General features: G+C 40.4%; 1 protein-coding gene across 4 annotated transcripts; it reads right to left on the reverse strand.

The window, feature by feature from the left end:
• Positions 1–50384: 50384 nt before the first annotated feature.
• On the reverse strand, positions 50385–161963 carry LOC140740947 (transducin-like enhancer protein 1). 4 transcript variants are annotated; one of them, XM_073070600.1, is made up of 21 exons: positions 161900–161963; positions 161456–161530; positions 160869–160969; positions 160249–160312; positions 160035–160079; positions 129481–129543; positions 128110–128184; positions 113765–113969; positions 110228–110244; positions 87120–87239; positions 85652–85705; positions 81964–82116; positions 79824–79956; positions 79328–79506; positions 74647–74723; positions 72397–72646; positions 69217–69464; positions 66362–66509; positions 60348–60498; positions 56901–56977; positions 50385–51005 (listed from the first exon to the last, which is right to left on the reverse strand). In XM_073070600.1, exons 2-21 carry the CDS (start codon positions 161477–161479, stop codon positions 50898–50900), a joined length of 2292 nt encoding a protein of 763 aa, XP_072926701.1. In that variant the 5' UTR covers positions 161480–161530; positions 161900–161963; the 3' UTR covers positions 50385–50897. The 4 variants fall into 4 exon arrangements, with proteins under 4 accessions (XP_072926701.1, XP_072926692.1, XP_072926696.1 ...); XM_073070591.1 differs by having other exon boundaries at positions 128080–128184; XM_073070595.1 differs by having other exon boundaries at positions 128080–128184; positions 161456–161961.
• Positions 161964–288358: the final 126395 nt, after the last annotated feature.

The raw sequence follows: 288358 nt of genomic DNA on the forward strand, positions 1-288358 counted from the left end.
AAATAATAATCAATCTCTCTTTTTTGCTGTGGATTTGGCACATATTCAGTTTAGTCCAGTTTGATTATAAGAAACCAATTATCAGTAAAGCTGAAGATTATGTGCTCCATACATTTCAGGACTAACAGAATTGGTGACTAATAAACTCTCTCAGGCTTCCTGCTGAATGCAGGTGTCGATTTTACCCAATGTTTCCATGACAAACTCTGCCAACTTCATTAGGGATGATGCCTGGGCATGTCTGGTCTGGTGGTATTTATATCCCCATAGTCCATCCATCCTGATTGGTTAGTCCTCATCCAATCAGGTTTCTGCTGTCCCACCTTGTTTACAATGGAATACCAGCTCTTACTTAGAGCGAAAGCCACTGGCATGGCACAGTTGTTTTGTGCCATCGAAGTCAATCCTACGGCCATTGCGAATGCAACGTTCTGCTACTGCCAATTTCTCCCAGGTAACCCAAACGGATACACCTCCTGTGCTCCTTAATGTGGGTTTCCACCGTGTGTCCCGTCTGGCTGATATACGCTGCTCCGCATTCATAGGGGGATCCTGTAGATGCCAGCCAACCTGAATCCCAGGTCATCTTTGAGCCACAAAAGCTGTGATTTCAGCTTCCTTATGGATTTGTGAATGGTATTAATCCGGTATCTCTTCAGGATCCTGGCGATCCTTCCAGAAACCATGGAAATATAGGGAAAACAGGGTTCCTCCTCCTTATCAGATTTCCTGGATTTTCTGTTGAAGTAAGACTAGAGGAAAAGAATTTTAACAAAAATAAAGGTCTCACACTAAGAAAGCACTGGAATTCAATTGTAAACAAGGTGGGAGAGCAGAAACCTGACTGGATGAGGATAAACCAATCAGGAGGGACAGACTATGGGGATATAAATACCACTGGACTAGACATGCTCAGGCATCATTTCTGATGAAGATGTCAGAATTTGTCATCGAAACGTCGGCTATAACCGATACCTGTACCCGGATGGAGCACCGAGAAGAGTTTATTTGTCATATACACTGGGAAAACACTAGATCCTTTTTGAATTAGTGATTAACTATGAGCAATGACATAATGAATCTCGAGGTTCCAGAGGAGGAAGATCAAGAATATTAAAGGTTGGGAACTGTTTGTGACTGTCACCTCAAACTGGAAACATAGGCACAAGGTGTAGTCTATTTAATATTTCAGTAATATTTGAGTAATATTGTAAATATATTGTTTAATTAAGCATTCTTTGGTTGTTTACATAATTCATTCTGGGTTATATGTAAGAAGTGCTTGAATGGCAAATGTCCTTATGCTTCCACATCATATATGCAGACCTCACTAAAGACAAACTAAGCACAATCAACTCAGCTCCGGAGTCTTTCTTTCTATTAGCCTCTGGAGTTACAAGCCATAACAGCGGTGCTGAGAAAGTTTTATAATAAACTCAAGACAACTACCTACCTGTTGAAGCTCAACATGTTTCTCTTCAGATAGGGGAGAGCTGTTCAAGCTTAAAAAAAAAGCACAGCACTTTCTTTTCTTCAGAAGGGAAAAGAGACAGCCGAGTTGAAAAGAAGGCAGAAAACTGATGAAATTCATGGGTTGATTAACAGTGATTATCATGTGATATTAATTTTTTTTTAATTCAGAAATGGAATGCTACATTGGAAAGATAGACACATTTGACCGCACACAGGATGATGTATACTGAACAAATTGAGCAATATTCTAAAGCAAATGAAATAACCAATCAAAACAAGTGCCAATGGTGCTGAGTGTAATAGGTGGAAAAGTATACAGTTTTCTTAGAAGTTTGACTGCTCCAAACCAAAAAGCTGAAATAAGCTTTGCTGATACCATGAAGATAATGCAGGAACATTTAGAACTAAAACTATTGTTGATTGCAGAATCAGAAAGAAGGGGAGCTCATTTCACTTACACGGCTGAATTGGATAAAAATGAGCATTGTCAGTTCAGTGGTGGGCTTAACAGTGCACTGGGAAAACATTTAGTTTGTTGAATCTTACAAGAAAGCATTCAAAGCAGCTAAAAATAAAAGTACAACTCATATAGAAAAGAGCAGAAATTGCTCTGTCAATGAAAACTGCAGCCAGAGACACAATTAAGTTGCAGCCCCATCTTTATCAGTGTCAGGATGAACTTGCCGTTGATGGAGGTTGCCTTACATGGGGATTGAGAGTTGTTGTGTATGCAAGCTGAGAGCTAAAATGTTGGATGAGCTAGGCATGGTCAAAGCGTTAGCTGTGGCTCGAAGTTTTGTCGGCTAGCCTGGGATAGGTGAGAAGATTGAGCAGTTCGTCATGAACAATTTGGGATGCCAATCCATGCAGAGGAAAGGTGTCCAGAACCACTTCTTGCAGGCCCAGAATCAACTCCACTGACCACTCTGGAGGAGGCCCCAGGACCTGAGATTGTATCCTGCCTCAAGTTCCACCTGCCAAGCAGAGTGACCACACCCCCTTGACAGGAAAGACATAATCCAAAGAAAGTTAAAAAATCCTCCACAGCTATTAAATCTTTAGGCCTGAACTGGAAATTTTTAAATTTACTATCCTGTGGATGTCTATATACTAGTTCTATTAAATAGTATATAAAATGACTAGGGAACAATACATTACTTATCTGAGTGGAGATGTATTCTGTATTGTTGGAGCTTATAGCTAAGCAGGGATGACTATAATGTATTTAATATTTCAGTAATATTGTATCTATATTGTTCATTTACATAATTCAGTATGGGTTATATGTATGAAGTATGTGAATGGCATACGTCATTATGACGCCACGTCATATATATGGGTCTCACTAAAGAAAAATTAAACACACGTAACCCGACTCCTGTGTTTTTCTTTCGATTCATTTCTGGAGTTATGAAACATTAGACAAGTCACGGCCCTGTTAAGACGGGAGTTCACTGGAAAGTGGTGTCAACAGAGTAAATAAACTCTCACTGAATGTGCTACTTGATGTAGGACTATCTGTAACAGAGGTCAACAAGAGCAACAACACTCTCAGTGGAGATCAAGAAAGCTGCTGGACTGAATGCTGATGCCCAGAATCCTTAAAGAGCTCACCAACCCCAACTGAAATCAGTTGCCTTTAAGCATGAAAATTAGCTCATTCTGTACAGAACGTATGTATTATTAATTTAGTATAGGCGATGAGATCAATCTGTGCACATCCTATCTAAAACAAAATATGGCAGATGCTGGAGTATGAAATAAACATTAAATGTCCAAAATGTTTAGCATCAGTGGAGAGAGCAAAACATCAGTAATGTTTTGGTTTTTCTCCAAAACACCTCCCAACCTTCAACCTCTACCCCCTAGAAGGAAAAAGCTAACAGGCTCACAGAGTTTCCCTCCAACAGAGATGAGGAGGAATTTCTTTAGCCAGAGGGTGGTGAATCTGTGGATAATAAATGCTATCATGAGTGGCAGAGTAGACTCAAAGGGCTGAATGGCCTGCTTCTGCTCTTACATCTTATGGTCATAAATATAACCCATCTCAACTTGGAATCCTATTGCCACCTTTTCATTAATACTGGTCAAAATTCTGGAACGCCGTATCTAAAATCTTTTGGAATATACCCAACACTTCCGCAGAAGGTGTTCAGAAAGCTGCCTAACTATCTTCCAAACTAGAGACAAGCCATACATGCCAATCTTGCTCATGATGGATGGTAAGACAGGCTTGAGCAGTCTGGTGGCCTACTCCTGCCTCTATTTCCTTGAGTCCGTCTGTCCTCCATCATTAACAGGATAAATCCACAGAACCATCAAGGGAGAACATGTTCCACGTTGTTTATGTTTACTGAAGTAAGACTGAAATCATTGTTTAATGAAGGTATCTTGAAACCCCATGTCAGAATGATCAACATCATAAACAAAAATGAAATATAGATTTATTGCAGTCCTCTTGCCTCTATCATTTTTATAAAATTTGGCTTTCATAAAAGAACAATTGTTTACTGGAAAAGAAATAATGTGGAGACTACCAAACAGCCATTCTGTTGTGACTCAAAAAAACTTGCCTCAGTTCTTTGCTAACCTCATCAGCACTGGTGCTATAGAGAAAATTATAGAAGGGGGCCCCAAGTGTGTGCCAAAGATTATGATGCTTCTATTTTCCTGTCTATATTGGAAAATACTGATGCAGCTAGGACTGCCGTGAAATCTGATAAAGATGGTTCCCATCCAGTTGCTTTCCTTACCACACAAAAGATTCTGAAGTATTCCCCTAAAGCAGGTTCCTACATACTGACCGGTTGAGATCAGTCCAACTGAGCAAAGTTACGGTTTTACATTGCTTCAATATACTGTGTAATCACAATGTCTTTATTGTTAATTCTGAAAATCCTTTACACCTTATCTTTAACATATATTTAGAAACCTCTAACAGCACACATTAGTCATTTAGCACTGAGGTAAAGATTAAATTTAATATGCTGTAGTAATAGTTACAGTGCAAGGGTGTCACACTCAAGAGAGTTTTTAAAAGTGTGCAGATACCATTTCCTGCAATCTGAAGGCAATTTTCCACCAATCATCCTAGGTACCTAATAGACTGTGACAAGAGATAGGGCAAAGGAACAGGCATAGCAAGCAGCAGGCAGTCGTCAGAAAGAAAAATTAGTTGCCTGCCACCTGACCGGGCATGAATAGATAGCACATACAGCCTCAGAGGACACTGCCATCCCACCCCATGGCACATCATTCACCAGCACAGACCATACTCTGATATACTCTGCAATTGTTAGCACTGTATCACTTCACTATCAATGTTAGAATCAGCAGCTGTGACATACATATTATGAATCTAACCCATTGGGAGACAGTGTAATAAACACACAAAAAATCATGGACTGAGGGAACCACAGAGCATGTAAGAACAAATATATTTTCCAATTTAATCATTTTGCATGGTGCCCTAATAGCTTGATGCTTAGCTTCCATTTTTCTTTATGAAACTAAAATCAAACAAATCATTCCATTGATTTCATGTGAAATGAAAGAGAAAGTGTTGTATTTCATTGGACAAGCTACAATAAATCAAGATCTAAAGCAACAATAATCAACACCAATGCTGATCTTTTTCACAAACTCTCAGACAGTTCATACTGAGGAGAAATTATGCTGAAACGGGAACTTTGAAGAATAAACCAGTAGGTGATTGGGGACCAGACACCCACAAGCCCAGAAGGGTTGAGGATATATTGCTACATCCATAGCCAAAGTGGTTAGTGGTCATTTATTCCATTCATACGCTACATTCTGGCAACATCAATGAGCCAGAGAATATTAATTTTACCAGAAGAACAATTCAAAGTGCTCACAGATGTGAGATGGCATAAGATGAAGAGGAAACATCGTGCCTGACCGTCCCTCCTTAAAGCACACACTCATTCATACCTTGTTTAATTTACACCATTGCCTCATTTAACATCAATTCTCAACTGCAAAGAAAAATGATGCATGCACTAGTTTGAAGGAAGCATCCTTGGGTGCCTCCAAGCACCAGATCCCACTTGCAGATCCAGTTAATTAGAGTGCCTGGGCATCAGCTGTCTGTATCTGGCACATGTGAAGGCGCACACTGCTGCAGATTAGACTAGGCAGAATAAACAGGAAACAGGTAATATTAACCTATGAGAGATTTGTTGCATCATAGAAAGTCAGTATTGCACATTACAGTCAAAAATGAAGGCGCCCTTAATGATTATCCTATTCCCGTGGGCATGGTAACAGAGTTCATTTGTTTGCTTCTTGGTAGTGGATGACTGAATGTGAAGTAATTCTGATCTCTCTAAATGCACAGTTACTTAAGTGGCAATAAAAGGCATACAGAATCCCTACGCCGAGCAGAAAAAGTAATGATTCAAGAGCTATCCTGTTTGGCTCAATCTAATGACTTCCACTGGGGAAGGGTGTTTTTTTAAACAGATTTTAGGATGAGTTGTCCTCTTTGGGGCATACTCCACTCTCATGAGGGCAACTCAAATCTTTATCAGCTCTCTTGGTGTAAAATACCCAAGGGTTACCTGAAAGCCAACTAGGTGGCGTGGATGGAGGGGCACGTACATACTCTTACTTGTGGAGAGGAACCTTGCTGAATTCCTGGAGCAAGCTAAAATATAGAAAGAACAATGAGCCTACAATCTGTCCCATTGCCTGAATTATCCTCTTTCCTTACAGTAAGTTACTGAAGGGCAGCAAATATCAGAAATTGGACTCCAATAATCTTTTCAAGTTTTGAAGAAAATAAATTGAGGATGAGTGTGTGGTGGGGGGATTGTGACAATTTTTAAGGAAATAGAAAGCCACTCAAGCCAGTGGAAATGTGATGTTAAATATCTAAGATACTGAAATAAAGCTTCCTCATGTGCACACAGTCTGCAGAAATAAAACCACTTTCATGTTAGCTTGATCTTTTCCACTGAGTGGTAAACGGGCACGAATCTACATTTATGTAAAGAGTTATTTCACTCCAAGGACATGAAAGATCATTTCACCGCTCAAGGTCCAGAATGTAATAATCCGGTTCAGTGAAATTAAAAATGATAATTCACTACAGTTCACTGCACTACAATTACCAGTAGGTAGATTATCCTGGAAGAGACATTGGAGCATTAATGTATGACAAAAGCTCGCATGCCTAGGACGAGCTAACTGCGACAGCTTAGTGGTCATGACACAATTAATTGCAACTGTCTACTAATGATTGGAATGGATGCAGCAGCCAGGCAAAAAGGGATCTCCAGCAAATTAAAGCACTTGGCTGAGCCTCATGCTTCAATTATTTCCCTGTCCCCTATTCTAGTGCAGAGCACACTTCAGCTTTCATTATTCGCACGATGGTCTGATTCAAGAACATGTGGAAAACTTAATAAAACAGAATAAATAGAGTGCTATTTCTTTTCATAGCCAGCAGTTCTCCAGGTCATGACATTCACACTCCTGTAGAACTGAGCTCCAATGAAATTGTATATTCTTTCTATGATATTTATTTATTTATTAATAGTGCAATTTGCATAGATCTGCGTGTAGTGCTGCAAAAGTGAAATTACTTAATGACGTGAGTACAAAACAGACTGATAATGAATCAAAGCATGCAAGTCTTTTTTTTTAGCAGAAATGTCAGCAATGAATGAGCACCGCCTTTGCCTAATTTTAGCCGAAAATTGCATGGCATAATGAATGGACAGCCAAATGAAATTCACTTCACTTAGGTGCTTTTGTATTGTTGAGACACTACATTTCTGAGACACAACCACCTGCTAACCAGTAGCAACACCATTGTTCTTAATGACTCTCGCACTAATTGCAGTCGATGCATGCAGGAACCAATACCTGCACAAGTTCTACTGTGAACTGCCTTTTACATACAACAATATACGGTGGGTCCCAGCCAATTGGGACACATCAGGACTAGTACACTTTGCCCAATGAAACAATTAGCCAAAGTTTCATTGAAATAATTAAAATGGTATAAAAAAAAGACAAACTGAGTTACAAATTCTGTTTTAAATGAAAAGCAGAACAAATTAGAACACTACCAATAGTTCTACAGCACTATAAAACCATGTATTTGTTTCTAATAGCTATTGATAGAGGAATTCATCCAAAGTATGTAAAGAACAAAATCAGTACAGACACCTAGTGTAGATAATGAACTGCCTTCATACAATGCATTCAATGATTGCATCCTCCAGATCTTCATTTTCATTGTAAAATTCCAGATAATTGTTGAAACCTTCAAATTCTTCATAGGTCCTAACCTGTTGAAGTAGTGAAATCATTTCATTTTCACTCCCAACTGTTTCTGGCATCTCCAGGCTGGAATACTTGAAAGAACAGTGAGCAAAACAGTTTGAATTGAAACTACTATTTCTCACCAACTATCAGCAACAAAAATCATTGTTTGTTAAACACAAACACACGCTGGTGAACCTGCTTAGAACTTGTCCATTCGAAGTATGGTATAGCACCTAACAGCCACACAAGTGCACAAGACTAACCCTAATTAGAACCTATTCAGCAAGTCTTCTGCCCCAGTTAAGTGGGATAGTGTCCCAAATAAGTAAAGGGAATTCTGGCAATTTTCTCAATTAGTTTTGGTTCTTCAAGAGTTGTCCCAAATCAGTGGCTGCCCCAATTAACCAATGGCTCAATTAACTGGAGTCCACTGTAATTCATTAGATCATGTAGTGGAAAAGTACAGGTTTGTCTCCAAGCATCTCCTATTACCTGTATCAGAGGCTTCTTATTCAGCTGATGTCAAAGGTTGCCAAAGGAAAGAGATACACATAAAGAAAGGAAGATTTTCATCCCAACAAGAAATGAGTGTCACCAGACAATTGAAGGGCCATTAGCCTGCAAGTCAAGGTTTGGAGTGGGGAGGAGAGTTGTATGTGGCTGACTATGACACTTGCTGGAGATCATTCCTCAAGATCTAGAGAGAGAGCTTAATTGGCAGAAGGAGAAATTGCAAGTTTCTTTAAGGAACTAAGGGAGAACTATTAATTCTCAATGGACAATTGGGAAAATTAGGAGACCTACAATCATAAAATTGGCAGAAAGCTCAAATACATTTGTAGATAGTGTGCTCCTTATTTTCCTGGAATCAGTACCCCCTGACCAGCTCTTGCCCACTCTGGGTCAGTTATATCAAACCATTCAACTAGAAATGTAATGCATGTAAAACTCTGCTATGGTTGTTCACTGCATCATGAGAGATTTTTAAAAAAATTGGCTATACATCCATATACCAATATACTCCATTGCTCACTGAATTTTTTATTTCTGTTCCCACTTTGCCCTTTCTGCCATAACTCTGACTGTTTGGAACCGTCCACTCCCACCTCCCCTCCTTTTTCTCTATATTACCGTAATCTATTACAGATCATTGTAATTATAATGGAGTTAGACTACCAGAATATTGAATTTATTTATTTAAAGAACGGGCCCTTCCTGCCACTAAGCCACGCCATCCAGCTGCCCAATGATTTAACCCTAACCTATCGCATGACAATTTACAATGGCTAGTAAACCTACTAATTGGTTTGTCTTTGGACTGTAGGAGGAAACCGGAGCACCTGGAGGAAACCTATGCGCATGTGGGAAGAACATACAAATTTTCTTACTGAGAACCCCAGAAATGAACTCCAAACTCCAACGCCCCCAAGATGTAATAGTATCATGCTAACTACTACACCACCATGACACCACTATTTGGTACCTGTCATGTCAATGTGACATTATAAATTTATTTATAAGTTAGACTGGTAGATTTTACCACTAGAAATTTTAACTTCACAAAACTTTCAGAAAACAATACAAAGTACATCCTAAATTTACTGTTTTTGGACAGACAAGCAAGAGCCAGCTTTTAAACAGAGATTTAGGTCTTGTTTGCTTGGAGCTCCCAACGCTTCAGTAGGCAAATACAATCCAAAGACAGTGCCAGAACTGGACTTAGCAATGTCAAATTAAGGAAGGGTATAGTGAATATGGCTCTTGATCACTAGCCATTTAACTCTGCTGCAAGCACAAATGCCAAGAGGTCATGATGACTTTAATGCAAACAATGGTTAGAAAACATCTAAGCTAATGTTAGAGTATCTAATATCACCCACCAAGTGAAAACAGTCCTCAAATAAAAGGTATCAATTTAATACACCATTCCCAGTAGCAGTCAGGGAGAGGACACTGTGTACGCTAGAACTAATTTTAATTCCTGGATTTTCCAATAGCCATTAAACTTGATAAATATCTTGACATTTTTACAAAAGGGAAGGTGCCAGTGAGCAATACTGCTTGCTTCTGATATAAAATACATTGCCTTACATGGGAAAATAGCAGGAACTAGAAATGAGTCCACATCATTCTTCAGGTCTTGAAACAGTGATGTAGGTTTGTCTAACAGACATAACGAGTGAGAGTTTCACATAGAGGATTTACAGAACACTACTGCTGGTTTTCCTCTATAACATGAGACAGGAACTGATGCTGTTTCAGCCCAATGTTCTCTGCTGATTGCAAGATCTCACAATCAGTACAATGAGACACAGTAGGTGTCATCTTTCTCCACCAGATCTTAAAGAGACGATACGTGCTACACTCTTCCAGCTAAAATGATAGTTACATTTTACAACTCCAAAATATAAAACTAGTAAAAAAAAAGAGTCAGGAATAATGTGTATTAGTTTTGTCTTACTTTTAACGAGGCATCCACATATGACATGGTGGTGTAATGGTGTGTGTCATTCACACACTTTTACATATAACTCATAATGAATTATCTAAACAAACAAAGAATGCTTAATCAATTGGCATATTTACAATATTAGTCCAATATTACTGAAATATGAAATGCACAAAAGTGATCTAATCCAATAAAGGATGGATTTTATGGTGATGAAACCAAGGTTGGAAAATGTTCCCATGACATCTGAGGAACCTAGATAAATTTGCAGGCAGTCCTCCCAAGAACTCTAGAACCAGCTGCCCCTAGTCAAAAAAACTGTAAATCTCTACAAATGCTGAAAATCTAAAATAAAAACAAAGGCTAAGATGTTATCACATGGAGCGTAGGAGATTGAAAGGTGACTTTATCGAGCAGTTAACTTTTGGATGTCATAAGGGGATATAGATAGGACGAACACACGTAGTATTAATCTCAGAGAAGGGAACCTAAAAACTACAGAGCATAGATTTAAGGTGAAAGGAGAAATATTTCAAAGGGACTTGAGGGGCAACTTCTTCATGCAGAAGGGGGTGTATAGATGGAATGAACTGGCAGAAGAAATAATTGAAGCAGGTACAATAGGTGGGGTTTAGGGATATGGGCCAAATGCAGGCAAATGAAACTAGCTTGTTGCACCATGGTCAGCATGGATGAGATGGGTCAAAGAGACTGTTTCCATACTGTATTAGATCGATACTTTATTGATCCCAAAGGAAATTACAGTGTCACAGTAGCATTACAAGTGCATGGATATACAAATATTAGAAGAGAAGGAAGAAAGAAAGAATAAAATATATGTTACCTCAAATAGTCTAACATGAGGGGGTCATCACATCCCCGGCTTCAGGTTGACTCATTATAAAGCCTAATGGCTAAGAGCAAGAACGACCTCATACAATGCTCTTTGGAGTCACGTTATTATGTGACTCTACTGCTTCATCTGAAATGGAAAAGAAATTCTCATTTTCCTTTCTCTTTTCATTTCCAATAAAGGGTGATTTATCTGAAAGATGAACTCTGCTTTGTTCTCCACAGATGTTGACTGACCTGTTAATTATCTTTAAAATTATTTGTCCAATTAGCAAGGTGCCTTTGTAAGGGCATAAGTGGAGTCTCCAAATATCAATGTTTTAAGAAAGACTGCAATGGAGCAGAAGTCTTGTTTTTCTAGGCAGAAAGATAAGGAAATGAAGATTCCTCTCCCTGAGTATCAGGACTGAATGATCAGTGGATTGGTGAGCAACTATCTGTGAGATGAGGCAGCCAGAGAACCTGGACAGATCTTGAGACAAGAAGGCAAGTATGGCCTCCATAAGTGAAGTCTTAAGGCACTTATTTGAGATTATGTCTGAAGCATCTGGAAATCGCAGGTCTGTGAGAACACAGTATACAGTCAGGTTACTGGCTCTGTAAACAGCACAGGGAAACAATGTTAGTAACTAGAACTCCCTTAGCTCCTGTATCTCTCTCCACTTGACCTGCTGGGTGTTTGCAACATTTTCTTTTTTTTCTGTTAAAAAGACAAGTAGAACTATTTTTCCAGATCAGAAAGATGCAAAATTGAACTACAGGGACAATTTCTGCTTCTTACCCCAGTGCTATGCCATTTGGAGGAGTTTTAGCCAGGAAAAGAAGTGCTGGCAAAGACATACTTCCTGCTCATATACGAAGAAGTGAATTTTCCAGCAGACTCAAAGGCACCCAGATATGTACACGTATCTGCGGTTAACATGTTCAATAGTGGATTTCTAGATGTGTCGTGGAAAGAGTGCTGACTAGCTGCATTATGGCTTAGTAAGGGAACACCAATGCCTTTGAGCAGAAAATCCTACAGAAAGTAGTGGATTCAGCCCACTACAACATGGGTAAAGCCCTTCCAATCATTGAGCATATCTACATGAAACGTTGCTGTAGAAAAGCAGCACCCATCATCAAAGATCCTCACCACCCAGGCCATGCTCTTTTCTTGCTGCTGCCATCAGGTAGAAAGTACAAGAGCCTCAGGACTCGCATCAGCAGGTTCAAAGACAGTCACTACCCCTCAAACATTAAGCTCTTGAACTAAAGGAGATAACTACATTCATGTTATTTCATGCTCATTATTTATTTCTATTTATTTATATTTGCATTTGCACCATTTGTTGCTCAGTGATCCTGTTTACAGTTACTGTTCTATAGATTTGTTAAGTATGCCCACAGGAAAATGAATCTCAGGATTGTATGTGGTGACATGTATGTACTCTGTTAATAAATTTTACTTTGAGATGTTTCATTGGTACCAACTTCAGCATATTTGGAAATTAAAGATTTTCCCTGAAGACATTCTGAATCAATGTTTTGCAAAATGCCAGATTTCAGCCCTCAGATGTCAAGATCAGAAATGGGTCAAGGTTAAGGTTGAAATAACTTGCATCACTCAATCTGTGGAAAAGAAAAAAATCAGCAAATTTGCCAACCCCTAATTACCGTGAATAACTCCTGCTGCATGATAGGCAAGAGTAAAACGTCAACAAAGAAAGGGATTAGACTTGGTAGTGGTGTTGCTATAGCTGAATAGCTGGCTTACCTGGTGATGCAAAGGTTTCCAATTTTGGTTGTGCAGTATTGTGCTGCTTCACAGTCTGGAAGTTACCCAATACAATCACCCGATTGAGTGGATTCTGGTTAATTGGGCCTATTTTCTTATATTTATAGTATTACTGTGTATATATAGTGGATTCCAGTTAATTGGGACATTGGTTAATCTGGACAGCTGCTTGTTTGGGACAACTCTTAAAGAACAAAAACTAATTGAGAAATTTCCAGGATACCCGTAATTTATTTGGGACACTATGCCACTTACTTTGCTGAACAATTTCTAACTAGCATGAATCACGTGCTCTTTTGAGGCCATTAGACGCAATACCGTGATTAGAATAAACGGTCAGCTGCGTGTGCTTCTGTTATGTTATCAATTTGGGCCAACAGACGCCAACTCAAAAAGCAGTGATTTTTTAATAATTTTGTTCTTTACCTTGATTTTTAAAAATTTCAGACCCCTTGCCAAGATGCCATGAAAAGCTTTGAAACTATCTGAAAAAGATATCCTAGGTGTCTGCATTTATTTTGTTCATTTACAGTCAATCAAAAGACCATGGCAGCATACAGTGGATGAATTAATAGGAACTAAGACACAGTTCTATAGTACTGTAGTAGTTTTGGTAGTGTACATAATCTGTTACTCAGTTAAATGGAAGTCTGTCTTTTTATACCTTTTTAACTATTTCCATGAAACTGGCAGCTGCTTAGTTAGGCCAAAATGAACTGGTCCCTAATACATCCCAATTCACTGAATACAGAATAGGCAAAACATACAATGATGCTGATTTAATACTCAGTGAGAGATCTAAAAACAAGTAACAAGCATTAGTGCTAACCTTTTACATCATTCTACAAGCCTATCTCTGTCTTCTAAATCTATACATCTAATTGATCTGCTCTTAAATCATGTCCCTGAATATTCACTACATGCTTTCTGTGAAATTTATTGTATGCCTCCATAACATATTAGAAAGGAGTTCTCAAGTTCATTGAAATGTCTAAAAAATATTCCATATATCCTTATACATTATTTTTTTTACACACTTGATTCAACTGCAATCCTCAATGTTTGGCAGACAGGGTTTTCTTCAAGATGTGACATACTTAATTGCAATCGAGTTTATGTCAATAAACCAATCAGATATAAAAGCAATCAGCTTTGCAAAATGTCTAAAGCTTAATTTATGTAGAGTTTATTCTGTAATAAACACTTTTCAAGTCATAATATAGGAAATTACATATGGTAGGTATCTGGATGTATTTAACCACAAAACACAAAATGACTAGGCTCATCATAATTGCAGCTGTTTTTCAAACTAATAGAGTAGTCCTCTGGGGCAATCAGAAGGAAATGGAAGGAAGACATTGAAATATAGCAGATGGATTTTATTTTAAGCCAATTAGGCCTTTGGCCACAGCTGTAACAGACGAATATTGGTTTTCCCGATGCTGCAGCCCAGCATTGACCCTTAATCTTTTGTACATGTTGGACTGTTTCCTCTTGACCCGGCCACAATTCCTGAAGGAATTCTGATGAACCTCCTGTTTTATTTTAGATCTGCCTCCCTTGCTTCTCAAAGCAATTCAAGCATTAAGTACCATTCCTGCTGTTAGATAAACACATTTCATGGATAAGATGATGAGAGGAGATTTTTAGAAAGTTAATTACCTCATTGATTTATGGATTGCTAAATACAGCTCCAAAAGCAGCCAAACAAATATAGTATATGTATTCTTTTCCTTTAGAGTTTGGGGACAGACATATTATGTTCATCTAGTTGTAATGCTTGTAATGCTACTGTGACACTGTAATTTCCTTTGGGATCAATAAAGTGTCTATCTATCTATCTCGTTGATTTACTTTCTGCCCCGATATTTTAGCTTATATTTATTATTGCATTGATTAAGTACATCCATCAAAGTAAGATTGGCTTTATTTTGTCACTGTACACAGAAACGTACAGTGAAATGCATCGTTGGCAAGGGTTGTGCCGAGCAGCCTGTCAGCCTGCACTTCCAGCAGCAACATAACGTGCCCAAAACTCACTCACACCACCTGCACACCTTTGGAATATGGGGTAGAAACGGACTACCATGAGGAAATTCATGTGGTTACAGGGAGAACATATAAACTCCTTACAGACAATGGCAGCAACTGAACCCCGATCTTACGGCCGGTGCTGTAATAGTGTTACACTAACCATTTCACTACTGTGCCACCCCATAAAGATATTATCAGACAAAATTATTGAAATAATAAACAGAAAATGATAACGTATGAACTTTAAACACAATTCCATACTGTCACCAATGCTTCTGACCCATGGGAAAAAATATCAAACAAGCCTTTCACTAAAGTTCATGACTGAGTGATTTTATGCAAAGTACATCTGTGCCTGTGTGTGCACGTGTGCCAGCATGTTTGTGTATTGAATGAGAAAATTAATCAGCTGCAGTATTGTGTGGAAGGGTGTGAGGGAATACAATCTGTCACATTGCCATCCACACATACAAAACGCTGGATGAGCACATCAGGTCAGGCAGCATCTCTGGAAATGAATAAACAGTCGATGCTTCAGGCTGAGATCCTGCATCAGGATTGGAAAGGAAGGGGGAATATGTCAGGGGAGGGGAAAGGAGACAGGCTAGAAGGTGATAGGTGAAGTCAGGTGAGTGGGCCAAGGTGATGAAGTAAGAAGCTGGCAGATGATAAGTGGAAAAGGCAAAGAGCTAGAGAAGAGGGAATCTGATAGGAACAGAGAGTGGATCCTATTAATTCCCACAAAGGAATTGTGCCTACATAAAGAACTCATGCAAGACCCAGGTAAATCACAAAGGCTTAAATTGCACCTTTGTATCTTTAGGATTAGATTGGATGGGGTAAGAAAACATAGTTCAATCAAACTAAACTTTAATATATGTTCTAAATAGTTCATTTCAGAAGCTCACAATAAAGTATTTTTGAAATAAGTCATTTGGATACAAAATTAACTTGGTGGCTGGAGCCAGAGGTTGATAGGGAAGGGTTGCTTTTCCGATTGGAGATATGTAACTATCAATGTACAATTATATATCAATGATTTGGAAGAAAATGTAAGTTGCATGAGACAATTATTAAGTGGGAAGTTAGATAAGATCATTCTGGGAAGTGAAAGACAAAACCATAGGGCTTGGCACTAAACAGTGAGACCTTGGGATACAAATACATAGTTGCCTGGAATTTGTAACACTAGTGGAGAGAGTAGACAAGGTAGATGGAGTATGCTGTGGAACCAAGGAGTCATAGAGAAGTACAGCAAAGAAACAGGCCTTTCGCCTATTTAGTCCATGCAACAGCATTTAGACCGCCTACTCCCATCGACCTGCACGGGGACCATATCCCTCCATATCCCTACCAACCACATACCTATTCAAATCTCCCTTAGACATTAAAATTGAGCTTGCATGCAGCACCTGTGTTGGCAGCTCATTCCAGACTCTCATGACCCTCTGAGTGAAGAACTTTCCCCTCATGTTTCCCTTAAACTTTTCACCATTAACCTATGACTTCTGGTTGTAGTCCCACCCAACCTCAGTGGAAAAAGCCTGCTTGCATTTACCCTATCTATATCCTCATTAATTTGTATACCTCAATCAAATTTCCTCTCAATCTTCTACATTCTAAGAATACAGTCCTAACCTATTCAATCTTTCCTTATAACTCAGGTCCACCAGACCCGGCAACGTCCTTGTAAATTTTCTCTGTACTCTTTCGACATTGTTTTCATCTTTCCTGTAGGTAGGTGACCAAAACTGCACCCAACACTCCAAAAATAGGCTTCACCCATGTCTAATACAATTTCAATACAGCATCCCATCTCCTGTACTCAGTACATTGACTAATGAAGGCTAAAAGCTTTCTTTACAAGCCTATCTGCCTGTGATGCCACTTACAATAAATTATGGACCTGTATTTTCAGATCCCTTTGTACCGCCATACTCCTCTAGAGGCCCCGATAGCCTTCCTCGCTGTACAATACACCCTCAAACTTGGTGTCGTCCACAAATTTGCCAATCCACTTAACCACATTATCATCCAGATCATTGATATAGATGGCAAACAACAATGGACCCAGCACTGATCCCTGCAGCACACCACTAGTCACAGACGTCCAGTCAGGAGGCAACCCTCTACTACCATTCTCTGACTTCTCCCACAAAGCCCATGTCTAATTCAATTTACTACCTCATCCTGAATGCCAAACAACTGAATATTCTTCACCAGTCTCCCAGGTGGAACCTTGTCAAATGCCTTACTAAGGTCCATGTAGACAACATACACTGTGTTATCTTTATCACCTTCCTGGTAACTTCCTCAAAAAACTCTGTAAGGTTGGTTAGACATGACCTACCACGCATAAAGCCATGCTGACTGTCCTTAATCAGTCCATGTCTATCCAGATACCCAGACCCTAAGAATACCTTCTAACGATTGTTGTCAGACTTACCAGCCTAAATCTCCTGGTTTATGTTTAAAGCCTTTTTTAAACAATGGAATAACATTAGCTATCCTCCAATCATCTGGTACCTCTCCTGTCGCTAAGAATGATTTAAATATCTCTGCTAGGGCACCGGCAATTTCTGCACTTGCCTTCCGCAGGGTCCGAGGGAACACCTTGCCAGGCCCCAGGGATTTATCCACCCTGATTTGCCTTGGGGTAGCAAATACCTCCTCCTCTGCAGTTTGTACAGGGTCCATGATGTTGATGCCTCATTGCCTCACTTCTGTAAGAGTCTGTCCATCTCCTGGGTATACACAGGTGCCAGATAATTCATTTAAGACCACCCCCATCTGCTTTGGCCTGACACATGGATTATAATTCTGATCTTCCAGAGGACAATTTTGTCCCTTGCAATCCTTTTGCTCTTAACATATGTGTTACGGATTCAGCAACAGTAAATATATAAGTGAGGCAGGGTTTTATAACAAACAAAACGTTTATTAAACACTGAAAAACAAACCCCCAAAAATAAACAAACCACTAACGTAACTGGAAATCAGCTGCTGTGCGGCAGCTTAAACAGTTCTTAAAGGAATAAAGCGAAAACAGTTCTTAAAGCGATAAAGTGAAAACAGTTCTTCAAAGTAGTACTGCAAAAGTTCAAAATGCCTACAGTCCATTAAAGGAGAGACTTTTTAGACGATTTAAATTTTCTTTCACATCATGTTGTTGCGGTTCCCAATCGAACTATACTTTTCTAGGAGAATTTACGAAGATGAAAATGAAATGGCTTAAAGGCACTGACCTTTCCTTTACAAAACTGTACCCAACCCTTTCTGCTATTATTTGCAGGGGTTAACACAGGCACAGCCAACGAATTCCTTCCGAATGAGGATCAAACAAAGTCGAACCTGTTTCAGCGTCAAAATCGAATTTCCTCGATCATTTAGCTCCCGAACTCCGATCTTCACTCTCCACTGATTTTTACCTGGCAGTATTATAAAGAAACTGCCGGCAATGACCTTTTAAACTTTAGGCATTAAATAAAACTCCATCTTTCAACCACACTGCGTCATAATATTGGACCACGCAGTGGCATGGAGTCAAAATGGCAAATCCAGCCACGAACTGCCCCTCCTCACAGGGAGGGGTCCTCCTTTTATATCCTGTAAAAAAAACTGTCACATGACCTCTACTGGCAGGAAAATGACATCACTCCACCATCGCAAGACCACTACCTTAGGTCCAGCATATCTTCAACAGCACTGTCACATGACAAGTACAAGATACCCACGGGTACGTAACAATATCTATAGAATCCCTTAGAATTCTCCTACACCTTGCCTGCAAGAGCCTTCTTGATTTCTTTCTTGTGTATCCTCTCACATTTCTTACACTATATAAGCTCCTCATTTGTTCCTACTTGCCTGTACCTGCTCTGCACCTCCTTTTCTCTCTTAACCAGGGCCTCAATATCTCTTGAAAAGGTTCTCTACACTTGCTATTTTTACATTTTATTCTGACAGGCACATACAAGCTTTGCACTCTAAAAATACCATTTTTGAAGCCTCCCACTTACCAAGTACACCTTTGCCTGTCCCAATCTAAACACTTGCCAGATCATTTGTGATACCATCAACAATGGCCTTTCTCCAATTTAGGATCTCAACCCATGGACGACCTATCTTTTTGCATATTGACTTTGAAGCTAATGGCATTATAGTCACTGGATGCAAAGTGCTCCCCTATACAGATTTCTGTCACCTGCCCTGTCTCATTCCCTAATCACAGATCCTGTATCGCATGATCTCTTGTTAGGACTTCTATGTGCTGATGAAGGAAACATTCCTGTACACATTTGATAAGCTCCATTCCATCTAGTACTTTTACAGTATGGGAGTCCCAGTCAATACGTGGAAAGTTAAAATCATCTACTATAACAATCTTGTGTTTCTTCTGATCTTTTCACAAATTTGTTCCTCTAAATCCCGAGGACTGTTGGGTAGTCTATAATATGTCCCCATTAATGTAGTCAAAACTTTCTTATGAGTGGAACTGAGAAATAATGCCTCACTAATTGGGTTCTCCAGTCTGTCCGGACAGAGCACTGCCATGACATTATCCTTGACCAGTAATGCCATCCCTCCTTCTTTAATTCCTCCTACCATGTCACATCTAAAACAATGGAACCCCAGAATACTGAGCTGCCCATCCTGCCCCTCCTGCAACGAAATCTCAATAACAGCTCAAACTCATAATTCCAGATGTTGATCCATGCCCGGAGCTCATCTACCTTTCCTACAATGCTTCTTACATTGTGATATACGTAGCTCAGGCCACTAATCACACCATGCTCCAACTTTTGATTCCTGAGGTCTTGCCAACAACTGTCTCCACTACCTCTCCACTAACTGTTCTGTCACTCTGGTTCCCATCCCCCTGTAACTCTAGTTTAAACCCCACCGTGCAGCATTAATGAACTTTCCTGCTAGGATATTAGTCCCCCTCCAGTTCAGGTGTAACTGTCCATTCTGTACAGGTCCCACCTTCCCTGGAAGAGAGCCCAATAATCCAAATGATGCTTGCTTTCATTATCTTAGATACTGAATAGAGAGGTTGGGACACTATTACAGTTGGACAAAACGTTTGTTAGGCCACATTTGGAGCATCGTGTCTAGTTTTGTTTGCTGTGCTACAGGAATGATGTCATGAAGCCAGAGAGGACGTGGAAAAGATTCACAGGAATGTTGCCCGAAGGGCTTGAGTTCTAAGAAGAGATTGGAAAACTGGCATACCTTTTCTCTAAGGGATGACAACAAAGTGATTTATAAAATTGTGACGGGCATAGATAGATAAATAGCCATTTAATTTCTTCCCAGGGTTATGCTGTATAAAACTAGAGGGCATATGTTTAAGGTGAAAGATTTAAAGGGGCTCTGAGGAGCAAGCTTTTCCACAAATACACCCCTACACATGGGCATATGGAACAAGGTGCCAGGAGTGGTAATGACAGATAAAATTTCAATATTTAATAGACATTTATACAGATATATTACAGAAATGTTTAGAGGATTAGTGCATGGACAAGTTGGGCTGAATGGATTATCCCCATGTTTTAAAACTCTATGAATCTAAAGTGCGTGTTCAGCATACACAAGAAGAGAAAAAAACAATTTATAAAATCCCCAAATCATAATGAGACAATGAATACCAAGATATTTTGCACAAAAATATTCTTTGGATCATTTTTCTTCCTCATTGCATCAAGGAAACACTCATTTCCTGCAGAAAACTCCTAGTGAGACCTAGTCACGTTTTACTCTTTTGTGGGGCGTAGAAAGAGGTTATTTGACCCAGTGAGCTTAATCTGTTTTTCAAAGCAATTCTACCCATCCAATTCCATTGCCTGCTTCCTTGTAAACTAGACTATCACACGTGCCTCTCTTAAAACTACTCTCCCCTCTTAATTCTCTGACTACCAACCCAAGTTGTAGCAGCAATGAATTTAGCAAGCAGCCCATCTTTGTGATGTTGGAGGAAGCCCAAGCACCTAGGAAAAACGCACATGCCCACAAGAAGAAAAAGCAAACTCTATACAAACATAACCAGAGATCAGGATCAAACCCTACCCCATCACCAATATTCATACGTGTTCGTCCTATTTGCAAAGCCTAGGATCTCCAGCAGCACACGTCTCTTCTGCAAATGAAGTATAAATTACAGGGCAAAACATCCTATCCTTTCTTGCTTATACTGTAGTAGAAGGAAGTCACATATAAGGAATCCCACGAAGACTATTTGTCACTGAGCTCAAACTCTTTGCTATTTGAAAGTCTGTGGAAGGACAGCAACGTGCAAGTTGGAATTGAGAAAAGCTAAATTACAGGTACACCTTTAATAGTAAGGAATCTGCAATTACTGTACCACCATATCCTAATGTTGGCAGGTATTTGCCAATGCTATTGATCACTCCCCATGTTTCCAGGTATAGCTTCCAGAAAACTGAAAGGTCTGGTAGCTGAATGCTGATGAAGAATTTGCAACAATGGGGAACTTAGATCAGATAAAGCACAAATCAGGAGGAAGTGTAAACACAAAGAGAAATGATCAGAAAGAAGGCCAAATAAATAAGAATATACAACGGCATTTGGAGGCACTTTTAAGATGTAATGTCATCCCAGTGAAGCAGCACTGTGAAGGAAACATTTGTTTTGCTTAGAGGCTAAGGTTTTAACAAATTGTTCACTCATTCACTGTATATAGGGGAAATCCTTGCACTAAATTTCTACCTTCTCCTGCTAGACCTTCCATTAATAAAGACTATGTAAAAATTGGACCACTTCCCACATCGCAAGTCAAATCTCAGCAAAGGCAAATCCACAGTCACCTTCATTACACCAGGTCAGCCTTTGATCAATTAAGAAATAAGTATTTGAAGACCAAGACCTCAGATCTGGCATAAAACTGGGCAACAGAATTCCAGATCTTCAATATATTTAAAACTACCTCATGCAGGTACCTCAGGGCACTGAAAAAATAATGCCAGTGCTATCGCCATGAAAATTTCCACCAAACAGATAAGTAAAGAGCATTACTAGGATTGAGGTCCTAATTGCACTCAGTTTGTTACAAAGGACAGGACATTTTGTTTGCGTGTCTGACAGACTCCCAAAACAGATCCTCCATTCTTAACAGACAGACAGACAGACAGACATACTTTATTGATCCCGAGGGCAATTGGGTTTCGTTACAGCCACACCAACCAAGAATAGTGTAGAAATATAGCAATATAAAACCATAAATAATTAAATGATAATAAGTTAATCATGCCAAGTGGAATTAAGTCCAGGACCAGCCTATTGGCTGAGGGTGTCTGACACTCCAAGGGAGTGTCGTGGGAACAGAATTCCAGGAGAATAAAGTAAAGAGAAATATACTTGTGGCATTCTTGGAAAGGTACTGCATTATGCTCCAACATTTTCTTGAGATCCACTGCTCTAATAGCTCAAACTGAGGAGAAATATTTGGGATAATATTAAGAACCTTCGACATAAATCTTAAGAACATAGTGAGTTGGTTAGTTACAGTCCATTATGCCGCTGGTGTCTAGGGCAGCAATGAAGGCCCTCTATTTCTGTAGAAGGATTCTTCATTGCTGTTTCCCTAACAATTACTTTTGACCAATCAGGGTTGTTAGCTCTGAGCTGAACCCCCATGCAGGACTAGTGCACCACTCTTAATCTGGCCTCTACCCTTTGGCATGGGTGGCCCTTCCAAGAACCAAAGCACAAGGCCCTGACTCCAGTCAACATAGCTCTCTGAATCACTGAGGCACGCAAGCCTGCAATCCCTATGAAAAGGTTGTGGTCCTCCTGGAAGATAAGCACATAGGATCCTGGAATAAATGGAGGAAGGAGCACATCACCTCCCAAACCACCTACCTACACATCTTGCCTTTCTATGGAAGAGTGAGTCATTCCTACTTTGGCCCATTAGTTTCTTTAGAACCACAAAATTGGAGTGGAAATAAGTCATCCTTGATCAGGGATTGGACTACCTAAAATCCTTGACTTCAGTCTTTCTAATTTCTAGCTGGAGGCCTCAACATCTCATTAAACAGTGGGTGCTGAAGGATTGGTCAAACAGCAGAACAATATAGTGAGGCACCAGCATACAATGCAGAAGACGAGCATATATATGCAAATGATCTTCTCAAAAAGCACTATGGAGATGAGAATGAAAATCCTTGAGGTTTTCAGATGAAAAGATGCAAAGTTTAAAAAATGGCCTTTAGTGTACACTGATAAGTAAGTGTAACCCTTAGGTTTGGCTAGTGGCTCAATCTAGGGGAAGACAACCTCCGGCCCAGCCAAACTTGAGAAATCTTGTTTGGGTGGATACTGTGTGGTGTGTTCCCCTGTTACAGATCAGGACCATGAAATAACAAACAGTACACAATATGCAATTAAATGATTGAGCTTTATAATTTTTGATTTGACTATAGACTAATAAAGAAACAAATAAGAAAAGGGGCCCTTTCTCATGGAACAGTCTAATGCGCAATGTTGCAGCTCACAGTATTCCCGTCTGTTAGTTCTCCATTGATTTTCTCCTTGGGCGTCGACTCCCGACCCCATTCCAAGTCCAATCCGTCCTACAGACTACGGTTTCCCCATTCTGGAATCTTCTCTCTCCATCTTCTGCCGAACAAAAGACCTTTGAAACCTTTGCTCAGGTACACAAGAAAGAAAGCATCTTCCCTCATTGGTCAGCATACATTCCAAAGCCCCCGTTATCTCCAGTCATAACCCAAACACTGCTGTTACAGAGAAACCATTACTTTAGCATGAAACATTAGAGCGCGTTACATAAGTAACTGGTAAAAGCAAATTGATCAAGTTAAATGAAGGCAGAAGAAAGAATGCAGATGCTGGAGATCTGGAGAAGCACTGGAGAAATGCAGCAGGTTAGACAGCACCTATGGTGGGAAATGGGCAAACAGAGTTGAATAATCAGAAGAGGATATACAGGTTCATCTAAAAGCCTGATAAACAATGAGGAAGGGAAGAGATTACATACCAAATTAACACCTGCAGAGAATATCATCCATAACATTGAATGGGGTTAATTACTTTGTTCTGTGACACAACAAGTTGATGTGGGGGAATGAGAAAAGGATTTGAGGAGTGCTAATACCTTCAAAGCAAATAAAGGTGGAATGGAACAATTGAACATGAGAGTGACAGTAGTTTCTTTTAAAAAAGGGACAGGGTTGAATCACGAGATTTTGATTAGGAAAAGTGACAGACTTGAGCAGGGTGAAGCGTTTCCAAAGCCAGCCATCAAAGAGGTCAGGAAGGCAAGTTAGGCATTAAAGGAAAGAGAAACAGAGTTGGACTGTCAAGAAACAAAGCAAAGGGTCTTTGGCTCAGAATATTAAACCTGTTTCTCTTTCCAGAGCTGCAAAGAGTTTGTAGTACTTCTTATTTTTATTTCAGACTAGCAGCAAGCTTTACAATTTAACACTGAAACATTTTGTTGGGCATTATTTAACAATCCACAATCCAATTAGTTCCTCAGGGTTAACATCATCTCTGATATATATATATCATGGCACAAGATATGGGTTCCCAAGTATTTTTACATCTATAGTGCCTTTATTAATGCTTACTAATTTCAAAAATATGAATTTCCGATCTCCTGTTATTCAAAGTCAATTACTGGCTTCTCTTTCTACTCCCATTAAAAGGCTTGTCACTCCTTTGCCAATTGAAGTATTTCCTCATATCCAGAACAAAATGGAATATCCGGCAAAAGGGAGGGGGCCAGGTAAGTAGCATGCAAGTGATGTGTACATGTATTACCATTGGTATAGAGTACCTTAGGTCAGCTGCCATGGTAAGAAGAATGACACTCAGCAGTTACTCAGTAATCAACAGCAAGGAAGAGCATAAAAGTGCGTAAGTGACACTGAAAGACAACTTTCATCCTAACTTTTTTCCTCTCTCAAAATTAGTTTGGTGAAGATGCAGGAAAAAAGTGAGAAATGTTATAGTGGGTTCTTTCAGAAACCGCATTCTTCTTCCTATAACCCAATAAGTTGGCCTGTATGTGGCTGTCATTTTCTACAAGTCCTGACTGGAACATTGTGTTTCCCTCGTAGCAGGATAATAAACACACCTGCTAGTGCAGGTGAGATGCCAATGGCTGTATAGAATGATTAAATGCATCTTTCCAATTTCTCATGAACCAGGGAATGTCAATCAGATTTTGTGGTTTTTACTTAAAGATTTTTTGAGCACTCACACCACACAAGTCATACAGGGCTATGTGGGCTATGTGTTATTCAATACATCAATACACCTCTCATTGTAATGATATGAAAGACAGGCAATGCAAGGATTACTAATGGGAACGTCACTGGACTTAAACCAGGATGACTAATGCGAACGTGTGATTTACATGTGCCTCAAGACCTTTACAGCTATAAACATGTAAGGGACTATGAACATCTTTCAGGAGTAACTTCGGTAATCTTATGCCTCAGAGGTACTGTTCTATAGTCTCTGTTAAACATCCTGTGGCTTGCTTGTCAAAACATTTGTTAACACTTTCTTGTGAAGATGAATCTGATTTCACGACATTCTGCTTGCTTTTTTTTTCTCTCTTTCAAGTTTAAGTTTACACAAACTTGCTAAACTTTCCTGTTTAACAAGGTGTGTGCACGCAACCAATTCTTGTTTAGCTTTTACCTGAAGGGAGAGATAATGATGTGTTGAACACAAATGAATACTGGGCTTGTTCAGGTCATTTAATTCAGTCTCACTGGGAACTGGAAGCAGCACAGGTGAGACCAAATAGAGTGCATTCAGCTTTATCATTCTGAAAATCTGTGATCCTCTATTTGATAGTGTTGTACATGATTATTTAATTGAGTTCACATGACATAGGTTCAGAATAGTAGAAACATAGAAAATAGGTGCAGGAGTAGGCCATTCGGCCCTTCAAGCCTGCACCACCATTCAGTATGATCATGGCTGATCATCCAACTCAGAACCCTGTACCTGCTTTCTCTCCATACCCACTGATCCCTCTAGCCACAAGGGCCATATCTAACTTCCTCTTAAATATAGCCAATGAACCGGCCAAGAAGTACTTTTTAGTCTTCTAAATCTCAGGGTGTCTTCTGGAGATTTTTTAAGGCAATACTCAGTGTTGTAATGTGAGTATTATTAAAAGTAAGTTAATACTAATCAGGAAGCTGTTGGTAGCAAGAGGCGGGATCCGAGGTTGGCGGGTTCTTTACTTCTGCTCTTTTACTCCCAGTATGCATCGTATATAGTTCCTCCACCCAGGCCGCACGAGGTACCTGGAAGCCTCTGTATTGTAAATATCATCTGCCGTCCCAGATAAAGATGCTCTTTTGGCCATCAAGCTGTTGAGTGGTCTTTTTGTAAAGTAGAAGTTACCACACTCAGTGAGATAGATCGGCTGTTGTAACAACAACATTGCACTCAATGTCAGTAAGACCAAGGAATTGATTGTAAGCTTCAGGAAGGGGAGGTTGAGGGAACATGCACAAATCCTATTGATGGGTTAATAGTGAAAAAGTTAAGAGCCTCAAGTTCCTAGATGTTAACATCTCAGAAAAGTTATCCTGTACCCAATATGTTAATGCAATTATGAAGAGGGTATGCTGGCATCTATATTTCACTAGGGGTTTAAAGAAACCCATGAAAAGCACCTAGCCCAGGTGAGGTATCTAGCCATGTACTAAAGCACTGTGCTGATCAACTGGCCAGCATGTTCACTGAGATCTTTAACTTCTCGCTTTGGCAGTCTGAGTTACCCACATTTGCTTCAGGCAGACATCACTTGTATTGATGTTTAAGAAGAATGTGCCTCAATGACTATCATCCTGTAGCACTTATATCCACAATGATGAAGTGTTTTGAGAGGCTGGTGGTGAAATAGCAGCCCTCAGATGAACTGACTAAATATTTTGCATCCGTCTTCACTGTGGAAGACACTAGTACTGTAATATGTCAGAAGTCCGCGAGCGGCGGGGACAGAAGTGTGTGAAGCTGCCAGTACTAGGGAGAAAGTGCTTGAGAAGCTGAATGGTCTCCACCCCAGAGTTCTGAAAGAGGCAGCTGAAGAGATTGTGAAGGCATTAGTAATAACCTTTCAAGAATCAAAAGATTTGTGCATGGTTCTGTTACGTACCCCGTAACTGGGTCACTTACCAGCAAAGATAGAGAGGTCCGTTGAAGTCTGATGGTACTATTTTTAACAGTATTTATTGATAGAAATACACAAAAATAATATCAATGCAAACACACAGATAATATACGTCGTCAATACTAAATCTAAAAGCTCGGGTACAATAATAATCAATAAGAAATAGCTCTATCATTGTCTAGGGGATAATGTATTGTCCGATGGAAATATAAAAGTCACTTTAGTTCAGTCAAGCTGTAGGCTGCAGCCTTTGGTTGGAGAGAGAGACAGGTTAAAACTTGCCCATTCCTTTTATGATGTCACTCCTTCGAGAGTCGTTGGGAGTTGAGTTCCCCGTTGTTAGCTAAAAACCGTTTTTCTGTGGCAAAGGCCACCGATTCCGGGCAAATGGAAGCGGACGCACGTGGCCTTCCACCGGCTTTCGCTATTACGGGATCGCTAGTGTTTCTTCTGGTGCGTCTGAGGGGCTGTTCCCACAGACCCTCTTTTTATCCTGACTCACAGGGTCTCAGGTGTCAATCAGGTTGGGAGGATGCAATCCCTCCACCAACCTCCTCCTTGGTTCATTGCCTGGGGCTTTGATTGCATCGTCCAGGATGCAATACACAAGTCCGTCTCCAAGAGACAATAGCCGGTATCAATGGGTCCGCCTTTCGGAGGCCAGGACACAGTCCAACCCTTTTGTGGATTCTGCATGTCTTTCTCTCATTTCCTGTGTCCCCTGAACTGACTTAATAGTGATCTTGCGATTCTCACAAAGAAGGGGGCTACCCCGCACCCTTCAGCCCCTCAGAGCCGTGGCACATTCGTAACACACCCTTTCTTCAAAACGTTTTCACCAGCGGTGAAAACGAAGTAGTACAGAGTCTTACAGGATTTGAGAATCTAACACAATACAAAAACTTTTCCTTTTCACTACAGAGTAATACAGTTATACATTCAATTCAGCATCTAGGTGGTTACCGATTACAATTGTCACTTCCTTTAATATCTTAACATCTTGTACCCTACTAAAGTCTTGTAGCATCAGACTCCAATTTAGTAACCATCTTTTTTTTTCTTCAGCAAACAAAACTAAAGAGTTGTGATCTTAAGCTTACGTGTATACTACAAAAGTTCATGCAAATACCAATCGTTATGTTGCTTTCAAACTTAACAGGCAGGCTTCCATGGGGGTTGTCTTTTATTATTCACAGGCTTTGTCGAAATCCCTTAAAACCGGTTTCTGCTATTTAAACATGGCGTCCCCATTAACCCTCGTCTCTTTTCCGGTTAGTTCCCACGTGGGGAGCTTGGGTACCCTGGCGAAATAGGCTTTTGCCTGCTTCTTTCATAGGAGTTATTTTATCAACACTGTGTCCCAAACTTAGACCATCTTCTGAATTTCCACCCAATTCTTTAATTTTACGCAAGTTGCTAGCTTTCTCTTCAGGACCCTTCAGGCTATTAGTTTTCAATTCGAACTCTTTGTTCAAGCAGCATTTCAAATTCTGCCTTTTCACACCACACTCTGGAATAACAATAGCATGGGGGGCCCCATCATCTTCCAACTCAACCTGTAAGTGATCCGCAGGTTTTTAATTTTCTTCATTCGATTTGGGAACTACATATTTCCCGTTTTCTTCAATGATAATACTCATCTCCCCACTTTTGATCTCTGCATTAACTTTTAACACACCTTCGAGCACAAACACCTGGGAACTCTCACTTCCCACTATTACCAAGGTTAACCCTTTCTTCGCTGAACCATGTCTATCTGACCCACAATTCCTTGTCAACTGAATCAAATACCTCAGACTTTTTCTGAGCTTCATTACTAGGTTCAGTACCACGTGCATCCACATCCTGGATACACTCCAATGGGACATTTGCCTCTTCCAGGTTTTCAATACCCGTACCCGGTCCAAACTCTAAATTCCCCTGATTCTCCCAACTACTCTCTGGGCAACTCCCTTCCGGAGTAAACTCAACCCCGCGGGCTGAAACAACCTCATCTGCCAACCCAGCAGACTTCTTCAAGGTAAGGGCACCCTTTTCATCTAGGACTGCCCTCATTTCATTATCGGGAACACCTTTAGAATTTTCAACTTCTTCAAACAGTTCTGCCAAACCAGACAGATCATCAATGTCCAACTCTGGACCTTTTAACAGCTCTATCTGTTTCTCATCTTTATCTCCTGCCTCTAGAACTTTTCTCCTCGCTAAGCGCAGGTCTACCTCCTCTCCCTTACTCTCTTTCACTTTACTACTCTTCATTTTACCACCCTCTAAACCCTCGTGGTACAGGGTCGGTAAAAACGTCTCGGCCAAATCGACACTGGCCAGATTTAAACTGATCTCGTTCTCAGCTGCCTTTCTCGACATGCTGCGAGTAACCGCGCATGCGGGATAGATCTTGGATGCTAGGGGCGGGGCCGCAACACTCACAGGCCGGCTCATCAGCGTCATTGCTGACCAAACCTTACCACCGGCTAAATCGTTACCCAGAAGGACGTCCGCGTCAGTTCTCGGGAATTCTGATCGCACCCCCATTTCAACTGGTCCAGAGACTAGCTCACAATTCATAATGACCCTATGCAAGGGCACCATTTCCGTCCCTTTGCCTATTCCTTTCACAACTACCATTCGCGTCTTGCGACCAAAATCTAGTACCTTACTGCTGATCAATGATAGTTCAGCCCCCGTGTCTCTCCAGATCCGTACTGGAACTGGGGTGCCTCCCTCCCTCACAGACATGGTTCCGTTTGACATACAAGTCTCATACCCTTCTCGTACTCTGTCTACCTGGGGCTCTCTTGTTGATTTACTGATTACCACGGCACATCTGATAGGGACTGCTGCTTTCCCTTTTCCTGTCTCTTTCTTCAGAGCAAAGCACCTAGATGCAATATGCCCCCCCTTTCCACAATTAAAACAGGTCAAGCCCGGAAATCTCTGGCCGTCTTGCCTTTCCCCCTCAATCTTACCACTAGCTCCCGGCGGGACCTCTGCCTCAGCCGGCGGGCTTTCTCGATCGTTCCCACGGTCTCTCTGGGAACTTTCATTCGAGGAAAACTTTGTCTTGTGAGTTAGGGCATATTCATCTGCGAACCTAGCAAATTCTGAGATGGACTTATTCAGCTTCTCATTCAAATACATCTGGATATCCTCCGAAACACAACCTTTAAATTCTTCAATCAGAATTAACTCCCTGAGACGCCAATAATCCTCGTCCACTATTTCTGCTGTGCACCAACGGTCCAAGAGCACACCCTTCTCATAGGCAAACTTGGTATACGTCTGATTCCACCCTTCCTTTAAATTTCTGAACATTTGTCTATACGCTTCAGGTACTAGCTCATAAGTCCGGAGAATGGCTGCCTTTACTTTGTCATAACTCTCCTCCTCTTCCTCCTCCATGGACAACGCCGTATATGCCCGCTGTGCCTTCCCTTTTAACACACTTTGTAACAACGCCACCCACTGCTCTCTGGGCCACTTCTGATTCACTGCCACCTTTTCAAAAAGCAAGAAATAACTATCAACATCCGTCTCCTCGAACGGAGGTACTAACCTCAACTCCCGACTAACATTAAACTGCTCCTCTCGGTCTGACCCCTGAACTCGTTGCTCTTGCCTTAACTTCTCCATCTCCAAGTCATGTTTCCTCTGTTTCTCTGCCTCCCTCTCCTTCTCGGCCCTTTCCTTCTCTTTTTCAGCTGCTTCCAGCTGTTTTAACTGAATTTCGTGCTCTCTTTATTTCTCAGCTCTTTCCTGCTCCCGTTTCACCTCTAACTCCTTTAGCTGGAGCGCATGCTCCCTTTCTCTCTCGGCCCTTTCTTTCTCCTTCTCAGCTCTTTCCCTCTCTTTCTCCTTCTCAGCTCGTTCCCTCTCTTTCTCTCACTCTCTCTCGGCTCTTTCTTTCTCCTTCTCAGCTGCTTCCAGCTGCTTTAACTTAATTGCATGTTCCAACCTTAATTTCTCCAACTCTAACTGAGCCGTCCCACTAGCTGGTACCTTTTCAGGGATATTTTCCAATACCTCAGCTGCAAACACATTCTTCCCAATATAATACTGAGTTATTGCCCTTCGCACCTCCCGCTTTTTCATTGACAACCTCACCTCTGTGAGGTTTAACCCCTTCGCCAAATTTATCAAGTCTGATTTGGTGGCCGCCTCTAGCGCCTCCAGAGTCGGGTTTTCTATAAATCCACCCATGTCCATCTTTGCTGGTTTCCCGTCTGGCTACCCGCGTAACCAGATCCAAGTTTGGACTTACAAGCCCGATTCACTGGCTCCCCAATTTGGTATCAAATCCTGAGATGAGAACCCCAATTGTTATGTACCCCGTAACTGGGTCACTTACCAGCAAAGATAGAGAGGTCCGTTGAAGTCTGATGGTACTATTTTTAACAGTATTTATTGATAGAAATACACAAAAATAATATTAATGCAAACACACAGATAATATACACCGTCAATACTAAATCTAAAAGCGCGGGTATAATAATAATCAATAAGAAATAGCTCTATCGTTGTCTAGGGAATAATGTATTGTCCGATGGAAATATAAAAGTCACTTTAGTTCAGTCAAGCTGTAGGCTGCAACCTTTGGTTGGAGAGAGAGACGGGTTAAAACTTGCCCATTCCTTTTATGATGTCAATCTTTCGAGAATCGTTGGGAGTTGAGTTCCCCGTTGTTAGCTAAAAACCGTTTTTCCGTGGCAAAGGCCACCAATTCTGGGCAAATGGAAGCGGACGCACGTGGCCTTCCACCGGCTTTCGCTATTACGGGATCGCTAGCATTTCTTCTGGTGCGTCTGAGGGGCTGTTCCCACAGACCCTCTTTTTATCTTGACTCACAGGGTCTCAGGTGTCAATCAGGTTGGGAGGATGCAATCCCTCCACCAACCTCCTCCTTGGTTCATTGCCTGGGGCTTTGATTGCATCGTACAGGATGCAATACACAAGTCCGGCTCCAAGAGACAATAGCCGGTATCAATGGGTCCGCCTTTCGGAGGCCAGAACACAGTCCAACCCTTTTGTGGATTCTGCATGTCTTTCTCTCATTTCCTGTGTCCCCTGAACTGACTTAATAGTGATCTTGCGATACTCACAAAGGAGGGGGCTACCCCGCACCCTTTGGCCCCTCAGAGCTGTGGTACATTCGTAACAGTTCCAGAGGACTGGAGAATTGCAACTGTTACTCCTTTCTTCAAGAAGAGAGAACAGCAGATGAAAGGAAATTATAGGCCAGTTAGTCTGACCTCAGTATTTCCAAAGATATTGGGATCAATTGTTTCTTTTTTTTAATTGTTAAGGATGTAGTTTTGGGGTGCTTGCAGGCACACAATAAAATAAGCTGCAGTCAGCATGGTTTCCTTAAGGGAAAGTCTTGCTTGACTAATCTGTTGGAATTCTTTGAGGAAATTACAAGCAGGAGAGACAAAGGAGAATCAGAGGATGTTGTGTCCTTGGATCTTCAGAAGATCTTTGACAAGGTACCACTCATGGGGCTGCTTAACAAGTTAAGAGCCCATGGTATTACCAGAAGGATACTAGCATGGATTGAGCATTGGCTGTTTGGCAAGAGGCAAATACTTGGAATAAAGAGAGCCATTTCTGGTTGGCTGCCAGTGACTAGTGCTGTTCCACAGGGGTCTGTTGTTGGGACTACTTTTTTTCTAATGTTACATGTAATTGATTTGGATGATAGAATTAATGGTTGTGTGGCCAAATTTGTGGACGGTATGAAGATAGGTAGAAGGGCAGATAATTTTTAGGAAGCAGAGAGGCTGCGGGAGATTAGGAGAATGGGCAAAGAAGTGGGAGATAGAATGCAATGTCTAGAGGTGTATGGCCATGCACTTTGGTAGAAGAAATAAAATGTAGACATTTTTCTAAATGGCGAGTAAATTCAAAAATCTGATTTCTAAAGGGACTTGGTAGACCTCGCACAGGATTCCCCAAAGGTTAATTTGCAAGTTGAGTCAGTGGTGAGGAAGGCAAATCTGATGTTAGCATTCATTTTGAGAGGACTAGAATATAAGACCATAATGCATAGGAGGAGAATTAGGTCATTTCACTCATCAAGTCTCTTCTGCCATTTCATCATGGCTAATCCATTTTTCCTCTCAGCCCCAATCTCTTGACTTCTCCCCGTATTCCTTCATGCCCTGACCAGTCAAGTATCTATCAACCTCTGCCTTAAATATATGTACAGACTTTGACTCCACAGCTGCCTGTGGCAATGAATTCCACAGATTCTCCACTCTCTGGCAAAAGAAATTCTCCATTCTAAAATGATGCCCTTCTGTGTCCTCTGATCGTAGACTCTCTCACCATAGGAAATAACATCTCCACATCCACTCTATCAAGGCCTTTCACCATTCGAAAGGTTTCAATGAGGTCACCCCTCATTCTTCTGAATCCAGTGAATACAGGCTGAGAGCCATCCAACGCTCTTCATATGACAACCTATTAAAACCTTGTGAACCTTCTTTGAACCCTCTCCAGTTTCAGCACTTTCTTTTTTGGGGCCCAAAACTCCTCACAATACTCCAAGGGAAGCATCTCCAGTGCTTTCTAAAGTCTCAACATTACATCTTTGCTTTTATATTCTCATCTTCTTGAAATCAATGCTAACATTGCATTTGTCTTTCTCACCACAGGCTCAACCTGTAAATTAATCTTCAAAGAATCCTGCACAAGTTGCTTTGTTCTTCAGTTTTTTTTGTATTTTCTCTCCATTTAGAAAATAGTCAAGCCTTGCAAAAGCAAGGATGTAACATTGAAGCTTTATAAGGAATTTGAGAGGCCTCGCTTGGAGTTCTGTGAGCAGTTTTGGGCCCCTTATCTAAGAAAGGATGTGCTGACATTGGAGCCGGTTCAAAGGAGGTTCATGAAAATTATTCCGGGATTGAAAGGCTTATTACATGAGGAATGTTTGATGGCTCTGGGCCCAGGATGTGGAGAGGATGTTTCCTTTGGTGGGAGATCTAAGACCGGAGGATGCAGCCTCAGAGAAGAGAGATGTCCATTCAGAGTGGTGATGAAGCAGTATTTCATTAGCCAGAGTGTGGTGAATCAGAGGAACTCATTGCCAGTGGTGACTGTGGAGGCCAAGCCATTGGGTATATTTAAGGCAGAGCTTGAAAGGTTCTTGAATAGTCAAGGTATGAATGGATATAGGGAAAAGACAGGCGATTAGGGCTGAGAGGGAAGTGGATCAGCCATGATATAGCAGAGCAGACTCAATGGGCCAAATGTTGTATTGTGGTCCTATATCTTATAGTCTTATGGTCTAAGTATATCAAGTCCTGCCTGAGAATTGACTTGGATGCACTACAATTTGCCTACCAGTGCAGTAGGTGCACAACAGCTGCCAAATCTTTGGCCCTTCACTCAACCTCGGAACATTTGGACAGTAAGAATACATATAAAGGATGCTCTTTATCAATTACATCTCAGCATTCAATACCATCATCCCCTCAAAACTAATCAATAAGCTTCAAGGCATTGGCTTCAATATCTTCTTGTGCAATTGGATCCTCAATTTCCTGACTTGCAGGCCCCTGTCAGTTCGGATTGGCAACAATGTCTCCTCCACAATCTCCATCAGCACAGGTGCACTATAAGGCTGTGTGCTTAGTCCCTGCTCTGCTCACAGGGTTTAACCTCATTTATGACTGTGAGGCTAAGCACAGCTCTAATGCCATATTCAAGTTTGTTGACAATACCAGTGAGGTGTTCGTTGACAACACTCTGAGGCACCCACCTGCTTCAAGCAGGTTTCAGTTATACCGGTGCCTAAGAAGAACATGGTAACCTGTCTCAATGACTATCATCCACTCCCACTTACATCCACTGTGATTAAGTGCTTTGAGAGGTTGATGATGAAACATATCAATTCCTGCCTGAGGAGTCTCTTGGATCCGCTCCAATTTGCCTACCACACAACAAGTCCACAGCAAATCCCATCTCATTGGCTCTTCATTCAACTCCTGTACATCTCGACAACAAAGATGCATACATCAGGATGTTCTTTATCAACTACAGCTCAGCATTCAATACCATCATGCCCTCAAAACTAATCAATAAACTTCAAGACTTTGGCTTCAATAGTTTCTTGTGCAATTGAATCCTGATTTCCTCATTTGCAGACCTCAGTTAGTTCGGATTGGCAACTATGTCTCCTCTACAATCTCCAAAAGCGTGGGAGCACCGCAGGGCTGTGTACTTAGCCCCCTGCTCTACTCACTTTACACTTATGACTGTGTGGCGAAGCACAGCTCCAAAGCCATTGTCAAGTTTGCTGATGACCCCACTGTCATAGACTGAACCAAAAGTGGTGATGAATCAGCATTTAGAGGGAGAATGAAAATCTAGCTCAATATCAGCAAGTGCAAGGAGCTGATTATTGACTTCACGTAGAGGAAATTGGATGTCCAACAGCTAGTCCTTATTGGAGGATCAGAGGTAAAGAGGGTCAGCAACTATAAATTCCTCAGGGTTATTTCAGAGTTCCTCATCTGGGCCCAGCACTCAAGTGCAATTACCAACAAAGCATGGCAGCACGTCTACTTTCTTAGGAGTGTGCAAAGACTCAGCATGACATCTAAAACTTTGTCAAACTTCTATAGATGTGTTGTGGAGAGTATATTGACCAGCTGCGTCATAGTCTGGTATGAAAACACCAATGCACTTGAACAGAAACTCCTACAAAAAGTAGTGAATACGGCCCAGGCCATCACTGGAAAGCCCTCCTCCACCGCTGGGCACATCAGCACAAAACCTTATCGTAACATCCATCATCAGGGAGCCCCCCCCCCCCCCCACCCACCACTCAGTACTTGCTCTCTTCTCGCTGCTACTATCAGAGGGAACGTACAGAAGCCTCAGGACTCACGCCACCAGGCTCAGGAACAGTTACTACCCACAACGATCAGGCTCTTGAAGCAAAGGGGATAATTTCACACCATTATTGAAATGTTCCTACAACCTCTGGACTCACTTTGTGATATGGTGCAACTCAAACTACCTGCGTCTCAATATCACCAAAACCAAGGAGATGGTGGTGGACTTTAGGAGATCTAGGCCTCATATGGAGCCAGTGATCATTAATGGAGAATGTGTGGAGCAGGTTAAGACCTACAAGTATCTGGGAGTACAGTTAGACGAGAAGCTTGACTGGACTGCCAACACAGATGCCTTGTGCAGGAAGGCACAGAGTCGAATGTACTTCCTAAGAAGGTTGGCGTCATTCAATGTCTGTAGTGAGATGCTGAAGATGTTCTATAGGTCAGTTGTGGAGAGCGCCCTCTTCTTTGTGGTGGCGTGTTGGGGAGGAAGCATTAAGAAGAGGGATGCCTCACGTCTTAATAAGCTGGTAAGGAAGGCGGGCTCTGTCGTGGGCAAAATACTGGAGAGTTTAACATCGGTAGCTGAGCGAAGGGCGCTGAGTAGGCTACGGTCAATTATAGATAACTCTGAACATCCTCTACATAGCACCATCCAGAGACAGAGAAGCAGTTTCAGTGACAGGTTACTATCGATGCAATGCTCCTCAGACAGGATGAAGAGGTCAATACTCCCCAATGCCATTAGGCTTTACAATTCTACCGCCAGGACTTAAGAACTTTTTAAAAGCTATTATTAATGCTTTTTGAGATGGTGATTTAGATGCATATCATATTTTTTTACTGAGTTAAGTATTGTATGTAATTAGTTTTGCTACAACAAGTGTATGGGACATTGGAAAAAAAAGTTGAATTTCCCCATGGGGATGAATAAAGTATCTATCTATCTATCTATCTATCTATCTATCACTTTGGAGGACACTTCATCTCATGTTCTCAATTTTATTTTCGTATTTGAATAGTTTGTGCCTTTTGCACACTGGTCGAATGCTCAAGAAGGTGTGGCCGTTCATTGATTATATTATTTTATTATGCATTTACTGAGTATGCCTTCAAGAAAATGAATCTGAGGATTGTATATGATGGCATATATGTGCTTTGATAATAAATTTATCTTGAACTTTGAAATTTCACAATATACGTCAGTGATAATAAACCAGTTTCTGAGTCAACTACATGATAGTAGTGGGCCACAAACCATCAGCAATGTTCTGCAAAGAGCAATGAGTTAAAGTAACCAAACATAATAAAAGTAAATGCAACTTTAAAAAAAATCAGGTAAGAGGCTCTATGAGTTTATGACGATACGCGTCATAGAAATCTACAGCAGAGAAACAAACCATTCAGCCCATCAAGTCTGTGCTGAACCATTATTCTGCCTACTCCCATCAACCTGCACCTGGATCATAGCCCTCCATACCCCTCCCATCCATGTCCGTATCCAATTTTTTCTTACATGTTGAATTTGAAACCGCAACTACCATTTCCATCGGCAGCTCATTCCACACTCTTACCACCCTCTGAGTGAAGAAGCTCCCCATCGTGTTCCCCTTAAGTATTTCACCTCTTACCCTTAACTCATGACCTCCAGTTCTAATCTCACCCAACTACAGCAGAAAAAGTCTGCTTTCATTTATCCTATCTATACCTCTCATAATTTCATGTACTTTTATCAAATCTCCCCTAATTCTCTAACACTCCAGGGAATAAAGTCCTAATCTATTCAGCATTAAATATGAGGTCATTAGGCTTTATAATGAGTCAACCTATAGCCGGGGAAGTGATGATGGGAGTGCACAGTTGTGCATGCTGACCTTCTACAGTGCTATGGTAACCTTGCTATCTTTCATCTGTCATGGATTTGATTTGGCCAGTTTGTTATTACTCTCAACTCACCTGGTTTTAATAAACTGTGGAAAACTATTAAAAGAAAGCGTGAGTTCATACTGCCTGAATACTTGAGAACAGCAAAAAGGGGTGTCTCCTGCCCCTGCTGAGTGGTCTCTCAGCAATTACTACCAGTGGTGAAGAAAAGCCTCTCAGAATTAAGAGGAGACATGAGAGACTGTGGATCAAGAGTTTAGCCAGAAATTTAGCCTTGTAATTTTTCTAAATCACTGGAGACTCGAGAGTCAAACCTGGGAGTTCGTAAGCATGAATAAGAGGCTGTCTTACTGCTATACTATTTAATATCTACTTTCCTAACCAACAATCGATTTGAATGAACAGAAGATCAGGGAGTGTCTTGAATCTGGTTTTCCGTCTTGAATACGTGCCAAAGAATACTTTGCAAAGTTCTTCAACTCCATGATTTTGAATCCTTAGAACAAAACTGAATGTGCTTCATCACTCCATAAACTCCCCTTACTCAGACTTATGGTACAGCATCTAGATTTGGACCTGCCAATTTATTGCAATTTAGAAGCTTATTTATCAAAATATACTGAGTTATTCATAGATTCTTATCTTTCTCTTGGGTTTCACGCAAGAGCAGCAACTCCTGACTCTGAAACTAGAGAAGTTAGTAATGTTTGTCCCAAGCTAACAAGATAATAATCTCAAATGTAGAACAAATAAAAAATTTTCAGAGCATTACAGGGTGTTCATTCCCTTCCCTGTCGAGAAGGAGTTTGTGTGATCTTCCCGTGATCACATGGGCTTTCTCTTGGTGCTCTGGTTTCCACCCACATTCCAAAGATGGACAGCCAGGGCCTAGTGAGTTGTGGGCATGCTATGTTGGCACTGGAAGTGTGGTGACATTTGTGGCTGCCCAGTACAAACTTAACTTATTTGATTTCAAGCAAGTAACACATCTCATTGTACTTTTGATGTGCATGTGACAAATAAAGCTAATTTTTAATCTATAATTTTTTAAACTTTAATCTTTAACATTACTTTTATTTGACAGCTCAGCCACACATTGAATTTACTATCAGAGTAGCCTTACTTCCAATGTGGTTCCTATAAAATTTCTCAGACTACTTAAGCTTTGATCAATAATGAGAGAAAGTAAATTGTAGAATTATGCATTATTGCATTAAGTTAATTCCTTGGTTCTGATTTTGAGTTGACTAAGCAGCCTTGAAACCTGGCTTGAATTAATAAAGGAGCTGACAACCAGAGGGAGTTGAATGTATATTGTTTGACAAAGTCATGAACCCAAGGTGTGAGCAATCTGTAACTTTTAGCTGGCTGTGTTAATACGGTTCTCTTAAACTGTCATATTAATGGCATGTCATTACACAAGAGGTCATTCATTTCTCCGTCCTCTGCTTTCATCGTAAGTATTCATTAGCTACAGTGTATTACCATATTCCTTGTGCATAATATGCACCATATATATGATCCCTAGTTCTCCAGGAATAATCTCCTGGGCATTGTTAGAGACAATACAGAAAAAAGCACACCAGTTGTCTTCCTTTTCCATTGTCTTTGAACATCTTGTAAGATCATTGAAGCTGTGGGAAAAAGGATGTTTAAAGCAGATGATCGGAGGAGGGCAGGAGCTTTCACAATCACATCCAACCCCAGAAGGGAACCTTGTCCTACATGGAACATGTCTTTCTGTATGTGATCTGCCATGGGTTATTTTGATTTATCAGAAGCCCATGAGCACTGCTCCAGATATGTCACTCCTCTGCTAGCCCAAGACCTGTTGCTTTGGGCCGAGTCACAAAACACTGACTGGTTATTCATTTCCATAGATGCTGCCTGACCTGCAGAATTCCTCCGGCATTTTGTGTGTGTTGCTTTAGTGCTGCTGGCTTTTGGATAACACATTGGGCAAAGTTTCGCTGATCCCGTCTATTTCTCACCATCACCGTTCACACCAACCGTCTGTGCCTATGCACTGCCACCACAGTCCTTCCACTGATGGTGACTAGGCTGCAGGAGCAATCGCTCTAGCTAAGGGCTGCCAGATGATTGCCTGACAGCTTAGACTGACTAAACCCCTTCACATTTTCCGAACGTCTCTGGAGGCAGAAATTTCCAGAAGCAGTTGAAAAATAACTTACATCATTGAAAGCTGTTAACAAACAAAATGTTTAAAGCAAATGTATAGTAAAATAAACAATGACTTTTACATGAGGACCACTGACCCCTCTCAAATGGATGGGCGTGAGCAAGATGCCCCAGCTATGGTTGGTGTATAACTGGGAGGGATGATCAGATACTAAATGCATCTTGCCACTCAGCTCAGTAACATATTTAAACCAGATTTAAGTTCACAGACAGAGCGAGAGGTCAGAAGAGCCCTACTGACCATCAGCCCCATTAAATAGGACTGTGCCTGCTCTCATAGTCAAATCTGCCCGGTCGGGTGGGTATAAAAGGGCAGGGGAACGTGTTCCAACATCCTGACCATTATTCATCTGTCAACTAATACCTGGTCATTAATTTCATTGCTGTTTGTATCTCTTTGCCACGCTTGATTTAGCTGCCATTCCTCTATGTTGTGGGAAAGATTAAATTTTTTAAATAGTTCTTCCATAACCATCATACTTATCTACCTTCTCCATTTTGTATTAATTTGATTAGGACGTTACCTATTGTCATACTGCAGCATTGACTGCAAGTTACACTCACACAAAATGCTGGAGGAACTCAGCAGATCAGGATCGACAAACAATCTACGTTTTGGGCTGAGGCTCTTCTTTAGGACTGAAAGGGAGAGGGGAAAAAGCCAGAATGAAAAGGAAGGCGGGAGGGGAAGAAGGATAGCTAAAAGGTGACAGGTGATGCCAGGTTTGTGGTAAAGGTAAAGGGCTAGAGATGAAGGAATCTGATAGGAAAGGAAAGTGGACCACAGGAAACAGAGAAGTAGGAGGGGACACGGGGGAGTTGATAAGCAGGTGAGAAGATACAAGGAACCAGAGTGGGGAACAGAAGGAGAGGGCAGGGGGAAGGGAATTTTTTACTGGAAAGAGAATTGATGTTCATGCCATCAGGTTGTAGGCTACCTAAAGGGAATAAAAGGCATTGCTCCTCCACTGGACTGACATGCCAGAACGGGAATGGGAATGGGAATTAAAATGTTTGGCCACTGGGAAGTTCCACTGTTGGCAAGTGAAGCGGAGGCGCTCAATGAAGCGGAGCCCCAATTTACTGCGGGGCTCACAAATGTACACGAGGCTGCATTGAGAACTCCAGGTACAATAGAGGATGCCGCCAGAGTCACAGATGAGGTTACCTCACCTGGAGCCCTGAATGGAGGAGGTGGAGGAGATGAATGGACTGGAAGTTGTTTTTTTTTCCACAATTTGCCTCAGGATTGGAAAAGCAAAAGAAGTTCAAGAGTTAACTTTACCAACTAAATATGATTTCAAATTGCCAATGACTTAAAAAAAAGTATAGAGTTTAAGTAATGTTCTTAGTTGCCAGACATACAAACATCTTAAACAGCAACATTAACCAAAGTATAAGGCCAAGAATGAGCTGTCTGGACATGCTCTAATACTACAATTACAGCAGCCATCATCAATACAAACAGGTTTCTGCAGCAATCAAAACTAATTACATGCCCAAGCTTAGTTTTTCCAAGTGCTTTACAGGAAACGTATTTGCTTTTAAAAAAAGCTTCGTACTAACAGATAAATTCCACAGTGTACTTAAAATGTGTAAGGATAGAGAAGAGCATTAGTCACGGTACACTGGAGCACTATTTACTATCTGGCTACAAGCCATGGAGAATATTTATAGAGAGTTACACTGAGCCTGTTATACAAACCTCTAAATCGTCATCAGATCAGGCATCTTTCACTTTCAACAGATGTCTTTTGTCTGAAGGTGGTCCAAAAAAACAAGACAGCTTTCACCTGCCGTGGAGGGCAGAGCCACACAAAAGACTGCATATGCTTTCAGCCAAGGACATTCCTTCAAATTGCTCAGTAGAGGCTCATAATTTACAATCTAACCAAATGCTCAGTCATTCCCAGTCTTATAACCTTCATCACAGCCTCATCTTAATAACAATAATTGGTAATTAAAGGGGAATAGAAGGGAAAAGTAGCATGTCTTCAATTATTTTAAATGGCTTGACGGCAAGAATTAATTTCCCTAATTATGTTTGAGGAAGTAAAATGATTTTCTCCTCTCTTAACATTCCATTTAAACTTTGGTTTACTTCTCTGAGATTCCAATTCAGTAGCTAGTGGTAATGCACCTTATGTTGGACTCCCAGTTATAATGAAATGCATGGGGAAGAAGAGGATGAGAATGAGGAAGGGGAAAGGGGAAGGGGACGGGAAGAGGAAGGGGAAGGGGGCGGGAAAAGGAAGGGGAAGGGGAAGAGAACCATGTCATGTTAAAAGAATGATGTCTCTATTTCATGGCATTCTCTTGGTAATAGTCTTCAAAGAGCAGCATACCCTCAGAGAGTCCCAAAAGCACATCATTTGGAATCATATGAAATTTAAAATACAACTACTGATTCTCTAGTAAGCCTGTTAACAGGTACTAAATGACCACTAAAAGTTAGTATATTTAGTGGTTATGGCCTACTAATTTAATGGTGCCATTCAATCTTTTACCATTTCACCACCTTTTTTTCCCACAATATCATTCTTCTGACTGTTCTGTCTCCATTAACAATCCTCTTAAGGGTCAGTGTTGAGTTGTCTGGTTATCAAAGGCTCTCATTTAAGAATAACCCAAACTTGAGCTGATCTATTCAGGCAAAGAAAACATAATACGCACCCTCTTTGTGCAAGAGTGCAACAAATTAAGTACAAGTCTCCCAGAATCAATAAAAAAATTCTGTAAACTTTTTGCACTCTGTTTAATCCTTGATTGGTTAGGAAAACTCTTTAAATCTAGTAGGTATTACCATCCTGCTACTGCTGGTTTATACCCAACTCTTTGTTGAAATGGGCTTTCACTGTGTGTCCAAAACTACCCCCTCTTTCAAGCACTATGTTACCTTTAAAGTAGAGAATGTGCCTCATTTTCTATTTTGGATTGGATATACTGTAGGTTGGTGACTTGGAATTGCCCATGGAATTATCTGAGTTGTGCAATGAAAAGTGTTAAATTACTTTTGGGAGCCTGGACAAGATGCCCAAGGCCTTTATATCCTTAGCCTTAGTTCAATGTCTTGGAAAGATTTCAGAAAGATTTAAAGAGGCCAGTTCTAATCATATGTGACCATAAGACAATGGAGCAGAAATAGGCCATTTAGCCAACTGTGTCTGCTCCATCATTCAATCATGGCTGATTTATTATCCCTCTCAACCCTGTTCTCCCCATTACCTTTGATCCATAAGAATAGAAACAGAAAGGAGAACGAGAGAAGCAATACAGTAACACAATAAGTTGAAGAGCTAAATGCCTTATAGACAGTACCAAGTTAACTTGAGGACTGCAATTGTTTCTTCAAAACAGAAGAAATCATCTTCAAATTCCACCCCCAGTGATTTAAGCATTTAACCCAGACAGCTAATTCAATCTAAATCTGCATTTAGAGTTCCTGTTTTACGAATGAGTTATGAAACAAAGGTGAGACCCTGTCTACGCTCCCAGATAGACCTGATGGCACTCTTCGGAAAAGGTCAAAACACTGACTTGATCAGTGTTTTCTATCAAGCAATTATCTAGTTATCATATCACCGTGGCTCGTGAGTCCTTGTTGGAATGTAAATTGACTGCCAACATTCCTGCAGTCCACCAACAGCTGTACTTCAAAATTACTTCACTAGCTGTGAAGTGCTTGGGGCATTGCAACTGCACAAAAGGTGCTGTAATAGCAGGTTGTTTTACCTTGCCTCCTCTCAAAGAGAAAGCAGCAGCCTGTCAGACGTATAAATGCGGAAACGGAATAAAGAAATGAGGAAAGCTGAGTGTGAAAAAGTTCAAGTTCACGAATAAATAGAATGAAAATCATAGTGACAAAAATCTTGCAAGGAAAGTACTTTGGAACAAAACAAAGCATTTTTTTTAATACTTTGCCTCACTGGGATGAACTTTTGTTTTACGTAGTAGAGCATTGTGTTTCAGAACTGGAATTTACCCTTTCAATGGTCCTTTAAATCTGGGTTCTGCACAGTGCTAACACTCAATCAGAACTCTGCATAAATTAATAATTTGGCCAACATTTCTTTAAAAACAGTACTTTGCACACAGAAGTTGTGGTAAAGGAGCCTAGATTCTCTTAGGTGGGTCCTTACCCAATTTAGCAGGTCATTAACAGATCAGTCCCTCAGACCATACTTCCCATGGTAGCCAAATAGCAGCAACACATATACAGTTACCCCAGAAGAGACAGAGGCTATAGGGGAAGGGAGTCAGTTCTTCAGTTCAATCAGAGACTTCAGACTTCTCATTGCTGATATTGAGAGCAGGGACAAGTGCACTGAAGAGCCAGGACACTTGCCAAGGCCACCATTCAAAGGAAAAGGCACAAACATGAAATAATCAGAACCCATACAATTGATTCTAGCAATGAAAAAGTGTCATGATCTTACAATATTTACAGGTGAGGTCCAGACCCAGAGAAGTACTGTGCTTTCAACTGATACACAAACCTAGAGTAACTGAGACCAAATCTCCTGGCTCTAAGAATAAATTAGGAAATGGTGAACCTAACAGCAGCAGTGGGTGAATTATTGGAAAATATTCCAAGGGACTAGGTATAAAGTTGTTTGGATAGACAGGGGTGGATTAGGGACAGTCAGCATGGCTTTGTGAGTGGTAGATCATGTCTCACCAGTCATAGAGTTTTTGAGGAAGTTATCAGGAAAGTTGATGAAGGCAATACAGTGCGTGTTGTTCACATGGACTTTAGCAAGGCCTTTGTCAAGGTGCCATATGAAAGATTGGTCAAGAGGTTTTAGTTGCTTAGCATTCAAGATAAGTTAGTAATTTGGATTAGACATTGGATTTGTAGGAGGAGCCAGAGAGTGGTAGTAGACTGTTGCCTCTCTGACTGGAGGTTGTGACAACTGGTGTGCCGCAGGGATCGGTACTGGGTCTATTGTTGTTTGTTACCTACATCCACGATCTGCATGATAATGTGATAAACTAGATCAGCAAATTTGTGGATGACACCAAGGTTGGGGTTGTAGTGGACAGTGAGGACCTGTGTTATGGGGAAAGGTTGAATAGGTTAGGACTTTATTCCCTGGAGTGTAGGAGAATGAGGGGTGATTTGATGGAGGTATATAAAATTATGTGGTGCATAGATAAGGTAAATGCAAGCACGCATTTTCCACTAAGGTTGGGTGAAACCAGGAGTAGGGGTCATGGATTAAGGGCTAAAGGTGAATAGCTTAAGGAGGACATGAGGGTGAATGGTTTCACTCAGAGGGTGGTTTGAGTGTGGAATGAGCTGGCAGCAGAAGTGGTAGATGCCTCTTCTACTTCAACATTTAAAAGGAATTTAATAGGTGTATGGATAGGTGTATGAATGGCTATGAAACAGGTGCAGGTCTGTGAGACTAGGCAGATTAATAGTTCAGCATTGACCAGATGGCCTATGTCTCTACTGTAATATTCTATGACTCTAAATGCAAACAAGAAGAATGCCTTATATACCACCTGGATAATCTACACACAATGGTATGAACATTAAATTCTCCAATTTCTGGTAACCTCCACCCTCTAATCTACCCACCTTGTCTCACCCTAATCAATTGAGGTTGGGTCTCTGCTACACTACAGCAACTTTAAATTCTCCATGCACCAGGAAGAAATAGAGAGCATAGCAACATGTCTACAACCCTTCCCTCAATGTCAGCAAAAGAGCCGGTCATTGACTTCAGGAAAACGGAGGGGAGAGATGGTACACAACAGCATTGAGGTTAAGGATTAAGACCTTCAAGTTCCTAGGTGTGAACATCACTAATAGTCGGTTCTGCTCCAACCATATGATGCTATGATCAAGAAAGCTCACCAACATCTCCAATTCCTCAGGAGGCTAAAGAAATTTGGCATGCCCCTTCAACCCTTCCCAACTTTTATCAGTGCACCATAGGAAGCATTCTGTCTGGACGTATAACAGCTCAGCATGGCAGCTGCTTCGCACATGGCCACAAGAAACTACAGAGAGTTGCGGAGACAGCTCAGCACATCATAGAAGCCAGCCTCTCTCCTCTATGGACTCACCTGCATTTCATATAGCCTCCGTAAAGCAGCCAGTATTATCAAAGACCCCATCCAACAATGCTGGAGGAACTCATCATTTATGGAAAAGAGTAAACAGTCCCAGTGAAGGTCTCGGCCTGAAATATCAACTGCACTCTTTTCCATTGAAGCTGCCTGGCTTTCTGAGTTCCTCCAGCATTTTGTGTGTGTTGCTTTGGATTTCCACAGATTTCCCACCCACTCTAGAAATTTATTACTTCTCCCTTCTGTCATGTGTAGAAGATACAAAAGCCTGAAAGCACATACCACTAGGAGAGTTCTCCCTCACTGTTATAGGACTACTAAATCATTCCCTCGTACAATAAAAAGGATTCTTGCCTTCATAATCTACCTCATTATGCTTTGCACCTTATTGCTCATCTGCATTGCACTTTCTCTGTTACTGCATTGTTTTTCCGCTCACCTTGTGCTATCTCAGTGCACTGTGTGTACATGTAATCTGTACGCATAGTATGCAAGACAAGCTTTTCACTGTATCGTGACAATAAAAAACTAATTCCAATTCTACTACCACCAGGGAGCAGCTTAATGTCCTCAGTGCATGGAAGAACGTCATTGGTGAGCAGATTGTCGCTCTCAGCAGATACAGGGATGGAGTTCATAAGCAGATCACACTTCTCTTGGAGCAGCACCTGTCTAAACTCAACAGAGTGACGATGCTCATCAGCAGGTTATCTGATGTGTAAACAGAAACAGAGATGCTATGAATGAGTTGATTCCTCTCCCACTGCAGAGAATATGGCATAATATCCTCTTTTCTATAGAAACAGGGAAATGGTTCCAACAACCACTAACCTCCACCCCCAAGTTCTCCACTCACTCCCTTTATCATGACCGAAGTGGATGTTGGGAAATCCCAGACCTTGGTAGATTGTAGACAGTAGGAATTAGACCATGTCATGCCTTGCACTTTATTATTTACCTAAACAGTTCAGGATCTGTCGGCTGTAGCAACTCCAGGCTTTAAACAACAGAGGAACAGACAGCGTACAAGCAAATGTTAGGTCCACTGTTAACCAAAGCTCCTGAGAGATCGTCCAGTGGACAGATTCAAACCTTTGCTATCACTTCCATGAGGATATCACCGGCCAGCATGGCCTCACAGGCTGACTGCTCAACTGTACCTCGTATTCAGTCATCTCCGATGGCTCCAAAAATTGGGCATGTGTAACCAGCCCATCCAAGGCATGGGTCACTGGAACATAGCATGAAGATGTATTTTATATATTTTTTAAATTTAGAGATACAGCACAGCAAAAGGCCTTTCTGGCCCAATGAGCCCGCACCACCCAATTACACCCATGCGTGATTAATTAACTACTAACCTGTATGTCTTCAGACTGTGGAAGAAAACCATAGGACCCAGAGGAAGCTGGGTCAGTCACAGGGAGAATGTACAAACTCCTTACAGACAGCAGTGGAATTGAACCTGGGTCACTGGTGCTTTAAAAGTGCTACGCTAACTGCCTCAAAACCCACACACAGGCATCACGCCTTTCACAAACATTCAGTTTACACGGTTATGTTTTAACACTACGAATGCTTTGAATGAATCTATTTTTCACTCTCTCTATATATTGTACCAACATTTCCATAATGAATTTTATCCAGCTTTTATGATGTTTTTCAGGAATAGATTCCTTTTGTAAATCTGGGTTGTGAAACATCAAAAGAAACTGGTTATGTGATTTTATTGAAGAATTTGAATGTATTTTTTCCCTGCCAGAAATGGCTCTAAACACAGTGGCAGTGTTAAAAACATCCTAATCTGTGGAAAATAACATCCTTGACTTTGCAGAGATGTGTGGCAGGGGCCAACATTACTGCCGTCCCCTCCAGTCTCAGCCAGCAATGTTGCTTAAGAGTGCTGCCAGTGGTGTTACTACCGAGACACCCGTGGAATGAGTATGTCAGCAGCTAAATGCTGAAACATAAATATTCCCTGTTAATTTAAGCACACACTGTGGACTTTGGAAGGCGTTTAGCAGCTTGCAATGAGTTCTGAAGCTGCACAGTCTGATCTGGCATCTGTAGATTGTTCCTTTAAAAAGACATGTCTGCAACAAAGTAGCACAATGTACTTTGATCAGGACAGCGTGTTCAACTAAAGTCATGGGTTGCACTGCAAAAACATCAACTTATGGTGGCAAAGGAGGAAACACCTTTTGTATGATTGTTAATGTCAGTAGTATGTAGCTGACCCTGATAAATCGGCAAGTACTGGCAGGTGAACTGTGCAACCCAATTACCTGACTGTTGCAATTTCACTCAGACATGGTTGCTTGCTACATCTAGCCGAAATGCAAACTGCTTTTGTATGATGTTTGGCATGATGGATCCAATAAGCTCACCACATTGACGCAATCACAAAGAAGGCATGCCAACAAATCTACTTTGTTAGGAGTTTGAGGAGATCCAGTGTGTCACCCAAGTCTCTTCCAAATTTCTATAAATCGACCTATGATGAAGAGTATTCTGGTTGGTGGCATTATAGCATGGTGTGGAGGCTTCAATGCAGGAGGCTGGAGACAGCCAATTCTATCATGGGCGCAAACCTCTCCTACAACAAAGTCGTCTTCGAGAGTTGGGGCCTCAAGAAAGTGGCATCTTCACCACCCAGTACACTTGCTCTTCTTGTTACTACCATCAAAGAGGAGGCAGGGGAGCCTGAAGACCCACACTCAATGATTCAGAAAAAGCTTCTTCCCCTTCTCCATCAGATTTCTGAATAGTCCATGAACATTACCTTATTATTCTTTCTGGTTTCTTTGCACAGTTTTGTAATTTACAGTAATTTTGTCTTTGCATTGTACTGTTGCTGCAAAATAATAAATTTCACTTCATATAAGACAGTGATAATAATCCTGATTCTAAGCTTTGCTTTTCCATTCTGCTGTTTGCAGAAGTGGTGAGTTGTCAAGCATGTCTTCTGCAAACCTTCCCTTCAGCAATCCCTGACAGACCCTATCTTGCATTTGCGTATTGTAGCTGTAATGTGCCCCATCTACAAAACCCACTGCCATTATTCACTCGGGCTATTCTGACAGCACCTCCCAAAACTACAACCTGTACAACCTCTACAAGCTGGCAGAACGAGGCCTTCAGGCGCATGGGAACACCGCCACAGCAGGCTCCTCTGCATGTGACACACCATCCCGATTTGGAAATGTATTGGCATTCCTTCATTGTCAGGTTGCCTAAATTCTAGAAATTCCTTCCCATTTCTATTGTGGAGAACACATTCATTCAAAAGGTAGCAATGATTCTTGGAAGTTGGCTCATTCCCATCCTAATTGGTGTTAGGCAATTCATGCTGGCCTTAACAATGATATCTTAACATAAAAAATGAAGAAATTAGTTAACCATGAAAATAATTTGAAAAAGGTCACAATAGTAAGCATACTGACTTTCTAAAAACATATTTAAATATATGAACTCTTATATTTAAAATCTTTGTTCTTTCATAATCCAGAGTATTAGACACCTCTAGTTCAGCTGGCTCAGAATATCAATCTTAGTTTTTCATCTTCCATTGGGACAGTATTCCTTATATTTGTGTTAAATTAAAAAGTAAATGGAAAATACTGCTGGAGGACAATGCATTTTGCACAGAATTAATCAGTCTTTTGATATACTGTTGCTCTCTGTTTCAACATTTCAAAACAATTCAGAATCTTAAAACATGTTTAAGGTTAAACTTTAACGAAGTTACAAAAGAGCCAAGTCAGTGTGTTGACTACCAGAATACATGGGCAGTGTCTGGAGCACAGATGGTTCTCAGCAAAGCAATTTTCAAACGGAGTCAAGGAGTGATGTTGGTCAAAATCCAAGAGAGTGTTATGGAAGTTACAAAATGGTGACTAATCAATGTTGAAGGAGGCAGAGTTTATGGGCATTTCACCAAGCTGCAGATGGTTCTCAGCACGCCTACTTCCAAGAGAGTCCACAGGCAGAGGATAGGAAGTTAATTCCAAAATCTGGTGATAATTCAGAAAACATTTTATAACACTGACGTGTGAAGTAATTCTGAACTCTAATGGGTGGTCAAAAGTCCTAAGACAAAAATTACTGCAATAGTTGCTCACATTTAGGGACATAGAAATTACAGTAAGTCTTGCAAATGTAATGTCATCAAATGGACTTATTTTTTCCTCTGCTTATTTAGAGACTAACTTCATTTCTTATCTCTCCAACTCAAATACTTAATTGAACAAGGGCACTCAATAATTTAACACAAAGGTAATACTAATCATAACACCGCTGGTTGAAAGAAAGTGGTTAAAGTCCCAATTTGTTTCAATACTGTCTTTACTGTATTAAACGAAATATTTACAATTTGTACAAATGTTTGAGCTCCAACAAGATACAAAATACATTTCACAAGATGCAAAAGCAGAAACCAGGTTTACCTGGAACACCATTGCACTACAAAAGGACAGAATGTTTTTCAAAGAACAAGTGAACATCTGGTTAGGCAACTCCACAAATGCAGCAATTCAGGCAATAACAAAAATACAATGTGAGGTCAGAGAGGATTCAAATGCTCTTCTAATAATCCAGGGTTTCACAAAGCAGAGTCCTGGAATTTTCTTGGTACTACCAAAACAGTTAATTTGCGCTCAGTTCAATAATGTTTCATTTTAATCCGTCGATCATTGGTGTAGTGATCATCAGTCCTCAAGTACCAATGTTAAGATTCACCTTAAAGACCTGATGGCCAGAAGGATCAGGAAGATACCATCTTGCTTTTTTTTAATATATTAAGAAAACCAGTTCTGAACACACTGTCTCAGAAATAAGATTTTAGTAAATAACTTCATAGACTGATGCTTTCTTATCTCCAGAGCCGGTGACTATATATTTATCGTCCACTGAAATATCGCAGCTCAGCACTGATGAGGATTCCTTAGACTGTAGAAAGAAAGAGAGAGAAAAAGACAATGAGGCTGATTTCACAATGATAGGAAGCCAAGAAGAGGACATGAAGAAGTTTGGATTCTCTTTAATACTTACCAAGGTTATTTTATAATTGAAAAAGAGATAAGAGGACAGCAAAAGCCTATCAGGGACCAAAACGGAATCGTGTATGTAAGAGTGCAGATATGGGTAAGCTTCATTACAACTGCCCCCACAGAAGTGTAGGCCAATGCCAATGTTGAGGTTAAGATGAATGAGCGTGAAATATTGGAAGAGATAAACATTGGAAAAGAGGAGGCATTAAGAAGTTATGTATGTAGATAATTCTCTGGCCTTCATGAAATATGTCCTAGGGAGTAAAAAGAAACAACGGAGGAAATTGCTAAGGCTGCGACTATCATTTTTCATGACTCCCTGGCTACAGTGGTGGTGCCAGAGGTAAAGAGGAGTAAGAAGTAAATCTGTTTAAAAAAAACTTAGTTTAATTTCAATGGGGCCAAACTGTTGGAGGTCTTAAGGAGTGTAGGGAAAGGCAGCTTAATCAAGGACAGTTAGCACAGATTTGCTAACAGGGGACCTGTCTGACCAACTTAATTATATTCTTTGAGGAAGTACCAAAGAGCCAATGAGAGCAGTGCACCTGAGAGTCTATTTGAATTTAAGCACGGCTACTGACAAGTCTCACAAGATACAGGAGGTAAAATGTGGTGGTTGACAATTAGTTATTGCAGCTGCTTCCACTGGGTTTTGTGTCAGTCCTTTGTCATCTGCAGTACATGTTAATAATTCACACTGAAATGTAGGGTGTATTAATAAAAAAAAGTGTGCAAATCATATGAAGATTGGCTGCGTTGTTGATAGTAAGGAGGAAAGCTGTACTCTGGTCAGGTAGAGGAATGTAAGATAATGCTTCAGTGGAGAAATCAGGAGAAATGGGAATACAAAAAATACGGGAGGATGTTAAAAGATGTGAAAGAACCAAGTGATTCTGGATTATGTCTTAAAGGTAGCCGAATAGTCCAACAGAATTTTTAAACAGGAATGTTCCAGTTAAGGGGGAAAATAAGAGCACAGAGATAATATAGAATTGTATAGAATGATAGTTGGACCACTGCCTTAGTACCAAGTTCAGTTCATGTCATCACATTACAGGGAAGGCAGGATTACGCTACAGAAGTTCAACCAGTCACCAGATTGGAAAACTATAGTCATGTGTAAACATTGGACAGGCCAGGGAAAAAAACACAACCTGCTGGAGGAACACTCACATCCTGCTGGAGGAACACTCACATCCTGCTGGAGGAACACTCACAACCTGCTGGAGGAACACTCACAACCTGCTGGAGGAACACTCACATCCTGCTGGAGGGACACTCACCACCTGCTGGAGGAACACTCACAACCTGCTGGAGGAACACTCACATCCTGCTGGAGGGACACTCACCACCTGCTGGAGGAACACTCACAACCTGCTGGAGGAACACTCACAACCTGCTGGAGGGACACTCACCACCTGCTGGAGGAACACTCTCAACCTGCTGGAGGAACACTCACAAACTGCTGGAGGAACACTCACAACCTGCTGGAGGAACACTCACATCCTGCTGGAGGAACACTCACATCCTGCTGGAGGAACACTCACATCCTGCTGGATGAACACTCACAACCTGCTGGAGGAACACTCACATCCTGCTGGAGGAACACTCACATCCTGCTGGAGGAACACTCACATCCTGCTGGAGGAACACTCACATCATGCTGGATGAACACTCACATCCTGCTGGAGGAACACTCACATCCTGCTGGAGGAACACACACATCCTGCTGGAGGAACACTCACAACCTGCTGGAGGAACACTCACAACCTGCTGGAGGAACACTCACATCCTGCTGGAGGAACACTCACAAACTGCTGGAGGAACACTCACATCCTGCTGGAGGAACACTCACAACCTGCTGGAGGAACACTCACATCCTGCTGGATGAACACTCACAACCTGCTGGAGGAACACTCACATCCTGCTGGAGGAACACACACATCCTGCTGGAGGTACACTCACATCCTGCTGGAGGAACACTCACATCCTGCTGGAGGAACACTGACAACCTGCTGGAGGAACACTCGCATCCTGCTGGAGGAACACTCGCATCCTGCTGGAGGAACACTCACAACCTGCTGGAGGAACACTCACAACCTGCTGGAGGAACACTCACATCCTGCTGGATGAACACTCACATCCTGCTGGAGGAACACTCACATCCTGCTGGAGGAACACTCACATCCTGCTGGAGGTACACTCACATCCTGCTGGAGGAACACTCACATCCTGCTGGAGGAACACTCACATCCTGCTGGAGGAACACTCACAACCTGCTGGAGGAACACTCACATCCTGCTGGAGGAACACTCACATCCTGCTGGAGGAACACTCACAACCTGCTGGAGGAACACTCACATCCTGCTGGAGGAATACTGACATCCTGCTGGAGGAACCCTCACAACCTGCTGGAGGAACACTCACAAACTGCTGGAGGAACACTGACAACCTGCTGGAGGAACACTCACATCCTGCTGGAGGAAATCTCACATCCTGCTGGAGGAACACTCACATCCTGCTGGAGGAACACTCACAACCTGCTGGAGGATCACTCACAACCTGCTGGATGAACACTCACATCCTGCTGGATGAACACTCACATCCTGCTGGATGAACACTCACATCCTGCTGGAGGAACACACACATCCTGCTGGAGGAACCCTCACTTCCTGCTGGAGGAACACTCACAACCTGATGGAGGAACACTCACAACCTGCTGGAGGAACACTCACATCCTGCTGAAGGAACACTCACTCCCTGCTGGAGGAACACTCACATCCTGCGGGAGGAACACTCACATCCTGCTGGAGGAACACTCACACACTGCTGGAGGAACACTCACACCCTGCTGGAGGAACACTCACACCTTGCTGGAGGAACACTCACATCCTGCTGGAGGAACACTCACATCCTGCTGGAGGAACACTCACAACCTGCTGGAGGAACACTCACATCCTGCTGGAGTAACACTCACAACCTGCTGGAGGAACACTCACATCCTGCTGGAGGAACACTCACACCCTGCTGGAGGAACACTCACATCCTGCTGGAGGAACACTCACAAACTGCTGGAGGAACACACACATCCTGCTGGAGGAACACTCACAACCTGCTGGAGGAACACTCACATCCTGCTGGAGGAACACTCACAACCTGATGGAGGAACACTCACAACCTGCTGGAGGAACACTCACATCCTGCTGGAGGAACACTCACAACCTGCTGGAGGAACACTCACAACCTGCTGGAGGAACACTCACATCCTGCTGGAGGAATACTGACATCCTGCTGGAGGAACCCTCACAACCTGCTGGAGGAACACTCACAAACTGCTGGAGGAACACTCACAACCTGCTGGAGGAACACTCACATCCTGCTGGAGGAACACTCACAACCTGCTGGAGGAACACTCACATCCTGCTGGAGGAACACTCACAACCTGCTGGAGGAACACTCACATCCTGCTGGAGGAACACTCACATCCTGCTGGAGGAACACTCACAACCTGCTGGAGGAACACTCACAACCTGCTGGAGGAACACTCACACCCTGCTGGAGGAACACTCACATCCTGCTGGAGGAACACACAACCTGCTGGAGGAACACTCACATCCTGCTGGAGGAACACTCACATCCTGCTGGAGGAACACTCACATCCTGCTGGAGGAACACTCACAACCTGCTGGAGGAACACTCACATCCTGCTGGAGGAACACTCACATCCTGCTGGAGGAACACTCACAACCTGCTGGAGGAACACTCACATCCTGCTGGAGGAACACACACATCCTGCTGGAGGAACCCTCACATCCTGCTGGAGGAACACTCACATCCTGCTGGAGGAACACACACATCCTGCTGGAGGAACCCTCACATCCTGCTGGAGGAACACTCACATCCTGCTGGAGGAACACTCACATCCTGCTGGAGGAACACACACATCCTGCTGGAGGAACTTAGCAGGCCCTTGTGCCTTTGGTGAAACATTTTTTTATTCTTCTCCATAGATGCTGCCTGATCTGCTGAGTTTCTCCAGCATTTTGCATGGGCTGCTCAAGTTTTCCAGCAGCTATGGAGAAGAACGAATTATTGATAATTGGGGTTGACACTGCTTCACGATGCAGGGTCTCGAACTAAAATGTCAATAATTCATTTCCCTCCTCAGATGCTGCTCGACCTGCTGAGTTCCTCTAGCAGTTTGTGTATATTTTTCCTCCCGATTTCAGCATCTGCAGCAGTGGCTTATGTCTCCTTCTGGATAATTGGATAATGTTGGGTTCTTTTCTTTGGAATGGAGGCTCTTGAATTAGTCAGGTTGTACAACATTAAGTTGCCATGATTGGAGTAAATGGCAAAGGGTTATTTCTCTTATCAGAAGGGTAAACAATCTAAGAGGCATAAAGTATTTGAAAGAAGGATGAGAGGGAGACGCAGTGAATTAAACTGTCTTGGCCCAAAGTGTATTATGGGAGTTTGCTGTCTGAAAGAGTGTAAGAGAAAGAGAAGGACAACCTACAAGTCTACAGATCTGCTGCTGGAAGGTGGGAAGTTGCAGGTAAGTCCTCTTTTAGGTGGGACTGACAAGATGAACTCACAGTCACCCTTCATGACTGTTTTTATGATTCATTTGGGTTTCAGCTTCTATAATGTGTTGTTCAAAGTTTACAGGACCTTACTCATTGCATGATCTGTAGATTTTGCTAAATCTATGCTTTCCCTATTTATTCTCTCATTTCACCTTTCTTAATTCCAGAGCAACCAGCTGAACATGCATGACAATATCAGTAAATACTCAGAAGGTATTGCTGTCTCTTTGATCAGCACTAAGGCACTAGTCCCTACATGCTCTCTACATCTAATTTTAATAAATCTTGAAACAGTGCCATTGAAAGTTCAAAAGCCAATTGGTTCTATTTTCTATTCCTAAGAATCAGAACACAATATTTAAGCCATTCAAAATATACATTTTCTTCAAGAGCTATCTATCTGTTCCCTTCTTTCCCATGACCACACAATTTTTTTTATAAGTAGATTTCCTTGGATAGTCAAAAAAGACTTAGCTTCCACCACCCACTCAGATTCCTGACCAGAACAACCTACTACATAAGCACAAGAAATTCTGCAGATGCTGAAATCCAAAGCAAGATACACAAAATTCTGGATGAACTCAGCAAGTTAGGCAGCATCTATGGAAATGAATTAACAGCCGATGCTTCAGGTTGAAACCATTCTTCAGAACACTAAATAAATATATTTCTAATGATCAGCACAATCCCCTCCGACATTCATCCACTTCAATCTCTTAAGTTCTTCTGAAAGGCTTTTTTTTTCAGAGAAAATATTGTCAATGTTGCAATAGAATAAGACCACAAGACAGAGGAGCAGAAATAGACCATTCAGCCCATCGAGTCTGCTCTGCCATTCCATCACGGCATCTCCAGCCTTCTCCTCATAACCCTTACTAATCAAGAACCTATCAACCTCCAGTTTAAGTACTATAAATACAATGACTTGGCCTCCACAGCTGTCTGTGGCAATGAATTCCACAGATTTTGGGTAAAGAAATCCCTCCTCATCTCTGTTCTCAAAGGATATCCTTGTATTTTGATCTGTGCCCGTTGCCCATCATAAAGAACAGCCCTGAACCTGATCAGCCTTTAAGTTCATACAACAGTGATCACACTGATAATGGTACAAACTTATCATAAATCCACATTTTTCTGATTCTACTGTATTTTTACTTTAACATCATTGTTCAGAAATTTTGAACATAAATTTTTTCTCAGAATACCTGGAATATGCTTGCTCCATAAGGTGTTCTCCATGCATTAAGAAGATTATCTTTTCCAGTGCTTACAAACCATTTACCTGTAGAAATATAATAAAATCATTAAATTTACAATGCAATATCTAGCCTAATTCAAATGTTAAACATTAATCAATCACCCATGGTCTTATCCTTCTTCCAACGCTTCCTCTTCAATCAAATCTATGAGTTTAAAATAGTTGCATTCCATATTTTATACAAATGCTTTCAACTTGACAATGAGTTCATATTGAATTGCTTGCCCAATCAATCATTAAATGTTCATGATCAGAATTTCTAAAAGTTCTTCCTGAAAGTAAAATACAATGGATTCCAGTTAATTGGGACACACTGGGACCAGTACATTTTGGCCGGATTAAGCTAAATTTCATGGAAATAGTTAAAAAACGCATAAAAAAGACAAATTATTGTTTAATAGAGTAACAAACTGTGTATTAAAATGAAACAGGAACAAATTAGAACACTACCAATTATACTGCAGTACAATAACACTAATTGTTATTGATGGCGAAATTCATCCGATGTATGCTACCGAGTTCTTTAGATTGACTATAAATGAACAAAATTAGCACCTTGTGCAGATAATAAACTGCCTTCATATAATGCTATTGATGATTACATCCTCCAAACCTTCGTTTTCATTGTAACATTCAAGATGACTGTCATTACGTTCAAATGCTTCATAGTTCCTAATTTATTGTAGTGATCTTATTTCATTATCACTCCCCACCGTCCCTGGCACCTCCAAGCTTCAATGCTTGAAACCGCAGTGAGCAAAACAGTTCTGAGTTGTCTTTCTGCTTATTTCTCACCAATTATCAGTGACAAAAAATTGCTGCCTTTTAGACAGAAACACATGCACTGATGCTATTTTAAAACTGCTCGCTCCAAGCATGATGTAATGTCTAACGGCAACACAAATGCTCACGACTGATGCTGTTTAGAAACTGCTTGGCAGCAGTCTCCTGTCCCAATTAAGTGGCATAACGTCCCAAATAAAAGAAAGAAATTCTGGTAATTTTCTCAATTTGTTTTTGTTCTTTAAGAGTTGTCCCAAATAAGTGGAATGGCCTAATTAAGTGGAATCCACTGTACATACACAATAGTACTCTAAACTTAAGAAAATAGAGTTGTCTTCATTCATAGGGCAAACTGAGATAGATTCCGTCCAACCCCACCTAGATTCACAGCTCAAAACTCGTGTTTTACCCTGTGCAAAACGTGGAGTAGGCAGGGGTGAAGTAGGTCTAATTCCATTCCAATCACCCAGGGGACACCTAGTCAAGCTCAGTAATGCATTGTGAGAATTCACCCATGGGTGGAAAAACGTGGCCCTGTCCTTAGAATGCGTTGATGAGACAGGAAGAGTGAAGGGATAGGGGTGGTGGTGGGAAGGAAGGAGGGGTGTTAGTGTTGGTGAGCCATACCTTTTGTCAAATCCATCAAGGCTTTGAAACACATTTTTAAAGGTTTGGCAGTCTGAGATATTTAACTATTAAGATTGCTTTAAATAATTAAATATAAACATTAGTAAAACAAAAAAATATAAAATTATTAAAATAAAAATAACTTTTTAAGAAGTAAATAACTGAACTTTCCCATATCCATTTAATTTTCAAGTTGAGAATTCTCCTTAAAATCTCTGGGGTTTTACTCTCTAACATCAGGCCTGTTGGAGAGAGGTGGAATCATCAGTCCAATCAGATCAGCATAGCTCTGATGATCTGATATCCAAGAGATTTGAGTGGCTTCAGAGTAGTGGATTTTCCGGACTACCCTCGGCGTATTTAACAAAAAATGTAGGAAATGTGCACTCCAGATGCTGGGTCCAGCCACAAATCTACCCATATCTCCAATTCTGAGCCTGGTTTCAGGTGCACAGCTGGAGTTTGGACTGCCTATGCAGCTTGCACTCTGTACCCATGCTCATACGCAAAACCTTTGAGTGAGCCCACTGCCAGACCCACAGCATTTCCAAGCAGTCGGATGCTGGTTTGCTGCAGTTTTACTGGAAATAGAAGAGATGTGTCGAGTGAGGTACACTTGCTACTAATCAGTACGGTTGGAATATTGGTAGGGGATGATGTGGTGGGGGTGGGTGGTTGTTCCTGTCCTGATCACACTATTCACTGGAACACCGTGAACCTACAGGGAGTCAACATAAGCACAAGTCTTACCTGACATAGGATGTACATTTCCTAATGTTAATGTAATACAAAGATCTGTCAGCTGCAGGACAACAGTAATATAAAGGTATCTTAAAACAATTATCAACTTGTACTAATTTGTATATGTATTACTCACTGAACTTTACATCCATTCACTTAATTAGGAACTATAAATTACAATATTTCTTTCACATGATTTGAACAATGTATAAGTATCTCATTACATAACAAGAAAAGCTGTCATGTTTTTGGGGCTTGGTTATGCATATCAAACCAGTAAGCACGTGTGGTCTTTTCCCAAGTACATTTCTTGCTGATCCAAACTCTTGGCAGAGCTTACAGCTTAAAATCATCATTTAGTCAGCTCTAGTATTACCAAGGTTTTCATTTTGAAATCCAACCCTTCCCATTCTTTCCCCAACAAACTTCTTTCCTTTCCTAAAATTTAATTTTTTCCATAATAAGATAATGTTTGGTCGTGTTGGGGGTGCGGTCACAGCCCAGTACTAGCTTCTCTCACTAACCCATTAAGCTACATATTTGAAATTGCTATTTTTAAATAAAAACAATTAAAAAAGTCAGACTTCTTTCCTGATCCCAAAAAAACAGAGATCATTTCCAAAGTCAATGTGATTGGGGTTCAATTAAAGGGACAAGTCGAGGATTAAATCAGAAATCTTTAAGGTCACAGAGAAAATGTGCCAGCCCCATACAATACTGTGAGAGAAACTTTCAATTGGAAGAAATAATTTGCTCAAAGAATTTAAGTCCTTTACACAAAAAGCCCAAGATATGCATTTTGGTAAAACATGCCTTCAACAGCTTATGTCTATGAAGGTCTTTTCTCTGCCTCCTCCACCACCACGGACCTAGGAATCATTGATGGGACATGAGAGATCTGGTTTTGGGTCTGACAGGAAGGAGAGGAAGGGTGTGGTGGAACATGGTTAAGGTGGTTATGTCTCAGCATTGCACACCAGACAAAGTCATTGTTTCAACTTGCAGGAATCTGCATACGTGCGTCATATATAGCGAACTGAGAACAAATTTTCAGATATGTAGCTTGTGTGCAGTAAGCCACTGACCATGCTTAGCAGCTAGCTTTCTGACAGATTCAATTTGACGTAGGAAAAGCATTGCCCTGCATCATGGAATTGAGGCTTACCGACAGATGAATAAAAACCGGCAATATTAGAGACATCAAACCATAAACGGAATAAGTTAATTGCTGCTGATAACTTACCACAGTAAGCAAATTTAAGGGAGAGCACACAGCTTTCATGGAGGTGCAATTGATATTTATCTGGTTTCGTTACATGAAGCACTTCTACATTGCTGCTTTCCATTCCCACAGCTAACCATTCACCAGTAGGACAGTAACCAAGAGAAAATATCTTCAGGAAAAGAAATGGAAATAAAATTGGGATTTATACTTTGGAATACTATGAAACAATATCATAAAAATAGAGATACATATACATTAGAGGTTATAATACCAAGTTGTATTTACAACAATTTTCAATAGTTTCGGTTCAACCTCCCACATGCAAAATGAAATTATAATCTGCATAAATTAGATTTAGTAGAAACACTGCCATCTCCAGATGGGCCAGTGTAATAATTTGCCAGCTGTAATGTGGACTGTAATGTTTGTTCTGCAATAAGAAGTATTTTATTATTGTTAGTAAACAAAATAAGAGTCATGGCATTACAGGAAAGATACTGTCATGGACTGACTGGCAGAAGGCAAAGAGTGAGATAAAGAGGACCTTTTCTGGTTGGCTGCCAGTGGACTAGTGGTATTCCACAGGAGTCAGTGTTGGGTCCGCTACTTTTCACAGTATATGTTAATGATCCGGATGATGGAATTGATGGTTTTGTGCCCAAGTTTGAAGATGGTACAAAGCAAGATGGAGAGGCAAGGTAGCTGAGGAAGCAGTGAGTTTGCAGAAGGACTTGGACATATTAGGAGAATAGGCAAAGAAGTGGCAAATGGAATATAGTGCAGGGAAGAGTATGGCTATGCATTTTGGCAGAAGGAATAAAGGCATAGAGTATTTTATAAACGGGCAGTGAATTCAAAATTCAGAGTTACAAAGGGACTTGGGTGTCTTGCGTCAGGATTTCCTAAAAGTGAACTTGTAGATGGTAAGAAAGACAAATGGGTGAACATTCATTTCCAGAAGACTAGAACATAAAAGCAAGAGTGTAATGCTGAGAGTTTAGAAGCAATTGGTCAGACCACATTTGGAGTATTGTGAGCCAGCTTGGGTCCCATATCTAAGATAGGATATACTGCATTTGGACAGGGTTCAGAGGAAGTTCACAAGAATGATTCTGGGAATGAAAAAGATTAACGTATGAAGAGTGTTTGATGGCTCTGGGCCTGTACTTGCTGGAGTTTAGAATAGAATGAGGGGGAATCTCACTGAAACATACTGCATATTTAAAGGCCTATTTAGAGTAGATGTTCTCAGTAGCGGGAAAGCTTAGGACCAGAGGGCACAGCCTCAGAATAGAAGGATGTCCCTTTAGAACAGAGATTTGGAGGAATTTATTCAGCCGGTGGGGGGACAAATCTGTGGAATTCATTGCCACAGATGGCTCTTTATGCCAAGTAATTGGGTATGTTTAAAGTGGAGGTTCGCAGCTTCCTGATTAGAAAAACAATTAATAGTTACAGGAAAAGGCAAGGAGAATGGAGTTGAGAGGAATAATAAATCAGCCATTAACAAATGCAAAGAGATCTGATGGGCCAAATGGCCTAATTCTGTTTCTCTATCTTATGGTCTTATGGGAACTCTGAAAATTTATAAACGCACACAATACGTTAAATATTTACTTCAAAATACAGTTGTAAATCCAAGCTATTTTGAAGTTGCTCAATCTCTTGTTCTTTTCATTTACTAAATTTTAATTACAAGCTGCACTTGACATCTCTGAAGCATCCACTCCAAACAACAGAGATTTCAGTGGATCATTTCTGCAAGTGGGCCTCCTGCTCATCTGGCCTTGCATCCTTTTCTTCAATAGCAACACACACAAAACGCTGGAGGAACTCAGCAGGTCAGGCAGCATCATGGAAATGAATAAACAGTCTATGGATGTTTAGACCATTTAGGACTGGAAAGGAAGGGGGAAGATGCCAGAAATTCCCCTTTCTTCAATAGTTGCCTCAACCTAACTGATTGATGACCTTTAATGTACATGCACCTTGGATCACCATTATGGAATGAAATATCATCTATCCCTTGCTGGTCCATGCATTTCTCCCTCATTTTTTGTTGCTGCGGAGCCTAGCAACCTGCAATTTCTCGTGCCTGCAACAACTCCTGCTTTTTAAAGCTCTCTGCCATCACACCACCCTGTATTCTGTCTTCCACAATGACCCTATGTAGACCTTGGATCTTTCCTCTCTTCTGCTGTCAAAATGGAAATCGCAACTTCATCTTTTCTGACTTTCTCTCTCTGGACTGCCTCCAAGACTTTCAACTCTGTCATAATCATTTCAGTTTTTGCTCTGTGCTCTGGCTATGCTGTATAGGCCTGACATTATTAAGTCCATGACTACCATAAGAACTTTTAGAGCACCTTCAAGGCATTGGACTCAGCCCATTCAGCTTTACAAAGCAAGTCCCATTGACGTTTAATTCTTCCGTGAACTTCTTCCGTGAAGCTACTGTCCATTCAACTTCGCTAGACCCAATCATTCTCACTTCACTGCAGCTTCCTGAGATGAACCTGTTTCTTCTCACCTTGCCTGTGGGCTTCCATAGCGATGACGATTTTCCTAAAACTTCAATGTACTAGTTTGCACACTATTTAAACTTAGCTTAATGAATAGTTCCATTATTCTGAAAATTTCAAAGTTCAAGGTAAAATTTATTATTGGAGTACATATATGTCACACATACAACCCTGAGATTCCTTTTCTTGCAGACATACTTAGCAAATCTATAGAACAGTAACTATAAACAGGATCAATGGACAACAAACTGTGCAAATGCAGACATAAATAAATAGCTATAAATAACGAGCATGAAAAAAACAAGACAAAGAGTCCTTAAAGTGAGACCATTGGTTGTGGGAACACCAGAAGTAGAATAAGTATAGTCATCCCTGTTTGTTCAAGAGTCTGATGGCTGAGGGGTAGTAACTATTCTTGAACCCAGTGGTGTGAGTCCTGAGGCATTTGTACCTTCTACCTGATGGCAGCAGGTAGAAAAGAGCATGGCCTGGGTGATGAGGATATTTGGTGATGGATTCTGCTTTTCTATGTCAATGTTTCATGTAGGTGTACTCAATGGTTGGGATGTACTGGGCCGTGATCTACTACCTTTCGTAGGATTTTCTGCTCAACGACATTGGTGTTCCCATACCAGGCCATAATGCAGCCAGCCAGCCCACTTTCAACCATACATCTAAAGAAGTTTGCCAAGGGTTTTGATGACATGCCGAATCTCTACAGACTCCTGAGGAAGTAGATGCACTGTCGTGGTTTCTTTGCAATTATATTTATATGATAGGTCCAGGGCAGGTCCTCTGAGATAATAACACCCAGAAATTTAAGGTTACTGGCCCTCTCCACCTCCGATCCTCCGATGATTACTGGCTCATGGACCTCTTTGGTTTCCCTTTCCTGAAGTCTGCAATCAGTTTCTTGGTCTTATTGACATTGAGTGAGAGGTTGCTGACATTACAATCTCCCGCATGTATGCTGATTCATCACCATCTTTGATAAGGCCCACAACAGTGCTGTCATCAGCAAACTTGTATATGGTGTTGGAGCTCTACTTAGCTACACAGTCACAGGTGTAAAGCGAGTAGAGCAGGGGGCTAAATGCACATCCCTGTGGTGCTCCTGTGCTGACGAAGATTGTGGAAGAGATGTCTTTGCCAATCCAAGCTGATAGGAATCTACAGGTGAGGAAACCCAGGATCCAATTGCACAAGTGGGTATTGAGGCCAAGGTCTTCAAGTTTACTGATCAGTTTTGAGGGGATGATGGTATTAAATGCTGAACTGTAATCAATAGAGAGCATTTTGATGTATGAAACTTTGTTCAGATGTTCCAGTGTCGTATTAAGAGCCAATGAGAAGGCATCTGCCATAGACCTGTTGCTTTGGTAGGGGAATTGAAGCGGATCCAAGTCACCGCTCAGACAGGAGCTCAAATGCTTCAACACCAGCCTCTCAAAACACTTCATCACTGTGGATGAAAGTGCCACTGGGTAACAGTCATAGAGACAGGTTACCATGCTCTTCTTGTGCACCGGTACGATTGAAGCCTGCTTGAAGCAGGTGGGTACCACACACTGCTAGACTGAGAGGTTGAAGATATCCGTGAACACACCAGCCAGTTGGTCAGCACAGGTCTTCAGTAGTCGGCCAGTTGCTCCATCTGCACCAGATGCTTTCCTTGGATTCGCTACCTTGAAGGCAGCCCTTACGTCCAAAATATCATCGGGAGACATAGGGGTGTGTGATGGTAACTCTCTGTCTGGTGGTCTAAGTGAGCATGGAAGCCATTGAACCAGTGTCAAACTTACACTGCCAGTTGAGTGATACACAAAAGGTTGGCCCCAGTGTTGGGTTATTTCCTCTTGGACATCCAACCTTGGTCTACTTCTGTACCCAATTTATTACCTTATAGGTATATCTCTCTTCCACACAGTGGGCTTTTCTGACTCTCTGGTAAGCCTTTCTTTCTTGCTATTTTACAGTCACCAGGATGCAATTTCTGATCCATTTGTTGACATTGTTATGTGTCAGTGTTAATCAATGACCCTCAAGAATGCCTTTGTGCTCTGTGGTTGACCGTTTATCTACTTACATTTGCAAACCCAAGTCTGGAGTTATCAGATTCACATTCATGGCTCTGCCGCTGAGCTCCCCAATACTGAGTGTCCAATGCTTGTATGCATCAGCTAAACCACAGTCTTGTTATGGTAGCAGTCTCACCTCACCAGATGGAGTTATCTGCGGCGGCGTGGCATGTCACTGTGAGCAGCACTGTCACAACGGAAAGGACTGCCTATATTCTCTGCATCTTATTCTGGATTGCGCTGTTTCACGGTGATCACCAAAATACCATTTCCTATATCTTTTGAGCTGCAGTCCATAACCCAGGGCTGCCAGTGATGTAAAAATTCCTCGGTGCTTCCCAAATCCATCTGCTGAGTAGTGTGCTCAGGTGGGACCAATGTACCCTGCACTCTGAGTAACTTCCAAGATCTCCTCACTCCCCAAAGCTATGATTATGATTGGACCTGAATTCCGCAATCCACATCACTCAATCCAGCATATTCCCATGATCACTAGTGCACATCCACATAGCCCATAACCATGACAGGAAAATGGATCAATATATCGTTTCCACATTTGCAATGATACAACTGTTAGAATTCAGAGGATCCCTTCTGCACATTTGTCAGCTGTTTTGCTCCACTTTAATGGAAATGGTGCAATATTTTAGATACACATCCTGGCCTTCAACTGACTGACTTGCCACAGAATGATGTCATGGTCTCGGTTAACAAAGTCTCGTTAAATGAAATGTGCAACAAATATCAATCAGCAATCACATTTCCATCTCCTGATTGTCCAGTTCCATTATATCTACTGCACTCCAGAAGGATGGTGTCATAAACTAGTCCTGTCATGACTGAGCCATATCGATACTATCTTTATTGGTTTCACAGACTTTCACCCCTACCATGTGACAAATGGATCACTCGGCTCTTCTGGATCGCCAGCCTAGGTTCAAAGGCTTCAATATATTGGTCATAAATTCACAATTTTTTATCAATTCACAAATTATTTCCAATGCATTTGAAAAATCATAAAGCCCTGAAAAGAAAGTCCAAGAAATACAATCATCATAAATCCATCTATTTTCATATTTTTCACAGAAAGACTGATGGCAGAATGGAAAGCATTAGCTGCCTGTTTACACCCATGCACTGTTTTACTGATTGCAGGTTTTTTTTGCCCTTATGTTTATTATGAGTTTGAAACTAATATTAACATTGGAAACATTATCTTACGCTGTGCACGCTTTATGTAAGAAATGGTTCTTTCAGGTAGTGATCTGTGCTTTGTAATTGCTGAAAAATTGCAACTGCTTTCTTGCAAGTGATTACTTTTCACTTACGTGTGTGTGTGTGTGTGTGTATATATATATATTAAACATACACTGTATATAATTTATCTCAAGACATGCAAATAAGTTAAGGTTAGCTTAAGATCTCTAAATACCTGAGACGTGAAGTCATGTTGCTGCAATTGCCTTCCTTCTCTGAGGTCCCAGGACCTTACAGTGTTGTCTAAACCTCCCGTCCAAAGTTTGGTGCCGTCATTTGAAATGTCAATACAGCTGGCTCCATCTGTGTGACCTTGGAATTGCCTGATTAAATAAATAGAAGAGAATAAACGTTTCCTGCATCAGTGTCAAATAAATACACTTATATTGTTAGTTTTGGACTCCACATCAAAATGCTCCTTCTATATCTGATTATGAATTTGGCTAAACTATCTATGGTTGGACATGAGCTTCATGTGCAAACATTACCCAAGTGCAACAAGTCCATGCAAAATAACTGTAAAATTACATCAGTCAAAGCTCAGCTTTAGCAAGCATATTGTTGCCTTTCAACACCCTTATCAAAGTTATTGACATACAGATTATTGCTGAGCAACACATAAAGCAGACAGATTATTGCTGAACTCCTGCTTTGCATCCTCAACGTTTTTCAAGAATGAGTTCAGAAGTCTAAAGTGAATTCTAAGGTCCATAATCTGAACATGGCCCCCGAGAACGCAGCTCAAATATGATGGACTAGAAATTGATGTTTGCCTATTTAGTGTGCTAAAGAGGTATAGCGTTGTTACTAATGGGGAGCTCCTGCATCAATAAAGACAACACTGGAAAAATGTAAACACAGGAGATTCCGCAGATGCTGGGAATCCACGGTTCTGATGAAGGGGCTCGACCCAAAGTTTTGATTCTTATTCCTCTCCATAGGTGCTATCTGACCTATGGAATTCCTCCAACATTTTGTGGGTGTTACCCTAGAAAAATGTACCTTAAAATAGTTACCGTAGATTCCGGACTACAGAGCGCACCTGATTAAAAGCCGCTGGCTCTAATTTTAGAAATAAAATCAATTTTTTACTTGTAAAGGCCGCACCGGATTTTAGGCCGCACCGGATTTTCGGCCGTAGGTGTCCCACGTTGTAATATGAGATATTTACACAGAAAGATATTACACGTGAGGATTTTTTAACTTTTAATTAAATCCATATGGTAACAAAAACATATTGCAAATGCTTTTTTTCGAACCGTGCCCGTAACGCGGCTACTTTTAAATATACGTTGCATATACTTCTTTACTGAACAACATTCCAATATCTCCTAACGACTGGTAAAAAATATATATACTGCAGCCTACCAGGAAAAGTTATTGATCGCCTTTAACTTAAAAGCAGCGTTTTCGCTCCGCCGCTCGACCCCCGCCGTCCCGTTTTATCGCAAACGGCATTTAAAAGCAGCGTTCGCTCAGATCCAAAGCCGCTCGCGTAATGCGCTCCCCCCCTCCTTCCCGTTTATCGCAAACTGGTATCCCACAAGACGCGGCGAAACCGGGTGTGATGTCATAGCATCCCGCGATGTAGTACAGAAAACAAATATAGTTAAAACTCTTCTAACTTTAACTAGAAAATGAATTACTAAGCGAAAATATTATAAACTAAATAACTGCCATAAAGGCAGCACAATGCTTTTCTTCGAGTGTTTTCCATGTTGATGAGGGTGAGTACAAATGACTGATTTACAATAATTTAATTGTGAAAGTGCGCTTGATTTATCGTACAATTTCATTGGACCTCTGTGAACTACTCATCAATTTTATTGGTCTACTGTTACGAGGCAAAATGTTTACGAGGCGGCATGAAAAAAATCATGTATTAGCCGCTTCGTTTTAAAGGCCGCAGTGTTCAAAGCTGTTCAAAATGTGGGAAAAAAGTAGCGGCTTAAAATCCGGAATCTACGGTAGTGTGTTTTACATCCCTATTTATCATTTAAACAAGATCTGTACTGTTCCCAAAGGGAATGACTTGTAAAGGTCCTGGTTGCCACATCTCGTGGGAAGCAAGTCTCACTCTAACAGAACTTACAGCACAGTGGCCAGTATTACAATGAAGGGACTACCTAAATGCAGGTAGAGAGGGGACCATGTAACTTCCATCTGCGTGGCTACACTCCCGTCATCATGATTGGAGGCTCAGATCAAGTGCCATTCAGTGAGCGAACCCAAGATACATTAAGTCGCGTGCCCGTAACTCCTCAGGCATCGCAGCATGTGCTGCTGAGATGTAAGCTGCGGTAAGGACTGACTCCCAGCAACAATGTGGGAAACATGCAGACCATTAAAATCTCAGGCCTGCTGATATGGGCAACCACACATTAATGATTCAACGGGGACCAATTAAACCAACTCCCCTTGCCAGCCTGCTGCAAGTTTGCTCCTTATTTTACAAGGAGCTACAAATACATGTCATGGGCTGCACGTTATTGTTCCATTTTCTATTAGTAAAGCAACTTTAGCCAAACTGATGATGGCACTACATGCATAGTTGATGGCAGAAATACATCAAGTGCATGAAGGTAAATTAAGTTGACTGATTTCAGGATTTAAATACAAAATGGGCACTATTGCATTAAAATGTGAAAGATTTTTGTTTATGTGAGGTTCAATCCCATAAAAATACGTTCATATGGTCCTTTGTGTGTCATCTTCATTACCGTTGTTTCTAGTCAAGACCAGATTCTTTTGATTCTCATAATACAAAAGCAGGATCTAAAATCTGACTTCAGTAGCTACGAGAGACAAAAATAGCCCTCATTCACCACTAAATTGTTTGCCTTCAGAGATGAAGGAGTTACATAACCAACACAATAAAACTGCCAATGCTCCCTCCAAGTTGATAGCTAGTCATTTAAAGTTTTATTTTAAAATAGTGACAGCTACAAACAATACATGAATGATCCTGAAAAATTACTTTTTAAATCTGTGCACATCAACAGAAATCCAATTTCATGGTTAAACTCTTACCTGACGAGTGTCTGGTTGTGCAGATCCCAAACAGCGATATTTCCATCACTACAGCAAGAGAAACAGACCTTGGAGTCAGGGCTGATAGCCAAAGCATAGCAGGCAGGAGCAGAGGATGTCAACTCTGCCTTTATACGTGGAGTTGGGGCTGCCAAATCCCAAATGGATAACGTGCTTGCTTCACCACCAACAATCAAGGTGCACCCATCCGGAAGCAACTTGCACGATCGGATGTAATTGTCTCGATTCTGGTGGAGGAAATACAAGATGCCGTTTTCTAGAATTGTTATTATTTTCATGCTATATATATATATTTTTTTAAATACTTTATTTTCAAAATTTTCACAAAAAAAACAATGAAATCATCAAGAACATAACAGCTCAGACACATGTAAAAATGAAATAAGCAAAATAAAAAGAACATTAGAGGGATGCCTATTGTACAAAGTGCTCAAAAATACTAAACATTAAATCTCAAATGAGGTCCGTGAGAAATCAGCTGGGGGGGGAATTGTTCGTCCATCCCCGGCCTCGTCCAGGTGGGCAAGAAACGGATCCCAGATAGCCGAAAATGTTTTTAATTGAATTGGTTCTCAAGAACCTAAGTTTCTCCATCTGTATGAGATCATATCAGCCATCCATCTCCGAAAGGAAGGGGGAGAGGGTGATTTCCATTCCCTCAAGGTAAGTCTTTTGGCAACAATCATCCCCAGCATCAGAGACTGTTGTATGGCTGTAGAGAAACAAATAGTACAACTTGTAGATTGCAAGCAGCCAAAGATGGCGAGACCAGCTTCCAAGGGGAAGGATCTTTTATAAGCTTTTGAGTACTAGTCGAATATTTTGGACCAATATCCAGTCAGTAATGAGCAAAACCAAAAGGTGTGTGACAATGTGGCTTCTATCCCTTGGCATCTATCACACATTGGCGAGACAGAAGGGTAAATGCTGTGCAATCTAAGTCTACAGTAGTGGAGACAGTGAACAACTTTAAACTGGATCAGTTGGTGTTTGCTGTTAACAGAGCAAGCCTGTATCGTAGACAAACTCTTGTCCCAGGCAGCTTCAGATAATTCAATGCCCAACTCCTCTCTCCAGGCGTCTCTAATCTTCACAGTAGATGCTACAGTGCAATCATCAAACAAACGTACAAAATGAGAAACGAGATGCTTGGAGTCAGGAGGGTTCTTTAAAATATCGAAAAATATATGCTTCCCTGGAAGGATTTCAAAATTACAAATCTTCGATTGAATGTAATGTTTAATTTGTAAGTAATGAAAAAAGTGCGAATGAGGCAGCTCAAGTTTCTCTTTCAGCAGACTAAATGTTGCAAACCATTCCTCTATGTATAGGTCTTCAATAGAAACTAGACCCTTCTCCCTCCACGCATGGTAGGTTGTATCTGACCATGAGGGTAGAAAGGAGTGATGTTTGCACTACTTATTTAATTTAGTTTACTTATATGTATATTTCTTATTGTAGTTCAAAATTCTTATGTACATATATCAATGTACTGCTGCTGCAAAACAACAAATTTCACAACATATGCCAGTGATATAAAATCTGATTCTGCTTTTGATTTGGCTAAAAACAACATTTAAAATCTGCAACTGTCTCAAGATTAATGGTACAGACAGGGATTTTCTAACATGGACATATTCCAAACAGATTCTATAGTGGATGTCTGTGCATCATTTGATGGGTTTGATTCAGGATATACCAAAAAAAAAACTCAGACACTGGTCCCAAATGCATCAGTATATTTTGCATTGCAGCCATACCTGTGGTTTGAGCAAAAGTGGTACTTCAGTGCTTAGGTAAGATTAATATGGATTTTCACCGTCTCCACAAGGTGACCATGAGACAAGGACTTTATCTGATCAGCTACAGTTAAATATAGAGTTCTACTGTGCCTTAAACCATGTCTTCTTTATCCAATGATTTACCCACAAGTTTTCCTTGGATTCTAATAGATCCATAAAAAATGTAATACCAAACCAGCTCTCCGTATTTAACTGGTAACAATAAATCAGGTTTAAAATTTTGCTTGGTTTCCTTTCTCTCAAGGGAAGAGTTGAAGTGTTTATGTATATGTGCATGCACATATGTCTATGTGTGTGTAAATATATGTGTGTTTTGCGGGGTGGGTGATAAATTCCTCATCTGTTCAAATGGTGCCAATGATGGTTAATAAAGAACCAAACAAATAGTGTTTTGGAAATGCCAATACAGTCTGAGGCTCGTCTCATTCTATCACATCTGTATCAGTAACACGAGGCAATTCTGTAATAGAGAAGACCTTAAAATTTATCTGTCAACTGTAGAATATATTGAACTGAATCCTCCTCCGTAATCCTAAAGTTATATATAAAATTTCAGGTGTTTTGATTGTCATCTGCCATATTAACACAAAAAACCACACACACTATTTGCTTTAAAACTTGTAAACAGTTCTTTCACTGACCTTCCAACATGCTCTCTCACACACACACACACACTTAGACCCTATAGTCAAAGATGTGTTGAATTTAAATAAACATGAAATTAATTTTCTATTCCATTCTTTGCAGCCATACGAGATCTCAAAATTAGAAATAGAGAAACATTTGAATGTCTTATATTCTGTAGCAATGCAGCAACACTGAAATAATAGTTCACGATGAACATCGAAATAAAACATTCTGCAGCCATGAGTGGAACTAGGGCTGCCTTCTACTTCACTGATTATTCAGTGTAAAGCTGTCAGGAAGACTGCACCGGCAGAAAACCTTGGAATCAAGATTAAAATCCTGGTCCAGAGCCACCTCATCCCGAATCTTCATGAGTTCTTTAAAGAGCATGAACCACCTACAAATTTTCAAACTCAATGACTTTAAACATATATTTTTTATTAATTGTAAATTAGACTTGTAATTTATTTCAGGTTGGTGAATTTATAAGTATGTACAACGAAACTTTTCACAAATGTTCAGCTTTAATTTCCCAGCTGACTCTGGTTCACCCATGGTTGATGTGGGAAATGGGAACAATCCAAAGTTGGTGTTAAATATGTACATTTGGAAACAGAACTTGTTATTTATTTTTGTACTGATGAATAGCTACCTAGAATTGTTTCACAGTTTCCTGATTAAATCTCTTAAGAGGGAACTGGAATTTCAACAGTAGTTTACATTCACTTACCAAGCAGTCCAGCTGGGACACTGGGCTCTTACTGCCAGGCTGGCTGATATCCCAGACCTTCACACAACCCTTCCCACCGGTGTACACATGTCTTGTGGGGTTGCTGATGGTAACAGCACACACAACTTCGCCATGGCTCAGTGTGTTGATTTGCCGGGCATGTCGCGGGATCCCTGGTCCAATGAGGGCATCAGGAGGAAAAGGCACAGGCTGCATTTGTCCATCCGCAGTAACGTGGAATGAATAAGCTCTATTCAGGCAAGAAACATTTTGAAAGAAAACAAACTGAAGTGTTTGGACTGACGTTTGCTGAAAACTATGTAGAACATAAAACACTACAGCACAGTACAGGCCCTTTGGCCCACAATGTTGTGCCAACCCTTAAACGTACTGTAAGATCAATGGAACCCTTCCCTCTTACACAGTCCTCCAATTCTCTATCATTATGTGCCTAACTAAAGCTTTCTTAAATGCCCCTAACGTACCTCCCTCAACCACCACCCCTGGCAGGGCTCGAGATTTATTTTTCTTTATTTTTCCCCGTCATATGCTACATGTTCACAGCTCACAAGACACTTATGTTACATAAAACTCTGTTGCTACTTTTCTATTTTAAACAGTGAGCTCAACATGTAGAAGTCAGTAGAAACTACTGGGGATTCAGAATGCTAAATCTTGCCAATTTCTTTCACATGATTATTCCTCAGAACTCAACGCTACATTTCTACTAAACCACTTAAATTATTCTAATCTCTTATTTTTTATGGCTATGCATTTCAACTATAGAGCAACCTCTATAATTTTATACTAGATGTTGAATCCAGATAATTACACCCAGAGTGGAAGAGACTATCAACACCATCACATTTCTATTTATTTATTTATTAACATACAGCGTGAAATTGGCCCTTCAAGCCGTGCTGCCCAGCAATCCAATTTATTCCTAGCCTAATCACAGGACAATTTACAATGACCAATTAACCTACCAACTGGTACATCTTTAGACTGTGGCAGGAATCTGGAGTTTCTAGAGGAAACCCACACGGTCACTGGGAGAATGTACAAACTCCTTACAGACAGTGGTGGAAGTTAAACCAGGGACACTATTACAGTAAAATAGAATTGTGCTATTGTGCTAGCTAATAGAATTCTATTGTCTGTTCCTGAGAATTTTTAAAAATTTCTGCCTCGACATTAATTGGTGACATATGCCTTGAACTGTACAGGGGATGACTTTGGTGATATTAGGTCATCTCTAATTACCCAATGCACTTATAACACAGTGACATGAGAATCCAATTATATAAGTAGCATTTAAAATAAATTGAATTATCAATTGGCCGTAAGCCATTTAGATCCAATGTAAACACCACATTAACAATTCTAAAGTTAAAAACACATACGTTCCTTTATATATCTAAATTAAAAGTATTATAACTATTCAGATAACTGAACTATGATGATCCTACAGCTGCCAAAAAGGGAAAACAACAAAGATTCGGTAAGTAGAATTAAAAAAAATATACTAGCACAGTAATACAAATACAGTTGTTTCCAGTTAATTGGGCCATCATTTAATCAGGGCAGCTATTTATTTAGGCCAACTCTTAAAGAACAAAATCTAATTGAGAAGATAGCCAGGATTCCCTTTGTTTATTCCCTTTACAGGACAGTATGCCACTTAACTTATACAGGAAGCTGTTGCCAAATAATTTCTAACTAGTATTAGTTGTGTGGCTGTTGGATACTACATTGTACTTGGAGCAAACAGTTTTTAAAATAGTGTCACTTTCATGTGCTTGTGTTAATGGACACCAATTCAAAAGGCAGCGAATTTTGATAATTTTGTTTTGTTAACATTGGCTTTGAAAATATTCAGACCCTTGCCAATTTGCTATGAAAAGATTTGACACTATCTGAAAAAAGTTACTTAGGTGTCTGTGCTGATTGTGTTCATTTATAGTAAATCAAAAGAACATAGCAGCGTACATTGGAAGAAATTTTCCACCAATAACTATTCGGAACTATTAAGTTTTAAAATAATGTAGTAGTTGTATTTGTTCTGTATTTCATTTAAATATATTATTTGTTACTCAATTAAACAGTAGTTTGTCAGTTTTATACCTTTTTTATCTACTTCCATGAAGCTTTAGTTAATTGGGGCAGCTGCTTATTTGGACCAAAATGTACTGGTCTCGATATACATCAAATTATTTCTATCTGAAAGAATGATTTTAATCTGTTACTTACGGTTTTCCACCGGGGATGCCTGTCAAATTCGGAGGCATTGCAGATACACGCATGTGGGGATGAGGGTCAAACCCAACCTGTGGCGAAATAAAAAGCAAACAAGTGTAATGTGGTGGGCGAAGAGAATAAAACTGCAGGTTGCATCAGGACTTATCCATAGTGTTATTGACTTTCTAAGTAATGGCTCCTTAAAAAAAAAATACCACAAAAAAAGTAAAGACTTTACATTAAATGTATTTTTATTGGCCATTGATCATGATGCCACTTCGAGATTGTGCCAGGTGCTGTTTTGTATTTAATTTATTATTGTCACATATGCCAAGATACAGTGAAAAGCTCTTGTTTGCATGCCCTGCAGACAGATCAATTTCTATGTAAGTTCATTGAAGGAGTAAGAAATGGGAAAAAAATGCAGAACATAGTTTTACAGAGTAAGTGTACTACATGGCACAAGATGAGGTAGACTGAAAGATCAAGAGTTCATCTTTATGATTGAAAAGGTCTATTCAAGTCTTATAACAGTAGGGTAGGATTTTTCTTTCTTTCATGATAATAACATATGTTTGCATAATTCATTTCATATAGAAAAAGCTTCAAAGAGAATGGATGATGCTGAGCAAAAAGATGAAAGGGATAAAGGTATGATCAGAACGATGGTTTTTATAGCTGCTTTTAAAGGGTGAAATTTGAGGGAGGAGATGATCAGGGATAGCTGGTATTTGATACACCTCCAGAGAGTGGGTTCAGACCAGTCGATGGTGGAGTGAGCAAGTAGATAAGAAAGAGCAGAACAGTAGATCTAACTGAATGCAGGTCTAGTTAATTATTTAACTGCAATTACAGCAGGGGTATGTTTTAATGTCTGCTCTGCTATTCAACAGGATTAAGGCTGAACATATACTCCAAAGCATAGATTTAAGTTTGAAGCTCTCAGGGATGGTGTGAACTGAAGTGGGATATGATATTCTAGAGCTGGTTTTACAGTTAGTGGAAGGGAGCCAGGATTCAATTGGCCTTAAATATGGTTTTATGGGAAACATGACAGCTACTTCTGAGAGTATCAAGAACAATATGAAGAAATGAATTCTCCACTGCCTTGAGAGGCAGATCACTTGAGGAATGAGTCTAGCATCTGAGGAAATAATACTCTTAAGAAATCTAAGGAGCAGGATTTCTCTTCAATTCACGTGCTAAAATCAACTTAAGCTTTAAGTTCATAAAAGGTGACTTTTATTCAAAGTATTCCCTAATATATTACTATTGCTCTGTAGATCAAACCCAAGGAAGGAAAACTAGGCAAATGAGTTTTAACCTAAGCACGGTAGTAACAGGGTCCACTCTAACCCAAGTTTCCATCCACCATTATAGTGTTATAGTAGAAGTAAATTGCAGGGGAATGGGCAGTACATGAAGGTGATGTGCAGGTGGAATTAGGATGGTATGGAGACCTGGAGAAGATTCATCTCAGATTCTTACTCCATAGATTGACATATTTACGTTTCAAAATTTTAACACTGGGGACATCTTTGTTGCAGCCTAGTAATCATGCTGCTGCTGAACAACTATTTGCAGAGATTCTCTTCACCCGATGACAGTCATAATGGAAATCTTATACCAAACAAAAACGCGATGGATCAGGGGGATCAGAAACAAGGAAACTCACTGCTTACATGAGTGAATCTGCAGATGCTGGAAATAAATAAAAAAAACACGAAATGCTGGCAGAACTCAACAGGCCAGACAGCATCTATGGGAGGAGGTAATAACGACGTTTCGGGCCGAAACCCTTCATCAGGAGTGAAGTAACATGGGATGGTCGAGGGGGGATAAGAAGTGGGGGGAGGGACAAAGTAGAGAGCATTGCTTATGCTTGAATAATTGAACTCATTGCTTACTTATTATTTGCTGCAGCTTTCATCTTTACTCGTAATATTTGTCATTTGGAAAAGCCCGTATTCATGTGAATCCATTTATTACTTTTAAATTGCTGTATAATTCACTTTATGATTATCATTACTATAAAAGCCAGAACAAGGTGCTAAAGATATTTTTAATACTCTGCTGTACAATTGCCAAGTTTTATTTCTTTATTTCTTTTCCCAGCATGCCTGGAATTTCTTTAACTAGCAGTGCTTCACAGACAAATGCTCCCGTTTACCACTGCTATTAAAATGCCCAGCTTAAAAATAATCTTTAGATGAACATTATAACTGCCAGGTATCCATTCTTTTCAATGGAACTAACAATTTCAAAACTTCAAAAATTAAATCTTGAACAATATTAAGCAATAATACAATGTTGAAAAATAATTCAAATTCAATTTCCTCGCACATTCCTCATTTATCTCAAATTTTATATTTCCTTAGCATTTTCAGCTTTTTCACATTCACAGACTGGGACACCAATATTCTTAACAGCAGACTTGTTTAATCACATGACATAACAGCTCTTCATCCCACAGATTAAAAATTCAATTATTCAAGCATAAGCAACAATGACCTTATTCTAAAATTATAAATTGGCTTATAAAAATTTTTTGAGGGCAGCACGCTCGCAAGGAGGTTAGCGTAACACTATTACAGCACCAGCTGACTGGGTTCAGCTCCACTGCTGTCTGTAAGGAGATTGTATGTTCCCCACATAACCACATGGGTTTCCTCTGCAGGCTCGTTTCCTCCCACATCCCAAAGATGTATGGGTTAGCAGGTTATTTAGTCACATGTGTATAAATGAGCGACACAGGCTTGTTGGGCTGGAAGGGCCTGTTACAGACCTTTATTTCTAAATTTGAAATACATCCAGTTACTTCCTGACATCAGCGTAATGCCACACGTTGGGCATCCAAACACCATCACAACATTCCAGGACACTCCCTTGGCACTCTTTCATACACAGTGGTAAATTTATAGACCAAGTTCTACACGATGCCTCATGCTGATAAAGGTACAAGTAAATCACCTTCTCCTAACCTGCAAAAACCAAGGATATTTCTTTGTTTAAAGATATAGCAGGGTAACAGGTCCTTGAAGCCCAATGACCCCCTAGAAGGCTTGTTCATCTCAACCCTTCTCGTCCCACAGATCCAAGCATCTAGCATGCATGTCAGGCAGGATCAGCAACTGAAATTATAACGGAGTTATCTCTCCTAACCCAAAGCACAGAGGTCAACTGAAACACTATCGCTGACTTGGTAAGTGTCAAAAGAAGGCTCAACAGGACCACAGCATAAGTGGTTGGACATGATAAAAATATTGAGGTTTGAAACACGTGGTTCAGCTTATCAAGGACCTTTATTAACTGTACATTGTGTATTATGGCTAGTAAAACTCTATTATCAGTTGCCTGATAAAAGAAAAATTATTCATGGAACCATAACAAATAATTCTGATTCTGAAGATAACAACAATATAAAAATACCTTGTTTTCTCAGCACTCAAAACGGCCATCCAGAAAGTAAGCATACAACATTCTAGCTCTGTCCTCAGGGATTCAAAAACCGAAATATCAAGACACATCCCGCACTGGTATATACACAAGGTGATTTTTCTCCAGTGGATTGCAGAACATTTATGTTTGTGTGCATGTGGAAAGACTCCTCAAGTACAAGTCAAACTTCAATACGCTTACGGAAGCAAGGTTTAAGTTCAATGCCTATGCCAGGGTTTAGGAAACCCAACTCTTCAACAAAGTAAGATCTCTCTATTATTAATGCCTTTTGAAAACTCAGGCCATGGTCCAGCAGGAGGAAGAGATGGAGAAGGTCTTCTTGCTGTTCCAGCAAACAAAGCTACCAACTACAGTCTCTGACTGTCATGTGATCAAGTACTCACTGCACCAGCCTCTCGTTTTTCTCCTTTTGGAGCTCTGCACCCTCTTCAGACTATTTGTTGCCTCTCTTCATCCTCCAGCATCTTCACCTTATTCAGCTCCATACTTCTATGAAAACCCAGACCTCAACCAAACTCTGATCTCCTCCTACTCTCCATCCCTACTGCTCTGAGCTGTGCCTGCATCTTCCCCCAAACGAGCTCAAGCCCACAACCGGCTCTATCTCGGACCTTTCCACTAAGCCGAATTTCAAGTTGGCCAGCTGCTGGATGGGGAACAAATTACGGAAAACAATGAGGTTCTGTGATTTGGCGATGTTTCCCGGATTCCCCTCACAAAACTCTGCTTCTCTTTGGACCTTTCCGGAATCATCTGCGCACTTACGTCTGGGTTTGGTTTAAGTTTTGATAAAATCAAATACAATCAGAACCAAAGGAATAGAAGACAAAAAAACTGATTTCAAGATAAATTAAACTTAACCACTCTTGTTTCTCTGCCCAGAATTAACCAGGTCACCTTATAATAACCATTGCACCTGGTCCACAGTTGTTTTGGTGCTGTCAGGCAGCTTGTCATGTTTCAAACCTCAGAGATACAGGAGGTTTACTCAGGAGATTGAAGTCATCATCCTTATTCCCTGTTACAAACTGTGGATCCCTGCCACTGACTACAAACATTCCTGCTCATAGCTGCAAACTGTGTACCATATTTCAAACTGAATCTAATGTACATTTTTACACTGTACTAATATAATCTATTGCTATATTCCTTAATTGTTGCTATTTTATTGATAATTGGCCTTTAATTTTAATAGGGAAATGAACTGTTGGAATGTAGGCGGCACGTTGCTTACCATAGGGGGTCTTGCATAGGCAACAACTGCTGCTGCTGTGGCAGCACTCATTTGAGGTGGAATATTATGGAGGTTTGGATAACTTCCTGGGCTGTTCATGTCTCCATTGATACTAGGCATTATCCCAAAGGGGGAAGGATAAGGTCCTGGTACTGCCAAGGGTGCCCTTAATCCTGGTGCTGTAAAGCAATGGCAGAAAAATGTTACTTTCCTTTTGGATTTACTCAGTTTGAGTTAAACTTCATGCTCAAAGGCAAAATCACACAAAGATCAATTACTTATTTATATCTGGATTAGAGTTCTTCAATTAATTATTTGTGACATGAACCAAATATGCTTAAGGTATTGACAATTTGAATTAGCATGAGAAATAAGTAAATTTTCAGTGTTCCCTTTTCAAACTGATCTTTGTAAGCCAACATTACTCCTATTAGTTTACATATTTTTACCATGCTTTATCCTTCATTAACAAAATATATGATTTTAGATTGCTTACCTAATGGGTCCATTACTGGCGGTTTGCAAAGACTGGAGCGCAATCCTGAAGTAGCACTTGTTCCTGGAGTTGGCACTTCAGCTCGAGGAGTTGGTGTACTGGACTTCATCACAGGAGTGCTAGCCTTTTCATGCTGCATTCAAATAATAAACATCAGCATTTATTACAATAATAACAGCATAATAACTTACTTCAGTTACAAGGCCAACATTGAACAAGGGCATCAAAAAACCACTTTTGTTGTGAAGGACAAGAATTCTCGATAGGTTTATCAGTAGCTTGTTATTGTTCTCTGCAGTCTTGGCTAGAGAAGAAAAAGAAATCAGTCTTGGTTCCCAATAGACTTGAACTCTATTAAAGTATCCATGCTCATTGTCACACTAGCTACATTACAATCAGTCATTTCCATTGCAAAAATCTAGCTACACTGGACAAAAGATACCGGAAAGCTGCCAGTGTTTTAAGGATGGAATGGTGCAGTTCTTACAGCTCCTGATCAGGGCCTATCAATAAATCAGTGTCAACTGGAATCAAGAGAAAGGATTGGAGGAGCAACAAATATGGATGCCCAAGATATGGGAAGCAGGAAAACTACTTTTTAAGTGTCAGATTTGAACATAAAGAATTCCAGTAAATATATCCATGTCAAACTTCAGAAAATAAGGACAAATAAGAAGTTGGGAACACATGAATTAACATTTCTAGCCTATTATTTCTTGGCTCACCAATGTGCACAACTGAGTGGCAGCTCATGAAAGGAATCTGTAAGGCTGGCTTATTCTAAAAATGTGGTAAAATTTGTAGTTATCAAATAAAATAATTTCATTTGTTCAGAATTTTGCTTTGTTGGCTCACTCTTGAAGATGCTCTTGTTCAATTTAGGCAAGGCAAACAACATTCAGAGTCAGACTTATTCATCACACATGTATCAAAACATGCAGTGAAATGTGTCATTTGCTGTAACATCAACCAAAGGAAGTGCTGGGGGCAACCCACAAGTGTCCCCACACATTCCAGCGCCAACATAACATGCCCACAACATTGCACACATCTTGGCACATAGTGGCCTATTCACAATTCCATACATAATTCATTAAATACATTGGTGTGCAGCTTAAGAACCATGTTTTGAAGTACATGCTGTAAATAGAACAGCAAAAATGCCACTTATGCCCAGTGATCAATAGTAACACATCCTAGTTACCTAAAAGTCCATTACAAAGCCAAGCATAACTACTTAAAACTAATGAGTGATATAACCACACAGCACTAAATTAGGATCTGAAACAGTCAAACCCACCTAAGCTACTAAAAGTTCTATAATAATTATTCATATGTAATAAATGACATCCTATTTTAAAAGAAATCAAAATTTCTAATGATGTAAGCAGATATTCAAATAAAATTACACATTTTTAGTTTGTATTAATTCATGCTGTCCTCTGCATGGCAGTACATAAATGCTTACGCCAGTGCAATTTATTTCAACAGTTTCCCAAATCATTATCAATAACAATTTAATTTTTTTTTATTCCCTAACTTAAGCATCTTCTAGAATATTGAGGATGTAACTGCAAAAACGCAGATCTCATAAAAACTGAATAATCCTATTGCTGGAAAGTTGATATAAGAACAGAAATTGCTGGTATGTACCAAGCACCTGTGGAAGTAGAAATGCAGAGTAACCATTTGGTCCACGTTGCATAACCCCACACTTCCAATGGTTTGTCACTTCAGTGCTCCTTCAGTTCAATAGCAAGTTCAATATTTTCAAGTGCTTGGCATTCCTTCCAAAGGCCTTTGGAAGTTTCAGTTAATCATTTTATATTTTCACCTCCTGCGTCCTTCTGTAATCTTGCACTAACACTACTCTTTTCATTGCTTAAACTTTCCTCCCTTCCATAGACTTTATTAGTTCCCTCTGCCACTCCAATTTATCTCAGCCCAGTCTTAAAATCTATTCTACTCCATTTCTGATCAATCAGTCTCTGACTTGATATGTTAATCCAGTTCCCTGCTTCACTATGCATAACTATTTTGAGACAAACATTTTGAGAGAACGTTTAAATGTGCAAAACATACTGGTGAAATACAACAGCGTTTAGACACAAATAAATGGAAAAAAAACTGCAATACTCACATGACTGAGCTCTTTGGATTTGAGAGATGACGAGCTTCCAGAAGATGCCGTTGAAGCTGGACTACTGGATGCATCCTTCTTGAGCAAGCGAGATTTATCTAGACCATTCTCACGTGGGGAATGAGCAGGACTGCCTCGAGGGGATGATGGGTCCTACATAAAGTTACAATACATTCTTATTAATTACACCTTCACATTGTGAGTAGCTGAATTACTGTCTTAGTTGTTATAGTATTTGATTTGAAGTGATTATAAAGTCCTAAAGAGAAATATTAACAATAGGTCAAGGTCCAGGAACAAACATGACTTTTTTTTTTACAGAGCATCTTCATGTTTGCACAAACATTGGGCGAGAGGTGCTTTTGCTTTAAACAGGATAGATTTAGAAGTTAATGGAATTAAAATTCAAAGAAGAAACAAACAAGCTACCCATTAGACGTCACCCATTTTAAGACATAAAATTAAAATCTTTGCCAATGTACTTTGATATCTGGAATATGAACTGAAAATTAACTGATCCCAAAACAATTAAAGTCCTTTCTTTATAATGAACATAAAAGAGCCATTTGGGTAATAATTTCCATAGGTTTGGCTACTGGATTCTAATTAACAAGGAATAATTATCTGTAATAAGGTATATTATGAATCCAATTCTATGAATTTAAGGATAATTAAAATGGTAAAGGGAAATTTAATAATTTACATTGGTATAATTTTAGGATAGTATTTTTATTGTATTAAGGTTAAGGGAAACCAGAAGAAAAAAAGATAGATTTTGTGAAAATATCTGTTGGAAATTTTTTTTCAATAACATATAGTGCAAATAAAGCATTACCATACATCTCTTGCTAACTTTCAATAAAATAAAGATTCAACTTGTGAAACAAATATCATTTAGAGAGATTATTCAATCTGAATCATTTTTCATACTAGTCTTTAACAAATTCAGAAGGTTCTGCTGCCTCACAGCACAAGAGATCAAGGTTCTTTCCTGATCTTGCATGTTGTCTGTGTGGAGTTTGTATGTTGATCCAATAAACCTGTGGCTTTTTGCTGGGTGCTCTGTTTCCTCCCGCATCCTATCGATATGTTAGCAAGTTAATTGGCCACTGTACATCAGTACCAAAGAAAAGCTGATGAGCATGTGGGAATGAATAAACGCAAGTTTTTGGGAAGGGGTAAAGGACTGATGAAATTACTCTGTTGGGAACTGACACTGACTTGATATCTGAATGATCTCCTCCTGTGCAATAATAAGAAAAATCCCCCACCACAATGTAGTGTATTAACTGATCTACTGAAATGAGTTTCTTCGAAAATTTGTTAAGTGCTACACATGTACATACAATGAAAACCACACAGTTCCCAGTTACATATAGTAAAAGCAGTAAGACTTCCAAGCTCCAATGGTAATTAAAAAGTGCTAGGAGCATGCATCGTAGACTACAAGAGGATGTAGAGAGACCTTGTCAGGTTATGTAAGGGGGCACAAATGTGACAGATGAGGAAAATGTGAGATCATGTACGTTGGTATAAAAACATAGAAAAGAAAGATTTCAAAGCGTAAGGTTGGAAGTTGGTATTTAGAAGGACTTGAGTGTCCTTGTACTTAAACAGTATTTTGGCCTTTCTTATTATAGGATTTGCGTAAAAACACCTCATGACCAAGCCTGTACACACTTCTGTAGGTGCAATCTCACCTGAGCCTTGCGTTATCACACCTCATTATGAAAATGCAAAGCCATGGTGAGAATGCACCTGGAAAAGTGTGTACGGGTTTGGTCTTCCTACAATTGTAAGGATATACTAGCTGTAGAGAAATGCATGGGAAGTTCATCAAATTGATTCCTAGAATGGGCTGGGTTTGCTCTTTGACAAGAGATTGAACAAATTCAGATTGTGCTGTCCTGAGTTTAACAGAATGAAAGGTATTTTTTTAAAGCATACTAAGTTCTCATATGATTCAGCGGGGTAGATGCAAGATAGATGCATCCTCTGGGTGTTAGGGACTCGGGTCAAAAATCTCAAAATAAGGGATCAGCCTTTCAGGACTAAGGTGAGAGAGTGTAGGGAATCTTAGGAATTCAAGACTCCCGGGGGCCGTGGAAGCTCAGTTGCTGAGTGTACTTACGACTAAGATCAAGCTAATTTTGAACATCAAGTGAACTAAGGGTTATGAAGTTAGTGCACTGAAGTAATGCTTAGGCAGAAGATCAAACATGATGGTATTAAAAAAGGAGCAAGCGTGAGCAGCCAAGTTTGCCTTCTATTTCTGATTTATGTCTGTCACTGGCAGGCTGGTAAGTAAATGAAGACATGCACCAGGAGTTCCAATAGTTAGCTGACTTGTTTGGTAATCTCACAAAGTGCCAAACATGGAGCATATTGCATTTAGAGATCCTGCTCATGTAGCTATTAAAATGATAAGCAACAACTGAGAACAGAATCATCCACAATTGTTGTGCTCTTATTGGTCAAACTACATGAAACTATAACTTCACACTATAGTTTGAAAAGAGCTATAGCTCTTCAAAGGAGGTGTAAGGGGGAAGAGGAAAAACATAGCAACAAATGATCTGCTGAAGCAACTCAGCAGGTCGAGCAACATCTGCAGCAGGAAAGGAACTGTCAATGTTGTGAGTCAAAACCCTATATCAAGACAGAGAGATTGCCATTATTAAGAGGGGAAGGGGAGTGGTGAGACAAGAGCCTGAGGTGGAGTGAAGGGGTGGAGGTGTAAGGTAAAAGGTAGGTTTAGCACATAGGAGAGTAAGGGAAAGTTGGGAAGACAGTTGCAGATAGATGTACTGAGACAGAGAGAAGCAGTGCGAAGATTGGAGTCAGATGCTGGTGGGAGATGGGCAGGAACACCATGGATTGTAACGAGTAAAGGAGATGAGAATGGGAACCATTGAGAGAGAGATGTATGACAGGTGGGACTAGAACAAGATGGGGGAGAAACTGTGGGTGAACTATAAACATAGAGAATAGATGGAACCAGGAGGGGTGGGAGATAAAGGACAGAAGACAAAAATGGGAGGACTGGTAAAGGTTCAAAAGGGTGTGAAGGGGAGAAACAACTCACCTGAGGGGAGGGTCACCTGAAACTGGAAAACTCAACGTTTGTGCCATTGGGTTGTAAACTATCCAGGTAGAATACGAGGTATGGTCCCTCTGCTTGGGAATTGGGCCTCCTTGTGGCAGTAGAAAGGCCAAAGATGGATATTTTAGCGTGGGAATGGGAAGGGGAATTGAAATGGGTGTACAGAATGACCATTGTGTACTGTGCGTGGGCGCTCTGCAAAACAATCGTCCTGTGAAAGGTCTGAGCTTCTTCTCACCAATGTAGAGGAGGCCACATCAGAAGCACTAATGCACTAAATGAGGTTGGAGGAGGTACACATGAACCTTTGCCTCACCGAGAAGGGCTGCTTAGTTCCCCGGACGGTGGTGAGGGTGGGATGAATTGGCCCTGAAAGCCTTTATATGATGCTTTGTGGAAGTAACAAACAATAATGTTAACTGCACTCATTACATTTCAGTGCCATTATTTCAAAGATGATGTTAAATCATTTGGATTTTATATCTAATCTCCTTTCAACATTAAGCATTTGAACATTGCATCCAGGTCATTAATTTGAATAGAATATCAGACATCATGCAACACACAACAAGAAGAAATACAAACCTCATTAGAAACATCCACTACTAAATTGTCGTCACTCTTATCCCCATCGCTGTCCTTTAAAACAAGATAAATATTTTCAGATAAACTTACAACAAAAGTGGGCCCGTTACTTTTCAAGATATTTGGAACAATGAAATAGAAACTGGAAATGCACAAAATCCTCAGCAAGTCTCACAGCATCCATGGAGAGGACCATTCATCATACCTGAAACATCTACCTTGTTTCTTTCCCCACAGATGTTGCCAAGCTTGCTGAGTAATTCAAGTGTATTCTGTCTTTACTTCAAAGTTCCAGCATCTACAGTATTTTGCTTTTCTTAGGAAAATAACTTCAGCAGCCTGCATATTGTAGAATAATATATAACTTTTTACTTATGAAAGCAACTGTTTAATTAGAAACTCTAGGCAGGCACTAGGTCCAAAAGATTAGGAAATTATTCTAGCACCTATCCCTTCCTTTTCCCTGTAACTCAGTTGAAAATAAGGATTACTTTATTCATGCTTAAAAGCCCTTAGAAATGATTATACTTTTCTCACTGCTTCGAATTTATCAAATCCATTTTTGACACAATATTCACGCATCTTGAAATTGGGATAAAGTTGACAGTAACTTTCAAAAGACATTTCATCTACACTGAAGACTCTCGGATCTTCTTACCAACAATTACGATGCATCCTTTTTATTGTGAGCATACAGTATCTAGAGGCACTGAGGAATTGGAGGGGGTTTTGGTGAATGGAAGGTAACCCTACTTTTCCTGTGGAGTCAGTAATTATGCCAGCTTTGCTAAGGTGATGGTAGAGGAGACTGAGGATGAAGGTCCACGTCAAGCTGAGATTTGGAGTTTCGCACTGGCAATAAAATGGGAGAGTGAAGAAAAGTGAAGGGTTAGAGGTCACACACCAGAAGTGAGGGCAAGCTGTTGTTGGAAGATCGGGACTTGGAGGGAACTATTCATTGCAGTAGGAGCCAGGAGATAGGTAAGATTAGTCTCAGGATTGAGCTAAGTATTTCACTTACCTATAGGTCTCACAGTTTGGTGCTCTAAGATTAAGATCCTGTTTATTATTATAGGACTAAGATCAAGTTGTCCCAGGAGTGCCCAACAACAGGCACCAAATGCACAACGTGATCCAAGTTTCCTGGAAATAGTTCAGAGCTCAGATTACACTGGGTTAAATTAAGTTTCAATCACTTAGTACTGAAAATAAATCAGTGCTAGGCAATTGAATGTTTAGGCTTCCAATTCTAGGAAATTACCACATGAAATTAACCAAATGTTTCATTAAACCTAACATTTAAGTTCAATGGTTTCATTTTATTAAAATTTCAAGAATGTGTTTATCTAAACAATTACCTAACTTCTATCTTTGTAAATGTACTCAAAAGAAATTAAAGCAAGCTTCTGAATGATTGTACTTGGTGGTGAGTCCTTACACTTATAAACTCCAACCCATATATTCTTACATAGTGGCTCATGGAGTCCTTATCATCAACCTTCCTCTTCTTCACATCACTGGAATAATCAGGTCCATTCCTGCGCTTATCTGTACCCCGCAGACCATCAGGTACCAGCAGGGAATTACTCTGTGAAGACAGAACAGTGGTTTTCAAAAGAAAGTTCTTTTTTATTCCCCAATGCTGCCCATGACTGATTATGATACTGAAATAAAAGTAATTATGAATTTAATATATGCAGTGTCCTTAGAAATTATTGATTTTCTTCATGCATTAAAGAAAACAGTTGTTTAAAAATAGATGCATTACTCCATACATATCAAACTTTCAACACTTTATTTTTAAAAGTGTAACCTGCAGGCTACATTGCCAACAAATGCCCAAGGGCGACAGGCATTTAACATATAATTAAGATTTTACTTGTACCTAGCCCATAAAGTCTGACAACATGTTTACAGTATCTTTTTGCCAAACACCAACTATTCAAGGAACAGGAGCCAACATTTCCCATTTAAATCTGCAGTTACATGGCCATTTCAATGCTTCACAATGATGAAAGGATACAAGTACAGAATCAGATGTCTAATTAAAGAAGGCATCATAGTCTCAGCAGTGAGGATTTCGAATCAGCTTTCCAATTTAAAGGTGTAGAAAAAGAAGATTGATTACCATAACATACCTAATGCAATGACATCTGCAGTAGAGAGACAGTGTCTCAGTCTAAAAGTGCCAAGAACCCAGCCTAAAATCACACCAGCTTGTACAACCACCAATCATACAAAAGGCTGACTTTTCTCAAATTGGCACATGCAACTACAAAACTACATTTATTTCCTACAATAATAAAAATGACTTAATAGCTACTTTACTTTCTTTTTAAAAAAGCATATTAATTCAGTTTTGAAGCCTTACTAGTGTGTTTATAGTACTTAAACATAAGCCTTCCTCTCAGCTCTTTACCTTTCCTACTCTCCTGGTTTCAGCTATCGCCTTCTAGCTATCCTCCTTCCTCTCCTCCCAGCTTTTTATTCTGCAATCTTCTCCCGTCCATTCTAGATTTGAAGAAGCGTCTCCGCCCAAAACGCCGACTCTTTGTTCATTTCCGCAGATGCAGCCTGACCTGCTGAGTTCCTCCAGCATTTAGTGTGTACTGCAATGGATTTCCAGCATCTGCAGAGTTTCTCATGTTTAGTAGTTAATCTAGCTCCTTTAAACCGACTAACTCAGGTACAAAATGATCAGGATACCCCAGTTTATTCCTACAAATACCAGGAACAGCTTCACATTTGCTGTTGTTCTGGAGCTCGAACCAAGCAACAAGAACAGGATTAAGTTTATTCATCTGAATTTAAAGGAAAATGAATACAAAGATGGTCCAAAAATACAATTCCATAAGTGCAGAACAATGATAAAATGGACTGATGCCCAGTTTTAATAAGCATTTATTAGTACACACATACCTTCTGAGGCATTTTACACCTAATTGCTGACCCATATGCTAAGCAATTTCAATGTTTCAGGGTCACATGGTACAAATTAATAGACTCACTGTTCTCATCTACCTCGATGTAACAATGAGCCATTTAACTAACTGGATATCCATGGGGGCAATTTGTTCAGTGATGCATTAAAGAACATGAACAATGCAAACTAAGTTGAGCGAAAGAAGCGTTTTAAATACTGAAGTAGTTCATGAGAAATTAAAACATGATTTGCAGCTAAGTGACAATCACACAGACACTGTCACTACTGTAAGTGTAGATTCCTCTCTATTTTATATAATACTGAGACAGAAAATGTGGTAGATATATCACTCTTTAGCTAAAGAACAGATAGCAACCTACTCATGAAAATAAAAGCCTTTATTTAATGTATAAAACGGCACTGCAGTTTTCCAGTACAACCAAAATGATATAGAGTTACAAGCACAAAAAACAAGAAGGGTGCAGAACACTTCAAGTCCCATTTTGTCAACTTCTGCTTACTTGAGCAAGTGCTCCTCCAAGGCTAATACTAAGCTGTCTTTTATTCACGGTCAGTCAAGCTAAAGAACAGCCAGAGGTCTCAAGTAAATTATACAAGACTCCAATGAAATTTAATCCAGTGTAACCTCCTGTGTAACCTTTACTACTGGTTTGCAGCCAAAAGGCACAGTCTTCTGGAATCTTGACAAGACTTCATTTCCAGTGGCAGTCAGTTGTGGATTTAACTCTCTAACCAGTATGATATTGCTCATGAACTTCAATCCTACTAACGCCCAGCCCCCCACCTCCCACTCCACAGATGCACAAACAACAGGACAGCTCGTCTGAAGCCACATGAAACAAATGCAAGTTCTTATTTTTTTTACAAAACACAGAGGATAATGATGTCTGGAAACTATTAAGTGGTATTAATCTAATCAAGAGATTTAAACCACAAGATTGAAGCTTCAGAAGTTCAGAATTGTCATCTGAATCCAATGATTAGATTTTTGGCTTGAAATCATTCCAAGGCTTTAATTTTACTGATATAAGGGGTTTATTTGCTTTTCATGTTGATGGCACATTAGTAGATGTTGATAGCCAGTACGTAGATCCTTACCAAAGCTGGATAACATTTATTGAAAGATTAACAACAATGACATTATTGTAAGTATATTGCAGAACAATTCGCTGTTGATAACAGGCGGATTCTTAAGCCAGTATCTATAATTTACCGACTGGAACTGAAACACCCTCAGTGAGAAGCTTCAATGGCATAAATTCTAAAGACCATCTCAAGGGGCAATGCAGGAGGAAGTGCTGTGGGCTGACCGTATATGGCAATTATCTTTATCCCATCAAATGACCTGCCCCCTCCATTCCCAAGGTAATACAGATTTTGAACTTCAAATAGCAGCAAAATAATTAGCCTGGCACATAAATTGGACTGAGTTTTTGATGCAGCTCACAGTTTCACCTCTGAACCATTTTTAGTTATAAAAAAGTTTATTAGTGCTCTGGCATTTTATAGCATATTACAGCTGAGTACTTTGAGAAGGCTGCTTTAGGCCTATTTTGTTAATGTAACAACTTTGACCTTAGGATTAACAAGATTTAGAGCCCAGCTTATAAAATTCCCTGCAGTCATTCAAAATCATGCAGCTGTGGCAGGCTTTGGCAGTAACTACACTTAATCTTCAAGACCAGACATCTTCTCATTTCATGCTAGGTCAGAGTATTTTGGAATAGGCCAGGCAATGATCCGATGGCATTAATTCCATTTGCAATGTCAGATAGGCATAACTTCAAAATCACACAGCTCAGAGATATTGTGTAGAGCACTTCATTAAAACTAGGCTCTTCTATTGTAGTGTTAATAACCTGACTAGAGTTTTTTTTTAAAAATCTAACCAAATTATTCATCTTGCATTGTCCTAAAAATCCTGGAGTGGCTGTTCTAATCAACAAGGGCCGGATTTTACTGATTTTCAGTTGCAGTTCCCCTCAGTGTGGAAGTATGGAACAAGTTGGAGGTCAGATAGTGGGAAATCTGACCTCCCACTCTGCCCCTGGACTCAGTCCAATGCCGGTTCTATAACGTACTAAGCTGAAAACATTCCATACTTGGCCCCTCAGTACTTAACACAACCCAATTCATGGGGGCGCCATCTTTCATTAAGAGTGCAGGTAAAGCGGTTTATATTTATCTTTTAATCCCTTTCTTTAGTTACTTTTTCCACCTGATTCCGAATATTGCCAATCAGAGATATACAGTTACAGTGCAAAGCTACTTTGACAACACATTGCCGGATGATCACAGTGGCAGCACCTCAAGATCTGCTCTGCCTGACAAAATGGCCACCATACAACAAGGGCTCCAGAACACAAGCCACATTGCTGTAACAAAAGTTATTGAGACTTGGAGGCCAGGATGGGTCAAGCACAATTTGACCAAATGGCTGGAATCCTCTCTTTTTTTTTTAAGTATGTCAGCTGTGGATTGAGGACACCATATTGCGTGACACGAGTATTCCTGATTAACTTTCTGCTTCTGGTTGGATTTACTGCTTGACCAATGTTAATGAGCAGAAATTTTCTTCCAAAATCAAGCTGTTGGATTCCGCACCTTGACATCGATTTGATTCCATCTTCTCCCTAGCCAGTGTTTGAAGCCAAAGTCACTTTTATCCTGAGCTGAGTTTCTGATTTTGTGTTTTATCTCTTCCTAAGATTTGCATTTCATCTCCATAACAATACCATTCACAAACATGTTTTAACTCATCTCATCAACACTCATGTTAATCTTTATCATCTCTAGATTCTAGGGTTACATGGTACTCCTGGATGTTTTCCCATTTTCTGTCATCATTAATCCAAAACTATGCTGCCCATATCCTGATTTGCACTAAGTTCAAGTCATGATTCATCCACATGAGTTAGCTGGTAACAATTCAATTTCAAAGCTTTCATCCTTGTATTCAAATTCCCCCATGGCCTCCAAACATGTGACTTGCAAGTAGAAGGACATTTAGTTATTCGAGTCTGCCTCACCATTCAACTAAATCATGCTTTATCAGATCCTAATCTCAGTTCTATGTTACTGCTTACGCATTCTGACCTTTTCTTTCCTTGTTCATGATGAAGAATATATCCAACCTTGCCTTAAAGATTCTGTTTCCTCTGCCCTTGTGGAAGAGGGTTCTAAAAGCTGATGATCCTCTGAGAAGAAAAGAAGTTGCCTCATCTTAGCCTTCTGTGGGTGTTCCTTTGTTTTTTAAACAGCGATCTCCAGTTCTACATTCTATTTCAAGAAGAAATATTCTCTTCGCATTCATCAGGATCTTATATTTCAATCACCCCATCTCACTCTTACTTCCCTATCTCCGTAACCTTTACCAGATTTCCAACAATCCCAGCTATCAGTGGTCCGCGATTTCTCTGATTTTCCAATTCAGGTTCATTTACTGCATGTACATCAAAACACAGGGTGAAATACATTGTTTGCATAAACGATCAACATAACCTGAGGATGGGGGGGGCATCAGCCAGCAAGTGTTGCCACACATTCTGGCACCAGCGAAACATGCCTGTAATGTTCAGCAGAACAACGTAGCAGCAACAACAGTAAAACAAATCTCTTTCAAACTCATCCACACAGTCAGGCCTCCAAACCCAGCATTTGGGCCTCCAGCCTTTAGTAGACATAGGGTTTCAGACCTCCCCAGTGGACTCACACACATCAGGCCTCCGACCTTTAGTCACAATGACCCATGGCTTTGACCCTTAGACTTTGACCTCAACTTCCGGATGAGCCACCTTCAGCCTTTGACCATCGGGCTTTGATTTTCTGAAGCGACCCTAGAATTCGCCAACCACAGGAACTGAACTCCAGCACGAGAGTTCTGGACTCGCCTGGATCTCCAATCCCAGGATTCACCACCCTGGACAGTCAGCAGACCTTGCTCCTCCTGCCCACAGAGATCTCCAATCCCGGATTACACCGACCTGACGGGCTCATCCTCCGGGCCTGCCAACCCCCCCCGCCATTGAGCGTGGATATCATCTGCAGTGCTTTCCAACTCACCTCAGTCCATGGGGATTGCTGGCCTTCAACCGCGGAGCGCTCGGATCTGGACTCCGGCTTCAACTCTAGCCTGTCCCTAAGGTCTAACCTGACCACCACACTGTCCCCAAAACCAGCCCAACAAACCCAAAAAAGCAATTAAATCAGAGTCACAACTTTGACAGTTATCACAGATCTGTGCCATCTTGACCAATTTTCATTGCAGATAATAGCCATGCATTTGGTTACCTTGGTCTCAAGCTCTGGAATTTCTTCCCCAAAACACTCTTTCCTCATCAAGGTAATTCCTCAAAATCAGACTGAGCTTTTGGTGACCTGTTTCTGTATGTAGTGCACAGTCCAATTTAGTCTGCTAACACCCTGAAAACTGCTTGGAATAGTGTCATCAAGTAAAAAGTGTTTGAGGAATTGAGGAAATTGTTATTAATTTATTACGTAGTGGTTTCATTAAAGTATAAACTAAATTTTTCTTCTCTCCCAGCCTGTGGTTGTTTTTTCATTTCTGATCAACTTGTTAGCCTGGCACTAATTGTGAAGAAACAACTCAGGAGATTATGCCAAAACAAACAGATAGGAACAGCAAAACTAATTAGCTTAACACAAAACCTGACACCACCCATATTCAAATTCTGCTCACGAGCTATCATGTCTCGCTCACACATCTAACCATGCACTATAAGCTATTATACAAACAGAACAATTTTGTTACTTCACACAGCTTGAATGCAAACTCTTCCTGCACAATCCAGAATGCTCTCCCACTTTATTCTGAAGGTGCACATTCATAATTTGGTCTACAGTTGCACAAGTACCAGCTATCGTCTGAAATTTACCTTCTTGGTGTTGGTAATTAGTGAAATGGCAGTATTTCAATCAGCAATTCCACAATGGGAAATCTTAACTAGACTTGAATGTTTTCAAAACCTAGCAAGTACACAGCTAATTACAAAAACTGCCCTATGGTTACAGCCATAGCATCTCAAAGTCCAAATTCCGGTTCCCAAAGATTGCCCTTTGAAAACACATTCTTTAATCTCAACGACATAGCTGTGATACCTGAAAATGTGTGTGAAGAGTCAGTGCAGGGATAACAACTTAACTATAGTAAATCCAAATGCAAGAATGCCTTAAGTAATCAAGTTGACAGTACTCTTTTCATTCTTATTCAGAATTTGGGCGTGGTCAGCAAGGCCAGCACTGAGCTGTCAAAGTACAACGTTATTATCAATGTATGTATATTATATACAACATTGAGACTCATCTTCTTGCAAACACCCTCAAAACAAAGAAACAGTACAATTCACTAAATGCGCACACACATACACACAAGACTGTCACGTATCTAATTTGGAAAAAGAGGACAAATCATGCAAATAATTTATAAGTAGTAAATAGAAGTATACGGAACATGAAATGCAGAATCCTGGAAGTGAGTTTACAGCTGCAGAGTTCTTTCAGCACTGAAGCGAGTGAAGTCCATCAAAGAGCACAATGCCTGCAGGCCAACAACTGCCCCCGAACCTGCCAGTGTGGGATGCCGGTCTCCTGCACCTCCCGCCCAATGGTAGTAGTGAGAAGAGAAGGAGACCAGTCAAACACAGGTAGATGGCACTGAACACCTGCTCATTTCCCACTCTCCTCCTCAATGATTTTAATCTTGCTTGATTCTTTAATTGGTGCACAGTATTGGAGCTGACCACGGATTCGTCTTCCACCATCAGGCCTCGACACAGCATCCAGCCCCAGTGATGACCACCGTGGCCATACCTGAACCCTCGAGAGTCTAGTTCACCATATCCCCCAGAAGATCACAAAAGCACCTGATCATTTAGTCGGTTCAAAAGTACAGCTTTAAAAAGGAAACTACAGGCTGCATTCTGCAGCGATCACAGTTCAGAATAAGTATATCTACTAGACGCAGAAGTTCCCAACCTGGGGAACATGGACCCCTTGCTTAATGGCATTGGTCCATGGCATAAATAAGGTTGGGAACCCCCTGCTAGAGTACCAGGTAGTTTCACGAGCTGTCTGAAAAACATTGCCATTGGCCTATCTGTAATCCTTAGTTTTGATGTAGTCCTTCTCATGAGAGTTCTCTCAAGGTGCTATTGGGGAAGTTCTGGGATTTATACACTGCGGTGATCAAAGAAGGGCAATTTATTTCCAAGGCAGGATGCTATGCACCTTGGAAAAGAATACAAAGAGCATGGGTTTTTAGTTTTTATTTTCCTGGTAGAGCAGTCACAGGTTTTGGAGGTACTGGCAGAATAGCTTAGGCGAGTAAATACAGTATATTTTGTAGGTGATATCCATTGCAGCCAAGCTAGTGGATGAGGTGCCAATCAAAATGCTCTGCTTAGTCCTGGAGGGCATTGACTTACGTGTGTATTTGTCAAGCTGCACTGATTCAAGCGGCAAATGGAGATATTCTATTACATTCCTGGCTTGTGATTTCTAAATAGTGCACAATGGCTACCTCCTGATTGCTGTTGTAGCCATAGGATTTGTTTGGCTGGCCCAGTTGAAAATTTGCTCGATGGTGATCCTCACAATCATGATGGCAATATGATAATGAGTACTGTAGCTCCACCTGCCACTAAAGGCAGGATTTACCAGCGGCTACCCATTTCAATCTGACTTCCCAACACGTTGGTCCATAGCCACCTCTAATGCCACGGTGAGACCACAGCTTAGATTAGAGGAGCAGTACCTCATCATCCATCTGGGTAGCCTTCAACCCGATGGGATGAGTATCAATTTCTCTAACTTCCTGTAATTTGTCACTCTTCCTCCTCCTCTCTTTTTCCATTCCCCATTCTGGTTCCCCTCACCCCTTCTCTTCTCCTCAGTTACTCCCTCTGGTTCTCCTTCCCTTCCTCAATCTACAGACTTTTTTCAGTCAGATTCACTCTTCTTCAGCCCTTTATCTCTTCCACCTATCACCTCCCAGAATTTATTCCCCCATCCTCCACCCACCTACCTTCCCCCTCACCTGCCAAAACATCAACTATTTATTCCCTTACATAGACGTTGCTAGGTTCCACCAGCTTTGTGTGTTTTGCTCAAGATTTCCAGTATCTGCACAATCTCTTGTGTTAATAATCTATCTGGCAATTTGACAATATAATTTTATTACTTTCATCTATACTTATTTAGAGATACAGTGCAGAACAGGCCATTCCAGCCCATCTAGCCACACCACCCAACAGCCCACCTATTTAACTCTAGCCTAATGACGATAAACGTCAGGACAATTTACAATGACCGACATGTGGACGGTAGGAGGAAACACGTGTGGTTCACAGGGGAAACATACAAACTCCTAACAGACATGCCATAATTTAACTCCAAACTCTGGAACGCCCCAAGCTGTAACAGCATTGCACAAGCCGCTGTGCTACCGTGACACCCCATATGATATCTGACATTATATAACGATGATAGTTATTGAATGCCAAGGGTAGATGGCTAGACTTTGTTATTACAGACCACCTTGGCCTGCCAATCTGGTGTCACTTTAACAACCCGTGCCTGAATCTGGTCTCACTCTTCCCACATGTGGGCATTGGCTGCTGTAACAAATACTGTGAAAGCAGCAGCAAATATCCCCACATTTGATCTTAAGATGGGATGGCTATTGATGAAGCTGCTGAAGATGTCTGAACCTAGCACACTGAGGAACTCCAGCAGGGCCTGGGATGCTTGAACTGAAGTGCAACCATTTTTCCATGTGCAAGGCCACTCCAGCCACTGAAGTGTTTTCCTCCAGGTGCACATTATCTTCACTTTTACTGGGGAACCTTAAAATCACTTTTGGCCAGTGATCAGGACTGTGATAATGTGTGGAACTGAATGGTCCTGGTGAAGCCATCATTGGTGAATATATTCTCAGTAGCCACTTATTAGCCATCTCCTGTACTTACTAAAGTGGCCACTGAGTGTATGTTCATAGTCTTCTGCTGCTGCAGCCCATCCACTTTAAGGTTCACAGTATTGTGCGTACAGTGATCTGTTCTGCACAGCACTGTTGTGACACGTGGTTATTTGAGCGACAGTCTCCTTCCCGTCAGCTTGAACCAGTCTGGCCATTCTCCTCTGACCTCTCTCATTAACAGGGCATTTTCACCTACAGAACTACTGCTCACCTGATGTTGTTTTGAGATTTTTGTTTCTTGCACGATTCTTTGTAAACTTTAGAGACAGTTGTGCGTGAAAATCCCAGGAGACTATCATTTTCTGAGATACTCAAACCACCCCATCTGGCACCATCAACCATTTCATGGCCAAAGTCACTTATATCACATTTCTTCCCCATTCAGGTGCTTGGTCTGTACAACAACTGAACCTCTTGATTCACCACCCTGCTCCCATATGATTGGCTGATTAGATATTTGCATTAATGAGCAGGTGCACATGTGTACCTAATAAAGTGTCTATTTCATAGGATTGTCAACCACACCTTCCATTACATTGTTGATGGCTAAGACTAGACTGGCCAATAGTTTACCGGATTGGAGTTGTCCTACTTTTGTGAACAGAATGTAGCTGAGCAATTTTCCATAACTTCAGGTAGATGCCAGGGTTGGAACTATACTGGATTCTTGGCTAGTGCTCCAGCTGGTTTTGGAGTACAGTCTTAAGTACTACAGCTGAGATAGTCATTGAGGCCACAGCCTTTGCTTTATCTGGAGATATATCATGAGATCAATCAACTTGGATTCTGTTATGGTGGAGATCTCAGGAGGAAGCAGAAAGGGATCTCCACCATGCAATATTGGCTGTACCTAGTAAATGCTTCATCCTTGCCTTCAACACTTAGCGACCTGCAGGGCCATGCTATCCACAGATGGAGATGAGATACTCGTTCAAAACTTACGTGTTAGGTCTCCTCTCCCTTTGACTAACCAGTTCTAACTAGATATCCTAATGTTTTCATACCAGCGCAACCTGCTTCAATACATTTCCTCATGATTGAAATACACATGAAATGCATGATAGAAGCCCCAAGCGATCATTTTTCCATGGATTTTCCCATTCAATTGACTAGATATTCTCTCGCAGAGTTCCTGGTTTATATCCTTAGGCATGTGATCCTCGAGTGACATTACATACCAATTCAGGAACTCAAGGTTCCAATCCTGATGCAATGTATAATATTCCATTTTACTTGAAATAACTGACATCTCACAGTAATGGCATTGTCTGAGGGAGGAGCTTTGCCAGCTGCCCCCAATTCAGAAATTCACTCTGGGCCGACAGTTTTGCTCTGGCTGTTGAGGAACATAGAAACAAAGAAAGCCTACAGCACAATATAGCCCCTCAGCCCACGATGCCACGCTGAACATGTCCTTACTTTAGAAATTACTAGGGTTACCCATAGCCCTCTATTTTTCTAAGCTCCGTGTACCTATCCAGGAGTCTCTTAAAGGATCCTATCGTATCCGCCTCCATCACCATTGCCGGCAGCCCATTCCACGCACTCACCACTCTGTGTAAAAAAAACTTGCCCCTGACGTCTTCTCTGTACCTACTTCCAAGCACCTAAAACTGCGCCCTCTCATGTTAGCCATTTCAGCCCTGGAAAAAAGCCTCTGACTATCCATACGATCAATTCGTCTCATCATATTATACACCTCTATCAAGTCACCTCTCATCCTCCATCGATCCAAGGAGAAGAGGCCAAGTTCACTCAACCTGTTCTCATAGGGCATGCTCCCCAATCCAGGCAACATCCTTGTAAATCTTCTCTGCACCCTTTCTATAGTTTCCACATTCTTCCTGTAGTGAGGTGACCAGAACTGAGCACAGATTTCGTGAGAAGATGGCGGCGTGACGGCAGGGCGCAGCGGCCACTCCAGGAATGAAGATCTGTTATCTGTAAGTAGGGGCCGTGCACAATCCTGATTTGATGGAGACGGACGTGAGAAGCACGGAGGAACATCTGGTGAAACTTCTGGCATGCCCGTTTCGCTGCCGCTGCTACTGTGCGATCGAAAAATCTCCGGAGAGGAAGGCCCCGAATCCTCGGTTTTGTCTGTTGCTTGGCGGCCGGGGCCGGGGTCAAAGCGCTCGGCAGAGATGGTGCTCGGTGTCAGAGGGCTGGGCGGAGGCTCGAAGTTTTCGGACGGACTCAGAGTTGGCTGTGGTCGGGTGCTTCCAGAGGCTGCATCGGGAAGTTTTACCGCGTTGCAGGTTCATGGCAGGAAGAGTTTTTCTTCCTTCTGCCGTCAGCGTGAAATGATGGGCTGTCGGGGACTTTGAGACTTTTTTTTACCGTGCCCATGGTCTGCTCTTATCAAATTACGGTATTGTTTTGCACTGTTGTAACTGTATGTTATAATTATGTGGTTTTTGTCAGTTAGTCTTGGTCTGTCTTGTGTTTATGTGATATCATACTGGAGGAACATTGTATCATTTCTTAATGCATGCATTACTAAATGACAATAAACGAGGACTGAGTGTCCTCATATCTAATCTAATCTAAATATTCCAAGTGGAGTCCTATAAAGCTGTAACATTACCTCACAGCTCCTAAACTCAATCCCACGGTTGAAGGCCAATACACCATGTGCCTTCTTAACTACAGTCAACCTGCGCAGCAGCTTTGAGTGTCCTATGGACTCGGACCCCAAGATCCCTCTGATCCTCCACACTGCCAAGAGTCTTACCATTAATACTATATTCTGTCATCATGTTTGACCTACCAAGATGAACCACCTCACACTTATCTAGGTTGAACTCCATCTGCCACTTCTCAGCCCAGTTTTGCATCTTATCGATGTCACACTCTAACCTCTGACAGTCCTCCGCACTATTCACAACACCCCCACCCTTTGTTTCTTGGTATGTTATCCTAAATTCCATTTTGCAACTCTGGAGCAAAGAGACATAGAGTACTTTTGGTTTTGTAGTCCAGGAAGTAAAGTTAAAGCTGGAAAAAATCTTTCTCTAATACGCAGGGTTTATAAAACACAGATCTTCCTAAATTATTGTGGAGATATATAAAGAGCACATTTCGCATGACATTCTACCAGAAGCTTGAGGTGGAAGGAAAAAGAAAAAGTGGGACAGGGCTTATCTGGTGCAAAAATAAAACCTACTGATCAAGTGGCCATCTATGATCTGGACTTGGATCATTCTGCTGACCAGCAGAAAGTAAAATGTGGAAAATAATCTTTTACCTTCTCCTGGGTAAAAAAAAAGGCAATCCTTTGAATAAGTAACATCTGGTTGTAATGAATCACTAAGTTAATTTACACACACAAAAAATGAAAATTATTGCTTTCTCTCTGTTATTTTGTAACGTGTCTAGGTGATTTGCTATGTAACACACATAGGTGATTTTTCCCAAACATTGATGCATGCTGTACTTTATTTTTAATCTGTTAGTGCAGAATATACATTTACTTAAAGCACCTCAATGTTTCCGTTACTAAATTAGCCAAGGAGACCAAATACAGTTTTTCCAACTATTACTTAAAAACCATTTTAATGCTTATCATAGCATTGCTTCCTGTCATTATGAACTATGTGGTTTGAAGTCTGCATAATGGCTAATCTGGGCCCTCAAGATGACTCTCTTGCCAACAGAATTCAAAAGGAAAACCTCAAGAGGCAAATGCAAATCATCTTTTGAAAGAAAAATCCAATCGTGCATCACAAGCAAGATGGCAGGCTCCCTAATGTGAAAATAATGCCTATTATTCAGCTATGTTTCCTCAGCTGCCAAACCAATCCCCATGGGACCAATAATTTGCAGGCTGTAAGAAATAAAGGAAGCATGTCTGAAAAACAGACCTGAAGCCCATGACAACTCATTTATCCTCACCAGCCTAAACTCAAGCATAATGTGGTTAATGCACGAATAACCTCATAGTGTTGATAAATAACTTGGTGTGCTGTGCATTTAAACAATTAGATAGTCATTAAGCACCAAATAATATTATATGATAATTCCATGCTGCACCTGGTGCAAATTATGACATTTTAATTCACCTACATACTCATTATGATACACTTTATGCATGTGTGGCTAACTGCATCTTAATGAAAGAAACATAATAGGGGAAAGAACAAAGTATGTTCAAGCGTTAAAAAAGATGTAATTTTCAAAGATGACCTCTGTACACACGAGGAGAGTAATTAGCAGGGTACGAAACAAGCTAAGGATTTCTACTGCCTCATCAAGGCCACATTACAGTATGATGAACAGAATTTAAGAGTGGCAATTGTAAAATGTCATGGACAATTTGTTATAAAGGCACAAAACTAAAGAGCTCAAACAACTGCAAATTAAAGTGCTTCGCCCATAAAAGTAGAAATATGTTAATTTCTATTACTTTCTGAAAAGGCAATAAGCTATCCATTTTGAACATAAAAATGATTTATATCATATCCAAAGCTACCCGTTTTCTAGACACAAAATGCACATTTCAGGTGTGCCAATCTAGCAGTATATGAGCACCAGGCAGGACCCACACAGGTCCCATGCCTCACTTGAATGTTACCAGCACTCTTTGGTGTTAAGCAGTAGTTGATATAATTAGTGGAATGGAGGAAGATGGAAAATAAATAGATGTAATTAAAGAAACAAGGAATGCTTAAAATAGATAATAATGGAGATGTTTGTCAGTAGTAGGCTGCCCTGCTCCACCACCTGCTCAATTCCCCTCTCCTCACCTTCATTAATGTATCACTCCAAAGCACAAATCAAGGAGATTGAGAGCAGGGGAAAAGACTCTATCCAGCGCAGCGACAGCCCCTCAAACTTTAAATTCCAACTACGTTCTAAGGCATCAATACCCTTCCTTTACTACAAGGTCAGACATCGAGTTGCTGACAAACTTAGGCGAAATGTGACCTCAGACATAGGAGCAGACAGAGGGTGTCCAGTCTTTGAACCTGGTATCCTATTCATCAAGATTTTGACTGATTCTCTGTGTCAGAGCCATTTTTCTAAACTATTCCCACATCTGCGGGTTCCTTTATATCTGGAAAAATGTTAATATCCATTTTGAATCCCGAAGTCTCAAACCATCAGGTTCAAGATACATCCCTTCAACCATTTGATGTTTTAATCAACTGGCAAAACCCAAATCACAATTTAGCAACACTTTGCATCAGAATGGATTTTGTACTTTTTTGGTTCTTTGTTATTTCTTGTAAGAGTTGTGTATATATGTTGTTCATGGGAGTGCTGCATATGTGATCCTATGTGTGTGCGACACTGCTGCATTAGGGTTCTTGTTGCATCTGCACATAAAGGCACTTGTGCATATGACTTAGACTTTAAACAAACTTTACAACGAACTCCACAGTCCTTCAGGATAGAGGATTTCAGGATTCACTCTCCTCTGACTGAAGTAGTGATGTCAATTCAGTCTTCAACTTCCCACCCTCTGCACGTACTGCCTTCCATTGGAGAAAATTCTACAGGGTCACCATCCTCTGGGTGAAGAAATTCCTTCAAACAGAGTATGTGTTATAAGTGGTGTACTCGGTAACCTGACTCTGGTTCTGGACTCTCCAGCCAATGAGAAGGCTCTATCTGCATCAAATCCATTTTAAGATTTCAACAAGTCCCTCTTACTCTAAACACTAGTAAATTTAAACATTTCTGACTCAGTCTCTCCTTGTACTTCATTCTCTTCATCCCAGCAATCAGTCCAGTGAATCTTCTTTGTACTTTCTCCATATCCAGAACATTCGTCCTCAGATAATCTTAGATGAATTATACTGCAGAAGACCATTCTGCCCTTTGTGTTTGAGCAAGATCTCTACTGGAGCAACACAGTAATTCAAGGATCTCCAGCCTCTTCTCCAGAGCCTTTCAAATTTTCTACATTCACTCCCTTTTTGAGGGTCACAATAAAACCAGTCTTTAGAAATCTTTGGGCACTGCTTTCCAGATTCTAACCATATACAGCTGGAATGTTTTCCCTCATGCTACTAATTTCATTTTCATCTACTTTATACCTGAGACCTCTATGAACGCAACCAATGCTGCACGACATGGGGCTCAATAAGGTCATGTGCAATGACAGTAAGATATATCTGCCAATAAACCCCAATGCAGCATTTTTGCAACTCTTCACAGCTCACAGCACTACCCAGCATCAGATTATGTATCACCTGCAATCTATCCAAGACATTGAAAATAGTTGGGGTTCTAACACTGATCCCAGTGGAATCCAGCATCACTGCCTGCCACCTTAAAAAAAATGATCCATTTACTGAGACTGTTTCCTGCCTGTGAACAAATTCTAAATCCATGCTCATTCTCAATCCCAGGTGCTGTAATTTTACATACTAACCTCATATGAGAGATATTATCAAAAGTATTCTAAGTGACTGAAATTGCCACATCCACTGTTCTAAACTTGAGAGAATATTTAATCCCTTTTCACACAACAGATAGGCCATCTCTGGAACCAAGTCTTTTGAAACTTCATTGGATGTCTTTTATGATAAAGCAAAAGAGAGGGAAGACAGAGGATTGGGGAGCTTTTAAAAACTTGCAGAAGGAAACTAAGAAGATTATTCGGAAGGAAAAGATGAATTATGAGAGGAAGCTGGCGACTAATATCAAAGAAGATACTAAAAGCTTTTCTAAGTATATAAAGGTTAAAAGAGAGTCAAGGGTATATATAGGATGACGCTGGAGATATTGTAATGAGAGATGCAGAGATGCCAGAGGAACTGAATGTGTATTTTGCATCAGTCTTCACAGTGGAAGTCAAATCTGCAGTATACTGGACATTCAAGAGTGTCAGGGAAGTTAATTTTGTGCAGTGAAAATTATAACTAAGAAGGTGCTCAGGAAGCTTAATGGTCTGCAGGTGGATAAATCTCTTGGACCTGAAGGAATGCAACCTCAGGTTCTGAAGGAAGTAGCTGGAGAGAGTGTGGAGGCGTTAACAACAATCTTTCAAGAATCGATAGATTCTGGCATTGTACCGGGTGACTGGAAAATTGCAAATGTTACTCCGCTATTTAAGGGTGGGAGGCAGCAGAAGGGCAACTATTGACCTGTTAGCCTGACATCAGTGGTTGGGAAGTTGTTGGAATCAATTGTTTGGTTTGAGATTACAGAATACCTGGAGGCAGACGACAAGATAGGCCATAGGCCATGGTTTCCTGAAAGAAAAATCCTACCTGACTAACCAACTGCAATTCTTTATGGAAATTATAAGCAGGGTAGACAAAGGAGATGCAGTGAACATGGTGTGCTTGGATTTTCAGAAGGCTTTTGATAAGGTGCCACACGAGACTGATTAGCAAGATAAGAGCCCATGGAATTACAGGGGGGTTACTAGCATGGGTGGAGCATTGGCTGATCGGCAGAAAACGGAAAATGGGAATAAAGGGATCCCATTCTGGCTGGCTGCCGGTTACCAGTGGAGTTCCACAGGGGTCGGTGTTGGGAACACTGCTTTTTATGACGCATGTCAATGATTTGGACTATGGTATTAATAGATTTGTGGCTAAATTTGTCGATGATACAAAGGTAGGAGGAGGAGCAGGTAGTGTTGAGGAAACAGAGAGCCTGCAGAGACACTTAGATAGCTTAAGGGAATGGGCAAAGAAGTGGCAAATGAAATACAATATTCGAAAGTGTATGGTCATGCACTTAGTGGAAGAAATAAACTGGCAGACTATTATTTAGATGGGGAGAGAATTCAAAATGCAGGGATGCAAAGGGACTTGGGAGTCCTTGTGCAAGATACCCTAAAGGTTAACCTCCAGGTTGAATTGGTTGTGAAGAAGGTGAATGTAATGCTACCATTCATTTCTAGAGGTATAGGATATAACAGCAGGGATGTGATGCTGAGGCTATATAAGGTACTCGTGAGACCACACTTGGAGTATTGTGTGCAGTTTTGGGTTCCTTATTTTAGAAGGGATATACTGACATTAGAGAGGGTTCAAAGAAAATTTCTGAGAATGATTCCAGGAATGAAAAGGTTACTGTATGAGGAACATCTGGCAGCTCTTGGGCTGTATTCCCTGGAGTTCAGGAGAGTGAGGGGGGATCTCATAGAAACATTCCGAATGTTAAAAGCCTGAACAGATTAAATATGGCAAAGTTATTTCCCATGGTCGGGGATTCTAGGACAAGAGGGCACGACTTCAGGATTGAAGGACATCCATTTAGAACTGAAATGCGGAGGAATTACTTTAGTCAGAGGGTGGTAAGTCTGTGGAATTTGTTGCCACAAGCGACTGTAAAGGTCAAATTACTGGGTGCATTTAAGGCAGAGATAGATAGGTTCTTGATGAGACAGGGCATCAAAGGGTATGGGGGGAGGCAGGTGAGGGGGGATGACTGGAAGAATTGGATCAGCCCATGATTGAATGGTAGAGCAGACTCGAATGGTCTACTTCTGCTCCTATATCTTATGGTATTATGGTACATACATCCAAAACAGCACATGGTACTCCAGGCGTTTGCTCAGTAAAGCCTTTAAAAAAAGCAGTAGGTCTTTTGTACTTAATTCTCCTATGAATATACCTTTTGCCTTCCTAATCAGTTACTGCATATATATGTTGGTTTTCAGTTAACCTTACTCCATTTGAATATCAGCACTAATGAATCTTGCACCGTTTAAGAAATGCTCTGCTTTTCTGTTTGATGTGCCAAGTGGATTACCTTTCATTTTTTCCACATTATATTTTATGCCATTTCCTCTTTCATCTATTCAGCTTACCCAAATCCCCACATCTAATAGTGAAGAAGTCCACAGTGCAAATACCAAGATCTGGTGAGGTAATGCGGTCATGTGGCAGATAATGACCATGATCAGCATGAGTCTGTTGAAGTACTTCTCTTTAATATTCGATTAATTTTCCACAATCACTATTCAGAGAGTTACTGAAATGAAGTGCAATTGGACCTGCCACACAAGTGCTGAAGCTAATTGTGTACCTCATAGGCCGTGTGTTCTGCACCGACTGGCTCACTTCCAGACTCCGAAAAGTCCTCGCGAACACACACCAGGAAAAATCAAGTGACACAGGTTCAATTTGCTTAGAGGAGTTTGATTGTACTCAAACTCCATGTACTCATCACACTTTGATTGGCATGTCATCTGCTCCCTTCACTATCAGCAAACTTGAACAGTGTATGCCACCTTAAAGACACACCCAACACTTCTTGGCAGTAACTCTCAAACCTAGGACATACAATACTTAATAAAGTAAGATGGGAAATCCATCATATCCAGGACACCTTCTCAATTTTAACTTGCATGCATAATTTTCAAGGACTCTTCACCATGTTCTCAATACTTATAGCTTATTTCTTTTCGTATTTACATAGTTTGTGTCTTTCACACACTGGTTGAATGCCCAGGTTGGTGCGGTTTTTCATTGATTCTGTTACGGTTATTATTCTATTATGGATTTATTGAGTGTGCCCACAAGAAAATGAATGTCAGGGATGTATATGGCGGCATATATGTACTTTGATAATAAATGGCAGAGAGGGAAAAAGCTGTTCTTAAGCTGTTAAGTGTGGTTCTTTGAGCTCCTGGACCTCATTTATAGTGGTAGTAATGAGTAGAGGACATGTCCGAGAAGGGTCATTAAAACCTAGATGCTAAGACTCATTGCACAAGAGAGATACTTGGCACTAATGAGCTGGATAAAAGGAAATCTACCCTTGACACCCTGGAGGTATGGCCACATGAGCTCTGCTGAAAACCATGATAAGGGACCATCCTTCAGAAGGCTGTAATTGTGTGCATTGAGGCAATTGAGAAACAGCCTTCTTGAGGTGCTCCCTCTTGAAGATGTTCTCAAAGATCTGAAGAGTTTGCTCCTGATAGATGCTGACCGAGTCTATAAACCTCTGTGCCTCTTTCCATCCAATACCTTGGAGCTTCCATAGTAGGTGATGGTGCAACCTGTCAGAATGCTCTGTCGTACATCTGTAGAAATTTGCAAGAGTGTTTGGTAGCATCCCAAATCTAAAAATCCCAATGAAGTATAACCACTGATGTGCCTTCTTCATGACTGCCTCAGCATGTTAGGCCAAAGACAGATCCCCAACCAGTGAAGTGTAAAGGTAACTAACATTTGCAGTATCATTGATACTGGACTCAAAGCCAACAATTATATACCAGTTTAAGGAAATTTGTTTCTTGAAAATGTCAAAAGTTTTCTTGGGATTCATTCACTGAATTAGAACTTAGACTTGATCATTCTAACCTCCAGGTCTCATCTCTGCTCGAGATGAAATTAGTGGAGCTCAATCTCAGAACCCGCTGAAGCATGAAAACTTTAGATAACCTCTAACCATACAAAGAAGCAAGAACAATAGAGCACAGCACAGGTCCTTCGGCCCACAATGTTGTGCCACCCCTTAAACCCTGCCTCCCATATAACCCCCCCCCCACCTTAAATTCCTCCATATACCTGTCTAGTAGTCTCTTAAATTTCACTAGTGTATCTGCCTCCACCACTGACTCAGGTAGTGCATTCCACGCACCAACCACCCTCTGAGTAAAAACCCTTCCTCTAATATCCCTCTTGATCTTTCCACTCCTTACCTTAAAGCCATGTCCTCTTGTATTGAGCGGTGGTGCCCTGAGGAAGAGGCACTGGCTGTCCACTCTATTTCTCTTAATACCTCACAGGAAGTTAAAGTACAGCACTTTAGATGCTCTTGTATGAAAGCGTAGCTGGACTTTGATAAAGTCGTCATGTCACCTGCAGAAGTGAAGCCCCCCAGCTCCTCACAACCATGAGAAAATTTGGAAATGGCCCATTCCAAATTGTGTCAGTAAATCAGGAAAACAGCCTCAAAGCACAAAATTAGCCTTCTCAAGAAATGGTCCCTTGTTGTGGTTTTCATCAGAGCTCATGAGGCCACACCTCCAGGGTGTCAAGGGTACATTTACTTTTGCCCAGATTATTTGTGCCAAGCATCTCTTTTATGCAATGAGTCTTGGCATCTAGGTTTTCTACCCTCATGGTATCAGTGCTAACCAGATGGAAGCAGCTTGCTCATCTGTCTCCTGTTCTTCCGTTCCTGGCAGTTGATCTGGGGTTGAGAGTTGCCAATGCATTTCTAAGCCCTCCTGAGGCAGAGTTTTTGCAGAGATACATTCACCACGTAAATATGTACAGACAAGACTACTGGTAAGGAATGGACAAAAGAGATAGTGAAAACATCAGCCCAAGTTGTCTCAATTATCATGCAGAGGAGCTTCTCCTTCAATCTGGGAGAGGCATTTGAGCCCAAAAGAACTCCCACCTCCTGCCTGATACACCAGCTGGTTGTTCCTTGCAGCTTCAAGAAGCTACTATTGTTAACATAGCAGAGCTCTTACCATGACATGTTGTGTGAAGTCCTGATACCATTTATTGCATTGCTCCATATTACTTTGGACATTGTTCTAAGTGGACAGCTCAGCTGTCACTTTGAGGAGATTTGGTGTCTCAAAGCAAATTTCCATTTATGTATCATGAAGAACATTCTGTCTGGTTGCATCACAGCCTGCTATGGAGCCGCCAGTGCACAGGATGACTAGAGGCTGCCGAGGGTTGCAGTTCCATCATGGAACAACCTTCCCCCCCCCCATCAAGGACATCTTCAAGAAGTGGTGCCTTCTTGAAGGCAGCATCCATCACTAAAGATCCGCATCATCTGTGATATGCCTTCATTTCATTTCTCCTGTCAAGGAGGAGGTATAGAAGCCTGAAGACCCACATTCAATGATTCAGATACAACCTTTTGCCCTTGATCATAACATTTCTGAACAGTCCACAGACACTACCTTATTTCTTTCTTTGCACAATTTTTTTTGTAATTTTCAGATTTTATGTCTTACACTGTACTGTTACTGCAGAATAATGGATTTCCATCATGTAAGACAGTAATATTTAAATTATTTTTATTGTCTTCAACATCTCCTTGATCCTTGGCAGGTGTCTGGCATTCACTATGGATATCATTTACTAGGAACACACAAGGAAGTAAGGCAATAGGTATGTTCTGTCCTGTCTTGTGTCTTTATGTTAGTTATGGTAGCCATTAAATTTGGCAGAATTAGTTGGACAACACTAACAATGTCTCTTTAGCAATGGAGCCTTGAAATAATTGTAGTATAACTTAGGGTTTGAAGTTGCTTAGAATTTAAGCAAGTAGCGTCAGAACCTATACAATTTCCATTATGCAGCAGAAACTAAAAGTGCTTTCATTGATGAACTAGATTTAAATAATGTGGCAAAATGGTTTAACGTAGATGCACCACGCTGCCCTGGCTTGTCTATCAACTTCAACAGCTAGGGTATATCATCCATCATTGACCCTGATCAACGAAGGCCATCAAGATGCACTATGCATGTTAATGTTTTAAGTTCACCACACAAAAAAGGTTAATGAATTTCTAGGTTGGTTAGTTGCATTCAGTTGTTGAAGCTTATCCACATTATAAAACGAAGCAGCAGTCTCAACCAGTGCTAATTCTTTCTCAATTGGCTATATGGTGACAAAAAGCATAAGGAAATTATTCAGCACCATACAAAGTACAGACAATTTCAAGAACTATTTTAATATAACTGTGGAATAGCTTTCCATTTTTGTCTTCAAATCAATATTTGCTGCAAGAGTCTTCAAGACACCTAAACATGCCTGTTTTTTTATAATCCCATAGTTCAAATTTCATTCATCAGCAAAATATGCGCCTACCACAACCAAAATATAGGTTAACCAGTGACAAGGTACTTGAATTTGCAGTTACGCACAATGGGGAACAATTAGAATTGCTGTCCTATTTTGCCAGCAGGTTAAACCTCTAGGAACTGACTCCTAATAAACAAAAATGTTTTTGAGCAATATTTTTGAAAATATTTAACCAAAGTGTCAAAGTAGTGAAGTAACACGAATTATACAAACTTACAAAAAAGCCATTTTAAAGTAATAGCCATTGAGAACAGCTAATTTGGTCCTTGTGCATTTTACAAGAATGCAATTAGTTGCTAAATTTAAATAGAATTGTTATGTGGGAACCAAAGCTCATTGAAATTGTTAGAGTTTATATGCCTTGCCAAATAATACCGAGTATGGGAAGAACACCCACAGGTAGAAGCAGAATGAAGTGACTATTTCCTCCCAGAAACTTCCTTACTGATTAGGAAAACAAATGATCATGCAATGACAGATAACTTGAGGTAGCAAAATCCAATATAGTTCAGAAATCAGAGGAAATGAACAAACATCCCTCAGTTATCTTCTTCGATCCAGAGTAAAATATATAATTATAGAAATAGTATTAATTATTTCGTGGCCAGGGAGAATACAGATAAATATCGGTGCAATTTACTTCTGAATCTAACCATGCTGTTAGGAATGAAAAAAGAAATTCTCACTGGAATAGGTCTGCTGAACAAGTAGCAAGAGTTGCAGGAAGTAAATAGGGTTCTAAAAATTCAACTGGTTTAAGATTTACTAATTTAATTGAATATAATGTTTTTAAACCTTCATTTGCAAATAAATATTTTGTCTAACTAACTCCTCAGTTTAAATATGAAAAGATAGTGGAAGTGGGATGTTTGTTAGTACTTACTGTGCCTGGGTCCCTTTCTGTTTCCACAGTAATCACAAAATGCATAGATATGGTGGTTCAGATACAAAGGCAAAAAAAGAAACAAAGAAAAAAGAAATTAGAACGCAAGCAGACAGATGCTTTCACAACAGTTTTTATTCTTTCATTTCATTGCACATTACTAATACATTTTCTTTTAAAAGTTCCACTTGTACTTTTAACATAATTAGGTATAACAGTTCTTTGCATACAACCCCTGGCCTCAGAACCACTGTCAGAATAAATTACTGCTGGGTTATTAAATTAAAATGGCAACAAGAGAATTATTTGACAAGTGCAATTCTTATTCATTAAATTATATGGATTCACAGCACATTGATTCTTAATACAAGATTTTTTTAATATATAAAGAAAAAACTGTTGGATTTAAACAGAGCAAAATTATTTGACATGGTTACAAACTGGAAACCCAGAAAACATCAAGTACTTTTTCCCTTGCTCCATACATATTTCAAAAAGATAAGCAGTATGAATGGTTTTCATTGCCCATCAAAATCATTTTGGTTATCAGTAGTAGTAAAAATGCAATGAGCAATAGGAAGATGAATAAACTTCAATAAGAAAATGAAAAGCTCCCAACTACTTCTTGCCAGTGCAACAATCCACTAAACAGGGTTAGCTGAATTGAAGAAAATTAAACAGTAGGGCCCATGAAAGCTCAAACCAATTCTATTTAGGCTCAAAACAGTTTTTCTTTTAACATTAAAAAAAAATCCAGAGTTATATAGAACCTGTCCAACTTAATATCACTATGTGATTAGTGCTTTTAATGTTCCTGGAATTTTTTTTTTAATCTGCATTTTAAAAGAAGAGGACTAAGAAATTGAGTGAAATGAAGTTGAAGTTGGTACTTGTTTCAGTTTAGGTTAATGGAGAGAGCAATCATTTCATTTGGTCCATGGCACAAATCGTGCTTTCCCCATACCATTTCAGCATCCCTTCATCTTTAATTAACATTGGAGAAATGATATTCGCATGATACAAATTGCTCTGGTACCATCACTCCCCCTGCAACGATTGTATAAAAGTTGAAAGCATAACTGAAAATTCTCAAAAACTTTACCTAAGGAAACAAAGACTTTAGATACGTTTGGTATTTTGTTTTAAAATTGGGGCTATCAATGAGACAAAAGAGAAAGAATAGGGTTATGAGAATGCAGGGTTTCAGGTATTTGGCTGTGCTGAAAATACAGTTTACCATCAAGTGCCAAACCTTCTGCAGGAATGGTATGTTGTGTGCATGGACCAAAGCTTCTGGATATTTAAAATCAAACACCTGGATTGTACACATACCTGATAACACATGCAGCCTACTTAAGTTTGTCTCATAATTATTTTGGATCTAGGTGGTATGAAAACTGAGACCTAATTCGCATATCTGAGATTTGTTCAAAATATTTCAATTAAAGAAAACTTGTATCTAGCATTGAAAACAAAACAAAAAGAAAGCAAATTGTGCCTGTTGATCATATCATCCATTAAATCAAATATTAATGATTACCTATTAACTTTCAACTATTAAGACTGTAGCCAATTAATAAAACAAAATTGTTGACAACATGGCAAACCAAATGTGATTATAATTTTTGAAGCCACTGTGCATTATTTTAGATAACTATATAATCCAATTTTTAAAAATCTCATTGGTTATGTAACTGTTAAAGCTTCCTTAAAAACAAAGAAACAAAAATATATTGCACTTCAACTTGCCAAGTTCACTTTTCAAAATATAGTTAATAGGTTCTGGAAAGTTTGCATAGATATGTAGTGAAAAAGATGCACTATAACTTGCCATATTCTCAGGAGGATACATTTATACATCATGTTGATTTAAGTTGTAATATTTGAACCTTATACCTCAAGAGAAGCAAGGCAGTCTGGTAGCAAAAAACTACTTAGGACAAGTGTGAAAGGGGCTAATTAATTCTGTATTATCTTTGAGGAAAAATTCTCATACAAAATTTAGTGAAAAAGATCAGAATCATAACCCATCATCTGCATTTAGAATGTGCACAGACACTTATTAAACAAATGAACAGAAATTATGTCACATTATTTTGATGCTGTTAGCAAGGATTATACTTCCCAATGTAACACACACAAAATGCTCGAGGAATTCAACAGGCCAGGCAGCATGTATGGAGAGGAATAAACAGTCAATGTTCTGGGCTGAGAACTTTTATTAGGACTGGAAAATAAAGGGGTAGAAATCAGAAGCCCTGCTGAGTCCCTCTAGCATTCTATGTGTGTCACTCTGGATGTCCAGCATCTACAGAATCCCTTGTGTTTATACTTCTCATCACCAGGACCTGTGACCATGGGACAGGGCAGGACCATAGGTTACAAATGAGGATCAATAGTCATCTGCAATCCACAGCTCCAATCAAAAGCCTCTCACTTAAGGCAAAGGTTCTACATATAAGCTAACAAGATATTTGGATTAAGACACCTGAAATCACTTCAAAAAAATGTTTAAAGATTGTTTAAGACCCGCTTTAAATTTGCAACTTTAGCAGTGTGTAAGCAAATTGGATACATAAAGGGGAAGAAAAAAAATTGGCTGTTTATGCAGGCATCAGTGCATTTGACTCCTGAACCCAATTAGAAATGAAAAAGTTCTCACTGAAGTAGGTCTGCTGAACAAATAGCAAATGATGCAGGAAGTAAACAGAATTTTTATTTTAATCAATGGGTTAAAATTTATTAATTTCATTGATATATATTAATTAGACATGAGGATGGCATAAAAGCAAGCAAACTCATATTATTTCCATAAAGATCATAACAATTAATTGTTGCTACATTATTTCTCAAAACATATTCTTCCCAGGTAAGACAGTTTTTAAATGAAGCTGTCCTATTGTAATAATGTGCTGAGGGGATTGGCACACATCCATTCTTTATCACTTCATTTGCTATGGCATCAAATTTGCAAGTGGATTTGGGTCTTTGTCTAGTCATTCGGCACTTCAGACACATTTAGAAGTGCTCAGTAGCAACCAAGAAACTTGAGATCAGTCTACAGACTGTAAACATTACAAATTAATTGCCATGAATGCTGTGGAATGCAATCCTCTTGGCCCATGTAATTACAACATTAAAGTGGGATGGCACTCCTTATATTAAAAGCCGAGTTTAGAACATGGCCCAACAGCACATCCTTAACTTCAAATTCCCACTTAATTACGGATTTTACACCCAATGCTTTTAATGGGTACAATACACCTATTTAAAAGTTACGCTGCCTATTTTAATAGACAGTTAACAGAGTAGATGCATTTATAATCATGGTCATAATATATCACAGAAAACTATATAAAAACTTTTCAGAAAATAATAGGCTCATAGTTTTACTAAGCCAACATTGAAAGTGATTGTTTGGGCAATTGCTTCATTACATTTTTTTGCATCATTTCATATTGACTTTGAAAACTGTACAAACCGTGACAGAACTGATCTTTACAAAACAACTTTAATCAGGCCTGCCTTGCTTCTCACCTCTGTGGTGGTCCGATTCATGATGCTTCTTATCATCTTTCATTGAAAGGTGGGATTGTCCACCCAAAGCACTTGATAAAGCCAGAAGACCTGCACTGCTACCAAGTGAGGGGATCGATGGAGGCTGAAGTCCTGAAGGATGAGGGGTGAGAGGCACTGGAGGTCCATGACCATGAGAGAGATGCTGAGCCTGAAGTTGCTGTTGCTGTCCATATTAATGTCGCCATGAGTTCGCCAATAAAATAAAAAGAAAATAAAATGTTGTTATTTCAGAAAGAAATTCCTATGCAAAGTTTAGCAACAAATGTAGAGTGGGAAAAAAAGGTGACAGAAAGTAGAAATGTTATCTCCTTCACTTTATACGCAGATTAATGGAACGCATTGTGGTAGAATTTGAAGTTATTGCATATTGCTTGCAAAGTCTTTACAAGTCTCCTTAATCTATTATGAAATTGCACATGCTTTATTTAAAAGGTTGTAATTACTAAAGTTCAATTATTTTCACGTCTAGAGTCAGAAGTCTAAACTAATTTCAGTCATCTTGTTCGGCTTACAAACTGTAAGCTCCAACAGACTCTTTCTTTCAGTGATTTTCCAGAACAGAATCCCAAGCAAAGGAAGGGGGGTCCTGGTAAAACTGGTGGATGGGAAAAGGGTTTCAACAATGGTAGGAGTAGTGTGGTGGAACAATGAGACTGGACTGAGTGTCAGGGCAGCATGGTAATGTCGCAGTTAGTGTAATGTTATTACACTGCCAATGACCCAGGTTCAATTACACTGCTGCCTGTAAGGAGTTCTTAATGTTCTCCCTTTGACCACAGGTACTCCAGTTCCCTTCTATATTCAAAGATGCATGTGTTTGTAGGTTAATTGGCCACATGGGTGTAATTGGGTGGAGCGGGCTCACTAGGCTGGAAGGGCTTGTTACCATGCTGTATCTCTAATTAAAAGTAGTATGAAGTGTGGTGCAGGTAGAACAGGAGATGGAATCAGATAGAGCTGGTTATTCAAAGGGTGGGAAGGACTGGATTTCTATTTATTTCATTCCTGGGATATGGTCATTGTCTTTCCTGTATTATCTCCCAAAATGAATGGTTTACCAGGCTGGCCTTTAATGGTCTTGAATCATATATAGATGAGATTGGGAAATAATGGGTAATATTCTGATTTGGGCAACGTCCTGATTAATAGTCCACAGGTTGGAAATGACAGCAGGCCTGTAGCTGGAATGGCAGTGTGGGAGTCGAGGCAGCAGCAGCGAAAGCGGAGGCCACGGAAACCATTAATTGCCTTGCTTTAACCCAAGCAATACAGACACTAGTTTGGTCTGCTTTAAGTGCTGCAGTATCACGCCATGACCATCGCTGACTGAAATGTTCCTGCTGTACAACCTGGAGGCCCACACATTACCAGTAACGAGAAGCTGCGAACAAGAGTACTCACAGTCATGTTACCGCTGCAAACGTCATTGCCAGCAGAGTTTGAATAGGGCGAAAAGAAACAATTTGCAAAAGTATATTAACAGCCAGCTCTCCTACTCAGGTCCAATCACGATTGAACCAAAATAAGATGTGATCATAAAATTGATTGATATCCCTACCATATTCATTTATTTTAAATTCCACATACTCCACTTGTTTATTCTGAAAATATGTCAACTTAAACATTTTTCCTATTTTTGTGGGGACAAATTTAAATCAAAATGATTGAATCAAACTTAGGAACAAATGTTTAGATCCCATTTACTGACTTAAGACTACTGAATCACTTTTAGTTTATAGGATTGGTCGGTAAACTACAGCTCAGCTCACATATAAACTATGAAAGCATAGCCTATAATATAACAATTATGCTACGCTAAATACAAATGATCGAACAGATCCATTTTTTGTCATTCAAAAACATAATTTGTTCATTAAAATCTTCTTGCAGGGTAGCGATTTATTGATAATATCCAGCTTGGTTCCAAATTTGAAAGGGCATGCCTGTGTTATACAGCTTTAAGATGGAAGGACTAATATCTGTACCTATACAGTGGACAGCTATTGACCATGGAAGTTAGACCAGCTGAATTCAGATATAATACAAGAAACTTAGTTAACTATGTCTTATCTCTGCAAGGCCTTGCTGATACTTTTAAGTGGATGAAGATATTTAATTAAATTTTGCATACAAGATTTAACAAAGACATTATGGTTTCATTCATTAAGTACACATATAAAATTACCTTATTGAAACTGAGTTAGATTCTCAAGTTTAGTTTTTCCACTTAACCTCCTAAAAGTACTTTTAAGTTTGTCATTCCTAACATCTTGCTTGATTAGTGTCAGAGAGGATAGGAAAAGATATAGGCTCATAAACAGTCTTCTAATTATTGCACAGTGGTAGTATTAGGTTAGCAAATTAGAAACCCACGTATTTGCTTCCACGACCCCTGATTTTGTCCCAGGCAAGAATATATAATGAAGCAAACATTCTGGGTCAGCCTTCACCTTCCTATGTTATTAACTGTTCAACTATACTTTTTGTTATTCTGAATGTCAGATATTCAACTAGAAATTGGGTACAGAAGATTAGTGTTTTAGGAGATAATTGAGTAACGATGCCTTATTCAACAATAAGGCAGTGAAGTTGGCCTTTTCTCCTTGGAGTGACGGAGGATAAGAGGTGACCTGATAGAGGTGTACAAGATAATGAGGGGCATTGATCTTGTGGATAGTCAGAGGCTTTTTTTTCCAGGGCTGAAATGACTAGCACGAGAGGGCATAGTTTTAAGGTGCTTGGAAGTAGGTAGAGAGCAGATGTCATGGGGTAAGTTGTTTCATTTAAAAAAAAGAGTGGTGAGTATGTGGAATGGGCTGCCGGCCCTGGTGGTGGAGGTGGAAACGATAGGGTCTTTTAAGAGACTCCAGAATAGGTATATGGGGCTTATAAAAATAGAGGGCTATGAATAAGCCTAGGTAGTTCTAAGGTAAGCATATGATTGGCACAACTCTGTGGGCCGAAGGGCCTGTATTGTGCTGTAGGCTTTCTATGTTTCTAAATGGAACAGATTAGTAAATTGAAAATAAAGTAAAGGTTAGGTTAAAAACACAATTCATTTCAGTTTGTAAAAGACACATTTTTGGTTTCAACATTTCATTAGTGAGCATTTAATTACATCCAAACAAATTACACACTGAGTTGCTTCCAATATTGATGGAAACACATTCCATTTTGTTACCTGTGTAAAAACTTGAGACGGCAATGGAAAGTAAGAAGCAAAGGTAATGAAATGAAGTATAGTGAAAGGTTAAAAAATAAATTATTAGTCGAAGCATACAAGATGATTTTCTGGGAAATATGCTGTATTTTGTAAGTACTATGTCCCCAATAACATGCATTTAAAGGTGACTGTAGGAATTTATGGGGGGGGGGGGGGGGGGAGAGAAGATGTCAGGTACATAGAGAATGGTAGGTGCACGGAACACACTGTGGGGGCTGGTGGTACAGCCAAACTTATCAGCAACATTTCAGAGACTCTTAGATAGACACAGGATGAAAGGGGAAAAAAATGAAGGGCTATATGGGAAGGGTCAGGTTGATCTTGGAGCACGTTAAAAGGTCAGCCCAACTTCGTGAGCCAAAGTGCCTGTACTGTGTTGTACTGTTCTATGTTCTGTAATAAAAATCTTGTTAAGTTTTGCACTAGTTCAATGCAAATTAACTTCAGCACAACCTGATCCATTATAATTTTCATGAGATAGGTTTTAAAATATCAGGCTCAAAACAGTTATACCCTTAGGAGAAATTAATCAACTCTGATCAAATCACATTTTCATATTTTGGAAGCGATTTTGAAAATCTAGCTAGTCTTAAAAGATTTCTCAAAAAGTTTTCCAAAAAAATTAGGTTTCTCAAATGGTAAAATAACATGTAAATTTATTTTTTCTTTATTAACTCAGTTATTAAAACACTTATCATTCTAAAGGTATCAACAAATTTTTGTAAAGTTATATTTCAAGTTAACACCCAGCCATGCAAGTCCCTGCTAGATAATTACTATATGAAGCAATCAAATTTGGGAAGGGTAGAGATGCAGGATTACTTAACAAAATAGGCATAATTTTCTTTCAAACTAGCAAACGTACCTCAAAGGAAACTGTCCTATTATTATAGCATGCAATACACATGCAGAATGGTTACAAATTCAGTTATCTTATGCAGTGCAACCACAAAATACAGCTCTTTATTCCAAATGTATTTTCACAGACCACCGAGAACACCACAAATTTCTTTGCAAAAGTCTTCACTTTGAAAACAAGATACTACTCATTTTAAATTCATTTCGATGAAGTACGGTATATTAAATATTAATATAGTTCCTTAAAACATAGTATGCCATCGATATTTTACAGTAGAAGTTTTCAAACAGATGCTAGTACACTTCACTTATGTTCTGATTGATTGTGATTTTTAAGATAAACTAGGAAACTAGGAAATAACAAAAATCTTAACTCATCCTGATATCTACACCAGGCATGCTTATTAACACTTAAGTAAAACCTGAACACTTGCCTTCAGAAGTGTGTTCACTGCAACACAACTAACGAGTTTCTTTTTCTCAATAATTGCCACTGCTCACTCTTTAAACTGTTGCATCCAATTTCTCTGAAAGAAGCAGTGATGTATATTCCAACAAAAAAATAGTGGGACGGTAATTAACAACACTTTGTAAAAGCATCCAAAATTTGAATATATAACCCTTCATCGCCAAGACTCAAGCAAAAGAATATTCGCCAATTGGTTCTACATTGAGCAAATTTGTCTCCTCATTTGAACTCTGGATCATAATAGGATTAATTCTACAAACCAGCATTTAAATTTCTGTGTGGAAGTAACTAATCATTCAGAAAGTGCTAAAATAAGACATTTGTCTTTAATACAATAGTTGCTGAAGGCAACTGATTGATCAAGATTTTTTTAAAATACGAAACTTGAAATATTTATTCTGTTTATATTGCAGAATCAACTTTTGTATGAGGTCTTGCAATACCAACTCATATTACCTTTACATAGCGCTTGATAAGGCAAAAGGCTTAACGGATAACAGGATACGGGTTTTATAAAACTGACAGCAGCCTCGAAATAAGTTTCTGGAAGTTCTTTTTCTTAAAAGACAGCCACAGGGAAAAATGTGTTTTTTTTTAAATAAACACGAACACATCAAAGCTCTACATTCCAGGTTTTCTGCATTGCTAATCAATAGAAGCATTACAGTTATGGCAGTCTGATAGCAAAGCCCAGGATTTGCAATCCAAGTCTTGTAAATTCAAATTCATGCAAATTATGAAGTATGGCAGATAAATTGCAAGTTAGTACCAGAAAATGACCATGAAGCATGCAAATTATTTTCTAAATGTTCCAGTGCTCAACCAATGAATAGCCTACAGGAACTGGATTTCCCTATACCAGCCAGACTTTCCAGTGCCAGACACACATGAAAACCAATAACAGAAATTCTAGTTAAAGGACTAACCCAACACACAGAACAGAATCACCCAACTTTGTATATCCATACTAACCTTTCTGAAGCCCAGGGTCAGGAGTAAATGAGCATAAATAACCCAACTGAATCTCCCCATCCAATTCAAATGGATTAAATTTAAATTATAATACAATACAGCTTGCACTATTGAGCTAGCATATAGAAAAGCGGGTGGGCAAGGAATCGGATAAACAAAGCACCAGCAGATGGTGGTGGCCAGCAGAATCCAAATCAGTAAGGATGCAAAACCTAGTTATTTGAATGCTAAAGAAATTAAGCCTGTCCACACTCATTATCAAGGAAAGTAGACAGCCGAAGAAAAGAACATGGTGCTACAATGCATGGGTAAACAGTAGCCAAGACTATAAAACACATCAGAAATTTTCCTTTGAAGCTTCTACCAAAATAAAAACTCCAAAATCAAAAATGCAAGATTTGCTGTCATCATCTATTACACTGTACCTTTCACTTGGTCTCATACTGGAGCTTAATAGATGGCAGTAAAGACCGGAAACATTATCTGTATTTCCCTTTTCAATCACACTGTTGGGTGTTTCCAAAAAATTCTTCATGGAGTAAGCATTCTGCATGCCCACAGCGATTACTGACATATCAAAAACAATTCGAAACAGGATTAAAACAAAGTAGCGGCATGCTGATTTCTCAGACTCATATCAGAGCAGTTATGTTCTTATTAAATGCTGCAGCAGGCTGAATGGCCAATTTCTGCCCCCATTGCTTACATGCGGGAGGGGATAGCTGGGGGGGGGGTACTTTGGGGTTCTCACGTTTAACTGCGGTTCATTTTTTGGGGTACTTCTCTATTTTTGTGGATGTTTGCAAAGAAAAAGCATTTCAGGATGTATATTGTATACATTTCTCTGACATTAAACTTGACCTTTGAATTTTCACCCCTTCTACTATCACACCGTGCTGAATTGTATACCATCCATTGGACGCAAGGTGGTAAATCAGTTTAATCTCTTTGACATCGCTCAAAGCCAAAGCCTCTTTGATCCAGAAGATCAAGGGCAGCAAGCTCATAGTAAGATGGCCATCATCTATTAATTTCTCACATTATCTTATTGAGAATATAATACTGCTGCATAATTGTAATCTAGAGTCAAAATTCTGAAATTCCTAACCTGTAGAATTCTGTGGACAAAGGTACAAGACAATGCAACAGTATCTCAACTGCAGATGGATATTAAATACTGGTCTTGCCAAGAATGAATTACAGAAGTGGATCTACAATAATGCTTTACACAAATTCTCTTTCTCCCCCATTTTGTCACACACTTCTCCACCCCTCAAAAACATGTACAGATTCTCAAGGGGGTACTTATAAACCTATAAGCCTTTTATTTAAATCAAATATAGTATGTCACGCAGAACTACAGCTATTATCACAACCACTTGGCTTTGCCTTTCCCATCATACATTTTCAATCAAACTGTTTACAAAGATATTATCGAATTGGCCAATTACTTTTTTTTTAAAAAACACATTTTTCTGAAAGTCAATTCCTTCCTGCAAAGCCTCTGAAAGGACAGATAAAAATTACATGCAAACACAGCTGAAGTTGGTAAAGGTAATCGGGACAGAAGACATACTAACATATTAGTCCTCTATCAAATCTAATTAAACTATTTTAACAGTACACCCTAATTACCTCATCTTTTCAGATACCTAAATTTTTTACACATTTCATTTAGGTGAGAAAATGCATCATATAGTGCCATGGTCTTGTGCATTACACAACCCAATGTGCAAAAGTAAAACAGAAATGAAAATTGGGTATTTAGTGCACAAATCATGTCCACAGTATTTACTCCTGAACATATGCCTATTGCATTGCCCTATGAAGTTCCAAACAGGGACAAGGGTATCCAATGACATACAACACATGCCAGGGTACTCCACTGCACAAATCTGACACTTGTACAATATGAATGGAAGCTTATGAATTGCCCAACTTTTCCATGAGATAAACTATGCAGGGAACTTGATGTAGCTAGGCTCCTTTTAAGTGATTTACTTAACCAGGACTTGCCCCAGTCCACAGCCTCGCAATTAATCTTTCCCCCTTGCCTGTAATTTTAATTTAACCACCCTTCCCCCTACTGCCTCACCACCAGGCACAGCCGCAAACATTAATAACACAAACCATCCTGGCGCAACTACTACCATCTCCGAGCCAAACAGCAGAGATTGTGGAAGAAAGGTTTCCTTCCCCCCCCCCCCCACCCCCCATTCAGGGCAAGTCTCTTGCACTAACTGAATTTTCAAACAGCACACAATTAAACAAAAGCACTTGATGTGCAGAGCAAATGTCTATTGCACCTCTGACAAGTACCAACCAAGTCCTATGTCAAATCATCTAATTTCACATTGCACGTTACTAATTTAATCAAGTTTAAAAATTTCATATCGTACATTCCTAAAAAGTAGCACGTTATCCGGCACATCAATAGCAGTAACTGGCATTCAGCCACAAACTGATAACAGAAATGAGTACTCCATATGGAAGTGCAGTTTAAACTTTTTATCCATGTCAGATAATCTATTCAGATTTTTGGTCCTCAAAAAATCTTAACTGGAACTTAGGCTTCATCTGATCTGAGTTTAGTGCATGACCCCCATTGTCCTTTACATGTCTTTTCACGATGCAGGCAGCTGCTATAAAATGGGTCAGCATTTATTCCTAGTGCAGCTGTTGTTAGTACAAATAGATAGACTTCTGTTGTTTGCTTCCCCATGGGAGACAGGTCGACACTCTGCACGTTTAATGATGGAGCAAAGGTCTCAAGAATTGTCAGCCCAATTTTATGCCGCTCCAGTTTGTCAAGACTCACCAGTGTCTTTCATGTAAAATGATGCATGTGTCAAAGCACAAAACCAATTGTCCTACACAGGATCATTACGAAAATGGTCATTGGATGTGTGAAAGAAAAGACAGGCAGACTGACAGGAGATGACTGGGACAGAAATGATAGAATAGGGTTTATATTATTCACAGCCTATTTGGGGACAATGTTGTTGCTTTTGGAAATCACATTAATAAGTACCGTAGATTCCGGACTACAGAGCGCACCTGATTTTTAGCCGCTGGCACTAATTTTAGAAATAAAATCATTTTTTTAAATGTAAAGGCCGCACCGGATTTTAGGCCGCAGGTGTCCCACGTTGTAATATGAGATATTTACACAGAAAGATATTACACGTGAGGATTTTTTTAACTTTTAATTAAATCCATATGGTAACAAAAACAAATACATATTGCAAATGCTTTTTTTCGAACCGTGCCCGTACGCGGCTACTTTTAAATATACGTTGCGTATACTTCTTTACTGAACAACATTCCAATATCTCCTAACGACTGGTAAAAAATATATATACTGCAGCCTACCAGGAAAAGTTATTGATACCTTTAACTTAAAAGCAGAGTTCGCTCGGATCCAAAGCCGCTCGCGTAATGCCGCTCCCCCCCTCCTTTCCGTTTCATCGCAAACGGCATTTAAAAGCAGATTTCGCTCGGATCCAAAGCCGCTCGCGTAATCCGCTCCCCCCTCCTTTCCGTTTCATCGCAAACGGCATTTAAAAGCAGAGTTCGCTCGGATCCAAAGCCGCTCCGCCGCTCGACCCCCTCCGTCCCGTTTCATCGCAAACGGCATTTTCCCACAAGACGCCGCGAAACCGGGTGTGTCGTCATAGCATCCCGCGATGTAGTACAGAAAACAAATATAGTTTAAACTAAGAGGGTAGGTAGCACAATGCTTCGAGTGTTTTCCATGTTGATGAGGGTGAGTACAAATGACTGATTTACAATAATTTAATTGTGAAAGTGCGCTTGATTTATCGTACAATTTCATTGGACCTCTGTGAACTACTCATCAATTTTATTGGTCTACTGTTACGAGGCAAAATGTTTACGAGGCGGCATGAAAAAAACTTTGCATTAGCCGCATCGGATTATTGGCCGCAAAGTTCAAAGCTGTTCAAAATGTGGGAAAAAAGTAGCGGCTTAAAATCCGGAATCTACGGTAGTTTACAGTTTAATAGACATTCCATAGTTTTATGAATTAAGGTCAATGACATACAAGCATTAATGCCTCTTCAGAAATTAAGAGCAAATATGCGGGTGCAGTTGGATTTTAGGCACAATAATTAGAACAAATTAAATAACTAATGAAGGAGAAAGACCTCTGAAGGAATCAGTCCTAAAAAGTAATCCATGAGTGTAGATGGAGAATGTTACGTAATCTGAAAGAATAGTTTTCAGCTGCCATAACAAGAGAAGAATGACTCAGATTCAGATTTATTATCACTGATGTGAATAAATGTGCTGTTTTGAGGCAGCAGTATTATGTAGCAGTAGAATGGTGACAGCATCATTAAGGAGGAAGAATGGGAAATGGATGGGATGAATGTGGCAAGAGAAGAAACAATTTTAAAAAAGGATTCACCATCTTTAAATGGAAACACAAGACACTGCAGAAACTGCAATCTGGAGCAAAAACAAAACAATCTCTTACTTATAACTTAAGAGATAAATATGAAACATTTTTGAAAATCTGGGGCCCTTATTTACAAAAGACAGGATTAAATATATAGGTGCTCTGAAGAGAAAATTAATGGTTACTTGGGGAAAGAAATAAATATATATACTAAAGTTATTAAGAACTCCATGGAGCATGTGGAGACCTTCCAACAACCAGGCACTCTTTCTTTCTTTCTTTTCTTTCTTTCTTAATTTTTTTTATATAGGGAAGTTAGGGGGGAGGGATTAAGGGGAGGGGGGAAGGGTCACATACTTTTTTTTTCTACACTTGTAATCATTTAAAAATGCAATTAAATAAAATTTAAAACAAAAAAAAATCAAAATGCTGGAGAAACCTAGCAAAGTGGCAGATGAGGTCTCAGGCTGATTCTGACTCCTGATTCAGAGTTTTTCCTGCAGTTTGTGTTTTGCTTGAGCATCTTTAAAACTGGAACAATTGTCAAGCCAATATGACCTATTTCCCAGGCTATTAAAATAGGACATCGAGACTCTTACCATCACCTTTTCAATCCTCTCCTGGGCACAAGGCTGACCCCAGAGAACTGAAGGACTGGAAAAGCAGTTTGTATATTTTAAATATAAAGGGAATTCATATTAGATAATTTATATGGATATATTATGGGATATCATTGAGGGGCAAAATAAATGTTTACAAAAGCAGATTAATTAAGAACTAAAAGGAAGGTGTTGTCTATCTTCATTGAATTCTTTTTAAGGAGATAAAGGGCAGAAGTCAATAAACACAGTGGATTTTTTAAGCAAGGCTTCTGACTAGATCCCAAGATAGACTAGTTAAATAACAAAGTATTTTCGATCCATGAAAGAATACAAAATTAGAGCCAAAGTCATCACAGAGGCATGAGACAAAGGACAATGGTGAAGGCATGTTTTTGTGAATGGAAAGTCTTTACAAGTTGTGCTCCAAATGGTTGTGTACTTGATCCTTTATATTTTACGTATACTCTATACACATTAAAGTCTTATACATAAGGAGCAAAATAAAAATTTACAGATCATTTCAAAGTTCAGAATCTGGTTTAAATCACTGGCATACAGTTTGTCGTGAAATTTATTGTTTTGTGGCAGCAGTACATTGCAATGCATGGTAATTTATATACTTTAAATTATTACAAGTATATTTTTAAAAAATTAAATAATGCTAAAAAGAGAGCAAAAAATGTGAGGTCATGTTCATGGTCTACTCAAAAACCTGATAGCAAAGGGGAAGGTGCAGTGCCCGAAATGTTAAGTATTTTTCTTCAGGCTTCTGTACCTCCTGCTTGATAGCAGCAATGAGAAGAGGTCATGGATGATGGGGGTCCTTAATGATGCATGCATCTTGAGGCATCGCCTTTTGAAGGTGTCCTCGATGCTGGGGAGGCTGGTGAACAAATGCTCTGCTACGGCGGATTTACAGAATTTACATTTCAGTGTATGTGAGATGTTCAAAGCATCAGGATATAGATTTTTGATGACCTTTTCCCATATACTTGGACAATAAAAACAGAACAGGTAGGGCATACATTGATGTTAGATTGATTTTCAAACACAAGGCCAGATCTTTGAAAAGCTTTGGAGGATCAGAGGGATCTTGGGGTCTGAGTCCATAGGACGCTCAAAGCAGCTGCATAGGTTGACTCTGTGGTTAAGAAGGCATGCGGTGTATTGGCCTTCATTAATTGCGGAATTGAATTTAGGAGCCAAGAGGTAATGTTGCAGCTATATAGGACACTAGTCAGACCCCACTTGGACTATTGTGCTCAGTTCTGGTCACCTTACTACAGGAAGGATGAGGAAGCCATAAAAAGGGTGTAGAGGAGATTTACAAGGATGTTGCCTGGATTGGGGAGCATGCCTTATGAGAATAGGTTGAGTGAACTTGGCCTTTTCTCCTTGGAGCGATGGAAGATGACAGGTGACCTGATAGGGGTGTACAAGATGATGAGAGGCATTGATCGTATGGATAGTCAGAGGCTTTTTCCCAGGGCTGAAATGGTTGCCACAAGAGGACACAGATTTCAGGTGCTGGGGAGTAAGTACAGAGGAGACGTCAGGGTTAAGTTTTTCACTCAGAGAGTGGTGAGTGCGTGGAATGGGCTGCCGGCAATGGTGGTGGAGGCGGATACGATAGGGTCTTTTAAGAGACTTTTGGATAGGTACATGGAGCTTAGAAAAATAGAGGGCTATGGGTAAGCCTAGCAATTTCTAAGGTAGCGACATGTTTGGCACAACTTTGTGGACCAAAGGGCTTATATTGTGCTGTAGGTTTTCTATGTTCCTATCTTCCACAGAGTTGAGATAATCAGTTACCTGTAGCATGGACACCAGTTGTTCTAGCATACTGCAGAACACTACCTGCAATTGTGTTTCAGTACTGGAGGATCTTTGCCAATGCAAGCTACTATGAGGAGTTTTAGCTGCTGTGAGGCCAGTTAAATGCTTGCCAACCCCACTATATAACCTGAATGATTAGAAATGAATTCAACTCAAACATTCAAAAATCACTCAGGAAATAACAAAAATCTATATGTTTAAAAAAAATCAATCTAATGCTAAGCACACTTAATAACATTTAAATAATCTGACTTAAATCAAATAGAGTCTTCACTTGCCTTTCTCCAAACAATTCATGTTTCCCCACTGATTTTAATGGCCTCACTGTACTTATGCCAGTTTAATCAGCGAGATAGTCCCATCCTAAGAGCTACAAAACCTCACTGGACTCCAGCAAAATCCCAAGAACTAGAAGTTCTTTCTGCTAAAAGGCCCATTGTAACTCAGATTTTGAGAGTTGGTTCAAAAGAAAAGCTTTTTTTAAGTAACGAGGACCTTCCCAAGTCAGGTTCCAACTGCTAGACGGGGAACTTAAGGGAAGCTCTCTCAATACGGTTCATTTTTCTCTGTCAATTACCTAGTTGAGAAATGCACTCAGAATGTTGTAATACGCCTACAGCATATTTTATAGAAAATGCTCAGTTGGATATTCCAAAATGTTCCGATTTGACCGGAAACCAGCAATGTATTATGAGAAACACTAATGTTTGTATTTGTAGTGCTAAAGAACGCAGAAGAATACCAGTATGCGCATTTTCTGAAAGGGGCGCAAACCTACTCCTCAGCAATTGTGGAATAATAAAGCTTTGTTAATCAATGAAATAGACAAATTAGTTAACGGGGGAAGATAACAACAGAGAAGAAAAGAAGAAAGCACAGAAGGAGGAAGGTTGAACGGCATCAGTGAACAGAAACGATTCTATACAATCATTTGAAGTTGTAATGCTATGCAAGGCTCAATAATCATGTATACGTAAAGCAGCATGAAAAATGTTTTCCTCCACATGTAGTTGTTTCAGGACAAAATACATGAGAATGAAAACGAAAGTCACCATGCTTGTGCAGTTCACCAAAATTGACTACCAACAGCTTTACGAGAGGCAAACCGACAGTATATCTGCAATTGAAAACTGAAGAATAAAAGAACGTTTTCAAGCTGTGTCCAATTCTTTATCAGCAATAATCCAGGGCTTTTAATTTTCAATCTCCAATTGGGATGTAATTTTGTACACAGATGGATTAACTGGTCTCTTTGTCCAAACACGTCATTGGTCCTTGCAAATACTAATCTTTACAGCGGCATGTTTAATTATCATTACAAAGTGTCTATGAGAACCATAAAAATCAGCAGGGCATCTTCACATGAGCAATTAACATAAATTGATAAACAAGTAATCTGAATTTGCCAGATTCTCTCACATATGAATAAAATTAAGAGAGGATGCCCTCTATGAGAGCATTTTTTTTCCAACAAGACAGAAACATCTAAATTTAAGTGATTCATTTTGATTGCTAATACATTATAAAGGAGGGAGTGAAGCAGAAAGCAGATGTACCAGCAGTGTCATGGATCAGAATAGCACACATGGCTCATTTAACAAAAATTGCGGGTGATTAACAATCTGGATACAATTCTTCAGTCAAAAACAAAGAGGCCAACCACAATGTCTGACTGCACTTGATAGGCCATTTGAAAATACGCACAACATTCTGCCATAGATGTTCGTGCACCTTGTAAACATTTTAGTCAGCATGAGAGAGTAAAGCTTTTATAAACATAGAACCTCTGCAAGAATTAAAGATTTTTCAACTACTCTTAATACATAAAGCACATTACCCTAAAATACTGAAGTTATATAGATTAAAGTAAGTGAATAAGATAGGTATACACACTGTAAGAGGCAGACTGGGAAGCCCACGTACCCCGATGATGCCGTTCAGCTCTGCCATGGTCACTTGCTTCGCACGTTCCACAGCCTGTGCCACCTGTTGTTGGTGCTTGTTCACAGAAAGAAGATTATTGTGTTAAATCACTAATCTTCACAACTAACTCCTTCTGCATTTTAAAAAAAACATACAAAATGCTGCAGGTGGACCAAACTCAAACTGTGTAGACCAAAATATTTCTAAGAAACCTAATTCAATGTTGTGCTGCAATTTAAAGAATTAAACCAAGACACCTACCCAGTATTTAAAAATTCACAATGTGAGAATATATCTGATCTTGATTGTGTCCTCACTTAATGAGTACATACATTCTCAAACTTCCTGAAACATTCACTGTATAGGGATCAACAGGTCAAAAAAAAAAATCACACTATTTCCTCAACTATACCAAAATTTAACATTTTAGGGCATTGTAACTCTACCCCAGTTGAAATCTGCTAATTCAAAACCGATCAGGAATCAAAAGCCGTGATATCTTCCTGGTGTGCCTTTTCAAATGCCACGTCAGGAAGTCAGAACTACAAACAAGGTCACCATTTGAGGAGTAGAGAGTGAAAAAAAAGAGGGAAATTCATAATTTATTGCGGTCTGACAAACATATTTATGGACAAACAATCTGTCCTTGACAATTGCTCCATTTTGGGGATGAGGATCAATAAAACAAAGATCGAGAGTTATAAATTCCTTGAAAAAGTCAAACTGTAATTAAAAAAAACATGAACTGCAAATATAGAAACTTGTTCAACCAGCAATCCATGTTGGTGATCTTCAAGCTCGGGCCAACATTTTTGTTTTTTATCCATAACACAGCAAATTCCTTACCCACAGGCTCCTGCCCAACCTCTCTCTTTAATTATTCCCATATTCATCTTCTACCACCTTTCTCAGTGCAATCACTTAAAATCCAAGCAACAAAGTGTAAGACAATCTAGCATTCACTCTAAGCTACGCCCTAAGTGATCCAATTCAGAGGGAAGAAATTCAACTACCTACCAAAATGCATCAACTCTTGAAAGCTCTTCAATCATCTTCTGGAGTAAACTGCCCCCTCCCCAATTTCAGCTCCTCCTGATATTGTGAACTTTTACAAAGTTTGGAGAATAAATGTATAAACTGAGTAAAACCATCACAAGTACTTGGTATTAAAATTTGCTGAGATTTTTTTTATTGTACTGAGGATGCACATTGCAGTACAAACATCTCAATATACAAGAACTGTTTGAAAACAGGCTCCCTTAAAACAGTAACAGATGTTCACAACATTCATCAGTGCTGATAACTACCTAATTTACAAATACAGAACATAATTGCACTTTAACAGCTGAACAGTTCAATGAGTTCACTTACTTCCTGAGACAGAAAGGGAATCACTTGCGCACAAATCGTATTCAGCCTTTTTGCTATTTCAGTCTGGAAAAGAAGATGACAACTGATTAGGGGGTGGGGGGAACAAAAGCTCAATGATCGCAGGTCAAACTCATAAAAGAATAAATGTTACAATTCATGAAAATGAATTATTTCTTATCGAGTTTCTGAATCCAGAGCAGCACCAATAACAATAGGACACCCCACTCAAAGCCACTCCCAACATAGCTCTTCTAATTCCAAGAACAACAGTGCACAATTAAAATAAAAGCAAAATACAGTGGATTTCAAGTTATTGAGAGGGTAATTTGGGTTCTGAGCATAAACCTCTGTCAGTGCAGCTTTGTCAATAGCCATGTTGTACTGAAGTATCAGCAAAGAATTTCTGTTCAGATTTCTACAGCAAGACTTTAACCCACAACACCTATTGGCTGAGCCATTACCATTTATAATTGACCAGCTCATATTTTAAAATCATCACGCAAGAAAAGCAGTTTGCAATCAAACCAACACAATTCTCAGAATTTAATCCATATTCCAGATAAAACTCCCCTACTAGAAACTAGTTTCATTAAATTATTATACCCAGCATACCAAGGATTCTTTCCTTTTCATGGAACTTGATTAACTGGTATATTTGTTTTCAAATACTGCCTGAATTTTTCCAATAATGGCTCACTGAGTAACTGTTATGAATACAGAAAAAAAATCAATGCTTGTCCACATTATCAGATATTTAGGAAAGCTGGAACAAACATTGATTGTTCAAGAATTGCCAAGTTTTATAACTCCACTGAGCTCTAACGAACAAAGAACAGTTCAAAATTTGACCCATTATAATTGGAATTGGCTTCTTATTGTCACAAGGTAGAATGAAAAGCTCGTCTTGCATACTGTACAAAAAGATCAAACTATTACACAGTGTACTGAAGGTAAAAGAGTAATATTGCAGAATAAAATTGTAACAGCTATGAGAAAGTCTGGTGACATAAGACAGTAAGGTGCAAAGATCTAATGAGATAAATTGTGGTCGATCAGATTAGGGACCTATTCAATGGAGAAGCAGGGTAGAAGCTGTCCTTGAGCTTGATGCACTGAGGTTTCAGGCTTTTGTATCTTCTGCCCGATGAGAGGGGGGATAGGGAGAATACTCAGGGTGGGTAGGGTCTTTGATTATGCTGTTATGTGGCACTATGCTAGTTTACAAAAAAAAAAATTTAAAGCAAAGGGGATTTGAATAATGATGACTGATAAAATGCTAAATTCTGATTTGACAGAACTTGAAGGTTACAAACCAAAACTTTGTTGATGCTAGTACTCTGAAATAAAAACAGAAATATTCTGTAGACCAGGCAGCATCTGTGGTGACAGGTTGGCCCAATAAATCAGAAATACGGGGCATTAATTGTTTCCCTCTCCACATGGAGTATTTCCAGCCTTCTTATATAAAAGGGTAAAGATTTGGATTCAGATCTTTTGAGGAAGTGAAATTGTGTTCCAAGGTTCTGGATTAGGCAAAGTCCTTGCTCATGATTATTAGCTGTAAAAATGTTGATGGAAAGCACAAATTTCTCAATGCCAGACAAGTGTAACCACTCATTTAAGCACTGATAAACTAACCTCCACAAACAAGCAGTAATACAAGCAAAACTTTTCTCAACTGGAATTGGTATCAATAGAAGGGGAAAGGAAACAGGAATGAACCATATATTTTATTTGCTTTAAATAACCACTACTGACAGCACCTTTTGCATCAGGACTTCTAAAGGATTGCATTTAAATGTGGACACTATTTTGTAGGCCACGGATAAATTCCTGTCCTTGGATAAATTGTGCTAGTAGACTGTTGAATGTTAGTTTCAAAACCAAAGGGGAACTGCAAATTAAGTACAATTCTTGCATTATATTTTGCATAAAGTCATGCCTACACATGATGCGTTATCCGATTATCTATAACCAAAAATCTGTTACAGTGTTAAACAATGCTGCTTATGTCTTAAGGTTTACAATGGCTTTCAAACATCAAACTATTTAAAATAGGCAAAATATGCAATGCCGTTGATGGCTTTCTTGTCTTTTACTCAGAAAGTTGTTGGAAAAGTTCCACTAGAGACATGATTACAAAAAAAAACGTTAGACTGACATTCTGATACATATCAGTGGAAGTAAGAATTGCTACATTTCAGGTGAGATACTGATCCACAGCCATATCTGCACACCTAGGAGGACATAAACAAACCCAGAGCACTAGTTGAAAATGAACAAGGGTTTAAGGGCAGAGGGGGGAATAATTCCTCATTCGACTTCATTCTAAAACTTCATGTTTGTCATACAACTATTTGTAGGAGCTTGCTTTTTGTAAGTGGACTACTGTTTTGCTTATTAAAGGTTTACCCTTAATGTGGGTAAAAATGTTAGTTTAATCGCAGTAATAGTGCAATACCTGCTTAATGGTATATGCAGCAAGACAGTAGCTGTTAAAAATAGCACATTGCATCATGGCAAGGTGACAGGACAGGTGGAGGCCATTAGAACATAAGACCATAAGACCTAAGAGCAGAATTAAGGCCATTCAGCCCATTGAGACTCCTCCTCCATTCCATCATGGCTCATCGCAGATCCCACTCAAGGCCATACACCTGCCTTCTCGCCATATTCTTTGATGCCCTGACTGATCAAGAAACAATCAACTTCCGCCTCAAATAATACCCATGGACTTGGTCTCCATCGCAGTCTGTGACAGAGCAATCCACAGATTTACTATTCTCTGGCTATAAAAGAAAATTCCTCCTTGCATCTATTCTAAAGGATTGCCCCTCAATTTTGCAGCTATGTCCCCTAGTTATGGATACCCCCACCATAGGAAACATCCTCTCCACATCCACCTTATCTAGTCCTTTCAACATTTAGTAGGTTGCAATGAGATCCCCCTGCATTCTTCTAAACTTCAGAGAGTACAGGCCTAAAGCTGCCAAACGCTCCTCATATGTTAACCCCTTCATTCCCGGAATCATACTCGTAAACCTCCTCTGGACTCTCTCCAATGACAACACATCTTTTCTGAGATATGGGACCCAAGTCTGTCGAAAATGCTCTAAGTGCAGCCCAACTAGTGTCTTATAAAGATGCACCATTATCTCCTTATGTCTATCCATCATGTCTAAGCCAATTCTTCATTTATACCCATTCCTTTTCCATAGATGTGCAGATTTTTCCTCACCATATAATCCATCAAATTCCTCCAAGACTACAGAAGCCATCTATACACCATAAAGCAAACAATCCTTGTGTTATTCTTAGATATCTTTCCCCTTAGATCTGTGATCCTTAGTATGGGAGCTGTTCATGTTGGTGGAAGGGTCATGGACTAACTAGAAACTCACAGAAAATAAGTCTGCCAATATTTTGGTTGCCAATTACCTTTAGAACGATTAAAGCTATTTTAAGTTGCTAATCAATCCTATGAAATAAAAGCAGGAATACAATATGGTTCCATATTCTCAAGATGTCCCAAAGTTCTTTAGAGTCAAAGAATTGGAACTGAAGTGCCGCATTTTAGTTGCATTCTTCAAACAGCGAAGTGCACAGATCATAAAGTTTAAAATGAGTGACTACATACCTCATCTATTTTGGATATTACTTGAAGCTTGAATTTTGCAAATACAAAGAAAGCTCCAGCTTTTCTTCTGAATAGCAACAAAAGATCTCAGCAAACACTTTTGAATAATGTAACAGTCCTGAAGCAATGCAAGTATCAAGCTCTAAGAAATGCCGGTCGGTGACCTGGATTAGATTTTGAACGTATAACCTCACCACATAAACACCTTGCATGAAGAAGGATCTCATCCTGAAATGTTGACTGATTATTCATTTCCATAAAGGCTGTTGGATCTGCTGAGTTCCTCCAACATTTTGTGTGTTGCTCTGGATTTCCAGCATCTGCAGAATCTCTTGCTTACGCAAAACTGATTGAGTGTTGCTCTCCTCTTCATGTTATCATCCTCCTCCTCCTCCAAGTGAGTCCTTTGGAATTCCACTCTGATGTTATGGTCTCAGAGCTGACTAGTGAGCAGACTCATCCACAGATGGGACACAGTAGCTGCCCGAAGGGGAGCGGGGTGAGCAGTGTGCAAGATGATGTACTCCTTCTGCAGGACTTCTCCTCTCCCGATATATAAAAGAGGTCTTAATATGACTCCAAAAAGGTCCTTTCCGGCTTCAAGTGGGCATGGTCCAGGAGGTTCCCAGGGGTCAGTTTGAGCATATCTTTGAACTTCTCCTCTGTTTGCCTGGCAATCTCTTCCAAGACAGAGGTTGGAATAGAGGGTTTATTTTGGGACCCTGTTTTTTGGTCATGCAAACAAGTTAGCTTGCCCAATGTTAACTTGATCCCCAGTGCTGGGTTTATTGGTCTGGAAGATGATACATATATGGTTTCCAGAGGAACTTGCCACAAGATAGCTAATATTAATCACAACACACCATGGGCTGGTAGGTGTCTGAGTTAGTGGGGTGTGGTTTACCGATTGCTGAACCAGCCACCATTGAGCAACTCTAGCTGTTGAGGTCACTTCTTACTCCTGACACCTACCATTCAATGATCCAGCCCCACCAAGATGTTTCAAAGCAATACGACTGCTGGATGGCAGGGTACTTCTGGCCAAGTGAAACATCAGTAATTCTAGGGCCTCTGGCTCAGCCTCAGATTCCTTTTATTTCTTAAAAGAGAAAGTGAATTTTGTGACAGCTAAGGGCCATCCAAAAACACAACAGAATGTGAACTAAAAGCCAAAACAAAAAACACAAACAAATCTAAAATACCATACATTTATGTCACTTCAAACTGCGTTTTCATTCTACGTAAACCATTGCCCCTCAGACCTAAAAACACTAATAGTGATGATGCATTGGAAAAAGACAATACTTCATTTCAAACACAAGAAAAACTGCTGATGCTGGAAATCTAGAGCAACACACACAAAATGCTGGAGGAAATCAGCAGGTCAGACTGTATCTATGGAAATGAGTAAACAGTCGGTATTCTGGGCCAAGTTCCTTCTTTAGGACTGAGAAGGAAGGGGGAAGATGCCAGAATAAAATGTGGGAGGAGGGGAAGGAGGCTAGCCGGAAGATGAAGCCAAGTAGGGGTAAAGGTCAAGGACTGGAAACGAAGGAATCTGATAGAAGAGGAGAGTGGAGCATGGGAGAAAGGGAAGAAGGAAGGGACCCAGGGGAATTAATAGGCTGTTCAGAAGAGGTAAAAGGTCAGAGTAGGGAATAGAGGGAGTGGATTAGATAGACAAGTGATCAGTACAAACAAAAGGTGAAAGTAATAGCTGTATGCAACTAAGCAATAACATAATGGAATCATACAACAATCCTCCAGTTCTCCATCAGTGATGTGAAGATTCAGTTTGGATCAAGGATAAACTTCGCCCAGAATTCAGCAGCATTCAACATTGAGGGGGAATTTTTAAACATTTGGTATGGATCATCGTCACTGAAGTGATAATTTTTGATGCACTCAAACACCACCCTTCTCATGCTGGTCAATAAAACTACTTCACGAATTGCTCCTATCAACTGTGGGTTTATTTCGTCTTGAAAATACACAGATAAATTTTGTCTGAACAATCAAATCTCTGTATCACACCAATCCTCAAAAGAGAAAGTTAGCAATTTGCACTCTCATGTCCCATAACGTACATTAAATAAAGAACAGTCCATCTTGTCAAAACATCTCAAAACTGTCCGTAAGGACTTCAAAAGCTTGCAGCCAGGGTCTGGAATGTCATGCAGATCAAATAAGGATCCCATATCTATTCCCTGTGGGACTTTGGTGAATCAGCGATCCAGTACCTTTGATAACCCTTTACCAGTGGCTGCCCACAGGTTTGAGCAGACAAATATCTAGTATATAATATAGAAAGTCGGTCATTATAGAAAGTCGGTCATTCCAGAAAGATCAGAATAAATGAAACCACTGACGTATGACCCAACTATCCTGCTCTCAATCAATCATTAGCAACATGGATGGGCAGAGCAACATATCTACTGGGTAGTATTTGTTCACCAATAACTTTCTTCCTGATACTCAGTTTCATTTCTACTTGAAGCACTTGAATTCAGACTTCAATACACAAAGAAAATATTTGTTCATTAGCAGGGTGGACAGGTATAAATCAAGGTACAACACACACAAAATGCTGGTGGAACACAGCAGGCCAGGCAGCATCTATAGGGAGAAGTGCTGTCGACGTTTTGGGCCAAGACCCTTCGTCAGGACTAGGACTATAAATCCAGGTGTCCGTTTCCCTTACAATTAACATTAGTTGGCAACAACAGTGTAAGATACAAAATGCAAACATATTTGGTATACAAAATATTACTAAACCTAAAAAAAATGCAATGAATATTTAACACATGGATAATTAGTGCTTGTAATTACAGAACATAATATTAATTGTCCAAATACAAACAGGAACACTTTGGCACAAGGAATAGGAAGGACACTTATTACTTGAAAAGATGCATGGTTAAAATGGATAGAGGACAACATAAACATGGGCTATAAATACACGAATCATTAAAAATTGTGTCCTTGTTAACAAGAGTATTGAAAAAATGTTCATTTCTGTCAGTAAAGAAGTGAAGAGTAAGGACGCTGTTTGTTGCAGGTTTTAACTTTATGAAACCACATTTCATGTACTGTGTGCAAATTGAACATCAGATTATATTAAAAAAAGACATTGATGGTCAAGATGGCTGTTTGGAGAAATAGAAAGATGGACAGGCCAGGTGTCTTTTTCCATTAATGAAGACTGAGAAGGTGACTTCATATAATTTTTAACTGAGTTGATTCAGGGACCATATTTGTGTGAAGAAATACGGTGAGAAGCCACCCATATACCATAAAATTCAATCGGGAATTGAGAAGAAATTTATTTTACCACAATGTTGAACTCACTACCACAGAGTGGTTAAAGGATATGATAAAGGTGTATTTAATGTGAGACATTCAGATGACAGATGAAAATAACGTATTACAATATTAGATTTATACAAGGGAAAAACTAAAAAAAGGTTTAAGAGGTATAAAGATGCCAAAATCAGCTGGATGGGCAGAAAGATCAGTTTCAGCATCATTTACCTATTGCAATCCTTCTTTTAAAATTACCTTCAATCAAGAAATACTAGCATCTATAGTGATTGGAGACACATCAAGCACAAAGGAAGGTGGAGGTCAGTCATCACTACCCCAGGACATGACTGCAGGAGTTATTCACAGCAGTATCTAAACTTCCAACACCTTCATCTTCCATAATTGGGAAATCAAGAGATTCCAAAGCACTGCACTGAAGACCAGGAAAGATAGCTAAAGATTCCCAAATGGACATTGAATCTACCTCAATTTAAAAAAAATACAGTATTTCTGTTTTTCAACATTTTTTAAAAAATCTATTCAATATATGTAATTGATTTATTTGTTTATTATTTTTATTTTATTTATTATTATTTTTTTCTCTCTGCTAATTATCTAATTGAACCGCTGCTGCTAAGTTAACAAATTTCACGTCACGTGCTGGTGATAATAAACCTGATTCTGAAGTGCCCCAAACAAAGAAACTTCTCATTCAACCAACGTTACTAAAAATAAAATTATGATCGTATTGCTGTCATTGGGAGTTTGTTGTTTGCAAATCAACTGCCTAGCTTCCGACATCATAAATCACTAATTTCATATTAAAAGTATTTCACTGGCTGCAAAAATCCAGGTAATGAACAGCGTTGTTTCTGATGTGGACTTTCATCTGAAAGTACAGGATGTTTGGTAATGAATGCAGTATTTATCCTCATTCACAGTTCTTCAGGCATTGAAACAGCCCATACCTGACAACAGAAAGACCAATACTACACATTTCCTGAGTGGCAAATAACATACCAGGCAATAACCAACTCCAACAAAGGAATCTAACTACTCCAACAGTTAATAGGATTAATACCTTTTAATCACCTGATCAACCAATTGACTGCTGATCAGGGGCTGGACACTATATCTAATAATTCATTTCAACCTCCCAAAGCCTTTCAACCATGACTACGTATATCAGAAATGTGATGGATCACTTTCAAGTTGCTGGAGGGTACTGCTTTGAAAACAGTCAAGGAGATCAGCACAAACCAGGTTAAATTACACCTTACCGTTAACTTAAAACTTTCACACCCTCCACTATCAGCACCTCACACCTGTAATGTGTATTATATGTAGGATTTTACCAACCATTGCATCAATTAACCAAAGTTTCTTCATGAGAATATCACAAATCCATGGTTTCTTCTAACCAGGTTGAGAACTACCTCTAGGTTCCCTTCCAGGCTAAGTAGCAAGGCAATCTAATGATATTTTGCCATCCTTTCATCTGGAGGAATCCTACACAGTCAAGGGAGAACATAAAAATTCCTTACAGACAGCAGCAGGAACTGAACCCTGATTTTAAACCTGGCACTGCAATACTCTTATGCTAACGTGCTGCACCATATGCCACATTCTGTAGATAAACATGTGCCATATGAAACTTTCTTCAAAGAAAACTTGGAGGCAGTTTTTAAATGCAATTATAATGAGAAGTTACATGCAAAATTTGTCAACACCAAGAGTTTTAGATAATTTAGTAATCTCAAATTAAAAAGAGGCCTATAAAAATTACACAAACATATTAGCCCTAAAATCCATGCAAGCTATGCCATAACCATAACATTATGTAGAAAGATGAAAAGCTTTAAATCCACTCAACCTTTATTAATACACATTAGATGCAAGTTTAAGGACTCTGTTTTAATTCAATTCACTTGGATTCCAGATTAAGCCTATTTAGAGAAACAGTTCAGCTTTCAGTAATGAATTTTGCAATGGAATTTATCTGCTGAACTAAACCTCACAGTGTAGATTTATCAATATTTCAGGGCAAAGCAATTTCAAAATAAAAATCATCTGTGCAATACCTCACCCTGGGTGTCAAGAAAGAAGAGAGGAAGACCTAAAAGGGATGAAAGTTTCTTTCATAAGCAGTTAGCTAGTGTTGTATATCGCTCATGGAATTAACTGAAGGTGACCCATTGATCCATTCAGGAAACTAGCTAAGTGGCAAGAGACAAAGTGAAGATAATGATGAGATATTCTAACTGACAGTACGTGACCAAAGAACCCCAAAGGGATCAGAGTTGGAGTTGCTTTTGCTATTTTCCTCTTAGATGATTGGGCAGAAAGCTGAAAAACAAAAAATGTGATACTGTAGGCAGTGCAAATTGAAACGTAAAGTCACAAATAAGATTAAGTACATGGGAAAAGCAATAGCAAATATATTGAAATGAAAACAAGCATGGGGACCAAAAACTGGAGTGTTTAGATGGTGAAAAATTTAGAAAATGCTAAAACTTAGATTGTAAATCTATGTACAAATTAAAATGTTAAACTTCTACTGAAGATATCAGGACCACCAGCAGACTACTAGCCTTTATATCGAGGGTATAATAATACAAGGACCAAAGGCAGTGCCAGTTAATACACAGGCCTCATTCAATCAGAACCAGTCACATCAGATCAATACATCAAAAATAGGATATATTATCCTAGCAGGATGTATAGACACAGCAAGGACACCCTATCGAGAAATAAACAGTACCAAAAAAATTATACAAACCATGTTTGCATTCCCTAGAAGGAAAAAGTTAAACAGTGATTTCCACCACATTCTAGGCATCATGGGAAATTGACAAGGCAAATCAAAAGAAACCACTTCTGCTCAATAGAGTCAAAATTACAACAGCTTTCAAGAACAAAGCTGGTGAACACTTTTACTGCAATGTTGAATACAGTACCGTGTACTGTCAAACTCTCTTCTAAAACAATTGATGACAAATTATTTGCAAATTTTTAATTTGGGGATTATACATTTGTCAGGTAAAATGATAGTAAGGAGTATGGGCAAAAAGGCAAATAAGTAATTCTGTCAATTCTGTTCTGTAAGTCACGACCTTAGTAATTCATGGAAGTGGCCTGTGGTACTAGCTCCCCACTCCTGACCATGTAAAAGGATATGTATGAAATACTAAGCTTAAAGTACTCAATTTAAATTAAATTACCTAGACACTATTACATTTTTGTGCAATGCCCTGTTCAGTGTCTTTGAATAGGGAAATACGATTGTAAAAGGGCACTCACAGCCTGTAATCTTGGTTGCAAGTCCTTCATCTGTCTGAAGCAGTAACATACGGAAACCCCTGACACATGCAAGACGATGCAATACACATCTGGTTGTACTTGCATTATTTTCAATGGAGCATGCATGCCCTGCCAACCCACAGGTTAGACATGCAGTAGCAGGTTTTCCAGCATCCGTGAAGCCTTTTTATACTTGATTTAAAGGGGACCTTCAAGGGCAGTTCCCAGGCTGACACTGGGAACCCCATGCAGGTAGAATTACTTTTACTTTACATACCAGTTAACCCAGAGGTTCCCAACCTGGGGTCCAAGGGCCCCTTGCTTAATAGTATTGGTCCATGGCATCACAAAGGGTGGGAACCCCTAAGTTAACCCATCCCATCTTACTTGGTGATCATCACCAATCCACCTCCCAAAACCTCATTACTATCTTGCATGAGCAAAAATAACTTCATCACATCACTGAAAAAAAAAGCAGTATTATCAATCCTGCAACAAAATAGTGAAGCAAGTATTCCAGCAGATCAGGGCTTTTTAAAATGTTATACCATTAGGTGTGCTCTTTCATCCTGTCAATGAGAGATGGACATTAAATTCCTGTGAAGTCTAGAGTGGCGAGGAATAAAAAACAAGCTATTGAGGGACTTTTGTACAAGATACTACAGGGCATTTGCATCATAAACCACTGAAGGAAGCAGATGCACACAATGAAAGCCCACATATCGACAAACTGACAAATTTAATCAGTAATCCAAATTCTGTGTTGCAACTCGAAATAAAAGAATTAGATGACACCTCAAAATTCAAATTAATTGCATACATCTATCACAGAGTCAATCACCTCATTCCCATATAATTCTTGATTATTTATTTCCCCTTTCTCTTCCAACTGTAAAAGATTGCAGATTCAGGTTTATTGTCACTAACATATGCTGTCTTGTGGCAGCAGTTACAGCTTGCAATATGGCCTGTACACCACGCGTTCTGCCCGTGTTTCACTGAAAGTGAGAATATGTACTTCAGACCCCAGGTTCCCCATTCACTGCCACTCCTTAGCTCACTGTCATTTACTGGAAATATCCCACAACCATTTTAGTTCCCAAAATTCACCACTTTGCAACTGTTGGGACTGCCAGCTCCAACAGTCTGCCCAACTAGTTCTATACCCTGCTGCCAACTTAGACAACATTCGCACTATCAGCCAACACGAATTTGGGTTATCTACAAACTTACTAATCACACCCCCTGTATTCACACTTAATTGCATGACAAACAACATGGCCTCTAGCACCAATCCCTATTTGTACACCACTGATCACAATCAACTAAGTATCTCTCCATCACTACACTGTTCCTATTCCACATTTTATCCTGCATCCTATGTATCTCAAACTTTTGGACCAACCTACAATGCCTTGCAAAGTGACTTCCAGTCAAGATGATGCCAGCATACAATGCTTCCTTGGTCAACATTTTCCAGGTAGCTCATGATTTTTTTTTAAACTTCTCTTATGTCTGTTTTTCATCTTAAATGTTTCTGGGACTGTTAGAGCCTGTGAATTACATTTTGGAGATAATTTGAGTGACCCAATGCTTTGCTGTCTTTGAGAAAAAGATTCCATGAAACGAGCACGTACTCGGACAGCCTTGATGCGAAGAAACTTCAAGGTGAGTAGCAAGCAGATGTTCGACTACATTTTGCCAGTGAAAATGTCCATTAGTTGCCAGTTAAAGCATGAAGGAAGATTCAGACATTGAGGTGAATGCAGTTGGAGCGGGAGTCCAGCACTGAATGCCTTCCTTTTGATTGCTGCCAAGGAGTCTGTGAGCGGCCTATTGCTGTGTGGCTCACTGTGGCAGGCAGGTAGGCCTCTCTGTCTCGTGTGGTGCCCGTCTTTCAATGGATGTCAGTGATACAGAGGTTCCTGTCGTAGTTCTGCATTTGTGGGTTAGACTATTGCATTTATTGAGCTACGGTTTTTATATTCCATGTTTTTTTATCACCTGTTCCTTCTATGTTTTGTTGTGCAAGGGGAGGGTGTTTGGTGGTTGATGTTCTGTAGGTTATTTTGAGGGGGGGTTCTTTCTGGGGGGTGGGGGGTCCATGTTCTTGTTCCGTTTTTATGCAGGGAGGGAAGGGGTTTAGGGGCTGATGATTGGGATGGTGTTCTTTTTAGTGGGTGGGTTTGATGTTCTGAACAACTTCCGTGTTCTTTCTTTGTTTCATGGCTATTGGGAGAAGACAAATGTCAGAGATACGTATGGATACATGCTTTGACAATAAATGAACCTTTTTAACCCTTAGTAAAGGCTAGTTATTATCTGGCTTATCCCTGCTGTCTTTCTTCAAAGTGACTTTATTTTCAAAGTATACCTATGTTACCATCTACTGTCTGAGATTCATTTTCTTACAGGAAAATCTGAAATACAATTTTATAAATAAAAACTATGCATAAACAATGACTGACAAGTACATACGTGCAAAGGACAAACTCCAGCTGTTATTATACTTGCCTCAACCGCTTCCTCTGAAAGCCTATTCCACTTACATACCACCTTTGATGTAATAAAAGGTTGCTCCTCAAGTTCCTCAAATCTTTCCCCTCTCACATTTAACATGTGTTTTAGTTTTTTGATACCCCAATTCAGGGGAAAAGACCGAGTGCAATCACTCTATCTTTGCTCCTCAAGCTTATACAGCTTTATGTGATCACTTCCCAGTCCGCTGTAGTCCAAGGATTAAAGTTCTACCCTGTCCAACCTCTCCCTTTAACTCAACCCCTCAAATCTTGATGCCATCCTTTCAAACCTTTCCTGCACTCTTTCTAGATTAATGACATCTTTCCTATGGTATGGTGACCAAATCCAAACACAATGCTACAAGGGTCTTGTTTATAACCATAACCTCCCAACCTGTTGTACTCAATGACCTGAGTGATGAAGGCCAGTGTGCCAAAAGCCAACTTCACCGTTCTGTCTACCTGTAACCCCACTTCCAGTGAATTCTTAAAAACTACTTGAGCTCAAGGTCTTTTTATTTACAGCATTCCCCAGAGCCTACCATTCACTTAGCCCTATCCTGCTTTGACTTTCCAAAATGCACACTTCATACTTATCCATTCGGTGCTTACCGTGGCTCCACCTACTTACCCAGCTGATAAAGATCCCCCTCTAATTTCTGATAACCTTCTTCACTGTCCACTATTTCAGTGTCATCTCCAAACACACTAACCATGCTTGGCACATTTTTATCCAAATTGTTGATATCACTAAAAATCAACAAAAAGTTGAGAAATGTTCATTCAGGACCTTCCCCACATCATACTTACATTACCCCATTAGAAACATAGAAAACCTACAGCATAATACAGGCCCTTTGGCCCAAAAAGTTGAGCCGAACAGGTCGCTACCTTAGAACTTACTAGGCTTACCTATAGCCCTATATTTTTCTAAGCTCCATGTACCTATCTAAAAGCCTCTTAAAAGACCCTATCGTATCTGCCTCCACCACCGTTGCCAGCAGCACATTCCACGCACTCACCACCTAGTAAAATCCCTGAAATCTCCTCTGTACCTACTCCCCAGCACTTTAAACCTGTGTCCTCTTGTGGCAACCATTTCAGCCCTGGGAAAAAGCCTCTGACTATCCACATGATCAATGCCTCATCATCTCATACACCCATTGTTTGCCAGGTAACCCAATTTCCCTGGATACCCTCTTGTTCCTGATATGCTTACAGAACATCTTGGAAAGAAAATCAATTGAAACCAAAATTAAATTTAAATACAGTATACTGAGCAAGACAAGCCTTTGCAACGTAATGGCCGGACTTCTGCAAGAGTACCTTGAAACAATTCAGGAATTTCATAGAAAGAACTAGTCAAGTGAAAGAATGTCTTATTTTTCAAAATAAAACATTTTACTTCATCCAAAGAATTTTCTATGCAACATTGAACATTAATTCAACGGAAAAACCAGGAAAACTAACGACCAGGAGGAGCTTGTCGCTGCTGGCAGTCTTCCCTATATCTTCAGTTTCTAGAAGAATTGCCAAGATGTTGGAGAAATACAGCATTCATGCCATCCACAAACCTGCAAGGAGGTTCAAATCCCAGCTTATGAGGGTCAGAGATGGACAGGGCTCAGGACGGTATTCCTCGTCAAAGATGAACTAGGACGCAAGATGGCTGGTGGTTGTGGGATCCCCTGTGAATACAGAGCAGCATGCATCAGCCAGACGGGGTGCATGGTGGAAATCCGCATCAAGGAGTGTAGGAGATGTATCCGTTTGGGTTATCCGAAGAAATTGACGATAGCAGAACTTTGTATATGCAATAACGACATCCAACGGCACAAAACTAGTGTGCTGTGCCAATGGCTTTTAGGACCACCTGGTGAAGGAAGCCATTGAAGCAAGACTAGAGAATAAGAATTTTAACAAAGATGAAGGTCTCGCTCTAAGTGAGAACTGGAATTAAGATTTTTAAACAATGTGGGATGAACGACATGAGTTGAGTAATTATACCATCAGATTAGATGCGCATAGGCTGCATCCCTGACGAAGGTGGAGTTTGTCATCGAAGCGTCAATTAAAATTGAAAGTGGCACCCAGATGAAGAGCTTGTGCATCATATATGCCAGGAACACAGCAGATCCTTTTTTTTTTTAAATATCCCAAAATTGCTGAGTAATCAGACAATGTAGGAGCCAAATATTAAGATAATTGTATAGAGATTGTAGTCCTTGAGGCCGATAGGAACTTTCTATGGTAAACAAATTTGCCAGTTGTGCAGATAACTCCACATTATCCTAAACCAAGGGTGAGTAATGACTCACTTCCACTAACACACTACCTACCATTACTGGAGAACATTAGCCAAGCTAACAATTCACTGAAACACTGAGGAAGTGCAATCTCATGATTGGACAAAAAGAATCCAATGGCACTAGTTGGCAAGAATCAGGCAGCATCTTCTGGTGACCTTGCCAGATATTTATCATTTAACACATCATTTCTGGTTATTATCACATTGGTATCTGAAAGACTATGCACTGCCACATTTCCTATATTATTCTATGACCACACTTCATAAATGGTGTGTTTCAGGACACCCAAGTTTGTGAATGAATAGCACATTACAAAACCACGTTTTTTTTCATTCCCATAACTTAATGCATTCTATTTTTTTTTAAATTGCAGGATTGCATCTAGATCAGGCTGTGGCACAAACCATAGCTCATGGTCTGAGATGCATATCATGTTTCAGGGCTTTCAGCAATATTTATCTTTTATCTCCAAACAAAAACAAACCTTTGAAATCAAACAAAAACGACTAGTTATACATTATTTAATTTAGACTTTTGCCAAAATATACAGACTGCTTCTCGTTGCAAAGATAACCGAATAAAATGTAATCACCCACTTGATGGCTAGTTAGAAGCATTAAGCTGGACCAGTGGTAAAGTGGTTGAGGGTCATGTCTGCATCACCAAAAAAAAATTTAAAATAAGCATTTTATGCCACTCGTTTGGAGAAAAGGAGGGAAGAGTTTCATCAATGATATTAAAACAACAGAGACAAAAAATGCCTAAATATTGTACTTGCAGATTTTAAATTACAATGTCAAGTATATATGTTTACTTACTTTTACATATATAAACTTGATCTTGAAAGCAGGATAACTAGTTTTGGCAACAATATATGCATTGCCCTCCTTCGTTCTCAAGGCAGACTGAGCACATCAACAAGAGGAAGCTCTTGTGTCTGTCTGGCAGCAGCTCTCTGCCCAGCATTCTCAAGTGCCCTTCATTGTTTACGTTCCTAATGCAGAGCTCTTGAAGCAGCCCAGAATGTTTGCATTCATTTTTAAAAACAACCTTAAGAGCAAGGCCTATCAAAAGAACAAAAAAGCAAATCCATTCATCAATTCTTTCAAATAGATGGCCTTTTGATTTGATCACAAATGACCAGCTTAGCAAGTCCAGTACTGAAATATTTCCCTCCTTTTCACAATCACTGGAATTAACATGAAGAAATTCTGCTGCATTTTACATGATTAGCTAGTTTATGATATTTTACATTCTTGCTTTGATTTTCACTAATTAACAGCTTAGAGCACTGATTTGGAGTTTCAAACAAGCTTAAGTTATTTACTTTGCTTATACTCAAAGTGCGATTGCAAGAATAAAGGCAGCTATAAACAGCAACAGCCAACTATCTGGTATTTTAATAGGATATAGGAATATGTCACCACAATCATATGCCACCTTACAAAATCAACAATTAACAGCAAACTTGCTATTTTTGGAAATATTAACTATTGTACCATACTTCCGCACTAAACAAACTTAAAATTCTAGACAGAAAAAAAATACTTTCTTCAAGATGCCAAAGGTGTTTTAACATCAAATTTATTGCTTTCATCTTTTAGAATATTCCTTCTTTTCCTCACTTTCTGCAGGGATCGCTACCTCCATGACTCCCTTGTCCATTCATCCCTCAGAAGTGATCTCCCTCCAGGCACTTACCTCTGCAAGCGGCCAAAGTACTACACCTGCCCATTCACCACCTCCCTCAGCTCCATTCAGGGCTGCAAACCGTCCTTCCAGGTGAAGGAACATTTCACCTGCAAATCTTCTGTGGTCAACCATTTTATCTGCTGCTCCTGAGGTGGCCTCCTCTACAATGGTGAGAACTGTTGTAAACATAGTCAAGCATCTCTGTTCCATCTGCCAAAAGCGGAACTTCCCAGTGGGCCAACATTTTAATTCGAATTCCCATTCCTGTTTTGATACGCCAGTTCATGGCCTCCTCTTAGGCCAAGATGAGACCACCCTCAGGAAGGAAGAGCAACACCTTATATTCCAGCTGGGAGGCCTCCAATCTGGTGGCATGAATAACGATTTCTTCTTCAAGTTAAAAAAAAATTCTTCCCCCACCACCTTCTTCATTTTCTTCTTCTATTCCCCATTCAGGCCTCTTCTACTCACCTCCCCCTGTGAACTCCCCCCCCCCGCCCCCCAGCTTCTCTTCTTCCTATGAGCCACTCTCCTCTCCAGCCCTTTACCTTTCATACCCACCTGACTTCACCTATCACCTTCTAGCTATCCCCCGTCCCCTCTCCCCACCTTCACGTTCTGACACCTCCACTTTCCTTTCCAGTTCTGATGGAGGGTCTTGGCCTGAAACATTGGCTGTTTGTTTGTTCATTTCCATGGATGCTGCCTGACCTGCTGAATTCCTTCAGCATTTTGTGTGTCTTGTGGAATACTTAACTGCCGGAATATTCTAGAGATTCATAATTTAACTCAAGATGCACAAAGCTGTGGCTGTCTCGTTATTCTTTCTCCAGCCAGAGATGCCCCCCCCCCCCCCCACCTGTTGTAAAACTGCCACTGATCTGGCATTGATTGGATTCCAATCTCCTTTGGAATTCACCAACATACTTCATTAGTCAAGTCACTTTTTATTGTCATTTCAACCATAACTGCTGGTACAGTACACAATAAAAACGAGACAACGTTTTTCAGGGCCATGGCGTTACATGAATAATACAAAAACTACACTGAACTATGTAAACCAACACAAAAACTACACCAGACTACAGATCTACCCAGGACTGCATAAAGTACACAGAACAGTGCAGGCATTACAATAGATAATAAACAAGACAATAGGCACAACAGAGGTCAGTATGTTGGTAGTCCGATGGCTTGGGGGAAAATCTGTAACATAAATAAACAGCTGAATGGCGGCGTCCAGGATTCCGTCCGTTTCTGTACTCCTGCCGAGTATTTCGTTGCCACAGATGTAGTCCAATTTAATGTCCATTGGGGAGCAGAATGGATGGGAGAGCCGGCCGGCTAGGGCTTGCTTTATTCCTGGCACGGACTCCTGCCCGCTCGCCTCGCTTCCACTTCCCCGCGCACCGCTTACGACGTCCCCACCTCCGGCCACTGGGCTCAGGTGACTCCGGGGACTGCAGGCCCGATTCCCTCAGCAAGCCGAGGTCGCGCAATCTACCCAGCAGATTTTCATGAAGGTTTGTTTTTGGGCGATCTCTGTATTCTAGCAGTATCTGGCGATGGGAGATAGTTGCTCTGTTATCCATTGCCCTAAACCCTAATTGTGCCTTAGAATTAAATTAAAAAATTAAATTAAAAAACTAAATTAAAGTAGCACCAGATCTGAAAGGCCGCTGCTGCCGTGTGCCGCGCCGCCTACAGAAACTAATTAATAGGATATACTGCTTAATTAACCAGAAAACACAAAAAAAGTATCTTCCCTATTCAGATAATAGACTAAACAACAAATTTCACAAAAAATGTCAATGATAATAAACATGAGTCTGACATTAACCCTGCAATGGAGCATTGATGTAGCATAATACTCAATCACAGGTATTAACTCAAAGACCTTGCTTATCTTTCTATTTCTTCCAAGAATCATAATTATGCCCAAGTATCACAGCAGCACACCATGGTTTCCCAGAACCTCATACGTAAAACTTGCACCAAATTACATTGATTGGACAAATCATCCATTGATGTTTTAATGCAATTAAACGATCTATTGCTCTTAAAACTGATGGAACTTAAGCGGATTTTCTCCCTAAGACGGCAGCAGAAATTAGGTTGCCACAGTGGGATAATGGCTGACACTACCAACAATGACCCATATTATTCATAAATATGACTGAGAATGGGTTTATTTAAGAAACAATACAAGTATATAGATGAAAAATTATTGATAATAATCTTAAGCCAATTGCTTCAAAGAACATTATACAAGATTCCACTGCTAACTGATGCATCACATGTCAATAAACAGCAAGTTAAATTTACATTTTCCTCCATAAACTACTGTCTATTCTCAGCAATATAAATATCATTCCAAATATATTAAACATCAATGCAATTTTAAAGTGATCAATAACATCCCCTTCCAAGAAAATGCTAATACATCCATGTCCAGCTGTTAGGCCTATCCTAGCCCTGTGGACTGCGTGCCACTTCTGAAGTTGAGAGTAGATGTACAAATAGATGTTTATTTCCAATACTCTTGCTATGGTAAATGGCAACTTCAAATATGCCACAAAGTAAATGTGTTGTTCATTTCCAGCATTTAATACTGGAAGCTAGTTTTTGATTTCTGTACTAGCGGGAAGAACAATAATTAAATGTTTCTAACTGATTCTAGAGCACTTATTAATAATGCTGCATGATACCTGTTGAGATCAAAGCCAAAATACTGTGTACTCAGAAGACAGAGTTTTCTAGCTTATGAACACAGCACAATTCACTGATAAAAACAAAATAGTGTTGGGTAAGCAAGGTTAAATAATATTGATTGCCTTTGCAACTCTGAACAAACAACACAATCATTTATAAAATACATTAGTATACAATTTTGGTCACACTGTCACAATTATTTAGATATTGGCTACTGGCAGCATGAGTTAAAAGAATACTAGCTATGTCTTACAGTAAAAACAATTCCACGTCGACTTTGAAGTGAATTTTTCCTGATTTAGTTCTGAAATTATTTAGTACTTAATGTAGATTTTGGTAAATATTTGCTGCCTTGAGAATTTACACTCGGCTGTCCAACATTTCAGCATTACATTTGGGAGATTACCAAATAAAAAGCAATTGCCTTCATGTTTGTGAAAAAAAAAATCAAGAAGTGCAGACACTAAAATCTAAACTGAAAACAGAAAATGCTTGGAATACTCCACAGGTCAGGCTTGACTGGTGAGAAGAGAAATGGAGCTAATGTCGCAGGTCTCAATTCCATTTCTTCAATGGGGAGAATTATAGAATTTTTACAACATCGCCTCAAAGTTGAACATCTTCAGATATTTGCTACTCCTGTAAGTACCACTATTGAAATATTACATCTTTCAAGAAGCCTTTCAACGTTCATAGGAAATAGCATGAAGTTGGTAGGGAGCAGTATCTCCCTATGTAAAGCATATAAACATGATGTGTATGTACACTCAGTGCCAATTTATCAGCTACCTCCTGAACCTAATACAGTGGCCACTGAATATACATCTTCTGCTGCTGTAGCCCATCCACTTACAGATTCCATGTGCTGTGAGTTCAGAGATGCTCTACAGCACAGCACTGTTGTAATATGGTTATTTACACTGCTGTCACCTTCCTGTAAGCTTGATCCAGTCTGGCCATTCTCCTCTGATCTCTCTCACTAAAAGACGTTTCACTCACAGAACTGCTGCTCACTGGATTTTTTTTTTCTGTTTTTCCACACTATTCCCTGCAAACTCTGGAGACTGGTGTGCATGAAAATCCCAAGAGATCAGCAATTTCTGAGACACTCAAACCACCCCATCTGGTATCAACAATCAATCCATGGTCAAAATCATTTCAATCACATTTCTTCCCTATTCTGATGTTTGGGCTAAACAACTAAACCACTTGACCATATCTGCATGCTTTTATGCATTGAGTTGTTACCACATGATTGGCTGACTAGATATTTGCATTAACAAGGTGCACAGGTGCACTAATGAAGTGGCCAGTGAACACTTATCTCACACTATAATGGAAAGTCAAATTCAATCATCTTTTTCAACTCTTAATCAATTATCTTTGTGTAGAGCAATGTTTTCATAAGTATACCATTAAAATTCCAAGCATGGTCATGACAGATCCTTTCACTTGTATATGGTAACACAATAATACAGAAGGGGGAGCTCAGTATAGCAGTTCTGCAAATTATTGAACCATTTGAAATTAGTTGTGCCAAGCACGTGGGGTGGGGGAATACAAGGGTTATCAAGTCACCTCAAAACTGATCTTACTGACCTCAAGTCAATTTTCATCTCCATTTATCTTCTAGCAATCATGTAACTGGAGGTCATTCCATCTGGGCTTTTTAAACTTTTAAAACAAAATCCATGATGCTCAATTAAACAATTAGTACACTAATATATTCTAATACTCCATTAGTTGATTGGTTGATAAATAAGCAGCCTGAACTAAAAATTATTCTGAATATAGCACAGTATCATTGGAGAAAGCAAGGTTCACAAAGAGAATTTAAACCTTCAGATTCAGCGTTTTGCCATGCTTTTTAGGTCAGATTGTTAAAAGGAAGCAAACTGTGGTCTATGTCAGTTCTTGTTACAAAGATGATCTCTGGGACACAAATGTTATACAATAGCTCGTCAACCCAAATTTAATCCATGTAAGTGCTACTGCCAAAATTTGTGCTCCCAGAAGCACTTAAAGATCATTTCATTCCTTAAAATTTAATTTGTTCCAGCCGCAGTCTCCATAGCAACACAAGCTAATCCCCAAATCATTCAGTAATTGGAGATCTTGTCTTTCTATCACTCTCAAATGCAGTGATTTGTTTCAACGGCACTACCACAATCAAATTTACAAGTCTCTAATGTAATATTCCTTTAAGAATCCTTATTCACTTCCACTTTGCAGAACCAATAACAAGGACAGAATCAAAATTGTGTATTTAAAGTGATAGGTGGACAATTGGTGCATTCATACTTTTGTTACCTCTAGGTCTAGCTATTCCTGTGCTTCACTAACCATCATTCTTTCAACTTATTTTGAAGTCCAGACAAAGTTCTGCTGCACTTGAATTGCATCTGTGCTGTTCATCCATCACCTGTGGACTGGCAACGCTTCCGTTTTCAAACGTTCATCCTGGTGTTCAAGCCCCTCCTTGGCCTAGTTCTTCTCTTTCGGTGTAATCAAAACCGGCCTTGTAACTATCCACCTTCTTCAGCACTCTCCTCTCGCTTTGCTCCAGCACTGGCAGCTGTGCCTTCGGTGGTCTGAAGTGATAGGCATTACATCGCTAACTACAATTCAGAAGAGCCCAACAGGGCACAAAGCGCTTTGGGAAATCCTGGAGGTCATGAACATTCAACCAAAATGAGAGCTTCCAAGCAGCAGTATCCCACCCCACACTCTTTTCAAATGTTCTCCAAGACCTTCTTGTTTGACCAAGCTTTTAAATAATTTGCACTTAATCTCCCCTTTTTAGGCTTAAATGCCTGCTTGTAGAGTAGTGATCGCCAACCCATCGATTGCGATCGACTTGTTGATCTTTGAGACTTTCCCAGTAGATCCCGGAAAAAAAAAAGAAAAATAAATACACAAGTACTGTTGAGAGATTGCTTCCGGGCTGCAGGGTTTTAATTCCATTCGTTCTGCCCAGTGCGCATGCGTGTAGCTCCCCAGCACTACACAGTGTTATTCAGCAGTCCCCAACCACCGGGCCGTGAGGAAATGTTATGAGTCAGCTGCACCTTTCCTCATTCCCTGTCGCGCCCACTGTTGAACTAGAAAGCACATGAGGTCATCAGTCGCCTAAACGCAGTGATACCCTCGCGCCAAGTGTTCGCTTCGCGCGGCCGGTGGGAACCGCCGATGCTACTGGCCCGGAGCGCGGACAGATGGGTGCCGCCTCTGAACCTGTTTAGCACACCGAATGTTCGTGGCGAACCAGGTGCTAAAATATTCGCAGACGGGCTCCGGGTTTCGTAAGCAGCAGAGCAGCTTCCTTGCTGCGATCTGCTGAAACAAACTTTTCTCGGGCGATAGATCCTACAAAGGGGGTGGGCTGTCGCACTCCTCACTCAGTTGGTCGCTCTCTCTGGACTGCAATGAAGCCCTCAAAACGGCTTTGGCACCTTAAGACCAAACACCCTGTACTTAGATGAACCCGCTGAGTTTTTTCAGCGGAAAAAACGTGAGCAAGCGGGACAGAAGCTAAGTGTTGAGAACCGCGAAAACTAAATTGCAGCATAGACTGGACATAAGGAACCTACTTCAAGTATCGCTGTATTCCGATCATGATTAACAACTCCTCCCCCCCCCCCCCCCCACCCCTGTTGGCCGGTCCGCAAGAATCTTGTCAATATTAAACCGGTCCGTGGTGCAAAAAAAAGGGTGGGTACCCCTGGTCTTTATACATTATTTCTACTTCTGGGTTACTGGGTTTTACTTCCGGTCTTGTCTGCCCCAGCGCGCATGCGTGTAACTAATCGATCTGGGGTCGATCTCGCCTTTCACTAAGGCCGAGGTAGGGGATCTTGGGCTTCAAAGGGTTCTAGAACATGACCCTGTGCACGACTGTAGTATGCCAAATGAATACATAAATCTGAATTGTTACGCCCTGACAAAGCAAATGGTACAATGTTGCCACCATGGCCGTAAACCCCCATCTCTTTCTGTGCCACAAACAAGCATCATGACTCGCGATAGAGAAAGTCATTACAACGAGGAGTTGGGATTTAGGAGTGAAAAAAAAATCCATTGCAGCCTAAACATTTTATATGTTAAACGTGAAATTTAGTCCACAACCCACTGGAATGTTAAGCAAATTTGAAGTGGCTGCAATTAGATACATAATCTGGAACAAATTGTATCAGAAAATTCCTCATTGCTCCATCTACAAATGGGACCAGTTTACAGGGAAAAAGGAATCTCAAAAAATCAAAAAAAAACTGCAAACAGATTTTCTTATTTCCCACATTCCCCTAATACCACTGCTCTTATTATGGAAGTAAGCCTCTGGTAGCCACTCACACTGCAATGTAAATAAGATTATTACACAGCTGCAGCCGGGAATATCTCTGAACCACAGCCAACAGACAGAAACTAAGCTGTCGTCAAGAAGCTGAGAGTTGCTTTCTCACATCTTTAGCATGTCATGACACTCCTTGGCTTGAACACATTAACTCTGTTATCAGCAGTTCTAACTTCATTTCAGCACATCCCAATACGTTTGAATCTGTTCAGCACATTGAGTACTGAATTGGGAATCACATGGAAACCGACGACTTGGTGCTCCATCTAAATTAAAATCATGGTGAGGTGCCTTGTGTTTCGCACTGGATGGCAAACTCTCCAGTGGTTCCTTTGTAAAAAAAAATAGGAACCTGTTTACTCTTTTTGGAGGTAGAGATTTTGTGCCGATATAGTTCAAGCCTACCTTCAATTTTCACTGTTCTACAATCAAACAAAAGCAATAGGTTGATAGTCCAAATGATTGTGGCACACGAACAGTGTCAATTACTATTTGCTGGAAATGCATCCATATATATTTTTTTGCTCCTTGCTACCATTCCTACTTCTGTGATTTTTTGCTTGCTGGAGTATAGAGGTTGATTACAGGACAGGAAACCATAATCCAATGAGCAAACACTCATCCTGTCCTCCCACCTCAACAATAGCACTGTGCCCACGCACAAAGAACTAACACACACAGTTTATAGATAATTTTTCAAGATTCATACAAAGACGGCAACAGGATCGTGAAGTCGATTTCTCCTCAGCCATTACCAATTCTTTCCAACAGCCTTTCCCCTCTAATGCAAAAATCCATACTACCACTGCCCTTGCAAAATGCTAAACAAACAGTATTGGCAATTCACTTGAGTGCTGTAATATATTTACTGCAAATCCCTATGGCAGGTCTCCTAATACAGTTTTTATTGTGTCTGCACTTGTCAATTCAGTGACTGGTCACCATCTAGATAATCTGCCAAGTGCAACTGTTTACCCAAGACACTGATAGGATACATAAGCATTGCAAGCTTTAACTGTCAGGAAACCCTGGCTCTTGTCAATACCCTTTAATTAACACTTCACTTTAGCGACTTTATGCTTATCAGCAGTATCTTCGAAAAGGAATGCAGGTAGGTAGTGTCTGCCAGTCCAGTCAATTATCATTGTAAATTATATCAGAAAATATGCAAATGAAACATTCCTTTTTTCAGATGAACCAACTTCAAGGCAATATCAGGGTCAGAAACAGATTCATGCTCACTAACATAATGTCATGAAATTCGTTTGCTGCAGGTCAGTGATAAAATATTCTGATCTATACAGTTGTCGACAAAAAAAAAACCCCATTGTATTTAAACTCCTTAAAAGCGCTTTTCAAACACATTGATACAGCTACATCAATACAGCAGAGATTATCAATACATACAAATTTCAACTTCAAATAATCCAATAACAGTGTTCCACTCTCTAATTGTGCACCACATTGAAAAGTCTTCAAACTAAGCAACAATGAGGATCTAAATGAAAGAATCTGAATAAGATGTACCTGAAACACACCTTAAAAAAAGGCACCCTTCGACAGCAAGGTTTCTATGTTTGGTTATTGGTCCTTTCCATGCCTTGTTGCCCATCGGGCAGCAACCTTGTAGGTGCCTTGTTGTTGTTTTTTTTTTTTACGAGGCCGAGTTGCTGGCTCAACACTCAACCCAACGCAGATGGAAAGTGTGCAAGGAACTGCCCAGGACCACTCACCTTGAAGCCTGGTGTGGATGCCACTTCACCACCGGCCAGCTTTCCATGTATGTAAACAAGTGCTAAGTCTTTGAACAACAATTCACAATTATGTCATCCAGCTCATTACTGAAGCTTTTAAGCTGCTGCACTGTTAATGACTCACCAAATGCAAGATCCAGCTTGGGAATTGCATCAGAAAAATTAAATACGCAAGTCACCTACAGCACCCTCAAGCAATTCAAATGAACCTAATGAGAAAAAGGGAGATTAAAATCTTGAGTATCAGCACTGGCAATTATTTGGCCACTTTGGAGAACCCAAGGGATTTCCATCAATAAAGTGAACAGACCCAAAGATACAAGAGATATGACCTACTCTGTAATTAAATGGGCCTTACAGGTATTTGCAGACAAATTGAGATATCATCACGAGACTAGACAAATTAAGGGAGTGACAAGACTTTATTGCGTCAACTATTATGTCAATAAATGCATTAGGTCTCAAATGGCAGATAGAATTAGTTTGCATTTTCCTTAAAGCATGAATTTTGATGAATAAGGGTGCAGGAAATGTTTGATTAAGTGAGAATTGACGTATGTCTCAAATCTGAGATTATTTGCAAGATCAGATGGATCAATACAGTGAAGCAATTCGAAACTATTCCTCTGACAATTTTGCTGATGATACGACAGTGGTGGGGCTCATCAGCAACAACAATAAACAGCCTACAGAGAGAAGGGGTAAGAGCTCGAGCCCTGGTGCCAAACAAATAACCTCTTCCTTAATGTCAACAAGACAAAGCAGAGGGCTAACGAATTCAGGAAAACTCGTATCACTCACATCCCTCTTTACATCGGTGGCACAACAGTGGAAACTCCAAGCAGTTTCAAACTCCTGGGACAGCACATCAAACACAATCTCACGGTCCCAGAGCACATCCTACACAATCAGGAAAGCTCACCAATGCCTTTACTTTCAGAGGAGGCTGAAGAGACCTGAACTATTCACCATCAATCTTCATGTCCTTCTACAGATGTGTAGTAGAGAGCATCATAAAATGCTGTGTCTCTGAATGGTACAGAGACTGCACTGCGGCGGACAGGAAGGCTCTACAAACGGGTAGTGGAAATTACCAACACATCGCTGGCACCAGCCTATCCACCATCAAGGACGTAATTGCCTAAGGGTGCCAGAAACGGGGAGCAGCATGAAGGATCCCACCCACTCTGCTCATGGACTGTTTGCCCACTCATATCGGAGAGGCAGCTACATAGCATTCACGCCAGGAACACCAAGCTCAAGAACAGTTACTTTCCCTAAGTAGTAAGGCTGATCAACACCTCCACCCAGAAACCCACCCCTTCACACCCCCACCACCACTACTTATTTCCTGTCAGTCACTTTATGTAAAGACACTCCTGTGCCTAGCATCAATTTATGGACACACGCTATCTTATGTATTTATATATTTTCTGTTAATCTTTTGTGTCTCATCTTATCTTTTGTGTCTCATTTGTGCTGCATTGGATCAAGAGCAACCATTATTTTGTTCTGCTTTACACTTTGACTTTAAATAATCTTGAAAAATTTGACGTTATTCCTCTGACACAAGTCACTTGAGGTACACTTGTCAATTTTTTTGATATACTAATATGGGCACTGAAATGGTGGAAAAAGGAATCTGGACATAGAATTCGTTCTTTGCAACTGAATCAGAGTGTATGCAATATAGCACGACTTGAATGCACTGATATGAAATGATCTGCATGGTCAGCATGCAAAACAAAATGTTTCATTATATAAGTGGCAATAATAAATCAATTTACCAATATAGAACACTGTACAATGTTTGAGTCTTTAATTATATACTATAATCGCTGGAAATCTTACATGTGAAACAATGATTGCTCTTCGCATTAATGTGTCATCGGAACTATTAAGTGAAGAAGCCAAGAACTCCACTAGCTATCCACAATCATCAAGCACAAGATGATAAATCAGATTAGCCAATCTGCCTGCAGGTATGAGAATTTGTAATTACTAAATTAAAACATCCGTTTTGACAATCAATTTAACAATAGCAATATTTTGAGCATTTGCCATTAAGAGTCAATTGCCCGATTTGTTTTTTTTTTAAAATCGGGCATTATAGACAAGAGGCAGATACCACACTCATCTAACTTTCAATTACATTTATCAAAATGGTTTGTAGAGTAATAGTCAGAAGATAAAATAATTGTAGGAGGTATATACCTCAAATCACCCTCTTTCCCTGTCCCATCTCCAGCACAGATATTCCCTGCCCAAAATGTCACTGAGAATTTCAAGTGTACAATTTAAAGCTCAACACTAAAACCAACATATTAGGACAAATGTTAAGTCCACCAAAACAACATGTGGGGCAATCTCAATAATGCCAAAGTTATATTCAGCTTGACAAGTCAAGGCCTCATTATTCAAGACATTACACAACAGTAAGTGCAAATCAGGCATTTCAATTGTTGAATGGGACGAAGTAATTTTAATCAGCACAGCAAAACAAATTCAAATCCAGATGAATTGTATGATTGTAACGAACATGCCACCTTCGTCCATTTAATTATTGGCCCCGCTTCTATGAGGAAATTATTATGCTCCAAAACATTATAAGGTGAAGAGCCAAAGTAGGTTAAAAACTACACTCTTAATTAAGTTGTTCTGTATTTTTCAGTGCACTGCTTTCGAGTAACAAACCCTAACTCATCATAGTAACAAAGGCATGCAGTGGATGATGCCTGGGCATCCCTGAAGAAGATAGCAAAGTTGGCCATCGAAACAGCAGTTATAATCGATACCTGTACCCAGCTGGAAGCCCAAGAAGAGTTTATACATTTTTCTGTGTAACTTCGGCTAACGGCGTAGCTACTTAATTGTACCAAAATGTACTAGACCCAATGTGTCCCAATTAACCAGGATCTGCAGTATCTAAAAACTCCAGTTGTATCGTTACAATGAATTAATCGTTAAGATAATTCAAGGATGGCATTAATCATAACTGAGAATACCAGAGTTTCTCAAGAAGGAAAAGCACTCTACACAAATTAAAGAAAACCTACTAACTATAATCAATAGCCATCTATTTCCTTATGACACTTGTCTCTGCATATGCTAAAAGGCCTGCCTTATAAAAGAAACAATGGAAAAGCAACTTCTCTTTTCTCATGACTTGGGTATTACACCATGAATGAAAAGCACTGAAGCCTGAATAAAAAGCATTTGCTCACAACTCTATAACCCTGCAGGTGGTGTTCACAAAAAGCAAGCAGAATGTCTTCTCAGAAGACAAGCCATGAGAAGGATGGATGCTTTGCCCTGGAGATACGTCAACTTATGCATTCTCAACTAACAAAGCCATGATAAAATGACAATTCCCTCACCTCCCACTTTTAATACAATATTCACTTGCCAGCTAGGAGCATGAGCTATAAAAAAGGAGAATAATTTGAGCCTGCTAGGAGCCTAGCTAATGCCCAGTTTTCCCCCCAGAGAGAATTCTTGTCAAATGTAATGAGACTGCATAGGCCCTCTCTACAACATAATGAGCACTTAGGCTGCACTGGTGATCAGTCAGCAAAGTACATCAGTTTCAGCCAAGTTACACCCAAGGGCCTAGACGTCATCAGTTTTCTTTAAGATTATGATCAGATAGCACTGTCAATCTATATGGTAACAATGGTGGCTGAAATCTAAAGCTATAAAAAGTCAGCATGCATTATAAATGCAACTCAATGTAACCTACAAATTCAATTCTCCAGTGAGATGCAATTCAGCACTTAGACAATCATCTGCATGCTGAAGAAAGTGTTGTACTAAGAAAGCTTCATTTATGCACATAAATATCACTGCAGCATTTGACAGCCAAGAAATTACACAGGAACTCCTTTTATTTTCAAAAAAAAATCACAGGAGCACTAAAGCGAAGTGCACAGTGTACTGACAGACAATTACTGCATCAAACCACAATTTTTCAGTTCTGTTGAAATGTCAAGAACGTAACCGACAAAGGAACACTTCAAATTAAAACCTATTTGTATTCTGTTAGGCTGAGACATGCTATCAGTAGGTTAAGTTAAAGATAATCTTTCCAAAAGGAGTAAATCTCTGTTGTAAAAATTTACCGCACCTTAAGGATCAAACACTGCAAGTCAATAACACTTCCCTTGATTGCATACATTTTGCAAATAATACTTTTTAAGTAAACAACTAACATCAAATCTATTTGACTGATTGATCTATTGATCTTTGATCTATTGCTCCCTGGCTTCCTAGGCATTGTCATGGTTGGCCTATCTTTCCTCAGTATTATTATTTACAAAAGTGGCTCTACTTGCGTTTATGTCGTATTTCTAATGATTCAAGTAAGTATTATTTCAAAATATACCAGTTTATGAATGTCAGGAAGTGATGATCCCCTTCTGTTGGGCTGTTTGAGGTAACTTATGTTATTCTTTCTTACTTCTCGTCTAATATTTATATATCTGTGTACTTGTAATGCTACTGTGACACTGTAATTTCCTCTGGAAATAAAGTATCTATATATTCATCTATCAACTCATACCACAATAAGCCGTTTTCTCCTCACATCCAATAGATATACACAGGGAAAATCAGAAGAATATGACCATCAGTCCTTTGTACTTATAGCACCAACTTTTACAATACACTATTTCCTCTGCACATTAACATGAAGTCTTCTACAATCAAGCTCCTACAAGAACATTATACAAAATTTTGGAAAAGAAAAGTTTAATAAAATTATACATTTGCAAATCTGTATCTTGTAATCTGCTCGACTTCAATAAAGTGCTTAAAATATTGAAGATTAAATATTTGCTGGATACCTGTATCAGAAAGAACCCATTCTTGGTAAAGTCAGAGGTCTGACTCAACATATCAACACATTACTTCTTCCATATACCAATGTTTTCTTTCTTTATGACCTCAAGAATGCTTTGGCAGGAAATATCAATATCTTACCTGTTTGTGCATTTCAATATTCAATCCATAGGACATTTCATAATACTGTAAAAGAAAGAATATTAAAACTCGCAAACTAACTTATAATTCTGGGTAGTTGCCACATAAAATCAAACATATACAACTCATAGTCCCAGCTCATTTTGGGAAATATCACTAGCTAAAAAAGCACATGGCTGTGTTTCCAATTTCACAAGGTACTTGGTAAACTCACCATGACATAGTGTCGCTGCATTTCTGTCTTTTCACTTGCCAGCTTTTCACATTCCAACTTGAGACTGTAAATTACACAAGATAAAGATTTCTTTCATCTTAAGGAGCAGAATAAATAAATAATGCTTTCATATAAAACACTGTACAAGGAAACCCGAATAAAACTTCGAGAGAACGATTGGTGAGAGGTTACAGAAACGACGAAATTAAAATAACTAAACAATCAACAATTAGACCCTTGATATTAAATTGCAATGTAAAGATCAGAATCCATAAGCCATCGAATAGAAATGCTACTGCTCCGGTTCTTTAGTCCCTTTCTTAAACCGAGTTTTATGACTGGGGCCAGTCGCTGTGATTTATGAATTACATTTGAAAAGGTAGGTGCAAAAAGCTGCAACTGGTCAGGCCCAGACCTGAATAGCTGTTGTTTTTCTTAACATTTGTGGTTTGTTTGGAGCCTTTTGAAACAACCCCAAATCTACCCGCAGCCAGAGCGCCGCTCTGTGGCTGAGGGAAAGTAACCAGTGACTCCCTACCTACCGCAGACAAACCAGTAACACTGGCGACGGGGCTGACCGGCAGAAAATAAACAAGCGGAGAATAGGGGGTTTATTTCACCTGTGATACTGAGCCTGCAGAAACTGGAACTCTTCCTTAATACGGTCCAGCGATTCGGGGATGGTGAATTTGAAAGGTTGGGCTGCAGCCTGGTGCGGCGTCTGAGTAAAGAAACAAGTATTACACACACACACACAAACACCAGACCGCGTACGATTCAACTCGCATCTTAGACATATCAATACTAGAAACTTTCCTGCAGACTTTTTGAAGCAAACACCCGGTGCTGAAAGAGGGCAAGGCCAACTTACGGAACCAAACACTTGAGCTTTTGTTGGTCTGCGTAAGCTTCGCAAAACTGCGAGCCTTTATCCCAACTTTCGGCAGGACGATCTTTAAAAGGATGACATGTTGAAAGCGAACTGAACATCCGCACTTTAATCGGGTCAATGTGATCTGACTTTCAGCTGAATTGCAGACATTTTAATATATATATATTTATAAATAGCATTTGACCCTTGGCAGGTGGTGCGGAGTACAACACTCGGAAAAAAAAAGGTTCTTTACTTTCTTTGAATACAGATCATACAATGAATCAACAAAGGCCCAGCCCGGTCCGGCACGGCGGCAACGCGCTCCTTACTTACAGGATGCCTGCTCTGAGGAAACATTGCTCGACCCGACAACACTCAGCTCCGTTGCTCCAATAGTCACTCGATTTCCTTTAAGAAACGCACATTAAGTAAGAGCCCGGTCCGAAAACAGAAAAAAAAATAAACACAATGTTTACTGGATGCTCATCCTGGATTCTGGTCCCAAAAAATAAGGTGATTTATATTTAAACCCCTCACTCTGTGAGAGACTGCGAGATTCCGGCTGCCCCGGCTTAACTCCTCTCGGTGTTTAAGAGAAAACCTCCTTTTAAAAAAATCAGTTGCCACTTTTGTAAGGAGACCAAATTCCTACGGCGCCCCAGGAAATCTTCTTGGATTCTCTTTATCTCGCTTGTAGAATATCCACCAGAATAAACATACAATATACACCATGCGAAGTTTAAATGGATATAATTGATACAATAGAAAACAATGTACCAGCTTTCCGCACACACTGGTTACATTAACACGCGGTTTCCATCCCCTCCTCACACTGATAACTAACCAAATTTAGACACGCGCAGTCGGAGTCTTCCTCCGGCCCATTTTGCACCAATCGGAACCCGACGATGTTCATCGGGCGCACGTGGGATCATGTTGTCATCGAAAGGCTCCGTCCAATAGAGAACAGCAAATGCCTACGCCCGCTGTCAATCAGACACAGCGGTGACAGAACAGAGCAATTGCGAGCCTGCCTGGTGTTTTTGTCTTGTTTCCAGAGTTCCCAGTGGTAACTGAGGGACGTCAATCATAATGATGGATTGGGAATCAGGCCAATAGATTTTGAAAACCCCTGTCTGTATTTGTTTGGCTGTCTTTGGCTGGTCTAATTTCTCCTCCACTCCCCATCCCACCCGCCTACTACCGCTCCTCTCGGTCTGAGCAGAAGGACTCGAACGAGAAAAAAGGGGAACGTCAGTCAGATGGAGAGTGACAATGGAGCGGCGATCTCAGCTGTCACTCAAAGTAACGTGGGTTCAAAGCTCCAACTGAGCGAAAAAAAACAGACAAGTCTTTGTCCCACCCACAAGTAGGAGAACCAGAGTAAGAATGTTAACTAATTATAACTCCGTGGCAAAGCTTCGGGTTTGCATCTTGTTTGGGCTGTTACTGTAGATGTCGGTCTGTAATTGTCAAAATAAATGTATAACATCGGAAGGACAACAGATCAAAATCCCTTGAACGAATGTATTTCATAGCTAGATAGATTTTATGCCAAAACGTAATGCAATCTATCTGACGCGTAAAATTAAATAAATTGGAATTAGATCTGCTTGTGCTCCCCACCCAGCCCATTGCAATCCACCAAGATCAACTTCACTTTAGGACCTGGGGTTGCTAAAATCGCGAACATATCGGCAGCGTCTGCGCTAAAACCAGAATCAAAGCGGTCAGCGTCTGTTTTCATTTCGCTACTCCGGAAAATTGCATCCAGATGTTTAACAGATTACTAGGCTGGGTTTTCCGATCTTGATTAGATCAGTTTGTTCTGTTTGTTTACAACTTTCGAAGCTTGTTAGCGAACACAACCAGAAATATTCGCGTCGAATTTCCAATTCATCATTTCAAAATAATTCGGGCTGAGGAGCAGGTCACCCCCACTCGCCTGGATACAATTGTCTCCAGATCTCGGCAATATCTTCGCTATGGGTAACCTTTGGGTATATCAGATAAAGCCTTCTTTGCTGACAGGACACCACTGAACTGAAATTCTGGGATGTGGAGGGACGGCGGACCACACGCGCGATACCTTGCGGACGCCTTTATTTGTTTCAATACTTTAATTGGAACTTTTAGGCCAGCACAACATTCTAATTTTCCGTTCCTCTGTTAAGTATAGTGTCTCTCATCTCAAGGCGTACTTGAGATCAAAACGAACGCAAATCGTCCTCGCCGAGGATGAGTGTAAAGAGTCAACTCCCGACGCGCCCCTCCAAAAAAAAAGCACCGTTCTAATATATACTCCAAATATTTTATAGATGCTTTGCACAAGGCGTGAGTAGTGGAAACAATTAAAAATTAACAACAAATCAGAATGCGTCGGATTAAGGATGTCTATGTTGTTCTGTTTTACACATTAGACCCAACGTGTCTTCAGATGGCCACAATTAAGACGGTGGAATTGTTGGGGGGGGGGGAGATCAGGACAAGTGGATGTAATTTCGTCTCCATTTAAAAATCATATTTTTATGAAATAGCTTTGTGTTGGATTTCATTGAGTCACACGTTCATGATAAAGTAGGAGTCCCTTTGGCCCATCATTTTATGTTTGTAAAAGAACTTTCCTCTCTAATGACATCTTTCTGCACTTGGTTCTCGCATCTGCAGGCGCTGCTTTTACACATCCAAGTACTGTTCAAATGTGCTTACAATTTCTGCATCTACCACCCTGTTACACAGCAAGTTTTAGACCCCCACCACGTTCCCTGTGAAGAAAGTTTTTTTCCTCATCCTTCCTCAAATACTTTGACCTATTATGTAAAATATATGACCCTTCAGCTAAGGGAAATACGTTCTTCCTATTTAATCTATTCAGTTTATAATTTTATACACCTCATTAAGTCTTGCCACAACCTCTGTTCCAAACAAAACAATCCTAATTCATCCAATCTTTCCTCTAGCCACAATTTTCAGTCCCGGAAACATCTATGTAAATCTTCCCTGCATGCTGTCCAATTCCATCTTTCCTGTATTGTGGTGGCCATTATGGTACTCATATTCAAACTGTAGCCTAACCAGTGATGTTTCTCAATCCGTTCTAGCATATCCTTCCTGCTTATGTCCATACCTCGGCTATTAAAGAAAAGCATCCCATGCGTCTTTTTAATCGTCTTATTGATCTCATATTATCTTTAGGATTTGCTCACTCCATCCATGTGTTCCTGCACAGCGCCCACTCTCTGCCCATTCATTTTCTATTCCCTTGCATTAACGCACTTCTCTGTGTCAGTTACATTCGATTTACCATGTTTCTGTTCAACTGGCCATATCAACATATTCTCTTGTTTCCTTTAGCAGCCCAAGACTTATTTCATCTGGGCCAAGCGTCGTAGCCATTTTCAGAAGAACTAAATTCCTTAATGCTTTCCTCTTATACTATCTTTACCCCACCAAGTATGAAACACTCATTCGCCTTACTGACAACATTAGCAGCTTCCTTCTGTTCTATGTGTACAGCCACACAAAGGAATCATTTAGGACATTACTCTCATCATCCCCTTTCCCATGCATGTTACCACTGTAATCCTTAACAAGCCCTACTCTTTTCTATATTATTCTCTTGCTATTTATGTATTTAGAAATCTACTTTGGGGATTTCTTTGATGCTACTTGCCAATTTCTTTCATACCATCTCTTTGCTTTTTTATTTTCACTTTTTATGCTCTTCCAGGCTTCTGCTGTATAAAGCTCTCAGTGCATGACAAGACCACACTTTATTACTATATTCTCTCCAAAGGGCTCTAGATTTGGCATGTCTCACTCTCTTTCTGAACTTCTTCAATCTTCATAAATGCCTCTCACTCCTCCAATACTGATTTACCTTCAAGTGTCTTTCCAGTCGTATTTTGCTGAGTAGCTTGGTATTCAGCTCGGCACAGTAAATTTGTCCTTACACAATTTGCAATGACAATTTACCTACCAATCTGTACGCCTTTGGATTGTGGGTGAAAAGCTGACCATACAGAGGAAACCCACACAGTCATGGGAAGAGAGTACAAAGACCTTACAGGCAACAGCGGGAATTGAACCATGTCATCGGTACTGTAAAGCGTTGTGCTAACCACTACGCTACCATGCCATCCCTATTATTGTGAATTACGATCATCATTGTAATACTGCTGTCCCAGCGATGCTCCTTCCACTTACCTAGATCTGTTTCCCAAATCTAAATCCAGGATTATCCCTCTGAAGTTGGGCATTTGGTGACCTTGTTTTATACTGGTTAAACCATTCTCCAAAAGGTCACTTAGGAATTTTGAGGCCTCTGATCTTTTCTGCTAAACGTGTTCCACGTAATAATAGGACAATTCAGATCAGAATCAGTTTTGTTATCACTGGTGCATTGTTATCTTCACTAGCACAATGCAATACAGGATAATATAGAAAGAGAAAAAATAAATAAGTAAATTATTTCAGTAAGTGTGCGTGCACTTTCAGGCATCTGTACCTCCTTCCTGATGCTAACAATAAGAAGAGGGAATATCCTGGTTGATGGGGGTCCTTAATAATAGAAGCTGTCTTCCTGAGGCACCAATCCTTGAAGATGTATTGGATACTATGGAGGCTAGTACCCAAGATGGAGCTGACTAATTTTACAACTCTGTAGCTTCTTTTGGTCTTTTGGGAGAATTCTATTCTCCCGCTCTTACTTCCATGCACATTTGTCTGAACTATGCTTACAAATTCCCTCTTCTATCTCACTCAGAACATTTGAGACAGATAAATTGTTCAGAAGACCCCTGAGGACATATTGTTGTTTCAATAACGTTATTACCCCTTTTTGTTCTTTAGTTTAGTTCACAGAGCCTGAACTAAATTATTTCTTTTTAGATCTGTGATTATTTATTTAACTCACAATGTCACCCCATCACTTTTAATCCCCCTCTCAATTTCATCTGCAAGTCCTGTAACCAAGAAAGTTAAGCTTCTGTACCTGCCCATTTTAAGGCCACAGATCTATAAAGACTACAACATCATACTTACAAGCATTTATTCCATTATCAACTCGTCTCTCTTATTTACAATTCCCCTTGTGTTTAACTATTGACAAACTCCTGGTCGCTTTTCTAACTTTTGTTTACTCCATCTTCCATTCCATTGAGTTCAATGTCCATTTAGGAATCAGATGGTAGAGGAGAAGAAGCTGTTCCTGAATCACCGAGTGTGTGCCCGATGGTAACATTGTGAAGAGGGCATGTCCTGGCTGTTGGGGATCCTTAATGATACACACCACTTCCTAAGGCAATACTCCTTGAACATGTCTTGGATACTATGGAGGCTAGTACCCCATAATGGAGCTGACTAATTTTACAATTTTCTGTAGCTTTTTCCAAATTGTGTGCAGAACAGCCCCCCCCCCATAGCAGATGGTGATGCAGTTGGTCAGAATGTTCTCCACAGTACATTTGTAGAAGTTTTTGAGTGTTTTAGTTGACAAACCAAATCTTCTCAAATCCTAATGAAATATAGCTACTGTCTTGTCTTCTTTATAGCTGCATCAATATGTTGGGACCAGGTTAGTACCTCAGAGATGTTGACACCCAGGAATTTGAAACTGCTCACTCTCTCCATGTCTGATCCCTCTATGAGGATTTGTTTGCATTCCCTCACCTTACCTTTTCCAAGGCCCACAATCAGCTCTTTGGTCTTGCTGACGTTGCTGCATTTGGCTTCCCATCCACCCGTCAAACCCCCTCCCCTCCCACCATCAACAGCACCATAAAATCCACCCATAAGGACCTTCATCCTAATTCTGTTAAGATGGAAACAGGTCTCATCTTTCCTGAGACCTGTTTCCACCAGCACCATGCTCTGCGAATCTAAAGCCTTCTTTCCAACCACATTGTCATCTGCATTATTCTCTAGACTACAACCTCTACTGTTCACCCACCACCTCCTACCCCACCAACCCCCAGTAATTCAGTGGCATCCTTGATCCTGAACCCAGGCATCAACATAGAACATAAAATGTATAATAGTACAGCACTGGAACAGGCCATTCAGCCCACAATGTTATCCCAAACCAATTAGATTAGTAATCAAATGGATAACTAAACTAATTTCTTCTGCCTAAACAATGTTCATATCCTTCCATTTTCCTCACATTCACGTGCCTATTTAAATGTCTCTATAAAGTCCCGAATGTTTCTGAGTCTACCAGCAGCCCAGGTAGTGCATTCTAGGCACCTACCACTATCAGTGTGAAAACTTTGCCACTCACATCTCCTTTGAAATTACACCCTCTCATTTTCAATGCATGCCCTCTGATATTAGACACTTCAACCATGGGAAAAAGATACTGTCTGTCTACTTTATCTAAGCCTTGCATAATCTTACAAACCTCTATCAAATCTCTCCTCTGCTCCAGAGAAAACACCCCAAGTTTACCCAGTCTCTCATTGTAGCACATGCCCTCTAAACCAGGCAACATCCTGGAAATTTCTTCAGCACTCTGTACAAAGCCTTGACATCCTTCCTATAATGGGTGACCAGAACTGTATATAATACTTCACATTCAGTCTAACTAGAGTTTTATAAAGCTGCAACATAACTGCATGACTTTTGAACTCAGTGCCTTGACTAATAAATGCAAGCATGTCATATGCCTTCGTATCGACCCTATGAACTTGGACCCTAGGATCCCTCTGCTCATCAACACTGTTAAGGGTCTTACCCTTAACAGTGCACTGTCTCCTTGCATTTGAGTTACCAAGGTGCAAACTTCACATTCGCCTGGGTTAAACTCCATCTGTCATTTCTCCGCCCATATCTGCAGCCGATCTATATCCGGTTATTTCCTATGCCAGTCTTCTATGCTATCTACAACAACACCAATATTTGTATCATCTGCAAACTTACTAATCCACCCATCTACGCTTTCATCCAAGTCATTTATATACATCACAAACAGCAGGTCCCAGTACAGATCCTTGTGGAACACCACTAATCACAGACCTCCAGCTAAAATTAATTTCTTCAACCCCCAGCTTATTGAGAGAGGCAAGAGAAGAGATTGCTGGGGCTTATCCCATCAGGCCCTGGGGACTTATCCACCTTAATGTTCTTTTACAGACTCAACACTACCTCCTCCTTTACTTTGGAATACCCAAGTGCACTAATACTCCCAGCACTGATCTCCCTGTCCCCCATGCCCTTCTCCTTGGTAAATACGGATGTAAAGTTCTCATTAAGGACCTCAGGCACATCCTCTGCATCCAAGCAAATGTTAACCCCTTATTCGTGTGTGGTCCTACTCTCCCTAGTTATCCTCTTGCTCTTCATGTATGTAGATTCTCTTCAATCCTACTTGTGAAGAACTTTCTGACCTTAATTGCCTTTTTGAGTTCTTTTCTGGCTTCTTCATAATCCTCAAAGGCATTGTTTGATTCTTGCTTCCTGAACTTTATATCCTTCTCGCTTTTCTCCCGGACTAAATTAATTTTGTCCTTTGACATCCAAGGTGTTCATACCTTGCCATCCTTGTCCTTCTTTCTGACTGGAATATATCTGTCCTGTACTTTGTGCAGTTTCTATTTTAAAATCCTCCACGTTTCAGATGTGAACTTGACTAAAAAAAGCTGAGCTGGTTCCTACCGAACGCTCTCGTAGTTTGTCCTGCTCCAATTTAATACTCTCCAGCAAGGTCCATTCTTATCCTTATGTTTCACTATCTTAAAACTTAAGGACCAGGTTCAGCCCAGCCCCTCCTCTTGTTAGACTATCTACATACTGACTTAAAAATCCCTCCTCCTGGGTGCACCTAACAAATTCTGCACTGACTAAACCTCTTGCACACAGAAGGTGCCAGGACCCTGTTGTTTCCTTAATCTGCCTCATATCTGTTCCTCAATGATTCAGTGTTATTGGGGAATCTATACTGTAATTCCATAAGAGGGCTTGCACCCTTCCAATTTTTGAGTTCCACCCATATAGACTAAGTAGATGAGTCCTTCATTATGTCCCCTCTGAGTGCAGCTGTGATTCTGCCTCTGATTAGTAGGGCAACAACCCTCCCACCAATTTTATCTCCCGCTCTATCTTTTCTAGACCATCAAAACCCTGGGATATTAAGCACACGTACTTATCCCTCTGTCAACCAAGTTTCTGTAATGGCCACAACATCATAGTTCCATGTACTGATCCATGCTCTAAGTTTATCAACCCTTTATACACCTAGTATTAAAATACTTCGAACTATCGGTCCCATTGAATCCATTACTTTGATCCGGGCTATTTTTACTGGCCCTGCCATTTGCCCTCCTCTCTGTCCCTCTGCTTTCTGGTGGTGCTCTAGTTCATATCACACCTGCCAAACTAGTTTAAACCCTCCCAAGGTGCACTAGCAAAACACTTGGCCTGTGTATTGCTTCCCCTCCAGTTTCAGTGTAGCCAGTCGCTCTTGTACAGGTCTTCTCCGCCCCAGAAAATGTTCTTGAAATCCTGCCACATGCATCCTTTTGTCAGTCACTCATTCATCCGTATTATCATCCTGTTCCTTCCCTGGCAGCACGTGGCACTGGGAATAATCCAGAGAGATCCTGCTCCTCAGTCTCTCCCTACCTCCCTATACTCACTGCGCAAGACCTCTTCCCTCTTTCTACCTATGTCATTGGTGCCAATGTGCACCGTGACCTCTGGCTGCTCACCACCTCTCTTGAGAATATTCTGCAGCCACTCTGACGCATCCTTAACCCTGGCAGCAGGGAGGCAACACACCATCCTGGCATCTCTTTTTTCAGCCACAGAATCTCCTCTCCATCTTCCCCTAACTATCAAGTCTCCTGTCACTATTGCTCTCCCTGACTTTACCCTTCCTTGCTGAGCCTCAAAGCAGCTGTGTGACCTGATAGGTCACCCTCATTCCACCCCCACCAAAGGGGTATACTGTCTAGCGTCAAGGGATCTCACAAACCATGTACCCTAACAATGGTCCCCTTACCATTGTAAGCTTTTACAACGATTTCTCCTGAACTTTCCCCTTCCTCATTGCACAGCTGAAAACCTGTGGTGTTGTGTTCTTGTGTCTGGTTTCAATCACCAGGGGAACCCTTCTCCCATCAGAATTCAGAACCAAATATTGGTTCGTCAACAAGGTTCCCTCAGGGGTCTCCTGAATTACCTGCCTGCTTTTTTGCTGTCTGCCTGTTTCTCTTGCACGATAAACTTCAGAATCAGTGTCAGATTTATTATCACTGATTTATATGGTATGAAATTTGATGATTTTTTTCAGCAGTATTACAGTGCATTCCTTATTTTTAAGTACTTCTGTGTGATTTTTCATTATTAGTTTCAATACACATATTTATAATGGAAACAACCAATGTTGCAATCATGCTGTGATTAGATCTGTCTACTGGACAGTTGTGATATAATGCACAACCCCACTTTTGCACTTTGTGTTTCTCACTGGGGCCAATGAGAGATCCATCCCTATTCTTTGCTTCCGAAAATGCTATTCACCTCTGAAATAAAATCAAAATATAATACAAAAATAAAAGCAGAACAAATTACCTTAAAAAGAAATTATATTACATTGAATGGTCTTATCCAATTAATCCAAGCACAGTAATCTTACTTCACCTTGGGACGACACTTTAAATGAGTCTCCTATGGGGTGGTATACAATTGCGAGCCACATGAAAAATAATCATCAATTGAAAATCAGTGGGTGGGATGGGATTATGGCAGTGAACTCTCACTCATTTAAATCAGTCCCAACAACTACGGGCAATCCGACGACAATTTTTCATGGATGTGTAAATGAGTGAGGAGTTGTTCTGTGTGAATCGGGTGCTCCCCTTGAGATTAAGAAAGTCTTTTGTGGGTTCTGAGGTGGAAATGTGGTCAAATACACAAGTGGGTTAGGATGTGGCTCATGAGGCAGGCAGGTACATACACTTTTAGAAGGTGCTTCTGTTGCTTATGCAGGATCTCTGAACTCTTCAGTTACATGGACTTTAGGGTCTCGGTAGCACTCCAAATGGTCCTTCTCCAGTTTAGGAAGGCATGGGCCGGAGATTTGCAGGAACCAGTGGATTTTATTTCATTTTTTCAAGATTTTTGAGCAAATCCAAGTATACCCAATGATTTGAAACCGTCTGATACAAATGGGAAGCAATCAGTGTGGGTAGATCTAGTTGCAACCAATCTGCTTCTCTTGTCTGCCGTGCAGTCTGAGCACGAATGAAGTCTGAAGCTCCATTTGCAACATCACAAACATCTTCTGCGTGGTTCGACATTTTAGAATTCTTCAAAGTTCAGCTTGCATTCCAACTTTACCTTATTTTCTCCCTCAGACCCACAAAACTGGAATGGAAGCAAGTTGTCCTCATTACTGTTAATTATTCATATCGTACTCATATAATGACGCAGAAGGAAGTCTGTTTTGGATCCACGCCAGCTCCTAGAGACAATTGTGTTAAATTCTGCGTAATTCTTTATACCTCAGTGCTAGTACCAATCAATACTCCCTGGATTCTTTTTCCTATTAACTTACTCTAAGGCTAATTTGCAGTAGCCAATTAATCCACCAGCATGTTTTTGGGATGTGGGGGAAAGTCTAAGCACCTGGAGCAAATTCATGTAGTTACCATGAGAATATTAAAACTCAGCAAAGATAACAACTGAGGTCAGGATCAGTTTTCCACTGTTCAGCGTAACTAGTAGGGATGATTATTTAATGACATTATAATGCAAAAATGATGCCGCAATGTGATCAACTAATAAAGTTTACAGACACTATTTTAAAAAGGTTAAATTCAAAAAAATCATGAATTTTAAAAAATATATTGAGTCAATCTGAAGCTCCATTATACTTTGTCAATTTGACCAGCCCCATATAGAATGAATCATCATTTGTTCAGGTCATGTGGACACGATTTTATTGTAAAATAAGTTAGACCAGAAGGTCATAAGTTATAGGAGCAGAAGTAGGCTATTTGGCCCATCGAGTCTGCTCCGCCATTCAATCATAGGCTGATCCAATTCTTCCAGTCATCCCCACTCTCCTGCTTTCACCCCATCCCCTTTGATGTCCTGACTAATCAAGAACCTAACTATCTCTGCCTTAAATGCACCCATTGATTTGGCCTCCTCAGTCGCTCGTGGCAACAAATTCCACAGATTTACCACACTCTGACTAAAGTAATTTCTCCGCATCTCTGTTCTAAATGGACATTCTTCAATACTGAAGTCGTGCCCTCTTGACCTAGAATCCCCGACCATGGGAAATAACTTTGCCATATCTAATCTGTTTAGGCTTTTAACATTTGGAATGTTTTTATAAGATCCCCCTTCATTCTCCTGAACTCCAGGGAATACAGTCCAAGAGCTGCCAGATGTTCCTCGTACAGTAACCCTTTCATTCCTGGAATCATTCTCGTGAACCTTCTCTGAACCCTTTTCAATGTCAGTATATCCTTTCTAAACTAAGGAGCCCAAAGCTGCACATAACACTCCAAATGTGGCCTCACGAATGCCTTATAGAACCTCAACATCACATCCCTGCTCTTATATTCTATACCTCTAAAAATAAATGCCAACATTGCATTTGCCTTCTTCACCACCAACTCAACCTGGAGGCTAACCTTTAGGGTATCTTGCACAAGGACTCCCTAGTCCCTTTGCATCTCTGCATTTTGAATTCTCTCCCCATCTAAATAATAGTCTGCCCATTTATTTCTTCCACCAAAGTGCATGATCATACACTTTCCAACATTGTATTTCATTTGCCACTTCTTTGCCCATTCCCCTAAACTATCTAAATCTCTCTGCAGGCTCCCTGTTTCCTCAAAACAACCCACTCCTCCACCTATCTTTGTATCATCAGCAAATTTAGCCACAAATCTATTAATCCCATAGTCCAAATCATTGACTTTGTAAAAAGCAGCGGCCCCAACACCAACCCCTGTGGAACTCCACTGGTAACTGGCAGCCAGCCAGAATAGGATCCCTTTATTCCCACTCTCTGTTTTCTGCCGATCAGCCAATGCTCCACCCATGCTAGTAACTTCCCTGTAATTCCATGGGCTCTTATCTTGCTAAGCAGCCTCATGTGTGGCACCTTGTCAAAGGCCTTCTGAAAATCCAAGTACACCACATCTACTGCATCTCCTTTGTCCACCCTGCTTGCAATTTCCTTAAAGAATTGCAGTAGGTTAGTCAGGCAGGCTTCTCCTTTTAGGAAGCCATGCTGGCTTTGGCCTATCTTGTCATGTGCCTCCAGGTATTCCATAATCTTTTTCCTAACAATCTATTCCAACAATTTCCCAACCACTGATGTCAGGCTAACAGGTCTATAGTTTCCTTTCTGCTGCCACCCACCCTTCTTAAATAGTGGAGTAACATTTGCAGTTTTCCAGTCATCCGGTACAATGCCAGAACCTATTAATTCTTGAAAGATCATTGTTAATGCCTTCACAATCTCTCAAGCTACTTCCTTCAGAACTTGAGGTTGCATTCCTTCAGGTCCAGGAGACTTATCCACCCTCAGACTATTACGCTTCCTGAGCACCTTCTCAGTCGTAATTTTCACTGCACATACTTCACTTCCCTGACACTCTTGAATGTCTGGTATACTGCAGATGTCTTCCACTGTGCAGACAGATGCAAAATATGCATTCGGTTCCTCTGCCATCTCTGTGTCTCTCATTACAATATCTCCAGCATCATTTTCTATTGGTCCTATATCTACTCTTGACTCTTTTTTACCCTTTATATACTTAAAAAAGCTTTTAGTGTCTTCTTTGATATTAGTCATCAGCTTCCTTTCATCGTTCATCTTTTCTTTCCTAATGACCTCCTTAGTTTTCTTCTGCAAGTTTTTAAAAGCTTCCCAATCCTCTATCTTCCCACTAGCTTTGGCTTCCTTGTATGCCCTCTCTTTTGCTTTTACTTAGGCTCTGACTTCACTTGTCAGCCACAGTAGTGTCCTTCTTCCATTCAAAATTTTTTTCTTTTTTGGAATATATCTGTCTTGCACTTCCCTCATTTTTCACAGGAACTCCAGCCATTGCTGCTCTGCTGTCCTTCCTGTTAGTGTCCCTTTCCAGTCAACCTTGGCCAGTTCCCCTCTCATGCCATTGTAATTTCTTTTATTCCACCGAAATACCGACACACTGGAATTTAGTTTCTCCTTCTCAAATTTCAAAGTGAACTCAATCATATTGTGGTCACTGTTCCCTATGGGTTCCTTAACCTTAAGCTCTCTTATCACCTCTGGATCATTGCACAACACCCAAATCAGCACAGCTGATCCCTAGTGGGCTCAACAACAAGCTGTTCTAAAAAGCCATCCCTTAGACATTCTACAAATTCTCTCTCTTGAGGTCCAGTACTGGCCTGGTTTTCCCAATCCACTTTCATGTTAAAATCCCCAACAATTATCATGACATTGCCCTTCTGACATGCCTTTTCTATCTCTGGTTGTAACTTGTAATTCACATCCCGGCTGCTGTTTGGAGGCCTGTTAGCTGATTTTATCTGGTCAAGATAAAACTGATGGCTTATTAACATTGGGTGTTATATAATGTCACATGCAACCTATAACATGAACAGGTATATTGCAGACCGGTCACTTACTCTTTAAGTTATGAACTATTTATATATGCCTGTGCATAAAGAAGTGCACAATGATTATTGCTTTGTTGAATTATTTACGGCAAATAAATGAGCAAATTTCAATATGGCACATCCCAAGCATCATCTGTTATAGTGCTAACTCTCCTCAATCCTCCGCAATCTATACACAGTATAGTATTTTTTTAGCTACATCTTGACAAAGAATTTGTCTCATTTAAAAACTCATCTGGATAATAGTATTTCCATAAGACATTAATATTCTTTGCAAAGTTTAGATGTTTTCCAAACAAAATACTTCCATAAAAAGTGGAGGCAGCCCATGATGGAACTGGTTGAGTCTTCAACCCTCAGCAGCCTCTTTCAATCTTGTGCATTGGAGGCTCTGTGCCAGGCTGTGATGTAATTGGTCAGAATGCTCTCCTCAGTACATCTGTAGAAATTTGCAAGTCTTTGGTGGAATAACAGAATTATCATGATTTCATCAGAAAAGCTTTACATTGGAGACAAATCATCTCTAGTAAATAATGTATTATCAAGCCCAAAGTATTTGCTGTATCCAATGAACATCATCATTTATTACAGGGTGAATTCAGTTAATTAGATCATAGCATCTCAACTGCTGGGCTCTTGGGAGTCACCAGGTAATCATCAATATGTCCTGTTACTGATGATATTTCAGGTTTATTCCATGACTTTTCCGGCTGAGCTTCATTTTCTTCTTCTAGAACCATCTTCATTGTCTAATTGTGTTGAGGAACACAGATCTGATGAAATGGTTGTGCAACTTCTAGCTTTATCTATTTCCTCTTTCTCTTTATATTTGCATGTACATGTATAGTTTCATATTGTAACTTCAGGTAGGTTTCTACTTCCTGCTTTGTTATACTTAACATTCTCTTGGCATGGTCTCTATAGTCTTCAATAAAGTTCTATTGATTTTTGGATATAATAGTAATAAAATTATGGGGCATGTGTAGGGCCATGAGATTGTATAGCAATGATGACCAATAGTGTACCAAGGATGCCTAGTTATATCTATTGACCCATATTACCTTTATGCCATTCAGTGTAATAGTAAAACCAAACAATATAGTATATACTCAAGATGAATATAACTTTTTTTGACAAGATCTATACAGAAATCACTTTTACCAGTGCTATCATGAAGATATGTAGGAATAACTGGTTGCTCCTTTTATTGGTTCAAATGCAACATAATTCAGGTCTAACACGAGGAAATCTGCAGATGCTGGAACTTCAAACAACAACACACACAAAATGCTGGTGGAACACAGCAGGCCAGGCAGCATCTATAGGAGAAGCACTGTCGACGATTCGGGCCGAGACCCTTCGTCAGGACTAACCGAAAGGAAAGACAGTAAGATAGTAAGTTGAACATTGACTTCTCTAACTTCCGTTAATGCCCCTCTTCCCCTTCTTACCTTATCCCTGACATATTTAGTTGTTTGCCTGTTTTCCATCTCCGTCTGGTGCTTCCACCCCCCCCCCCCCTTTCTTTCTCCCGAGGCCTCCCGTCCCATGATCCTTTCCCTTCTCCAGCTCGGTATCACTTTCACCAATCACCTTTCCAGCTCTTAGCTTCATCCCACCCCCTCTGGTTTTCTCCTATCATTTCGCATTTCCCCCTCCCCCCACTACTTTCAAATCTCTTACTATCTTTCCTTTCGGTTAGTCCTGACGAAGGGTCTCAGCCCGAAACGTCGACAGTGCTTCTCCTATAGATGCTGCCTGGCCTGCTGTGTTCCACCAGCATTTTGTGTGTGTTGATAATTCAGGTCTAGTTGTATTCTCCAGAATCTGCTGATGACATTTCTGTTGTGGCAGAATTTCAGATGATGATGGGGAGACGTACAGGAGTGAGGTAGATCAGCTGACTGAGTGGTGTGGCAACAATAACTTTACTCTCAACAGCAGTAAGCATAAGGATTTGACTGAGGACTTCAGGAAGTGGAAGCTGATGGAACATACACCGTTCCTCATTGAGAGATCAGGAATGGAAAGGTGTCAAGTTCCTGGGTGTCAACATCTCTGAAGATCCTTCCTGGCCCCAAAAATATTGATGCAATTACAAGAAGACAGTGACTATATTTCATTACGAGTTTGAGGAAACTTGGTATGTCACTGAAGACTCTCACAAATTTCTACAAATGTACCATGTACACTACCTCACTATATATTTTTTGCTCTCTTTTTTCACTACTTATTTAACTTTTTTTAAAAAATATTATATTTTCTTTTTGTAATTTATAGCTTTTTTATTATACAGGTGTCCCCAGCTTTCCGAACATTCGCTTTGCACAACTTCGCTTTTACAGAAGACTTATATTAGTACCCTGTTTTCGCTAACTGAAAGAGGATTTTTGCTTTTACAAAAAAAGATGCCTGCTTTAAACTTGTGTTTACCCCGAGAAAGACTACCATGACCATGAAGCCTTGCGCAGGCAGGTGTGTGCGCATGTGTGTTCGTGCCGATTTTTTTCTACAAATCGGTTTTAGCTCAATCTTCCTGATTCTGGTAAGTGAAACTACACTGTACATACATTATTTCTACTTTATATAGCTGTGAATTTATCATATCGTTCCTGCTTTGACTATATGTTAGTGTTATTTTAGGTTTTATGTGCTATTTGGTATGATTTGGTAGGTTAACTTTTGGGTCTGGGAATGCTCAGAAATTTTTCCCAGATAACTTAATGGTAATTGTTTCTTCACTTTAGATAGATAGATAGATAGATAGATACTTTATTCATCCCCATGGGGAAATTCAACTTTTTTTTCCAATGTCCCATACACTTGTTGTAGCAAAACTAATTACATACAATACTTAACTCAGTAAAAAATATGATATGCATCTAAATCACTATCTCAAAAAGCATTAATAATAGCTTTTAAAAAGTTCTTAAGTCCTGGCGGTAGAATTGTAAAGCCTAATGGCATTGGGGAGTATTGACCTCTTCATCCTGTCTGAGGAGCATTGTATCGATAGTAACCTGTCGCTGAAACTGCTTCTCTGTCTCTGGATGGTGCTATGTAGAGGATGTTCAGAGTTATCCATAATTGACCGTAGCCTACTCAGCGCCCTTCGCTCAGCTACCAATGTTAAACTCTCCAGTACTTTGCCCACAACAGAGCCCGCCTTCCTTACCAGCTTATTAAGACGTGAGGCGTCCCTCTTCTTAATGCTTCCTCCCCAACACGTCACCACAAAGAAGAGGGCGCTCTCCACAACTGACCTATAGAACATCTTCAGCATCTCACTACAGACATTGAATGACGCCAACCTTCTTAGGAAGTACAGTCGACTCTGTGCCTTCCTGCACAAGGCATCTGTGTTGGCAGTCCAGTCTAGCTTCTCGTCTAACTGTACTCCCAGATACTTGTAGGTCTTAACCTGCTCCACACATTCTCCATTAATGATCACTGGCTCCATATGAGGCCTAGATCTCCTAAAGTCCACCACCATCTCCTTGGTCTTGGTGATATTGAGACGCAGGTAGTTTGAGTTGCACCATATCACAAAGTCCTGTATCAGTTTCCTATACTCCTCCTCCTGTCCATTCCTGACACACCCCACTATGGCCGTGTCATCAGCGAACTTCTGCACATGGCAGGACTCCAAGTTATATTGGAAGTCTGATGTGTACAGGGTGAACAGGACCGGAGAGAGTACGGTTCCCTGCGGCGCTCCTGTGCTGCTGACCACCGTGTCAGACCTACAGTCTCCCAACCGCACATACTGAGGTCTATCTGTCAAGTAGTCCACTATCCAATCCACCATGTGAGAGTCTACTCCCATCTCCGTTAGTTTGTGCCTTAAGATCTTTTCGGCATTTCGGCTTACGAATGGTTTCATAGGAACCCTCTACCTTCGGATAGTGGGGGAAACCTGTATTCCCAGTGCCACGTGCTAGTCAGGTAAGGAACAGGATGATAATACGGATGAATGAGTGACTGACGAAAGGATGCATGTGGCAGGATGTCAGTTTCATGGATAAATGGAACATTTTCTGGAGCAGAGGAGACCTTTACAAGAGTGACTGGCTACACTGAAACTGGAGGGGAAGCAATACCCAGGCCAAGTGTTTTGCTAGTGCACCTTGGGAGGGTTTAAACTAGTTTGGCAGGTGTGATATGAACTAGAGCACCACCAGAAAGCAGAGGGACAGAGAGGAGGGCAAATGGCAGGGCCTGTAAAAATAGCCCGGATCAAAGTAATGGATTCAATGGGATCGATAGTTCGAAGTATTTTAATACTAGGTGTATAAAGGGTTGATAAACTTAGAGCATGGATCAGTACATGGAACTATGATGTTGTGGCCATTACAGAAACTTGGTTGACAGAGGGATAAGTACGTGTGCTTAATATCCCAGGGTTTTGATGGTCTAGAAAAGATAGAGCGGGAGATAAAAATGGTGGGAGGGTTGTTGCCCTACTAATCAGAGGCAGAATCACAGCTGCACTCAGAGGGGACATAATGAAGGGCTCATCTACTTAGTCTATATGGGTGGAACTCAAAAATTGGAAGGGTGCAAGCCCTCTTATGGGATTACAGTATAGATTCCCCAATAACACTGAATCATTGAGGAACAGATATGAGGCAGATTAAGGAAACAACAGGGTCCTGGCACCTTCTGTGTGCAAGAGGTTTAGTCAGTGCAGAATTTGTTAGGTGCACCCAGGAGGAGGGATTTTTAAATCAGTATGTAGATAGTCCAACAAGAGGAGGGGCTGAGTTGATCCTGGTACAGTATATTGCAATGTACTGTTGCCACAAAACATCAAATTTCATGATTTGTACCAGTGATATTATACCGGACTCTGATTTTGATCCATTGATCATTTGCTCTGAATTGAAACATTAGCAGCAGGGTCCAGCTTTGACTTCATTTGCATCCAGACTGCCTCTGTCACTGTGCTTGCTGCAGAAGGAGAACAGTCAGCTGCCGGGGTTCCAATCAACACAAGCTGGGGGAAACGGCTTTTACTCCCTCTATTCTACACCCAATTGTGGGGCTGTTCCCAGCACACCCTCGGACTATGTTGGTCATTGACGTTAACGATGCATTTCACTGTATCCCGCCTGTTCAGGAACAGAGGGGAAATAACCAGAATAAATCCTGTGCTTTGGCTTCCATTAGTGCATCATCAAAGTAAAATTATTATCAAAGTACATTCATGTCACCACACAACAGACACAAAATGCTGGTGGAACACAGCAGGCCAGGCAGCATCTATAGGAAGAAGCACTGTCAAGGTTTCGGGCCGAGACCCTTCGTCAGGACTGAGAAATATTGAGAAAATGAGTTGTAGAGTCCTTGAAATTGAGTCTATGGTTGTAGAATTAGTTCAGTGTTGAGGTGAGTGAATTATCCACACTGGCTCAGGAGTCTGATGTTTGGAGGGTAATAACTGTTTCTGAAACTGGTGGTGTTTGATGTAAGACTCCTGTACCTCCTTCACCTCCTTCAGCGAGAAGAGAACATGGCCTGGATAGAGGGAGTCCTTAATAGTGGATGCTGCTTTCTTGTGGGAGCGCTTGGAAAAGCATTGATTTATCACTTAGAAAGGGTGGATCACAAGGTTAAAATCAACAAATTTTGCTGAGGAGAATAAGAGCCAATAAAGAGCTACTTATCGTCTAAAGGTGGTTTATTAATCCACCAGTAATTTATATGCATTGTAATTAATTCTTCAAGAAACAGGGAGCAAAGGTTAATTAAAGAAAAGATACCCAAGACTGTTTCTTCATTATATTACTGAACTTTTGTAACACGTGAGAGACAGGGCTGAGGCCATGCTCTTTAGTTTCATGTAAAAGCAAAGAGTGGAAGCTGGAATGGGGTGTCTTCCTGTTTGTATAATCCACTGGGGTAGGTGGTGGTACATTTGAGTAAATCACACAACCACTTCGGACATGACAGCAATAGTTTCAGGCATTTATCGTAAAGCTTATCTTGATTTTTAATTTACATTACCTTAGAAAATAATTTAAATCTGATAAGCGTGCAATTGAGGCATTAGCTGGATGGGATCTGGTATTTACATGACCCTGTAGCTGTGTTATTTATCCATCAAGCATCCAACATAAACACTTCAATTGTATAATGAAGCAAGCTTCTGTTTCAACCCTTCAGTGACATTGCATGCTAGGCAGAGTAAATTTACATGTTTACTCTGTAATCAGAGAAGGCATTCAAGGTGAAATCTGCTCATTACTAATGCAGGTCTTCTTGGTGTTTAGAAAGAAGCTGCCAGAAAGTCTGGCAATCTCTGCACCTTTTTTTAGCTGTCGCAGGTGTGAGGATCTGAATATATGCATTTTGTACGGTACAATTGAATCTCATTGTGAAGCAAGAGTTCATGACTGTGACTCATTATAAATTGGAAAATAGCTATAAAAGTAAGGATTTTGAATTAAATATTTTATGATGAACAGATATATGAATTTGGTCTGTAATTAGAACTTAATTTGCTTTGAACAATAATTTACTTAAACTGTAGACTTGGTAAACAGTGGCGCAGGGACGCACTTTAAAATCAAATTAGGCATTAACTTTGTGATAGCTCGAGTTTTGAGATTTCACACCAGTTAAGCTTTTAATAAACAAGGATGCTTAAAGAAAATGTGAACATCAGTGCATGAAGAAAGAGAGATGTGCAGAGTAAATCAAGTCCATAATAAATTTAGCAATACAGTAAATATAATAGTAAAATGGATCTGCTCAGGAGCAATATGTCTATTTTACTGACTGCTCTTGAAAAAAAGATTTACACGTTTAACGGTTATAAAGAAATTTATTCTCTGTAACAATTTATGTTCAACTATATCTCATCAAAACAATGTAGTTTATTTACAAAATCCATGGACAATCTTCTTTCTTTGTTATTTTCCTTCTGTGACATAAAGTATGGTGTAGGTAGACTGATTCTTCATTGACTACTTGGCTCAAGTGTATCACACTGAGTGCCTCATTAACTGTTCGGATTTTTTAAAGATCTACTCCGAGACGTGTGTGTCTATTTTCTTTACTCTAAACAACAAAATTGGAATTCAGAATCAGAATCAGGTTTATTAACACTGACATATGCTGTGTAATGTGTTACTTCCTGACAGCAATACAGTATAAACGATAAAAGAAATTACTATAAGTTACAATAGGAAATAAGATAAATAAATAATTCAAAAGGAGAATAATGAGGCATTGTTCATAAGTTCATAGACTGTTCTGAAATCTGATGACAGAGGGGAAGAAGCTGTTCCTAAAACATTGAGTGTGCATCTTCAGGCTCCTGTATCTCCTCCCTGATGGTAGGAATGGGAAGAGGGCACGTCCCAGACGGTGAGGATCCTTGGTGACAGATGGTGCCTTCTTAAGGCACCACCTTGTGAAGATGTCTTCGTCGGTGGGGAGGCTTGTGCCCATGATGGAACTGGCTGAGACTACAAACATCTGCTGCCTCCTTACCAGGAGATGATGCAAAACCAGTCTGAATGTTTTCCACTGTACACCTGTAGAAATTTCTCGAGTCTTTGATGACATACCAGATTTCCTCAAACCCCTACTAAAGTAAAGCAACTGGCATGCCTTCGTTGTAATTGCATCAATATATTTGGGGCCAAGATCAGTCCTTTGAGATGCTGGTGCCTGGGAACCTGATATTGCTCACCCTTCACTGTTGTCTTTCCAATGGGGGCTAATGTGTCTGATCCTGACTTCCCCTTCTTGAAGGTCATAATCAAATTCTTGGTCTTGCTGACATTGGGTACAAGGTTGTTGTTGCAACATAACTCAACTATCTCGCTCCTGTATGCCTCATTGTCGCTACCTTAATTTAAGATGGTGCTAATGAAGATGTTCGACAGCTTACTGGTAAATCATAAGGCAGGAGATTCAATTGAAAACATTACTTAAAGCATCTTTCATGAAACAAATTGTGGTGAACTATCACCGCAGACGGCGAGGGTGCAAGCGGAGGCAGGGCTGGCTTGGGTGATGAACCGTGCTGGGGCACTGTGAGGAGCTACGTGTTCAATCCACTGGGTCACAGACGGAGGTCGTATCGCTGCCAGAGATGGAGAAGGGTCGATGCGGAAGAGTTACGATGTCCAGCCACCTAACCTGGGAGTGAAGTTGGATCTCTCCAAGCGCCGAGCCAATTTGCTGAGATCGAGAATGGGTTTGGGTGGGGCGGCCCAGGTATATCGGGGTGCCAGGACCCAGTTCCTGGAACATGGCACCTCTCATGTGCCTGGACAATTTGAAATTTGTCCCAGATAGACTTCAAACCCAAAGATCGGATACAAAGGCAAGGGTTGGTCTGATTTTGCTCACTCTCCCATGAAAGTTAATTCCTTCCTCTGTGGTGGTGAACTGATCTAGCTGCTGTGCATTCCAGTCCAGCTGGTGGGAAAACTGGGGACCAAGGCCTGGCATAGGTCTCGTCCGGGAGCAGATCTGGGACCCGGTCTGGTTCCGGATGCTGTTGACTTGCTTCTATCATTTGCACAATGTGTGTTTTTTTCTCTCTCCTTCTCTGCACAGTGGTCTTTTTTAATTGGGTTATTTGAGATTCTTGTTTTGTGGCTGTCTATAAGCAGACAAATATCAAGGTGTATCATTTATACATTCTTCGATAATAAATGTACTTGAATCTTTGATTCTGCCAACAACAGTGAAATCTTCAATGAATTTATAGACGACATTTGAGGTGTGCCTAGCCATATTGTCACGGGTCTAGAGAGACTAGAGCAATAAGCTAAGCTTACATTCTTCAAAGGCACCGGTATTGATGGTCAGCAATGAGGAGATGTTATTTCTGACATGAACTGATTGTGGTCTTCCAACGAGGAAATCAAGGACTCAGTACGAAAGGAGGTACCGAAGCCCAGGTTTTGAAGTATAGTGATTAGTGATGTGGGGATGATGATGTTAAATGCTGACCTGAAATCAATAAACAACAGCCTAACGTGGGTATTGCTGTTGTTCAGGTGGCCGAAGGCCAAGTGGAGAGCCAGTGAGATTGTGTCCACTGTAGACGTGTTCTGGTGGTAGACACACATTTCAGAAGCCATTGTTTCTGTGGTTTTATTGGAAAATCAAAAGAAACAAAGGAAAATAAATATTTTTTCCAACACAGGAAATTACATTTTTATGTGGACTTTTTTTTGTTTCTTGATTTATTTGTGAAATTAACAGTTTTAGTATCCAGGGAAACAAAATTATTGCACCATAATCTGAAAATTACCGTTCTTTAAGGAATCCAATTTAAATTATCAGCAATTTTCCAATTGACATGTATTGCATAACACTTTTGAATGTTATTAGCAAATTCATTTTTCTCTGGATGCATATTGGTTTCAAAACACAACTATTTTTCCTGAGGGTTTTTCTGTCATGAATGCCTTTACTTACTCATTTAGGTGCAGGGTTTGCATTATTATTAACTCTTTGAAGAATGGAAACAAGTTATGATTGCATAATTCACAGCTGATTTGTTTCTATATACAATGGGGGTAAAATTACATATAAAAAGAACTCAGGTTATTTCTCTAGTGTATATTTTCATTTGTAATGTCTAAAATAATGCAAAGCTTTAAAAATGCTTGAGTTTGTATCCATCTACTCAAACAGAAAACTTCCAAACAGATTAGTGACTGGAAGATCAGCAAAAGATGATGTATGGAAACAATCTGCTTTTTGCATCTGATAACTTTGATTTCACATTAAAAAAGTGTGATACAAAGATTCATACATCAAAGTATTACACTTGAATGTAGATCATCCAGTGCCTTGAAAAAGTATTCAGCTCCCAACCCGTTGTTCACATAAATGAATGTAACCCCCATGGATTTTGCTCAATTTAACTGAGGATCTTTATTTGTGAATCACATGCTCCTTCTTTTCACAGTAGAGCCACAAAACAGGGAAAATTGTAAACCATAAAACCTAAAATTTCAAAAACTGAAATATCAGCAGTTCAAAAGTATTCATCCATCTTTGCTCAGTACTTAGTACAACCACTTTCGGCAGCTATTACAGCTATTAAGTATCTATTAGTTTTGCACAATGTAATGGAACAATATTTGCCCATTCCTCCTTGCAATATTGCTCAAGCTGCCAGGTTAGTTGGGGAACAGTGGTGGACAGTAATCTTCAGGTCTTGCCAGAGATGTTTGATCGGGTGAAGATCAGGCCTCTGACTGGGCCACTCAAGGACATCAATTCTCTTCATTTGAAGCCTCTTCCCTGTTTGCTCTGGCAATGTGCTTCAGATCATTGCCTTGCTGAAAGATGAACTTCCTCCCCAGTTTAAGATTTCTAGCAGAGGCTAGCAGGATTTTATCCAAGAAGATGAACGCTGCTGTATTTAGCACATTCATCTTCCCCTCAACCCTTTTTGTGCAAGGCCTTAGATATTGTGGAGCACTTCATGGCACTCCCAGACTTCATGTGTGCCACCTTGGCATTACCAGACTGAGTGTGTGCTACCATGGCACTACCAGACTTCATGTGTGCCACTTCTTAGCATTACCAGACTTCATGTGTGCCACTTCTTAGCATTACCAGACTTCATGTGTGCCACCTTGGCATTACCAGACTGAGTGTGTGCCACCATGGCACTCCCAGACTTCATGTGTGCCACCTGGCATTACCAGACTGAGTGTGTGCCACCATGGCATTACCAGACTGAGTGTGTGCCACCATGGCACTACCAGACTGTGCGTGCACCACCATGACACCCCCAGACTTCATGTGTGCCACCTTAGCATTACCAGACTGAGTGTGTGCTACCTTGGCACTACCAGACTTCATGTGTGCCACCATGGCATTACCAAACTGAGTGTGTGCCACCATGGCATTACCAGACTGTGCGTGTGCCACCATGGCATTACCAGACTGAGTGTGTGCCACCATGGCATTACCAGACTGTGCGTGTGCCACCATGGCATTACCAAACTGAGTGTGTGCCACCATGGCATTACCAGACTGTGCGTGTGCCACCATGGCATTACCAGACTTCATGTGTGCCACCATGGCATTACCAGACTGAGTGTGTGTCACCATGGCATTACCAGACTTCATGTGTGCCACTTCTTAGCATTACCAGACTGAGTGTGTGTCACCATGTCACTACCAGACTGTGCGTGTGCCACCATGGCACTACCAGACTGTGCGTGCGCCACCATGGCATTACCAGACTGAGTGTGTGCCACCATGACGTTACCAGACTGAGTGTGTGCCACCATGGCACTACCAGACTGAGTGTGTGCCACCATGGCATTACCAGATTGAGTGTGTGTCACCATGGCACTACCAGACTGTGCGTGTGCCACCATGGCATTACCAGACTGTGCGTGTGCCACCATGGCATTACCAGATTGAGTGTGTGTCACCATGGCATTACCAGACTGTGCGTGTGCCACCATGGCATTACCAGACTCAGTGTGTGTCACCATGGCACTACCAGACTGAGTGTGTGCCACCATGGTATTACCAGACTGAGTGTGTGTCACCATGGCATTACCAGACTCAGTGTGTGTCACCATGGCACTACCAGACTGAGTGTGTGCCACCATGGTATTACCAGACTGAGTGTGTGCCACCATGGCATTACCAGACTGTGCGTGTGCCACCATGGCATTACCAGACTGAGTGTGTGTCACCATGTCACTACCAGACTTCATGTGTGCCACCATGGCATTACCAGACTGAGTGTGTGCCACCATGGCATTACCAGACTGTGCGTGTGCCACCATGGCATTACCAGACTGAGTGTGTGTCACCATGTCACTACCAGACTTCATGTGTGCCACCATGGCATTACCAGACTGAGTGTGTGTCACCATGGCATTACCAGACTTCATGTGTGCCACTTCTTAGCATTACCAGACTGAGTGTGTGTCACCATGTCACTACCAGACTGTGCGTGTGCCACCATGGCACTACCAGACTGTGCGTGCGCCACCATGGCATTACCAGACTGAGTGTGTGCCACCATGACGTTACCAGACTGAGTGTGTGCCACCATGGCACTACCAGACTGAGTGTGTGCCACCATGGCATTACCAGATTGAGTGTGTGTCACCATGGCACTACCAGACTGTGCGTGTGCCACCATGGCATTACCAGACTGTGCGTGTGCCACCATGGCATTACCAGATTGAGTGTGTGTCACCATGGCATTACCAGACTGTGCGTGTGCCACCATGGCATTACCAGACTCAGTGTGTGTCACCATGGCACTACCAGACTGAGTGTGTGCCACCATGGTATTACCAGACTGAGTGTGTGTCACCATGGCATTACCAGACTCAGTGTGTGTCACCATGGCACTACCAGACTGAGTGTGTGCCACCATGGTATTACCAGACTGAGTGTGTGCCACCATGGCATTACCAGACTGTGCGTGTGCCACCATGGCATTACCAGACTGAGTGTGTGTCACCATGTCACTACCAGACTTCATGTGTGCCACCATGGCATTACCAGACTGAGTGTGTGCCACCATGGCATTACCAGACTGTGCGTGTGCCACCATGGCATTACCAGACTGAGTGTGTGTCACCATGTCACTACCAGACTTCATGTGTGCCACCATGGCATTACCAGACTGAGTGTGTGTCACCATGGCATTACCAGACTTCATGTGTGCCACTTCTTAGCATTACCAGACTGAGTGTGTGTCACCATGTCACTACCAGACTGTGCGTGTGCCACCATGGCACTACCAGACTGTGCGTGCGCCACCATGGCATTACCAGACTGAGTGTGTGCCACCATGACGTTACCAGACTGAGTGTGTGCCACCATGGCACTACCAGACTGAGTGTGTGCCACCATGGCATTACCAGATTGAGTGTGTGTCACCATGGCATTACCAGACTGTGCGTGTGCCACCATGGCATTACCAGATTGAGTGTGTGTCACCATGGCATTACCAGACTGTGCGTGTGCCACCATGGCATTACCAGACTCAGTGTGTGTCACCATGGCACTACCAGACTGAGTGTGTGCCACTATGGTATTACCAGACTGAGTGTGTGTCACCATGGCATTACCAGACTCAGTGTGTGTCACCATGGCACTACCAGACTGAGTGTGTGCCACCATGGTATTACCAGACTGAGTGTGTGTCACCATGGCATTACCAGACTGAGTGTGTGTCACCATGGCACTACCAGACTGAGTGTGTGCCACCATGGTATTACCAGACTGAGTGTGTGTCACCATGGCACTACCAGACTGAGTGTGTGCCACCATGGTATTACCAGACTGAGTGTGTGCCACCATGGTATTACCAGACTGAGTGTGTGTCACCATGGCATTACCAGACTGAGTGTGTGCCACCATGGTATTACCAGACTGAGTGTGTGTCACCATGGCACTGCCAGGTTTAGCACTCAGTTCATCTATTGTTTGGGTATCTTTCTTATAAAACTCAGCTTTGTTTTTCCATCAGTGTTTTCACTGGACTACAGGCAATGCATGTTAATCTGGACTTCAACATCGATATCTAATGAAATAGCCAGACCATTTGTTTTCTGTCTGTGTTCCATTCAGGTCTCTACCAAATCCCACTGATCATTACAACTATGCCCTCAACTCAACAGTAATAAGAAAATTACTACACAAGTTCAAGAGACGACTGAAAGGAAGTTCAGCAATTAATTGACTTAATCTTGTGAATACAAGATTTAATTGGCAAATTGGCAAATCAACATGTTACCATTCATGAATTAGTGGCGTTCATCCCATATAAAAATTGTATCAGTTTCAGTAAATTTCAATGACTAATTAAAATATTTATGTGAGAGATTAATTTGTGCTCAACCGCCTCCAATTATGAATAGAAAATATAGATCAATAGCCTTGAATAATGGTAAAATAATTACATTAGATGATTTTGCAATGTCAAAGTACTGCAGAGGATGGGCAAATGTCCAGGCTGTAGGTTGGAGATACATAGAGAGACTTGCCTTTCTCATTACGTGGAACTATCTGACTTAGCAGTGATAGGTTGAGATGGGTGTAGCTCTGACAATTGAGACACAGAATTAATGTGTGCACTGTGGGAGTAGGATAGTGTGCATAATGTGTGCATTATGGGAGTAGGATGGTGTGTATAACCTGTGCACTGTGGGAGTAGGATGGATGTGCGTAATGGGAAGGTTGTTGCTGGATTAAAGAACAATATAAAGGGTGCATTGAAATAATAAACTATATTGAAAGTACTTGACAATGGGGGTGTCTTAGGTACATGCTTGTCAATTTTTTCAATTTCACCTCTAACTTCCACCCTGCCCTTAGATTCATTTGGGCCACCTCTGACACCTCCATCCCCATTCTTAATCTCTCTGTCTCCATCTTTGGAGAAAAACTGTCAACCAATATCCCTCTTGTCCTTACCTACCACCCCATCAGCTTCCGCGTGCAACATGTTATCCACTAGCTCAAAAGGGACCCACCATCAAACATCTTTACCTCCCCCTCCCTCTCCATTTCCATAGGGATCGCTCCCTCTGTGATTCCCTTGTCCATCCGTCCCTCTCCACTAATCTCCCCCCAGGCACTCATCCTGGCAAGCAGCCTAAGTGCTACAGCTGCCCATTCACCTCCTCCCTCGCCTCCATTCAGGGCCCCAAACAGTCCTTCCCGGTGAGGCAAAACTTCACCTGCAAATCTGCTCCGCTTGCCTATTGTGCCCAGTCTCCTGATGCGGCTTCCTTTAGATTGGTGAGACCTGCTATAAATTGGGGGACCGCTTCATCAAGCACCTCTGCACTATGCGCCTTAAGCGGGACTTCCCAGTGGCCAAACGTTTTAATTCTGATACCCATTCACATTCAGTCATGTTGAACCATGGCTTCCTCCTGTGCCAAGATGAGGCCACCCTCACGGAGGAGGAGCAACACTTCTATTCTGTCTGGCTAACCTCTAACCTGATGGTATGAATATTGATTTCTTCCTTCCAGTGAGCAGTTCCCCCACACCCCATTCCTCTATTCCTCACTCACTTCTTCTCAACTGCCTATTACTTCCCCCAGGTCCCTTCATCCTTCACTTTCTCCTATTGTCCATTCTCCTCTCCTATCAGATTCCTGCTTCTCCACCCTTCGATCATTCTCACCACCCCCCCCCCCCCCGCCCCCAGCTTCACCTATCACCTTCCAGCTAGGCCCTTGCCCAACCTTTTTATTCAGGCATCTCCCTCCTTCTTTCTCAGTCCTGAAGAAGGGTCTCGGCCCAACGTATTGACTCTCTACTCTTTTCCATAGATGCTGCCTGACCTGCTGAGCTCCTCCAGCATTTTGTGTGTTTTGCTTAGGTACGTGCAGTTGTAGGAGCAGGCAGATCGCTGTAGATAAATAGTATACATCAAAGCTAATTTGATATAAACGCTCTTTTAGCACCAGAAGGATTGGTTCTATGAGATATCTTTTCTGTACTTTCTCTATCTGCATCTGAGATGGTAAGACTCAAGAGCAAAATATCATCAAAAGAGAGAATTTAGAATTTCCAAAAAAAAATCAGTGGTTTTTCCAGTTGGGTTGAGTAGATCACAAAAGGTTCAGGTTTAGTTCAGGGTCTCTGCTGGCAGATCTGCTACAATGAACTATAATATTCATGCGTTGAGCAACAAAACCTAGCCAGGATATATTTCCCAGTCACTGTTTATCAATGCCAGACTTGCATTTAGATTTATGTTACAAGGCAATTAACTTGCATATAATGTCTTTGAGACATGGATTCTTTGTTAGTACTGTCAAGGTTCAAGGTGATTACTGGGGCCTTGGACAAACTGTACCCAAGCAAGCAAACAGCACTATCTAAAGAAGGCGGAGGGAAGAATTTCTAAGGAAAATCTGCAAGGAATGAAAATAAAATTGGCAGGCAGTTAACAGTCTACATATTTACAGTTAGCAAATAAAATGTCAGATTACTCATTCTGAATTAAATGGGATAAATTAGTCGAGTAAATTCTCACTTTAATTTCTAAGTGTTATGTTTTGTAACTCCCGAAACTAATCAAAAGAAAAACACAGGAGCTGAGATACTTGCCTACTCAAGTTTATTTCATGAGGAACTCACATATGACATGGTGGCATAATGATGTATGCCACTTTCATAATTCTTACATATAACATATAATGAATGATGTAAACAAATAAAGAATGCTTAATCAAACAATGTATTTACAATATTACTCAAATATTGCTGAAATATTAAATACACTACACTAAGTAAGGACTGTGGAGAACTGTATAGTTTCTCCTGCTTCCTTGTTTTCCTGAGTTTACCCAGTAAAGGTTTGTGTGGATCATGGCAGTATTAATAAAAACTGACAAATAGAACACATACCTTATTTCAGGTTTTATCAGGTTTTGAACAACTAGGTTATCAGGTTTTGAAACTTTATCAGGTTTTGAACAACTAGCTGTGAATTGTGTCTTTCCTGTTTTATTATAAATTTGCAAGAATAATATTATATATTTGGGTTTTATTTAGTTTTACTTTTTGTTGTTGTTGTTGAGTGCCATTGAGTCATCGAAGACTCATGACCACCCTATGGATGGTGTAGTTGTCCATAGGGTTTTCATGGCAAGATATGAAAGTAGATTGCCAGGCCATTCTTCTGCACAGATACTGCTGCTGCCCAGGTTGGGACCCAGCCCAGATTTGACTCAGGACCATCTACCTCAAAGTCCAATGCTGGTGCCACTACGCCACTGGCTGGCCTACCAGTTGTAATTAGACCAAATTGAATGAGGATTTCTGTACTCTCAGTGTTCGGAATGCATCCTCCAACTCTGTGAATCAACTATTTCACTATAAACACTAGAGATTCTGCAGCTGCTGGAAATCTTGAGCAACAAACAGAAAGTGCTGGAGGAACTCAACTGGACAGACAGGCAGCATCTATGATGAGGAATTAAGCGGCTGATATTTGGGCCAAGATCCTGCATCAGGACTCATTTGACTATGGCTGTTTGAGTCAGTAATTATGTAAAAAGCTTTTTACAGTATCTAAAATTAAGTTTGCACCTATGATTTGGAGCATGCTGGAAGAGCCACAAATTAGAGTAACATCTGAGTACATGATATCCAGATCAGTTCAAAATGTCTGCCATTACCACTCCAAAGAGGCAGCAATACAGCTTGATCCATTCTGGAATTAGTCATTGTCAGTAAAATGGAGGCAGTCGTAGTGTGAGGTGCTCTAGGGAGAGGACACAGCAAGAAGAGGAAAGAGCACAGGGAAGACTGCAGACAGTGCAACCAGAGAAGATGGTTCAAAAGGTTCAATAGGTCCATTTAATGTCAGAGAAATGTATACAAAAATTACCAACGTCACAAATGTCTTCATTACTATTGGAGCAGCTTATTGATTAGTAGTACTGAGACCTTAAACAAAGAAAGCCTGAATTTTTAAAATAAAGAAAATGTATATGCTGGAAATCTGTAATAGAACAACTCTCAACAGGATTGACGGGATCCCTAAAAAGTGAAACAGAGTTAACATTTCAGGCCCATTATCAGAAACTCTACAGCCGCAGGGAATAGACCGAAATTAAGTCAGAGGTTGAGATTATTGTCACTTGTGCAAATATGTATATTCACAGGTGCAAATAAAAACTTATATGCAGCAAGTTCGCAGACACCTAGTATTAGATAAGCAGCATTCACAAGAAAAATATCAATTCAACATAAATTATAGATAACTTTACAAGAAAGAGTATAACTAAAACAAAAGAAACCAGAAGTTCATTGTAGTGCAAAGTGATCAAAGTGGTCATAGCATTGCTAAACTATAGTGATTAGGCGTTCCCGGTTTGTTCAAGCACTGAGTGATCGAAGCATTGTAACTGTTCTGAACCTGGTGGTGTCATACTTTCTTATGTCATTGCTTCTCTGACTTGGCCATGTTTGGCATATGTTCTGCAAACTCCTACAAAAGTTCCAGATGAATGGAATTTTGAGTGTAAAAGTAACTCTGTCCTGAGATCAAAGGATAATAAATTTCCCTTTATTCCTGGAAAAACCTTAAATGGCCAATATATCATTCAAGTGCATGATTAACTTCAGTAATAAATCCTCAAGTTTCATCTCCCATATTTTGGAAGAAGGAAGCATAAAAGGAGACATCAGAGAAACCATAACATTAACAAAATTGGAGACAAATCTCACTGTAGTACAGTAAAGGGGGCTTCCCTACTGCCTTCCCCTGGAAAAGTCAATGCCAAGCAATCTCCCAATGGCTAAAGAGCTACTCCCCAAATCATAGGGTGAATTCTGTAATGTCCAGAGGGTATGATCTTTACCTCATACTAACTTCAATAGTTGTAGCAGCAAGCATCATGCCCTTTCTGACATATTCCTTTCAACATCATTTAAACCCTTGACTCCATTAAGCAAGAGTCAATGTGGAACATTCTTCACAAAATTGGCTTCCCACAGAAATTTGTCTCCATCCTATCTTTGCCCCTTGGTGCTTGCAATCAACTATCTTACCTCATGGATACTTAACAGATTGAGTCTCAGAAGGTCAAGGTCAACCACAGGTACATTGTCATGGCAACATTTTATTCTTGTTGGGATGGAAAAATTATACCACGCTGATGGAAAATATTCAGCCTTTATCCCTACACTTCATAATCAGTCAGGGATCTTCTGGAAATGTTTATCTGTGTTTGGAATAGATAATAGTCGGATCCTGTTCATGAGCAAATTGAAATTCAAACATGTGCTTCAGGTTATTTCTGTAAAATGCAGAAGGTTTGAGCTCTTTCTTCTGTCTATATCAATCAATTAATTACCAATCAATAAATAAAAGAAAACATATATGAATTTTCTGGTGTACCAGGCAGATTCAAGTTGTAGGAAAGTACCGTAGATTCCGGATTTTAAGCCGCTACTTTTTTCCCACATTTTGAACAGCTTTGAACTTTGCGGCCTTTAATACGGAGCGGCTAATGCATTTTTTTTTTCATGCCGCCTCGTAAACATTTTGCCTCGTAACAGTAGACCAATAAAATTGATGAGTAGTTCACAGAGGTCCAATGAAATTGTACGATAAATCAAGCGCACTTTCACAATTAAATTATTGTAAATCAGTCATTTGTACTCACCCTCATCAACATGGAAAACACTCGAAGCATTGTGCTGCCTTATGGCAGTTATTTAGTTTATAATATTTTCGCTTAGTAATTCATTTTCTAGTTAAAGTTAGAAGAATTTTAACTATATTTGTTTTCTGTACTACATCGCGGGATGCTATGACGTCACACCCGGTTTCGCCGCGTCTTGTGGGAAAAATGCCGTTTGCGATAAACGGAAAGGAGGGGGTCGAGCGGCGGAGCGAAAACGCTGCTTTTAAGTTAAAGGCGATCAATAACTTTTCCTGGTAGGCTGCAGTATATATATTTTTTACCAGTCGTTAGGAGATATTGGAATGTTGTTCAGTAAAGAAGTATACGCAACGTATATTTAAAAGTAGCCGCGTTACGGGCACGGTTCGAAAAAAAGCATTTGCAATATGTATTTGTTTTTGTTACCATACGGATTTAATTAAAAGTTAAAAAATCCTCACGTGTAATATCTTTCTGTGTAAATATCTCATATTACAACGTGGGACACCTGCGGCCGAAAATCTGGTGTGGCCTAAAATCCGGTGCGGCCTAAAATCCGGTGCGGCCTTTACAAGTAAAAAATTGATTTTATTTCTAAAATTAGAGCCAGCGGCTTTTAATCAGGTGTGCTGTGTAGTCCGGAATCTACGGTAGTCACCAGCATGGTTGTTGTTATTCTAGTGACACTACCTGCATATCTCTCTATAGGTCTTTAATAAATCACTTTAGCTACAGGTTGATCTTAACCACAGGTTGATAGCCACATGGGCGATCTTAAGCTGCATTGACTAATAAATTGCACCCAATATCATTGATACCTTTTCAAACTGCACTCCCCCCCTCTCCTGCCTCGTAATCACATAACTGCAATTAATAACTGTCACATCCATTTTCTTGAGGGGGAACCTCAACCATATTATTAAATTCTCTTAATGATAGGTTGAATCTTTGAAATCTCCCTATTCAAGTTAATCAGGAATAAAAGTAATTAACATTTCATGTGCCACTGTAGCAAAGGAATGTTGCACAACTTCATTATTGATTATAATAACCTTTAATGAGGTCTTAATCAGTTTGAAAAACCTTCTTGCCTGTTGCAATCTTTCTATATGAATTAGGAATGTAAGTGTGATTGCCAGAAGCACTCTACAGTTTCAACAGAAAGAGAAGCAGAGTTAACCTTTGGGTTTGTGGCCTTCAATAAGAAACTCCGCTTGGGAAGAGGGACACGGTGCATGCATTGCATTGTACTGCTGCCTCTAAGTTTATAAATTTCACAACATATTAAACTTGATTCTGGTAAGATGGCATACACATCAAATTTTTCCCTAAGAGAGTGTGGGAGAGGAGACTAGCAAGTCAGTTTCAAACCCAAAGTCCTCAACCAAACCTATTTCCACATATCTCATTCCGAATGGCACACCTTTAACAAATTTATGAGTGGCTGGCATGTCAAAATCAAAGTCAAAGTTCAGTTTATTGTCAGATGCACAATTATAAGTATGCAAATCATGCATAAGCATTATTAAGTTATCATAATCAGCGAGATATGATTGTGCTATTAGGTCATCAAGGTTATTTGATAATGTCAGCAACAAAGAGTAAAGTAGAATTAGAGTCAGAATCAGGTTTATTATCAGTGGCATATGCCATGAGATTTATTAACTTGGCAACAGAAGTATGATGCAATATGTGATAATATCAAAAAATAAATAAATCAGTTACAGTAAGTTATATATGTGTGTGTGTGTGTGTGTATTAAAAGTTAAAAATAGTGCAAAAACAGAAATTATATAAGTGAAGTAGTGTTCATGAGTTCAAAGTCCATTTAGTAATTGTATGACAGAGGAGAAGAAGCTGTTCCTGAATCATTGAGGGTGTGCCTTCAGGCTTCTGTACCTCCAACCTGATGGTAACAGTGAGAAAAGGGCACGCCCTGGGTGCTGGAGGTCCGACAAAATGGATGCCACCTTTCTGAGGCACCACTCCTTGGAGGTGTCTTGGATACTACAGAACAGTAAGTGCAGTCTTTAACTGCTGTTCCTGGGATGGAGGATGGCAGTGGAGATCAATAAGTAATAATCTGCTAACATAGTGGTAGGTCACGTATACCAGATGTAGAATTAATGATAACAGATAAACATACTACTGTCTAGGTTTCCCTATCCTCCAATGATTGCAGAGTAAATAGGCAGGTATCACTGGATGCCAGGTATGACATAGCATAGACTATGCACAAGGCAGGGAAAGTCAGATTGAGGGATATCTGATTTTGTCAAGAAATGTTAGGGTGGATCCTGGTTACAATCTTACAGTCCTCCTTAGATAACAGACTGATGCCAAAGTGCATAAGCACTGCAGATGTTGAACTCTAGGGTTTCACTGGATAATCTGTTCTCAAATGGGTTATTTTTGATGTGAATCATTTTCATGGGAAAACTAATTGCAGTGAGAAAAAAAGATCAGTTATATTAAAGCTGCTCTAGTATTTTGAGCTATTCTTCCCTAATTCCAAGAGCTTCTCTTGGGTTCTGCTGCACGGGATCAAATTAAGCTGCAGAGAGCTGTAAAATTAGCCAGCTCCACCGTGGGCACTAGCCTCCGTAGGATCCAGGTCATCTTCAAGGAGCAGTGCCTCAGAAAAGCAAAGTCCATCATTAAGCACCTGCACCACACAGGACATGCTCATGCCCTCTTCTCATGGCTACCATCAAGATGGAGGTACAGAAACCAGAGGGCAAACACTCAATGATTCAGAAACAACTTCTTCCCCTCTGTCAGATTTCTGAATGGATATTGAACCCATGAACACTACCTCACTGCTTTTCCTTTATTTCTTATTTTTTGCACTACTTATTTAATTTAACTATATATATATATATATACACACACACACACACATACCACACATACATACACACATACATACACACATCTAGGTGTGTCGGTGATATTAAATCCGATACTGATTCATCCTCCTATTATTCCACTCCTTAAGCAGATCTCTAGGAAAGTTATTTAATAGTGCACATAAAGGTACATTTTTCATATCAACATGCTCTTTCTCTCTCCATCCTGTAGCAATGTGGTTCCAGGACCATTAACTGTTTGTCCTAGTGTCCATTAATTTTTCTTTGCCTGAAGCTCAAGGTTGTTATCTATAGCTTTTCTTGTTCATTTTCCTTGTTGTAATCTCTGATGTATACAATTAATCCTCCCAATTATGTGGCCATCTGTCCCATCATTCTTTGAACAAATTACATTCCATTCACTACACCCAGCCAACCTAGTTCTAGTAACCAATAGAAAGTGCATTTTGCGAACTGCATGCTGGATGGTCTTACACAAGTTATTTCCTGTGTTCCTTGGTAATTGGGGCACCATTTGGAAAAAATCCATACAAATTTTCTTAATGCTGATCTTAAGACTATAGGTTGTTTCTAGAAGCACTGAATTTGCAGTTGCTATAATATTCTTCATTATGCTAGTGCAGGTTTTCACAAATAAAATAGCAGAGGCATTTTAAGTTTAAGGGAAACTGTAGCAACTCCTTTATTGTCAACCAAATGCAGAACAAAAAACACGGTAAAAAAAAAATCACGTCATTACCATAGACTGTGGTGGAGGCCAAGTCCATGGGTACATTTAAGGTGGAAGTTGATAGTTTCCTGATCAGTCAGGGCATCAAACGATATGGTGAAAAGGCAGGTGTATGGGGTTGGGTGGAATCCAGGATCTGCCATGATGGAATGGTGGAGCAGACTCAATGGGCTGAATGGCCTAATTTTGTTCCTATGTCTTATGACGTCATCATGTCAAACCAGCCTCTTAAAGTGAACCCCAGCTCAATGTTCATGGTTGTGAATCATGCATATGTTTCCACCCCTACATTACCCTGCACATGCCTCCCCCACCCCCAGAATTTACCAAACTGGCATTGTGAGCCTGTCTGGAGCTCAGACGATGGGTGGAGTAACAGCAGGTGCCTCTGGCTTGTCCAGCAGTGTGTTGACACTTTCACGGTCATGTCATAATGCCAGGGGCATAGTAGCAGAGTCCTCCATCTCTTGATGGACCAGTTTAAGGCGATCTACTGAAATACATTCAGGTTTACCCCTCCTATATACGATAAAAGTATTTTCTCTCCATTCTAAAATGCAAAACAGGCCATTGTAAGGCGGACTATGAAGACATTGGTGTGCATCATGGTGGACGAGAACAAATGAGGTGGACTGTAGGTCAACAGGAACCCATGATGGGAGGTAGGAAATGGATTTACTGAGGAGGGTAGAATGCTCTTGAGAGACTGACCAGGCGACTGTGGCATCAGGACTAAAATCCCCTGGCACAAGTAACAGCTGCCAGTATACCAACTCAGCTACAGACAGCTACAGATCCTCCTTTGAAGCCATTCTGAGCCCCAGTAGGACCCACAGGAGACAATCATACCAACAGTCATCCATCAGGGAAGTCCTCAGATCAGCTTTTAAGGAACGATGAAACCATTTACACAGACCATTAGACTGTGGGTGATACACCGCGGTGTGACATATCCTAATGCCAAGCTTCTGGGCCATTGCAGCCCAGAGGTCTGATGTGGAATGGAGAGCACAGTCAGATGATGAATGCAGATGGATGTCCAAGCCACATCCAAGGTCATCGTTGATGCTAGAAGGATGGCCTCTGGCCACCTGGGGGTATGATCCACCATTGTAAAGAGGTGCATGAAACCGCGGGAGGGGGTGGGGAAGTGGACCTACCAGATCCATATTAGCATAGTCTCAGGGGTTTCAAAAGGTGGCAATGGAGCCCAAAATGACAGCTAATTTTCATCCACTGGCACTGGACACGGGCTGCTCTCCAATCACGACCATCCTTTCTAAGGCCTGGCTACTCAACTTTAGTGCAACCAGTTTCTGTGAGGCCTTCCGGACTGGAAGCGAGAGGCAGTGAATGGTTAAAAATAGTCTGCCTCCAGTTTGCGGGTACGATGAGGTGAAGGCAACTGGTTGAGACATTGCACAGGAGAGAAACTCCTGTATCCGTGAACTTGACGTCAGCCAACCACAGGCCCATGACTGCTATCCTGTAGTCAACCCCAATGTATATGGCCTCAATGGCTGGCCGTGAGACACAATCAGCCATGGCAGTATTTTTCTCTTTGATGTGTTGTATGTCAGTCATGGAGGCCGGGTGCCGTTACTGCTCTGTGTCCGTGAGGACTTTGTGGTCAACAAGTGTTGTGAGATGATGAACCTCTAGTAGAAACTGGAAATGGCGGACAGTCAGATAGCAGTTCAAGAAGCTCTCAGTTAAACATGCCTTTCAGGGGTACGGAGCTGCTGGCTGAAGATGGCGAACGGCTGCCACAGGCCTCTGGCCAACTGTTCATGCACAGCACACACAGCATAGTCTGTAATGTCAGTAGTGATGGCTTTGAGTGCATTGGGGAGAGGGTGTGTCATGTTGAAAAGAGCTCGTTCGGTGTCATGTCTGCTGACCAGTCAAGCATGGGATTAGGGGCATTGCTTTTAAAGGCACTACACAAGGGGAGCATAAATTCAGCAGCTCACAGTGACAGCGATTTCACCATATCTGAAAACTCCTGCAGAGGAACTCCATAATAGCAGGTATTTTTGATGGGAGAGGTAGCACAGCTTCTGTGGAGATGCAATGGCCGAGAAAGTCAATGGTTGATAACCCAAACTGGCATTTAGCGGTTTTAATAATCAACCTGCGTTGGCTTCAGCACTTGAAAAGTGTGCAGAGATGCTGTACATGTTCAGATTTGGATGCCCAGGAAAACAAAAAGATCTAAGTCTTTTAATACAGAGTCCATCAGACATTGGAAAGTCTGTGCTGCTTTTTTCAGCCCAAATGGCATCCACAGAAGCTCAAAGAAGCCAGACTGGGTTATCACAGCTGCTCTGGGAATGTCCTCCAAGTACACAGGCACTTGATAGTAGCCCCTAACTAAGTCAACTCCAGAAAAATTACAGCTAAATGTGCAGAAAAGTCCTGGATGCTTGGGACCGGGTAATGATTGGGGCTGGTGATCTCATTAAAGCATTGGTAATCCCCACATGGGCAGCAACCACTATCGGGCTTGGAGACCATGTGGAGGGGTGAAGTCCAGGGGTTATTTGACCTACGTACAATGCCAAGCCTTTCCATGTTGGCAAGCAGCCTTCGCAGTATTTACAGACTTCTCTCATCCCGATGTGCTGGCACTGTCGAAGCTGCAAAGCAGTCGGCACTTCCTAACGTTCGTACCAAAGGGAATATGGTAAAAGCACAGACCCAACATGGTCTGTTTTGCAGCCACAGGTGTGAATTTGTTGGACGCCCTGCTGACCAAGTTTATTGAGACAGGGAAAGGAGGAGAAATTATGCACCTCTGCCTGGCTGAGTGTAGAGTATCAGCCATTTTAGCAAGCTCCCTATAGTCCTTCATGAGTAATATAAGTGAGGGCTATGTAAACCTACTTAGGCATTTGCTGCATAAATAGTTCTTTAAAAATAAAACAAGGATGGTGATTTCCCAGGAGAGGCAACATGTGATTCATTAATTCTGAAGCCCTAGCATCACCATGAGCAGGCAAGGAGAGCAACTGTTTGGCATGCTCAGACTCCAAAAGTCTGTAATAGGTGAGTTTTCTTTGTGCGATATTTATCATGTTCAGGTGGGTGTTCTCTCAGAGTCACCACTCTCACTGTCGTGGGACTGCTGAGCGATGCTACTACATAGTAATGTCTGGTGTCGTCTGCAGAGATTCCTCACAGTGCAAATTGAACCTCAGCTTGTACAAACCAAGTGATGGCATTTTGCTCCCAAAACTCCAGCAGTTTCAAAGTGAATGCATTGGCTGACATGCTGAATAACTCTGGAATTGGGGTCACCAACGTAGGTTTTCATAACTAAAATGGGAGAGGTGTTTTAAGCTTAAGGGAAACCACAACACAAAACATAAAGCGTGCTAAAAAAAATTCACTTCATTACATCTTCACATCAGACCAAAACTTAAAGTGAACTCCAACTCAATCTCACTGGTTGTGAATTATGAATATGTTTCCACCCCTTACATTACCCTGAACTATTGATAAGTTCACGAGTGGTTATATTGCAGTTCATCCATTAGATTATTACACAGTCCAAATCATACCATTATGAGTTGAAATAGGTAAAATATTTTTATCTCAACCTCAACCTCTTGAACTTGCAGGGGGAAATTGTGTCATCTGATAACTTCTTGCCCAAACATTAAAAAGCAGAATTCAGAGAGATTTTCACTGTCAGATGCACCTCATTTGTTTGTCCATTGTATTATTTATCATTAAGCTTAGTGTGGTGATTCATTCTTTGTATGGTTCATGCATTAGAACACAGAGATCCTTCCATTTTCTACTTATTTGCAGCCTTTCAATTTAGAGAATAGTTTTTATTTTATTTCTTCAACCTAAGTGAATGATCTCACATATTCTTACATTACATTCAAATGACCACGTTTTTGCTCACTCATTCACCTTTTATATAACACACACAAAATGCTGGTGGAACACAGCAGGCCAGGCATCATTGATAGGGAGAAGCGACGTCGACGTTTCGGGCCAAGACCCTTCATCCTGACAGTGCTTCTCCCTATCGATGCTGCCTGGCCTGCTGTGGTCCACCAGCATTCTGTGTGTGTTGTTTGAATTTCCAGCATCTGCAGATTTCCTCGTGTTTGCAACTTCTATATATCTTGTTTTTCAAAGTCTAAGTATCCTCCTCCCAGTATGGTTTCTAGCTATTTTCCTATTATTCACAAACTTGCATACTTTGCAATTTGGTTCTCCTCCAAGTCAACCTTGGAGCACACCTAAAAGATACTTTATTCTCTTTTATGAGAAAACTATCTTCCTCCAATTCCTGACCTGTTAACTTGTTTGATTACAGTTACTGTTTTATAGATTTGCTGAGTATGTCCACAGAAAAAGAATCTCAGGGTTGTATATGGAGACAGGTATATACTCTGATAATAAATTTACTTTGAATTTTGAACTTTGTAAACTAGTCTTTTATGCAGCACCTTAAAAAAGCTTTCTGAAAATCCAACTATTCACAGGTTCCACTCTATTGGATATGCTTTCTACATCTATAGAAAATTTGTTGTACCTAATTTCCCTAGATCATGTTGACTAGGTTGGTTTGCATTAATTGTTTCTAAATTATTAATGAATTATTTCTGAATTAAACACCCCTATATCTTCCCAGCAACGGACTTTAAATTAACTGGCCTACAGTTCCTGCATTTTATTTCCTTCACCCTTGACCAAGGGAGTCCCATTTTCAGTTTTCCAATCTGCTGGCACTGTCATAGAATTCTGAGTGTGAAAAACTTCAACAAATGACTTTACTCCCTCTTCACCCACTTCCTTTAAAATGCTTGGAAATCTTCCTTTGGATCCTATTGACGTGTCTGTTTTTAGTCCTATTAGTTTTTCATGATAATGATTGTTATAAGTTTTTTCCCTCCTACATTTATACTAGCTGTCCTCTTCCTTTTCATATATCCATTGAAGCTCCTGTTATCAGTTTTGATGTCACTTGCAAGTTAGCCTGATAAACAATTTTCTCCCACTTGTTTTTTGAGTGTGCTACTGATGGTTTGTGAAAAATTCTCCGTTCTTTTCTCTTTCTCTACCATTATATCAGCTTTAGTTTATGATTTAATACTTTTCTTGACCACTGAATCGATTGTGGACTCAATACGGGGAAGTCAGAAGAACATAACTTGTCCTCGCTGAAGGGTCAGCAAGAAAAACTTTGAGCAGCATCAAGCTCCTGGGCTTCAACATCTCAGAGTATTTATCCTTGGATGCCAGTGGCTCTACTTTATTATGAATGTGAGGAGATTTGGTATGTCACCAAAACGCTAACAAATTTCTAGAGAAGTACAGGGGAGAGCATTCTGACTGGTTTCATCACAGACTGTATGGAGATTCCAATTTATAGGATCACAAGAGGCTACAGAGCCTCGTAGACTCATCTCATCTCCATCACGGGCACAATATTTCCCACCACCCCAGAACATTTTCAAGAGGTGGTGCATCAGGAAGGCAGCATCCATCACTAAACGGCCCTCACTATCTGGAACATGCCCTCCTCTCATTTCTATCACGCGGGAGGAGGTAGAAGAATCTGAATACCTACAATCAATGATTCACAAATCTTTCCCTCCAGTCAGCATGAAGATCAGCATGCTAAATTCCTTTTTCATCACCCTGTCTACCTGGTACACTGTTTTCGATTATCTATGGTCTTGTGTGTAGTCCCTCTGTTCCCCAACTCCCTTTAGTGATCTACCATTCATTGTATAAGTCCTATACTGCTTTGACTTTTCAAATACATTACCTCACACTAATCTGAATTAAAGTCTAGTCACTCCTTCGCAATTACTTTATTTTTGTAATATGTAGCAATTTTATCTCTTTGTGCTGTACTGCTGCTGCAAAACAATAAATTTCATATCATCCAAGTCAGTGAGAATAAAATTGATTTTAATTTTTATTTTGATTCTCACTGAGTTGCATGAATGGAGATAAATTTCCCCCTGCCATCAAATTTCAGAACTAACCCATGAATACTACTTTGTTATTTTATGCACAGGTGGTTTACAGAGACATAGAGTAATACAATATGTCCACAAACCCTTTGAGCCAACCAGTGTATGCCAACCACAGTACCCACCCAGCTCATCACTATTTTCTGTGTTGGGCTCAACTCCCTCTAAGCCTCTGCCCACCTCCCCACTCCCCCATCCCTGCACCTATCCAACGCTCCTTAAGTGGTACTGCTATACCTACAGGAACATTTTCCTCTGGTAACTCATTCCAAATACTCACTACCCGCTGTGTGAAAAAGTTGCTTCTCATGTCCCTTTTAAATCTTTTCTCTATCACCAGAGCCTATGCTCCCTAAGTATGGACTCACCTACCTTGGGAAAAAGACTGTTACCCATCTATGCTTCTCATAATTTTAAACACCTCAATAATGTCACTCTTCATTTGTCTACATTCCAGAGAATAAAGACCTAACCTGGCCAACCTTTCTAGTCCTGACAACATGTAGTAAATCTTCTCTGCATTTTTTCCATTTTAACTATGTCCTTCCTACCGCAGCATGATCAAACCTGTACATAGTACTCCAAGTGCAGCCTCACCAATAACTTATAAAACTACAACATAATGTCCCAACTCCTATACTCAATGTCCTGACTGATGAAGGTTAGCACGCTAAGTTCCTTTTTTCACCACCCTGTCTACCTGTGACACCATTTTCAATGAACTATGGTCTTATACATAGTCCCTCGATTCCCCAGCACTCTTTAGTGCTCTACCATTCATTGTGTAAGTCCTATACTGCTTTGACTTTTCAAAATGTGCCACCTCACTCTTATCTGAATTAAAATCCATTTGCCACTCCTTGGCAATTACTTCATTTTTGTAATTTACAGCAATGTTATCTCTTTGTGCTGTACTGCTGCTGCAAGATAATAAAGTTCACATCATCTAAGTCAGTGAGAACAAATCTGATTTTAATTTTTATTCTGCTTCTCACTGGGTCCTCTAACTGGAGATAAATTTCTGCTGGATATTGCAGAATTGCTGCTTAAAAGTTAGGCACTGCTCATCCACCAACATGTCCTTCAGCCTGTTTACATAGTCCACTAATCCACTGTGGACAACACTTCCTTCACATTTCTGTAATTGCTCATATTTAACTTGAACAGATTGGGTTGGATCCAAAGTATTCATCATTCACACTATATCTGGATTTCTACCATGTTATGATAAGGTCTCTTATTAATCTGATGTCATTACTTATGACTAAACCTAAAATAAGCCTTTCCTAGAAAGGTTCTATCATATTTTGATCTAAGAAACAATCCCTGATACATTCCTCTGTTCCTGTCCTGTGACTTCCCTTCAAATTTGATTGATCTAATCAATGTGCAGATTAAGATCACCTGATAATTGCAGTGTCCTTTGTAAATTCCTTTAATATTTATCCATTTATGATCACACCAAGATTAAGAGAACACTTTGGGGGCCTTTATGTCATTCCAATCCATGCCTTCTTCCCCTTGATGTTTCCTATTCCCACCTAAAATAATTCCACAACACGATCCAAAGCATTACTCACCACTATTCTGATTAACAGTGATAGCCTTAATTTATTTAGCCTTAGACAAATAGTTTTCTTTTATTTTCTATTCTTTTGGAACAGCAAGTAATCTGGAATATTGATTTCCAAGTCCTAGTCACCCTGCAGCCATGTCCCTGTAACAGTTACAGTATTAAATCAACCTTATTTTTTCTATATGTACCCATCAACTCATTCATCTTATTTGTCAATGTTGTGCTTTTCAGATTGAATTTTTGTTATTATTACTTGTTCCATTTGTGATTTTGACTGAATGTATATTTTAGCTTAAGTTGTTTGCCCCTTCCTTCATACTTCCATTCTCATTCATTCCCGTGGCATTGCTCTCTCATTTTGATTTAGTCATCTATTCTAAGGAAAGTTACTGCCTGCCAGAACACGTCAGAATGTATATTTTTGAATCAGAATCACGTTTATTAACACTGACATATGTTGTGACACTTGGTGTTTTGTGGCAGAAGTACAGTGAAATAAATAAAATATACTATAAACAATAAGCATTATATATATTTTAAAAATTAAGTATGTAGTGCAAAACGAGAGCAAAAATAAAGTGAAGTAGTGTTCATGAATTCATTGTCCGTTCAGAAATCTGATAATAGAGGGGAAGAATCTGCTTTTAAAGTATTGATTGTGTGTCTTCTGGCTCCTGTACCTCCATTCTGATGGTAACAATGAGAAGAGGGCGTGTCTTAGGTGTTGGGAGTATTTAATGATTGACCTCTTTTTCATTATGATGACGAAGATGTTAAAGCATTGGGACAGATTGTAGAAGCCTGAGAACCACAAGTAAGGGAGCACCACTGTAAAATTCCACTTCAAATATCAGAACCAAAAATATCCCTTATTGGGAAATTAGAATAGAAAATGGAGCTTTGAACAGCTGGTGGACTTGATCATGCACAGCTGTTTCTACATTACTGCCAGCACCTTGAAATCTGTTCCATACTCTCTGTGTACAGATTCCAGAACACCATCAATTGAAACATTAATGGATATGCAGCCCATATCCATTTTAAGATGGTCTAGCCAGTACGTAGAGTGGACTGAGAGACATGTTACCTCAGTGTATCAGGGACCATTAAAATCTTCGACTGACAATCAAGCATTGATAAATCTGGAGCAGATGAGTTTACTCAAGAGGATTAAGTTAAACACAGCTTTCTATTAACAGTTGCTTCAGCCAATCCTTTTAAATATTATTGTGCCGACTCTCAGTAAGTAGGTCAAATTAATTATATCCTAGTTACATTCAAAAGAGCTTAAGAAAAATACGCACAGTGTCCACAAAAATACCTCGTGCATCTGAAATTAGAATTCTTGTGAAATACTGTCACTCCCACACAAGATGCATTGAATTTCTGTTATAAACCCACGGACTCTCACAGCTACCTGGACTATACCTCTTGTTGCTTGTAAAAATGCCATCCTCTTCTCTCAATTCATCCATTTCCACCACATCTGCTCTCAGGATGAGGCATTTCATTCCAGAATTAAGAGGATGTCCTCTTTCCTCAAAGAAAGGGCTTCCCTTCCTCCACCATCAACGTTGCCCTCAACTGCATCTCTTCCATTTCGCGCACATCTGCCTTCACCTCATTCTCCCGCCACGCCATCAGGGATGGGGTCCTCTTGTCCACCAGTTTCCATATCCAGCACATAATTCTTCATAATTTTCACCATCTCCAGCAGGATCTCACCACCTAGCATATCTTAGCCCCCCCCCCCCTCACAACTTTGTGCTTTCAGCATGGATCGAAACCTACGCAATTCCCTTGTCCATTCATTCCTCCCCATTGATCTCCCTCCTGGCACTAATCCTTGCAGGCAGAACTGCAAGGGACAAGTGCTACAACTGCCCCTACACCTCCTCCCTCACTACCATTCAGGGCCCTAAACAGTCCTTCCAGGTGAGGCGACACTTCATCTGTAAATCTGTTGGTGTTATCTACTGTATCTGGTGCTCCCAGTGTGGCCTCCTGTATAGTGGTGAGACCCGACGCAGAATTGGAGACCACTTCCCCAAGCACCTGCACTCTGCCCACCGGTAGCCACCCATTTTAATTCCACTTCCCATTCCCATTCTGACATGTCAGGCTATGGCCTCCTCTACTGTTGCGATCAGCCACACTCAGGTTGGAGGAGCAACACCTTATATTCTGTCTGGGAGGCCTCCAGCCTGATTACATGAACATTAATTTTTCAAACTTCCAGTAATGCCCCCCGTTCATCATTCCCCATTCCCATTTCCCTCTCTCACCTTATCTCCTTACTTGCCCATCACCTCCTCCCCCTTCCCCCTATTCTTTCTTCCATGGCCTACTGACCTCTCCTATCAGAATCCCCCTTCTCCAACACTGTATCTCTTTTACCAATCAACTTCCCAGCTCTTTACTTCACCCCTCGCCATCCCAGTTTCACATATCTCCTCAATTTTCTTCCTCTCCTCCCCCCAGTCTTTTAAATCTACTCCTCATCCTTTTCATTCTCAAGTCCTGGTGAAGGGTCTGGGCCCGAAACCTCAGCTATACTCTTTTCCATAGATGCTGCCTGGCCTGCTGAGTTCCTCCAGCATTTTGTGTGTGTGTTGCTTGGACTTCCAGCATCTGCAGATTTATGCATTAAATGAATTGGGTATATTTTTTGCAAGTCAGGATTAGGGCAGAAAGGTCCGCAAGAGGCCCTTTAAATGGGTGCTCTACAGAGGGCTCAGGGCTGTCTTGCTTGAGGGCAAACTTTAGCAAAAGTGCTGATGTAATTAAGGCCCAATGAATTGTAAAGGCAGAACAAGCCTTGTACACTTTAGTTCTGTCACTCCGTGTATTGTGAAGCTGGCAAAAGAAGTCCATTGTGCGGTGGTTTGTGGAGAGTGGGGTCTATATTGAGGTGATGATGAGGTACTAATGAGGATTGGGGATTAGAGATATGATCAGGAGGGGACACTTGGTTGGATGGGTAGGAAGAACTAAACAGGAGTTAGGTTGAGCAGAGTTGGCTGATGAAAGATTGGTTATTGGCAGAGATGCCAGTAGCTGGAGTCATTTAAAGAAAGGATCATGGAATATGAGGGAAAGGATCAGGGTATAAGACGTGAGTTGATTGGGGAGGATTGCAGATAGATGAGGGAGAGGGAGAGGAGAGGATCAGGAATTAGCTGGAGCCTTGAAGACAACTTTGTTGGGATGAGGGATAGGTGTGTGTGTGTGTGTGTGTGTGTGTGTGTGTGTGTGTGTGTGTGTGTGTGTGTGTGTGTGTGTGTGTGTGTGTGTGTGTGTGTGTGTGTGTGTGTGTGTGTGTGTGTGTGTGTGTGTGTGTGTGAGAGAGAGAGAGAGAGAGAGAGAGAGAGATTTCCTAGCAGCTAGTAAGAGGGAAGCTGGAATACCTTTAGTCAATGCCAAAGTTCATCTCAAACCTTTTGAGAAAGTTCCTTCATTGTGTGAGTCTTCACTATTCACGGGCTTCACAGGTATTGAAGCATTTCAAACAAGCGGCATCAAATCATACATTGTGTAGCATTCAAAACTGCTGTGCATACAATGGTTTCTGTGCATACATGCACCATATGCATGGAGAATCTGGAACAATTGTTGAGAAGTGTACTATCAAAGCTTGTAATTTGTTATGATAACATTCAATCATATAATCTATTAAAATGTTTAATCATTCAACTGAATTGTCAGGAGTTCCTTCTCAATATGATGAAATATATCATAAATATCCACATTTGCAGAGAGTTGGCTCCCAATGTATTTCTAGAAATAAGAAGTACACCACAGTTTAGGTCTTTATTCCCAGGAGGTAAGGAGAGTGAGGGGGGAGTTGATACAAATACGCAAAATTATGAGGGGTAGGGTAAATACAGGCAGACTTTTTCCACTGAGATTGGGTGAGACTAGAGCTCAAGGTCATATATTAAGTGTAAAAGGTGAAATTTTTTAGGGATACCTGAATGGGATCTTCTTCACTCAGAGGGTGGTGAGTGTGGAACGAGCTGCTGGCAGAAGTGATGGATGCTTGTCGATTTCAACATTTAACAGAAATTTGGATAAGTAAATGGTATGGAGGGTTATTGCCTAGCTGTGGGTTGACTAGGCAAAATATTGCTTTGGCATGGGCTAGATGGGCCAAAGGGCCTGTTTCTCTGCTGTAGTGCTCTTTGACTCTGTGTTCTAGGGATCTACTACAGACTTTACTGTTAGAAGGTAATGCTGTACAGTGAGTCAGGTTGATGAAGGACCTCTGCCTTGCAGATGTTTATTGTAAGGCCCATGTTCTCATATGCAACAGATGGTGATGGAAAGAACTGGAGGCTCAGCAACCTATTGACAGCCATAACACGAGGAAATCTGCAGATGCTGGAAATTCAAACAACACCACACTCAAAATGCTGGTGGAACACAGCAGGCCAGGCAGCATCTATAGGAGAAGCACTGTCGACGTTTCGGGCCGAGACCCTTCGTCAGGACTAACTGAAAGGAGAGATACTAAGAGATTTGAGTAGTGGGGCGAGGGGAAATGCGAAATGATAGGAGAAGACCGGAGGGGGTGGGATGAAGCTAAGAGCTGGAAAGGTGATTGGCAAAAGTGATACAGAGCTGGAGAAGGGAAAGGATCATGGGACAGGAGGCCTCAGGAGAAAGAAAGGAGGAGGGGGGAGCACCAGAGGGAGATGGAGAACAGGCAGAGTGATGGGCAGAGAGAGAGAAAAAAAACTATGTCAGGGATGGGGTAAGAAGGGGAGGAGGGGCATTAATGGAAATTAGAGAAGTCAATGTTCATGCTATCAGGTTGGAGGCTACCCAGCCAGTATATAAGGTGTTGTTCCTTCAACCTGAGTGTGGATTCCTTTTGATAGAGGAGGCTATGGATAGATATATCAGATTGGGAATGGGACGTGGAATTAAAATGTGTGGCCATTGGGAGATCCTGCTTTCTCTGGCGGACATAGCGTAGGTGTTCAGCAAAATGGTCTCCCAGTCTGCGTTGGGTCTCACCAATATATAAAAGGCCACACCGGGAGCACCGGATGCAGTATACCACACCAGCCGACTCACAGGTGAAGTGTCACCTCACCTGAAAGGACTGTCTGGGGCCCTGAATGGTGGTGAGGGAAAAAGTGTAAGGGCAGTTCTAGCACTTGTTGTGTTTACAAGGATAAGTGCCAGGAGAGAGATTGGTGGGAAGGGATGGGGGGACGAGTGGACAAGGGAGTCGCGTAGGGAGTGATCCCTGCGGAAAGCAGAAAGGGGGGGAGGGAAATATGTGATGGGTAGTGGGATCCCGTTGGAGGTGGCGGAAGTTACGGAGAATTATATGTTGGACCTGGAGGCTGGTGGGGTGGTGGGTGAGGACAAGGGGAACCCTATCCCGAGTGGGGTGGCGGGCGGATGGGGTGAGGGCAGATGTGCGGGAAATGGGAGAGATGCGTTTGAGAGCAGAGTTGATGGTGGAAGAAGGGAAGCCCCTTTGTTTAAAAAAGGAAGACATCTCCTTCATCCTGGAATGAAAAGCCTAATCCTGAGAGCAGATGCGGCGGAGACGGAGGAATTGTGAGAAGGGGATAGCATTTTTGCAAGAGACAGGGTGGGAAGAGGACAGCCATGATGTGTAGGTTTATTTCAACCCTGTAGTTACTATTTACAGCCCAGATAATCAAGACTCTGCCCAATGAGAGATAAGAACTGAGGTGAACTTATCAAGGACATAGAGGAAGTCAATGCCTACTGGAAGGGCACTGATTACCCATCCTTATCTTTCTTCATCACTGAATGTTGAGAAGTCCCATTTGATGATCTAATTGGTGAGACAAAAACGCAATTCGCTAATAGTTTCCTTTTCCACCCACAGTACAATACATTTGACGTGCAGTGAGCTTAATCCTGGCTATGTTCAGGGGCACAGGTACCAAATGATGACAGAGCCACCATGGTTGTCCGTACAAAATTATATTTCAGTAAATTTCCATTTTTATGCTGTCATGTAAATGTTGTTCACCAGCAGAGTTTCAGCACTCACAAGGAGAACCAGAATTAAACATCTAACATGATGCAGTAATGATTCACAAAAATAATCTAATTGGACTGGTTTCTCCTTTAATTTACAGGAACAGCCTTCATTTCAAATGCTTTCTTCATCCCTATAAAACAATCTCCTGGAGATTGAATATCGCTCAGGTCACTTTAATCCTAGTGCAAAAAGCAGATGCTTAGCAAATCAATGACACATGATTTCAGACAATGCCCTCCGTCCCCATTATTATAGAGCTGGATATATCTCCCGTAGTCCTTTACTCGTTTTTGGGTCCATCCCTTCACTTCTTGTTTGATGTTGCAGTGTTCACTGAGATTGGCAATTAGCTTGCAGACATTTCATCACCAACCGAGGTGACATCCTCAGTGTTGGTGTTCCTCTCTGGGAGTACTTGCGTTTATATAGACCGCTATTCGCTTGCCTTAGTCCTGATTGGTTACCCCTTCAGATGACCTTTGAATTCTATTGGCTTGCATTTCTTTGGCTCTTAGGGGTTTGTAGATGGCATCAATTTTGATATGTTTGTTTACAGAGTTATCAGAAGAGAACCTTGATTTTAAAAATTCTTGTGCCTACTTTGTGTTTACCCGAGCTGGAACATTTGTGGTGTCAGATGGTACGTCAGGGTACACACAAGGATCAAATATTGAACTACCACAGCAGCCACCCAGTCCACCACAAGAAAAACTGCATTTGCATCTTATTTAAGAGCACAAACACACTGCAACACCACCAAACTTCAGGGCCGGGAAGAAAAGCACTTATTCAACAGGACAATCATTACCCACAAAATTTTATCAGGGGATGCTTACTGAGGAGAGAAAGCTAAGCAGACCTTACTCAGTGTGCATCGAAATGCGCGATCTTGCCCTACATTAAGAACATCTCAGAAGTCACAGCTCGACTGCTCAAACCTCGCGGCATCATAATCACTCACAAACCAACGACGACTTTAAGGAAGCTTGTCTCAAGAACCAAAGTACCAGTAAGTAAAGACAAATGACAAAAGCAATGTGGTGTACAGAATCACCCATGGAGACGGCAGCAAGAACTACTTCGGCCAGACAGGACGTAAACTCCCAACTCGCTTATGGGAACACAAAGTGGCAGTACGGAGACACGATCCACTGTCACTGATCTTGGTACATGAAGACTGAGATGGACCTAAAGCTGAAATTAAGATGAAAGACATCCTCAGCTATAGTTCTACACTTAGCAGCCATTTTATTCAGTACACCTGCTTGCTAATGCAAATTTCTAATCAAGCATTCACGTGGCAGCAACTCGTTGCATAAAAGGATGCAGACATGGTCAAGAGGATCAGTTGTTGCAGACCAAGCATCAGAATGGGGAAGAAATGTGATCTAGGTGACTTTGACCGTGTAATGATTGTTGCTGCCAGATAGGGTGGTTTGAATGTTTCAGAAACTACTGATCTCACACACAACAATCCCTAGAGTTATGGTGCAAAAACAATGAAGTCCAGTTAACGACAGTTCTGTGGGTGAAAACGCCTCGAGAATGAGAGTGGTCAGAGGAGAATAACCAGACTGAATCAAGTTGGACAGGAAGGCGATAGTAATTCAAATAACCATACATTGCAATAGCGCTGTGCGGAAAAGTGGCCCTGAATGCAGAACAGATTGAACTGTGAAGTGGATGGGCTACAGCTGCAAAAGACTACAAAGATACGCCCAGTGGCACAAGAGATAGCTAATAAGGTGGCCTCTGAGTGCATATGGACTTGTAAAACAGGAAGTGAGTTGGATGGTGGTGAATATTGGTAGCTCCGGTTGAGGAGTTTGATGTTGTGGTGTTCTCCGAGCTTAGCAATTAGCTTCCAGGCATTTCATCACCAGTCGAGGTGACATCCTCAGTGCGCGGTTGTTCGTGTTTCTCTCTGGGAGGGCTCGCATTTCTATGGGCCCCTATGCAGAAAAAACAGTTGTGGGCCATTCAACCGAAGTAGCAAAGTAGCAGGGAATCTCCTCAGATAAATGAGGAAGTAAGGGTGAAAACCACACGGGGAGAAATGAGATGTGAAAGTGAAAAACAGAGGAATTCCATTCAGTGGCCAAAAAGTTCTGGATCGTTAACCTAAGATCCTGGCATGCACACCCAACATGTAATAATATTGCAGAGAAAAATGTGAAGGAAATATAGATGGCACACAAATTTGAAAAAAATTGAGAATTGTTATTCAGCTGGTCCTGAAATCTCTTTATGTAGCCAGATATACCAAGTGACTGGAATACAGCATAAAATGTTTACCATCATAAAATATACACAATAAAATAACACTGTCACCCTTGGCTCCCAGTCAAAGTTCAAAGTTCAAATCAAATCTATTATCAAATTACATATATATCACAATATACAACTCTGAAATTCGTTTTCTTGCCAGCATACTCAATAAATCCAATAACCATAATAGAACAAGTGAAAGCCTGCACCCAACAGAGCAGATAAGTGGTGTGCAAAAGACAACAAACTGCGTAAGTACAAAAAAAGAAATAATAATATTAATAAAAAAATAAGCAACAAATATCAAGAACATGAGACAAAAAGTCCTCGAAAGTGAGTCAATAGGTTATGGGAACAATTCAGTGATGGGGCAACTGAAGCTGGGTGAAGTTCAAGAGCCTGATAGTTGAGAGGTAATAACTATTCCTCAGACTGGTGGTGTGAGTCCCGAGGTTCCTGTGCCTTCTTACTGATGGCAGTAGTAAAAAGAAAGCATGATGTGGGTGATGCGGGGGTAGGGGTGTGGGAGGGTCCCTGATGATAGATGCAGCTTTCCTACCACAATACTCTGTGTACATTTCCTGAATTGTGGGTAGGGCTTTACCTGTGTTGGACTAGACCACATCGGTTGTTCTTTGCAGGCTTTTCCATTCAAGGGAATTGGTGTTTCCATACCAGGATGTAATGCAGCCGGTTAATCTCCACCAAACATCTGCAGAGGTTTGCCAAAGTTTTAGATATCATGCCAAATCTTTGCAAACTTCTAAAAACGGTAGAGGCACGGCTGTGCTTTCTTCGTAATTGCGCTTATGTGCTGGTCTGAGGACAGGTTGAGGAAGGGGTTGTTGTGACACCACTCATCCAGATTTTCAATCTCCCTCCTATATGCTGATTCGTCACCACTTTTGATTCGGCCAACGACAGTGGTGTTGTCAGCAAACTTGAATATGGCATTGGAAATGTGCTTAGTCACACAGTCAAAAGTGTAAAGTAAGTAGAGCAGAGGACTAAGCACACAGCCTTGTAGTGCACCTGCAATGATGGAGATTGTGGGGCAATGTTGTTGCCAGTCTGAACTGACTGGAGTCTGTAAGTGAGGAAATTGAGGATCCAATTGCATATGGTCATATTGAAGCCAAGGTCTTGAAGCTTAAGGATTAGCTTTGAGAGGACGATAGTATTGCATGCTGAGCTGTAGTTGATAAAGCGCATCCTGATGTATGCATCTTTGCTGTGCAGATGTTCTGAAGTTGAGTGAAGAGCGAATTAAATAGCATCTGCTAAAGACATGTTGTGCCGGTAGGCAAATTGGAGCGGATCCAAATTGCTTCTCCGGCATGAGTTGATATGTTTCATCACCAACCTCTCAAAGCACTTCATCGTTGTGGATGTAAGTGCTACTAGACAATAGTCATTGAGGCAGGTTACACATTCTTTTTAAGCACCTGTGTAATTGAAGCCTACTTGAATTAGAAGGATACCTCGGACTGCTGAAGTGAGAGGTTAAAGATCTCAGTGAACACTCCAGCCAGTTGAACAACACAGGTCTTTAGTACTCGGTCATGATCCCAGTCTGGGCAGGATGCTTTATGTGGGTTCACCCTCCTGAAGTTTGCTCTCATGTTGGCCTCAGAGACTGAAATCGCAGGATCATCAGGAGGTGTAGTAGTTTGTGATGTTTCTTCCATGTTTTGATGGTCAAAGCAAGCACAGAAGGCACTGAGCTCATCTGGAAGTGAAGCCCTGTTGTCACTTATCTTGCTTGTAGGAGGTAGGAGGTATAGGAGGTGATAGCATTCAAGCCCTGCCACAGCTGGCAAACATCCTTCATTGACTCAAGTTTAGTCTGGAATTGCCACTTTGCCCATGAGATGGTTTTCTGGAGATCGTGCCTGGCCTCTTATAACTTTCTTTGTCACCAGACTTGAATGCCTCTGATCTGGCCTTCTGCAGATTGAGGATCTCATGGTCCACCCGAGGCTTATGGTTGGGGAAGACTGTAAATGATTTTGTGGGATCAATTGGTCTATGACTGTTTTTATTAAGTCCATGACAACAACAGTGCATTTATTCAGATCTATAGATGAGTCCTTGAACATGGTCCAGTCCACCAACTCAAAGCAATCCTGTAGCCGCTCTTCTGCCTCCTGCAAATATCTCTTTGTTGTCCTAACTTCTGGAGACTTACTCTTCAGCCTCTGCCTGTATGCAGGTATGAGGACAGCCAAGTGATCAGATTTCCCAAAATGTGGTCTGGGCATGGAACGGTAGACATTCCTTATCATAGTATAGCAGTGGTCAAGTGTGTTGGGACCGTTGGTGCTACAGGTATTATGCTGATGGTATTTGGGCAGGGATTTCTTCGAACAAGCCTGATTGAAATCCCCAACTATGATTTGAAATACGTTGGGGTGAACTGTTTCTTGTTTGATGACAGCATCACGTCTGTCTTCAGAGGATGAAAAATCCCATAAAGAATGGCTGCAAAGCCTTGATGAGAAACAAAATGAGTCAATATGGGTAATAAATATGAAGCACAATGTACCGCACTGCAGGCTACTTGTAGAATAACAATGCTCCAGGAGATCAACTAATTATACAAAGCATTTCCTTTTTGTACCATATGCATTACTTTGATTGAAGTAAGACTGAGAAACTTTAGGCACCTCAGTGATTGGCGATATTTCAGAGCCCGAAGTCAGATACCTATCTGTCTGAAGATTAATGAGCAAAATAAATCATCATTATTTCTCATGCTCAACAAATGCTCTTATGTTTAAAAAATAATTTTATAAAACATATCACTCATCATAACTTAATGAGATTTTAATCTGTTTTTCAGCACCAATTAAAGAAAACTCCAGTAGCAATAAATGTGTCACACAGAGTGCTTTTACAGTTATTGCCTTGCTTATATAAAACAAACCTCTCAAAACAATTTTACCAATTTCATGCATGCATGGAAAAGCACATAAATAAGTGGTAATGATAATTTGGCAAAGAGAATACTTTAAAGACCCATTTTTGTAAGAGTGTTTTAACCAACTTTTATTTGGAGTGAAGGCATGGAATTATAAGAACTGCAGTTTATTTTCAGCACAGATACAATGTACTTAGCTACAATAAAGACTGAAAGAAGCATTTGAAGAAAATATGAAGCCATACAATTCTACTTGTAAATGTTCCTTTGTAAAAGAACAGTTGGATGAAGAGTATAAATGGTGGCACACTCTAAAATGTCTCTAAATATTCTAAATTTGCTGATGACACAACTATTGCTGGCAGAATTTCAGATTGTGGTGAGCAGGCATACAGGAGTGAGATAGATCAGCTGGTTGAGTGGAGTGGCAACAACAACCTTGTAATCAAAGTAATCAACCTTGTAATACAACCAAGAAATTGATTGTGGACTTCAGGAAGGGGAAGTCAAGGGAACACACGCCGAGGGATCAGCATCGGTGAACAGTTTCAAATTCCTGGGTGTAAACATCTCCAAAGGCCTCTTCTGGGCCCAACATATTGATGCAATTACATAGAAGACATGACAGCAGCTATATTTCATTAGCAGTTTGAAGAGATTTGGTATATCATCAAAGGCTCTAGCAAATTTCTACAGTTGTACCGTGAGAACATTCTCATTGGTTGCATCACTCTCCAGCATGGAAGAGCTACTGAACAAGACTGGAAAGAACTGCAGGAATTTGCAAACTTAGCCAGCTCCATCATGGGATCTAGCCTCCCCTGCATCAAGGACATCTTCAAAAGGCAATGCCTTGAAAAAGCTGCATCTACCGTTAAGGGTCCCCATTACACAGGACATACCCTCTTTTCATTGTTACCATCAAAAAGGAGGCACAGGAGCCTAAAGACACAAACTCATTGCTTTAGGATAGCCTCTTCCACTCTGCTATCAGATTTATGAATAGGCAATGAACCCATGTAAACTACCTTACAAATTTTTCCCCTTTTTTGCTCTCTTTTTTCACTAGTTTTTTGATATAATTTAATTTTTATATATACATTGCAATTTATAGTTTTTTATTATGCATTGCAATGTATTGCTGTTACAAAAGAACAAATTTCATGACGTGTGCCAGTGATATTAAACCTGATTCTGATTTTGATTCTAATTAACTCCATGTTATTTTGTAATGTGTTCGGCAGGCATTTCCGTTTACTGTCATTTCCTTTACATAGTGTTGAACCGAAGCCAACAATGGTTGCCTAACCCAAACCTTGTTTTCAACAGATTTTCAAACAGGATCCGTGTATGTCCAGTGGGTTCATTAAGACCAATCCTACTTTGTTTATTTCATGCTCACAGCAAGTTAAGGAGACAAGGGGATTCGTAAGTTAGTTAATAAATTTTAGATTCTAATTTTACAAGGTTTTTTTGTCTTGGTGGATGAAAGATGTTTTCCATTTGTTAGATAATAAAATCCACTCAGTGTGATTTATTAAGGAACACGCAGTGATTAGCTTCACAGTCCTTGAAATTCTTTGGGTTCAGAGGGATGTCCAGTCTGTTACACCACAAACTGTTGACTGCATGAGAACATGAGCAGCTCTTCTCTAAGGAGATTGTGTTGAGTTATTAAACACTTGTGCTAAAAGCTGCTTATTCTTAATTCCCCAATGTCCCGCTGAACTGATCAGATCAAATCAGATCAGATTAGATCAAAGAGCCTGGGAACTGGGGCTTTGAGCAGATTCATTTAATCAGTAAAAAGAGACTCCTGAAGAGAGAGCAGCACCAGGATCACAGAAGATTAAAACAGAAAATATGAGACCACAATCAGATGAGCAATGTAGGTGAATCAAGTACATTAAGCATGGGAAAGCATATTAGTACACCATTAAGTAACCTTTTAAGTGCTGTAAATTTATTGCTACCCATCAAGCAAAGCATTTGTTTTACATTTAATTTTCTTATTGTGCTAATGTAAAAAAATCATCAATATAAATAATTTTTCAAAAGCATGAGAAAATTGCTTTAAAAGCATTAGTCCCTAAAATAAAGAAACTTTTACGAAAGTGTGTATCTGCTTATAAATGTGCCTGTTTGGTATAACAGATGGCCAGTCTTTGTACATGCCTCCTATTTTCCCTTCCGTGGTTACAAAAATGTGAAGTTGTTGTAGGAAGTTATTTCAAATCCTGTGACAGCCCTCACATCCCTTTCTTCATGTGTTAGTTTAGTCAGTGAACTAATTAAACATTTTGAAGCATCACATTCAAACCTATCATGCCTTTAACTTCCAAGTACACCTTCAGCTCAAAGTTCAAATACTTCAAAGTTGAAATTAACTTTATTATCAAAGTACGTATGGAATATGTCACCATATAATGAGCATCTTGGTACTGTATCAGTTAACATGATACTATTACAGCTCGGGGCATCAGAGTGTGGAGTTCATTTCTGATATCACCTGTAAGGAGTCTATTATGTCCTCCCATGGAATACATTGGTCTTCCTTAGGTGCTCCCATTTCCTCCCACAGTCCAAAGTGAGTAGGTTAATTGGTCATTGTAAATTGTCCTGTGATTAGGCTAGTGGTTTCTGGGTGGTGCTGCTCGAGCAGTCGATGGGCCTCTTCTGCACTGCATTTCTAAATAAATAAACTACTTTGAGATTCATTTTCTTGCAGGCATTAACAGGAGGACAAAATCACAGAAGAATCAATGAAAAACTGTATACACAGGTTATCAAACAACTAGTGCATAAGGAGGCAAAATGCAAATACAAAAATAACAATAATTAATAAATAAACAATACAAGTGAATGGAAAATGAGTATTTTCTATTTTCTGAAAATATCACAATTTACTGAAGTTACAAAGATGTTCAAAGTTCAAAGTACAGTAAATTTATTATCAGTGTACGTATATATCACGACATAGTATTCTGAGATTCATTTTCCTGCAGGCATTCACGGTAAATACAAACAGAATAGAATCAATGAAAAACTGCACACAACAAACAACCAAGGTGCGAAAGAGAATAAACTACAAATACAAAAAAAACCAGAAAAAAATAAGAAGAACAAATAAATAAATAAATAAATAAATAGATAGATAGATAGATAGATAGATAGATAGATAGATAAATAAGCAAGCAAGCAAGAAATATTGAGAACATGAAATGAAGAGTAATTGAAAGTGAGTCAATAGGCTTTGGGAACAGTTCTGTGATGAGGCAGGTGAAGGTGAGTGAAGTTATCCCCTCCGGTTCAAGAACCTGATGGTTGAGGGGTAATAACTCTTCCTGAAACAGGCGGTGTGGGTCCTGAAGCTCCAGACGGCATGCATTTAAGGTGAGAGGGGGTAAGTTCAAAGGAGATCTTCATACAGAAAATGGTGGGTGCCTGGATTACGCTTCCTGGGGCAGGCGGAGAGGCAAATACATTAGGGACTATTGAGAGACATTTAGACAGGCACATGAATGTGAGAAAAATGGAAGGATATGGACATTTGTAGGCATAAGGGATTAATTCAGTTGGCCATTTGATTACTAGTATGTTAGGTTTGGCACAGCATTGTGGGATGAAGGGTCTGATCCTGCAGGATGTTAGATAATCTCACAGTAGAACTAGCTGGTTCTGGTCCTAACCAAAAATAAAATTATTCTGAAAGTAAAAAATTCAGTACTGAGTCATGAAGGCTGAAGACAAGTCTCTGTGTCACGGTGACCTTGACCTATTTATCTGCACAGTCCTGTACTGTTCCAATCAGGCCCAATATAAATAGAGTCATACAGCACAGAACTTGGTCCTTCAGCCTACAGTGTTGCTGCCTGCCATCGATTATCTATACAAACTAAGCAACAAACACAACATTTTGGGGGAACACAACATCCATGAAGAGGAATAAATCGTCAATATTTTGGGTTGAAACCCGTCATCAGGTCTGGACAGGAAGTGGGGGGGGGGGAAGAAACCAGAATAAGAAGGTGGGGAGAGGGGAAGGAGTACAAGCTGGCATGTGATAGGTGAAACCAGGTGAGGGTGGGGGAGGCATTATGTGAGCAGCTGAGGAGTGATAGGTGGAAGAGGTAAAGGGCTGAAGAAGGAGGAATCTGGTAGGAGAAGAGATGGAACCATGGGAGAAAGGGGAGGAGGAAGGACACCGGGGGGAGGTATTAGTCAGGGAAGAGGAAACGCAAGGTCGAGGGGAGCCAAAAAAAAGAGAGGAGGGGAAGGGGAGAGAAGCTGCTGGAAGTTAGAAAAAATTGATGTTCATGCTCTCAGGTTGGAGGCTACCCAGGTGAAATATGAGGTGTTGCTGCTCCAACCTGAAAGCGCCTTGCTATGGAAGCAGAGGAGGCCATGGACCGACATGTTGGAATGGGAATCGGAAATTGAATTAAACTGGGTGGCTACTAGGAAAGACTGTGTTCTGTGTCTAATGAAGCGAAGGTGCCTGACAAAGTGATCCCCCAATCTATGACGGGTCTCATCGATGTAGAGGAGGCCTCACTGGGAGCAATGGATACGATATGCAACAGCAATGGACTTGCAGTTGAAGTGTTTAGTTGGAGGATGCCAATGAAGATGGCAGAAGTTATGGAGAATGATGTGCTGGTGCAGAGGCTCGTGGGGTTGTAAGTAAGTACAAGGGCAGTGGGGAAATGAGATGATGACTGGTCTCCAGGAAATGGAGGAGATGCTGGTGAAGGCAGCATCGATGGCAGAGGAAGGGAAACACTGTTCTTTGAAAAAGGAGGACATCTCAGATGTTCTGGATGGAAAGCCTCAACCCGAAAATGGATGCAAAGGAGACGGAGGAACTGAGAGAAGAAAGCAGCATTTTTACAAGTGACAGGATGCAAAGATAACTGTGAGGTTCAGAAGATTTCTAAAAGATAACAGTAGACAGTCTGATGGCCGGAAACTGCATTTTTTAATGAATGCTAATCACATCAAGCATTGATGTCCAGATCAAATTACAGTCTGGAGAAAGAAGAAGCAAATTCTAATCTGAAGGTTTGGACTTGATGGAAGAAAGGATAATAAAAAGCTGCAAATGTATATACACCACATTTACGATACCCCTGCTTGTTGTACTACTTTGTAACTATTGTAACCATTGCAATATTAGAAATATTAAGAAATAACTTTAAATTCCTTGCGGTTATCATTTCAGAGAATCTGCCCTGGGTCCAGTATGCAAGTATCATTAGAAAGCAGGCATGGCAGCAGTTCTGCTTTTTCACTCAACACAACACTGAGCTGTTCCCACAACCTATGGATACCTTCCAGGCCTCTTCATCTCATATTCTCTCTTAGTGCTTATTTATTTATTATCATCATTTTGTACAGGTGTTTCCCCCCACCTTTACAAAGGTAGAGCGTTCCTATGAAACCTTTCTTAAGCTGAAATGGCGTAAAGCGAAGAACCATTAATTTATATGGGAAAATTTTTTGTAAAAGTGAAAATCCTCTTTGTAATGCGAAAACAGGTTACTAATGTAGGTCTTTTGTAAAAGCGAAGCGGCATAAAGCGAACATTTGTAAAGCGGGGGACACCTCTTTATGGTTTTTTTTCGGATCTTGAATCTTGGATCTAATTTCCATCAAAGTATGATCGTGGAATCAGCATATATGAAAAATAAAGAGAAAACCAGAGGAGGCCCTGATAGACTACATCTCGGAATCCAATACCATCATCCCCTCAAAATTAAGACTCTGTCCTCCATACCTCCTTGTGCAATTGGATCCTCGATTTCTTCACTTGTAGACCTCAATCAGTTTGGACTGGCAATGACATCTCCTCCACAGTCTCCATCAGCACTGGTACATCACAAGGCTGTGTGCTTAGTCCCCTGCTCTACTTGCTTTGTACTTAGTGTGGCTCAGCGGAGCTTCAATGGCATATTCAAGTCTGCTGATGACAACATTATTGTAGGCTTAATCTAAGGTGGTAACGAATCAGCAGAGAGTGAAAATCTGGCTGACTGGTGCCGTAACAACAACCTCCTACTCAAGGTCAGCCAGACCAAGCAGCTAATTATAGACTTCAGGAGGAGGAAACTAGAAGTCCTCATTAGAGGATCAGAGGTGGAGAGGGACAGCAACTTTAAATTCTTTGGTGTTATCATTTTGGAGGACCTGTCATGGGCCCAGAATGTAAGACCAATTTTGAAGAAAACACAGCACTGCATCTACTTCCTTAGGAGTTTGTGAAGATTTGGCATGATATCCAGAACTAGATGGGAGGTGGGGAGTATATTGACTGGTTGCATCACGGCCTGGTATGGATACGCCAATGGCCCTTAATAGAAGATCCTACAAAAAGTAGTGGATACGACCTAGTCTATCACAGGTAAAGCCTTCCCCACCATTGAGAGAAGAGTTGTTGCAGGAAAGCAGAATCCTTCATAGAGAGCCCCTTACCCAGGGCACGCTCGTTTCTCACTGCTGCCATCAGAAAAGAAAGTGCAGGAGCCTCAGGACTCACACTACCAGGTTCAGAAATAGTTATTACCCCTCATCCATCAGGCTCTTTGATCAAAGAGGATAACTTCATCTAACTTCACTTGCCGCAGTACTGAAATGTTCCCACATCCTCTGGACACATTTTCAAGGACTCATGTTCTCGATATTTATTGCTTATTTGTTTATTATTATTCTTTTTAACTTTTTGCATTTGCAGTTTGTTGTCTTTTGCACACTGGTTGTCCACCCCGGTGGGGTGCAGCCTTTCACGAATTCTATTATGGTTATTAGATTTATTGAATAGGCCCACCAGTAAGTGGATCCGATGGTTGTATATAGTGACATAAATGTACTTCGATAATACATTTATTTTGAACTTTGGACTTTGAACTTCAACTATGTAAACACATTAAAGCAATGCAGACAAAAAATCAAATTGCCCACAAATGTAACAGAATGAAATTACGAAATTCAGCTATTCCGTGAATGGATCAATTTCAAACCTGTAGTGACCTGAACTTTACTCACATTTATACCATTGCAGATGCTGTTCTTTCTGAATTAGCTGTTATTGGCAAGCTATTGCTAGTTTAGTTGGAACTATCTAAACAAGGAAACATTCTTCAAAAATTGCTTAACAAGTTTCTTTTCTTTCTGCTAAATATTTAACTCTTTGTATGCTAAAACTGCCATCAGTAATTTTCAAGTATTTTAATACGATCAGGTTTATATATATATATCAGGCTATATTACAATTCTTTATTTCGTCTTCTAAGACTGTCCCTTAGGATTGAGGATTATTCTGCTCTGATTTTATGATTTATTGGGTCAGTGTAAGAACTGCAAACTCTCCTACTGGTAGGGCAGGTGTGTGGTTTAAGAGCCTGAGCACATCTTACACCATTTACACTACAGCTCTCCATGCTCCCCATGCACAAGATCAAGGCTCTCAACATCTTTTCAAATACCCGTCCCTTAGAGAACAGTGCACTGGATGGTTCACAAGGCCAATTGGGAATTTGCATTTCTTCAAGGAGATTTCTTTGAATTATTTCTCAACATAAAGGTTATGGGGCATACAAAATAATGAAAATGCACTCATTTCCCCTTCTTAAATGATTGTGTGGCTAGGTAAAGCTGAAAGATCTCTTATAAATTTGCCAACAACACAACAATTGTTGGCAGAATTTCTGATGATGAGGAGGAGGTGTACAGGAGTGAGCTAGATTAACAGGTTGAGTGGCATCGCAGCAACAACCTTGCACTCAACATCAGAAAGGCCAAGGCATTGATTGTGGACTCCAGGAAAAGAAATGTGAGGGAATGCACACTAATCCTCATTGAGGGATCAGAATAGGAAAGGGTGTGCATTTTCAAGTTCCTGGCTTTCAACATTTCTGAGGATCTATCCAGAGTCCAATGTATTGATGCAATTACAAAGAAGGCAGTTACATTTCATTAGGTGTTTGAGGAGAACTGGTATGTCACCAGAGGCACCTGCAAATTTCTACAGAGGTACTGTAGAGAGTCTTCTAACTGGTTGCATCACAATGGCGGGTGAGTCACTGAGTAGGATTGGAAAAAGCTGCTGTTTATTCTATTCCATAGATGCCGCCTGGCCTGCTGAGCTCCTCCAGCATTTTGTGTGAGTTGCTTTGTTAGAAAACCTGCAGGAAGTGGTCCACTCAGCCAGCTCCATCATGGGCACTAGCCTCCCCAGTGCCCAGGACATCTTCAAAAGGTGATGCCTTAAAAAGATGGCATCCATCATTAAGGACCCCCATCACCCAGGACATGCCCTGTTCTCATTCTAATTTACAGCTTTTGTTATTATGTATTGTAATGTACTCTGCCACACAACAATAAATTCCACAACACTTGACAGTGATATTAAACTTGATTCTGATTCAAATTATTTCACACATCTGAAAATGCAATAAAAAAAGATTTTTTGATGACATAAAAGATTACCTTGAAGGGTTTAACTATCTTTAAATGGAACCAAATATCAGGGACAAAATTGTTTGTAGGTTTCATGTTGTGATTCCAGTGATAATTCAGCAATTGTCTATAATCCTGTATTGTAATGATATTTAATGCAGCTCTAAGTTTGAAACTGTTTCTCCATGTAAAGAGTAACAGTGTAACCAAACAATGGAATATGCTCTATTGAATAATGAAATGAAATGGTGCAGATTTCAGTCTGTAATTGTCTACCTAAGCTCTTAATTCTAGGAAAAAGAGAAGGATTAATTTTAATTGCACTGAATGATGAAAGATGCCAACAGTAGATATAGCACAAGGTATACACCCTGCATGGGTAATTAGGCTTAATGTAAATAGGCATCCAACACTCTGTGTACTATTTCCTACTTGGCAAGATCGCTTGAAATTGACTGAAGTGGGCGAGGTGCAGAGTGGAAGCCATAAAGGCAAATGAGAAAGGTTGATCAGTGATTGCCAATTTTCTCAGCATAGAAACTGCACAGAGCTGGAAGTTCTCCCTCTGGTTATGTGACGAGAGACCTTGACGAGGATGGTTAGGACCCAAAAGCTGGAGTATCCGAGGCAGGGATCGAGGCACGGTGCAAACCTGATACGTGAACTGAGCACTAAGCAAGCCGTCACAGCATATCCCTGGTTACACTTACATTTGACCACTGAACCTCCGTCCAGGTGCTCGTTAAATACTGAAATCCTGGTGCCAAAACGTGGCAGCCAGTTAGCGGGATGGTCCCGCGTCCTTAAAGGGGCTGCACCAGCTATCCTTACTCCAGGGAGTCAGGGTGTCAGAATTCCCGAAGCTGGCATGGTCGGGTGGGTGCCTATCGTAACAGGTTATACGTGGCATGGAATGTTCTTCCCTGCCTCATACTGTATCCGAACTTCTTCCCTAAAACCTTATAACTTATTTCTCTGTAGAGAAGCTCACAGAGGTATTATATGGCCACAACCCTGTAAAGCAATAAGTACAAATTATAGTACATGAAACATGTATAAAGGGCAAGGAATTTAAAAATGTGTATTTGGCAGGGAGAGGGGCTGCAGTTGGGGGAGATGGGAAAACATATAATACAGTGCATTTCACTTGAAGTCTGTTTTATATGATCACAAAATGAAAATGCATGAGGCCATCTCTATTATTGTGGGTTGCATTTATAGCTTCTTTCTCTTTCCCTGTTTTCCTTCCTGTTGATTCTGCAGCCAACATATATTTCTTTGTATGTAATGCTTCAACAATTCTGTTTCTCTTTCCATTTTCTTTTTAAAATTATTTCATTAAACTAAATGGGGAAGGCACTCAGATAAACTACCTAATTGCTTACAGTGGGTTAAAGCTGCCATTTCAAGATAATAGCATTTTACCTACAGCTTTTTTTCTATTTCATTTTAAATGTCAAAATCCATTGCTTCTAATCCCATAATCTGACCAAAAACATAGTTCATTTCATGAATAAAGTTTTCTACACGGACAATAGCATGCTTCAAATCTGGTTTTGATCAGGCAGGTGTAAAGAAACACAACAGGGCCCATGATTGGTGAGCACAGTGCATAATGGGGAAAACTAAACAAAATCTGTATGACAAATTCTATCATTTGCAAATCAAGTCTTAAGAGCAAATTCAACACCTTGCACTTAACCCTAAACATCATTGCTAAATATGAGATCTGGTTAATTCTAGTTTTCCTTTAATTAAAGAATTCAGCAATAGAGCATCTACACAGGATTACACTACAACTTTGTGTGGTAAAATTACATGTAAAGGGAATGCACTCCTAGATTTCTCCCAGCCAATTTGGTGCACAAAACTGAAAAGCTTTGCATTGCTCAATGGAATAGGTTTCCACCAATCCAGTTATCTCTACAATACTTAAAACAATTTTTTGGCTTTTTAAAGGATTTTTGAAGGATGCAAAAGTAAGCGCAGATGGTGGACATCACACATTTTGGTTTGTGGGCTGGTGTTGCATGATATTCCGCAGCAGGATTTATACCTTTTGGGTGAGAATGAAGTGACCTGATTACAGTAACCTTCCCAGGGTGACTGAATAAATGGGGGAAATACTACATGAAGCAAATCCAACAAAACTAAAAGCTGCCGGCATGATACGGCGTTGACAATGAAGTGACTGAGCTCCCTACTCTGTAACAAATAGGACGAGGTAAAGACAATTACCTACTGCTTAGCCTTATCTTTTAATTGAGTATAGGATAGGCTAAATTTGCCTTCAAACACCGTAAACCTTCCACATCCCTAGCTCTAGGTCAAAAGCCCTGACAGACGTGCATCAATGAGCAATAAAAATATAGATAGATAGATAGATAGATACTTTATTCATCCCCATGGGGAAATTCAACTTTTTTCCAATGTCCCATACACTTGTTGTAGCAAAACTAATTACATACAATACTTAACTCAGTACAAAATATGATATGCATCTAAATCACTATCTCAAAAAGCATTAATAATAGCTTTTAAAAAGTTCTTAAGTCCTGGCGGTAGAATTGTAAAGCCTAATGGCATTGGGGAGTATTGACCTCTTCATCCTGTCTGAGGAGCATTGCATCGATAGTAACCTGTCGCTGAAACTGCTTCTCTGTCTCTGGATGGTGCTATGTAGAGGATGTTCAGAGTTTTCCATAATTGACCGTAGCCTACTCAGCGCCCTTCGCTCAGCTACCGATGTTAAACTCTCCAGTACTTTGCCCACGACAGAGCCCGCCTTCCTTACCAGCTTATTAAGACGTGAGGCGTCCCTCTTCTTAATGTAATATATAAGGAAATGCAATTTTAAAGCATAACCAAATATAATGCCCAGCAAGTGTAGAAATAGTGCATAAGCGTTATAAGTAACTCCAAAAAGGAGTGTAAAATTCAGCTGTTGAGTAGCAAGAATTGCATTATGTGGTTTTGCAACATTTACAGTGAAATCAATCTGGAAAATCTACCTTGACACTTTGCATTATATACCACATACATTGCATCACGTACTAAGTACATTGCAAATTTTTATTTCACTTCAAGGTGGACTGAATGCGACATTTTCCCACATACCAATGCATCCACACCTTCTTCAGTTGCTAATATAGCTCTTGTTTATGTAAATTTAATGAATATAATTAGGCTTAGGTTTAGTGAGATTTCAGCTGCTGGCAATCCTTGACCTTTCCCAGAATATAACCCCAATATGCTTTTTTAAAACAACTGCCATTCATCCTTGTCTCCAGCTAAGCCTCAGGAAAAAAAACTGTATGCTCTGACCAAGAAAAATATCTTTGACAAAACACCTAGAACCCTGGCATAGATTTTTCACCTGCAATGGCAGTTTCAGTTTCAGTGAAGTTTACTAATTATACTCATCACAGAGCCTCTGTTATATAGGAAGGCATACCAATCAGATGTGTGAATTGTTACACTTTGGATTAACTTGTTTCATTCTTTTTCTCTACGGGGTGCACCAAACTTTCAATTCCAGAAAGAAGCAGCCGATTTATATAATGGTCACAAGTCTATTTCCGCTCTTAGGTTCTCTTCAAATGTTAATAAAATATTGTTTGTTGCCTGAATAACAATTAGGAAGTTATTAACTCACCTCAGTTGTCTTAGACTTACAGGGTAGGACGCAAATTGAGCAACAGTGAGAAATCACTGGTAGATTTTCCAGACTATTGGATGTTACTCCGTTAATACTCCTACACACTTTGAATTCACTATTTTTTTAAGAGTAGCATAATACCATTTCCAGTGAATCTGGCAATTTTAAGGGAACACAAGAAATGGGGCCCCAGTGAGTTGAAAAGAAATGTGAGAAATGGAGTCCCAATAAGTTTAAAGAGAATAGCAGAGCAGGCTTCCAATGATGTAGATGCCTAAATATTTGGATTTCAAAATGTAGGCTAACTCTGGGTTAATATCACCTAATTTATGGAAATCCCTTTATATGAATGAGTTCTTATAACATCGGTAAAATTCAAAAGCCTAACGTACCTACATATGCTTTTCTTACAAAACTAATTTTCTCTCAGTCTCTCCACTTTTAGTAATTGTTCTTTGTTATCAGTCTTAATTGTTTTTGATGGAATTATGGTTACCATATTGAGAAAGCTTTGTGCATTTTTTGACTTAGAGACAAAATTGACAAATGAACATCAGTAAAAATGGAGCCTGTTTGTTATCCAGGGACGGCCTGTGATTGAGTAATAGATTGTCAAACTTTCACTGTATTGCAAGGTGAACGTCTAATGATATGCTAGAGAAAGAAAATTCTAAATCAGATTGCAGACTATCGAACATTACTCCACTAAACATGTTGAATTAACTGTTTTTTAAGCGATTACACAGTGGCATAATACCTTCCTTAGTGAACTTGGCAAATTTAAAGGGAACACCAGAAATGGGGCCCCAGAGAGTTCAAGCTTCAAAGTAAATTTATTATCATATATGTCACCATATACAGCTGGGAAATTTATTTTCTTGCAGCCATACTCAATGCATCCAATAACCATAATAGATTCAATGAAAGACCACACCCAACAGGGTGGACAGCCATTGTGCAAAAGACAACAAACTGAGCAAATACAAAAAGAAAGAAAAACATTATTAATGATAATAGTAGTAATAATAATAGCATTAAACCCGCACTTCAATTTACTGAATCAGACAAAAATTGGGTACTAAATCTGAAACAATGAAATGAGCCATACCTTAACACACCTTCTATACATGGATGATTTGAAATTATATGCTCCTTCATCAGTTAAGTTAAAGCAATTTATTCAAACAGTAGAACCAATTTTGAAAGAGATAAACATGAACTTTGGACTGGATAAATGTAGAACATTAAACATAAAGAAAGCTGCAACAGAATACAGAACGGAGCAGCAGGATACAATACGATACAATCGATGGATGAAGATGAAACATGTAAGTATCTGGGATATCAACAAGGAAAGAAAATAGATCATAGTGCAATAAAGGAGAAACTTTTGACAGAGTTTACTTCAAGGCTTAAGAACATCTGTTAAACAGAGCTCAACAGTAAAAATATAACAAAGGCAATAAACAGTTTCGGTATACCCATATTAGTGTATTCTTCTTGCATTATATCTTGCTCCAAAAGTGATCTGGAAAATTATAAAGGAAGATATGAACTGAAATGACAAATTTTAGAAAACATTATGCATATTCAAGTGCTACCTAGAACAGAAGGGGGAAGAGGAATAACAGACACTAAACATCTATACAACAGACAGATAAAGCTCTAAGGATATACTTGCATCACAAAAGCAGAAATCTGCACTCCACATAAACATATGCAGTTCTGATACACCACTAAACTTAATTGAGACTACAACCCAGAAAAATGAAGTCATTATCACTACTTCAGAAAAAGATGAACATGACCCTCCATGGAAGACAACCCCACGATCTGAGCAGACTAGATGTTGACAAGGAAGTATCGAACGCCTGGCTCAAGGTTGGAGACCTCGTCCCAGAAACAGAAGGTTTCCCTGTGGCAATACAGGACCAGGTGGTTAACACAAAAAATGATCAAAAATATGTAACAAAAGACCAACAAGTTCAAGTTGATAAATGTAGAAAATGCCAAGAAAAATCAGAAACAATCCAACATATTACAGGATCCTATAACAATTTAACATTATCTAATTACTTACACAGGCGCAAATAAGCAACAAACATTCATCAAAAGCTTGCTTTAAAATAAAAACTCATAAATGAAATCACAGCTTACTATAAATATAAGCCTGATCCAGTTTTAGAGTCAAATGCCACAAATTATATCATGATCGATGAATTATTGCAGATAGGACAATCCATAATAACTGTCCTGATATAATAATACAGGATAAACAAGCAAGAATAACTTACTTAATAGATATCGTCATTCCAAACACACATAACATATAGAAATCAATAAGTGAAAAACACCAGAAATAAGCTGAATTAAAAGAGGAAATTGAAAGACTTTGGAAGATGGACAAGGTATACATTGTCCTAATAGTAATATCCACAATTGGTGTCATTCCAAAGGCACAACACAATAGCATCAAACAATTACAGCCACACAGCAATATTTATGTAAATTTTCAAAAAGCTGCAATACTAAATACCACTAGAATAGTCCGGAAGTGCCCAGCAACTGACAAATGAGTGTGCTTGGCTATGCCCATATCTCAGGTTGTACCAGCTTGAGCTGAGAAATACTACTACTAATAATAATAATAAATAAATAAGCAATAACTATTGAGAACATGAGAGGAAGAGTCCTTGAAAGGTTGTGGGAACAATGATTGGGCAAGTGAAGTTGAGTGAAGTTATCCTCTTTGGTTGAGAGGTAGCAAATGTTCTTGAACCTGGTGGTGTGAGACTAGGCTCCTTGAAAGGGAATGTGAGAAATGGACTTCTAGTTGGTTTAAGGAGAATTTCAGAACAGGGTTCCAGTGATCTAGATGCCAAAATACTTGGATTTCAAAAGTCCCAAGGATGCTGGATACAGGGAGTTCTACTGTAGAAACTTCCAATGCTGAAAACTCCCATTTTTCACTGTTCCTTAGTATGCATCCTTCTCCCTTGTGTCTACAGTTTATTTATCCCTGACATATGCCATGACACTTGTTGCTTTGAGGCAGCAGTACAGTACCATACATGTTCTGGATGATGAGGGTTCTTAATGATAGATGCCACCTTCTTGAGACAGCAGCTTTTGAAGATGACATCGATGGTGGGGTAGGCTACCGCCCATGATGGATCTGACTGGGTTAACAACCCTCTGCAGCTTTTTCAGATCCTGTGCATTGATGCCTCCATAATTGATGATGTTTTTGAGAGCAGTGCAAATGCTCTACATGGTACATCTGTAGAAATAAACTAGAATCTTCGGTGACATATCAATCTCCTCAGACTCATAATGAATTATAGCCACTGTCATGACTTCTTTATAATTGCATCAACATGTTGGGTCAAAGATAAATATTCACATATGTTGACACCCAGGAATTTGAAACTGCTCACCCTTTCTACTGCTGACCCCTCAGTGGGGACTGGTGTGTGTTTTCCTGATTTCTACTTCCTGAAATCCACAATCAATTCCTTGCTCTTACTGATGATGAGTGCAAGGTTGTTGCTGCAACACCTCTCAACCATCCACTCTGTCTCTCTCCTGTACGTCTTCTCATCAGCATCTGAGATTCTGCCAACAACACTTGTGCCATCAGCAAATTTACAGATGGCATTTGAGTTGTCATAAGTGTTGCGAGAGTAGAGCAATGGACTAAGCACACATCCTTGAAGTATTCTGGAAATAACAGGATGAAAGAATAAAAAACACAAAATGCTGGCAGAACTCAGCAGGCCAGACAGCATCTATGGGAGGAGGTAATAACGACGTTTCGGCCCGAAACCAAGATGTTTACGAAACATAGATGCTGTCTGGCCTGCTGAGTTCTGCCAGCATTTTGTGTTTTTCATTTATTTCCAGCATCTGCAGATTCACTCGTGTTGAGGATGGAAGAATATGAGGTCACAGTTTCAAGCTGGTGAAGAGCAATTTTAGAAGAATTGTCAGGAAACATTTAGGCAAAGAGTGATAAACAGTAGAAAATGGTGGCAGAGCTAAGGATCCAGAATGGGGAATGATTGTACTGCATGAGATCTAATGGATTAAAGGGACCTAGTTCATTTACACCTCTTCTGTAGTTTTGGAAAATGTAGACATTGTACACACTCCATTTGAAACACACAGAAATAATAGAAATAATGTTGTTCTACATTGAGATGTGTTGAGGCAAGCAATGACAATGATCCATAATTTAAAATGATTCAGGCAAATAGTTCAATACAACAAAAGATTCAGGAAATCTATCTCAGTGTCACAAGGAACATTACCAGTCAAAAGTTAATAGAGCTGTGGATTAAGAAAAAGATATTTAACTTTACTTTCATTGGCTGTTCCTTGAAATTTGTATCTATTAACAGATGATCATGACCTATTTTTAAATATCGGTGGTGAAGAAGGCAAATGTAATTTTAGCATTCATTTCAAGAGGACTAGAATATAAAAGTAAGGATGTAATGCTGAGGTTGTAGAGGGCACTGGTAAGGCCTCACTTAGAGTATTGTGAGCAGTTTTAGACCCCTTATTTAAGAAAGGATATGCTGACGTTGGAGAGGATTCAGAGGAGGTTCATGAGAATAATTCTGGGAATGAAAGGGTTATCATATGAATAGCGGTTGAAGACTCTGTGTCTGTACTCACTGGAATTTTGAAGACTGAAGGGAGATCTCTTTGAAACCTATCGAATGTTCGAAGACCTAGTCAGAGTGAATGTCAAGAGGATGTTTCCTTTGGTGGGGGTGGGGGGGGAAGAGTAGGATCAGAGAGCACAGCCTCAAATTAGAGGGGCATCCATTTAGAACAGAGGTAAGGAGGAATTTCTTTAGGCAGGGAGTAGCAAATCTGTGGAATTTGTTGCCACAGGCAGTTATAGGAGCCAGGTCGCTGAGTGAATTTAAGGCAAAGTTTGTTAGGTTCTTGATTAGTCAGGCCATGAAAGGTTATGGGGAGAAGGCAGGAGAATGGGGTTGAGAGGGAAATGGATCAGCCATGATGGAATGACGGAGCAGACTTGATGGGCAAAATAGCCTAATTCTACTCCTGTGACTTATGATCTTGTGTTCTTATATCTTCTGTTGCTAGGGTTCAGTGCATTTTTGATATATCAAACATGCTTTTTCTTTCAACACTGTTGCTGTCCATACCATTTGGCTTCAAACAAGATCTGGCAGATGTACCGCTAACCAAAGCTTTCACTTTGGCTTCTTACTTCTAGAAAACGAAGAAGATGTACCTGTTGTGATGTGTGTCCACTACTTCAATGTAAAGGAGGTGCTGCCAACCAAATCATCTACACACACCGTTAAATCTAATCCATCTATTCTCCTGACTTCAGTATTCCAACAGGTTCAATGTTTCTCTGTTGGTGGTGTACATAATGGCTTTTCATGACCAAGTAACTTTGCAAACAATTAATTTTAATTATCTCCATAATTATCAGTTTTCTAGAATTATTATTGAGATTCCTTCAGCAGTTGAATTTCCATAGGCAACCAGAGGTTTGTCTTCCTAAGAGCAGTTAGATATGCTGACAGCTCAGAAGAATTTAAGGTAAGGTTTTGTAAGCCAAGTAGCAGGAGTGGCCACTCCACATGATACCAGAGGCCCTCAGGAACGGAGTCTAGTTGAACGTCCTTGACCCAAAATGTTGACCGTCCATTTGCTCCATAGATGCCTCTGACCCACTGGTTTCCTCCAGTATCTTCTATGTTGTTCCATTTTCCACAATCTACAGTTTCTTGTAGGAGAGACTGTAACTTGTGGAAAATGAAGTAACACAGAAGACACTAGAGGAAATCTTGCCCAAAGTCCCCACTCTCTCCTCCAAGATTGCTTGTCCCCAGTCAATCCTTTGTGCATTCAACCTCCCCATCCACCATCCAGTTTCAATGTAATCCCCTAACTGCTCCCATCCAAAATCACTCCATCTGAAGGGTGGCCACAGTAACATATGGGTTAGCATAGTGCTTTAGAGCACCAGTGACCCAGGCTGAATTCTCATCTCAGTCTGTAAGGAGATTGTACATTCTTCCCATGACCATGTGTGTTTCCTTCGAGTGCTCTGGTCTCCTCCCACGTTCCAAACATGTTCAGGTTAGTCAGTTAATTGGTCCCATGGGTGTGACTTGTTGGTCCAGAAGAGCCAGTTACTGCATTGTACCTCTAAAAAGAGATAGAGAGAGAAAGAAACAAAAAAAATACATGCATACATACATAAATAAAATCCCTGACCCTTCCTTTCTCTACACTCCTTTAATAATCACATTGTCACTCTCGCCCAGCTTAATCTTACATATCAGTATGAAGTCATTCAGCCTCTTTAGCCTAACATCACCTGATATAACCTTACACCAACACTAATTTCATGCCTTGGATCATTCGCTTGGATCTTATCCTCAAATTCCCACACCACCCCTCATCCCTGCCCACTGGTCCTAGTATTAATCCTGACAGTTTCAGGAGGGAGAATCTCCAGGGAGATAAGATTAAGTTAGTCTTGGGAGATAAAATGATGGTTATGCTGACGTCATCTTCGGAATCTCTTGTCCATTATGAATGCAGACCCATAGCCTCACTCACCTACCTTTAACTCTGCACCCTCCCTTCTGGTTACAATTAACCCTTCAATCTTTTAGAGTTAGCTGTGCTGATGAAAATGGTCCCAGCAACAGTCAATACCTTCAGGGCTGAGGAGCAAACAGAAGATTTTCCAATCAAATTGTATTCTATTATTCATCTTAATGTGACTCGAATTGGATTTTGCCCTCCAGCATCCGTGAGGCAATTCATTATCTTACACAAGTAGACGGCTAACATATTTCAAAGAGATTCTTGGTTTTGAGATTAATTTTAATTTTAAACAGCTTTATTAACATATTTTAATACATTTTCCTTAAAGTAAATGATTTTGTTATATTTGAGTGATAAAGAATTATTAAAAGGCAAAATTCATTTTCTCATAATTTTTCTTCCAGCGTCTTTCATTTCTTATTAAGATGTTGCTATGCCAAAAGAAATATGGCAGGTAAAGACTGAAGTAAACTTTCACTCAAAGGCTCACTCGATCTCATTTCTGATTTGGCAAAATGATTACCCAAACTTATAACTTTTGGTAATGGAAGAGAAACGGTCAGGTGACCGGCATATGTTGGTTAATCGCTTCTTTGCAATAGAAAATATCCTGGGAGACAACTTGAAGGAATCTGCAACTGCAGGACCAAGATCATTATCACTACCCCTTCCCTGTTTCTCTCCCCTATTCCAGTCTTTCTCACATCACAACCAAAAAGAAAACTAGTGCAGCCCTTGGTCAGTTGTGGAAAAGCATGTCTGAAGATGAAGACTTTAAACCCGGCATCAAGTACTTGGTCGACGTGGCAGCAAATATTGCTGCATTCTGATCACTTTAGCATCATGGACAGCCTACACTAGGCACAGGTATTGTCATATAAATGCAAATAAATGTCTTACTGTAATTGTAATGATAGTTGCAGAATTAAGTTCCCTTCATCTTTGCCAAGAGCACTTTATACAATGTAAATCTGATAGTTCACCAATTATCACATCATCATCCCTTCTTCAGTTTGCACCAGATTTCTTACAAACTGTCTAAGCTTTGCTTTCAGCGAATGTTTACAGCTAAATGAGACGTTTGTCCTTTTAAACTACATTGTATTCACTCTGGTCAATGGTCAGAGACCAGGTTCTAATCTATTGTATCAGTCAATCTCATAAAGATTAGCTTTACAATCAGAGATTATCACATTATCTTCAATCAAACAACATACACATCTTGAAGTTAATTTAATGCAGTAACACTGATTACTTTTAAAATAATAATTTATGTGCAACTAATACCTGATGCAATTTAAATCAGGAATTACATACTAATGTTTTAACGTTCAGGATTGCTTTTGTTTTGTTTCTGATGCCTTTGTTTTGCTATATTTCTCTCCAGTTACCTTGCTCATTTTTCCTCTCCCTTATCTATAGGCCTCGACTGAATGTGTGTACTATTTAAGACTTGTGAATGAGAGCTTGGCTGCTGCAGGTTGTGAAACGTCTAAACCCAGACTGAAGCACATATCCACTTAAGTTTTCATGAATATACGTAACTCCAGACAGGATTATGATAAAGCAGTCAGGAACATGAACACTAGCGTCTAGCCAATATCTTATTCAGTGAATCTCAATTAAAGGCAGTTTGATGCGGATGGAAAAGAAACAACTTGAATGAACAAGAACAGGGGAACAATGCGGACACGAAGCCACAAAGAGGTAGTGCCATATGAGGAAGAGAAGATCTGATTGGCCCAACGTGAGGCGCTATAAGGAAGAACGATGATACCAGCCACCAAAACAGAGATAGAATATATCTGAGCTCTTTAACTGAGAGAGCATCAGAGATCAACTTATAAGCGAAGTGTTAGAATATGGATCCCAGGTGGGCATGGTACTGGTTATATCCACGCATTTTAACTGCTCTTCTATACAGGAGCAAAAATCATTTTGTTAGTTAACCTGTAGGTATTGAAACTCACTTGTGTTTTCAGGTTTCTTCTTTCCATCGAGAGTATAGTCTTTAACATAAAATGTAAGGCTTTCTCCTTGGCTTATGATTTAATGTTTGAAGCAAACTGGCAAAAATAAAGTAAGGAAATCTCTTAACAGTTCTCATATTGAAAGTCATTGAGCTGAAAGGTAGGTGAAACATGCAGCAAACGTGTGACACAGAGCTAACAAAATCAGGCTCAGGATGCCCATTGACTTACCCACTGGGAAGAGCTTGTGTTAATAACCAAGCTGAAATACATTCCTGAAGTCTGGTGCATTAATTCCACCAGATGGAACGTGGACATTAATTTAACTTCCAAAAGGCAAACCTCTCTAAGGCCCTCCAGAAGCCTTATTAGAGTGAATTAGTAAGATGAGCGAGTTTAACTCTTCTACCACCTTCCAAATTATTTCTTACCTACACACATCTCAAATAAATACCAACACTGTATCAATGGCAATAAGTGATGTCGCAAGAATTCCCTAAGGAAGATCTCACAGTGAAAGCTGATGTTCTTTGCCTGCATAATGATTTTGTTAGCATCTTTCAGGGTTGATATAGTTCAGGATTGACACAAGACTGTGCCGTCTTTTGAGTTTGGCTCCATTTTCTATATGGAATGTTGTTTATCATCATTATGAATTTTAATTTACATCTGAGAAGAACAAGTTTATGAATTAATTTGGGTGGGTAACCCTTGAGTCATGCATTATTGAAGGTATCAGCCCAGCTGTAGGCTCATAATCATTAAGATCTACAGATCAACAAGGTCCTACTGAAAAAATCACCCTCATAAAGAAAAGGTGGACATGGAACAGCAGAATCAATAGCCAATGCTCAGAGCTAACACTGCGTTAGTGCTTCTCCAGAACATTAAGTAAGTAAGGGTAATTTCACTACTTAAAACAACAAGATACCAGTTTCATAAACATGAGAAGGTCTGGAAAACCGAAGCAACACACACAAAATGCTGGTGGAACTCAGCAGTCAGGCAGCATCTATGGAAATAAAATACAGTTGATGCTTTGGGCTGAGACTCTTCTTCAGGACTGCAAAGGAAGGGGGAAAACGTCATAATAAAAAGGAGTGGGGAGGGGAGGGAGGCTAGCTAAAAGGTGATATGTGAAGCCATGTGGGTGGGAAAGGTAAAGGGCTGGCGACAAAGGAATCTGATAGGAGAGGGGAGTGGATCATTGGAGAAAGGAAAGGGTGAAAGGACCCAGGGGAAGTGAGAAGATGTTGTTTTAAGTAGTAAAATTACCCTTACTTACTTAATATTCTGGAGAAGCATTAGTGCAGTCTGCTGTTCCATGTCCTTCTTCCTTTACTGAAGATAATTGTTTTCAGTAGGTCCTTGCTGATCTGTAGATCTTAGTGAACTGTAGATCGAGTGGAGAATAGAGGAAGACAAGAGGGGGAGGGAATTTGTTTTTAATGGGAAGGAAAAATTGATATTCATGCTATCAGGTTGAAGGCTACCCAGACAGAATATAAGTTGTTGCTCAGTTTGCTATCTTGTCACATCCCTAATACCCTCTACTTTTTCTGCTGTAGGCATTTGTAAGGCTGAAGTCCACATTTACATTCTTTCATTTCCTTGCAAGAGTAGAGAGAAGGCACAGGAAAATAGACTTTAAAAACCTGTCAATCAACTGTCTTTAAGCAATGCCATTTATAAAGAAATGCCAACAAAATCTATTATTTTTCTTCACAACTTTCCCCTGTAGTAGCTGAGATCATTCCTCTATATTCTAATTTACACCCCTTATCAAATTCCACCTGAATGAGATTGTCTAGAATCAGCCATCTTAAGTAGCTGATCTGTTAAGTTAAGGGGAGGATGGGGAGTGGGGCAACGCGGATGAAGATTTTCTGGTTTCCCAAAAAAGCATGTGATGGAGAGGATTGTGCATTGCTATCAGATCTAAAGTGATGACAATCGAAAATGCTTCCAGCTCATTGTTCTTCTGAAAGCTTTATGCTAAAGATTAGATTTCTAAGGATTTTAAACCAAAGTGCCTCAGGAAAAAGGAATGTGGCAAAAAATACCATGGAGCTTTGCAGTGGAGATGGTAGAGGTACTGCATGATGTGTAACTTGACAAGCAGGATGTACTGGAAAATAGGCTTAAGGTTCAGCTGGATAAGTTGTCTAGTCTGGAAGTTTGTACAGTCCATCTAATGTTCTGAGGGAAGTAGAGTTGGGATTAGAGAAAGGCTTGCCCTAATCTTCCAGTCTTTCCTGGATATATGGGTGAAGTGTCAAAAGATTGGAGGGTAGCAAATATGAAGTCCTTGTTGAAGAAAGGGTAATTATAGGCCCGTAAATTTAACATTAGCAGTGGGCAAGGACTTAGATAGAATAACCAGAAAAGATATTTAATAGGTACTTAGAGAGACATGTTTAATCAAGAAGAGCAAGCAACCAGGTGAGCAATTTTAAGTTGGTGATTGTCAAAATCTCTGAAGACCTATCATACTGATGCAATTCTGAAGAGGGCACGCAGTGGCTTTATTTCATTAGGAGTCTGAAGATATTTGGTATGTCACCAACAACTCGAATATATTTCTACAGATGTACCATGCAAAAAATTATAACCAGTTGCATCACCTGGTATGGAGGGATAACCGCAAAGGATCACAAAAAGCTGCAGAGGGCTGTAAACTCAACCAGCTCCATCAGGGGCATCAAGGACATCTTCATAAGGCAATGCTTCAAGAAGGTGGCATCCATAATTCAGGACCTTCTCACTCAAGCCATGCCCTCTTCTCATTACTATCATTAGAGAGGAGTTAGAGGAGCCTGAAGAACAACACTCAATGTTTCAGGAACAGCTTCTTACCTTCTGCCATCAGATTTCTGAACAGATAATGAAGCCATGAACACTACCTCACTATTTTACTCTCCTTTCGCACAAATTATTTAATTATTTTTATAAACTGTACATTTCTTATTATAATTTACAGTATTGCACTGTACTGCTCTCACAAAATAACAAATTCATGAACTATGTCAGTGATCATAAATTTGATTCCAATTCTTAATTTAAATGAATATATTAATGAATTAACAGAGAAAGCTGATGAAAAGAATGCAGTGGAAGTTGCCAGTATACTTAAAGAAAACTTTAACAAAGTACCACTTTAAAAACTAATAAAAGTTGTTCTCATGGAGTAAGAGAGTTAGTAACAGCTTGAATGAAACATTGGTTTAAGTTCAGAAAGTTACAAGGTATGATTGGTAGTCACCCATCAGACTGAAGGATTTATTTACAGATGACTTTGATATTGTTGGGAAAAAATTAAAATAAAAAAACAATGACACCAAACTTGGGGGCGTAACGATGAAGAAGTCAATGGATTAATAGACGGACTGCAACACACACAGAATGCTGGAGAAATTCAGCAGGCCAGGCAGCATCTATGGAAAAGAGTAAAAAGTTGATGTTTTGGGGCAAGACCCTTCACCAGTGTTGCTTTGGATCTCCAGCATCTGCAGATGTTCTCATGCTTATAATAGACAGACTGTTAAACAAAAATGGGACAGATGGAACTTCATACAGAAATGTGTGAGGTGATGTTATTAGTCAGAAGGAATGGGAAAAGCACATCAACTTAATATCATGGTTGTAGGAGTGTGCAGAAATGGAGGGACATAGGGTCCATGTGCATTGTTTTTTAAAGATGACATGACAAAGCACCTGGTAAACAAAGCATACAGGATCCTGGGTTTCATTAATAGCAGTACTAAGTTCAAAATCAGGGAATATATAATATTTCTTTATGAAACTCTGTATAAGGTATTTTGAGTGGCATGGTACTGGTTAGGGCAATGCTATCAATAGACAATAGACAACAGACAGTAGGTGCAGGAGTAGGCCATTTGGCCCTTCTAGCCAGCACCGCCATTCACTGTGATCATGGCTGATCATACACAATCAGTACCCCGTTCCTGCCCTCTCCCCATATCCCTTGACCCCGCTATCTATAAGAGCTCTATCTAACTCACACTTGAATGAATCCAGAGACTTGGCCTCCACTGCCTTTTGGGGCAGAGCATTCCACATATCCACCACTCTCTGGGTGAAAAAGTTTTTCCGCATTCTGTTCTAAATGGCCTACCCCTTATTCTTAAACTGTGGCCTCTAGTTCTGGACTCACCCATCAGCGGGAACATGCTTCCTGCCTCCAGTGCGTCCAATCCCTTAATAGTCTTATATGTTTCAATCAGATCCCCTCTCATCCTTCTAAATTCCAGTGTATACAAGCCCAGTCGCTCCAATCTTTCAACATATGATAGTCCCGCCATTCCGGGAATTAACCTTGTGAACCTACACTGCACTCCCTCAATAGCAAGAATGTCCTTCCTCAAATTTGGAGACCAAAACTGCACACAATACTCCAGGTGGGGTCTCACCAGGGCCCTGTACAGCTGCAGAAGGACCTCTTTACTTCTATACTCAATTCCTCTTGTTATAAAGGCCAGCATGCCATTAGCTTTCTTCACTGCCTGCTGTACCTGAATGCTTGCTTTCATTGACTGATGTACAAGAACACCTAAATCTCGTTGTAATTCCCCTTTTCCTAACTCGACTCCATTTAGGTAGTAATCTGCCTTCCTGTTCTTGCCACCAAAGTGGATAACCTCACATTTATCCACATTAAACTGCACCTGCCATACATTTGCCCACTCACCCAACCTGTCCAAGTCACTCTGCATTCTCATAACATCCTCCTGACATTTCACACTGCCACCCAGCTTTGTGTCATCAGCAAATTTGCTAATGTTACTTTTAATCCCTTCATCTAAATCATTAATGTATATTGTAAACAGCTGTGGTCCCAGCACCGAACCTTGCGGTACCCCACTGGTCACAGCCTGCCATTCCGAAAGGGACCCGTTAATCGCTACTCTTTGTTTCCTGTCAGCCAGCCAATTTTCAATCCATGTCAGTACTCTGCCCCCAATTCCATGTGCCCTAATTTTGCCCACTAATCTCCTATGTGGGACTTTATCAAAAGCTTTCTGGAAGTTCAGGTACACTACATCCACTGGCTCTCCCTTGTCCATTTTCATAGTTACATCCTCAAAAAACTCCAGAAAATTAGTCAAGCATGATTTTCCCTTCATAAATCCATGCTGACTTGGACTGATCCTTCTACTGCTATCCAAATGTGTCGTAATTTCATCTTTTATAATTGACTCCAGCATCTTTCCCACCACTGACGTCAGGCTAACCGGTCTATAATTCCCTGTTTTCTCTCTTCCACCTTTCTTGAAAAGTGGGACAACATTAGCCACCCTCCAATCAGCAGGAACTGTTCCTGAATCTATAGAACATTGGAAAATGATTACCAATGCATCCACGATTTCTAGAGCCACCTCTTTAAGTACCCTGGGATGCAGACCATCAGGTCCCGGGGACTTATCAGCCTTCAGACTCAACAGTCTATCCAACACCGTTTCTTGCCTAATATAAATTTCCTTCAGTTCATCCTTTACCCTAGTTCCTAGTATCACAATGCCAGTGACCTGGTACAATTCCACCGCTGCCTGTAAGGAGTTTGCATGTCCTACATGGGTTTCTTCTAAGACCCCTGGTTTCCTCTCACATTCCAAAGTTGTATGGTTTAGTTGGTTAATTAGTCACATGGGTGTAATTGGGCAGCGTAGGGTTGTTGAGTTGGAAGAGCCTGTTACCCATTCAAAGAAAAACATCAGACACCACACCAACATGAAAGAAGGAGCGAAAAGCACAGAGTATAAAACACAAAATCGAAAGAGTCCAGGCGTATTCAGTTCAGATTAGTCTAACTTAACCTAGCGCTGTGTTGTTTGTTATCTGTAAGCCACTCTGATCAAAATAGCAAAAAGAAAATAGTGACCAAAAACCAGAAACATATGATAACATGAACTACAGAGCCTAATCCACAAACCAAGCTGAATAAACGTCGTCCAAGACCCAGGTCTCTGACACCATGCTGCAACAGCATTGAGGGAGTGAGAGATCATTCAAATGTAGGGATCTGGAGGGGAGGGAGAGGGAGAGAGAGAGGGAGGGAGAGAGGGGGAGGGGGAGAGGGTCACATGCAGATACCTTCCTCAGGCGGAGAAGATGCCGCAGAACACTTGATCACCTTCTGTTACTGCCTTGATGATGACAATCTTCCTCAATGCTTTAATTTGGCAAGATGGGTGAGAAATGGAGTTGATCTTGGGCCATGGCCCACCTCCAGGCTTCTTGGCCTCGAGGCCGCATGCCTCACCGAACACCCTCGGAGAAAGCAAAGCACTAGATTGCTCAATCGATCTGAGAACACACCACCAAAATGTGGATCGCAGGCTCCAACAGTAGCAGAACCACATTTGAAAGAAAAAGATGTGAAAGAAGCAGTTTCTTGAATCATCTTGAGGGTGTCACCCTTGGTCATGTTGTTCGATGGTGCCACCTTCTTCCGAATAAGATAAGGTAGACAAAGAAGATGTTTTTTTCCCCATTAGCTCTTCTCATTAGTTGATGAGACAAGGATGGAGACATCTGGAATTCATGTTTTTGGATAAGAGATAAAGGGAATATGTGAGAAAGATGGGCTGTTATGAGGTGAGATGTAATGACCTAGAATTTGGTGAAACTAAGAGGATGGTGAAACTAAAGGTGATCAATATTCACCAAAGGAAGATGGGAGAAGGTAACACACACAAAATGCTGGAGGAACTCAGCAGGTACTTGAGGGACATAAGCTTTGCAGGGCTATGGGGATTGTGCAGGTGAAAAGGACTCTACAGACAGTGCATATGGAATCACTGAAAGAAATGGGCTGCCTCTGTGCTATAATGACAATATACTTTCTGATGGTGGCCTTCTTTTTTCTCTTATTCTTGAAAATGCTATTACAATGAAGATTAAAGCTTAACACCTTCAGGAAACAAGAGAAAATAGCTGTGCAATAGATGCAGAGCACTGGTGGAATACGTTGTTAGCTCTTTGAGGTAATATCAGGACCAATACATTCATTAACCTAAGGTGAATGTGGGCAATTATGTTTTTTTTTGTTCTATTGTAGAAATACATCAGTCAGTAAACCATCTGCAATACCCAAGTGGATATAATCAAAAAATTCTTTAAATATGTCTAGCACACTTGAATTTTCAACTGTGCAGCTCTGCTGCTCTCAGCCCTGTACAGATATGCCAATGGTTAATTGCTCTGGGCTGGCTTAGCACTCCTCTCCAAATCAGCAAGCATGCAAAACTGGCTACGATTCAATTTGACACATTATTAGTAATGATTATTGTCACAGATAAATTAGATTGAACAGAAAATAACCTTCATCCTCAGTGAATTTTAACTCTCAGAATTAATGTGATTTGGTGAACACATATAAATAAAATTTTGATGAGTCCCCACTGACTGCCAGCTATGTCTGCTCTGAAGTATATTAATTTTATGCAGATGATGAATTCCTTAAGCGTTTGGTGATAATCATGCTTGATTTGACAAGACTTTCTCATGCTATTTTAAGGCTTTAATTTTCTGTGAAGTTCTGTCAAGTGCTCATCAAGCACCCACTTATCTGCCTATATTACCTTGACAGTCAAACATGGGGTTGCATAACATCAGTGAAAGAAAGTGCCAGCTGATTAATATTCAGGTCATGTGACCACAAGACGAAAAGCCAATCACTGGCTCATTAATATTCAGGTCACATGACTCCTAAGGAGAGTAAATGAATTACACAGTAAGACATCAAACAAAGTTCCATCTCGAAAGAATGATTGCCTTTTCTGCTGCTGTGATGTTTGTCAAATTCACTCTAGTCTTGTCCAATTAAGCCACATGAACTGAATTAATAATGTAAGGATGTATTTCTTGCCAAAGCACATGCAATAAACTGCATCACTGAATATGAATACTGTCAAAACGATTGAAAAATCACATCTGGAACAGTATCATATTTGTATTTAAGATTCAGTCCTCATTTCCCTGAAAGCAAAGCGTGAATTACAGTTTGCAATGAAGCAACACATTTCCTTATCACATAAAAAGTGAAAATTATTCTGTGTGAAAACACATTTTAATTGCTGAAAGATGCAGAATAAACAGGCATTCCCTTGTAACACTAACTAATATTAATTGAATGGTGTCAATTTATTGTAAACCATCAATCCTGCCATATTCTACTCACTTACTGAATAAATTCAAATATAAAAAGTCACACGGCTGAGCCTCTGAAGTGCAGAGCACTTCTGAACGTCATTATGTTAACATTATCTTCATCAATAATCCTTCCTCTGTATTCTGCAGGCATTCACACACATTGCATATTTCACCTGCGACACCATTATTGCTTCATGTATCATTAGGGATGAACCACAGGGCTACCAACAGAGAGAAGAGGCAAATAAGTTTTAATTTGTTGATTTGGAATGGGAAGACATTGTGCGCGTGATGAACAGAGAGCAGATTTTCTACTTCCTGGCATTTGGTTGATGATACACTACAACCCCTGCTTATGCATTAGCAAATTTGATTGTGTTACGATTTCAAATAACCGCAAAATGTATCTTTTTTAAAAGAAAGGGCATCACCCAGGGGCTGGAGACCCAGAGTTATATGTAAATGCAAATATTATTACTAGATTACAGGATAATTAATTAAGGTACACAATGTACTAAATCTGTGGCCTGAATGTAATATTCATAAACCCAAAAGATGTGGTGATGCAATATGTGCATGTTAATAATCAAGATGGGTTAATTCACATGAGCTGTGAGTTGATTATTCATGTAGACTGGAGTTTCAAAGGGATGATTTCATGAAATGCATAACTTCAGATTTATTCATGTATATTCTTGGCTCATGTAGCTGCAGGAATAAAGAAACAAGTTTATTAATAAAATAAACTAAATTAAAAAATATGGAGCTTAGCAAAGTAATTGTGTCTTCTGGTCATGCATTAATTGTAGCTCTATGTGGCAGCTTTGCTGATATTAGAAAAACATTAGAGAATTACAACCAGTAATAATCTACTACAATCTAGTTGCATCAAGGTCTACTTTTCTGAACCAGGAATCAACGAACTGCCAGCTTCCTGTTTCCTTGTTACCTGGCCACAATTCTACCCCTCTCTATCATGAGAATCACCCTGCTGATCTTTTTGGATTCAATTCTCTTGGCTAACCTGCATTTCAGTGTCAATAGTTCATAGAGATTAATATCAAGTTATCAAGCAGGTTGCAAAGCCCAGGTCTAAATAATATCCACATTTTGTATAAGATTACTCTCTGCTTCTTAGATGAGAGAAGAATATTATTTTATGTCAGAAAATTATTAAGTGGCACCACACAAAACAGCAAATTGCAATGACAGTTGATTGAGCTGTTTCTCTTCCCATATAAACTGCTTGACCTTTTTCTAGCATTCTTGCTTTTTATCATAATTCCAGATATACATTACTGAAGCTAGCAATCCACGTGCTTTATTTACGCCCTTCATGTTTTTACTTCACTGATTTCAAATCATCCAAACCAGTCCTGCTCTGTTTTCAGTCAGCTGTTTACAATCAGAACTATTAATTCTTCCTCAGTTGTAAATCCTGAAAATGAATTCTACATAAACAAATCGCTGTGTAAGTAAATGCACTATGCCCAATTATTGTTTAAAATTTCATACTAAGTGCAACTGTGGAGATTATAGTGGGAAAATAGTAATTCAAAATGAGCTTAGAATTTACTCTACACTGTTTTCTCAATATTAGAACAACAGCTTCCTAGTACTGTTTGGTTGTCTCTTAAAGATGCAGACTTTATGAGAATAATTCAGAAGCTGTGTTGCTCAGGTGTTTGATGGTTTGGTTGAGTTGTTCTCCGATCTTGGCAATTTACTTGCAAACATTACGTCACCACGTGAGGAGACATCGTCCGTGCACTGTTGATTGTGGTGTGTCCTCCGAATGCTTGGCCCTCATATACCTTACAATCAGCTGATTGGACATCATTTCGGAAACTCAATTGAGATATGTGGAGGAAATCTCATCACTGATTGGCTGTGTGGCGAACTTCATGCATTGAGGTCAGCTCATAAATAGGATTGAGGTCTACATGTTTGTTTACAGAATTGTTTGCGGAAAACCACGCTTTTAGGAATTCTCTTGCATTCCGCGCGTTCACTTGTACCATGACTTTCACTGATGCCCGGTCGAATTTGTGCCCCTCTCGATTTTCATTAGAGGAGACTTTATTTAAGTGGTACACAGAAGAGTGTTGCCATGTTTTCCTGTCTAGTACTGCACAGATACTGATACTGTTGGTTACAGTGCAATGTTCCTTGCTAAATTCTCACAGCTTTCAGTGTGTAGCACAGCCATTGTGAACTTTACAGTTAGTTTTGAAACACAAGCAACACTCTTCTAGTTACAGAGGAACATTGCTACTGAATGGAAAGATGCTGCAATGGTAGACAAGAGCTGGTAGAATACTCCCAAGGCTTGAGAGGTAACAGGAGAGGTTGTTAAAGAAAAGTGCTTGTAAAAGGCTACAGCCAAGGAGGACACTCTTCTGCACATCTCTGTGAGGATATGAGTGAAAACTCTGAATGTCAGCCCCTTAGGGAAACATGAAACATGCCAATGTTTGCTCCTATGGGTTGGAGTTTCCATTTGAGGTCATAGGAACTGCAGATGTCAGCAGCAATGAAGTGTGCAGCCCTTTAAGCAGCAAGGTTTTGCAGAAATGTGTTTAGTATAAACCAACTGTTTTCTGAATACACAAGAGCTCTCAGTTTTTAAGCCAGTGAGGTTAGAAATCTCACTGTAGATGAAATTTACCTGCTGCATACTATCAAATGGGGATCTGTAAATTGGAAAAGAATTTCCAGGATACAATTCCAGTTAAGGAATTTGAGGTAAGTTTCCTCATGGATACAAAGAGACCATAGAATTGCTCCACTCTAGATGACGCTGATTTTGCACAGCATATTACTAGTATTTTTGTGTGTACAGATTTCTCAATTGTGTCATTAGACAGGGGTTCCTAACATGGTTTATTCCATGGACCAATACTAATAAGCAAGGGGTCTGTACTATTGAGCATAGTGATTACATAAGCACTTGACAGCATAGCATTCATTTGCTTTTTTTTAGTTAACAGGATAATTGATTTGTTTTCTATTCTACATAAGATTTTGATTAATCCAGGTTAGGAACCATTGCATTAGACGATAAACATAATATTTATCAATAATATTTTAAGCTCATATTGTTTTATAGTCTGTACATTTAAAGTGTATTACAAAAATCACTGCAAAATTTTACTTGGGCTGTGACAAAAGCAGTTAAAAAAACATAGATAAACAAAATCTGCGTATTACAAATGCATTTTCTCAAAGGAGAAAGAGTTCAGATTGCAGAGTATTACAATGATTAAAAAAGTGTGTGCAGAGAGGAAACGAGGTTCATTTTGCAAGCTGTTGAATGGGGACTTTATACTCAAGAGGAGGACTAAACATCAGTGGTGTATGGTCAGCCCCTTCCATCTATGTGTATTATGTTTCACCTATACCTCATAAAACATGATTTTAGAAGGGAAGAAACATTTTACTTTATAACTATCTACTTACTTTTTTATCTGAGATGTTGTAATAAAGTGAAAACCCAAGGAAATACAGACAAAACCAAAGCCATCAATCTACCCATCTTTCACAGAGTTGCATGATTTTGCATAGATTTTAGTCCAATGTCATCTACTAATGAAGGTGAGGACCAATGGAAAAATATAACAAGATCAAGCAACATGAAGTATCTTTGTAATTTATTAGGATCATCCAGTAATTATAGATTTTTCTCCTTTAATCTCCTGAATTACAGATCCTCTTTATCTTTATAATCCTTTTCTTTGATCAGTCAAGATATTTGTAAATGGTAGAGAAAACTCAGTGGAGTGATTGGCCTGCTACAATATTCCTGTAAAAGTTTCTGCGACAATTCTGTTTACCTCCACAAGCTAGCACAATCAGACATGTGTACTCTAAAGTATTAATTTCATAAAGTAGTCAAGCATTTGGCCAAATATTCCTGAAGCCTTGGTAGCTTCACCAGGATCAATATGCCAAGCCAAATCACAGGTAGTACCAGATCAAGGAAGATAAAACACTGACAGACCTTTAGCAGAGAAGAAGTCATCACCCTGACACAATGCTGTCAAGAAAACTACCTCTCCCTCATTGTTGCAAAAACAAAGGAGCTGGTTGTGAACTACAGGAGGAATGGAGACTTGCTAATCCTATTGACATCAATAGATCTGGGGTTGAGAGGGTGAACAATTTTAAGTTCCTCGGCATCCACATCATCGAGGATCTCATGTGGTCTGTACATACCGGCTGTGTGGTGAAAGAAGCACGACAGAACCATCTTTCACCTCAGATGGTTGAAAATGTTTGGTATGGGCCCCCAAATCCTAAGAACTTTCTACAGGGGCACAATTGAGAGCATCCTGACTGGCTGCATCATTGCCTGGTATGGGAACTGAACCTCCCTCAATCACAGGACTCTGCAGAGTGGTGCGGACAGCCCAGCTCATCTGTGGATGTGAACTTCCCACTATTCAGGACATTTACGGAGACAGCTGTGTAAAAAGGGCCTGAAGGATCATTGGGGACCTGAGTCACCCCAACCACAAATTGTTCCAACTGCTACCATCCGGGAAACAGTACCGCAGCATAAAAGCCAGGACCAACAGGCTCCGGGACAGCTTCTTCCACCAGGCCATCCGACTGATTAATTCATGCTGATACAATTGTATTTATATGTTATATTAACTGCCCTGTTGTACATACTATTTATTATAAACTACTATAAATAGCACATTGCACATTTAGACAGAGACATAACGTAAAGATTTTTACTCCTCATGTATATGAAGATTGTAAGTATTAGTCAATTCAATTCAATTAACCATGCTAGATGTCTACCACAAGTATTCATTCACAAATGCTGCAGCCAGGGTGCAAATTGCTCAGCTGGTCTCAGCACAAACCGAGCATATATAGATATTAATGTTACCAGGAAAATCAGTTGCTTAAATGCATCAGGAAAAATATTGCCCATCACCAACTTTTCAATACTAGTCATTGCATGGTTCAATGGTTTCAATAGTTCAACTTAATATCAGAGAATGTATACAGTATTCAACCTGAAATCCTTACTCTTTGCAGACATCCATGAAACAGAGAAAAAACTCCAAAGAATGAATGAAAAACACTAGAACCCCTAAGCACACCCTTCCCCTCCCACGCACAAGCAGCAGCAAGAGCATCAATCCTCCCCCCTTGCTTCAGCAAAAGTACCCACCACCCACATCCTCCATGCAACGATAGCAAGGACCCAGAGACCATCATCTAGAATCCATCAAAAACTGCTGTCCATCCCAACACTTCAACATCTTAACAAGACAGAGTGAGATATCACTCCTGTCCCAGCGAGAGGGCAGGCCAACAGCTCGCTCGTCCAATGTTATCATCCGCAGCGTTGCTTATTTGAGTTGCCCCAAATCGGAGCTAACGGACTCTCACTCACCTTTGAAAGAGAGAGATCGCTCAAGTGCAGAGGCCTCCGACAGACTGCGCCTGCTGTTTCAGTGTTTCAACCTCCTGCCACGCTTCAGTTGCCAACAGCGGCGAGGAATTGGGTCGACTACTGAGCCACCCCCTGAAAGTGCAGCTCTTCCAAGCCACTCCTGGAGATACCGAACCGTAGGCTGCTCAATGAGTTCTGAAGAGCGAGAACCCACCATCCGTGAAGAACGTAGTTTGAGTGCAGCTGTAGATCATGGACTCTGACTGGACCCCAGCCACCTTGAAAAAGAAGAAAGTCACATGAGAACAGAAGATTTAAGCTATTTCATGGATGAATGGAAGAAACCACCGAGGAATGCAAGAACTTCTGGCACCGTCTTCCTACTCACCAGTGCTTTAAATATCTTCTGGAATTCATTGTTTATAACTGACAGAAATGCAGAATGGTGATAGCTAATCACAAGCCAATAGACCACAATGTCCAGTTGAAATAATTATCGTTATTCTAGATCCTACATGCAATGCATTTTTATAATAGTTTATCATGTTTCTGAAGTGTATAACTACTGAGAGAGCTGCAGTACAGTTTGGTTAACTCTCTGTAATGTATTGTAACAGAAACAAAGGAATTTCTGTCATGGTCACCATGGAAAAATTTGCAAAGAAACTGATGTAACTTTTGTCACAGGGTTTTACCTTTAGGACCCTCAGTGCTATTTTGTTTTGCTAACAGTATGCATAATGATAATAGCCTCAGAAATTACTTTAGTTAAAAATTATCTGATGAATGAAGTAACAGGCTCTCTAGATGTATACTTGCTTTCTTTCATGAGGCTAGGAAAACAGGGAATTTTAGGACTTTTCTTGGCCTTTCCATTCATTCTTCAAGGATAAAAGTCAAGTTTATTGTCCAATGCACACGTACACGTAGGTGTATAGGTGCTGCAGTATCACAGACACATAGCATCAAATGAGCAGCATATTCCCATCTCTGCCCATGGCACCTTCATTTCCCAAATTACCCTGGTGTCAGCTGATACCCAGACTGGTTCTTCTTATGAATGATAACACCTCAAGGTACCCCAATCTACAGAATTACTATTTTTATTGTAAAATAACATCAGATTTAATTGTTTGAAAATAAAAGCAAATGCAGAAATCAGCCACAACTGACAATAGCTATTTTGAGCACATTGTTTGTAAAGAGCATTGAGGAGATAATTATAAATGGGGTCAATTACTGCACATCGGGAATAATGTCAAAATGACGTCAGTGCTCACTGTATTTGCTCCACTGGAAGCCATTTCCACCTTTGATACTGCAGCTGAAACTAATTGCTGTCAAATTACATACCGGGTGGTCAAAACTGCCCAACATATCATTGGCACCAGCCTACCCACCATCAAGAATAGTACCAGAAAAGATTTGGCAACATTACGAAGGATCCCACGCACTCCATTCATGGACTTTTTGTCCCACTCCCATTAGGGAGGAGGCTACGTAGTATCCCACAAAAGAACCACCAGACTCAAATACAGTTACTTTCCCCAAGCAGTAGGACTGATCAACTCCTCCACCCACTAACTGTACCACTACTTTATTATTTCCTATCAGTCACCTAACATCACTTTATGGATATATCTATGTTTCTATGTGTATAAGCTATCCTAAATATTTATATTTATTTTGTGTGTTTTTAGTATTACTAGGTATTCTTTATCTCTTGCTTTTTTGTGCGATACATCAAATCCGGAGTAACAATTATGTTGTTCTCTTTACACTTGTGTACAGCAAATGACATTAAGCAATCTTGAATCTTGAATGAAGTTACTGAATAAAACCATTATGAAATCATAGGAGATTCATTGTATAGAGGAAGGATATTGGTTTATCAGATATGAGCCTCTTGAAAGAAAACAACTTGATCTGATCCCATCTTCTAGTATCAGATCTGTAACCCTGCAGTTCACTCTTCTCCGTGTGCTCTTTCAACAACGTTTTAAATATGATGAAGTTTTCTGTTCTGATACTTTAGGGTGAAGAATTGTTTCATTATCTCCCCCACAATTACTTTAATTCTAGGTCCACTTGTCCTAACCTCCCTGCTAAGGAGAATGAGTCCTTCTTATTTACTTCATCTAGATCCTGCATGACATTATATACTTCAGACAGATATTCACTTATCCACATCTGTTCCAGAGAAAACAAACATAACTTTTCCTGTCTTTCTTCATTGCCTGGCAACATGCTTGTAAGCCTCCAATCCTAGTAGAGCTAATTTGGGTTGCTTTCTCTGGAGGGTCAGAGGCTGAGGGAAATCTTGAGAGATGTTTATAACGTTACGAGAGGCACAGGAAAAAGCAGGCAGCCAGAATTTTATTCTTAGGGTGGAAATATCAGACACTAGGGGACCCGTATTGAAGGTGAAAGTGGGAAAGTTTAAAGATGTGTGAAGAAAGTTTTTTTTACATAGAATATGGTTGGTGCCTGGAACAGGTTGTCAGGAGTAGTGATGGAAGAAGATATGACAATGGCACTTAAGAGACTTTTGGATGGACTCATGAACATGCAGAAAAGGGACAAATTTGTATCATGTACAGGCAGAAGATATTTAGTTTAACTTGGCATTATGTTTGATGCAGGCATCATGAGCTAAAGGGTTTGTTTCTGTGCTGTACTATGTTATATCTTGTCTGGTTCCATCACATTTTTGACCAGCTTGCACAAGGGACCTTATCATAATGCTTGTAGAAAGACTTTTAACAAAGCTAATGAAGCCAACTATGCCAGACCAGTGTAACATTTACTTCGCCATCTGTCACAGTGCCTTTCTGAGAATGATTGCTTAATTAATACCGATACAAGCTGGCATTGTACTGTGGCCATTGGTCTATCAATGGCTGGTTTGAGACAGACTAACCTCAGTTCACACAGCACTCCTCCAGCCAACAGAAAATAACAGACTTCCATAAATCAAACCAGAAACACAAAGGGAATCAGTTTTTTGATCAGCTACCCAAAAACCCCAGCCACAGCTACGGATTTTAAAACTCAGAGTCACTAATTTCACAATGAATTGCAGCATTTAAGTATCCCACTTACCACAAACTTGTGTGTTTTGTTGTCCACAAAAGCCTCGTTGAGTCACAAAGAGGCACAGCACAGACTGAGGCACTTAGTCACACTGAGACTGCGCTGACCGCCAACCACTTGTTTACACTAACCTCATATTAATCCCATTTTTTATTCTTCCCATATACTCATTAGCTAACCCTCCATGACCTTTCACTTATCTACAGGGGACATTTACAGTGGTCAATTAAGCTAACAACATCCGCGTCGTTGAGAAATGGGAGGAAAGCTGAGCGCCTGTGATGACAGGGAGAAGTTGCAAACTGCACACAGACAGCACCAGAGGTGAGGACTGAATCCCTCTCTCTGGCACCAGATCTACCAGTTTTGCCACTGTGCTGATCTTCTCATTCCATCAGTGTTTCCTTCAGTTCCTTTCTACACCACTTCTGGGTTTTGCAGGATCTACTTCACAATGCATTCAGTCAACACGGGTGGCAGCATCTGGCTGGCTGTTTGAGTACGACCAGCAAGGGCACCAGAAATTTAACCTAAAAGAACAGAAGGACTGAAGTAAATTGCTATTTGACTGTTATTATGAGGAGGCACGGCAGCAAAGCAGTTGGAAGATCAGGGTTCAATTCCTGACACGGTTGATAAGCAGTTTGTACGTTCTCCCCATGACTGCGTGGGTTTCCTCCCACAGTTCAGAAGATGCAGGGGTTAGGGTTTATAAGTTGTGGGCATACTATGTTGGCAATGAAAGCATGGCAACACATGGACTGCCCCCAGCACAGGCCCGGACTGTGTTGGTCATTGATGCCAACAACACATTTCACTATATACAAACGTTTGTATTTCAATGCTTCAATTTACACATGACAAATAAAGCTAATCTTTTAATCATTATTGTCCAGGGGTAATGTGCTGGAGGACAGATCGCTTGGAATAATGTGATACACACAAATCTCTTTGGTTTCTGGTATCTAAGCCATGATGGCAACAGCTGGGGTGTGCCAGTGCACTGATACTGCATGAGTGTTGTGCTCGCTGCAGAGACAGAGGAACAGAAAGTATCTGATGCTGCAGGATGGTGGGATCTGCCATTTTAAAAAATGAGTTGGCCACATATTTCACACTGGATAGTGCGGATGTGGAGAGGATGTTTCCATTTGTAGGAGGATCTAGGGTCTGGGTGCACTGTCTCAAAATGAAGGGACATCCTTTCAAACTGAAATGAGGATGAATTCCATGAGCCAGATGGTGGTGAATCTGTGGAGTTCATTGCCACCGAGGACTGTGAAAGGCCAAGTCACTGGGTGCATAGGCTCTTCATTGGTAAGGGATTAAGGTCCACGGGGAAAAGATGGGAGGATAAGGTTGGAAAAAATCAGCCAGGATTGAATGGTGGAACAAACTCAATGGGCCAAATTGCCTAATTCTGCTCATACAGTATATCTTATGGTTTTATGGAAAGACTGGGTTGCAAGCTTGGAGATGGACTCCTTCATGTTCCTTCACATGGCACTCGGGCTTTCAGGCAGGAGGTCAATGCCTGAGGATCTCCCTTTGCATGCTCAGTAACATCCTTCTGCCAAACAGCTCCATTGCATCCTCACCTGAGTCATCTGTCGTAGGGGTCCTGCTTGCCATCACCCTCTGGGAAGATGCTTTTGTCCCTTTGACATGGCCCACTCATGCTACTCAATAGCTAAAAGCTGCTCACTTCTCCTGAAATAAAGGAAGACTCGCAGTGTGGGTAGCATAAGCACGTAACAAGACCAAACACGTATTTCTCAATTTCTCATGCAATGCTGAATGGTGCGATGACATGGGCTAATTATGAGCTGTGTGCCAGCTTTCTAGCACTGTTGAATTTCTCATTCATATCTTTTCTGTACTTAGCATTCCAAAATATTAAAACACATGAAATCCAGGGAAGTGGAGCAATTGACAAAACAGGAACAGGTATGAAAATCCATTGGTGTATTTAACATCATTATTTTTATAACAGAGTTTGACATACTTTCCAGTATAAATTATCGACACAGGCAGTCATAACCATGTAACCATGTAAGAATGAAAGGTTGAAATGTAGTTCTAATGTGGACTGAGCACTCTTGCACAGTGTGAATAATGTTTCAGCTCCTACAGTTGATGAGTGCTGATGACACAAGCACTCATACTTTCAGGTGGTTGGCTCAGATCCAGACACGGAATTTTGAGGAGACAAAAGAGCCTGTGTTATGCCATGGAATTTAGTTTCTTATTTACTTCCTATAGTAACAAGATCATAATCAGCAATTACAACATTAGATCCAGCCACTGACTTGATGACAGTTTAAGGCTGGGCAGCCAGCACCGATCTCTTCTAGTACATTCCTGATATTCTTGGTTTCCGCCAGCTCTTCCTCGCTAAGAATGCAATGATAATCATTCAGCAAAATGGCCCAAGATATAGTTTCAGCAAACGTATCTCAGCAAGTCAAAGTTTTTAATTCTCAAGTGATCTTGGAGCTCCAACATTGTCCACGACATGCATCCACATTTATGTGGACCATCATTTTGATGGATTGGCACCATCACAGATTCTGTGGTGTCACAGAATATTTACAATAAGTGGGATGCCAATTGCATCTGTGTCAATACTATGAGAGAGCAATCTAGTTAGTCCTACTTCTGTGTACACTTTCTAGTGTTCTGCAAATTCTCTCCAAAAGGATGCCAATCTGAATATTACAACCGAACCTGCCTCCATTCCTGTCCTTGCCAGTGTATTACAGGCTCTGATCACTTGCTGGATAAGAAATACTGATCCTTGTGTACTTTCCGTTCTTTACTTGCTTGGAATAGTACAGCTCCACAACACTCAAAGCCATCCAGGTCAAAACAGCCACTTCTTCGACAATCCATTTCATATATTAACTGTTAATATCTTCTGGCTGCTGTGTGTGACATTTATAGAACAAATCATTAAGGTTACTCTCAAAGCATTTTTCCAACTTGTGATCTCTACTGCTTAGGACAAAAATAGTAAATCTCTTAGTTCCATCACTTCTTCTGTAAGTCAAATGCTACCATGACTTCAGAAATATATCACCAATTTTCAGAAGCAGAATCAGAAAAATTATGTTTAATATCATTGGCATAAGTCGTGAAATTTCTTTACCATTCACTGATCAAAACCTTCCATATTCTTGCCTAATAGCAGTACAGAAGAGTTTTTACTGCAGAAGTAGCAGCAGTTCAGCAAAATGGCTTGTAACAGCCTATTCACAGGCAATTAGAAATGATTAATCTGTCTCATTCAGGGTGAAGCCAAAGGCAGCATTGCACCGTTTGCTGTCCACTGTTGTACTCATGGCAGGAGTTCATCGCTTGGCTAGGATTGTAAACTTCCCATGTTGCAAGGCAATATTGTCTCACACTTGTCAACAGCAATGTACACAAAATGCTGGAGGAATTCAGCAAGTCAGGCAGCATCTATGGAGGGGAATAAACAGTTGATGTGTCAGGCTGAGACTCTTCATCAGGACTGGAACAGAAGGAGGCAGAGGCCAGAATAAAAAGGTGGGATGAGGGGAGGGAATACAAGCTGGCAGGTGATAGGTGAGACCAGGTGAAGGGAAGGCAGGAAGATGGGGGGGGGGGGGGAGGAGAGTTAATTAAGCTGATTGGAGATAGCTGGAAGAGGCAAAGGGCTTAAAAAGTATCGAACAGAAGACCATGGAAGAAAGGGGAGGAGGAGGGGAAACCAGAGGGAAGTGATGGGCATGTGAGGAGCAGAGAAAGGGTGAGAGGGTAATCATAATGCGGAATGGAAAACAAGAGAAGGAGGAAGGAAGCAGAAATTAATGGAGAAACTGATGTTCGTGCTACCAGGTTGGAGGCTACCCAGACAGAATACAAAGTGTTGCTCCTCCAACTTGTGTTTGGCTTCATCATGTCAGTAGAGAAGGCCATGGACATATATGTTGGAATGGGAATGGGAAGTCAGATTGAACTTGATGGCCACAGGGGAATCCTGCCTTTTGCGACATACAAAGCGAAGCTCGTTGAAAACGCAGTCCACCAATCTACGTTGAGTCACAGCGATGAAAAGAAGGCTGCACTGGGAGCATCGGATACAGAAGCTGACATCAACAGACTCAAAGGTGAAGTGTCGCCTCACCTGGAAGGGTTTTTTGAAGCCCTAACTAGTGCTGAAGGAGCAGCTGTAGGGGTAGGTGTAGCATTTGTCTTACTTGCAGGGATACAAGCCAGGAGGAAGATCAACGGGGAGGGACAAATGTACAAGGGACTCATATAGAGAATGATCCTTATGGAAATCAGAGAATGCGTGGGAAAGATGGGTAGGATTCTAATGGAGATAGCGGACTTTATGGTGAATGAGATGCTGGATTATTTCTGGTAATCACTCCGCCATCATTCCTCCCTCTCTTTTTCATTCATCATTCTGTTTACCCTCTCTCTGCTTCTTTTCTCCTCATCTGTGCATCACTTCCCTCTGGTTCCCCTCTGCCTTCCCTTTTGTCCATGGTCCTCTGTCCTCTCCTATCAGCTTCCATCTTCTTCCATCATCCAGCTTCTTATTTCATCCTCACCTCCCACCCGCTTCCCCCTCATGTGGTCTCACCTATTACCTGCCAGCTTGTACTCCTCCCCTTAACCCCTCCCCCACACTTCCTTATCCTGGCCTCTGCCCCTGTCCCTTCCAGTGCTGATTAAAAATCTTGGCCAGAAATTTTAACTGTTTATTCCCCTCAGGAGATGCTCCTTGACTTACTGAGTTTCTCCAAAGGTGTTGCCGAAGATTTCCAGCATCATTTCATCGGATTGTACTTCTTCAAGACCTATCTGCAATACTGCCAAGGACAGCAGAGTCTTTGATATCCATGCATGGTAGTATCAGCATAATTTTATGATATGCTAGTACATTATGTCAATGGCATTTGAGTTTTCACAATGAACCATAGAGATCTTAATGTTCGATGAGAGCTTTTCACTGATGACTCTGATGACTGGCCGTACAAACCTGTATTCTAATTCCCCATCAAACATTGTCAAAATCCTGGAAATCGCTGCCCATGGCCACTCTTTACTATCTTGACTGAAAGGGTTTAAAAAGGTGGTTGACAAAAACATTTAGGGCTGGGCAATTGCGAATGACGTCCTGTGTGAACTGAGTGTAAATACTAGTAACCAAGTGATGAGGTATTCAACATAGTTTGTTTCTGACAGTGCATTTGGTGGAATATGGTAGTTTATGAAATATTTGCTGAGACCAGTTGTGATAAACTATTGAATAGGTAATGTCCTCACAAGTTACCATTAAACATTGGTCTTCAGGGCTACCTGCTCCCTCTGTGTTCTGAGCAGGTCTCCTGGATCATTGCAGATAGGTGGCATCTCCCATACTTGGTCCTCCTCCACCAAGGGTTCTGGTAGTGCACTCCAAAACCTTTAGACATTCTTCATTGTTTCTGAGCCAGATCCCTTCACAACTGTTGGTACCTTCTCCAGCCACATCTCTCCTTCCCTATCACAGCTGCAAGTTCCTGGAGCTCTCTGGCTTTATTGGATGATATTGTCCATCTGATGGGTACAGCCAACCAAACCAGCACTATAGTTTTCACTGGCAATGACATTATGCTGATTGAAATAATGAAACAGCATGAGGCTGAAGTGGTACTTTCACTGAAATCAATTTCTATAACCCACTGGGCTGGCTTTTGGTGGGGGGGGGGGTAAGTCAAGAACTAACATAAAAACCTGTTGCATTGGGCAGTAGAATTGTCATCTTTATTGTGGCTTAATTTTGTTATGTTTACGTGCATTTTTATTTAATCACCTATATACATGTGATTGTTCAGGGTTTTTTCAGTGGTTGCTGCTGCCTCTGTATTTTTCTGGAAACTGTATGGTTTCAGAGGTGCCTGTCACATTACTTGAATCTGGCTATCTCATTGGTTAATGTGATGAGTGGAATTTAATATTATCAGTGGTCTGGTAAAGAAGACCAGCCCACCTTTGTTTGCTCCTTTCCTCTGTTCTTTCTTTGTTCCCCATCATTGTGCTTCTTCTCCCTTCATCTTCTTTGTTCTTGTAATACTTAATAAGATGAGGGTAGGCAACCAGTTTTATGTCTCGCTCTTAACCTCTGAAGAGCCTTTGATTCACAAAAGCACCAGGATCCAACAAAGCTTTAGTTTTCTTTCCAGCTCCAACAGTAGGTCTCTGTTTCTTGTCCCATTGATGCAGCCTGACCTACAGAGTGTTTCCAGGACTTTCCGTTTTTGTTTTAGTTAGTTTGTTTTGTTTTTGACACGTATACAGTGGAAATATTTTGTATGCACGTCATCCAATCAGGTCGTACGTAAGCACAGGGAAAAGGAAATGCAGAATGCTGAATATGGTGTTACAGTTACAGAGAAAGTGCAGTGCAGGCAGACAAATAAGATGCAAGGGCCAGGACAAAGTAAGCTGTGAGATCATAAACACAAGAGATTCTGTAGATGCTGGAAATCAGGCTGTGAGATCAAGAGTTCGTTCTTCCCGTGCAAGAGTCTGATAACAATAGATTAGAAGCTGTCCTTGAGCCTGGTGGTTGAGTTTGAGTACGTTCGCAAGCTTTTGTATCATCGACACCAATGTTTCCCATCCTTCTTTAGCCCAATTCCTCCCTAAAGCACCTTCATACTTGCCGGCACCCCCATAGGGTAAAAACATGTCTAAGATGAGAATAATTATTCCACTTTAATTTTTTATTTGTCTTTAAACCTAGCTTACACAGCACCTGTGCGCTGTACAACGGCTTCAATATCAATGTGACCCTTGAGCTTGATGGTTTTTAGCAAGAGTTGTAATATCTGGTTCAAGTTGTGACAGCAGAAGCCTTAAGTCCCCACGTGTAACAATGTCCAAGTGGTTTCTGTTTTTGTGAGTATTTGGTTCACTGCACTCAAGCCTCTTTCAACAAAGTAGGAGGATGGAAATACAATGAAGAGAAGTTTTTTTTCTTATATGCCACTAAACCAGCGTGGCAATCTGTCATAGGTGGTCTCCCATCTGTTATACAAGGAATCATGTTCCTTATTAAAATACTTTTATCCTCAATATACATTTTGAGCTAGTCATAGATTGATTCTCCATTGATATTTGTTTTTAACTTTTTGCAATAGAGAATCTCTTCATCAACTTTTCCATTTGTGATAAGCTGTACATACGCCATTAGCAATGCCTCATTGTCTCACACAGTTGTCTCATCCAGTTGTATCCCACATTCTGTTTATTGTAGCTCTGTGCATAGTTGATACTCAATATCTTCTCTCATTTTGTCAATATGATGAGGTACAAAGTTTTTACTCAGAGGAATTGATTTTAAAATACTGGTATACATTTTCAGAACAGTGGTGATCACTTCTGATATGGCAGGCATTATTAATCTTTCACCAATTGTATGAGATTTTCTACACCATTTTGGAAATGTTGTAAGAAGCAATGAGACAACTATCAAGGTCATTTTTAGCTTTCTTGGCAAATGACTGCAGTGTGCATTTCTTTTCAAATGCTTCTTTCATCTCCATCATCTACCATAAGTAGCCTTTTCAGTGTGTCCTTTGCATTGTTCCTACAATTTTGATGGTTTCATGGCTTCATTAGACAGTACAGTATTACAAATAAGACATGAAGGATTGTCGCAGATCTGACAGGAGTGGAATAACACCATCCCCCAGATAGGTAACATTGTATTGACTCACTTTCCATAGTTTCTGATTTCCAGTAGGATTAGAATTCAAGGCTTCACTGCCTTCAGACAGATAGCTATCACGCCGTACATATTTTTCCATCATTCATGGGCCTAATTAAGATTTTAAAAATTAATTCAAACTGGGAATGCTTATTGGATGTTGATAACGGCAGCCAGTCGACATGGTTAGTCAGGTCTCATGTCTGAAGTTAAGGTGCCACTTACTGCGCCCCTCCCCTCCTCCCAAGAATTTTGAACTCCCCCTGAACTTCTATTTCCTCTTATGCCCTGGTTGGGAATCACTGAAATGGGAGTGTGAGGAGAGAGAATGGCCAGAGTGAGAGTTTTATTTAGATTTTTGATTTGGCAGATTGTAGAATGTCATTAAATGTGTTTGCTGAATATTTGCTCCCTCTTCCCATCAATGATATTTAACAAATAATTATCTTTTGAACAGTGTCTGAGCACAAATGTATCTGTATTTAAAACAGAGATGATTCTTCCATTTCATCAAGATCTGATTGATATGCCTCAGTTATTCATTTTCATGGCATAAAAAACTTCAGCCAGTTCTCTTTGTAAAACTTTGCTTTGAAGTCAGTGATCTTGAAAATGTGGATCCAAATAAAGTATAGACCGATCTGAACTGTGTCTATTTTAGTCAGTTGCACTCAAAGGCTGCATAGTAACTGAACGGTTAAACAGACTCATCTATGTATTACAATGCTTGTGGGTTTCAGAATTTGGTAACGTATGTGAGATTCAGTTCGGTAGGATATATAGAGGACACTTCAAATCTTGCTCTTATTCACCTTCTTGTTAATAACAATCCCACAGAAGTAATGTATAACTGTGAAAGTCACAGATAAAAAATCAGACAGAATGTTAAGTTCAAAGGATTGTCATCTTTAATTTGTTAATAGAAGATTTTTCAAGTGTGAGAAACTGTTGCTTAATGTTGATGAACACTTGATGTTGTTTGACTTCTCAAACTTGTACTGCTAGTACTGCAGGCATAGACAAGAGTTGTCAGAGAGGTGCTTTTGATGCAAAGGTTTTTTTACGCTGTGGAATGCATTACACCAAGTACTCATTGAACCACAGCCAAAACAATTATGGTATTTAAGCGAGGAATGGCCAAGCATTTGAAGCAGAAAATTTTTATAGGGTTCAATGAAATGGGTTTGGATTGATTGCTGATTTGGGAGGTCTGGTAACAGAGCAGAATAAATCACTGTGGATTGATGAAGAATATACCAGGATGCTGTGGGAGGAGAGGGAAGACCTGCCAGAGATTTTTAAATCTTTGATAACAGCAGGTAATGTGCTAGATAATTAGAAGATTGTAAGTGTGGTATCTTTATTCAAGAAGGAAGTAGAAAGAAGAAAGCCAATTACCTACAGGCATGAGTCTAATGTCAGTAGTACAGAAGTGATAAAAATATCCTCTCTCTCTCTCTCTCTCGCTCTCTCTCTCTCACTCGCTGATGGTCTTCCCTCTCACTGTGGCAGGAGTGATATCTCTTTCTCCTTTGCTACGGAGAGAGAAAGAGAGAGCCTGTCTGAGCTGGTGAAGTGTTGGTATGGACAGAAGTTTTTAATAGACTCTAGATCATGGTCTCTGGTGGGCTTTATTATTGCTTGCATGGTGGGTTATGGGGGTTGATGTTTTTGCTGGAGCAAGTGGGGGGAGGAGAAGGGGGGTTGGTTGATGCTTTTGTTGCTGCATGAACGTGGGAGGGAGCTTTGGGCTTCCTAATGTTTTCTGTCATTCATTCTTTGTTTTTCTTTCTCTCTGTTTCATGGATGTCTGTGAAGATTAAGGATTTCAGGTTGTATAATATATATGTTCCCTGATATTAAAGTGAACCATTGAAATTGAACCATGGAAGTTTCTAGACAAACGCTTGAATTGCCAAGACATAGAAAGTGTAGAATAATGTGATTAGCATAAATCTGCACTTGCTGGTTGACCTAGACACATTGGGCTATGACCTGTCTCTGTGTGATCTATTCTAAATTTATGATATTGTCCATATAGCAATTCAATAGATCATATTCTGAGATCATCACCATATTGCTGCATCACTCTTCCCTCCGCTGTCAGAGCTAGTCTACCGAAGAAAGAAGGGTTTGCAAATTTACTGAATGGCAAATTGCACCCAATTAAGCACTTTTGAAGTAGCCACATTTGGAATATAAGCACTAAAGAAAGGCAATGTGATAATGGCCGGGTTATTTCTTTGAGGTATTGGTTGAGGGAACCAGAGAGAACACATCTGGGGCTCATCAATTCAAGTTGACATGTGATTTTATGTTGATCTGAGATGAAAATTGTTTTAATATTTCATTGCTTGATTGCGCTGCATTTCCTCCATACCTCACCTTAGCTCTACAAAATGCCATGTTTACAGCACTAAGTACATCTGGATAAATGTTTATACCACTGATTCCGGTTAATTAGGATACATCAGGACCAGTACATTTTGGCCCAGTTAAGCAACTGTCTCAATTAGCCAAAGTTTCATGGACATAGTTAAAAAAGTATAAAAAAGACAATCTACTCTTAACTGAGTTATGTATTTAAATAAAATACAGAATAAATTAGAACTCTACCAAAACTACTACAGTACTATAAAACTTAGTATTAGTTCCTAACTGTTATCAATGGAGAAATTATTTCAGTGTACACTGAGTTGTTCTTTTGATTGACTGGAAATAAACAAAATCAACAAAGACAACTAATGTCTTCCTATAATGCTTTCGACAGTTGCATCCTCCAAATCTTCATTTTAATTGTAAGATTCAAGATGGTGGCTGATACCTTCAAATCCTTCCTAGTTCTAACTTGTTACAGTAATGAAATCGTTTCATTTTTACTCCCGACTGTTTCTGATATCTCCAAGTCTGAATGCTTGAAACTGTAGTGACCAAAACGGTTCTGAATCATCTTGTTGTTTATTACTAGCCAACTATCTGTGACAAAAATCATTGTGTTTTAAACACACAAGTAACTGTGTTTGCTCTAAGCATGATGTAGTGTCTAACGGCCACACGTTGTGCACATGACTGATCTTAGTTTCAAAACGTTTGGCAACAGCCTCCTACTCCAGTTGAGTGGCATAGTGCCCCAATAAACGAAGGAAATCCTGGATATTCTCTCAATTTGTTTTTGTTCCTTAAGAGTCCTAAATAAGCACTTGAGCCAAGTAACCGATGGTGCGTTAGGTGGAATTCACTGTATTTAGTATTATTAATACCAAACTCAGGGCTATATTCAAAGGTGAGACATACTCACAAAGAAACCCTTTCTATATAAGCCAATGATATGCATAATTTACCAGATTGTGTGGTCATTTCAACATTGCCAGAATGTGCTTAAAGAAACTGTAAGTTAGGATTTATATATTAGCTTTTGATGACCTATAAATCACAGCTTAGAATCAAATCATCAAGTTTCACTTGATGATTAAATAAGTCATTTAATAAATTGCAAGACTTAGTTTGCTTGTGTGAAATTAATTTGCAGCAATCAAAATAAAAACATTTTTGATTTTTTATGTAATTCCCATAAAGCTATTCTGAATATAACACACCACTCAGAAATCAGCTAAATTAATTGCTTCATTGCCAATCACTAGAGTCTTCCTAATTCTTAAAAGATCACTTTGTCTAATAAGATTATAAATAAGATCTTTATCGTGTTTTTTATGTGAGGTAATAGGATATCAGCATTGAAGCATACATAAATAACTACTTGACTCAATTTCTCCGTGTGTCTATTGCTACATCCCACTGTATGTCTCTTTGGAGAATCTATCCACAAACAACAATCTAAAGTCATAAGAGTGCCCTTTTGTTGACTTGCATGACTGTTGAGAGTGCTTTATGCAAATCTGGCAACTCAGCCAGTTAAAATGTTGAGTGTATATTTTCAATTCACTACACAAGAGTTCCTTAAAATCTTTCTATCAATTTAAAAATAATTTTATTCTATCATACTTCTTTAATTGCATCCGATAACAGGTTCACTGCTGAATTATTAGGAAGTCATATTTTAAACAAACCAGTAGAGTGGCAAATAAAGAAATGCAATTTGACTTGATACAAAGGCAGTTTCTCCAAGATAAATAAAAAAAAATAATAAAATGTATTTTTGATTAAATCCTAAATGACTTGTGAAGGCTGAAGTAGCACACATTGAAAATGAGCAGTGTAAAAAAAATAGGATACTTAATATGTGAAATAAAGATGATGTACAATTTTTATGATTATTGGTATTAAGGGTTTTTCTGGGTTAAGTCTGGAAATCTAAATCAAGTAGGAGGTAGAACAGATGGAGAAATGAGAAAAACATCCCAGAGGTTATATATTTGATCTTAGGAAGGGTCCCTGTGCTCAAAGCTCTCTCACATTGCTCAATGTTTTTAATCAGAACATGAGTAAATTTTAATGAAACCTGATCATTAAAAGTGATTGATGTTCTTGGCTGGTGTAGGGCCTTTCTGGAAATGTAATCTTGCAGTTCTTTTTTTTACCTTGTTCTTTTTTTCATACTTCTCCATTTTGGGTTTAGCCGGCATTCATTGTTTTGCATTGCTTAGTGGTTCATCTTTGAGTGATTTTCCTGCCCTTTTAAATTGTAACATGTGAATTATATTATTGAAGGAAAAATTACTGGAGACATGCTCCCAGCAGGGAGCAGGTTTGAAAGAGCTGTAGGATTGAAGAATTTATCTATTCATGTTTGAACAGCATATTGTATAAAAAGACTGCCTAACATAATAATTCCACATTTTAAACTGTAGTATTTAATTCCAGTTTGAACTTAATAAGCAATAAAATAAGACATGCTCAGATTATTCCAATATTGTTTGTCAAGATCATTATCTGACAACCAGCTGGCCCAAGCACACCTGGGAAAACACATGCTGCATCACAGTCTCAGACAATCAAATTACTCAATTTCATTTAAAATAATAATTAATGAAAAAGTACATGCCAAACTTATAAATAGAGAAGGAAATACTGTGGAAGTTGGAAATCGGAAATAAAAACAGAAGGGTTGGAAATCTTCTTTGGGTATTTCCACTATTTTCTATTTTTATGCCACAATTAAATTAAACACATTAATAATATTTCATAACTTAATTGAATCAGTATTCTCAGTTATAAACATTAACATGTGTTATTGGTGAATAATGTTCCATTGTCAGCTTAACTTTTTCTTTATTTTGTTGTCATTGCCAAACGCTACAGTATCTGTTTATCATTATGTTGAACATGTCCAAGCACAGTCACTTGACAAGTTCCATTCTTGTTGAATACGTCATTGAGGTAAGGACAGGTGGCTGTTCTGCTGAATTGCAGTTATTTTTCCATATTTCTCTACTTGAATTTAACCAGGTTCAGAATTTCAAAACCACAATGACCCTAAGCTAATGCCCACCTGTCACTCACTTTCCCATACACTGGCAGAGGAGAGTGAAAAGGAACAGGCAGGAAATTACTGTTGCTGTTGGGAAAAAGGAACAGATCTATTTGAAGGCAGATGGGTCTACAGACCTATTGATTCATTACCTGAGTTTCCACTCACTTAGGTCATGCAAGAGGGAGCAGAGATAAGGCCAATCACAGCACTTGTTTGTGTTCCAGTGAGTGCCATTGCATCAAATAAAGGCTGAAATGTCTCTATTGTTTGTGGAGGGAATGCATTTCAATCAAGTGTTCTGTTGGCATTCATTTCCTTCCTCTTGCAATAAAGCCTCCACTAATTTTTTGACCAATCTATTAAACATTAGGGCTAGAATAAAATTGTGGGAAATGATTTTTTTTTGTATTACACCACATAATATATTTCCACATCCTTTTATATTTAAAAAGAGTATTTAAATTAAATATATAATTTTAAAAATTGACAAAATCTTTCAATGTTAGAATAAAACGGATGATAATATATCAGACATTTATGGCCTGAAACTATTGATTTAATTTTACACAGTCTTTACTAAAATATAGACGTTCTGTTTACTGAGGCAGACTATATTTGACCTGCATCCGTGCGGTACATTTTCCACCTGCAAGGTTCTAATGGTTTCACTAAACCTAGCTGCTCAAGGTCTAATTAAATGCAAAGTCTCACCAGTAAAGCCATTCTACAAAAGTGCCCATGGGTGGTAGCTTATTCATGAGTGATGGACCTAAGGCAAATTTTCCTGACCTCAACCACCCTGATATTCCTTTGACAGCTTACTCTTCCAAAGACCTTTCTAATTGGCTCTTTTAATAAAGGCACAATTTTAAATTAAGCAACAATTATAGGACCAGGCAAAACATGAAAAATGGCAAGTTCTATATAGCTTTTCATTTCCATAATGATGCATAGCTGGACTAGCTATGCAAATGGTTAGATGGTAAAAAACTGAGACCTTGCCAGAGGTTGATAAATGGAATAACACATACTTCTTTGGAAAGCTGAGTGACACCAGCCAATTGGCTTTCATTGTCTGTTCTGATCATTGTCAGAAAATATCATACTGCTATCATCCATTATGCACTTAGTCTCTCCCCAAGGCTGCATGGAGTAATAACCATTTAGATTGAAACAATTGACATTGTGTTTATGTTTATGAATGGTTATATCAATTCAACAAAACCATGTTAACATTTGATAAACATTGATCTTTTTTTTGCTGCCAGATTTGAATCCTACTACTGAGCTCTATATATGCATGTGCATCCCAAAATAGGGCATCTGCGGCTCCGTAATGGAACAGTGAAAATCAACTGCCTCTTGCAGCGCACAGGTTGTTTCTTTGCTATTACGCTATTAAATAAACTGTCACATTTTAATAATGGTGCTGTTCGAGAAAGTAGTGTTCTCTGTACACATTAATGAGAGACAGATAGTTCAGTCAGCTCTGTTACTTACACTGCATGCAATTATTGACTTCTGATTACCTGGATGCTTTGTCCCCTAATCTCTCGAGACTTCCTTTCTTGCCCTTTTGTTGTTCCAGCTGCTACTGAAACATGCCTGTCAGTGTCATTCTGAATGCCTATCCTTTATGGGCCTAACAAGCAAGGGCTTCAATAGGTTTTCAGACCTTCTCTGCTACATTGCAAACATTTTCTGCAGTCTATGGAGGCTCCATCTACTCCCCCCCCCCCAACCACCAGAACTTCCCATCATTAAATGAACATGAACATAATTCAAATGCAGAGTGGGCATCAAGTTATTGATGCCAATTAATTCTGTACTGGTGTCTTCATCTGTAAAGGAATGTATGAGTAAGACTGAGTTATTCATCTCAACAGAATCTATTTATCTTGCATTTAGAATCTCAACAGGCATTATCCACAGATTTTCAGAGAAGAGAGCATTCCAAATTTCTTTGTGGAAGTGGGACTTCCCCATTTCCATGCCAAAGAGTCTAGCTAATTTTAGTATGATCCCCTTACCTGAAGAGATAGTTATTCAGTCTTCAGTCATCATTGTAAATGCTTTGACCTGTTCAACCTTCACTTCTATTGTCAAGATGAAAAGTTTATGGAAATCATCCAAACAGTTTACGTACATGAGCAATTTTATGATGGGGCATAGAATTGGGCAAATGAATTTTCATTGTTGTCAAAACACTAATTCCTCAAATTTCAATGTCAAAGTAAATGGAAATGTTACTTCATTGTTTGCAAATTTGTGACTCAATCTAATTATATAATAGCCAATACCTGACATAACACACTTTTAAAATATAAAAGGCAATAATTACTTTATTGCTGAACCAACAATTGATTAAATTAACGTTTGTTTCATTAGTAATTATGTTTTTTTTCTTTTCCCCAAGGCTGCATAGAGTACCACTCTCTACCAAGAAATAGTGAGGAAGCCAATTTGTGTCTTCTTGTAGCATTGCAGTGTTTAAGAACATGCCATTTTCCCCTGGAGCGAGTGAAACTGTTTCTCCTCAATATCGCTCAAAAAGGCTTATCTCGACTATGAAGATTGTTGTTTGGAGTATTGTTGGGAAAAAACAAATATTTAAAGCATCATATTTGATTCAGTGCTATTGCCAGAGGAATTGAGGAAAACATGACTGATGTGATATATTAAATGAGAAAAATTTCAAATTTAATGTCCAGCAATTAAATGAATGCAAATTAACGCGAATGAAAGGGAAATTGTCACTGTGAATTTATTGGAATTTTAATGTGAACCAATTGCACAATGTTAGAATTCTACTGATTCATTGAGTTTGAATTCAATTTACTTTCATATTGTTTAATTGTAAAAGTGAACTCTGCCAACATTTGAAAGAATTCACTACAGTATACTCCATGAATGAGGTCAGAGGAGAATGGCTGACTCAAGCTGACAGGAATTGAAGTGGATGGGCTACAGCAGCAGAAGCTCATGAGCATGCACTCAGAGGCTGCATTATAAGGTACAGGAAATACCTAATAAAGTGGCCACTGAGTGTATATGTCATACACAAGGTCCATGTGGAGGGCAGGTGCGTCTGAGGAATGCATTACTTAGGCTGTTGCATTGAGGGCCTGCGTTGGTCAGGATTGACCATGGATATTGTGTCCTAGCTGTCCATGTGATATGCAAGTCAGTATACAAGCTAGGGCAGTACGAACCTGTTGCCCCCATCTCTATGTTGCTGACGAATCTAAAGAACGGCAATACCCAATACAGTTTGGCACCCGTGGCATCGCAGGAGTTGCCACCCAAGGTCGGTCTGCCTTAGGGACTCCAGCTCCGGGTTCTTCCTTGGGGTTTACTCCCGAAGCCTTCCCCGTGAGGGGGTATATCCGCAGGGCAGTGGAGGTTTGAGATCCGAGTTTTCCTTCTCCTAGATGAGCTGCCAACCATGGCTGATGAGCCCCATCTGCCCAAAGCAACTGGTTTTAAGGCACCAGTAACCCACCTTTGCTCCTTCTGCTGTCAGTAGAAATGGTTCCACTAGGCTTAGCAGCTAAGCCACACATGAAGGCCAGCAGCTGGATTTGGTTGTCAGAGACTATTTGAGACGCACGCCATTGGGAGCATTTAATAGGTAGTGGGATCTTATTCCCATTACCTCCCCCGGCTATAGCAACCTGAAGGAATCGACTGTTGCACTGACTCCATAAGAAAACACAGTTATGCAACCCACTTATTTTACCTTAGTGCATGGAAATAGGACTAATTTGAGATCAAGCTAAATGTATGTATCCTTTATAGAATGTAGATGCTGCAAGTCTGTTTGCAAATGACTTTGGAAATAAAGATGATACAAGGTAACTTACTTTATTTATATGATAGTTCAGATTAAGAACATTGGATTTTTTTCTCTGCAGACCAAACAAAATTGAAATTTCTGAATATTAATTTTGTACTTGTTAAGCGAACCTCATGTCATTAGGTGGAAGTACATAGTAAAGAGCCTAGTTGACCGAATCCATATTAAGCACCCATTGCATTATCTGCTCCAGTGTTCTTTATCTGGGCTTCTTTCTCAGTTTTGACAAATAATTTCTAAAGTAAACAGACTCTGACAACCTTGTCTTTGTGATATTCCCAAAGCCAATTTGTTTGAATTCAAATACTACAGTCACACGAGTACTACATTTTCTGTTCATCAGACAATGAGAACCTTTCAGATCCACATATGGACTGATCACTCATCTAAGATTGGTCCACACTAATTACCAGGAGTGAACTTTGTGGTCTACCTAGTATTAGACCTGCTGCTTCATTTAAACAAGGCTTGTGATTTCCAGGTTCCACAGGGATGAGCCCAAGCAGCTCCTTAGAGATCAACATTGGTTCTGAGCATCTGCTGAACTGGCAGTGATTCCCTGCTGAGTCCTGGGAGAAGATATGGCAGCATATTGGACAGAGTGAGAGAGAGAGAAGGGAAAGTAACTCAGAGGGAAAGGCTGACTGGTGTAAGTTGATGTGATCATGATGGAGTGAGTGACAATCAATTCAATGGTATTAGTATTCGCATCTTTAACTGGCAGTCTCCAGTGATTCATTTAAAGACGCTTGGTTAAGCTGCATCTAGAATATGTTTTCCTGAATACAGCTAACCTATTGGTGGTTATATTGGTTTTTCAACGTATACCTGGAGCATATGTTGGGCTTATTATTTAAATAATAACAAGGAGCAACTCTCTTCATCTGCCAACATCAAACTGGCAGGACATGTGCTTACATTTTACTCCTATAAAATCAGGGCAACATTAACCACTTTTTGTAGCATCATATCTTCTACACTGCTCTACAGCTTGTCTCAGCTTGTAATATAATTATTGCTTTCCCTAACCCTGTCATTACAGAAAATGTTTCAACATATCGTTACATCGGTAAGCATGTAAAATAACTTTTGCTCTGTGGGCTTTATTGCTGGTGAAGTTTCAGGGTATTTGGTTAATAATGGAATATTTTCCTCTTTTAATAGCAATAGAAAACATTGAAATCAAGTTTACCAAGGCCAAATGTAGAGCTGAAGTCCATACATACTGTTTACTCCTAACAATGTCTTTCAATGAACTGAACATGACAACACAAGCAGTGTTGTAGCAACAATTTTAGAATTTGTTTTGTTGTACTTGATAAATTGGTAAATTAGTTTATTATTGTCACACATACCAAAGTACTGTGAAAAAATTGGTTAACATGCTGTGCATACAGATCATTTAATTACAACAGTGCATTGAGGTTCTACTGTCCTCACAGTACATTGTGTATAAAGCTAGGCAACTTCTCAAAAATCACCCGAGCCAGAAGCTTTCAATGAGAAAACTTTGTGAAAAGATATTGCTGTTTCAAGGACGAATAAAGAGTGGATGGAGATGGATGTCTTACTACTGTGTTTGCTCCAAGTTGAGAGTCAAATTAATCCCCACGGCAAATGATGTAAAGAACTGCTTACGGACAGGAAGTGTTGTTTGTACAAAATGACTGTGCCTCAAGAGCAGAACACTCCAAGCCTGACATCCATGATGTCAAAATGAACTACAAGTCAAATGATAATTTCATTAAGTCTTCGTAAAAGAAGGACAGTCTCAGAAACCGGTCTTGAAACAGTCTCACTGCACAGTCTTTAACTGTTCTTGCTTCAAAAATGCCATCCTTGATGACCTACTTGCTCATGGTAATGTCTGATGAGCAGACTGGTGGCACAGTGCTTAACCAGAATGACAAATGAGTGAGTTACCTCTGAAGTGAGTTATGCTCTCTGAATCCATCATCCAATGAGCAGTAGTCCCTCAGAGTCGAGAAAGGAACACCGTTTACTTGGGTAGCTGGATTGAGATGCACTGCACTTCCTCTGCATACACCTGTCTTTGAACAACAAGGAGAATTTGTCGCTCTATGCTGAGAGGTTGCTTACAAATATGTAAACACTGCAAAGATTGTCTTTGGCTACTCCTTGTTCATGACTTGAAGAAAGACCTCAACTTCGAAGGAAGGTGCCAGCTTATAATCATCTTCCAGGTAACAGAAGACCAGTTTGCCTGAATTTGGTTGAGCAGAGGAACTTATGTTGGGCTACTAGGTTTGCTTACCAACAATCTTTTCTTTCATCCAGATTCTACTCTCACTTGGGTGCCCACTCCCCCGGACGTTAGTCTTCAATGTGCTGACAGTGGGGTGATGAACTCCATCAGGCAGACTCCACCCACGATGACCCAACCCAGGGGTCCAATCATTCGGCATAAGGTACATCACGCTGACCACTGCACTATTTACATACCTTATGTGCACAAATGGTGCCTCTGCCCAGCAACAGGAGAATCTCAGAAGAAGATTCAAGAGGGAGAATCTGGTCAGCTACGGCCTTAAGGTGTGGAAGACCGTGTGCAGCTTTGGGGGTTGGAATTTCATCCCTGTTGTTGGGTATACGGTCGCACTCAATTAGGATTGGCAGGGGTTAACAGCCCTCCCCTCCTTATTGACTCCACATTTGTTCTTTGTCCAGCAACTTCTGATGTTCCAGAACAATTTTATAGAGTGTCCGAGGAAGTAACTACAGGATATCTGATGGTTGCTCAGCTGTCTCCCCACTGGGCTCTGCTGCAGGTGCACTGGAACCAGTAGCCCAAGCCGTCGGCCCTGAATTTACAGCTGGATCTGGCTCTAATTCTCCTGTCGTCTCAATAGTTTCTTGGTTCAGGTTCCTGGAGGCCACTGGTGCCTGCTGCCCTGAGTGTCCATTTGTGTTCTTCAATATATCATTACTGCTTCTCCGATTCTCTTTGCTTCACTCACCAGATTCTCCACCACTCCCTCCATGACGGTCTTGTCCACTTCTGAACTGACTGTGCCTCAGGACTCCTCTAGCCAGTCTCAGCATCTCACACGAACTATTGTTCAATGGTAATTTGTCACCACAGCCTGGTATAGTGAGTGAGGGCTGTGCGGCTGGATCTGTAGTAGCTTCTGCTGACAGGAGAGCCACTGACGCACTTGGTGCCAGTTCAGCCCTCGTCTGTTCTTAAGTAGTGAACATCCATGTGTTTCTAAGTTGGGTGACTTCGGACACTTCTAAATTTTGTACCTTAAAAGAGGGTTTATCTTCCTTTGGGTTTGAATCTGAAGCAGAAGATGCAAGTTCGGGAGGATTAGGTAAAAATTTGTAGCGAAGCCTAACAGGAAGGGAATTCCTATCTTTGGCTGCTGCTTTGCTTTCATCCTCTGTTCAGTAACCATGCTGTATCAGAGGACTTGCACCAAATCTCAATTCTTCAATCACTTTCCTGAAGAGATGACCGCCACTGTCTAACTCAGCTGCGGCTTAATAACTCCTTTGCCTCTGCTAAGGCAGCCTTAGCTTCACGTTCCTCCTTGAGCACACTCAATGTAGCTTTTACATGAGCTTTATCCATGTCTAATTGAGCTTTATCCATTAGCATTTCAGCTTCGCACTTAACATACGCCACTCCCATCCTTGCTGCTTCAGCTCTGGGGCAGATCCATCCATACTGCAGCTATGCTAATCATGGTTTTGCCCGAGCGTTGTGAAGATGCAGTCAATGTATCACATTCTGACCCGACTTTCAGGGCTTGGCGATTGATGTTGCTGGGGTTGGAAGCTAACATTGTAGCGTATGGCATTCAGACGTGTTTCCAGTCCACTGGCGATGCCTTTGAAGTTATCTTTTCACTCTACTGCCCTCGCAGTGCATTGTGTACAAAGCTAAACACCTTCTCAGAAATCACCTGAGCCAGAAGCTTTCTTTAGGGCATTTAATCAGAAAACTTTGCGAAAAGATATTGGGCAAGTAAAGAGTGAAAGGAGGTGGACATCTTTCAGTTGTGTTTGCTTCACTTCGAAATCCAAATTAACCCACGCAGGAAAAAATGTGAAAAAACAGATTACAGACAAGAAGTGATTCTTGTACAAAATGAACTGTGCCTCTAGAGCATGAGGAGAGGAAATACTAGAGAGATTGATAACAGAATGTAGAATGAAGTGTTATAATTACAGAGAAAATGCAGTGTAAGTGGATAATCAGAAGGACACAAGGAGGTAGATTGTGAGGTCATGAATCCATCTTACCACAGGAGAGGACTGTTCTGATAAAAGCAGGATAGAAGCTGTCTTTGATGGTGGTGATTGTTTTTTCAAGCTTTTTTATCTTTTGCCTCATGGGAGGGAGGAGAATAGAGAATTGTCGTTTGGTTATGCTGGGTGTTTCACTGAGGCAGTCTGAATTGTAAACAAAGTCAATGGAGGAGAAGGCTGGTTCTTATGATGTGCTGAGCCGTGCCCACAACTCTCTGCAGTTTGTTTTTTATGGTCAAATGCAGAGCATTTGCCATACTAAGCCATTTTACCATAATGCGTCCAGACAGAATGCTTTCTATATTTCATAATGCATCAATAAAAAATGCTAAGAGTCAATGGGAACATGCCAAATTTCTCTAGCCCACTGAGAAATTAAAGTTGCTGGTGAGTTTTCTTGATCATGGTGTCTTGTGGTTAGCCAATGAGATTAGGATATTGGTGATGTTCAATCCTAACAACTTGAAGCTCTCAACCATCTTGACTTCAGAAATATTGTTGTGAACAGGAGTATGTTCCCTCTTTCAGCTCCCATTGTATTGATATTGAGGAAAATATTGTTGTCATAACACCATGCCACTAGGTTTTCTATGACTTTCGTCCATTTCGGCTCATCATTATTTGAGATTGTGTGGCGCGTGGCCAAGTGGTTAAGGCGTTGGACTAGCGATCTGAAGGTTGCGAGTTTGAGCCCCAGCTGAGGCAGCGTGTTACATCCTTGAGCAAGGCACTTAACCACACACTGCTCCAGTCCAGTCCACCCAGCTGAAAATGGGTACCGGCAAAATGTTGGGGGTTAACCTCATGATTGACTGGCGTCCTATCCGGAAGGGGCGGTGGTGGGGGGAGACTTGTTCTCTCAGTCGCTTCACACCACAGAAATCGGCGCAAGCACTGGCCTGGTGAGCCAATAAGGCTTGGGACAGACTTTAACTTTTAATTATTTGAGATTCAGCCCTCTGTTGTGGTATCATCTGCAGACTAGTAGATGGAAGTAGAGCAGAGCCTGGCAAAGCATTTACGAGTATATAGGGACTAGAGTTTTGGGCAGAGAAAATCATCTTATGGAGCACCACTGTTGAGAATAATTTGGCACAGGTGTCATGGACTATCCTTACTGATTGCAGTCTGTTCATCGGGAAATCAAGGATCTACTTGCAAAGGAAGGTGTTAAGACCCAGGAATTTGGAGTTGAGTTTGCTTGGAATGATAGCATTCAAGGTAGAGGTGCAGTCAATAAACAATAGTCTGACACAGATGTCTCTGTTATCCAAATGCTTCATAGGTAAATGTAGGGTGAGGAAGATGACATCTGCCTTCAACATTCAAAAAGTCACAGTAAATTTGTTATCAAAGTACACACATTTCACCACATCCAATCTTCAGATTCAGTTTATTGCAGGCATTCACATTAAATACAAAGAATACCATGGAATCCGTGTAACACCACACACAAGATGGACAACAACTAATGTGCAAAAAGCACCAAACAGTGCAAATAACAAAGAGGAAAAAACAAAATAGTATTGGCAGAGACTGAAGACTGCAGCACCAGCAATGAGGACCAAGCAGGTATGGACAAAAGAAACACAGGAGCGCTTACAGGACTGTTTTGAATTGATGGACTGGACTGTATGCAGGGATTTATCTTCGTAGCTGGATGAGTAAGCTGCAGTTGTTACTGACTTCATTAAAACCTGTGTGGATGAGTGTGTGTCTACAAAGACTTGCTGTACATTCGCAAACCAAAACCAACGGAAAAACCAGGAATTACATCGCCAATGAAGGCTAGATCTGTGGCATTCAAGTCTGGTGACCGAGGTCTGTACCAGAAAACCAGGTATGATTTACGGAAGGTTATTTCCAGGGTGAAGAGAGGTTGGAGGCAATATCGGATGTATAACAATTCTGGCAGGGTTTGCAAGACATTATTTCCTACAAAGAATGGCAGCGATGTGTCACTACAAGATGAACTCAATGTCTCCTATGCCTCCTTTGAAAGGGAGAATATAACTACAGCTGTGAAGATCCCTGCTGCACCCAGTGACCCTGTGATCTCTCTTTCAGAGGCCGATGTTAAACTGTCTTTAAAGAGGGTGAACCCTCTCAAGGCTGTAGGTCCCAATGGAGTACCTGGTAAGGCTCTGAAAACTTGTGCTAACCAACTGGACGGAGTATTCAAGGACATTTTCAACCTCTCACTGCTATGGGCAGAAGTTCCCACTTCAAAAAGGCAACAGTTATTCCAGTGCTTAAGAAGAATAACATGAGCTGCCTTAATGACTATCGCCCTGTAGCACTCACATCTACAGAGATGAAATGCTTTTGAGAGGTTGGTCATGACTAGACTAAACTCCTGCCTCAGCAAGGACCTGGAGCCACTACAATTTGTCTATTGCTACAATAGGTCAACAGCAGATGTAATCTCAATGGCTCTTCACATGGCCTTAGACCAGCAGGACAATACAAACACCTATGTCAGGATGCTGTTCATCGACTAGAGCTCAGCATTTAACACAATCATTCCCACAACCCTGATTGATAAGTTACAGAACCTGGGCCTCATAACCTCCCTCTGTAATTGGATCATCAACTTCGTAACCGGAAGACCACAATCTGTATGGATTGGTGATAACGTATCCTCACTGGTGCACCTCAGGGGTGTGTGCTTAGCCCATTGCTCCACTCTCTCTATACCCCTGACTATGTGGCTCGGCATACCTCAAATGCCATCTATAAATTTGCTGATGATACAACCATTGTGGGTAGAATCCCATGATGGAGACGAGCGAGCAGACAGGAGCGAGATATGACAACTTGTGCAGTGGTATCGCAGCAAACAACCTGGCACTCAATGTCAGTAAGATGAAAGAGCTGATTGTGGACTTCTGGAAGGGTAAGACGAAGGAACACATACCAATCCTCATTGAGGGATCAGCACTGGAGAGAATGATCAGTATCAGGTTCCTAGGTGCCAAGATCTCTAAGGATCTAATCTGGTCCCAACATATCGATGCAGTTATAAAGAAGGCAAGACAGTGACTATATTTCATTAGGAATTTTAAGAGACTTGGTGTGTCAACGAAAGCCCTCAAACACTTCTATAGATGTACTATGGAGAGCATTCTGACAAGCTGTATCACTGTCTGGTATGGGGGCAGGAGGCTACTGCACAGGACTGAAAGAAGCTGTAGAGGCTTGTAAATTTAGTCGGCTCCATCTTGGGTACTATCCTACAAAGTACCCAGGACATCTTCAAGGAGTGATATCCCAGAAAGGCAGTGTCCATTATTAAAGACCTCCAGCACCCAGGGCATGCCCTTTTCTCACTGTTAAAATCAGGAAGGAGGTACAGAAGCCTGAAGGCACAGACTCAACGATTCAGGGACAGCTTCTTCCCCTCTGCCATCCGATTCCTAAATGGACATTGAACCCATGAATACTACCTCACTTTTTAAATATGTATTATTTCTGTTTTTTGCACTATTTTAAAACTATTCAACGTACATATACTGCAATTTATTTATTTATTTATTTATTCTTCTGCTATATTATGTATTGCATTGAACTGCTGCTGCTAAGTTAACAAACCTCATGATACATGCTGGTGATAATAAACCTGATTCTGATTCTAAAAACAAACGATTATTTCTTCAGCGGTCTGATCAAGGCACGTGGACGTCAGGCATGCAGAACGGCGAGAAGAGTTTAAAAGGAGATGGTTATTTCTACAGTGGTTTGATCAGGGCATGACTGCACAAGCGTGGGGATGCCAGCCAGTTAGAACAGCAAGAAAAGTTTAAAAGGAGACAGTTTTATGAACATGGAATAGAATAGTACAGCACATCACAGGCCCTTCGGCCCACAATATTGTGCCGACCCTCAAACCCTGCCTCCCATGTAACCCCCCACCTTAAATTCCTCCATATACCTGTCTAGTAGTCTGTTAAACTTCACTAGTGTATCTGCCTCCACCACTGACTCAGGCAGTGCATTCCATGCACCAACCACTCTCTGAGTCTTATGAGTGAGCAACAGTGTAGAGGGAGACAGAGTAGGAAGGCTTTAGCTCAACGGGGCTTCAGTGCTAACGAGTCAGGGCCAGGTAGGTTGCCTGTTTAGAATACAGACAGGAAGAATGTGTTCTGTGCTTGGTGTCAGATGTGGGAAGTTCTGTAGACACCCAGCCTCTCGGACGGTCATATCTGCAGCAGGTGCATCGAGTTGTTGCTCGTTAGGGACCAGATTAGGGAACTGGAGATGCAGCTCGATGACCTTTGTCTGGTCAAGGAGAGTGAGGAGGTGTTAGAGAGGAGCTATAGGCAGGTAGTCACACTGGGGCCTCAGGAGACAGATAAGTCAGGCGAGGGAAGGGCAGGAGCTAGATGCTAGTGAGTACCCTGTGGCTGTCCCCCTTGACAATAAGTACTCCTGTTTGAGTAGTGTTGTGGGGGACAGCCTACCTGGGGGAAGTAACAGTGTCCGTGCCTCTGGCACAGACTCTGGCCCTGTGGCTCAGAAGGGTAGGGAAAGGAAGAGGATGGCAGCAGTGATAGGGAACTCTATAGTTAGGGGGTCAGACAGGCGATTCTGTGGATGCAGGAAAGAAACTCGGATGGTAGTTTGTCTCCCAGGTGCCAGGATCTGGGACGTTTCTGATTGCATCCACAATATTCTAAAGTGGCAAAGAGAATAGCCAGAGGTCATGGTACATATCGGTACCAATGACATAGGCAGGAAAAGGGAGTAGGTCCTGAAAGCAGACTACAGGGAGTTAGGAAGGAAGTTGAGAAGCAGGACCTCAAAAGCAGTAATCTTGGGATTACTGCCTGTGCCATGCGACAATGAGAATAGGAATAGAATGAGGTGGAGGATAAATGTGTGGCTGAGAGATTGGAGCAGAGGGCAGGGATTCAAATTTCTGGATTATTGGGACCTCTTTTGGGGCAGGCATGACCTGTACAAAAAGGACGGGCTGCACGTGAATCCCAGGAGGAACAATATTTTGGTGAGAAGGTTTGCAAAGGCTGTTGGGGAGAGTTTAAACTAGAATTGCTGGAGGAGGGAACTGAACTGAAGAGATGGAGGAAGAGGCGGTTGGCTCACAAATAGAGAAAGCTTGGAGACAATGTGAGAGGAGGGTAGGCAGGTGATAGAGAAGGGGTGCACTCAGACCGATGGTTTGAGATGTTTCTATTTTAAAGCAAGGAGTATTATAAACAAAGTGGATGAGCTTAGAGTGTGGATCAGTACTTGGAGCTACAATGTTGTGGCTCCAAGAGACTTGGAGCAGGAATGGTTACCTCAAGTGCCAGGCTTTAGATGTTTCGGAAAGGACAGGGAAGGAGGCAAAAGAGGTGGGGGCATGGGAGTGTCGACCAGAGATAGTGTCACGGCTGCAGAAAAGGAGGAAGTCATGAAGGGATTGTCTACGGAGTCTCTGTCGGTGGAAGTTAGGAACAGGAAGGGGTCAATAACTCTACTGGATTTTTTTTATAGACCACCCAGTAGTAACAGGGACATTGAGGAGCAGATAGGGAGACAGGTTTTGGAAAGGAGTAATAATAACAGGGTTGTTGTAGTGGGAGATTTTAATTTCCCAAATATTGATTGGCATCTCCCTAGAGCGAGAGGTCTAGATGGGGTGGAGTTTGTTAGGTGTGTTCAGGAAGGTTTCTTGATACAGTTTGCAGATAAGCCTACAAGAGGAGAGGCTGGACTTGATCTGGTATTGGGAAATGAACCTAGTCAGGTGTCAGATCTCTCAGTGGGAGAGCATTTTGGAGATAGTGATCACAATTCTATCTCCTTTACCATAGCATTGGAGAGGGAAAGGAACAGGCAAGTTAGTAAAGTGTTTAATTGGAGTAAGGGGAAATATGAGGTTATCAGGCAGGAACTAGGAAGCATAAACTGGAAACAGATGTTCTCAGGAAAAAGTACGGAAGATACATGGCAAATGTTCAGGGGATATTTGCATGGAGTTCTGCATAGGTATGTTCCAATAAGACAGGGAAAAGGTGGTAGGGTACTGGAACTGTGGTGCACCAAGGCTGTTGTAAATCTAGTCAAGAAGAAAAGAAGAGCTTACAAAAGGTTAAAAAAACTAGGTAATGATAGAGATCTAGGAGATTATAAGGCTAGCAGGAAGGAGCTTAAGAATGAAATTAGGAGAGCCAGAAGGGGCCATAAGAAGGCCTTGGCGGACAGGATTAAGGAAAACCCCAAGGCATTCTAGAAGTATGTGAAGAGCAAGAGGATAAGACGTGAGAGAATAGGACCAATCAAGAGCGACAATGGAAAAGTGTGTATGAAACTAGAGGAGGTAGCAGAGGTATTTAATGAATGCTTCACCTCTGATCCTCCACACTGTCCAGATGTTCCAGTGTTGAGTGAAGAACCAATGAAATGGCATCTGCTGTTGACTTGTTGTGAGGGTAGGCAAATTGGAGTGGATCCAAATCGCTTCTCAGGAAGGATGTGCTTTGACACCAACCTTTCAAAGTAGTTCATCACAGTGGATGTGAGTGCTACTGGATGATAGTCATTAAGGCAGGTTACCACACTCTTCTTGAGTCCCGGTCTAATTGAAGCTGCTTGAAGAATGTGGGTACCTCAGACTGCCAAAATGATAGGTCTTCAGTACTCGGCCAGGTTCCTCATCTAGACCAGATTCTTTCCATGGGTTCACCTTCCTGACAGACGCTCTGACATTGACTATTGCCTGTTTCAGCCATAGGCCAAATGCAGTTGTTCCAGGTTGTCTGGGAGGCTGGTGCCTATGCATGCCATGACCAGCCTGATGTTGGATGTTGGAGACACCATACTTTAGTCATTAAGACATGTTTCCTTGTTTTTCTTATCTGTTGTGATAGACAATAGACAATAGGTGCAGAAGTAGACCTTTCGGCCCTTTGAGCCTGCACCGCCATTTTGAGATCATGGCTGATCAACTACTATCAATACCCGGTTCCTGCCTTGTCCCCATATCCCTTGATTTCCCTATCCATAAGATACCTATCTAGCTCCTTCTTGAAAGCATCCAGAGAATTGGCCTCCACTACCTTCCGAGGCAGTGCATTCCAGACCCCCACAACTCTCTGGGAGAAGTTTTTCCTTAACTCTGTCCTAAATGACCTACCCCTTATTCTCAAACCATGCCCTCTGGTACTGGACTCTCCCAGCATCTGGAACATATTTCCTGCCTCTATCTTGTCCAATCCCTTAATAATCTTATATGTTTCAATCAGATCCCCTCTCAATCTCCTTAATTCCAGTGTGTACAAGCCCAGTCTCTCTAACCTGTCTGCGTAAGACAGTCCAGACATCCCAGGAATTAACCTCGTGAATCTACACTGCACTTCCTCTACAGCCAGGATGTCCTTCCTTAACTCTGGAGACCAAAACTGTACACTATACTCCAGGTGTGGTCTCACCAGGGCCCTGTACAAATGCAAAAGGATTTCCTTGCTCTTGTACTCAATTCCCTTTGTAATAAAGGCCAACATTCCATTAGCCTTCTTCACTGCCTGCTGCACTTGTTCATTCACCTTCAGTGACTGATGAACAAGGACTCCTAGATCTCTTTGTATTTCTCCCTTATCTAACTCTACACCCTTAAGATAATAATCTGCCTTCCTGTTCTTACTCCCAAAGTGGATAACCTCACACTTATTCACATTAAACGTCATCTGCCAAGTATCTGCCCATTAACCCAGCCTATCCAAGTCACCCTGAATTCTCCTAACATCCTCATCACATGTCACACTGCTACCCAGTTTAGTATCATCAGCAAATTTGCTGATGTTATTTTCAATGCCTTCATCCAAATTGTTGACGTAAATTGTAAACAGCTGTGGTCCCAATACCGAGCCCTGTAGCACCCCACTAGTCACCACCTGCCATTCCGAGAAACACCCATTCACCGCTACCCTTTGCTTTCTATCTGCCAACCAGTTTTCTATCCATGTCAATGTCTTCCCCCCGATGCCCTGAGCTTTGATTTTACCCACCAATCTCCTATGTGGGACCTTATCAAATGCCTTCTGAAAATCGAGGTACACTACATCCACTGGATCTCCCCCGTCTAACTTCCTGGTTACATCCTCGAAAAACTCCAACAGATTAGTCAAGCATGATTTACCCTGGTAAATCCATGCTGGCTCGGCCTAATCCTATCACTGCTAGTGGTCTTCTTAAAGCAGGTAGGAAACTCAGACTGAAGCAGGTCATGGTATAAAATATCTGCAAGTGCTCCTGCCAGCTGTTCAGCACGTGGCTGGGACACCACCCAGGTCAGATGCTTTCCAGAGATGCACTCTCCAGAAGACTGACCTTACATCCAAAGGAGTAACGACAGATTCAGGTGCATAGGAGGCTGTTGTGATGGGTGCTGACATGCCAATCCCCATCTGTTCAAAACATGCATTGAATGTGTTAGACTCATCAGAGAGGTATGCCTGTTGGAATGGCATGTACAATTTTATATTGTCGCACATAAATTCTGCCACAGCTGATGGATGGTCTGGGGCTCACTTCTGGATTGGGTGGCCAGCCTTTCCAATCATCTGTGCTCAATTAATCACTGGAAAAATTCTTTGTGCCATGAAGAAGCAAGTCCATTCAAGATTGTTTAATGTTATTTCCAGTACACAAGTGTAAAGGAGAACAAAATAATCCATCGCAGCACAAAAAAGCACAATAAGATAAAAGACACAACAAATATAAATATATCCATTAGCTTGTATACATTGATTGTATTCCCATAAAGTGATTCTAGACACAGGAGTATCTGTACATAAGGTGACTGACAGGAAGTGATAAAGTAGGTGTGGAGGGTGAAGAGGGGTGGATTAGTGGGTGGAGGTTTTGATCAACCCTACTGCTTAGGGGGTGGGGGGAAGTAACTAGTTTTTGAGTCTGGTGGTCCTGGCATGGATGCTACGTGGCCTCCCCACTGATGGGAGTGGGACAAACAGTCCATGAGCCGGGTAGGTGGGAGCCTTCATGATGTTACTGGCCCTTTTTTAGTGCACAGTCCTCTATACACTGCTGATAAAGTCCATCCATGATGGTGGTGACCTACTCAGCTGAGCCTTTGAACTTCATGTGGACAAAGTTTGCGAAAGATCCCTGAGGTGTCTCAATCCAGTTATATGTTAGGCTTTCATTAGGTGCAGTTATCTGTATTTTAATGTGAGCTGCTTGCAATCACATCAAGACATTCTAATATATTTGTTTCTTCATGACTTGTTTGGTAGCATAGTGAATTTTTCCAGTGATTGATTGAGCACAGGCCAGCCACCCAGACAACCAGCAGATAGGCTCAGATGTCCCGATGACAGAAGCCTCCTGGACACAAGTCGATGCCCAAACCAGTTTGCCATCAGAAATCACCCACAAAAGGGTGGAGGTCCAAACCTGGGTCCTATGTGGGCGTATGTATGTATGTATGCTCCTGCAGCTGCCCATGCATGATCTCGGTTTGGGTACGGCAAGAATCCGAATACTGAGCAGCAATGTGTTTGAAATGTTATGAACTTTCAGCCCCTGGACCTTCGGTGAAGACAGGAATGAAGGTTAAAGCTTACAGTGAAAGTGGAATAACAGATCTGACCTGAACTTGAAGGAGTCGAACAGTTAAAAAAAAATCTGTAGATCAATGGATATAACATGCTAGCTACATTTCCGAGTCATGGAACAGTAAATGGATTGCTTTGTTATGCCGGAGATGTGTGAAAATCAGTCCAGAGTTTTGGAAATAGAGTGCTTGTATTAATAGTATTAATAATTGTATACAAGTTAGTAGAAACAGTAATAAAATTAAAAAATGTTGGAGAGACTCAGCAGCTCAGCTAACATCTGTAAAGAATGAAACCTAGATAATATATTGACTAAAGTTTGATGCAGATGGAGGAAATGGAAACAGTACTATGGAATATTTTCTGTGATGGCCTGGTACTCGCCGAGTCTTGTTTGCTGCTTACACTCACTGCTGGGACAAATGATCCCTCATTTATTTACATCCGAAAGGAAGTGCTAGCTGGCCAAATGTCCTCTGAACCCGTTTGGCAAAGCCCTGATCTAGGGCCTCGCGTAGCATAATTAGCTTGTATGCATGGGCCAACATAATCCTCATCCAAAAAACAGCAGAGGAAATTATCGACAGACCCTTTAATACCATAGTACCAACTTTGCCAACTGTTTTGGCTTCTTCGCTGATCCTTTCTAATCCAGATGAAGGGTCTCGGCTTAAAGCGCCGACTCCTTTCCTCTCCACAGATGCTGCCTGACCTGCTGAGTTCTTCCAGGATTTTGTGCCAAATGTTCAGATTTTTTTTTCAACGCTTCAAAATGTTCCCAACACACAATGATATAAAAAATTGTTAATAAGTGACCTAAAACATACTTTAAAATCATCAGATTCAATTGCAACTTACTTTTTACTCTGGCCCCTCTTCCTCACGACATGAAATCTCAAATCCAGTAAATGCACTGGAGAATCCTGCTCTGGAATTACTGCTGCAGGGATTTCATGCTCCACCGCTCAGCCCCATGTACAAACCAGCAGTGCAGTGAGTAATACGGTCCTTGGCAGCAATCTGTCAGCATGCTCTACATTTCTGCCTTAGTTCCATACCCATTGACACATACATAATAAATGTTAACAATTTACAGCGAGTTAAAGGACTAAATGGGTTTTAAAGAATACAGCTCTATATAATTCAATATATTTTGAACTTAAATGCTTTGTAGCATGTCACTTACATTCATTGCTGGTCCCTCACTTGCATCCAAAAGGAAGTACGGTACTAAATATCTCCGAGATATTATTGGCAAAGTTCCAATCATACTTAACCATAGCAAAAATGAGTGGATTCCAAATCCTGGGCCGGAAGTTAAATTGACCTGTTGAAACGAATTGGTGAGGTGGTGTACCTGCTCCTCAAAGTTTTGTTCTTGCACACCTGAGTGCTTCCCCTGCACGCACCCCCCCCCCCCACCACTTTCCCAGCCATACAGACACCAAGATTTTCTGCTAATCATTGTGGTAAAACAGTCTGCTCATCCAGGGGGATCAAGTCCTCAATTGTTTAAAGGTCAGCATGTGACAGTCTAGGGGAAAGAGTACAGACTTTCTTGCAATGATCAGAAGGACGAATCATGCAGTACGTTGAGACATCAGGCAGCATGCTTGGGATGTAGTGGTGTCTGACAGTAGTTTGGTGGTTGGTGATAGAAAGATAAATGGCAGATCGATGACTGATCTGGTGCTGGTGTAGAATGGAGGGGAACAGATTGGTGCTTGATTTGGGGAAATATTAATAGCAGATGAGGTCATAATGTTCAGAGTAAACTTGCACTGAAAGTATATCAAGTTATGTGCACATCAGAAGGCATTTTTCAATAAGTTTATAAACTTCTAACAACTGCCGGTGTTTGTGTGTGTGTGTCCCTATGGCAGACCAAAAAGCACAGAGTCCTGATTAATACAACTGCTTTGGAATAACTTTGACAAGGACTACTGCATCTCTTTCCAGATGTTTCTTGCAAATTGCAGTTCCAGAAGGGGATGGGGGGGGGGTGCAGATTATTGGGGTTATATCAGATGGTGCTGAGACTCCATGAAGCATCTCTATGCTTGAAGACTCAGATGGAGAAGGTTATCAGACAAATAAGGTCTTAGTGCTTGTATGAAAGGGTTGATGATGAGGCATTCTGCTAAATGACTCTCACAATCTGCTTAGGGAACCATCGTTTCAAGGTGTGCTAAATTCCACTGCTGCCTGGGATCATCATCTCTTTAGCCAGAACCTTTCTGATACAAAACACAAGCAAGGCACTTGATGGAATGGCAAACTATTTAAAAACGACCAGTCAAACGGGCACTTCCTTCCAAAAGCCTCCACAGTGCTCAGGGACTTACAAACACTGTGAAGGCATTCTTCTTCTCAGCAGCATCTCTGTCTGTTCAATGCTCAAAGATGACTGTCCACAATCCGATTCTGCTTGAGTAATAAGGATTTAGGGAAAAAGTGGGAATTCATGTGATTCACTGTGAGCTATGGGTATGACTCTTTATTGAACAGCACAGGATTACGAAATCTTAATATTATGCAATCTAATCTCCACAACACACCTCGACACACTGATGCAATCACAAAGAAGGAACACCAGCGACTATATTTGCTCAGGAGTTTGAAGAGATCTAGCAAATTTCTACAGGTGTATAGTGAAGAGAATTGGTTGCATAACTGCCTGTGCGAAGGCTTCAATACATAGGATGGTGAGAGGTTTCAGTGCATTTTAGACTCAGCGAGCTCCATCATAGGCACAAGCCTCCCCACTTTCAAGTATCCTCACCACCCTAGACATTATTCACATCATGGAGGAGGTACAGCAGCCTAAAGGTGCACACTCAACATTATAGGAACAACTTCTTCCCCTCAGCCATCAGATTTTAGAATGCTCTATAAATCCACAAACACTACTTCTGACTATCTATTTATTAACATATCTTAATGGAAACTTTTTATGTCTTGCATTGTACTGCTGCCAGAAAAACAGCAAAGTTAATGGCATATGCCACTGATAATAAACCTGGTTCTGATTCTGATTCTGACCACATTATGATATATCTCAGTGAGTACAATAGCTTTTCAGATTTCACTAGAACAGTTTAACTCCTTTTCGTTGCAACACTGATCTCAATAACATTTTAATATTCTTTGTTATCTTTCTTTTCTGGTAAGTGGGAAATCAGAGTGAGGACCAGTTTCTATTGTACATATCTAACTGCCTTTGAGAATATGCTGGTGAACTACTGCAGTATTCCCTGTGATACATTCAAAATGTTGGAGGGAAGGGTGTTGCAGGATTTAGACTAAACAATGTAACACCGACAATATAATGTACTTCTAAATCTTGATGCCTATCTTTGTCTGCATGACTTGGAAGATAACTTGTAAAAGTTGGTGCACCCATTCTCTTTTTCTTCATGGACATAAAGTCTGTACCTTCATAAAGTAGTATCAGTGTCTCACTAACCTACCTTCAGTACAGCATTGACATACAATAAATTTTACATTAAAGTGAATACTGTGGTAGATGAGGCCAGAGCCACTTAATTTATATCAGCTGTTTCCATGGGGCCAACTGCAAAAGAAATCACTAAGTAATAAAGTTATTTTTAATGGATCTGGGAAAACCTCATTATTTATATAACTTCATTTTGATCTGAGTTCGATTAAATCATGATTATCTACCAAAAGTGCACCAGTTTTTATATTATTCAGATATCTAAGCCACAGTAAATGCCAAACACATTAGTGAGAGGGGAGAACTGGACACAGATGGACTCAAGATGATTGCCAGCTTTATCTGTGGT

This window comes from Hemitrygon akajei, chromosome 2 (assembly GCF_048418815.1).
Source record: "Hemitrygon akajei chromosome 2, sHemAka1.3, whole genome shotgun sequence".
Taxonomy (NCBI): Eukaryota; Metazoa; Chordata; class Chondrichthyes; order Myliobatiformes; family Dasyatidae; genus Hemitrygon; species Hemitrygon akajei.

What these genes read in the sequence shown, in the direction of transcription:
- LOC140740947 (XM_073070591.1), bottom strand. Translation starts at nt 161,479, where the DNA reads ATGTTTCCTCAGAGCAGGCATCCT. An exon ending in GGCATCCCCGGTGGAAAACC is followed by an intron (nt 72,647 to 74,646) that starts GTAAGTAACAGA and finishes TTGCCTGAATAG; the next exon opens with AGCTTATTCATTCCACGTTA. An exon ending in ATGGAGCAAGCATATTCCAG is followed by an intron (nt 51,006 to 56,900) that starts GTATTCTGAGAA and finishes TTCTTTCTACAG; the next exon opens with TCTAAGGAATCCTCATCAGT.